The 245,157-nt window shown below is 38.9% G+C and overlaps 6 protein-coding genes and 4 non-coding genes across 15 annotated transcripts; 4 read left to right on the forward strand and 6 right to left on the reverse strand.

Moving 5' to 3' along the window:
* Window positions 1-852: 852 nt before the first annotated feature.
* Window positions 853-32,134, reverse strand: TTC33 (tetratricopeptide repeat domain 33). Of its 4 annotated transcripts, none has more exons than XM_010957281.3 (5): window positions 32,004-32,134; window positions 27,722-27,943; window positions 10,407-10,488; window positions 8,834-8,965; window positions 853-5,738 (listed from the first exon to the last, which is right to left on the reverse strand). In XM_010957281.3, exons 2-5 carry the CDS (start codon window positions 27,940-27,942, stop codon window positions 5,385-5,387), a joined length of 789 nt encoding a protein of 262 aa, XP_010955583.1. In that variant the 5' UTR covers window position 27,943; window positions 32,004-32,134; the 3' UTR covers window positions 853-5,384. The 4 variants fall into 4 exon arrangements, with proteins under 4 accessions (XP_010955583.1, XP_010955590.1, XP_010955575.1 ...); XM_010957288.3 differs by lacking the exon at window positions 32,004-32,134 and adding an exon at window positions 31,918-31,980; XM_010957273.3 differs by lacking the exon at window positions 32,004-32,134 and adding an exon at window positions 31,775-31,915.
* Window positions 32,135-35,575: 3,441 nt separating this feature from the next.
* On the reverse strand, window positions 35,576-62,403 carry PRKAA1 (protein kinase AMP-activated catalytic subunit alpha 1). 3 transcript variants are annotated; one of them, XM_074357485.1, is made up of 9 exons: window positions 62,275-62,403; window positions 52,547-52,688; window positions 50,770-50,863; window positions 47,347-47,491; window positions 45,903-45,990; window positions 43,752-43,976; window positions 41,439-41,925; window positions 41,200-41,326; window positions 35,576-38,497 (listed from the first exon to the last, which is right to left on the reverse strand). In XM_074357485.1, exons 1-9 carry the CDS (start codon window positions 62,399-62,401, stop codon window positions 38,253-38,255), a joined length of 1,680 nt encoding a protein of 559 aa, XP_074213586.1. In that variant the 5' UTR covers window positions 62,402-62,403; the 3' UTR covers window positions 35,576-38,252. The 3 variants fall into 3 exon arrangements, with proteins under 3 accessions (XP_074213586.1, XP_074213595.1, XP_074213605.1); XM_074357494.1 differs by lacking the exons at window positions 50,770-50,863; window positions 62,275-62,403 and having other exon boundaries at window positions 52,547-52,685; XM_074357504.1 differs by lacking the exons at window positions 47,347-47,491; window positions 50,770-50,863; window positions 52,547-52,688; window positions 62,275-62,403 and adding an exon at window positions 46,970-47,247.
* TRNAA-UGC (transfer RNA alanine (anticodon UGC)) lies at window positions 39,679-39,751 on the forward strand. Its single transcript has one exon. It is a non-coding gene; the product is annotated as a tRNA-Ala (tRNA).
* A 15,665-nt stretch (window positions 62,404-78,068) lies between the features above and the next one.
* Window positions 78,069-78,140, forward strand: TRNAM-CAU (transfer RNA methionine (anticodon CAU)). The gene has a single exon. It is a non-coding gene; the product is annotated as a tRNA-Thr (tRNA).
* A 1,794-nt stretch (window positions 78,141-79,934) lies between these two features.
* RPL37 (ribosomal protein L37) lies at window positions 79,935-82,489 on the reverse strand. The gene is made up of 4 exons (XM_010957314.3): window positions 82,341-82,489; window positions 81,614-81,749; window positions 81,303-81,387; window positions 79,935-80,052 (listed from the first exon to the last, which is right to left on the reverse strand). The coding sequence occupies exons 1-4, from the start codon at window positions 82,341-82,343 to the stop codon at window positions 79,983-79,985; spliced, it is 294 nt and encodes a 97-aa protein (XP_010955616.1). The 5' UTR covers window positions 82,344-82,489; the 3' UTR covers window positions 79,935-79,982.
* Window positions 80,133-80,211, reverse strand: LOC123617521 (small nucleolar RNA SNORD72). Its single transcript, XR_006725660.1, has one exon. It is a non-coding gene; the product is annotated as a small nucleolar RNA SNORD72 (small nucleolar RNA).
* A 145-nt stretch (window positions 82,490-82,634) lies between the features above and the next one.
* CARD6 (caspase recruitment domain family member 6) lies at window positions 82,635-91,889 on the forward strand. The gene is given in 4 exon segments (XM_074357531.1): window positions 82,635-86,258; window positions 86,593-86,715; window positions 86,718-87,131; window positions 89,041-91,889. Coding segments are annotated over 4 exon segments (1,416 nt in total). The 5' UTR covers window positions 82,635-86,194; the 3' UTR covers window positions 89,856-91,889.
* Window positions 91,890-110,203: 18,314 nt separating this feature from the next.
* Window positions 110,204-157,876, forward strand: C7 (complement C7). Its single transcript, XM_010957326.3, has 18 exons — window positions 110,204-110,401; window positions 112,297-112,352; window positions 114,222-114,297; window positions 117,120-117,261; window positions 119,400-119,547; window positions 120,595-120,733; window positions 127,154-127,324; window positions 128,580-128,823; window positions 130,982-131,092; window positions 134,232-134,398; window positions 137,104-137,332; window positions 139,363-139,534; window positions 141,781-141,868; window positions 144,084-144,216; window positions 148,545-148,736; window positions 152,341-152,431; window positions 154,709-154,893; window positions 156,611-157,876. The coding sequence occupies exons 1-18, from the start codon at window positions 110,396-110,398 to the stop codon at window positions 156,790-156,792; spliced, it is 2,532 nt and encodes an 843-aa protein (XP_010955628.1). The 5' UTR covers window positions 110,204-110,395; the 3' UTR covers window positions 156,793-157,876.
* Window positions 138,983-139,065, reverse strand: TRNAS-AGA (transfer RNA serine (anticodon AGA)). Its single transcript has one exon. It is a non-coding gene; the product is annotated as a tRNA-Ser (tRNA).
* A 7,341-nt stretch (window positions 157,877-165,217) lies between the features above and the next one.
* On the reverse strand, window positions 165,218-226,099 carry MROH2B (maestro heat like repeat family member 2B). Its single transcript, XM_074354842.1, has 42 exons — window positions 226,072-226,099; window positions 224,892-224,953; window positions 223,229-223,339; window positions 218,863-219,022; window positions 218,060-218,158; window positions 215,089-215,243; window positions 212,835-212,975; window positions 212,369-212,461; window positions 212,207-212,276; window positions 210,989-211,102; window positions 208,867-208,940; window positions 207,134-207,256; window positions 205,827-205,940; window positions 204,010-204,163; window positions 203,822-203,862; window positions 203,059-203,200; window positions 202,460-202,503; window positions 200,487-200,594; window positions 196,536-196,652; window positions 193,931-194,038; window positions 193,258-193,410; window positions 192,338-192,364; window positions 191,485-191,604; window positions 191,186-191,265; window positions 186,355-186,490; window positions 186,164-186,259; window positions 185,822-185,911; window positions 185,356-185,476; window positions 182,537-182,634; window positions 180,001-180,153; window positions 177,750-177,907; window positions 177,181-177,307; window positions 176,484-176,671; window positions 175,133-175,273; window positions 174,611-174,725; window positions 173,685-173,831; window positions 173,000-173,182; window positions 169,215-169,370; window positions 168,749-168,883; window positions 168,249-168,351; window positions 167,231-167,296; window positions 165,218-166,781 (listed from the first exon to the last, which is right to left on the reverse strand). The coding sequence occupies exons 1-42, from the start codon at window positions 226,097-226,099 to the stop codon at window positions 166,675-166,677; spliced, it is 4,758 nt and encodes a 1,585-aa protein (XP_074210943.1). The 3' UTR covers window positions 165,218-166,674.
* Window positions 226,100-245,157: the final 19,058 nt, after the last annotated feature.

Genomic DNA, 245,157 nt, shown 5'->3' on the forward strand with positions numbered 1-245,157 from the left:
GTAATCAAGACAGTGTGGTATTGGCGTAAGAATATATACAATATAGATCAGTGTAACAGAATGAAGAATTCAGACAGAACTTCAAATAACGTGGTGAAGGTATTTTGACAGGAAAGGGTAGATTTTTAATGAATAGTACTTGACCAACTGAAAATCAAAAAAATGAACCTAGCCCTTTACCTCATACATTTCATAAAAATTAATTTAAATCACAGACCTAATTATAAAAGATAAAACTGTAAAACTTCTCGCAGAAAACATAGAAAATCTTTCCAAACTTGGAGTAAGCATAGATTTCTCAACACACAAAAAAGGACGACCATTAAATATAAATATATGTAAAGTGGACTCCATCAAAATTAAAAACTTCTGCTCTGCAAAATTTATCATTAAAAAAACAACAAAAAAAAAGCAAGCCACACATGGAAATAAAATATTCACAAACATATCTTATAAAGGATTTTTATCCAGAATATGGACAAAAATTCTTACAACTCAACAAGATAACCCAAATAAAAAATGGTCAATATATCTGAAAAGGCACTTCCCCAAAAGATATAAAAATGTCAGATAAACATATGAAGCAATCAATGCTCAACATCACCAAGGAAATGCATATTAAAACCACCATGAGATACCACTACCCACCCACTAAAGTTACTAAAATGAAAACCAATGGCAATACCAAGCATTGACAAGGATATGGCACAACACATTGATGGCTGGAACGCAAAACGGCATAAATACTTTGAAAGATTCCGTTTCCTCTAAAGCTACACATATACTGACCGTAAAACTCAGCAGTTCCACTCTCAAGTATTTAAACATATATCCACACGCAGACTTGTGACATATGTATGTAGCCGCTTTATTCATAATACGTCGAAACTTAGATGTCCATCAACAACCTATATGTCCATCAATTGATGTGAACAGTTACAAATTGTGGTATATCCATACAACAGAATAATACCCAGCAATAAGATACATACAATGCACAGATGAATCTCAACATGGATGGATTTCAAGTGTTATGCTGAGTGAAAAAGGTCAGAGTATATATTGCATGGGGTCTTTATTTGAAATTCTAGAAAAGTCAAATCTAATTCATAGTCACAGAATGAAAATTGTAGTTGAATAGTTGTTGCAGTGGAGGAGAACTGACTACAGATGAACATTAGAGAACTTTTTGGGATGGAAATATTCTACATCTTGATGATAATGGTGATGGCATGGGTGTTCACACTTGTCAAAACTCTTCTCTGTAAACTTACAATGAGTTCCTCTTATTATATGTAAATTACTCTCAAGAAAGTTGACAGGGTGGGCAGAGGAAACCATGATTGTTTTACATTCTTTCCTTCAAATTAAATCTAGAGTCAAAATCATGGTCTATCATGCCAAGTCAGTAGCCCTTTTAAATATCCTGAACAAACGTTTGCATTTTGCCTTGTAACTAATATCACCCATTTTCAATAGAATTGCCGTGACTTAAAAAAAATCTAAAATTAGAGAAAAGTTCCCAGTTTGGGTTTTGTCTCAAGCTTACTTTGAAATATAATCTGCACTAATCTTTCCTAGGGTTTGAGGGAGTCAAAATAACACCCCTTGTCCCCTCCTGACTTCTGAGCCACTTGAGAGACAAAAAGAGTCATGCAGAGATTTAATATGTCAGATTTACTGCTGAAGAAGTCTAGGTTAGAGGATGTAATTTAGGTTTGTGCCAACAATGGCCACCTAATATCAAACCTAGAATCAGACATGTTCACTACGGCATGGGCAGTCCTGCACAACCACAGGTCTCCTCTCACAGGGACATAGAGCCTTCACTGCAAAGCATACAACATTTCTGGCAAGAGATCACAACATAGGCTCTCTATAGGCATCCAAAAAAAAAAAAAAGGCAGACCAGGGCTTGTATGTCCAATTCTTTATCCTAAACTCCCTTGACTGGGGAGGTGGGAGAGAGGGGAAAAGGGAGAGACTGGAATTCCTTAGTTAATGGATGTCCAAAGCAACAGTGTAGGAAAAAGGCCATTCCCACCTTCTATCTTCCCAACAATGTAGATCAGCATTTCTCAACCTTTCTTCCACCTTGGCACACACAGCAGCCAAGTTAACACAACAACACGTTAAGGCACAATTCACAGTACACTAGATACAGGGCTAAACCTTCTCTTCCATTCAAGTGGGCATATTTAACCGCATGTGACTAAAATGACATATTTTGTTTTAATTTACTCTGGTAATGAGTAAATCAATTATAAATTTGTGAATTTTATTATTTTAAAAAAACATTATTTTCTCAATCCTAAAATGTCATCAATTACAAAATACACCATCAGTTTCATAATAATCTCTTAGGAAAAAGATACTTAATATACCCATTGATTTAAGATCATTATAGAACTATGGTCCTTGTGTCAACTCATAACTCATTTAGATACAGGTATGTCATGAAATTAAAGTCCAGAGTCAATTTAGAAGGGCTTCTGACTCATGAAGCCTGAAATTAAAGAAATAATCATTTCTTTATTCTAATAAATAAAGAATATTTATTTCTTTATTCATGAAACAAGCTTTTGACATCATTATATAAAACACAATTTTCAAACTGAAAAGGCTATACTGGTCAGTTATAATCGTGGAAACTCTAGCTTTCTGAGACAAACTTTTTTATTTAAAGTCTTCATTATAGTTTCAACACAGAACACCAATTTAAAAGCTGATTTCATACTTTGACTACCATAAAATTGGGTACATAGGCCCCAATTAAAGTAGATCTAGGTTCTGTGATCTATTTCGTGTGTGACTTTGTTAGCACATTTAAGACAAATACTCTATAATCTAAGAACTGATGTCTAGAGAATAATAAATAATTCTCAAATTATCAGGCATGGTCTGGATGTGTGGTTTTCCGACCAATGAGCATCTATGCCATACAATTTTCAAACAAGAAAAATACAAATTATATTCAATATAATTTTAGTCTTTACAGGGTTGTTTCAGGAAGTATATTAAATATCTTTAGTTATATCACTATCATGAACATCAATTATTTTTCTTTCAGATTCAAAAGAATTTATTGCCATAAGCAAGCTTAGTAAGATCTATCAGTATTCACATCCTTATAAAATAACATATGCATTTTCTCTTCATGCACAGAAGAGTGTTAGCTAAGCATCTTTGGGGGCCGAAGAAATGAGCTGCTTTCTTTCTCCATAATTCATTATTTCTTTCTCTACTCCATCTTACATCTAAACCATCTTATGTCTTATCTCTGAGTAAGGAAGGGACTAAGCTGGCCTACCCCATGTCAATACAGAGGAAACAAGAGGTTCATAAACAGAATCTAGTGGCTACATGTACTCCATCCTCGGTCTTGCTTCTTTTGGGTTGACGTATAGATCTTATACCAAGAATAGTCCCTTCTGCCCTATGATACCAGAAGTAGTGAATTTTCACTTTCAGGTAAGGAAAAGATTACAAAGAATTTCTCCTTTCTTAAAATGAAAAGAAAGGAGGTTAAATAACTCAAAATTAACTCAAGTTCTTCTACAGAATTCTACAGAAATAGCATTTACTGAATACCTCACATGCAAGACACCATACAAGGGGCTTACATATTTTATTTTCACGTAAGAAGGAAATTAAATAAAGCAATTTAATTTTTCAAAAGCTAACAACACAAAATAATAGGCAAATCTTTAAATGGAGGAAAAAAACCTATTTATTCACAAATTGCACAATAAACAAACACTCATTATTCAAAACAACAGATGGTAAGTGCTCACCTCTCTAGATACCCAACTATCTACCGTTTGACAATATTCCTTATTCAACAGAATAAAGTATAATTAATATTTGTTTTTTGGATCATTCTAAAACTAATCTCTCTAACAAGAACTAACTTTCTGGTATAACTTTGGAGAAAAATATAATACTTTCCAATGCAAATGCTGACTTCTCCAACTCTTAAAAAAAGAGGTAAGCATTCCACTAAAAGAAATGTTCTCTAAACCATCACAGAAAAATGTACTCCATTATGCACATGCTCCAAGAGGGTAAGGTACAATTCCTTAAAATAAAGAAGCTTACTTCATCTCTAACAAGTATAAAATTAATCTTCAACTAATAATAGCTTCCTGAGTTTCAGAAGTAACAGTATCAGCAGTTCTATATAACTGTACTATAACATATGTAGTATAAAAATAATAATTAACATTAGCAACGACAGTATTGATTTGTGGATGTGACTATAGCCTTTCAATGAAATATCCTCTTCAATATATCCTCTTTTACCCACGGGATTGCACTGTAGATCACATTTCAGTTTCTAGTATGTTGTGCCTAAGGTATTCACTCTTTGGCACTTTAATAACACTCCTACATTTTAATTTATAGAAAGATATAATTTAGCTATTTAAAACTGTGATTGTTTCTCAATTCACTGACTAGTTCTAGAAAAGTTATCTAGAAAAGGAATTCTAAACCATCAGCTAGAAAGTTATAAGAAAGAAATTAAGTTATGTTCAAGGTTTTTAACCTTTTAAAAGCAAGGAAAAGAAAATACTGCTTTTGACTGGGACAATATAGCAGTACAATTTGTTATGATTTATCCATAAGAGCCATTCATTTAAAAAAATGCACATCTTAAAAATGACTTGCTTGTGGTAAGGACTACCTACTTTGATATTAAAAAAAAAAACATTCTGACATTTAACAGTACTTCACACATTTAACAAATACTGAAGGTGGCAACTTACCATCGTTATAATAATTTTAAGTCAAAACATAAGCACAAATCAGAATTAAGAGAAACTTCAGAAAATGTTCAGAATGTACATATTTGCATGCATTTCCAGCTGGACTTTCAAAGATTCCACATAAAACCAACTTTGAATCAAAATGAATGTCAAAAAGATTCAAGCTTTGTGACTCTACTCTAATGAAACAAGAAAAATAGAAGAGTGAACAGTAGCAGTGGTATCTTTGCAGCAGGGAAAGATATCACCTACTTCCTTAATCAGAACACAAAGTCAACAAGTCAACATTTTAATAACACTGGCCATGAAGTTATTCACTATTTGAGAATGTACTTTCCAAGTTGTCTTTAAAATGCATTCACTTATATATCTGGATTAAATTAAGTTTATTAATCAAAACCCACTGTACTCAGAATTTTAATCTTAAAAAGCTGAAAACATAACTTATGAAAGCATAGTCCAAACACTGTACAATAATTCTTTCATTTAGTTTTCATATGCCTCATCTGAAAAACATATTTTACAAACAGGAGTTTTACCCTGTTTCTCCAGAATAAATGTCCCTAAGCCTTAAACTGTGTAAGTGACAACACAGATTCAAACGCTGCCTGCTAAGCTTCACCGGGCTTTGATAAAAACAGAGCCATCTGGAGGTGCAGCACCATCTTCCTCCTCAGTTACAGTCTCCACAGTCCCGGATGCCGACACGATAACCATTGTTTTACTTGCGGAAACCGTCTTCTGCTTTTCAGCAATAGCTGCACAAACAGCAACAATCTCATCGCTTTCAAAGTCATAGTCAGGAATTGACTTTGGTGAGAACTGCGTTACCTCTGCGGATGCGTCACTTTTTTTAATCCTCTGTGCTACCTTCTGCTGCTCCTGTAGTGTTCTTGCCCAAGAAAGGTCTTCTTTCCACATTTCAGGGTTCATTGGATAGATGTGAAGGGCTACTTGAAAACTTCGAATTGCCTAGGGGGAAATAAGGTCAGAGTTTTTTGTCTGCTTTGTTTTGAAAAATGAGTGTATTTGTGGGGAGGCTGATAGCTCAGTGGCAGAGCAGGTGCTTAGCTGTACAACGTCCTGGGTTCTATCTATCCCCAGAACCTCCATAATAAATAAATGAATAATATTTTTAACTGAAAAAAACAGAAAATAAGAAAAATGAGTGTATTTAATATAATCCACACAATATCCACAGCTCTGTCTCTTCTTTTCCTTAACATATTAGACTATAAAGATGAAAATTAGAGCTATGCTCTAACCACTGAATGATGATTGTGGTTAAAAAAAAAAAAGTTATAGAATGTGAAAGAAAGTGACTGACAAACTGCTGATGAGGACTAAAAGTCTATTAAAACAGAGGTACTGTTACTACGGTTCAGAACAAGGCAAATGCATTGCTCAGCTTCTGCAGTTCGGCAAACATACGAATGTGCAGATTTCCAGGAAAACTCATGATTAGAAACATACCAGGAACACGTATCTCTGAAGCCAAGAGTTTAGATTATAATAATGATAACGTATCTTGAGTGTCACAGGAGACAAAGAAGAACATTATATAATAATGAAGGATGAATTCACCGGAAAGATACAACAATTATTTAAGTATACATGCACCCAACATCAGAACATTTAAGTGTACAAACACTGACAGAACTGAAGGGAAAACAGACAGCAATAAAGTATTAGTAGACTTCAATACCCCAACTTCGATAATGGATAGAACCAGACATAAGATCAATAAGGAAAGAGAAGACTTGAACAACACTTTAAACCAAAGGGACCTAACAGACATATATAGAATGTTTCAACCAACAGCAGCAGAACACACATTATTCTCAAGAACACACAGAACATTTTCTAGGATAGATCACATCTTAGGTCACATAATAAGCCTTAAATTTAAGAAGATATATCAAGTATCTTTTCTGACTACAATGGAATAAAACTAGAAATCAACAGCAGAAGGAAACTGGAAAAATTTACAAGTATGTACAAATTAAACAGCACACCCTTGAACAACCAGTGAGTCAAAGAAGAAGTCAAAAGAGAAATTAAAATGTATCTTGAGACAAATGAAAATACAATATACTAATACTACAGGATATAGCAAGAGCAGAACTCAGTGGGAAGTACACAGTGATAAATGCCTATGTGAAAAACAGAAAGATCTCAAGTAAAAATACCTAAAACTTTACCCTCAAAGAATTGGAAAATAAAGAACAAACTAAGCCTATAGCCATTTTCCAACATACACATTCACATCCGTATAAAAATCTAAATAATTACTCAGAGATATATCCAACCATTGACTTTTAATTTACTATCTGTTCCATTTATCTTTGTATTTTCTTATGTTTTTGTCCATATGTATATATAGTAAGAATTGTTAGATGTTAGAAATTTTAGCTTGCTTTCAATATATTTCTTTACAGTATCCCTTCATTATGACATTGAGCAAAGTTATTTTTTAACCATTCTAGTGTTTCAAAAGAACAGCTTAAATTTACATAAAAATTATAGATTCAGATTTTTTTCAAGTAGAGCCCTAAAATTATATTAAATGGGGAAAAAAAAAAACACTTTCAATTCCTCCAAGAATTTTACAACATAAGGATCAAGAGGAGGAAAACAAAAAAAACCAGATCAACAACTGGTACTCCTATTTTAAAAGGTTAAAATATTGAATAATTTTACTTCTACTGGCTGATTCGAAGTGTCTCTGTTGTCTCATTTGCAGTATATTTTCTTTCTTTATAGGGTAATCTTTGTTGAACATTATGTCCTAGAGGTTTTTTCCCATTACCACAGGCACTTATAAGCAAAACAAATAATGATTTGTAAGTTTTTAATAAAGGAGAAATGGGAAAAAAGCATTATAGGATAGTTTTTTGTTTGTTTTGCTGTTAACCTATTAGAAAACTAAATTCCTTAAATTTCTTTTTCCCAACTCTGATATGATTTAAATCTTTAGATAAAAAAGAGAAAAGAGGACTACTACATTAAATGGCAAGGGAAGAAAACCACCTTTGGTTAAACTGGTTTCCATCACTGTGAATCTTATTCAGATTTTTAAGTTACTTTATTTCAATCAATTCTGTTCTAATCAAAATCAGTTATTATTTCTAAGAACTTAACAAACACCTTTTTTTGGTAATTAGAAATAATGATATATTTATAAGAGTACCAGAAAAATCTAAGTTATCCACAACTTACTAGAACCATGATTAGTAAAGTTAAATTCAGGCTTTGCAAATAATTTCAACCTTTAGGAAACTTTTTTGGGTTTTTTTGTTTACCTTATTTCTAACTGTAAAAAGCTAATAAATGAATGAAAAATCTTAATTTACTTAATAACAAGAAGGAAATTTGGCACTACTTTATTAGATTTGCAAACATTTTTTAGGAAATTAGCTGTCAGGTATATATAGTTCAGTCAAAACAAACACAAAAACAGGACAATTCTCATAGCCAACTCTGACCTACTTGGCCTTTGCTGCCTATAAGGTATAGTCCAGACAAGTTGAAAAAAGCATTAAGTATCAGTTTTACTAAATGTTACACAATTATTTCATAAGCTTCTACCCTTCCCCACTTCTCCTCTCACTGAGCCCAGCAACTTTTCAGTCTAAATATTTATCACCACACTCTCCCATATTCTACTTTGTTCCTTCCTCAACATAATCTTTCAGTGGTTTTGTCTCCATGGTGACACTGATAGCACTTTATAATGTGGTAAATTTAATGATGCAGGGAACTAACCTAAAAGTGATTTTATATTTAAATACGGTTTACCAAATACCAATGTTTTGTTAATTTTTTTTTTAAATTCCCACGATGCCAAATACCTGAAAAACATTCTGACCCTGATGTCACTGGTGTTTGTAATGAAAAAAATTGTTCGGTAACAACTTTGACCTGTGTTTATTGATTAATACCTTTAAAAGGTTATTTGCTATTTACTTTTTGTGTAGATTTGATAAATGGCTATTTACTTTTTGTTTCAGCTGATCAAAAACATGTCAAAATAAAATGTCATCATTGTAATAATCTGACTTCCCTACCAAGACTATCTCTCCTAATCCAAGTTGAGCACGTCCCAAAGTTTGCCAAGACTCCCATGAATGTGGATTTCTCTGGACAGCCATTTCTGCAGCATGAACTGCTGGGAACATTTCATGAAGAGACATTAGGACCTACAGCCAAAAAAGAAAAAACAAAATCCATCAGTAATAGTCATAAACTTGCAAACTAAAAATTAGAAAAAAAAAAAAAAAAGGATAAATGTATGAAAACAACTCTTTTCATTTTTAAAAATATATTTTTAGTCTGGTAAACATACCATTTCTGTGGTTTTTGACCCCCTCCTCTGCTATTAAGGATTAGAAATTATATTCTTCCTAACTGAAATAACTATGAAAAATATATATCACTTCTTTTTCAATTATTGAACCCTATTGTCTATCTAGTAAAAACCAGGTGGTCATATTCTGGCCACGGTGGCTCAGAGCTATTTGAACTCTCAATTCCTCTTCTATTTATTCTAATCACAATGTGGTTTTTAGGGAACTCTGGCTCCTGCTGTCAACTAGATAAATTTAAAGTTCTTCAACCACCCATCCTGTCCCTAGTGAACATCCTCCTGCTATAAAAATCATTTAAACACTCCACCAGCCTCCTCACAATTGGGTTCTTCAAACCATACAAACCAGAAAAATCAGGGAGTTCCAGAATCTTCCACTTCAATTTATGCAAAAGGTCTGGATTTCATGTATAATCTCTGAGACCATTCACATTTCAAGATTTGTGACACAACCATCGATATCAGGTTCCAAATTAAATAACTCATTTCATACAGTTTGTCACAAATCCTACATTTAATATATACATATTCATGACTGAAAATTAGACATATCCAAATGAAGGTCCTCACAGCACTTCATTTGGTGGATATAATTTATTCAGGTTTTTCCTGCATAAACTGAAAGCTAAAAAAGGATATGCCCTATGTTGGGGATCAGCATCTGAAAGGTATCTGTTACACGGTGTGTAGATCGAAGATGAACTGCAAGTATTCCCTGCCAAAAGTACGTTTAATGCTCTGTTAGAGATTTTAAGTCTCTGGGATGATCTAATGCAAGTGCTTAGAGGTTTCCTTTATGAACTTTCCCACAAAACAATAGAAACGTATTTTTAAAAACAAATGTTGTTTTTAAACTATTAGCAAATTGAGTCTATTCTGACCTTTTGCTAGCTAAGGACTAAGCCATTTCTAGAGAAATTATCATTTAGAATCCAATCCATCCTCATTCTGAAGAGACAGAGTTATTACTATAAACACTACAGTTAATATCCAAGGAAAGCTAACACATATAAAGAGATCACCAGATACTTTTCTAAAGATATCCATCTGCTCAAATCTCATCCAGAGTTTAGGTTGAAATAAAAGTTAACTTCACTGTGAAGGTAAACAAATTTCTTAATTTGATGCTTAAGGAAGAGCCATAAATAATATAGTGACATATTTTTTCCCAAACAAACTGCATTTGAAAGAGAAAATGGGGGGAAACACTTTTGGGTCATCACTGCTCACCCAACACAGTGCAAAATGAAAGTGAAATTCTTCATAATCATTACCTGTGATTTCATCTCATACAGGGTAGCATCATTTGGGGTTAACTGTAGTGCTTCATCCCACTTCTGAATCGCCTCTCGATATCTATGGTTGTTAAGGTTACATTAATATCATATTTTCAGTAATTCTTTGAAAGTACATGACCAAGTTTAAAAATCAGATACTAAGGAATAATTGTTTATAAAGAAATAGCTCTATTCAAGAACTGATAATGATGATGTTACAAAAGCAGAAAAATTTAGGAGATGAAAGGAAAGGACAGGAAAGGAGAAAAAAGCAAAATATAAATAAAAAAGACCTTGGAAATCTTTCTCCAAGATTTTATTTTCTGGGCTAAGAAGTCACCACCAAAATGTTTTTTTTCATCAATGTCTGCATATGTTGTCACTCATTTTAAATGCAATACAAAGGATTTCTCTCAAGAATTTATAATCCAGTTGCAACTGTTGGCTCTACTGCAGCAATCTAGCTGACCCAGATGACAATTTAAGATGCTGCCAGGTCATTTTGTAAAGATTTTTCAGTTTTCAATTCCTATAAGCTCCATGAGCGGGACCATGTCTTGTTCATCACTATTAATATACGGTAAGTTTATAAGAAATGAGCCACATGAATGAAAAATAGTGTGAAGACACTGATTTCCACTATCACCTTTTCACTGATGCTCTCCCAGTCATGACTCTTTTGAGCTAACATCTCCACCTAGATGCCAAATAGACACCTCAAACTCAATATGCCCCAAACTGATCTTAGCATACTCCATGCCACATCTGCAGAAGCACAGCGTAACTTTTTAAAAAAAATAAAATTAAAGAATGACTAAGTCCTACATGTTATCCAAGGAAGTCATCTTCATAGCATCCTTCCCAAGTGGTTAACTCATGTATACTTGAATATTTCTAGGAGAAAGTTCAAATTACCAGAACATTCTTCATTATAATGACATGAAACTTTCTATCCTGTACCTTTCCCTCAGAGCTACTCATTCTTTGTAAAGCTAAACGGAAAATAAATAATCCGCCAATTTTCAAGGTCCTAGCTACATACAGATGATCTAGGGAGGTTTTGGAGGGGAAACACACATATATGCTGGTTCCTGCCTCAGATCAATAAAAACAAATTCTTGGAGTAGGGCCCAGGCATCTGTACTTTTTAAAAGTTCCCCAAGTTATGCTAATAAAAATCAGGGTTGTGAACCACTGATAATATCTCTCATAGGATATTATGCCCCATCATGCACTGCCTTCTCTTAAATCACTCTGTTACCTTTCATTTCCTCTGTACATAATTTCCAACCTATTATGTAAAGATCCAAACCAAACATAACAACCAAAACATGGGCTGATCTGCACTGATTATTATTTAAGGAGGGAGTAGAAAACGAAAGAAAGAAAGGCAGAATTTGGTAGAAAATACAAAGTTAAAGAACACAAAAAAAGTACACTCTGTTTTCACCTTGCTAGAGCATTCCTTTACTGGTAAACAGTTCAAATGGGCAATACCATGTCCAGGATCTTATGCCATCATGGCAAAATGGCAAAAGGGCTTCAGCCATCTTAGAATAAGTTTGCCACATTGCCAACCGCAGGCTAGCAGCAGGGGTGAGGGTGGACAGGAGTGCACTTTATAAAGCCTGCCTGAACTGCCACATGGGTTGTAGCAATGGTTACTGTTATTCTGTAGCAGCAGACTACGGATAACTGTAAACTGAAGATTCATTCCACAATAGCTGGCACTCTCTGTTTCCAGACAAATCACATCTGAATATGCAGATTATCAGAACTACTGTTAATAACTTCTTCCCTAATAGGGACGCTGGCTGAGTCCTGAGGAGATATTTGTCTGAAGACTGTGTTTGAAGCTGGGTGAAAGACTACTCGAATTTTAGGAACTACCAATGATTTGAAGACATTGTGACCATTATTGACCTCATTTTTAAGATGTGCTACAACAACGCTGTATGTTTTTCCCTGCCTCTACCTATCCGCAGTATTCTTATGTTATGAATCAAATCTCTAAGAGTTTTACTAAGTGAAAATTACTTCTCTATCAAAGATTTTGCCAAGCTCAAGCGTTTGTTTAGAGCCAGGATCCACAAGTGGGACGTAATAGTGGAGACAGGCGTCTCACTGGCTGCTGTCCCCTTCCATCTCACCTCCTTCCACCTCACCCAGAGATCCCTTTGGAGTGCCGCACACACCACTCTGCTTCCCATGGACTCTGGCACTCTGCAGTGTCAGGCTATGCCCACTTGCCGGGCCTGCACGACTCTCCATACAAACTCTGCGAAGTAGCTGGTAGACATAGGCTGGCTAAACCACTGTGTACCACTGTCCACTTCTACTTATCCTTCATGGGAATCTGAGGTTCACAGTTATTTTAAAATAATTCTCATGTCAATGTCAGCTTAGATCTGCCTAGTGCACTTCAAAGTAAGCCATTTAAGAATCTTTTCAGGTACCATTAAAATTCTTTATTTGTAATTTCCAATTACTCTATTAAAATACTATCAACTATACAGAATTAATTAACTAGCTGCCTCTGTAGCATCACCACCTATCAGACAATAATACTACTTGGATTAATATACTAACCCCTAAAGGGGCCCATTCTTATAGTCTTTCCTTTCCCAGCCCCTCAGGTAAAACAGCCTCCTTTAACCCAAATGTACTTTAAAAAAAAGAAAGATGGAAGAGAAAAGATACAAGGACTTCACCTGGCAAAACAAAAAAAGAAAGAAAAAAAAGGAAAAAGAAACACACAGAGAAGGAAGGAGAAAGTCTGAATTCTACCAGTGGACTCTTAAACAGGGATTAAAAAAAACAACAACAACAAAACACCACAGCTTACAGACAGGAGGGAAAGAGGAGGAAGACAAGGTCTGCAGATCCCAGTGGACCTCATCCTTCTTTGAGCTACACATGTACATCTATTAAGGCAGCCCAAGACTTCAAATCTATACTGGCAACTAAAATACAATGATGGCTTATATTGCATATTCAATATTTTTTAACACAAAATGTTCTTAAAAGAAATCAGGTCTTCCTTATATTTATTACCTGAGTAAATGACACCTGCTTTGATATAAAAAATTGTTTCCTGGGTATACAAATAGAGAAGAATCAGATAACAGAGGAAAGTGCCCCCCTCCACACACGATTTCACCACCCAAAGATGATAACTACAGTTAATACAACATTTTATTATATATACTTCCAGTTTATCTTAATATAACGTATATAACACACACAAAACATTTTTCTCAGGTCTTGAAATCATCAAATGCTTCTCTCTACAGCATAATGCTTAAAGACTGATTACTACTATTCCAATGCAAACTTCATTCAAATGGATCCTCTATTGTTAGACATTAAAAGTCACCCTTTGGTACAAGTTTCCAGTTATAAGATGAATAAATGCTAGAGATATAATGTACAGCACTATATGGAGACTACAGTTAACAATACCGTATTATTTACTTGAAAGTTGCTAAGAGTGTGAATCGTAAATGTTCTCACCACACACAAAAGAAATTTTGTGAGGTGACAGATGTGTTAACTAACCTTATTGTAGTAATCATTTTGAAATATATACATGTATCATATCATCACACTGTACACCTTAAACTTACACAATGTTATATGTCAATTATCTTTCAATAAAGCTAGAAAAAATTTACCCTTTGGCTATAATTGTCTTGGAAGAAAGTGGGCCATGAATAATAATTATTAAAGATAAAAAATTGTATTTTGGAGGACAAATACAATACATATATTATATCTGATGTAAAACTGACTGGAAATGAGATCATCTTGGAAGGAAGGTTGTATAACTCAAGATATCATTCACACTGATTTCTTTTAATTAAGAAAAAAAGCCAATGAGGAAAAACAAATATTATATTTACCTGTCTACACAACCCCCCTTCAGATTCTATTAATATCATCTGCCAGCTTTACAAGGAACATAACTTCAGTTCCAGGTTGACTGTGTTATTAGGACTAGCAATGTCTACATTAATCAAAAATTCAAATGACACTAAAACTCTTTAAATGTAAGATTATATCTAAAATACAAATCATTTTCTGGCCGTTTAATCCTCTGAAGCTAGCCTACATGTTTACCAATTAGAATTACAATTTTAAAATTTTAGTCTGACAGAAAAGGGAGAAGATTCTTATAATGGAACATAAATAAAGCAGTAGATTCTCATGTCTTCTCCCTTCAATCTAGTCTCCAAAATCCATGTGCGTTCACACAGACAGATACACTTAAAAGCTCTACTTCAAATGAACAACTACTTTTAATTTAAACTATGTAAACAATAAGAGGACATGTACATGAACACTAATTATTTTCAAAACCTTTGTAAAAGATAGAACTTTTTCCTTCAACAACCTAGATATAAAACTAAATCTCTAAACAAATGATGAGGGAAAGTTCTTAACAGGGGCAAAACAGCTGATAAATGCACTGTTAGAATTTTAAAAATCATTACTTATGTGAGATAACGGATCTAGCATTGATCATCAATAAAAACCATTAGGGAAAAAAGATGGATGCAGAACTGTATAATGGGAGGATGCTGCATGCTCTTGATCTTAGCATCAAGGTACACCCAGCCATTATAAACATCATGATGTGATGCAATAGAAAGTAAAAAAAAACAGTGAATATTCTGGGAAAAAAAAAACCTGAACTTGAATCGAAGCTGCTAGACCTAACTTCCAGCTTAGAAAATACAAGAGATGGAGGGAAAAAAATTAAATGATTCAGAGGAAAAAAATCAAGCAAATCCAGAGTCTGAGACACTCAATTAAGCAATTTTCCTGGTCAATTCTAAAAGTCAAAATTTTAAAGGTGAGAGAATTGTTCTAATGTTCTAAATACAGGTCCACAAACTTTTTTTCTGTAAAGGGCCAAACAGTAAATATTTTAGGCTTTGGAGGCAGGATGGTCTCTGTTCCAACTACCTGACTCTGCTGCTGTAGTGTAAAAGCAACCACAGAAAACCTGAATGAGTGGTGCTGTGTCCCAACAAAACTTTATTTAGAAAAATAGATGGGCACACCATATTTGGTCCACTAACAGTGGTCTGTAGACCCTGCTCCAAATTAAAAGAGACTAAAAGCCGGGGGGCGGGGTGGGAAGGGACAGACTGGGATTTCAAAATGTAGAATAGATAAACAAGATTATACTGTATAGCACAGGGAAATATATACAAGATCTTGTGGTAGCTCACAGCGAAAAAAAATGTGACAATGAATATACGTATGTTCATGTATAACTGAAAAATTGTGCTCTACACTAAAATTTGACACAACATTGTAAAATGACTATTACTCAATAAAAAAATGTAAAAAATAAATAAAAATTAAAAAAATAAGAGATTGTGCAAAAGTAAAAAAAAAAAAAAAAAAAGAGAGAGAGAGACTAAAAGCACATAACCTGTAACATTATAACAATGTTATGAGTCTTGATCGGTCTTCAGTCAAAAAATCAGCTACAAAAAAACATTTTATGGACAATTGCAAAACTAAATACGTATGAGTCACTAGAATATTATTAGGAAACTAAAAGTTTTTAATGGAAAGTTACATGCATGACCCCTATCTTCATACATGTACACACACGCACAGCCATTAAAATCCAAGTCTGTTTCTTGATAACAATATACTCAAAAACAAAAAAGAAAAAAGTAAACTATATTTTTTTAAACGTACATCTAATATGATCTAGTAATTCCATTTCTATAAATCTTTCTTTTAGACTGAACTGTATGTATGCACATTTAGACCTTTGAAGGATATCCACTATATCACTTGTAAAAATTAAAGATGAAAATATCCTATTTCAAAAGAGGTATAGTTAACATATTTTAATACATCATATAATGAAATACAAATAATCCTTTATATCTAAATTTCTCTAGTTCCTGATTTTAGACAGTAAAAGCCTGGAGAGTAAGAGATCTACTATAGAGCTATTAAAAAAAAAACTGTTCTTTATGTAAGAATACAAAATGATCTCTAAGATATATTAAGTAAAAAAGGCAAGGGAGAGAATGGTATATATATTATATTTAGAATGCTATCATTTATGATGTTTTAAAAGATCTATAGGGTGGGGAGTGTATAGCTCAACGGTAGAGTGTGTGCTTAGTATGCACGAGGTCCTGGGTTCAATCCCCAGTCCCTTCTTTTAAAAATAAATAAATAAATAAACAAACAAACAAACAAACCTAATTACTGCCCCCCTAAAGAAAAAACAAACCAAAACAAAACAAAAAAAGATCTATTAGACCCACATGTTTATAAATATACTCTTTGGCAGGATATTAAGAAACTGGTAACTGTGGCTGCCTGTGGGAAAGTGAACTAAGAGACTAGAGGACAGGAGTAAGGGCAGGACTCTTCACTGCATGTCCTTTGTTATTACTGCATCTGCTTTTTAAAATCATGAGTATGTACCATTGTCTTTTTCATTAAAAGTTTCGAGAATTAAACAAATCATGAATCTGGGAAAGAGCACATAAAGAGAGAGAGAGTAGATAGGAAAGAGAAAAGAGGCCAGGGCTGGAGTTTTCAAAATTCAGAGATCAAGCAAAGAAGGAAAGACCAGCAAAGACAACTGAGAAGCAGAGGGAAAAAGGAAGGAGAAAATTCAGGAGTGTGTGTGATTTCTCAGAAACCAAGAGAGAAGTCTGTCATGGAGAGAGTGATGAGTTACTGAATACCTCAGAGAGATCCAATACCATGTAGGTCCTCGGTGACACTGATCAAAAGCAGTATTCTTGGAATGGCAGGAATGGAAACCAGGCCAAAGAGTGAAGCAGAAGTAAGGAAGTGGGGACAATGAGTGATGACAACTCATTTGGGAAGTTTTTCTGAGAATTCCAAAGAGAGAAACGAGAAGATTACTGGGCAGGAATATTACATCAAAGGTGGCTGACATAAACCTCAAACGAAATGTCCAAACTGAACTCACCATCATCTCCTACTCCAAATTTACTCCACCCTTATATCCCTGACTTAAAGAACAGCACCATCAAGTCACAAGAGAGAATCCTGAAGCCATTCTTCACTGCACTTCTCCCTGCCCCACCCAGGTCACATTAGTCTTCAATTCTCTAATTCCATTCCTTGAACCCACTGTCACTGCTACGACTCAGTGTAGGTCTTCAGTCTTCCAGGACTGTCAAAAATTCAATTAACCAGTCTTCCCGAGACCAGTGTTGCCTGACTCCAATCCATTTTGGTAAGTTCACTTACTGATTAAAATATTTCAGTAGCTCCTGGTTACCTTAAGGACGCTGGAGTTCAGGCCTGTTAAATTCAGCTATGCACCTAACAGTCATGTCTCTGCTCCCAAGTCTCCATTTACCTCTAGACACTTCTTTCACCAGACATTGTATATTATGTTCCTTCCAGCTGTACTGAACTAGTTTCAATACTTCAATGGGAGAGATTTTCTCTGGTCTCCTCCTGGTTTTGCACATGCAGACTGGAACACTGTTCTGTCCCTTCTTCAGCTAATTTTCATTTGTCTTTCATGACTCTTCTGATGCTATCTTTTCCCAAAATCTTCCCAAACGCTCTTTAATTCTTCCATTCCCCCATCTAATTAAATGTCCTCCTTTTATATTATCCCATGAACTCTCTAAAACAGTACTCTTTACTCCACATCAAAACAGCTTCTCTCTTTGTGTCACTCCACAAAAGATGCTCATCTACTATTTTCTTTGTGGCATCAATGCCTAACAAAAGCACTAAATAAATACTCAAGGAGTAAAAATAGATAAAAGAAATTAATACACTAAACTAAATTAGGGTGAGGGGAGCAGAATATAAAACAACAATGGCAACTGATGTTGAACATAATTTTATCTTTGCTGAATCACAGAGATTTTTAGATGTTACGCAGCTTTAAAGTAAATTTTAATTACTTGTCTGATACTTTAAATTCTTGACAAAAGAAAAGTTGCATACATTAAAACACTGCTAAACTCAAAAGCTTTATTCTATATATAGTTGATTCTCATTCCCAGTAGTTATGTTCTGTAAAGTCACCATAAAGTCTGAATGAGCAAATACTGAATCATCGCTCCTGGAAGATATTCGGGGTTACGTTCCAGACCAGCCAGCCTCTGGTCTCGACATTTTTATCAAGTGATTAATATATAACTAACTGATTAATACGGGATTTATGTGTGTTCCTGTTTAAAGACACTTATTATATATTGCTGATTCACTAACACTGAACTCATGGCCTGCAGCACTGTAACTTATGCCTGGACGAAGCTAACCTAACACACATATTTTCTCCGTATGACACACATCACAGCCTTCTTAACAGCACTTCTGCACTACACCTGTGGGCTATTTTAAACAGCAAAATCACAAAAAAAGGCAAAAAAATGTGGAAAACATAACACTACACAGACCACAGGGATGACGCTTGCTTTCAGTATAAGAGCCAAATAAAACAAGAAGGCAGAGGGAGCATCGTCTTGTTTGATTCATCTGGGAACATAAACATCTGGTGACTCAAATTTTTCACAGCTCTGTGCATGCCCACTAATGACTATGAAAGCACCATGAGTACTGATTTGGGGGTTACAAATACATTTTAGTGAGTAAGCGAACCCACAAATACAGAATTCATGAATGAGGACTGACTGTATATAAGAAGAAATGTTATAGCATTTTTGTCTATGTCAAGTCAAAAATAACTAAACACAAATGATCATCACTTTCCACTAATATCATAAGATTTCTATTTGACTCCTATTGTACAATTTTATGTGCTCACGTAGAAATACCAAAACGAATTTAAAAGCTATTCCTATACAGCTACATTTCAGTACATAAGTAGCTAATATTAAGATTCATTTTATTTTCTTATTAAAAACTATGTTGTCAAGAACATTAAAGTTTTAACCTTATTTTCTATTGTGTGTCTAATATTTATAATATTTGTGCCTCAAAATGTTTAATGACAAAAATAACTTTTCTGGTTCAGTTTAGATTTTGCTTTTGGAAATGACTTTCCTTTGTTCAGCATATAATATTTGAATTAAAGTTTAATTTACTTCCTTGGTTTTGTGGAAGCTTCCATAGAGAAATTATAATAAAACTGAAAGTAGTCTTAGACAGCTTTAAGTGAAAATTGTATGATTTCCAACGTGGGTAGACCAGATTCCAATCTTTAGGCAATAGTCAATTTCCTGAATTAAACCAAAAAAGAAAATCTCTAAATTATTTTGAGTTTGCTCTATCTAGAATTTATAGAGTAGCATTCTGAAGAAAGCAAGGAGAAAATACTGTGTGGTTACACACAATGAGCATTCATCATAAGAAACCTAACATCTCGTAAATCAGACAGGCTTAGAAAAAAAGAAAGGAAAAAAAAGCAAAAACAATGAAAGAGAAAAAATATACTTCCCAGTGGCATATTCTCTCAGGACAGTCATATTTAAGGAAAGGGGATCTGGAGCAGGAGGAAGCATTGAGATGATGCTCACAGTAGAGTTTGAGTACGTTTTTATCAGGCAAGAGTGAGGGAAATGATATAAATATGCTTTAAAAATAAGTACTACATTGCTCTGGATTTCAGTCACTATCACTTATTGAAATTATGTGGACACACGGAAAGAGTAGAAACAAATTCTACCCTAAGACAAGAGTAGCAAACACCTTAATTCTTACTCTGTTTGATCTCATCATTCCAGATATAGAAATTATAAGATAAGTCAAGACTAGGGGAATGAACATGTGTGGAAAAAAAACAAGCGATTGGAATTCCAGGTATAGCAGAGGTACCTTACGACCCTGGGATATCTGAGGGGGGAGAACATAGCTCAAGTGGTAGAGTGCATGCTTAGCATGCACGAGGTCCTGGGTTCAATCCCCAGTACCTCCTCCTAAGAATAAATAAATCAATCTGATTACCTTCCCCCATCATGAAAAAGGAAAAAAAAAAAGCAAGACCCTGGGATATCTGAGGTTTCAGGAGTTGTTGTGGTTTCTGAGGAGGGAGCTAAAGGTCAAGGTCAGCATACAGTGAATATTTTAGGCTTTGTGGGTCATACATTCTGTTACAACTACTCAATTCTGCTGTGGCACAAAATCTGCCACAGATGATACACAAATGTGCGTGTTTGTGTCCCAATAAAACTTTATTTATAAAAATAGACTGTGGTTTGCCATCTCCTACTTTACTTGGCCCAACCACTGTTAGAATTTGTCACATTTGTCAAATGCCTTTTTTTTTTTTAAACTTTCAATACTATTTTCTGCCTAACTCAACTGGGGGCAGTTATCACCCTATGTAGGGTATTGATGGCAATTTATAGAGGCCCTTGGGTTGTCACTAAGACTTGGAGGCACTAGTGTCAGGGGATCAGGGATGTTAACATCCTGCAAGGCAAAGGATCATCCTGTAAAACAAAATGTCCTGCCCAAAACGCCAACAGCACTATTACTGAGAATCATGTTGGCTCATCCCACTCACTCCCACAAAGCTGCTTACACACCTAAGCTTAAGTTGTCCCAAAGTACAAAATAAACCAAGAAGTTCAAGATGACACTGACCATCACTAGGTCTGCTTTCTCTTTTCCTGAAGCCAGAATGCAAACACGAATTTGTGCAAACACAGGCATACAGATTGAAGGAAAAATGTCTTTCCAAGTTGCACTGATTTGACTTGAAAACATAACCATTGCTGTCAGCAGAGGAACTGCTAAAGGAAATATGCTTTGTCGCCCACAGCGTACAAAGGTTGAAAGAAACAAGTGAGCTGCTTGCTACTGGTTAAAGAGAAGCAAGAACTGGCAGATACTGATTTCACTCCTTTTTCACTCCAGCTTGCTGAATTCCTTCCCCTCCTTCATGTCTCATTTCTCTCTTTGATTTACTTCTCCTGACCTACAAATAAAAGGTGGCACCACCTACTTCCTCTATTTTGGGGTCATAGGAAACTTGGCACCTACTAAATCAATGGTCTCACATAACCTCTACAACGTATCTCTTAATTCAACCTTGGTTTGGAACAGACTGAACAGACACTGCCCTACTGCAGCTGCTGGATAGGAAGCATTAAAAGATAAAAACTTGGTTTAAAGTCACTGTGGTTAATAAGTGACCAAAGTCTGATTCAGGCTGTTTAAAGACAACCTTAACAGTACGCACCCGAACTAGCACAAAGAAGGAAGCAGAGTGAATAGTTCAGGGATTGCACCAGGGCAGGGTGAGATATTACCCTACACTGAGGTAAAGAACAGCTGGTGATCAAGTCAAATAAGTTAGCACGTTTATTTACCAGATAGAAATATCAACATGTTTAGCTAACATGTTTGCTTCCAATTAGATCTGTAATTTACTACAGCATCAAGTTTAATGAGCTATATAGTTACCAGTTTATTCATTTAATAAACATTTATTGAGCACCAGAGTAGAATACAACTCCAGGCCAGGTGGTATTCTAGGTACTCAGGAAGCAGGATTTAATAAGATATAAAAGGACTCTACTATTCTAGAGCTTACATCCTAGAATGTGCATAGGAAGAAGGCAGAGAAAGACAAATGTAAGTTAAAACATGGTACATGCCACGATGACAAACACATGGAACGATGTGATGGGGGTGACCAGGTGGCTACTCAGAATGCATGGTCAGGAAGGATCTCTCTGGGAAGGCATCTGAGCTGAGAGCTGAGTGACAAAAAGTAGTCAGCCAACAGACAATCTGGAGAAGTCCATTCCAGACAAAGGAAGAGCCCAAGGCAGGATCAAACACCCCACACTCTGAGGCAAGGAAAGAAAACCAACATGGCTCCAGTGGAAGAAGGAAGGGTTGTGAGAGGTCAGAGAGGCAGTCCAAAGCCATGATCACGGAACTAGCAGGCCTTGATCATGAGTACAGATTTACCTGTGTGAATTATGGGGAATTTGTAAAGTTTCCATGGAACACAGAGACATGAATTGATATGTATGTTGAAAAGATCAGTCAGGCCCAGGGGAGGGGAATGGACTCCAGGGGTGTAAGAATGAGCAGGGGAAACCTGTTAGTTAGGAGACTACCAGGGTAATTAATCTAGGTAAGAGATGACAGTAGATTAGACTAGGATGACAGCAATGAAAACAGACGGGAGGATAAAAGTGATTTAGAATATGTTAAAAAGTAAAGTGGCCTCAACTTGGATAGGGTATGAGGAGTAAAAAAAGCAAAGAATCCAGGATACTGTCTTAGCTTGGGTGACCTGGGAAATTAAGCGTGAGGCCTAAGCATACAAGCTGACCCTCTGTGGAGGGTAGGATTCAAGGGAGGCAGGAGTAAGGGGAGAAAAAAAAGAAAAGTGAGGCAGGAAAGAGGGAGAATAAATACAAGGCATATGCTAAGCTGGCAAAAGCTTCAAGAACAAACAGAGATGATTGCTAATCTTGTAGAACTTCTTCAGAGACAGTGTGAAACCTCTTTGTATTGGAAACAGTCCAGTGGGGAAAGGAAGAAAAATTTATCTGCAGCCTCCCTCCCCATAACCTGTCTGCCATCAGTCAAAGTTGGCCCCACAAGGCTTTAACCCACTCACACTTCTGGGTGGGTGACCCTGTCCCTCTAGAGCACCTCTAGGTCCAACCTAGCCAGTGTCAAGGTATGATGGTCTTTCATTATCAGTTAGCACCATTCGTGGGGGCTCTCTGGCCTGTGATGACAGCAGCAGCTGCCAGCACTTCATGGTAATAATAATATTTGTAATAACCTACAATGGAAAATAATCTGAAATATATATGTGTGTATATCTCAATCACTTTGCTACACACCTGACACTAACACAATATTGCAAATCAACTGTACTTCACTTAAAAAAAACAAAACATAGAAAAAAATGTCATGTGCTGTCTCAAGAGCAGGCATTTGGAGGTGAGTGGGGCTGATTGGCTCTGGACTGGCCCATTAAACCAGCAGAGATGACTCCTGGCTTTTGGGCTTAAGCAACTGGGTCAATGGTGGCACCTTTTATTACTGACATGGGCAATACTGGAAAGGGCCAGATGTTGGGGAGAAAAATCAGGAGTTCTGCTCAGTACATGTTAAGTTTGAGATACTAATTGGACACCCAAGTGGGTATAAAGCAAGCATGGGAGACTCAAGAGTCTGTAAATGAGGTGGGAGGACACCACTGCAGCCACTGGCACAGATATGGTACTGAAGGCAAGCGACTTTGTATGTTTAAGAAGGGCAAGAATGCATACGGAAAAGGGAGACAGTATTGTCTAAATACTGTGGCCTACCGATATGTAGAAAGTGAGCAAAAGAAAAGAGCAAGCAAGGAAGATGGACAGGCAGTGGACACTGACACAAAGGGAAACACATGAGAGTGTGGTGCTGCAAACTGGAGCAGTGTACTGAGGAGGAGCGCTCTGCTGTGTTGAGGACGTGACGAGGTGTACAGCAAGTAAGAACCAAGACACGATGACTGGATTCCACAACATGGAGGTCACTGATAACCTTTTCAAGAGTGGTTTCGGTGAATGAGTGGGGACAGAGGCTGACTAGAATGGACTGAAAGGATGATGATTCATCAAGAAATGGAGTTTGTGGTGAAGGGAAAGCAGAGAAATGGTAAGGTGAGTGGAGTCAAGGGAAGGTTTTTAAATGGATCCTATTAGGATATGTTTGTATACCAGTGAGGGGGGCTAAAAGAGACAGGGAGGGGCAGTTCAGGAGTAGGGGATTAAGAGGTACAAATTATTCTGTATAAAGTAAGCTACAAGGATATATTGTAGAACACAGGGAATATAGCCAATATTTTATAAGTGGATATAACCTTCAGAAATTGTGAATCACTATACAGCACACCTGTTAATTTATATAATACTGTACATCAACTATAATGCCATTAAAAAAAATAGAGTAAAAAAAACAGGGAAAGAACAGGTGACATCAAAATGAAAGGGGATTTTAGGAACAATATTCCTGAAAAGGCAAGGAGGGGTGAGGCCTAGGCAGGAGTGGAGGGATGAGCCTTTGGTAAAAGCAGGGGCCTTCATTACCACAGAGTGAGTGCAGACAGCTTTCATGCAGACACACTCAGACTGAAAGACGTGGTGGTGAGAAAAATAAAGGCATTCTACACTGACTGCATCTATCCTCTTCCACGGAATGTGAGGCGAGATCATTGTCATTAAATATATCCAGGCTGGCACTCAACAGAACATGTTTCACATGGCCAGATCACCCTCAAGTTCACTTTGGTAGGTATGCTTTTCCAGACAAGAGACAAAATTCATGTTATTAATTCTAATTATATTCCTGCTTCACACACATACACACTAACTCTCACAGAGAAAAAAAAACATCAGATCATTTAGCTGCACAACCAATTATCACCATCTAGTGGTTGAAACCTTAAAAGCCAGTATATCAAAGTTGGGACCCACACGGTAATTCTTGAAAAAACATATGCCATTTAGCAATAATTCTAGAAAAAGATACCTGATCAAAATACCTTATTAAAAACTTTAATACTATATGAAATACACCAATCACATATAAAATCTTAAAATAAATTACCTAAACTACATTTATCGTGTGCCTACTAGGTGCCAGGTGGCATGCTAAGCTCTTTTCCCTGGACTTGTTCTTTAATCCCCCAACAGTCTGAGGTAAGTATCACCATTTCACATATAAGGAAACTAGAAACTGACACGTAAAAGGTTAAGAATCTGCCCAAAGTTTACACAGATAGAAATTATAAAGCTAGGATCTAACTAGACTTAAAATGACTTCAAAACCCTCACTCATAACCACTAGACTCACTATATTGTCTCTGTAAGGTCTTGGGTAGAAAAGTAAACCAGTCTTTTGTTACAAAAAATCATGAATACTACAAGGCACAACTTCAGAATGTAAAAACCATTCCACCGCAAACCAAATTTTTCTCAGAGTAGTTATAGTTAGTTACTAGTGAAGTAAACCAGACAGCAGGAGACTCTGTGATGCTTAAGAATCGGGCCTCCTTCAGAGAAAGAATGCAATTAACACACTTGGATCATGCTCTATTTAGTGTGTTGAGACAACTCTCTTAAAGTGCTAAATAAAACCAAATGAGAAAATCTTGAGGGTAAAAAAAAAAGAAACTCACAAGGAGGCAAAAGAATGTATCCCATAACTCACAGAGAAAAAAATGTGACAATGAGTGTGTATATGTCCATGAATAACTGAAAAATTGTGCTGAACAGTGGAATTTGACACAACATTGTAAAATGATTATAAATCAATAAAAAATGTTAAAAAAAAAAAAAAAGAATGTATCCCAGGAAGTAGAAGTAGCTCCCTCCTTTTGTCAACCTCCCTCCCTCCTTCTCCAGCAACTCCTCCAGAGGCATCCCTACTTCTCTACAGTCTAAGGATTATTCCTCATTCCAAGTTCAAAGCTGTCCCATATTTTGTTACTTAATCCTTACCATCATAGCTTGTGGGGAAAGGAATGAGACTCAGAAAAGAGCAATAATTCTCAAGTGTCATATTCTCATGCAGGTGAAGAGCAGGAAAATTCTATTCCCAAAGGCTCTTGGTGGTTGGGAGATGAAATAAAAAAGGTACTCAGAATTCTATGTTCTAATCTGGAATCTAAAAATGTATATTCCTATAGATATAATGCAATATATGGTAGTTAATACACAAAAACCTATCTAACTATAATATAGCAAAACATAGCAGGCTTATAAATATTCAGTAACTATTGAGGGCCTGGTAGGTGCTACAAATTGTTTTAAGAGCTGCAGACAGAGTACAAAGTCTATCTAGACAAAGCTCCTACTGTCCTGGAGCTTACAGTTCCATAGAGGAGAGACAAACACAAACAAATAACTAAGTAAGTGTGTAAGGTAATTTCAAACGGGAGACATACTAAAAATCTTAAAGCCACTATGATGGAGAAAGAGGGAGCACAGGGGTGCTACTTTCAACTGGATGGTCTGGGAGGGAGGGGCTCCCTGAGAACAGGACACATGAGCAGAGAGCTGAAGGACAAGACGACAGCATCAGAAAACAGGAAACTAGAGCTTTTCAGACAGAGTCATAAGACAAAGTTGTATTAAGAACTGTGTTCAAAAACATAAGGAAAGCCAACATGGTTAAAAATGCAGCGAAAATGATGGTGGGGTAAAGTGAAGTTGATCTGGAAGACAGGGACTGAGTTGTATCTTTTTTTATTTAACTTCACTATTCTTCCTTATGTTATTTTCTAGTCATCTTACTTTCAATCAAGTTTAATACTCTCTTAGATATTTTAAACTATTATTTCTATTTATTTTTGGCTTAGAGTAGCCAGAAGACTAATTTCTACCAGATTCCTTTAATTCTGTTTAGTTATCTTCTAAAGCTGTGTATACATTACTCCAAAACAAATGCTAAAGAGCTAAAAAACTTAATCATCTCACAGTGTTCTCCATTCAAAATAAAGCAACCAATCCAGCTGATTTCAGTGAAATGAGTCAATGTTTTGACATGTAGGCAAAAAAAAAAAAACAAGAGTGATTTTGTTTATCCACAAAGTTGCTATCTCTCATCTACCACAGGAAATTTCAGAGGGAATCCCATGGCAATAACTGAATAGCTTTTCCCTTCCACACTAGTGTGGTCTAGAGAAAAAGAAAAAAACAACAAAGCCGATGAACCTTTAACAGGCATTTACAGGCATTTCTAAAGATGTTTTATGGACACTCTGAAAGTCATTTCATAGATGTGGAAAATTTATAGCTGGTTTTCTTCTAAGGCAGAATGGCCAATCTTGAAAAGTTCTGCAAGAGAAGAGACTTTATGCCTAGAACACCACAAATGAGAATTCACAGCCTAACATTAGGCCATTAAGCTGTTAATTGTCCTTAGTTGTTATTTATTTTCTACCCTTACTCCCAATTTGAGGAGCTATTACGGTTTAAGCATCATGTTATGCTTTATATTAAAATACATTAATAAAAGATTACTCTCAGAATAAAAAATAATAACATGCCTAGAAACAAAAATGCTGGTTTCTCAACTTTGACTTAATTATGACAAAAATGATTAACAAGGAATCTTACAACCATCCTTACCGACTGAAAAAAAAAAAAGAAGAAAAAAGAACACAGAAAAGGAAAAGAAGTGCTTCCGTTTAGCACTATTTCCTGTAATTCCTCAAACTCTTCGACACCACACGGGAGACACCAGTCAAAGGCACATGGGCCAGACTTTAGATCTCTGGGTGATCTCAGGAATACTCTGCCCTACCAAAAACCAAAACTGTTCTCTATAAGAAAACTCTAAAAACATACCTTTTATTTTCTGCCAAATTGGCTCCCTCGTCCTTCAACTGTTTACTTTTCTCAGCACAGCCTTCAAGGAGAATTTCCTTCCTCCGTTTAACAGCATGAAGCCAGTTCCCTTCATCGTTTTCAACTGCATCCTTCTCATCAGCAGCTTCAGCTTCAAACTGCTGGGACGTGACCTTGGAGACCTTCTCGCCAATCTTCCTTTTCCATCCGAAGGAAGCCATTCTAGAAAATTACAAAGAAAGAGTTTTAAATTTCAAATTTGGCCCTTTATAGAAGTATTCCAACAAATAGGTAAAGAAGGGATACTAAAATTATACTGTCACCATTTTTGTTTAATTGATTGAAAGATTAAGACTGTTCCCATTTTTAGCCCCTAATTCAATAGTGGATCTAAATAATCATCGAAGGCTGCTAACAACATAAAAAAAGACAGGTGTACATTATGTATCTTCTGGTGGAGGTGACACAGCACCTGTGAAGTACTACTGCCAAAAGTTAATGTTACATCAGAACAAGCCTCTACCAATTTATAACAAATGTGGGCTATTGTAAAATGATTATAAATCAATAAAATGTTAAAAAAAAAAAAAAAGAAATGTGGGCTACAGATGAGCATGCTAAATGTCAGAGATGCAGACAGCAAAAAAACAGAAACGAAAGAAAAATAAAACTGGTTTCTTTAAGACATAAACTGCCAGGTTTCTTCAAGCAAAAAAGGCAAATTGGGAGGTAACCCCTAGATTAAAAGAGACTTAAGAGACATACTAACCAGATATAATGTCTGGATGTTTTTCAGTAAGTCCATGGAGGAAGAAACCATTATAAAATAATAGGGGAAATCAGAACAGTGATTTGATATTTGATAATATTAAAAAACTCCTGCTGTTTTAAGTATGATAATAGTATTATGATTATGTTTACAAAAAGAACACTGTTCTTTTAGGAATACATACTAAAATTGCTTACAAGAAATTGCATGATATCTAGGAATTGTTTCAAAGTAATCAGCAGGAGGAAGGGTGCTATGGAACAGTGATACAGATAAAAAGATTGCCATGAGTTGATAAGTGATGAAGATAGGTGATGAGTATATAGGATTCCTCTCTTCTTTCACATACATTTGAAATTTTCCATAATAAAAAAGTTTTTCAAAGAGTCAAACTCAGTAAATGTACTTAATTCACAGAACTACAAGGTTAATCAAAAAGAACAAAAGTTAAACTGCTTTGTAACTCTGCAATGATATACAAATAAAAGGGCTAAAAGAGAGGGCATAATTGATGGAACAAAGTTAAAGGAAACCCTGAAGAATTTAACAAATATGTATTTAGAGAAGGGATTTACGGAGGCATCAGAGAACTCTTACTAGTTACAGTTACATGGATGGGGTTATAGATACTGAAAAACCCCTGGAATGGTATATAAATTTTTACATGCTTTTGTGTACTCTGCACAAGTCTCTAAGCTTTCATTCTATTCTTAAAGGAGTCTATAACCCCAAGAAGACTATGTTCAATTGACTGATCAATGAGATGGATAAGGAAAAGCAATGAACCAGAGGTCTTCATAAAACTATCAAAGAATGGGCATTGCGGGAGTAAGGGAGGGAGAAATGAAACAGCGAATAAGTCCTAGCAGACATCAAGATCTTCATCACTGATGCACATGGTGAAGTAAGTATAACTAATCACTAGGATGAAGGAGACAAAGAAAGTGAGGGTGGCTGTGAGGTCACTAACATAGAAAGGCCCAAGATAATAACAGATTTTGGAGGGGTAAGAAGACTGTGGATCATGAATCTAAGTTCTTAATGAATATGACAAAATGCCAATAAATCATAGCAATCAAGAAATGCATAGACTGATATGAATGAATCACATGCTTTCCACAGGAGCAGGGATTTTTAGAAAAACCTGTAGGAGCAATAAATTATAAACTATACTAGGGAATCAGGACAAGGCCAAACTCTCTCCCCAGACCCATTACAATATGGAAGAATGAGTTTGTTATATTTGAAAATGACTACAAGTAACTTAGGGAAAGAACTAAGAAATGGCTGAAAATGGAAGTGTGGTTACTAGGGAACAAAAGTCCAGAGGCACAGAAGGGGGACCACAAGAGAGCATGGATCGTTAGGAAAGTCTCACAAGCTATCAGAATATGTCAAGATAAGAAACAAGTCTTATATTTATGACTGTCCCTAAAGGTGACAAGAATGAGGATGTTTAAGTTTTCTGGCTTCAAGTTTCCAAATGGAACTTTGTTTCTAAAGCACCAACGTGAGAGACCAGCTAGCGTGGAAACCCTAGCAATACAGATGGAAATCTGGTGTGTTTACTAAAGGCAAATTACATTAGAAATCATTGATCATGTCTGTAGATTACTGGGAGCAGGGGTTAGGGTGGGGAGTAAAGGAAAAAGGAACAGACAGATCCACACATTTTAAAAAAATTAATAGGTCAACAAGAGGCCCCCTATTCCTCCCCCATCCTCCAACCCAAACCATTGTTACAAATGCTGAGGATAGGCCAGGTTAAGGCCCCAGATGGTTCTCAAACACGTATGAAAAATCCACATTCAGCACGGCCTCAGGTGTTTCTGCCTTTCTCCTCCACAAATCCTTTAAGACCTTCTAGAAATCATAGGCTGTGGAAGTCAGGCCAAAATGAGGTTACAGGGGTGTAAGATGCCTGATGATCACTAACAATTGACAGGTTTAGCCTTGAAGAGAGGGACAAGAAGACATTCCTCTCAGACAAGAGTTAATACTGTGTGAAAAGTATAGGGAAGCTTGGGGATAGAGGGAAAAGGAAACCAAGGATTTTATAACCCCAAGCTTCACATTTTTCAGAGAAATAGGAGGCTAGTCATCTGCTTCAAGTATAGTGAAAAGAAATGGATCTGAGTGCTTGAGAAGAGAAAAAAATCTGAAACAGTGGCTGTTGGTAACAGGAGAAGCAACAAGGGCTGAGTAAAGACAGCAAACAGTCTCAAAGGCCCACCGAGGTTAAAAAGCAGAAGTCTGCTGTTACCAAAACCACTAGTACAGTTTTATATTTTCTTCAAAACTGTCCAGGGACCACAAGACTATAGTCAATACAATACAGGATAAGTGCTACTGCAGAGTAAACAAAGGATGCTATGACGTCAAAGAGAGACACTTGAGGCTTCGTGGTGGCCGTTAAATTTTTGTGAATAAAAGTTAGCCCGGCTTAAATGGAGAGTGGATCCCAAGACATCAGCAAAAACACTTTCCGCCTCGGAAAATCTAACAGTCGGAGTTGATTCGGGTATCTTAAATAAACAGTACGAATTCACTGTTCCTCTAAAGCTATCTGAACTTGAAATTAAAAGTCCTTATAAAGAAAGCTTTCCCGAATCTACAGTTACAAGTACAAGGCGCAACATTTTCTTTGCACTGGGATAAGAAATCATATGGGTGAGTCATAATCATACGGGTTTCATATTAAATTCATGAAAAAACACAAATTCCTTTTACACAGAATTATAATGAATGCTACGAAAATTGTAAACAATGACGCTGCATTCCAAACTCTTTTTCTAGTGCAATGACCCATATAGTTGGCGCTCAATGACCGTCGATGTTTTGACATTTTACCCTGCCACAAGCTGGAGAATGCTTCCCTTCACTGCGTGGGAGGAGGCAACACTCAAAGCGAGAAACCTGGTGAACACAATCAGGTAATCAAAACAACACCCTGCCGGGTATACGGCCGTATTCGGAGGTGAGGAATTCAAGAAACGATTTACCCGAAAATGTTACCGCAAGAGAGAAGCCAGTATCGGCGACTTCCCTTCGTTTTCCACAACAATAAAAACGTGCGAAGTTCAAAAGGCTGCCTGGACGTCACCCGAGAGTCCACGGCCCCGCCCTCCGCCGCAGGCTCCCGGCCCGCGGCGGAGAGCGGGCTCGCTTCCGCTCCTCCCACCGCTCAGGGCAGGTCCAGGCCGCGCCACCTGCCTCGGAAGCCGCCCCGGACGCCGGTGAAGGGAGGGCCCGACCCCAAGACTTGCTGGTCCCTAGCGACCAACCTTATCGTCCCGGCTCTGCCACACCCGCGCTGGGGCCCTACTCCCACTTCGGAAGCTCCTTTCTCCCGTCACCACAGGACCCACGAGCCTCGTTTTCCACCGCTTCTTCCGGCGTCCGCCACCAACCCGGGAGCCCCTGTTACCTGATGACCACTCCCCGGGTCCCGTGTTTACATTCCGCTTGGCCTTTGCCCACCGGAAACGGAAATGATCATGCCCGACCTCCTACCTGCTTGCCTTTGGGGCCTGGTCTCCCAAGAAAGGGGGTTGGTCGACCCCAGGCGTCCGAACCGTCCAGAGAAGCGAGCAGGGGCAGGGAAGAGGCGACTCTCTGCGCTTTTCTCATCGGCAATTCCCGCGCTAGGACTACAAATCCCAGAAGTCACTGCGGCCGCCCCCACCCCATTACCCTCCGGGGCTGGTAGTCGGGGACGCCCGGGCGGGAGCGCCCTCTAGCGGCGGACGGGAGCGTGACGCGCCGGCGCACGCATCGCGGGAGCGCTGGAAACTGCGGCTGTGCGGGCCGAGTGCGCGCCCAGAGCACAGCCCTGGCGGTACCGCGTGACCCATCCCGTCTGCAGGTAAAGCCTACGAGTCACGGGAAAATGATTTGGCGGGTAATTCAGAGCACTGACGCGTGGTCTTCACTAAAGGAGTTTACAGCTTAGTGGTGAGGTCGGCCAGATGCAGAGGACAGAGGCATTACTCGATTGAAAACGGGTTCAGGGACGTCTGTGGCTCAACTGTCGGGGGAAAACCCCCCAAAAGTTGGACCCATCTTCTCTAAAGAATTATGGCCTGAAAGTAGTTGCCTTGAAAATAAACAAGTGGGGACATGTAACACAGGGAAGTATTTTAGGAAGATTGAAAAATTAAGATTGTTGATTTCTCAATGTTCCTGTCTTGTGCAGAGGAAGAACATTTTTGTAGACCAGGTTTTCTCAATCTCAACGCTGTAACTTTTCTAACTGGATAAACCTCTGTTGGGAGAAGGGGAGGGAGGCTGTCATGTGCGCTGCCGGGTGCTCAGCGGCATATGTGGGCTCCACCCACTAGACGCCATTAGCATCCTCCACCACCACCATCGGTGACAACCAAAAATGCCTCTAGATGTTGCCGGATGTCCCTGGAAGGAAGATGGGTCTCCCATCCTTGCCCCATTGAGAACCACTGATGTGGAGCAGTGATTCTCCAAACGTGATCCTCAGACCTCTGAGGGTCGTCAAGATCCTCTGAGTCCAAACTATTTTCATACTAACATGAAGACATCATTTGCCTTTTTCACGGTGTTGACACTGACACTGAGAGTGGGAAAACTGGTGGCTAAAACCATTAGCGCTCAGCACGAATCAAAGCAATGATACCAAGCTGTACTAGTGGTCATTGTATCCTTCACCAGCACATGCTGAGTGAGGGGGAAAATGCAGTCACTCAGGAATGTCCTTGATGAAGCAGTAAAAACTCTTATTAAAATGACCCTTGAGTACACAATTCTTTTTAATATTCTGTATGAAAAAATGGGAGGTAATCATAAAGTACTTACGGTGTGTGTTGGAGTATGATGTCTCAAGTTAAAAGGACTTGTGAGATTAAATTATAAACTGAAGTAGGTAACTTTTTTTTGTGGAATACAACATGCGCTTCGAAGGACTGACACACCTGCTGGTTATTCAGGCTTGGGCCTGACAGGCATTTTCTTAAAAGTGAACAAAGGGTTCAAGAAAAACAACCAACAGTGTTGCCAATGATAAAATTCAAGAATTAAGCAAAAATTATGATTTTGGAAAACTTGTATTTGCCATAATTTTCTTGCCTGCTTCCCAGTACTTCTAGACTTTTCTGATGAGATCGGTGGTGGTATCAGATGTGATTTTTATTTATGTTGTTGGATTAAATGTTTCAACATTTGTAAGAGCGGCAGAAGTGAACCAGTATGTTCAAGACGATCAATACACAATTGTGGTAGCCAGCCTCCAAGGTGGCTGCCTATGACTCCGCTCCTGGGATTCCCACTCTTGGTGGTTCCTTCCCACCTTACACCCAGATTGTTCTGCGTTGCCTACAGAATAGGGCAGAAGTGATAATATGTCACTTCTGATATTAATATAAAAGACACTACTAAGGGGGTAGCAATGTTTCTTCATCTGGGTGGAGGTTTACCTGGCCACGTTCATTGCAAACCTGAAACAGTGAAAACTCATCAAGCCAAATATTTATGATTTGTGCACTTTTCTGTGTACATCATACCTCTATAAAAGTCTTTAAAATACAGGTTATCTCCCTAACAAGGCTCTCAGGATTTACGCCTTATGGTCACATATGCTGTGCTTGGCTTATAGTAGCCATATAAGGGGATATACCTTGTGGAGCAAATGATTAAATGGTGCTTGAAGCTGTACCCCTTTCTAGGGGTCTTCCCTAAATCTCTCAAAGAACTTAACCTTGATCCACTCCACCCTGGTAAAGGCTACCTCCAATACTAAGTCTTTACACCTCACCGCCACTTCCTTACTCACTTTGGTCTATGATCATGATGCATCTATTGATTTATTTAATAATTTCCCATACTGTCTGCTTATAGACAGCATGATCATCATCCATGTTGCTAGAAATCCTCTAAATTTGTTATAATGTTTATTGTCATTCATAATAAATAGAACAGTCTATTTGTTTACAGAACAACTAGAACAGTTCAATAAATGATTTTTCAATTCTCTTGAATTTCTTGTAAGTTTCGTTCAGTCAAGGTAAATGATTTTACCCAGAGTAAATAAGTTCCCTAAAAGAACCACCTATGTGCTGTTCATAACACTCTTATTTTTGTTTTTCTTTTTGGTGGGGGGGGGGGACTAGGTTTCTTTATGAATTTTTAAATTAATTTCTTATTTTTTAGTGGAGGTACTGGTGACTGAACTCAGGACATTGTGCGTGCTAAGCATGCACTCTACTGCTGAGCTGCATCTTCACCCATAACACTCTTTGGTACTGTTTCCTTTTGTTACAATTATAAAGCTACTTTAAAGATTCAGAATGGCTGACAATTTAACACAAACCCTGCCAACAGTGCCCCCTGGGATGTAAGATTTCTTAGCAGCCAAAGATAACTTGCTTTAACTTTTGTTGAATACAACTTAATATTTTATTCAGGTGGTTAAATTTTAGAGGAAACAAAAACTCACTAATTTAGATGAGACAAAAGTCACAATATTCAAGAGCTAAAATTTGGTCAAGCACTATATTTTACATTTAGGCACATTGTTTAAAAGGTGCACAGATAGTCGGCCTTTTTTTTTTTTTTTCAATTTAGTTTTCCCAGAAGTTAAAACAGTTAAGCACATTATAAACCTATGAAAAATGGTGTTTTTCTTTATTATCCATTTTCCAAATCAAAGTATTTGAAATTGTATTGTTTAATATACTCTGGTCAAAACATACATGAACATGTCTAAGAAATATTGTACCACAAAGACTGATTTCTACTCTACTACCAACTTACGGTTACGTTGTATGTGGACTTTCACTCATCTGGTCAAGAGAACTCACAATGAAAATACGATTTCTATTGTAGATGGGAGCGATGGAAGGAGTCAAGAGGGAAAGATTTAAACACATTTTTTCCCCTTTCATCTTAAAGGTGCATGGAGTTCTACATCCACCCACAGTCCACCAATCATTAACTTACTGTGAATGGTATTTCTGCAAGGTCAAAAAGGGTGGAGGGGTTGGGTGAGAGGGCTGGACTTTATATAAAATCACTTAAAACTCTGAAAAACTACAAAACCATCCCAAGAGAAAATATAATCAAAGTAAAAGCAATGGAGTTTATTTCAGTGAAATTATTTTAAATTAGCTATGATATATTAAGCTCCCATATTCCCCAACCTGGTAGAAAAGTTCCTCTCAGCGAGAAGTCATTTATCTAAATGGCAAAACTTTTACATATCAGTAAAATCTGTTATATTTAAAACTATGTATACAGTACATTTCTGGCAGAAACCTTATACATCTTTCAGTTGTCAAGACAAAGTAAAAATATGGTTGCATAAAATCACAAAAAAATATAAATTGCTGAAAACATAATAAAAAAAGATTAAAAATCATTTGCAATGACTCCCTTACATTTTCAATTAGTAAGAATTTGCTAACAATAAATTTGTGAAAATTCTGATGCAACCTTGACATACTCATCCAAAAGTTGTCATTTCAAATATCCCACCTTAAAAAAGAATTTACTGCAATAGACTGTGCATTTATACTATTTGTACAAGTGCAATATTTAAATATCTTCAAAATAAAACTCAGTAACTAAAAGGAATCACAATAACTTAAAAAAGAAGCAAAGTTTACAAAATTAACAATTTTTAGAAGATCCTATTTAACTGGTTCCTCTTTTTGTTTCTCACGTCCCATAGCAGGTTATGAAGACATTATAACAATGTCTTAGTTCTATATACAAATCTGTAGCTTTAAAAATACAGTCTTCTGTTCTTAACATTAGGAACATAATGCTGCATTTAGAGAGCCTACACGAAGTCAACATCCCCAAAACAGAGAGCCAATACAAGTTATAAATACAATTGGAACTTATATTTAAATAGAACTCCTATAATTGTATTCAGCTTTCAGATTCTAAGTTGAATAGAACAAACCCTGGACAAAGGAAGCAAGATTTTTCTTTTGAATTCAGTGCATGTTTCTAAGGGTGCTGGAGCCAAATCTTCAACGACAGTAACTATGCAAGCTGTCATGACATTTGAGTACATTATTTATCGTCTGTTTACATAGGTGCTCACTGTATTTGCCAAAAACAATCCTATAATACAAAGAGTCTTAAAATAGAAAACAAAGATGGTTCTGTTGCAATGGAAAAGTAATTAATACCAAAAAAAATTTCTTGAAGTGAAAATAGTATAAGGCAATTATGAGTGATACAGTATTTTATTTTTTATCAGCATTCCCATGATACAAATTTTATCTGAGGTGACTCTAAATCTTCTCTTACACCTACTATGCAATGCATTATACTAAGAGCAAGAAAAACAAAACACAAATCAGAGCTCTTAGGAAGATTAAGCGTCTTTAGGAAGTTCCCATAATGCTGCCTTTTAAAAAGTAATTAAAATCCAAAATAAATGTCACCATTTAGAAGAACTGATTTGTTCCATATTTTATCAAAATAATAATAATGTAATATCTGACTAAGGAGACATAACTAAATGTAATGTGTAAACTTTAACTGGATCCTGGTTTTAAATAAATTTGGAGGACAATGGGGGGAAATCTAAATATGCATGATTAGATAGCATTAGGGAAATATTAATTTTGTAATGGTATTATGATTTTTTTAGGAGAACATCATTATTTTTTAGAAGATGTTTAAAGTGTTGAGAGGTGATGAGTGTATCTGCAATGTTCAAATGGTTCAGGGGAAAAAAGCATATAAACACACACATATATATATGTGAAACTGTACCTACATACAGATACAGACAGAGATAAAGCAAATATGGCAAAATGTTAATGAGTGTTGAATCTAAGTGGTAGATACAGATGTGATCACCTTACAGCCTTTTAATTGTTCTTTTAAAAATGTCCATAATAAATTTGGAGATAAAGCCGTATCAGAGCATTTAAACAGTTTGTAAAAGATGTTTTATGCACTGAATCAATTTAAAAGATACATGATTGAATGACTAGAAATTTTTGCATACATTCAACACTGACTGACATGATGAGCAGAGGAATTTGTGATATTGGCAAAAACAAGATTATTTACAGTATATCCAACTCAGCTCTTGTGACAAAGAGTAATTTATGTATAGAATATAGTGGGACAAATTGTAAAATTAAACTTAGTGCCTAGAGTATCTGAATATGTAAGTTCTGTGTTTTTGGACTTACCAAACTAAAGAAAAAAATTTAACCATGTCCAATATCTTTAATGTGACTTGCCATATACTACAGAATATTAAGGAGGGGATATGGAAAAATTATTCAGACTGTCCCTACTGTTGAAGATGTTTGCTATTCAAGAAGGAGCCCAGAAAACAAAATCACCTATAAAGGTCTCTGGGGATTCTAGGCAAATATTTACTGAATAAATGTATGAAGCAAATATATAACACATCAATATGTAATAACACATGAAGGCCTTTGTGGTAAATTAATATTCAACAAAGCCCTGTATACACTAAATATAAAACAGCCAAAAATCAAGTGAGCCTGAGAGCCCTATAATTCATTGTGTATATTATATTATGCTATATACCTACTGAACAATGAACAACAAAATTATCTTAATTCACTTTTGCACATTATGCTTTTAACTATTAATCATGTTCCAATCCCTGTGCAAACTGCATTCCAAAAGGCCAATCTTCGGTTATAATTATGTATAACTTGATTATAAATGGAAGCATTTGGCTATGACTTATTATGCATGCTTATTGCTATCAAAGAAATAAGAAAAGTTTTAGGTTTACTGTGCAAGAATTTTAATTAGATTCGCACACATCTCAAAAAATTCTATTGTGTGACTTCCAGGTCTTGGAGTTAAGTCAACAGGAGAAGAGTCAAGTGAGGTGACAGATGAGGTAAGAGAAGCTTCTGAGGATTTTCCTTGAGCCTCAGCATCTGAGTCATTCCTTTGGCAAGCTCGATAGTTGCTAACTGAGCCCGATCTCTGTGGCGTAGCAGTCCCTGATTTGGCTTCAGTAATTTCATCTGGGTAAAAAATATTTCAACTTATTACAATCCATGAGACCCTCCCCAAAATTTTAAAGGTATTTAATTTGCTTCTTTAAGTGAGATCACTGCCAGCTATCAAGAGCATGTTTATTTCAAATACCCTACAAAATAGAGACAATGAGTCTGGATTAAGCCACTTGCCTTTTTTACACACAGCAATGTATTCCCCTGATGTAATTTTACATATGTAAGACTGGGTGCATATGTAGCTACTCATCAGTCTTGCAATCAAGATTAAGAGCCCAATAAACTAATAATAAGGCTTGATAAATATTCCCCAACAATCATAGTCAATCTTTCTATATTAAAATCATAAGTGAACTTAAAATTTGGAAGGAATCTTAGAAATCATCTCATCCAAATTTTCATTTTATTGATAAGAAAACATAAACCCCCAAAAGTTAAGTGACTTGCCATAGGTAATGAACAGACTGGTAAATCCAGAACCCAAGTCTCCTAACTCTCATCTCAGTGCTTTTCATTCTGCCACCTTCTCTTCATATTTGATTTAGGGTCTTATAAAAAAAAATTCCAGTGAACAAAAATCAAAGAAAAACTAAATTTGGCAAAACAATACAAAAACGGAAAATGGTCATTCAGTCGGTAAATTCAGGTACTAATAACCTAAGGTTACAAATTTAGTCCAAATATAGTGAAAAAGCTAAAACCTGTCCCATATCTCAGACTGCATGAGGATGTGTTAGTAGAAAAATATCATCTGGACATAAAGATAAGCAGACAAATGAGTTTGTCCACCACATCAGAGCTCAAACCTGTGTCTTTCTGATACTATGTAGGTATGATCTTTTGAGTTTATAAAGAACACAAAAAATTCATAGGTAAATTCATCTTAATAATTCCATACAATCTTAGATGAACGAAAGTGGCAACATATATTAGTTTAATTGATTTGGCCAATGATGAATTGTCATAAACTTATACTTAATTAAAGGCTCTATTTGTGAGACAGCATTTATAGATATATACATACACACACACACACACACACACACACACACACACACACAGCTGTACCCTTTTATAATGCTGGGGTAGAGAAAAAGAATACATATTTACTTGAACTATGAGTCAAGTGTTCCATCAGTCTTTTTAATAGACAAGTTAAATTAGGTTTAAGAGTGTATATGTGGGGGGGGGGAGGGTATAGCTCAGTGGTAGAGCACATGCTTTGCATGCACGAGGTCCTGGGTTCAATCCCCAGTACCTCCATTTAAATAACTAACTAACTAAATAAATAAATACCTAATTACCTCCCCCAAAAAAAATTTTTTTTAAAAATGTATATGTGTGGGAAATCTGAATTAACGTAAATTTTAAACCATGGTATGATCTTGCACCATTTGCTAGAAGTCTGCTAGTCTATTCATATATACCTTGGCGTATAAGATATATTTCCCATTTAACATAAAAGTAACAACAACAACAAAAAAAACTTCTGCTTTCTGCAATTAATTAATTACCTCAACTTAACCAATCTGAATAGTTGAGAAGGAGATATTCTGGCAAACTACACATAATGGTAATCAGAGATGTATACTCTAAGTATAGATTTTCATTTTCAAACTACTAAAACAGTAAAACAATATAATGTTTCTTTAATAAAACTCAAGAAGATAGTTTAAAGCCTTATAGTGTAGAAGGATTAATATTTTGACAACCAATTAAAATATCTAACTTTAAAATTTTTAAATATTTCAGTGATCTGATCATCAGGTTGTCTATGACTATTTATGACTGCAGGGAAATAGAAATGTATAGCAGTTTAGGTTTAAGGTTAACAATGTCATTTTAGCTAACTATGATGGTCATCTGGGACATAAAATGCTCTAGTCCCAGGAGTCTTTACACAGTGCATTCCACATAAAAATGATCTATTACTTAAGAACACTTTATTGAAAGGTAAATGAAATTGGAATCATGTAACTCTCACAAAATTAGTATCAGAAGGAAGGAAAAGGCTGCTTCAGAGGGGAAAAATAACCAGAAGAACCATAAGTTCCTAACTGTACAAAACATTTCTCTCCCAGCCCTTGCAAGAAACCTTACTCAGCAAATAATTCTTTGTCCTATAAATCAAATCTATTTATAGTGCTTTGTATTCAACTCTAAAAGCTAATAACTATTCTTTAATTCTTGATGAGGGACGGTAATTAGGTTATTTATTTATTCATTCTTAAAGGAGGTACTAGGGATTGAACCCAGGACCTCATGCATACTGAGCATGTGCTCTACCACTTGAGCTATACCCTCCCCCTTGTTCTCTAATTCTTAAATGAATTTTACTAGATATCAGATTTTTTAAGTTTAGTAATAAAAACTAACAGAAAAGTCAACATTTATTTCTAAATAAAACATTTCATCTTACCAAAATGAACTATACTGAACAACAAAAATGTAGCAGAAACTATCACTTTAGGATCAGACTGATCAGGCTTTAAGGATTTTAAAACAAGATAATCTCCAAAGGACAAAACACTATTAACAATATTCACAGATGTTGATAACACAAAGGCACAAAACCTCACATTTTATGTTCTTTTGCTATTGAATTACTAGAACTATTCTAGAAGCTTCAAAAGAAACAAAGATTTACTAAAACGCCAAATTGGGTAACAAGGTCTAATGTGTCATCTATATTGTTTGTGTGATCTACATACCGTCAATACTACGGAAATCCAGTAAGTATGTTCTACTATCCACTTGGTATAACTGTAGGCTCATTTTGGAGTATGTACTTGTCACGGGATTCTTCCTTCGAACACGCAAATAATACGGGTTTACAACCTAGCATATGGTATGAACAAAAACAAAGTCAAAAGCAATCCTTTTTAAAAACATTTTATAGACTACAGGTTTGTCATGTATGCTAATAATCAGAATGCCCTTTCTTTCTTACCTTCCATTCATAATCCAGCTGTTTAATTGCTCTACAAACTTCTGCCATGATATCATTCGGTCGACTTTGACTTCTAATTCCCAAATGCCATTTTGCTTTCCTTACACCTTGGTGTTTGGATTTCTGTGGATTTAATTCATCAAGTGTATGGCGTGCCCTTGGTGTTTCAGCAACCAGGAATGGTACTCTTTCAGGGTGGGGCCGAGTCAAATGGTGATCATCCAGAAAAGAATCAGGCGGGCTTGTTGCCAAGTAAAAATCTTTGGCCTCATTCATTATTCTTCTGTTATCTATTATGAGGTGGTAAGCGACTGCCAAAGGGTCCTGGTGATTTCTGTTATAAAGGCAGCTGAGAACCTCCTCTTCTGAGCATTCAAATTTTTCACACACTTCTTTTAAGGCTTCATCATCAATCATGGTTGAACTATATGATGGATCCTCAGGAAAGAGATATTTTGGAAGGTCCTGTTTAAACCATTCATGTTCCCTGAGAGAAAATGGCAGAGGTCAGAAGGATTTTGAGTGGAGGTGAGACTGAAAGTAACAGTTTGGGGAATTTAGGGTATGAATTCATTTATATTTAGACTTATACTGTATTACCATTTTTTTAAACTGAGATTTTCCTCTTCTGGGTCACATTTCATTGTATATACTGTCTAGAAATGCTACAGCCTTCTTCTGATTGTATGAGGGAGAAAACCCTGCTGTAGCAACCGGAAAAGGAAGTGTCTACACTTTTATTCAAAGCTTTGGAACAAATGGCAATGAGAAACAAATGGCAAAGGCCATCTTACTTCCAGCTAGGAAAGAGAACATAAGTCTGTGGTTTCATTATAATACTCTTTGGATATAATGTTAAGTGAAAAAATAATGCAACAACAAAAATGGCTATTACTGAGTGCTTACTATGTGGCAGATTTTAAGCTAAACCCATCAAAAACATTATCTCACCTCATTTTCAAACAACTCTATGAAAATAATATCCCCTTATGTTAAATGAAGGAACTGAGGATTTCTTAACTTCATATATAAAAGTTTAATAGTAAAAGCTTACAGAAAAAGTCATACATAAAAGGATATTTTTGACCTGAACTACATTAAAAAATAAGCTGAAGCTAAAAACATCAAGTAAGGAAAACACCCAAAAGAACAATAATATTCTTCTGGGTGATGGAATTGTAATTCTCTTTTCTAATGTTTTGGTGTTTTCTAAGTCTTTTTCAATTGCCACATATTTCATTTAAATTGGAAAAAAATACGTAAAACACAAGAAAAAGCATCTCTCACTGAGATATTTTAAAATACAAATTTTAGAGAATGATTCATCCCTCTCCTCTAGTGGTAAAATCATGCCCTGCCATTCATGGTCTCTTTCTTAGCGAGTCTACAGCATGGAGTAAATGAGAAGGAATCAAGCTTTAAGTTCTACTTATGATCTTTCCTTCTTCCTCATTACCCTAATGCTTTCTTCTTTACTACTCCCAGACATACATCTGATTTCTTTGTCTCTTCTCCCTCCATCTCAGAGAAATATGCTTTCTAGCCATTAGAAAACCAAGACAAATTTCCATAAGGAAAAAAGAAGCGGAAATGATGGCAGAAGAAACAAAGTTTGCAGTGATTTTTAAAAATCTTCATCAGAAATGGCTCCCCCAAATTTGAGAAGGGATTTTGTCATCATCACTTTTGCCTTATTTAAACTATTAGGTTGAATCATATGAAACTGGCAACACTGAATTTTTTTTAACCTACAAAACAGCAATTTCATATGAAATTCAATGTGTATTACTGCCCCCCAAAAAGTGTCATTGATTGCATTAAAATTTTCTCATTCTTTAAAATAAAAAGGAAAAAATACAGTAATTCATGAGATCAGAACTCAAATAACAATACACAAATTTACTCCTCAAAGTATTAATCCCCATGAGAATATGTAAAAGTCAAACATGAAGCATACTATTTAAAATCTTAAAGAATCACTACCAAATCTAGTACCCCACCAGGGTCCTTTTTATTTTTCATTAGCTTTTTTTTTAATTTAAAAAGTTATGAAATGTTCATTGTTAGAATTTCAGAACCAATAAAGAAGCCTAAGTAAAACGTTAAAGCCCTCCCACCTACCAATCTTACTCCCCTGAGGCGGCCAGCTTGGTGTGTATTTTTAAATATCATAATAAAATAAACAAATGAGTCTATATACTATCCTTAACATAAAAACAGGATTACATTGTACATACTGTCCTGCAACTTTTTCTTTCACTTAATTTATATCACTCATACTATCAGATCTGATCACCAAGTTGCTTTATGTACCTGATATCTTTGATTGTGGCTCTCTTCATGGGATCCACCTGCAGCATATGTTTCAAAAGGCTAATCACAGAAGGATTTAAATACTGAGGGGTATAAAAGATCCCATCACATATCTTCTTAAAAAGAGTTGGCACATGATCATCATCAAATGGAAGGGTTCCACACAATAAAGCATAGAGAATAACGCCACTACTCCATATATCTACCTCTGGGCCAGCATACAGTCTGTAACAGGAAACAGCAACAGCATTACACAATTGTTAGCAACTCAAGAGTCAACCAATGGTTTCTATAAGTCACCACTGCATACTATACATAAAGATTCTGTACTAATTCTATCATTATCTTTAAAAGCAAAAATTAAGAATTTTTTTAAGGTACAGATTATAGCTAAAATCTTCTTCTCACTATCTTATAAGGGTCATCATGATATCCAACCAATAGGGCCAAACTTTGAACAAACATATCATTACTGAATTTAAAACCACTGTTTTTTTCCTTACAGAGAGATTAAATGATCTTTCATCAACAGAGAATGTTCCTTACTGATGACTCTAAAGCCACTCCCCCCAGTAACCCAAGACCTCATACCAAAGTCAAAAGGATTAGAGGCGGTAGAAGGAAGTCCAGCTAACTGATTCACAGAAGATTTTAAACTCTTATTTGCAATACACTGTAGACTACTGACTTAACTAACTGCAGACTAGTTAGATAACTAAGTCAAAGCCTGGCTTCAGGGAAAGGATTTCTTTCAATTGGTCAAATGAACTGTTGAACTGATCAATAAATACTGTTTTGAAAGTAAAGTTTCCATATTTTAGACCTCACAGAAAGACTTTATCCAAACTGGGAAAATTAGACTCCAGTAATGGTCCATGGCATATATGCATAATTACATTTCTTTTTATTTATTTAATTAACATTGCCCCCAGCATCCAGGTCCTGAATTGTTTTCTTACCAAAATAATTTAGACAACTCATATGAAATAATTTAAACATTATGTTAATATAAAAAAAAAGATGAACCTTGATAAATCTAAAATTAGATATTTCTGCCTTACTCATAGCCATGTCTTAACACAAATATAATTTCTCTGAGCAGTCTAGGCAAGCAAGCTTATGAAAACAGTAAAAAAAAATACTACTATATTTCTGCATTATGAATTAATCAGGATGTAAAGCATTCAAACAAAGAAACATGGTTTGAATGAAAAGTTATTAAAAGTTAATTATAAAAAACTAGTAAACAAACTTTAGCCTCTCTGTTTTCAATTTCAGTGGTATGGTGAAGAACAATTACTCTTGAAAAAAATTAAATTTTCCTGTCATCTAAACTATTAAAAAAGCTGCCCTGTCCAAAGATCCTCATGTTCTCAATGCTGGTGGTTAGTAAATAGAGAGATTAAAATTATTATAATATTTCAGTCTCTAGAAGATTCAGAGAATGAAAATTCAAAATAAATGATATCTGAAGATTTTATCAGTACTTCAGTCCAGTTCCCCAAGACCCCCTATCATAAAAGCTAAAGCTACTACAAAATTCCATCTATTGGAAAAATTAAAGGGGGGAGGGTATAGCTCAAGTGGTAGAGCATATGCTTAGCATGCTCAAGGTCCTGGGTTCAATCCCCAGTACCCCTTCCAAAATTAAATAAACAATAAAACCTAATTACCTCCCCCCTGACAAAAATAATAATATAATAATAATTTTAAAATAATACAATAATAAATTTTTAAAAACTAAAAAAAATTAAAGCTACACATTACATTTTAATTTTTCATCTAAGTAAATAGTAAACCATTTCTAACCACTAGATAATTCTGTATTATTCAAGTTTTTAATGTCTTGCTTATCTTTAAGACTCAGTAATTTTAAACCTTCAGTTTCTTTCACTGGGGAAAAAAATGAAAGTACTCTCATCTAACAAATATAATGTTGACTTGCAAACCAACATTCTCCCCTATAAATGGAGTCCTTAATCCTTATTCACTTATGTTTTATTCTTAAAACAGAATACTTTCTGGATAAGAAAAGAATAAGCCTTAAATTTCTTTCCTTTCATTAGAATTGAATATGATACTATAGACTAACAAAATGTAGGAGAAAAAGACAATTACAAATATACTGGTGAGGGAAAGGTCAAATACTACCTTCCTGAAATTACTTCCGGTGCCGCATAGTTGGGTGAGCCACAACTTGTTCTTAAAAATTCACCATCTGACATCATGTTTGAAAGACCTGAAAATGCACAAAATCCACTACTCAAGATTTCCCAAGGACAAAAATACAAACAAAACTCCATTAAAAAATAAAACTGAGTTTGTGTTAACATGATAAACCATCATTTTGTTCTTTGCTTCAACAGAGTCCTATAGTCTTCACTGTTCAAAAATCTTTTATTTCTGGAAAACAGTTGTAATCTGTTTCAACTTTTAAATTTAGTGCATTGTTGGAGTGTAATGAATACGTACATATATATATATATATATATATATATATTTTTTTTTTTTTTGAGGGAAGAAGTAATTAGGATTACTTATTTGATGGAGGTACTGAGGATTGAACCCAGGATCTTGTGCATGCTAAGTATGTGCTTTACCACTGGGCTATACCCTCCCCCACAGTGAGTACATATTAAGCTACTTGTTATTTTGCTTACTAGAATAAACTTGGCTTGTTAAGTTTTATTAACATAGAATACTAGGGAAAAAAATGGAGGACAGAGGAGTAGCAGAATTAAAATGGAAAGTTTCTATTAACCCTTGTTCTGATTCTTTAAAAAAAAAAAACAATAATTTTGAATATCAAAGTTCCTTCATAATTTTACTCCAAAAAGAACCTCTGCCTCCTCAAAACTGCAATGTATAAAAATAATGACAATTAAAGAATAAGGAAGTCAAATAATTTAGTCAGTTAACAACAACAAAAAAACCCAGTAGCTCAGAGTTATTTGGCATTATTTAGTGAAACTCTATAGGTTAAAAAACATATATACATATACAAAACTAAGGAAAATATAATTCGAAAATATCTCCTCTGATTTTAACTGAAACTAAGCAAAGAGAGTTTTAGAGATTCACTTTTCTCTTAGGTTTAATAATGTCAATAGCAATTTATATAGGAAATAAATTCATTAAATTTTCCTCGAGCTGAAGTTATGCTTTTCTATCATTTAAAATATTTTATTTTTTAAAATAATTTTGTTCATATAATTTACCTTCTGGCTTTCAAAGTATGAATAACTCCATCCCAGTCTCTCTCAGTCTCTCTCCTCTTGCTCCATACTCGATCAAAAGAACACACTGGAAATAGGTTGCTAACTTCTCCTTCATAAATAATAGTCTCTTTTCAAATGATGTCTCTAATGCTGCCAATTTAAATTGTTTACCTAATGTCATAAAATTCAATTTTAAAGACATAAAGCTAAGAAAAGAGTATTCTTTATTTTTATTCCTTCTTGTATGTTCAGACAAATGGTGAAGATATACCACTTTAGGATACTCAGTCTATTATATAAAAGTAAAAGTTATCTGAAGAATGCTACTGATGTTTATTAAACATAAAGAATATATGAAACTATGAAAATCTCCTTACCAAAATCAGCTATCTTTGCATTCATGTGTGCATCAAGCAGGACATTTTCAGGTTTCAAATCTCTGTGCACCACCATGTGCCTGTGACAGTAATCCACACCAGAAAGGATTTGTTGGAACAGACGTCGACTTTCTTTTTCATCCAGCTAAGAAAAGTAGAGAGGCATCTGAAAAGTGTGTCTTTCAAAAGAAATGATTCTACCTATAATTCTCCAACCTATATAACTGTGAAAATGCATGAAACCTTCCAAACGAACCTCACTCACGAGATACTTTTGAACTGGGGAGAAGATATAGGCAATGCAAAATGGAAATGCTAGGAGGACCTTACAGCTCAAACCAGTAACTCAGCTTCCTAATATCATCACTCTCTTGACTATACTCTAACAGCTTGCTTTCATCTAACTCTCATGTGCTATTTCAAATAATTTCAATTTCTACTTAAAACTAGACATGTTTTCTCCTATAAACTGGAAATGTTTAATCCTTGATTCCTTAAACAAATATTTATTGAACACCTTTGATGTGCCATGCACTGTTTTAGACACTCATGATCTAGCAATGAATAAAACAAAGGCCCTAATCTAAAGAAAATATATAATAAACAAATAAATATAAGTAGTGCTAGTGTTTTGAAGAAAAATAAAGCAGGATAAGGGTACAGAGAGTTATGCTGAAGCGGGGAATACGGTTTTGGACTATATGAGGAAGCAACATTTAAGCATTGTTAATGAATTAGCAAGCAACCATGTTATCATATATCCTGAAATAAAAGACGTTTTAATTTAATGAAAGAAAAGCCTTAATTCGTTCACTTTATAAAATATAACAGCATTTATCTTTGCTTACTGAAAAGATTTTATCTTATGCTGTAATTGTATTTTTAAAATATTCTTTAAAAGTTTCTCTTTCCATTTATCCATACTTTATTTTATATTTTTTCCATAAGTAAAAACCATTATTTGGATATACCTGCTCCCAAGAAGTCATATTTAATAAAGGAGCTATTACTCCTCTAGGCAAAGGACTCTAAACTTGCAGTTCTCTAACAGAGGTCACAAATTAGGGTTCTAAAATCAGACTCTCCAACCTTAAATGGCATGGATAATCTGGAAGATAAACCAGTCATTTCTTTTGAAAGCAAAACTAAAACTATCAAAATACCAAGAGATACCCTCCCTCTAGAAAAAATAATACATTAGCAATCTAACACCTTTATTTCTAGAAGAAATGTAGGTTCATTTTTTAATACAACTTTATATTAAACATAGTAAATGAAAAAAAGAATGTGTTCTAAATGTGAAAGTGAAAAACATTTGATTATACAAAATACAAGAGGTAAAGTAACTAGACAGGCTACAAAAAATGAAAATTATATTAATAATAAGTACAGTACAAAGGATCAAAAAGGGGAAGTCTACAAAGAAAGATTAGAAAAGTCAAAGCATATTTTCCTTTAAACATGGCAGATGGAATCTTTTGTCCCCACTCCTTCAAGTATCACTAAAATGACAGCATGTAAAGACAAAAGAGCAAGAGAAGAGAGAACAGAAATCAAGGAGTCACTAAGCTGGAGAGTAGATGAACATTGATGAGACTTGGCAAACCACAGAAAGCTGAAACCTAAGCCTGTAGGGGTGGAAACCAGCAGTAAAACTCGTCCACACAGACTCCTGGAAGGGCTTAGATATGGGAAGTGCTGGGAACTTCTGAAGGTAGAAGTGAGAAGTGGGCTGAAAACAGGACAAGTGGTTGAAAAGGAAGTTTTAAGCTCACCCTTATTGGGGAGTAAGACCCATGATTTACTCTTTAGTAAGGCTGAACCAGCTCTGTTCTCAAGGACACCAAAGTAGGAACGAGGCACCAGAAGGAAAATGTGGGGATTAAGTGAAAGTCAACATACTAACCAGTGAGGTTTGTGGGCCTTTCCCCCATTTAGTTCCCAGAGTGCTGGCACCTAAGCTAATACCCTCAAGGAAACTGCAGGTTTCTTCTGGAGCAACTATCTGATCCAAGGAAAAATACCTGTAATTACTGATATTTGGTGTTCCCTAATAAAACGGACAGGTCCCTGCCTATGCGACCTATGGGAAGGCCCACCAATCCGTAAGTTCCATCCATGTGAGCCTGGCATTTAGTATCTCTCAAATGAGTGGACAACCCAGAATCACCAGACAGCTGAGCAAGAGCCATGCACAAAAGACAGAGACCAATAAAATGAACAGAAAAAACAGGGAGCAGGGAGCACGGAAGGTACAGAAGCAATGAAGGAAACAGAAGAAAACGTTTTTTAAAAAACGAACTGTCATCCTCAGATAAGTTTGTTATCTCCATGGAACAAAATAATAAGCTATTTTAAAGACAATTTCAGAAAGCAAGAAAAAAGACCTTTGAATAGAAAATGAAAGCTGCAATTTTAATATGCAACAGGCAAAACTGAAGAAAACTCCCATCATGTAAAGTAAAATGATCAAGACATGAAAAACAGAAGGAAAAAGATACGAAAGCAAGATACCAATTCAACCTGTGCCTGCTCTCATTTTTTTAGACAGAACACTGGGGCAGGGAAGAGGGTGGGGAGGATGTGGGGAGTGAAAACACAAGGAATACCTGACACTGAGATGAACCACACGAAGAAATGGTAAAATCAAAAGTAACTTGGTTAATGATTTTGATTTTGATGAAAGGAAACAGATATGCTATACAGGACAAATGAATGTATGATATAAAGAACTATAGATTGGGAGGGAAAAAAACTGGCTTCTCAGTGCTCAACACAGCTCTTCCAGAAAGAGGTGTGCATACCATGTACTCTGGGTGTTCAGAAAAGGACGGGCGAGGGGCAGTGTTCAGTTTTTGTATCTGTAACTTAAGATACTATTCAAAATGTCTTCTGAAGTTCCTTCCAACTCTAAATTCTTTAAGTCTAATTCCTACCTCCTTCATGGTGCCTGTTCTTACCATTCCAGGTACATCAGATTTCTGAAACCGAAAAATGAATGCAATTTAAATGTGGCTAGGGTTGACTAGCAAGGCCTAGATCTTTAAGTATTTAAGAATATATTTCTTAAGGATTAAATATATACTTTCAGATATATATTAAAAGTATCTGTATGCTCCAGAAGTTAAGTCTGAAGATCATGAGTTCTGGGGTCTCAGTCCAATTCTGTCACTAGTAAATCATGTGACCTTGAGCAAATATATCAACTATGAGTCTCAGTTTCCTTATCTGTGTAAGTAGGCTAAGGAGATAATCTTTAGGATCCTTCCTTGCTCTAAGTAGTCTGTATTTCTAGGCAAATATATGACTAAGGGAACTGGTTGTTAAATAGACCTCTTAACAAAACTGCCTTCTGATATTCTGATACTAGAAAGTGATAAGGGGAATTACAAATATACACAGGATTAAATCAGAACTGCTTACCCTTCCATTTTTACAGATATAATCAAATAGCTCTCCTCCTGAGACATATTCCATCACCATGAAAATATCAGATGGTGTACTGATGACCTGGTACCTGGTAAGAGAAAACATTATCTACCAGTATTAAAACATGTATATTCATTCATTCAATAAATATTTACCAAGCGCCTAAAATATACCAGGCACTGTGCTAGGAGCTGGGAAAATTACAGGGAACGAAACAGATTCTTTGCTCTCATAGAGTTCATGTTCCAGGAGCCAGGAAACAGACACTAAATAAAAAAGCAGTATCTCAGGTGGTGGAACATGCTATGAAGAGAAACAAAGCAAACTATTGGGAATCTTTAATACAGGGTGTTCAAGGAAGGCCTCTCTGATTAAGTAGCACTTAAGCAGAGCCTGATGGAAATAAGGGAGCAAACTATGCCATTTTCTAGGAAAAAGGTCAACCAGGCAGAGGGAACAGCAAGTGCAAAGGCCCCCCAGGTGGAAGCCTGCCTGGCCTGTCTGAGCAATGGTAAGAAGGCTAAAGCAGAGTGAGCAGGGAGAGAGAAACAGGACATGGAGTCAAAAAGGTAACGAGATCAGAGGACATAGAACCTGACAAAGCCATGATGAGGTTTTGGCTTTTACTCTATGGGAGAAAGAAAGCTATTGAAGGTTTTACGCAAAGTAGTCATGCGATCTGGCCGATTAAAAGGGTGACTTTGATTTACAGCAGCAGTGTGAAGAACTGACCGTGGGCAATGCGGTGGGAGCAGGGGGCTAATGCAGCAGTCCATGAGAGAGATGAAGGGGGCTCACGCTGGGCTGATGACAATGAAGGAACTGAGAAACACTCAGATCCTAGATACATTTTTAAAGGAAGAGATGGAATGGAGGGTAGGGAGTGAGAGAAATAGGAAAGTTAAGGACAGTTCGCCGTGAGGAACTGGATGTTAACTGAGAAGGTGAAGACTGGAAGACGAGGCGTGGGAGGTTAATAAAGAGTTCAGTTCTGGCCATGTCAAGTTTCACACGCCTCGTACACATCCAAATGGAGATGTGAAATAGACAGTGGGCATATGAGTCTGGAGTTCCATGAAGAGGTTTCAAAAGCAGGAGATGTATATTTAAGGGTCATCAGCATAAAGATGGTATTTAAAACCATGGCACCTCAACAAATGAGAAGAGGTGAGAGTTGAAACAAAGGTGAGAGTTTGAATCAGCCAGTTCAGTACAGAAACCTAACTGGTTTAAATTTATGCCTGCATAATAAAGCTGAGCAGTAAATAAGTTATCTGTAGACCCTACAATTGGCAACTGTGAAACAACAGTACTATTATGGCCTTTTGAAAGGTTGGATTTCTGAAATTCTATTATTTGTGATTTGTTTTATCAGATATAAGCAGTGTAGAAGGGATCCCTTTCTATTGCGTTGTCTCTAGTGAGGCTAACTGACATCATGTGGAAACTGGGAGGTCAAGAGTTGTTACCACCAAATCATTGTTGGTTCTACAGCAACAGGGGCACTGAAAGTTACCTATTGGAAGGGCATCAATCCAGAAGGTAAGAGAGAATGCGAAAGAATGACAGCTGATAAGCACAAGGGCAAAACATGAATACAGGCTTAAGCGACCATGAATGGGGTTAGAGAAATACAAGAACAGGAAGAAATTTTAAAACCCTCAGGAGCTGACTAAGAAATGTCACTCATCTGTCTCACTTGTTAGATTAAGCACGTGAACAAAAATGATGAATAAATGATATGACTATATTAAATATAATTGGATCTTACAGTTTAATTATATGAGGATGCCTGAAAAGCTTGAGGTTCTGAATCTCTCTGCGGATTTTTCCTACTACATCAAGGCTTCGAATCTTCTGTCGATTGAGTATCTTCACAGCAACTTTATGCCCAGTCAATTCATGTTTGCCAACTGAAGGAGAAATAATTTTAATAAATTAGTGCCAGGTTTGATTAATAACACTTAGAACTATTCTAAGAGTAGTAGTCTTAGCGTTCTCTGAAAACACTTGAGAAATTCTAAGTTCCTTTCAGTTCTTCCTGATTTACCCCTGAATGTCTGGATGTTTAAGAGTGACTAAATGGGAGAATACATAAGAAACTAGTTAAGAGTGGTTTCCTCCAGAAAGGAAAGCTGGAAGGCTAAGGAAGAGAGAAAGAAAGAGACTTCCTTTTTGGCTCTCTACCTTTTTGTACTTTTAAATGATCTTAATTTACTCTTCATTTTTTAATCTATCACATTTACAAATTGAACTTTTTTCTTTTGGTGGGCAATTCTATGGATTTTAACATATGCAGAAGTTGGTGTAACCACCATTATAATCAGATACAGAATAATTCCATCACATCATTCCAAAAAACTCCCTCATGCTAGACACACTTCTATCCATATTCCCTTGAATCTTTTATATTTTGGTTCATGAGAATGACTATTTTATAGTGATAAAATACAGCGGTTATGAAATAAGAGAGAGCAAGGCAAATTTTAGAACAGAACTGAAACCACTTAGAAAGCAGTAAGTTGCAGCAGAAATGTGACAGAGAATTTTATGGAACACATACCAAAAAATTTGGAAGAAATTAGCAGAATAGGAGGGAAGGTGATAGACAAGGCGCAGAGAATCAAGTAAAATTCAACTCATGAATAGTAAGGAGTAGAGTATCATTCCACCTATAAATAATAGAAGCCCTCCCACCAAAAAATTAAAAAGGCAGAACAGACAGAATGAAATCAATTACCAATCATGGTATAGCTTGACTTTCCTCTAATACTTGAGCATTTCATCAAATTATAAATTAGTTAGAAGTACAGAGGCATAACTTTTCCAGTTTTGAAAAGGTGGAAGAAATCACAAAAGTGTAATTATATAAATATTCAAATAAAAATCAAGACAGTGATGGGGGAAGGAAGGTATTGTGACAGCAACTGTAAAGAGATCATTCAAATTCTCACACATACACACACATACACATTACAACTTAAGTAAACAGGCAGGGTACATGATCAGTTTGGTTTTTAATGGAAAATTAGGATACTAATTCCTTTTCCATGGCTGGGTATACCAACAGAACATCTTAGGGCAATAAAAAGGCAATTCATGTCCTGCAATAGTACTAAGGGTAATATTTCATTTTTTAAAAAATGTGTAGTTCCCCTACTCATAATTTAACTTAGAATTAAGTAGATGAACGATGTGCATAAAAATGTTTATTATAGTGTCTAATGTAAGAAAAATACTGCAGTTAACCTAAATGACCAATTTCAGAGAACAGTTTAATACATTGTCATTCCAACATAAGAGTCTGAGAGGAAGACTATGGGAAATGTTCTCATAAACATGAAAATAGCAAACAAAAATTGTATATGCATTCTACATTTTCCAGCTACACAAAAATATTTACATAAAAATGATAATGTGCTAAAATAGTTATTCTACATTGATCTGTTTTCGAATTTTACTTACTTATTTATATCTTTTCAATTAAAAAAATTTCCAAATGGAAGAAAAAAATAATAGATATTAGCAGATTCACCTCTTCCTGGATTAGGGCTGAGCACCCAATTCCACCTCCACATGAGAAGGAAATCTGTGTACAAAGCAGAGACTTCGCAGTCACACAGACCTGGGCTTTGTTCCCGCATAAAGGTACTTACTAAATGTTTGACGTGGGCAAGTTAAATTACTTCATCCTTCTATTTAAAATAAGAATACAAAATATTCCGTAAGGGTGACACGAAGTAGGGTTTGTAAAGCAATTTCCATTGTGCCCGGCACGGGAAGTGCTGGATAAATAAATGGTGGCTATTACTATTTAGGGTTATTTATTTTCCATTGCTCCCAAATCTGTCCCCTATTCCTATCTAATCAGTCCTGTGTTTTCTAGTTTAATCCTGTATAGCCAGTTTTATCTCAGCTCTTTGATTTGTGCCCTTTATCCACTTAGAGTCAGTAGCATGCCCTTGTCCAGGCACATCAGTACTAAATAAATAAATAAATAACAGCTGTAATTTCTATACATCTAGCTTCCATCCCCATAAACTTCAATCCCACTAACCTGCTCCATCCTCCCCCACCCTGCCAACACCAGATATTTCTAGCTTCCAAAGTTCAACCCATTTCCTGACTTTGGTTAATTTTCAACATAATATTGCTAGACATACATACACATAGCGCCAAGTCCTATACAGTGTTTTCACCTACTACCCAAAAACTGTAAAAACACTTACTCGGTCATAGAAGAGCAGAGGTAAAAACAGGTTCATCTGATTTAAGTTTAAATCAGATTTTTTAAATGATTACTATTTTAAAATTATAAATCTGGTTGATTTATAATATGTAACACAATTAAGTTATACAACTCACTAGTTAATCATAACATAACACTCTGTACCCAAACACCAACCCTGGAAGACCGGTATTATTAGCAACAAGTAACTGAGGCACAGGAAGATGAAATACTGGCCCAAAGTTACGCAGCTAGTGACGGACAAAGCCAAGATATAAACCCAGGTCTGTCTCAAAAACTTGTGCCTTTTCCAAAAATGGTAAGTGAAATGTGATACTTTTAAAGAGATAATCATCAAAAGACTATTACATGGTATAATAATACAAATATAAATATTCTTTTAGTAAAACATAAACAGAAGTTGAACATATCAGAGGAACCCTTAATTTACAGTCTTACGGTGTTGAAAAGAATAGACTGAATCCTCCATTTAGAATAAGAGTTATTATAAAAATTCATTCATTAATATAAGAAATAGTTATTGAGTACCTGGAGCACCTACTATGTGCCAGGCACTGCTACTGTCACTTTATCTTGCATGAGAAAATAAATCCGGTCGACCAAAAACCTGCCTCCTATCAATTTCAATGTTTTAAGACAAGATACCAAGAAGACATTTTATTCATTCTATCAAACCAATTGAAAAGTTACTCAAAAAGTACAACAGATCCTTGAACAACATGGGTTTAAACCATGCGGGTCCACTTACAGGATTTTTTTCAGTAAATAAATATTCAGCCTCCTTATCTCTGGATGCAGAACCTGAGAATATGGGGGGCCAACTAACTATATTATGTCACTTAATATAAAGGACATGAGCAACTGTGGATTTTGGTATCCTCAGGGGCTCCTGGAACTAATCCCCCACAGATACTGAGGGACGACTGCATCATAAGGGAGAAATGAAGTGCATAAAACTAAAAGCATATAAAATATAATGACAAATATAGTGGGTTGAATATTGCCCCCCCCCATTCATGTCCACTAGAACCTCAGAATGTGATCTTATTTGGAAACAGGGTCTTTGCAGATTTAATGAGTTAAGGATCTCAAGATGAAATCATCCTAGATTTAGGGTGGGCTCTGTATCTAATGACTGGTGTCCTTATAAGAAGAGAACACAGGCGCACGCACACAAACACAAACACATACACACACACACACACACACACAGGCAGCCACGTGATGATAGGCAGAGACTGGAGTTTTGCTATGACAAGCCAAGGAACACCAGGAGACACCAGAAGTTGGAAGAGGTAAGAAACAGATTCTCCCCTAAAGCCTTCAGAGGGAACGAGACCCTAGCAACCCCTTGATTTCGGACTTCTCTTCCAGAATTCCAAAACAATTTCTGTTGTTTTAAGCCACCCACTTCATGCAGCCCTAGGAAACTGATTGGGTTTTTTTCTAAAATATGGTACTCACCATTAAAGTTAACAAGTTAACAAAAGTAATTATTTTTTGAAAACAGATTTTCTAAACTGCACTACGCATGTCCAAGAATTCTTAAACAGAACACATGATGACAGGGAACCAAGCAAACGTTCACCTTGTATGAGCACCAGATACTCCCCTGTGCCCTCACACAGTGACACCCATGGGAGTTACTCAGCTGGATAGGACATCTTGCTCCCAGGCTATTACGTTGCAGCTCCTAGGGTTTTCTGCTTTTTGAAGTTGTGTCTCATCCTTCACAGCCTATCAGGAGTCAACTCTTAAAGCCTCCTCTCCAATGATCTAATTTCAGGATTTTAATTTTCTATGGGCTAGAAAAATCATAAAACTAAAATTATTAGAATAGGGCATGCTTTGCATGTATGAGGCCCCAAGTTCTATACCTGCAACTCCACTATAGTTAAACTGCTGAGTAGGCATTCCAACTGACTTCTCACCACTGTTTAATCCTTGGAAGGGATTATAATTTAACAACAACAAAAACATAAATAGTAGAATTATTAGGAAAGATTTTCTAAAGTAGGCTCTACAAAACAATAGACTGGAGACTCTCCGCGGAAGAGTCTCCTCATAATGAAGGAGTCTGAGAAAGGATGTATGTTCCCCTCTTGGAAACTCATTATACATATTAACACAGTAATAGCTCTGAAAAGCCTTACAGTAAAGAAACCTGTTAAATGTTTAACCTGGTATTTCCCAGTCTTAACTGGATACAGGTCTTTCCCTCCATGATTTTAAAATAACGTCCCAACATTGATGACTCTAAATATTTTCTCAAAGTAGACAGTATCTCCTATTATTTTTCTCCCTTTTTCTTCCCAACAGTCTTGCTAAATAAGGCCATAATATGATAACATGTTATGTTTTCCCTACTTATAGGAACAGAGATACTTGCCTTGAATCCAACTGCCGACATACTTCAATATTAGAATTTCAGTAGCATAATACTTTTGAAAATAGTTATCTTCTTATAGCTTAGGAAACACACATTATCACATCCAAGCCTCACAATAAACCTATGATGCAGGTAATATGATGCTCTGAGAGATGATATAACTTGTTGAAGGTGGGACTGGTCTTCTAATTAGAAGAATTCCCAGTCTTTGACCTATCCACTCTACCCCACTGACAATGTGCAGTGGGAGGGGGGAAAAAAGCCTTATTTAGCACAATATCAAAAACCTAACTTTTCTCAAAACTAGGCTAAAGATTCTCCACTGACTAAACTCAGTTGCAGACAAATTAGCTGGTGCTCCATGGTCAATCAATGCAGTAAATGGACTTGGTCAGGAATAATGCATTACTAAGATATCACTCCCCTTTCCAAAGCCTAAAACTGGACTCTTCAGACGGTCACTGTTTTACGGTAATGTTAAGATGTTACTTTTGATTGAAAGGGAAGATGGTTATTTCTGCCATGGAAGACATGAGTCACTCACAGCAAAGGTTACCAGAATTCACGTCTCCCTCACAACAACAGCAACAGATGAGTCAACTAAATATTAGCTAACAACCTGTTACTGCTTTCTAAAGGGAACTCTGTCTGACTGAAGCACACAGTAACAGATGCTCTTCTAATCAGAGGTGAAACAAGATCATACTCTGAAAGGAAGAATTTTAAATACTGACAGATGCCACAAAGATAAAAATACCTACTAAAGATATTCTAATCACCTCACCATTCATTCCTGCTCTAAAATTAAAAACATAAAAACCTCACAGCTAAAAGTATCACAGAAGTAACAATCCTGTAGAAGGATGAATTTTAAAAGCTATTGAAGGAAATTTGAGAAAGGCCCCTTTTCGGAACAAAACATTTCAAGCATCCCAAAAGGCAAACTAAATACGCATGTTCCACCCAACAGCAACTTAAGCAATAAAACGTTTCAGATGCACTGAAGCCCTGTATGACTCCTTCCAGATTCCTTTATCCTCTCTCCCCCTAGGGATTCCCACCATCTTGAAGGTGGTGTTTGTCTTTCCCACATGTATAAATCCATAAATGACATAGTAACAATGTTTTTCATGTTTTCTTTTACAAATTTAATTTTACATATTCTTTTGAATACATAACACCTGACTACACAATTCAAAAATACAAAAGGATATACAGCGACTGTCCCCCTGCTGCCTAGGTCCCCTCCCTTGAACAACTAATGCAACACAGTTTCATGTGTATCTTTAAAGAGACATCGGACACATACATACCAAGTAGTCACATTTAGATATTTTAATTTGCCCCTGAATTTTTATACACAAATGGTAGATATACTATACACTTTGTTCTACTATCCCCTTTTTCCTCTTAAAAATATACCTAGGAAATTGTTCCCTATATTATATAATCTCTTGCTTTTTTTTCCTTCTAAATGTTTGCAAGGTATACCACTGTATGGATAACCATAATTAACTGCTGTCCTACTAGAAAGATTACTTCCAATCTTTTGTATTTGTAAACAGTATGGCAATAAATAACTCATTATTTCATACACCTACTGGATAAATTCCTAGTTGAATTTCTGGGTTAACTTTAATAAACACTGTCACATTCTGTAGAGGTGGTACCAATTTATACTCCCACCAGCAATGTATGAGTGTTTTTGCATGGTTTTAAATTTTATATAAATAACATGACGGTGCATACTCTTCCACTTCTTCTGGTTTTTGTGGCCTAACCTTACAAACTTGAAATTCACCCATGCTGATATATATATATATATATATCTAATTCATATACAGATTTTTTTTTTTACTTAAAGAAGCTTTAAAATAACTCTGTGACCCTTCAGCCAAAGAGAACAGCCACCTATTTACCTGAAGTTGCAGTTTTATATATAAATACTCACCAACTCAATAAATAGATTATACGTATAAACAACTCGTTTGCCAAAGACTACCCACCCCACTAAAGAGGCATCTTCTCTTGGAAAACTAACAAAAACTGCCATTTTAATTTACTGCAATAGTAACATGACTCTGTTCATTCATGCTTTTATAACTGTTCTGTCTGAGAGGAAAGGGGCGTAGACCCCACAAGGGGAGTAGAGACTAACACCTTGAAAACCAGGAGGGGAAAAAAGCTGTCTTGGAAATAATAAGATAATTCAAGCACAATCCCGAACTAACCCTAATTGTCTGTTTAAAGTTTCCACTCAAAATGTTACCATTAAATTACCAGAGGATTTTTTAAAGCCTGTAACAAGAAACAAAATAATCCCTACGAATTTACAGGCCTCTCTGCACCCCTCCCCCAATAAGTTTCCTCTAAGATGGAATATCGTATTGGGAATGTTTCTGCTTATCAGTAGCACATCTTCTACTAGATGCCTTTTCTATGTTTAATTTACCAATGTGTATGACTGATTTTAAAACCTCTATTCCAAAGTATCTCCATTGAAATATATGGCTAATCATATAATTTATAATAATTCTTGTCAAATTCCTGGCTGTGAGTTACCAACAACCACTATAGTAGCTATTTTTGCCTGCTCACTGAGCATCTGTGTCCCTCTTTTTCTCTTCTAATACTCATTTCTGTGTAGGTATCTACCCTGTCCCCCATACTATCCAAGCACTTCAGAAGATGCTCTCCCCCAACACACACACATCCAAGAGTGAGCCATATTCCTCCAAGGGTAATGCCATCTCCCTGCTTACAGGAACACAAACCTAAGTCAGTTAGCACACAGCATCCCTGGCCAGAGGGGCTGAATGAGTCAGTGAGACTGAGGAGTGCTGTGCTGGGGCTTCCTTGCTCTTGACAGAGAACCACATATGTTCTTGGCTAGGGTGAGTTGGATTTTCTTTTATTTGGGGCAAGAAGCAACCCAACTGTTTAACAACTTAGAAGATGCACTGGTTGAGGATTTTGACCATCATCAACTAATGTATTTATGAACAAATATAACCATGACTATGAAACCCATAACCCTTTGACTAATACTGGCCTTCCTATATTTGGAGAGACTGTTGACTTTAACAGTGTGTGGTACTTCAAGAGAGGCACATGTGGAGGAGTGAAGGTTAAGGAACAGCAGTCACTGGAGGGATTCATGTCAGAGCCACATCACAGATCAAATCCGGAAAATGAAAAATGTCCTCTTTCCTATCTGCCATGCCAAAAGCCACCTGGCAGATAAGAAAGCGAGATCTGACTCTGCTCAGATCTATATTAGGAGAATAATGAGCATCCTAATCCAAGCAGAGCTCTGGGAGGGGTGAGGACATCAAGACTGTCATCACTGTTTTGGGGGCATTAATGAGTACCTCTTACAAATACTTGTAAACTGAAAGCAGTTTGTAATTGCTAACAAATAGAGACACATCGCCAAAAATAAATAACTTCAAGGCACAGAAACATCTTACTGGTCTAATACAGACCCACCCTAATGGCTGTTATTACCCTATTCTGGTATTTGTTTCTTACTTTCTTACGTTGTTGGCCTTGCTGATTTTCCTAAGAAGGTTTAGGCAGTTCCTTCTCTGCGGCCTATACAGCAACTTTCTAGTTCTATGACTCAGAAAGGGCAAGAGAAGGAAGGGCTCTCCTCTTCCATCCCTAGATGAAATCAGAAAATGTTTATTTAGCTCTGGAAGAGCAAGGCTCAGTTAATCCACTGTACAGACTTTCACAAACTTTTTTTCTTTCAAGTCAAATATTTAACCAAGAGATTTTATAAGCAAGTCACAGGCTACTATTTATCCAAAGCCAATGCACAGAATATTTTTATCAGTTCCATACTTCCTTCCTCTACATCCCCAATAATAAAGTCAAATATTTTGAAGAAAAAATATTTATGCCTCACAAATTTGCATTAAACTTTTTGTGCCAGAATTGGTGGCTTGGAGAGCAAGTCTGTTATTTCCAGACTACTAACTTGAAACACAAGGGTAAGCGATTCCACATTTTTCTTAAAAAAAAAAAAAAATCAAATTATGTGCACTAGGCTGTTTATTAAAATATAAACTAAATATCATGTGAAAATAAATGCAAACGAACTGCATCAATGAATTAATAAACACTGTCTGGAGGCAAAATCTGCACTACCAACCAGGTTTGGCACTGAGACTGCCAAACTGTTAATTCAGAAACACTGAAGGCACGGAGTCTGCATTCAGACCGTAAAGCATGGATCGCAAATATATATAGGATCAGTTTATATTCATTAACTCCTCCGAAAAAATTAATGATACTTTCTGACGAGATGGCCTTTTTTTTTTTTTTTTTAATTTTGTAAACTATTCCCAAAGCAACCTTACTTCGGCGGAACACATTTCACGCTTGAGAATCAGCCAGGGCAGGTAAGTCCTAAAGAGGACGGAAATGTGGACAATGCCGAGGACCGCCAGGGAAGCGACGGGCTGGCCCTGAGCCAAGGAGCACAGCCGGGGCGAACGGGAGGCCGCCTGCCCTGGGTTCCCGGCGGAGACCCCGCGCCCGCACCCAGCACCCGGAGCGCGGCGCGCAGCCCCAGACTGCCGGGCCTGGGAAAGTTCGCACCTCCGCATCCCCGCCCCTCGCACGGACGAGCCCCTCCGGCCGCGGCGCCGTCCCCATGGCGACCAGTCCCCACCCCACCCCCACCCCGCCTCGGGAGCCGCGCCGCAGCCCCGCGGCGGCCTCGGGCTCCGCTCCCGCCGGAGCCAGGACGGGAGCTGCCGCGGAACGCCGGGGTCGGGGGAGGATGAAGAGGTGCGAAAGGCGGAAGTCGCCCAGAGTCCGGGCGGGGGCCGAGCCTTGCCCCGGAGTTCCTCACCCTTCACTTTCCCGAAGGTCCCGACCCCCAGCGTGTCCCCCAGGATGTAGTGGCCGATCTTCACCCGCCCGTCGTGTTTCTGCTTCTCGGCTGTCGCCATCTTTCTCCAGGAACTGAGTCTGCGCATGGCGCCGCGGGAGGGGGCGGAGGGGGCGGGCAGGGCAGCGCCGGGGGCGGGCGGGCGGGCGGGGAGGGGGTGGGGACGCGGGAGGGGAGCCGCGCCGCCCAGCCGCCGCCCTGCGCCGCCCGCCGGGTCCCCGCAGTCGGCAGTCGGGCGAGAATGCTCCCCCTGGCGGGCGGGCCGGCGGGGGTCGCTAGGAGGGGTACCGGTACCCCACTCCACTGGGGCGGCCGCCCACCTGCGCGCGGGAAGGGGCTTCCTGGATGGCGAAGGAGGGCGGCAGTCCCTGGGCCCCTTTCCTCTCTGGCGGAGTCTCTGCCCGCATTGGTCTCCCTTTAATATTACTCCTGGGTCAGGGGGACCGCTCTCCTTGTGATTCCAAGGAGGGAGATGGGCTGTGGGGAAGCCTGCGCGGGTAGAGCAGATATGTGGCTTGTTACTAGTGCAGCGTGAATTCAAACATGTCAGGGGACACCGCCCTATCACTGTTTTCTAACCTTTTCATTTTTCTTGTTGGGATGGAATCTGGAAGCCACTGGGAGTTGTCGCTTGCATCTTTGATGAAGTTACCTCTTCCTCCACCCCTACCCCCACCCCACCCCCCGCTGCTCTTTTTCACTTTGAGCCAGTAAGTTGTTATTGGGCACCTCGGCAGCTCAAGTAGCAGTGTTGTCGGTCTTGCTGAATGCTCTCCTGAAATATCCTCCCCAAAACAAGCTCTATTGGAAGAAGCAGGTTGGGGACATGGGTGAATGTATTGTGTTCGGAAAGTAGGATGTTACTCAGACATTTGGATGTATAGGATTAATATTTTTAGATTATCAGTAAAGTGTAGGCTTTGAACTAAAAATAAGGCTTACATTTGCACCGACAAGAGCAGTCGACAAGTATGAATTGTACTTGAAGTAAGAGTCTATACAAAAGGGATCGTGGCATATCACAGGGGATATAGAGAAAGTATGCTTATTTGTAATAGAATGTTTAAATGAGTGTGTTGCAGTGCCATAGCATTCGGAGTGGTGTTATTGAGCAGAGTTGGACTCCGTGAAAATAACATAAAAAAGTAAAAGACAAAATATTATCTTTTTCCTTCCCGATGAAAGTTACTCAACTCTACTGATTTTGATGCACTTTAAATTTATGAAATGAAAGTAACATTCATTAAGCACAGCTTTGTTCCAAGCAAGGTACTGCAGGGGAGGCAAAAACCTTTGAGTTTCAAGGTTGGGTTTTTTTGTTTGTTTGTTTGGTTTTTTTGTTTGTTTGTTTGTTTTGCTTAGAACCTCCAGAATGGGCACAGCCCTGCCACTCATTTTAGACTTCTGACCTGTAGAACTGGGAGAGAATTAATTCGTGTTGCTTTAAGCCTCTAAGTTTGGATGAGTCGTTAAAGCAGCAGCAGGAAGTGAAAGCCATTTACCTGGTTCACTGACTCAGGACTAACCACCTTCTGGGTTAATTAACCAGAGCACATTTGTTTCCTTCAACAGAAAATTTGCCCTCGCTCACCAGACTGAAAGTTTGCTACCCTGGTTCCAACAAATGCCACAAAGCACTGTAACATCAACCTTGGTCAGGTCAACTTGTCTGCTATAGTATTTTGCTTTCATTAACAAAGTGTTTCTTTGTCTTGTGATGATGCTAATTGGAGGGCGGGATTATGACTTCTATTCTGATTTTCTAAACGTATCTTTAATAAGCATGTATTAATTTTGTGATTAAATGACATAATCATTAACAATTTTAAAGGAAAAAAAAAACCTTTGAGTTTAGAATTACAGAAATAATCAGGGAACAGTTACAGTCAGCCTTGGATAGATAATCAGTTTCTGCTGGATTATGGCTTGCACATACTTTGAAGAGCCAAAAAGTTAAGAAATCTTTAATTACTGAGATACTTGGGGGCAGGCAGTGGTTGCTGTTGTAATTTTTGCTCTCTCATTTTCCACCTTTACCTGTTTGTTTTGTGAGTTTCTGCAGCTCAGGCTTTTTGGATCTCTGCAAAATAGCAGAAATAACTCTCTGGATTCTCTTAGGGAAAAAAAAAAAAACTTTAATCATCCCCTCCCACCCGAAATAGCATCTTAAATAACTTTACATTTGCATCACATCTGGAATTTAGCCTAGCAAATTTCTGTTATTTCTTTTAACCTAAAAGGAGAAAATCACAAGGTATCTCAACTCTGTACTCTGCCAGTTAAGCCACAGAGCATCCTACAAGGATGCAATCTGACACTGAATTTTGCAAGCCTATTGCCAATCTCTTCATGAAACTATCAGTTCATTTTTAGCAGAAACATCAATTTGTTTCTGCATCAGTTTGTTTTTGGTGTTATTTTCTATTATAATTCTATGTAATAAATATTCATTAAATGCCACTATTCGCTCAAAAGCATTGTTAGGTAAATAAAACCAATAATCATAGATCAAGGAATTGAATAGGAACTTAGAGATCATCTTATTCAGTCTCCCAGAGTCTCTGTTTAAGCAGCTTTTATTGCTGGATTTTTTTATTATGTTGAGTTTAAAAAGTGAATTCAGTTAACAGTATCTAAGAAAGTAAGTAACAGATCTCCTTTATTCCTTTGCTTTTTCTCTTCAACCTTTTAAAAAGGTTTTGTCATGTTTTCTTCCACCCAGACACTGTGGGTAGATACAAGAGGAAAAGTCATAGTCCCTACCCTGGAGGATCTCATAGTCTAGGATGGCAGTTCTCTGAATCCCCCCAGTCCCACACACAATAGATAATATTCACATACTCAACTTTCTTCCAAGGTGGAAGTGAAGATAAGGTAAACTGTGACTTACACCCAGTTTCCGGACCCATCAGTTGTACCCCTATCTCAACAAAGTATATTGGAATATTAGTAGGCAGGAGTAACTTTATAGAAGTAACCCTGAATCCACTCTAGTTTAAGAAAGGGGAAAGATCAATTGTTTTCAAACTTCACTACTTTAACTTTTATTAGTGCAAATAAATTACAAGTACATCTTAGCACTGATAAAGACAAGCCAGGATGACCAAACACTGTGGTGGAGAACCTCTGACCTCGTGGGGAAACTCATTATTAGTTGTCAGCTGCTTTCTCTTCAGTCCTACAGAAATTCTGAGGGAGCCATGTGTTCTCTTAGTCTTACCATCTTAAGGCCATCAGAGTGTTAGTAAAACCCTACTCTGTCAGGGAAATATTACATTTCCTTGATGTCTATCTATACATATGGTGGCCAAAACTAAAAAATTTTACCATGCTGCTATTAATGCAGCCTGGTATTTCCTTAGTTGCAGTTACATTGTAATTAATATTCAATATTTATTAAACAGTAACTAGGTTTTAGGCAGACGGCTAGACTCTGAAGACTCAAAAAACAAAGGAACATAGTATTGCCTTTAACATGGCAAAGCAATCTGGTAGGTGCAATAATAAAAATACATATACATATGGTCCTAGAAGGGCTTCATGAGAGGAGACCATAACCTTTATCTGTGGAGGTCCACAGCATCTTGAACTTGAATATATTTAGGGGATTACTAAGAGGGGGTGCTTTGTACTCAAAGAAAAGGGTGGCATGGGGAATGAAGGAACTTGGATCTGTCCATGATCAGCAGCACGGAGAATAGTCATTCACCAAAAAAATGTAACTTCAAACTCTTTGTTGCCCTATGCTTATCAGTTAAGGGAAATAATTTCCTTGGATAGTTGCCCGAAGGATGGGCTGATTATCTAAATGTGCCCTTGAATCCTCTGAGACAATCAGCTAGAGAGATCATTGGACTGTCGCATTTCTGGTCGCTGTTAGCCTTGTTCTTACTCAGTTTGGTAATATAAGGGGCTGATCAACACGTGGATGCCTTGAATAAGCTAATAATTTGGCCCTCCAATCCGACTAGTAATTTGGTCTCCTTCAAAACCATATTCTTGAAAAATGTATTCAATGTTTATTTAAGTGGAAAGGCAGAAAAAACAGCTGGAACAGTGTCTCAGGGAACTAAAACCTTCAAGTTACCAGACCCTAACTTCTTAGGCAGCAGTTCACAGGCCATCTGAGCATCCTTTTTGTGGGGGAGGTCTTATCACACCCCAAGCATTTTACCAAAGTAGTTCTTTTTGGCCACATCATTCCTAGAAGAACTCAGGTGAATACAAATTTGAGCAATGTTTTGGCGCCCCAGAGATGTGCAGTATCCTTTATAGACTGGCTCCTGGGCAGCAGCCTGGCTCAGCTCCCTCTGTTCTGCTGCTGCTGCCCCTGTGCTCAGTGCAGGAGCATGCTGAGGGCGGCTCTGAGAAACGGACACGCAAAGCTGCTTTACTTTCGCAGACCCAAATTTACAGCCTACCTCTAACAAAGAACGTAGTTGCTAAAGGCATGCATGTTAGTATTCTAACCTCACTCCTGGATTTATCGGATTTTCCTTCCTGCAGCTCCTTATTTCCTTTATTTATTTATTTATTTATTTATTTATTTATTTATTTATTTATTTATTTTTGCTGGATATTTTTACTCTCTAGGCTTCTCAGATGCTTTTTGTAAGTAGACTTTATTTTTTAGAACAGTTTTAGATTTACAGAATATAAAGATAGTACAGAGTCCTCATATACTCATGCCCAGTTTCCCGTTATCAACACCTTACATTTTATGGTACATTTGTTACAATCAATGAAAAAAATAAAAATTAAAAAATAAACCAGTGTTGATGTGTTATTATTAACTAAAGTCCAGTTTATTCCAATCTCTTTAATTTTTACCTGATGTCCTTTTTCTCTTCAAGGATCCCATTCAGGATCCACATTTCATTTAATTGTCACGTCTCCTTAGGCTCCTCATGGCTGAGACAGTTTCTCAGATTTTGGTTGTTTGCTTGTTTGTTATGACTGGGACAGTATTGAGGTGTATCAGTCAGATACTTTGTGGAATGCCCCTTTATTGGAATTGGGTGTTTTTCTCATGGCTAGACTGTATGATGGGCTTTGGGGAGGAAGAACACAGACAATGGTCCATTTTAATTGCACCCTATCGAGGGTTCATACCAGCCAGATGATTTCATGATTTATCACTGTTGATGTTGGCTTTGATTACACGGCTAAGGTTGTGTTTGTTGCTTTTCTCTGTTGTAATGTTACTCTTTTTTCCTCCTTTCCATGCTGGACTCTTCTGAGGGAAATCACTAAGTGCAGCCCACACTTAATGATTGGGGAGTTTTGCTCTCTCTCCTTTATTGTGTTTCAAATTTTTCAGTCGGTTTTCAACCCCTTTTTTTTTCAAATAGAGGTACTGGGGATTGAACTCAGTACATCATGCATGCTAAGTATGTGCTCTACCATTATCCACCCCCCCACCCGCCCCTGCTCTCCTTTAGAGTGAGATATCTACATAAATTATTTGGAAATCTTCACAAGGAGACTTCTCTCTTTTCTCCCATTTGTTTATTTAGTTGATCTTTGTTGACAGCACTATGGAGTCATGAATATTTCCTTTATATACTGGGTTGTAATCCAGTACTCCTTCACTTTATTGCTTAAGTTGCTCCAGCTTTGATAGTTTGGGTGCTCCTTCTGTTGGCTCTATATCCCCTTGACTTGCTTCCATCAATGTAGTTTTTATTGTTTGTTTGTCGCTTCCTTATTTTCTGACACTGCAAGATGCTCTATGCTCAGCTTGTATATTTCCTGTCCTGTCCTAGGATCAGCTATTTCTTGAAGATGTCCTTGTTATTTTATAGGAGAGTGGTATTAGAGACTAAAATTTGGTTTTTGGTGGGTAATTGCTTCTAGACCCTCTCAGCTGACAGAGCAAGGAAATATGTGTGTATTCTAATAAATATACCCATAGCTCTGTTTCTGTGTTTGGAACCATCCCATCTGTATTAAGCTAAACATGATTTCAGACTGATCCACACAACCAACTCTCATCCATTGCCACATAGATTGTTCTAGCCTTTTCCCTTTGTTTATCTGTAAATTCCTTCTCCAACAGTGAGAAACAGCTTCCATTATCTAACATCCACTTACCTAATTGCTCAATTTGAGTATACATTTATGGAAGTATCAGAATTGTTAACTTTACCCCTGTGGATACTGGTTTATCAACTTGAGTCCAGTGCAGTTCCTTTTGTCGTTAGTTTTACAGACTCCAGTCCTTCCCAGGTGGTGATCTGGAACTCCACCATTTCCTTAGGTAAGCACCCATTTCCTCCACTCTCTTCAGTGAGGTCGTTTTATGTATGTATAATACAGACAGATAATGTCACAATCTGCACTCCCTCCTCAGATCCCCCACCCTCTGTTTTAATTGCCTCCTTTTCACCCTGTTGGTGAGGGAGGAATTCCCTCCCTAGGGTTATGGGAATAGCCAAACAGACAACACCTGACACAGGACAGATGCTGTCAACAACAGTGTATTGGTCACATATACTTACAGCCCAGGGCAGGAGGGCACCACATACTGCTCAGGACCACACGGAAGTTGCACTCAGGAGAAGGAGAAACAACCAGAGGCTGTGGGCGGCAGGCTCTGTAATACCAAGAGGGTAAAGTGCCCCTGATTCCTGTGAAGAATATGATTAGTTGTCTGAATAATCCCATAAACTGTCAAAGATCTGAGCCCACTACTCAGGGATTAGCCCTGACTGTGCCTAGTCCCTTCGGTAAAGAGGCTTCGAGGTTTAGCTAGAGAAACTTACCTGTGGGAAAAGAAGGGGGAGGAACTTAGAGTTGGGCTATTGTAGGCTCTCCCAATTTTACCAGGTTAAATAAACATGACTGTCAAGGCAACACATAATACTGAGCCTTAATATTAAGCCTTATACTACAACCTTCCAAATGATTTTTTAGAACTTTGCATATGTTAAGGTTCACTCTGTGTTGTTAATTTTTGTGGGCTTTGAAAATGTCATGTATCCACTGTTATGGTATCATACAGAATAGTTTCACCACCCTAAAAAATCTCGTGTTGCTTCACCTATTCAACCATTCTCTTCTTTTTCCTGTCTCTATAATTTTGTTTATCAGAAGGTCATATAATTGGAATCATACAGCATATATTTTCAAACTGGCTTCTTTTCCTTAGCAATATCCACTAAGGTTCATCTGTTTCTTCTGTCATCCTTAAATGTTTTTGAAACAAGGAAAATATAAAATATTTTTCAAATTTAAAGAAGTGTCTCCATTCTAAAATATTTTCTTAAATATTTGAAATCTTTTATACTTTCTAAAAGAATCTTACTATGGTACAGATTTATTCAAAGTTATGTTGAATGTACTGAGGGTATACTTTGAAGAACTAAGCTATTATATAGCTTTGGTGGATTCCTCAATAAGTAATAAATTATATAAGAAATGAAACAGTTAAAGACGATTTTTTGGTGCAGAATATTCTTTACATATGTAGTCATTACATGAGGCCACTAACTTAATTCTCATATTCTTTATATCTATTATATAATTAAATTCAAGTACATTAAAGTTCAACTACATTATGAAATGTATAGATCTTTTAATTTCAGAAATTAAGTTGGTTATATGTGGGAATTTTGGGATTTTTTGTATGCTAGGAATTTGTTCTAAGTTTAGTATATTTTTACTGAAATGCTTCTAAAATCCTTGACTAGAATTTTAACATGGAGAATCTTCTGGGTGCCTTATTGGATTAAATACATTATTGTTGATCTTTACTAAAAGGCTTTTTTTTTGTCTGGAATTAATATTTTGTTGTGTTTTTTACTTTCTTAGATTTCCAAGTACTCATTGATTTGACTCAAAACTTGCATCAAGTGTCTGAAATCTCTCGAGGCATGGGAACAAGTGATGCGTATCATCAGTTTGAGTTTCTTGAACTCTGCTAGAGCTTTCTTACCTGCTTCAGTTGTTTGCCTTCTATACCTGTCTCAGAGTTCTCATCCGAGCATCCTCTTCACCCCAATCCTGGAGAGGCCCTTTACCTTTCTCCTATTATGGGTTTAATGTTTCCTGTATACCATGGTTTCCCTCGTTCTGTTTGTTTAATGTTTTGTCCATCCTCCCTAGTTTTGATGGAACATATCCCACCAGTGTTTTTATGAGAAAGCCTCAGGGAAGTAAATTTTTCTGAGAGATTATGTTTGAAAATGTCTTTATTATTCCCTCACACTTAATAGTTTGGCTGTACAGTGTTTTAAGTGGTAAAGAATTTCCTTGAGAGTTTTGAAGTCATTTCTCCATTATCTTCTAACTTCCCTTCTTCTTTTAGATGAGTTTATTGAAGTGTAATTTACATACGATAAAATTCACTTTTTTTATATATAGATTTCAACAAGATTTGAAAAAATGTATACATTTTTGTAAAATGTAAAAATGTATACAATTGTGTAAACACCACCACAATCAAGATACAGAATACTTGCACTACTCCCCAATATTCCCTGTGCCCTTTTCATTTCTGTCACTATAATTTTGTTTTTCTCAGAATGTCATATAAAGAAAAATCATACAATATGTAGCCTTTTGCATCCAGCTTCTTTCACTTAGCCTAACACTTCTGAGACTCATCCATGTTGTTGCATGTGTCAGTAGCTCACTGCTTCCTATTGCTGAATAGTATTTCATTGTGTGGATAATCCAAAATTTATTTATCCATTCTCTTATTATGATGTTTGTGTTGTTTGTAATTCTTGGAACAGGAATAGCTTGTTATAAACATTCACATATAAGTGTCTGCATTTTCATTTCTTTTGAATAAATACTCAAGAGTGGAATTGCTGGGGCTGTATAGTACGTGTATGTTTAGCTTTATAAGAAGCAGCCAAATTGTTTTCTAAAATGGCTATGCCATTTTGCACTTCCACCAGCAGTGAATGAGCGGTTTTTCCTTATTAGTGCTTGGTATTGTCAGTTTTATTTAACGTTAGCTATTGTAGTAGATGTGTAGTGCTGTGTCATTGTGGTTTTCATTTGCGCTTCCTGATACTGATGTTTAGCATCTTTTCACGTGTTTATTTGTCATGCATATTCATTCTTTGGTAAACTATCTGTTCAAATCTTTTGCCCACTTTAAAAATTGGGCATTTTTTTGAATTATTAAGTTCTTCTGAATACAAATCATTTATCATGTTTTGCATGTATTTTCTCCAAGCCTGAATGTTGTGTTTTTATTTTCTTAATTCTGACCTTTTTTAAAGTGTTTGTTTGTTTGTTTTATGAGGGGAAGTGATTAAGTTTATTTATCTATTTATATTTGAAGGAGGTACTGGGGACTGAACCCAGGACCTCCCAGGACTTCGTGCATACTAAACATGTGCGCTACCATTTGAGCTATATACCCTTCCCCCTTAATTCTGACTTGTGAAGAATAGAAATATTTAGTTTTGATGAAGTTCAACTTACTATTTTTTTCTTTTATAGATTGTGCTTATATGCCATATCTAAGAAGTCTTTGCCTAACCCAAGGTCACAAAGATTTTCTTCTGTTTTTCTCAGTCTTATAGCTTTAGGTTTTACATTTAGACCTTTGATCCATCTTGACGTCATAATCCAAGACAAATTTTGAAATTCCTTTATTTTCATTAAAATTTTTTTTTTGTATATGCATTCATTGTTCTAGGACTATTTGTTAAAGACTATTCTTTCTCCATTGAGTTAACTTGGTGCCTTTGTTAAAAATCAAATTACATATATTTATGGACCTATTTCTGGACTCTATTATGTTCCACTCATTTATATCTACTCTTGTACCAGTACTATACTTCTTGACTACTGTAGCTTTATAGTAAGGCTCTTTTTATGGTTTCTGTTTTGTTTTAAACAGCTATATTGCTATTCGTTGTAAGGATGTACTGTAATTTATTTAACTAAACCTCTACTTAGGGGATTTAGTTGTTTCTATTTTTTTATATTACAAATAATGCAACAAGTGGCTGTAGGCATATAACTTTGTGCCTTTGTGACAGTACTTGTGTAGGGTACATGTTTAGAATTGGGAGTGCTAGATCGTGCTTCCCCTAGTGATTGGGTCTAGTTTCAGGTCCAGATCCATTTAGGTAAGCCTTATAATGTAATTAATTGGGCTGTGCTTGGCTGTGTTCTAAGGTACTGTGTCTGATCATAAACAGTGCCTTGGGGCCATGTGTTAAAGCAAAGATTTCCTACTTTCCTCTTTGGTCAGTTCCTGTAAGCTAGAGAGAGGTGTTTCCTCAAGAACACAAAAGTTAAGAGTGCTGTCAGAGTTAAAGAGAGTGTTTGTCAGGCCATGAGGAGCATTCTGCCTGTTTTGACAGTTATACTTTTGATCAATTGGCAAGCCTATTTTCAAACAACTCTTAATTATCTGGGAGTGGATTAATCAGTTTGTTGATTAGCTACGGAGGCAGATGAAGTGCATTGTGTGGTGGAGAAGTTGAGTAGGTGGGAAAAGTAAGACCTTGAGGTTGAACCTGAGCTCAGGTGGTAAGCATCTCAGGCCATGCCTTCTCTGCTCTCTCTGCTTCTCAACCTAATCTTCACCAAGTAGCTTCTAAACCTCAATTATAGATAATCCCAAATGGTTAACCCACCCCTACCTGGATAATGAGTTGATTGTAATTTTGTTTTAAACATGACTTGGGCTTATCCATAACCACTCTACCTTCTTCCTACCCTTCTCGGTTCACTGATGTATTCCCAATGCCTAGATCAGTGCCTGGCACGTACACAGTGTACGATTTACATTTGTAGATAGAATGTTGTTAAAAATAAGTTTATTGAATATACATTCATCCTGATGACTTGGTTAACATGAGCTTCACTGAGATAAGCCACCCTCCTTATTCTGATCAAATCAAATTTCGGAGCATATCATGGTATAGAGTCTATGGCATATAGCATAGACTGCCGACCTTGGGGAATTCACCAAGATACATGTTGTCTGTAGGGCTTTGTCTTCCTGCTATTGTCAAAGTGATACCCATTACCCAGGAATATTACCTACTTAGTAATAATAATGATCACCAACATTTATCAGACTCTTACTCTGTGCCAGGCAGCATAAACACTTTATATCTCCATCTCCTGTTATTCTCATAGCAACACTTCAAAACAAACAATGCTATGAGGTAGGTACAGAGATCTACTATTTTACAGGTTAAAAATCTGGGCTTAATTAACTGACCTAAAAGCTAGTAACTTTGTGTGTTTTGATTTTATCTATATATTTACATGGTGAATGCAGTATTATTTTAGATGAAGACAACTTTACCAAATGATCACTCAACCCCAGAACACTAAACTTGTTATTGTCTAGGTGTGTGCTACCCAGTAGGGTAACCGCCAGCCACCCACAGCTAGTCTGAACTGAGATGTACTGAGAGCATAGAATGCACACTGTATTTTTAAGACTTAGTATAAAAAATAAAGAATGCAAAATATCTCAATTCTTACACTAATTACATAAATGATACTGTGTTAGGCATAATTGTCTAAATAAAACATACTATTAAAATTAGCTTCACTTTACATTTTTAGATGTGGCTTTAGAAAACTTACAACTACATCTGTGGTTTGCATTTCTGGCTCATGTTGTATTTCTACTAGACAGTGCTTTTCTAGCTCATTTTAGATATTTATATTGGCCAGCTCAGCACAGATTTTACTCAGGTTGAATCTGACAAAGAGCTCTAGAGCTGTAACAAAATGATTCTTGGTGGTTCAGAAAGAGGCCTACAGTTTCTCCTGGGCCAAGTTCCTACAGTACGGGGGGCTTTCTGTCAGGCCCCTGCAGTGTTGGTGGCTTCTCCAGTGCCAGGTTCCTGCCTTGTGCACTGGCCAAAGGCCTCTAATGACCAGAAGCTTCTCTCAGATACCCTTCTGGCAGCTTCACAGCAGAACACTGTTGAGCAAGGCACCTCCCCATGAATGGCTTCCCCAGTGTCATCCCTCTGGTGGCTTTCTTGCAAGTCCCAGGAGCAAGACACTTCCACATCCAGTGCGCTGTGCTGCACCTTCTCTGACATCTGGATCTCAACTCCCAGTGTGGGGAGGCCTCTTCCTTTGGTGCTCTATCTCAGCTCTAGGGGTAGGGGCCTCTCCTTATTTCTGCTTTTCCTGTATTCTAGAGAATTACTATTCTAGAGAATTACTATGTGATTTGTCTCCTCATTGAACCCTCACTACCAAAAATTTTTATTGGATGTTTATATTTGTATACTCTATTATGTTACTTCTAGTATTTATATAATGATTACGTTTTAGTCCAATAAGTGAAATTTTCCTATTTGCCAGTATTAAATGCCTGTCTATGCTTGCATCTATAGATTTTAGCATTGGCCTAAACTCAAGTAGTTGAAAAATGCCAGAAGGCATAATGTGGTAACTGTCTTTAAATCTGCCTATAGTTCATCTATTCAGATTCTAAGAGTTGTCTATTTGATGAATATGGAATTTATTAAAAATTTAAAAGTGTTAAAAAAAATTTAAAACTATTGACAATTTTACTCCTTAATATATTCCCAAAGGATGGGGGGCAAGTGGGAGGAAATCAGGAAAGGGCAGATCTGCTCTGATCAAGATGACTGGAAAACGGCTTGCTATTATTACCTTTTAAGACGTTAATCCAATGCTAAAATTACATATGTAAGTGGTATCCTAGATCTCTGTACTTTATGATGTATAATTAGTACTGTGGTTCCACATCAAGGCCTTAGATCAGTAAGGATTATATTTAATGAAGACAGATTGGCTACAAAAGGAATTTTACATTGTACAATGTCTTTATTAAAGCAGTGCATTCTAACAGTACTCACTGTTGTCAGAATATCACCAGAGAAAGAAAATATATACAAATTTAACAAATAAACTCTCTGTGCCTCAGTTTGCTCCTCTCCAGAATAAAGGAGTTTTATTACACCATCTCAAATCTCTTGAAACTCTAAAAGCACTGTGCCACGCTGTACTGCCTCACAGGGCATGTTCCCAGAGGTTTCTCTCTCCGGAGCCAGCCCTAATTGGACAGCACTTCTGAGGCTTCCTGCTTCCTGTCTCTCCTGCCTGGGGAGCTGCTTCTCCTCTGAGGGCAGCTCCCTTGCAGCACACAGACCATAAACAGTTTCTGCTCTGTGCCTTCTCCACTCTGAGGTGGCTGAACCATATACTGCCAAGCCTTCCTTCCCCCCATTCACCCAAGATAGTCGTGTTTCTGAAACAGTACTATTTGCCAGTTGGTGTCAATACCATTTGCTTCCTCCTTAGCCACCTCTACCACCTGCCCTAACTTAAGAAAGCTGGATCTTTCTTCAATACCCTGTTTCACCAGTTGTCTTTTTTTTTTTTTAAGACTGTTCGCCTAAAGGACTTTTTTCTCCACATAGTAACTCTAGAGTTCAAATCATTTTAAACATTTTTCAGAGCAACGTAAACACTTTACATGCACTAGACTTTTATTTGCAGAGCCATATAAATTAACATGCTCTCAGAATAGGGCTCTTTTTGCTTGGGGAACTACCAAATGAGACACACACATGGGAAATGTATCCAAGAACCTGGTTACAGCTTTTAGAATCCTCAGCCAGATCAAGGATATACAGGGGTCCAAGGGACAGACTGGTAAATTTTGTTTTTAGGAGTTTTTAGCATTCAACCCAACCTTCTTGGAAAAGGAGGTTACTACCTTCTAGCTCTAAATCTGGTAAAGGGAACTTCAATGGAACCACTCGGAGAGCTCTGAAATTTGTTTCCTGCAACTGTTTTGGTGGGGCCTGGGAGAGAGCTGCTGCCACAAAATCTCCCTGCACTTAAGAATTTGTTCAGGCCAGGGATGTGGGCATGTCTCCTGGGGACCAGACGTGGGCCACTCAGGAGACAGACAGCATGGGATAATTTTGGATCCTGTCTATAGGACACTCAGAGGTAGAGAAAACTTAAGAGGTTCGATCCTAGGGGCTAGCAATGATCACAAAAGATGATTTTGAATTAAGATCGGAACTATAGAAGTCATACAAATGCCCAAGAGAAAAAGTTTAATCATCTTGTGGGTCCAGATGCTGTCTATCCACCTAGCCAAGAAGAACCACCCCATCCCTTCACCTCGCCTTCCTTCTGCTATCTACTCTAACCCCAGTAAGGAGGGAAAGTACAGCTCACAGGCCCCAGAGAATACAGGGAGAAGGCTGAGATCAGAGAGATCAAGTCCCCTTCTCCACTCTTGGCTCCAGCCCAGAGGAGGCCCAAGTGGGAAGACGTGACTTAAGGTTAAGTCAACTTTGAATTGACTATTACACAGGATCAGACATTTTACTTACTGAAATAAAACTTTTTACAAATAATCATGACTGAAGACATTTTTTATTATCTTTGAGTGATCTAAAAATACAAGGGTCACACCAAGTCTTCATCCTGGGGGCACTGAAGTATATTTCCACTATATAAAGGACACAAAAATGAAGCTTTTTTTTTTTTTTTGTCTCAATCCACATACCACGCCTGTTCTATAAACCACTCACATACTACAGGAGAATCATTTTTCACTGGTATTTTCTCTGACAAAACATCCCTCATCCTTACTATGCAAGGAAGTGTTTGCTTCAAATTCCATTCTTGGTTTCTGAGGTTGAATGCCCTGTGCTTCTTATGATTGAATCTTATCAAACTATCTTTTGTTTTGAGAAAACCAAAAAACATAATCTGTATGTACTAATGTGTGAAGAGAAAGCTTTCTTTGAAACAAGTAAAACAATTCTATAATGCATTACTTTTTCTCAGATGAATATACAGTATTAGAAAGTTTCAGCTAATTGTAGCAAGGTTAAATTTTGCAACCAACTTAGAATTCAGAAGTTTGAGAACAATCTCCCTACCTGAATGTCTGTTCTTACCTTTGCAGGGCTGGCTCATTATCATAGAACTTTCTTAAGCACCTTCCTTAAGGTTTCTCCAGCCCACTATTACCACATTTTTGTCTTCACAGCAGTTATTACCACCTGAATTGCTTACCTGTTCTCGGTCTGTCACCCAACACAATACACGCGTAAGCACACACACAATTGAAATCTTTGTCTGAGAAGGATCCTTGTCTATTTTGTTTCCTATTTCTATCTCCTGGGCCTAGAACTGCTTCTGGCAGAGAGAGGTCAGTCACAAGGGATTTGGTTCATGAGCTAGGAACTGTATCAATAGAAATGAAAAGGAACCATAGAATATCTAGGTAACCTTCCAAGTGTCTTTTGCATAAACTGAATTCTCCATTCCTCACTGCCTAATCTCCGCTGAGCCTCTAGCAAGCTGGCTGTATTCTTGAGGCTCTACCGAAATAAGGTTTATGGAAAGTAGACATTAACCTAAATTTTGCCAAATTAAAAAAAAAATTAATTTTCTCCTCGGTTGTAGCCACATATTACCACATGTTCCCTCAAAAATATCTCCTTTCCTGGTTTGTGTGACTCAACTCTATCCTAGTTCCTGGGCTATTTCTGCAACCACTAGAGCTGTCAACTTCAACTGTGTGTTTTTGCTCCCACTGTATCTCTAACATTGCTGAGCACATAGTAGCATTGTCACATTTATTTACAAACAAACCACTCTCCTGTTTAGAGGGAAACAGAGGCTTGGAAGCAACTCCCTTTGACTCAAGTTTTATATATTCTCAGTAGAACCAGAACCTACAGCCAGCCCCACTGTTACCTTAGTCCATGACCTCGTAATTTTTGGACTACTTAAGAACCTGTTGGGGGGTAGGGAGTATAGCTCAGTGGTAGAGTACATGCTTCGTGTGCACGAGATTCTGGGTTCAATTCCCAGTGCCTCTGTGAAGGGGGAAAAAAACCTGTTGCCTGGTTTTCCAGCTTCAAGACTTATATCCACACCATTAATTTTACTAATGAGACCACTGTGTGCTTAAAACCTTCCATTTATCACTGCTTAAGGTTGAAGTACAAACTCATGATCTATCACTGCTTACCTTTCCTGATTCTTCTCTTGCCAACTCCTTCCCATTCTCTTGACCTGACAGACAATATCTGATTGAAAAGCCAAGTAAACACACAAGTTATGAAGACAACCATCTGGTCCTGAGTACCCTCTGCCCAAGGAACACAAATTCCTTAGCTGTGGCATTAGCCCAAGGCATCCTTTGTCAGACTGATCCACTGCCCAAACCAACTCGGGCTCTCAAGACATGTTGTATGCCAGAGATGGAATCTCTGCAAACTAGTCTTCAATGAGCAACTGAATCTACCTGTTTGCGCTCTACACTGAATGTGTTAGCCCAGCTCCATCTTTCCCACTGCCTCTCCCTGGGCTTTAAAATTAACTGTGATTGAAGCAGATTCAATTGGTCTGTGACTCCTCTGCTGCATGGGATTCCACTGTACCAGAGTAATTTCCCACTGAAACCTAATCTGTTAAGGGCCATAGGCAGTGTACTGGCAAGCAAGATAAGCTCACCTTATACTCAAAAAACACAGGCCTGTCTTACTGCATCACTGCCCATCTCATGCAACCCCTTTATGCTAATTGCTTTTTCTAACACATGATTCAGAAATTGCAAGGTCTTCAGGTCAGTGCCCACTTGCCCCAAAGTCTATCACTTACTCCATCCTGGGCATTACCTATCTTCCTATCTTAATGGGCATCTGCATCACTTAGTTATCAACCACTAGCAACACTAGAAGATTTCAGAAGGATCTTAAGATCAAGTCAAACTGTTTCAGTAGCCTCAATCCAAAATATATTAAAATTGCTATTTTTTGTACATCAAAGCAATTTCATAAACTCAAACCTCTTGTACTAACTTTAGGTTGTGGCCACTATAAAAAAGCACCTTCATTTACTCAGCTGTTTACTGTGCTCACAAGCCCATAAAGTTATTGTTAGCCCTACAGTTTAATCACACTAACAAACATAACTGTATCCAGAAACTTACGTAACTATGCATCCCTCAAGTACAGAGCACTGAGTCATTATACTGAGTCTCATATGTTGAAGTCCAATGTAGATTTAGATCAGCAAGGGCTTTTATACAAGTAAATGTAAGCTGAGACCTGAAGGACAAGTTAGGAGTTAAGAATAGCTATTAACTATATTTGGGGAATGCACTCAAAGGCTGGTGAGGCAGTGCAGATCATGAAACCCCCTCAAGGTCAAATTAAGCACATTATCCTTAACACAATGGGAAGCTACAAGTTAGGAAAGCACAGCTTGGCCACATTGCTGTATTATGCTAGTTTTCCCACAAGTATTTTGGATACTGGGGTCACCCTTCCAAAACAGAATTAACTCAACAGCTCTCTTTCATGTTCTCACTGGTGCTCTAAACCCCTATTCATGCAGGACTCACAGAAACCTCCCAGACTACAGGTGAATGTTATGAAATTCAAAACCAAGTTATGCTATGTTAATTCATTATATTCTTCACATCATCTCCAGCGTTGTCTGCTTGAAGAAATCCCAGAATTCTGCTTGTTCCTTGTCCTCCTAAGCAGTGCAACAACCCAGTTCAAAAGTAGTGTTCTAAAAGAGCTACTTAAGAAGTCGTCCCATTCCCAAACGTATAGTAAATCATTGATACCACAAGCCTATTAAAAATACCTTAGCACACCAGATATTTTTCAAAACCAGAACATTTATTGCGCAACTAATCATTGAAATCTTCAAGATGAACTGGATGCTGCAACAGCTGCCCTCTTGGGTTTAGGTGTCGTTCCCTCACGGAATCCATGCCTGCACCACGTTAAAAACAAGAATGGTTACTTCAGCAATGTCTACATACATGGTTTAATTTTTGTTAAAACATTTTTACAAGCTTATCTCAGTAAATGTTGAAATCAATACTGAATTCATATGTTCAGACATTTATTTTTACAACATCACTGATAAGCTGCAGTATTTTAAATAAAATACTTCCTTCTCCTTCAAGATAATCCATTTAGGGGATATCGTTAAGTACAACTGACAAAAAGGCAACTTATTTGGGGGTACTAATCACTGGGCCACTTATTTCTCCACTGCTTTTTAAGATTCCTAAGGTATTTGTGAAAATGGCTTCTTAAACCATGAACCAGAGATCCTACTTTCCTTTAGCCAGTCAATGCAAAATGTTTAATGGTAGGTATTTTCTCAACTGCTTAACTATACAGCTTAACTCATTTAATATTCACACCTACTCAAAGGAAACTGCACAGGGACAGACAGGTTAAAGATGGTTTCAGCTCATGTTCTTAATTCTCCCACTGAACTAGCAGACCACTGACCCCTAAGCCCATACTACCATATGATGGTCTTAAATGCAAAGACGGAAAGTGCAAAGAAAGGTCACCTCAGCACATGAACACAAGCACACTTAAGGGTGTTTACAAAGCTCCAAACTGTCTTGTGATCTTTTAAAACCTGAAAATCTGGAATTGAGTGGTAGCGGTTAGAAATTCTGCTAAATATCCTATACTGCACGAGACACGCCTGCCACCCAACAAAAAAATCACCTCAGTACAGATCTTACATGGGTTAAGCCCTCAAGAGTTACTACCACTAAAATGCAGTCCCTCTGTAAGTCTAGGTCAGAGCTGAAATTAAAACTCTAAGGCTTGTCTTTAAGCAACCAGACAGTAAAACTTATTTCTATACTAACGCAATAGCAACTATGACACTATTCTAACCAGATTTACCCAAAGCCACAAAAGTGAAGACCTCATTTATGCACAATTATCTTGCCAAACATTGGTAAGACACTGAAATGCAGGGACGCTAATAAATGTCATCACATTCTCGAGAGTCTAGCTCAAACTACACTCCAGACATTTGTAGCTCATATTTTTGTTTACTGAAAGATTAGTAAAATCTAAACCAACTCATCCGAAGCTTATGTTGGCAGAAGAAAACAGTACCCTGCAACATTTCATCCCCATCCACCAGGGTAGTTGACAGGGTTGTTACCCAACCTCACAGAACCAACTAATATTGAAACAAAACTGTACCTGAATCTGCGGTATACAATTTTTAGGTGCCTCATTCGACCGGTCCCGGTGGTATTTCGTCTTTTAGCTTTAGCACTCCAGTTATCTAAAGAACAAACTCAGGTTAAGGTTCTAAACGGTTTTTCCTACACATCTTCTCAAGATACTTAAGAATGTCTTCTTTGGGATTTAAACCCACTTCAGCAGCATTCAGAAGCAAAATTTTGCAAGAGACCAAAAAATGTGCAAAGCCATGCCCCGCCTAGGTACAAAACAAACGAGATTGTTCTCATCCTCACAATACATCAACAGTCTAATAAACATTATCTTACACTTTCTCTTTCGCTTGGCAGGGTAGCCACATTTGCCACAGGTCGACTTCTGAAGATGGTAGGCCTTAGAGCCACATCGGCGGCACAACGTGTGGGTCTTATTCCGACGCTTTCCAAACGATGACGTTCCCTTCGTCTACAAATTAAAGGGTAAACGATTCTAAAACCTAGTAGTTTCTAGACAAATTCTTATGTTTTCAGCTTTAAAAACTACTGGTAAGATTCAATGACAATCACAAGGCCTTTTCTTAAATGTTGAAGCTCGCCACAAGAGTTGCTGTCTTCTAATCTGCTACATTATTTAAAAAAAAAAAAAAAAAGCCTTAGGTGAAAGACGAGACAATGTGGTTTTCCTACCCTCTCCTACTTCAAAACCTAAGAGCTCCTGCCAAGGACCACCGCCAACTGATACCCTTGCTTTCACAGCCAAACACTCTCAAACCGTATTTCTTCCGTCAGTTCTCATTCGAGGGCATGACTGTGCGGGACCCTCCAAAGGTCAGACAAAAGCAAAGGGCCTAGAAGAGCTGGAGCTCCACGAGTCCTAACTGTGCACCCCCAGATAATTAGGAGCCATTCTTTTGGCTCTTGAGGTCAATCACACATCCCTTTCCTGTCCTCCGGCTCCCCTTATTGAAAACTCCGCGGGGCCCCCACGGATAGCAAAGAGCGGGGCGCAGGGGGCGAAGATGGAAGCTGATTCCAAGAGCTCCTGCACACAACTCACCATCGCGATTCTGCAGCCGAGGGCAAAGAGGCCGGAAGAGAAGGTACTTCCGCTATATCGCGCTCAAAAGCTTCCGCCCAGGAAAGTACTTCCGGCGGAGCGCGGTGCACCGTTCTCAAGCGTCCGTCGCCGCAGTGTGGGTGGGGCAAGAGGAGGAGCCGGAGGCAGGCGGGGCCAATAGAGGGTTCAGCAGGGCGGAGCTAACAGCTTCCTGGGACCAAGGTGGGCGTATCCCCGCCGGACTCGCACTGCAGCCTCCTTTAGGCCGGAACTCGACTCCCTCTCCTGCAGTTGTTTCCCTCCGGCTTTCGTGCTTTCTCAGTCAGAGCTGGGCTACATCCGGTCCCGGAGCGGATGGAGAGCCTGGAGAGAGGGGCTACTCTGCTTTGGGGTTCCCGCGCGGTTTCATCGCTGCCGCCGTCTGTGTCGGGGTCGGGATGGGACTGGAGTCCTAATCCGAGAGAAACCAATTTGCTTCTCCAGGTTCCTCCTCACTCCGGCCGGAAGCTTTTGGCTCACGTTGATGCTCACTAGGAGGATGGAGGCACGACCGGCCTTTAAGGAGCTGGGCTCAGAATATTGAGAGAAAGGCAAATAATGTTTTTTTCTAACTATAGTAATTTAGAGGCAAATCGCTTGATCCCAAATCTCATTATGCCAAGGAATCACACGTGGAATTTGTTAAATACAGTTTCCTGAACTCCAGCGTGAGGAAATTGGTTCAGCTGCTTTGGGTAGGGCGTGGAAATCTGTACTTTTTAAAAAACACGTAATAGTCTTAGTGTTGGCGGTTCCTAGACCTTGATAAACGCTAATCCAATTGTAACCTTCTTACCTGGGAAAGCCCCTACCCTTGCAAAATGATTTAAAAAAAAATCCCATCATTTAAGAGTTAATAGGGAAAAACTATCCTAAGTGTGCGTGCTTTTAAAGGAAACAGAATTCATAACCTGTCACTTGTGAAATATTAGCAAAGGTGGTTGACTAACCACTAAGGGAACAAGATCGAGTCTGGGAATTAGAGGTTTAATTTTGACAGGTTAACAGTTGATTGGTGCTTAATCAGTACTAGACTCTTCCAGGAGCTGAGAATAGAAGCATGACAATGTCCTCATAGTCCCCCTCCTCATGGAAGTGGTAGATGGAGAGTAGGGGATTGAGGGGGAGTGCAGCCTGGGAGAAAGAAGGCCAATATGAGTGCTTGGACCAAACTGCGATTCAGGGGAGACTTTCTGGATTAGGCGTTGTGTTAGTTCCCCATTACCATTCTAACAATTAACCACAAACTCGGTGGCTCAAAATAAATTTAATCAACTAGTATAAAGTTTCAGTTATGCACGATGAGTTTATTCTAGAGATCTGTGGTACGATATTGTGCCTACAGTTGACAATACTGTGTTGTACACTTAAAATCTGTTAAGAGGTGGGTCTCATGTTAAATGTTCTTAACACAGAACACATTTATTATCTTATAGTTTTAGTCAAGCATGATGTAGGTCTCCCTGGACTAAGGAAGTGTGGACAGGGCTGCATTCCTTTCTTCAAGGCTCTGCAGAGAATATGTTTTCTTGCCTTTTTCAGTTTGTAGAGGCTGCTGATATTCCTTGGCCTCTAGCCCTTTTCCATTTTCAAAGGCAGTAAGAGTTTTTCACATCACATTGCTCTGACTCTCTTCTGTCCCCCTCTTCTACTTTTAAGGTCTTGTTGAATTAATTCAACGAGAAAGCCATTAGATGGAGGTGGCTCTAATGCTTTAGTGGCCTAGTAAGCAAACCAACGTTTAGGCGTGTAAATGCCTCCAGGTTATGAAGCGCTAAGGACAATGATCACAGCCAACTAGTCTTTAAGCCAATCAAATAATTTCTTTTCTTTGCTTTATTTATGAAGTGTGGCATAGAGGTGGAATGCTACTAACCACTTCTGGTTTGCTACTGCCCTTTTTGAATCAATTTTTGCTCAAATAAACTTAACATTTGTAATATGTCTGAGTTTATCTTTTAACAGCCCCTTGGCCTCACCCAGACAATTTTCTTATCTCAAGGTCAGCTGATTAGCAACCTTAATTGTCCTTTGCCTTGTAACCTAACAGATTCACAGGTATGGGGATTAGGACATAGTCATCTTTAGGGAGGATCATTATTCTGCCTAGCACAGTATTGTGAGAAGTGAGATCAGTGTAGACATGTGGAACCCAAGTTTGTGTGCCTGGTGCACAGTGAGGCCACATAAACCGAAACATTGGCATTTGGAGCAGAGAAAGGTTTATTGTAAGGGCCAACCTAGGAGAATGGGGCGGTTCATGCTCAAAAGACAGGAACTCTCTGATATTTAAAGGCAAAATTTGAGGTGAGGGCTGTAGGGTGTGTCTTTCTTCTGATTGGTTGGTGGTGAGGTAACAGTGGTGTTCCAGGGATTACGTGCTCAGCCTAAAGCTTCCTTAGGCTTAGCCTAAAGCTTCCTTAGTTCCTTTAGAAGAACTCAAAAGTACATATCAGATTGTAATGTGTCTCTATTGAGGAGGAACCAAGGAACCAGGACCCTGCATTATTGCCACACTTAACTGCTTTTTCTTTGTTTCTGCCTTCCTCCACTTCCCTAATTAGTGACTTTGTCCTTTGGAGCTCAGGGAAGGTCTAGGAGGCTGAAGCGTTTCCTACAAACAAGAAAAGGGGGACGTGGAAATACTTGTACCCAGGAGGGCCCCACAGTGTCCTGCTGGGTTTCAGAAAGGGTAGGACAGGTAGCAACCATCAAGGAGCCAAACTGTGTGGCAGGCACTGTGTGAGAGTCTCTTTTGCCCCAGACATTCCCCAAATTTGTAAACATCAGAGTGAAATATTTTGCCTCCTCTCCCTTTTTGGTGTGCTTAAAATCACACCATTCTGGCCCTGGTCAAGTAGGCCCGTGGCTCTGCAGAGGCCTATGAAACCAGTTTAGAACCTCCAAGTTTCTATTCAAATGCCAAGTTTAGCTCAGCAGTAGATTGACTTCTGAAACAGATGATCAATGCTGTTTCCTAGGTATTGGCCCTATGGCATTTCGCCTTTTGGCAGAGAGTGATGAAGACTACGTAAATCCTGCATCTCTGATACAGTTCAAGTCTCAATCACTGGGACTTGCAGTAGACCTGCCTTTTTTTCCCCTATGATAGATGAAACAAAATTACTGCTGAATTTTCTCTTAAAAACATCATCTAACTTAAATTCCTAGATGCAAATAAAATTTTTACTCCTGTTGTATTGGATTTGATTTGAGGGATCTATTTTCAAATCTGCATCTCCTGGTCACCCTCCCCCATCTCACTTTCATTTGCATTCTAAGCCTGTGCAGTGCAGATTTCCTGTTACCAAGGAGCTGAATTTAAACTTCCTTCCCTAAATTTAATCTTGCTGTGAAATACCCAGTTCAGATAAAGACTTCTTCCCATCAGCTGTGAGATCTCCTTGAGCAGGTTATGGGAAAGGAGAGTATTTAGAGGGGAGCAGCGGAGGGGAGACGGGGTTTGAGAAGCTGGTTATTAGAATACCTTACCAACCAAGCTGAATACAAAAAAAATTGGCAAGCTTACTAACATTGCAAATCAAAATGTTAGTATTAGATAGGATGCATCTTTTGAAACCCGTATCTTTGTGACGTATTAAAACTCTTAACCTGAAGTTAATTTTTAATGTCATATTAGGATTTTCTTATTCTTTTTCAAACTTAGGGACACCAGAATTTAATGAATCATCACCCTTGGTTCCTAATACATGCTCAGCATTGGTCCTTGCATGGCCTTCTGTCATTTACATGTTTAACTGTTCACTTTTTATAATACAATAAGCACCTATAAACTTATCCCCAGATGATATCCTATGTCTTACTCCACGATCTTCCTGTCCTCCAATCCCATCCCATCCCCAGCATCCCCCAACCAAGGTAACCATCCTTCTGAATTTCATTTCCTAACTTTTCATTTTATGTAATATATTGATTCCATGTATATTCCTAAAATGTGTATTATGTGTCTATTGACATTATTTTGAACTTTTGAACAAGGCAGGGGTGTAATCTGATTTTTTTTGCTGGGAGAAAGCTCTTACAGCTGAAAGCTCTTGTTGCCATTTCTGTGGGAGGTAGTAGGTATTCCTATCATCCAGTGAAATAAAGAAGAGAGGTGATGCTTTCAGGCCATGGAAACTCAAGTTATTATAACATTTGTTAATTTAAAAAAAGAAAAGAAAACTCCCCAAAACTTTCTTGTTCTTTTCAGAATTTTTAAAACATGAGAATATAGAACCACCTCAATCTATGGGAGTAAACAAGGAAGATTTTTTTTTTTTTCCTGGAGAGAAACAGCCTGAAACTCCTGAGATCACCAAGTCCTTCAAAGAGAAAAAACTCTTGAGTCTTTCACGGACAAGAAAGTTAGTTATCAGGAAACTGCTTGGTCCTCAAAGGAAGACAAGAAGGAATGCAATACACCAAAGTTCACATCGCCACAATCAGTTGAGAATGTTGAATATGAATTTCCAAAAACTATTGAGTATTTACAGTATGGACAGAGATACTAGCAGCCAGATGATTCTTTATACTTAGGAAAAGAGGACTATCTGGAATCTGTTGGATACTCTGAAGATGCAGAAACCACCGTGGAAGAGGAGGATTCTGATGACCCAGAGTGCATTATCTATGATGGCAAAGAGGACTCTGTGTATTCAGAAACCACGGAGTTCTCTGATGAAGAACAGAATGATGAGGATTCAGAAGCTGGCGTGTCATTGGAGGAGGAAGAGGAGAAAAGACTGGAAGGTATGGGAGTGATGTGTGTGTAGTTACTCAGGCGACTTACCTCTAGGTTGCCATGACATAAAGGAGAGAGGGGCTGAGGATGGGCACCAGATGTCAGCAGAAAAAGAGCTACTGAGAAATTACTTGTCCCTCTCTAACTGGGGATTTTCTCAGGAGTAGGTGGTGACAGAAGAGCCTGAACCTAAAAGTGGTGGTCAGATAAGCAAAAGTAAATATTGATTATCAGCTTATCTGTTTTTGCAGTCACTTCCATCATACATATAAGAAGTTGCTAAGCACTAATTTTAGCTGTTACCTCTGTTCCTCAGATTAAGCCTTTTTAGACATTTTTGCACCGTTGTGACCAATAGAAAATAGGGATTTGGGGCCTGACTGTGGAAGTGGAAACAGGGGAGGAGTTTGTGCTGAATGGGTAAGATCCCAAAATATTGCTGCTTGGTTGGATCCAGTCCCAATATTACCATCTTGATGAAGAAAATTAAACTGATATGTTGAGTGTGAATATTTCTTAATGAAAATTCAAAATATGAGCAATGTTTAATTTTTGAGACATATTGTCATGGGAAATAAACATCAAGTTCTGAGTAGAGAGGGGGAAGGTAACTACTGACTCACACTGAGTCCAAATTCTGGGGATTCATAATCTAGTTATGGATCAGAAAAGAGTAATTTCCTGCTCAGCACACCTGGAAGTAGTTACTAGGGTTGCTGTAACAAAGTCGTACCACAAACTTGGTAGCTTAAACAGTAAGCAATAGAAATAAATGTATTGTCTTACAGTTTGGAGACCAGAAGTCTGAAATCAAGGTGTCTGAAGGGTTGGTTCCTTTTGAAGGCTGTGAAGAAGAATCTGTTCCTAGCTTCTGGTAGTTTGCTGGAAATCTTTGGCCTTCTTTGGCTTGTAGAACCATCCCCCGAGTCTGCCTTCATCTTCACGTGATTGTCTTCCATGGTGCTTATCTCTCTGTTAAAATTTCCCCTTTTTATAAGGATAGCTGTATATACCAGTTTCAGACCATCCAAGGATTTCTTAGAGTTACTTTTGTCAATTCTTGAAATCCATACTGTCTCTTACGTCTGTTGTATCTTCTAGGCTATTTTTATAGGAGATCCAAGAAGCTTGTGCTAACTTGCTATCCATCAGGAACAGAAAATGCTCTCTGATTTCCTTTCTCTACTAAGAACTATCTCTGTATTCCCAAGAAGTGGCTAGAAGATAAATTATAAAGTGGGAAATCAAGAGAAATTAGGTACAACATGTAAATTTTGAGAAAACCTTAATGAAAATAAAATCTTCCATTTCTCCAAATGTTAGCAAGAAATAGCATTTAAGAAAGAAATCAGTATCAACCTAGAGAATTCCTCATACTTATGTATAATGAAGCATCAACAAGGCTTTTCATTGCTGCATACAAACATTAGCCCAAAACTTGGAAAACCTAAATGATCATCAGTAGACAATGTTTAAATAAATAATGGTTCTTCCAAACCAGGAAATACAATAGATTAGCTAAAATGAATTAAGTAGGTCTCTGTATATACTGACTTGGAAGAATTTGCAAGGAATACAATTGAGTGAAAAGAAGTTAAAGGGTCATTTGGAATAATATCATTTAGAAACTAAAATGGCATCCATTAAACCAAACTGTATTTCTATATATGCAAGCATACTTATTACTTGCATAGAGAAAGGATGGGAAGGAAACATACCATACCATATTGACATATCTCTTAGAAGGAAATTGATGTATCTCTTAGAGTTGGCAGAGTGGTGAAAGGGAACTTTCACTTGTATCATTTCACCTTTTTTTCCCCAATGAAAATGTCAATTACTTATTTAATTTTAAAAGCCAATGAAGGAAGCTTGGATGCTGAACATAACATTCACTGACTATCTTCTTTCCTACAGAAAGAAAAAAAGTGTTTAAAGATGTCCTGTCCTGTTTGAACCTGGTTAGGAGCAGAAAGCTTCTGCCAGATTTCATTAAGCAATTCTCCTTAGACTGAGGATGTGGGTGGATGCCTGAAACTCCAGGTGACTTAGCCTGGAATTTCCTGATGAAAGTTCAAGCACTGGATGTGACAGCCTGAGATTCAATCCTCAGGCAGAAGGTTCTGGGTGAGAATGGCAAAGGGGAATTGCTGACTGGATCAGAGGATTTGGAAATTAGAGAAACGGAAACCATTAATCCCCTTGATGTCCTCTGTGCCTCTCTGCTGTGTTCAGACAGCTCTTTGCAGTGCGAGATCATGTCAAACATGTATCAGTGCTAGTTTGCTCTTCCCCTGCTACTGCCAGATGCAGAAAACAACAAAACCATTTTGATGCTGGGTGCCATGAAGGACATTGTGAAGGAGCAGTCAACAAGGGATACAGAAAAGTTTCTGGCTCTCATGAAGATGCCTGTCATCTCTTTTGTGCGTCTAGGATACTGTAGCTTCTCCAAGTCCAAAATCCTCAACACACTGCTCAGCCCTGCCCACTTGAAATCACACAAAATCTTTCTCCATCAGGATTTGCCTGTTCTGGTGCTTCCCCGGCAGATCTCTGATGGCCTGGTTGAGATAACCTGGTGTTTTCCTGATAGCGACAGTCTGAGGGAAAACCCCAGTTTCTTCCAGAAGCCTGTTGCTGCGGCCAACCTTCGTGGAGATCTAGAAAGCTTTTGGACACAGTTTGGTTTCTTGATGGAAGTTTCCTCAGCTGTGTTTTTTTTTCACTGACTGCCTAGGTAAGAAGGAATGGGACTTGCTAATGTTTTTAGGAGAAGCTGCGATTGAAAGATGATATTTTGTCTTCAGTCCACAAGTCGGGAGAGTGAAGAGGCTCAGATTTTCCACAGGATCCTGAAGTTGAAGCCGTCACAGCTACTGTTTTGGGAGGAGGAGGAAGCTGGGGAGAGAGGGAAGAACATGGAGGGCCTTCAAGCTGCCCTCCAGGAAGTGATGTCCTGTTTATTCAGATATGTGTATGTGGAGGATATGGCCTTCCTGGCCAGGGAGTTGGGAATACAGGTAGACCAAGACTTTGAGAACATTCGGGATTCAAGTTTCCCCTGGTGAAAACTTGGCTGGAACAGCTGAAGATGAGGGACAACAAAGACACAGTCAGCCAAAAACTCATCTGAAAGCCCCAATGAGATGTCTGTAAGAGAGCCTGGGGCTATATGTGAGATCAGCCAGAATATTCAGAATTTCCATCTTACCTCAGTATTCATGCCTTATCTGAAAAACTCCCACCCTTTACCAACCAGAATTAGAGGTTACTTTAACCATGCTTCTTTGAAAGCCCCCTGGATTATGGGCTCCCACTTTTGATCAGAGCAGAGACCTAAGTGGTTCCATCCTTTGCCCTTTCAGAATACAGGGGCCCACAGTCCAAGGAAAAGTTTGGGGATTCAATACTTCCAACCGCAGAGATTTTATTCTGGTGAAAGATTTATGAAATTTTCGAGAACTGCACAGGGACATCATGTGGATAGGACTTTTGGGAGACACCAAGACCCATTTCTCAACGTGTACAGGCCTGGCCCAAGAGACCACAGACAATGGGAGCCCTTGAAAGGTCTGGGGCATTGGTCTCCCAGGTAGGTCACCTCCATTCTCTGGGTTTGCAGCCAGCAGGAGCAGTTGGAAAGTCACAGCCTAGGCAAGCCTGTGCATGGGGAACACAGCCAACTGAGGCAACTGGAAAGTTTATGAGAACAACATCCCATATTAAAAATCCTCACCCTCAAGCCTTTCGACCATGAGGAGCCAAACAAAAACCCATAACTGCCTCTCAGCAAGGAGCCAAGCTGAAGACACAAGGTGGACCTTCAAGTCCATCTTTCCAAATGGGATTCCATCCCATGTCCAAAAGCACATTTTTGCCCAGCTCTCAGTTCAAATCCAATCAACCCAGGTTATCCCAGGTCAAGCACTCCCAGCAAAACCACTCCCAGTCTGTGTTCTCTCAACCCAAACCCACTCAGACAAGACCCCCTCAGCCCCAGCCAACCCAAACTGAATGTTCTCCATCCACTCAGTCCAAGCCATCCAAGTCCCAGTCCTCCCCAGGTGAGACTTCTCAGCCCAGACCCACTCAATGCAAGTCATCTAAGACCAGTCCTTCACCGGCTCAGGCTTATTACCCAAGAGCAGGGCCCAAGAGGGTAGGGAAGCATTAAAGTGCTTACTCTAGAGACCTATGAAGTGTATCCGTTGCCCAGTCCTTGCCTGTCATATATATAGTCACTTGAAGAAGAGTGGCAGCGATGGTAAGAGAGTACTATCATTAGCTTGACACAGAAAACAAGATCTGCACAGCCTGATTGGATATCACGAAAGTATCTGTAAGAATTGTGTCCCTACAAAAGAGGAAAACTATGAAAAGAATAAAGAATACAATCAAGCAGTAAATAAATGAATTGAATCCGACCTTGAATATTAGGTAATATATAACCTGAACCCTGGGAATGGGGGCTGTAAGACAGTATCACTTGGAAAGAGTGGGGATGAAGCCTCTAATTGCAAAGTGAACATAAAGTAGGGTGCACATAACGTCAGTGTTGCAGGAAAACTTGCCCTAGATGTTGGCTGCTCTAGAGGTGTCTTGGTTAAAAATTTTTTAGTTCTATATCAGCTGCTAAGCAGATAAACTTGTTTGTGATAATAGCACCAAATCACACTCATTTGACCTTTATGTATAGAAATAATGAACTAACAAACAATAAAATTAATTATTTTGCAGTAACTTGAGAAATGATCTGTGTGTGTTTCATATTTTAAATATTTGTAGTAGTTAAGATAATTTGGCTAATAAGAGGATCTGCTATATTAGCCTCATGACTCCAACTTAAAATATATAATTGATTTTTTTAATTTTAGAGTTGTGATTTTTTTTCAATTGAAAAGATTATGATAGGTTTACAAAGTTTGTAAAAAAGCATTGAAATATTTAAGAAGACTTGAGTCACACAATTAAAAATTTTAATTTATTAGATTTATTATTGTTCTAACCATTTGGTTAAGTTCTGCTAGTGAGAAGCATTAAGTAGAAGGAATATTAAATTTAAAATATTTAAGTGGAGGGGGAGGGTATAGCTCAGTGGTAGAGCACATGCCACATATAGCTGCAAATGAGGATGGGAAATTTCACCAGCTGAGGGCCTGTGCCTCCAGGAAGAAGAGGAAAGGTAGCACTTTACCACCACATCATGAAATACCAAGAATATCAGAGACCCAGAAGAGGAAGTCACCAGATGGCACCCCCAAACCAACATCAAACGTTTATCCCTGTCACCTTAATCATAATTTTTGGCTACTTACAGGATATAAATTATTTTAGTGATGGGGAGGTGTGGTAATTGCCTGAGTTGAAGAGAAGATTTTGAATTGTTTTGCAGTAAAGACAGGATTTTAGATTATTCACTCTTTTAAATAAGATGAGGCTGCTATTGTGATCTGGGTATTGCCTGTTCTAACCCTAAATTATACACGAGGGACATAAAGTTTTTTTATTATTCTATAATGGAAATATAAAATAACTGTCTCTTTAATCCAAGGTGTTAACATTCTTCATACCCTTTTGTCAAATTTCCTTAAATTTTAAAGCAGTGTTTCTATAATTTGAATGTGTGTAAAAAGTCACCTGAGGTGGCTGTTAAAACTCTTGGGGCTCCCCACAGAGATTCTGACTCAGTATGTCTGGGGTAGGTCTGAGGGAGAGCCTCTTTTTTTTTTTTTTTTTTTTGAGATGCGTAGGTAATTAGGTTTATTTATTTATTTATTTATTTTGATGGAGAGACTGGGAATTGAACCTAGGACCTCATGCATGCTAAGCATGCACTCTACCACTGAGCTGTACCCTCCCCGCAGGAATAGCCTTTTAACAGGAACTCTCATTGAAGCAAAAGTCTCTGGGGCCATATTCCAAAAAATTCAGATATAGCCTGGGCTGCAAACCTGTTTTCTGGTGCTCAGAGAAAGATATTTTCATCTGGGCCAGGAATCCAGGTTGGGATAATTTCTGTTCATTATCATTCTTATTAAACTCATTATTCCTCCCCTGCTGGAAAATTGGGCATTTAAAAGCTCCTGTAATTTGATAATGAGGTAGAAACTTCTAGCCATTTAAGATTGGGGCTGTTCTACCTATAGGCTTCTATATCTAACACTTATCATTTTGCCTGAAAATTTTGTATCTGATTAAAAGACATCCTTTTATTTTTCAAAATGTGCTCCTTTCTCTCTTTCACAGCTTAAGACTTGACTTTTTTCCCTTAGACCTCAATCCTTCCTTCCTATTGTCCAATATCACTGGTATATATGATATTATTCTTTCACTAATGGGAGACAACTTTATTAATGCTAAATGCACTATAATTTTTGGCTTGGGTCTTGATTTGATATCCCTACAACTCTAAGCCTCGCAGATAAGATCAGTTTCTCTGGGATGCAGAGGCAGAGAGAAAGGAGAATAGGTGAGGATACTGAGATGTTGTGCATGTCCTCCAGAAGGGACCCTGCTCTCTACCCCCAATCCTGGGTAAACCCCTACAGCTACCGCTAGTTCCCAGGGTGAGCAATAAATACACAAAGAGAGATTCGAATACTGCATGCCTTTAATATCTGTCCCACTTCTCATGAACTGGATTGGGTGAAGGGATGAGGTAGAGGAGGAAATGCTATTAATAAAAATGTGTATCAGGTAATACTTCAAGTATCATTCCATCACAACAGTAGCCTGGGTACTGGGGACAGAGTGACAAGAGCAGCTTGAGGAAGGGCAGAATTTAAGGGACAGGCAGAGGATCAGTGAGATATATGGAGGAGGACTGGATGGGGAAGAGCCAAGAGGGGTGCCTGGAAGCCCTGGATGGGGTGTTTCAAGAAGACAGAGACTGTCTTGGGCATTTTATCAAATTAAGGCCAATTTCCATACTTTTAGACTAGAGCTACTTTTGATGCTTTTAAGATAAAGAATGAGATGAAAGTTTCAGAAACTAGCAGATAGAACTGCCAAAGGATTACTCTGTTGCCTCTTTATTCTTCCTAAACCATATTAAAATTATTCAAATACTAACCATATAGATTCAGATTTGGGTGGCAATTGGAGTATGCTGCCTGGGCATCCTGCTGTGAGAAGCCCTTTGCTGCACTGCCTCAGGGATCCACTGCAGTGTTCCAGAAACCGCACTCTGGTCAGGCTGCTGTGAGCCAGTGACTCAGCATGGTGGGGGTACTGGAGCTGGGCCAGTCCTTCCCACGTGCAGGGACCCCACCAGGCAGTCTTTGCTCTGGGTCCCCTTGTTGGCCTGGCTGTGACTTTCTCTGAGCCGCACTTGTAGTCTGATGCTCTTCTCCCCAGTCCCCCATCCCTTTTCTCTTTCCCTCTGCAGGTGTCAGACCTGCAGGCAGTGTGAGGCTTTTCCCACCCACTCCTGCCCCCTCCTCCCTTTCTGCACCACAGGCTTTTCATGCACTTGAATTCCATCTTAGCATCTGCTTCCTGGAGGACCTGAACTGGCACAAGTTATTTGCAAAAAGTATTTCTTCTTTCAATGTCTGAGCAGTTGTGGACACACCTTCTTCTTCCCCTCCCACTTTGTGAGAAAGCAGACCCTGGGGCTCTTCTCTGTAACTCCTAGAGTCTGGTTCAAAAAGGAAGAAATGCTTTAATCTTTTTAATTATCTGCTTTAGGATGAACATTAATTTTGGATATGGAGAGGTTTTTTTAACAGGAGCCTTGCATGCATGCATGTTTCATCTGCATAAGCACTATTCCTTGCTTAATGACAATACAAGACCACTCATAATTTGCTATTCTCATTTGTAGCCCACAAGAAAGAAGAAAAAAATCATTAATCATGTGATGTATGCCGGGATATTACTTTAGGTTCGTGGGAATCTCTTGGAATTTTGGCAAATTGTGTCAAATATATCAGAAAGATCATTAAGGTAAGAACTGAGACATGCTCCCTTGCGTTGTTTGATTGTCAGTATAGCTTTAGGGAGAAAAGGGCACAGAAGCCAGGCTGGGGAGGGTGAAGATGTGAATGGAAAGTGAGGAAGCAGACACTTAAAGAAGTTTGATTGAAAAGAAAGTGCTGTGCCTACTGGGTCAAGAAAATTGTTTCTTCCTCTCTTCTTTTCCCAAACCCCCTACTCCCTTCCTTTCCCTCCTCATTCTTCTTCTAATTCATCTCTTTTTTTAAAATAGAAGGTAACATTATCTTTGGAAAAAATTTCAAACACTGTAGAAATATATGGTGTAGAAAGTCCCTCATAATTCCACCATCTGGATAGCAGGAGTTCTCAATATTAGCTGTGTGTTAGAATTAGAAGGCGAGCTTTAAAAAATCCTGATGCTGAGCCCACAGCCTGTGTCAAAGAGACCGAGATCTCTGGGAGTGGGACCCAGATATCAGCATTCTTTAAAGCTCTCGGTGATTCTGACATGCAGTCAAGGCTGAGAACCACTGCTCAGCGTGTGGTCTGTGGACCAGTGGCATCAGCATCAGCGCTCAGCAGAATATGAGCTCCGCAGCCCCTCCACCTACTGAATCACAGTCTGCATTCTAACAACATCCCTCGATGTTTCATATGCACAATCAAAATTGAGCAGCACTTTCTAGAGAAAAATCTCTAAAACAAATAAGGAAGACTTTTTTTTTTTTTTTTTTTTTTTTTTTTTAATGGAATGAATTTGTGCTTAGAGACTGAGAGGAAGAATCTGTAAAGGGGAAAGAACAGAAAGCATAAGACAGAATGTCATACTTGGCAGGGCAACATTCCAGAAGGGGTGGGAGGAATAGAATTGACAGCCTGTTGGGAAAAAGAACTTTGAAGAGGGAAGAGAATTTGTCTTCTTCTGACATTGAAAGGAAGAGGGAATGGATGGTAGGCCTACAAGTGGCTTGCATGGTTGAGGGGAAGCAAGAAGTTGATAGTGTGGCTTCCTCTGTTTTCTGCTTTCCTCAGGGGAGTAAGGGAGGAGGCCAACTTCAAAACAAATGAACAAAGACGAATAATGGCTTTTGACATGTACTATGTGTCCCAAAGGGCTTTACATACAGAAACCACATACAGTCCTTCCAATAGCCCTACGACCATTCTGTTATACAGACGGAGACGTCAGTGCTCGGCTGGCTTCTCCTTTGCTGTCTCTACACATCTATCCTGGGGTTCCCTCTCTATTTCTTCACTCCTTTGGTGGCATCACTCAGTCCCCTGACAGTAAATGTTCTCTACATGACTCTGCCCACACACCCTCCCCCCATCTACTTTTCTAGTCCTGACCTGTGTTGTGAACTCCATTCAATTGTCTGATCAACATTTCCATAACATGCCTGATAGAAATCTCAAACTTATCATGGACAAAAGAGAACTCTTCCCAAACTTGTAGCCTTTCTTCCATATTCTCTTCCCCTCCCCAGTTGTAATAACGCCCAAACCCAGGACTTCTGGCAGTGCGTCTTTCCCTCCATCTCCCCCAATCCCAAATCATTCCTTCCTCTTCCAAATCACCAAGAAGTCTTGTCAATTGGATCTCCATAGTATTTTGAGTCCACCCACTTCTCTAAGATCTCCACTATTACCAGTCCAATCTAAGCCGCCATCACCTCCTGTGTGGACCGCTGCAATAGCCTTCTACCTGTCTTCTCTGCTTCCACTTCTGCCCCCTGCATCCCTGTTTCTGCATTTCAGCCAGAGTGAGGTGTATGTATACACATGGCGATTTTAAAACATATACACAGAGTAGTATCACAAACCCCCTTAATTTCATCCCAGCAACTCCCAAAATTATCAGTTGTCAGTCTTGTTTTAACTATCTCCAGACCTCAACGTTTTTCTTTTTTTCTTTTTCAAAATCATTTAAAAGCAAATTTAAGATGCCATATTATTTCAGCCATGAATATTTCAGGAGATATTGCTAACAGAGGAGGACTTTAAAAATTAAAATCAGAATGCTCATTATATTCTCAGTACCCCTGTGTGCTGTACATATTCATATATTTTATCTCATTTAGTCTTCATAGTGGTCTTGCAGAGAGGGCAGTGCTAGATGATTTCACCTACAAGAAAACATAGGTTTAGAGTGTACTTGCCCAAAGGGCTCAACTTTGAAGCGGGAGTCAAATTCCTTGCCTGGTGCGCGTTCCACGCGTCAGGACTTCTCTTTCCTGTAAGTGTGAGATCTCCTCTACTCATTCCTTAATGTCTTGCATCTCGTGATCTTGCATCATTTTAAGAAAAGAGAAAATAAAAGTGGGACTAATCTGTACTTTCAGATTTTCCCACTTAAATTTTTTTCTTTAAAATTTAGGAAAAACATCATTATACTGCCATCTTCTGGATCTTTTGAAGGCTAACAGATCAATGCCAATATAGGTATTTAAAACCAGGTCTGTTCAACTGTTTCTAATCTGAGGCTGACATATTAAACTTTGCATAATTAAAATTATTTCCTTAGTTAATTGGAAAAGTTCTTTAACAACTTAATACATGTCGAATATTAAGGCTATAAGGTAGATGTATTCAGAGGTCAACTTTTTTAAAAAATTGAAGTATAGTTGATTTAAAGAGGTCAGTTATTTTTGTTTGTAGGGGATGGAAGCAAACACACATAGTTAAAATTTATAAGTAATTCAACCTCCACCTTTGGCCATTAATTTCAACCTCCTCCAATGTTAAGAAGAGCATTTCTATTGCTGATGAGAGCATAAATTGTCACAGTCCTGTGGGAAGGTAATTTGATTGTATATTTAAAAAATATAAATAAACTGTAACTTTGACCCAGTAAATTTACTTTATGAATTTGTCATACATGTATATTCCTGTTAATGTATGCAAAGATGTAAATATCTTTGTATAAGATGCATAATCTTACATTGTTTATAAAGGACTAGAAAAACCCAGAATGCTTAAATAAATGATGCTACTACACCTGTGCAGTGTGGTTCTATGTAGGTGTCTAAGAACAATGATGTAGTTCTAATATGCTGGTAATAATAACTAATAATAGCCGATATTATAAGAGGTTTGTTTGAAATATTTTGACCTAGAACTGGAAGATTCTATGCAAAAAAAGTGCTCCTTCATATTTTTTTTACTAGCAGATATATTTATATAGCAAAAATTACATTTGCTAGTGCAACATTGTAAATCAACTATACGTCAATTTAAAAAAAAAGAAGGAAAAAAGCTACCTTTGGATTTCTGCCACTAGAAGAGTGGCTTTAAAAACTAGAACATGAAACAAAGTAAAATCTTAGATTCATAATCTATAGTACAATAAGAGAAATGATTTGAGTTCATGTTATATTGTGTGGTTTCTACTCAAGAAAAACTTAAAGTAATGGAAAGAAAAACTTAATGCTCTATGAAATCTATACCATGAGGCTAAATTTACAGTGCAATGTCTTTTTACTTACCTTTGTAATTTAATAATAAAATATTGAAGAGTCGCAGTAATCACAGGTACTTATCAAGTCTTTTCTATGTGCTAAGTGCTGTCCTAAACACTTAGCAGATGAAAAGTCAGTTGATCTTCTCCATAAGAAGACAGTATAAAGGCAGTATTTCTATTTAATGAAATTGAGAGTGAGGAAAGTTAAGTGAGTTAAGTTCAGCACATGGTCAAATCGGGAATTGAGTCCAAATATTCTGAATTCGGATGCAGTGCTCTTTTTATTACACCGAAGTGTGTCAAAAGGGAAAACCATATTGGTGCAAATGTCTGTATTAGAATCCTTGGTAGTATATACGAAGTGCCAAGTACATGCCTGGCATGTTGTAAGTACTCAATATTGACTATAACTCTTGTTATTTTTATTATGTTGAAGGGGTAATAAAGGTAGGTCTCTGAGTGACACGGGTAAGCATCCTTCCCACTGAATCCTCCCACTGAAAATTCTCAATTGCATTGTAATATCTTCCCACTAGTATAAAACATATGCCCCACAAGGGCCGGAGTTCTCTCTGTCCTGTTCATTGCTCTATCGAGAGGCCTATATGAGAACTCATATTAAGTGCTCAGCAAACATTTGACAAACTAGATTGAGAAACCAGAAGTTTTTCTTGTTCCTTTTTTCTCCTTTTTGACTGTGACATGTTAGCCTACTGTTATTCTGCTCTTCCAGATAATTTGTATGCTTTAGTGGTTAGGAAACTTCATGGGATCTTGTTAAACATGTAGGTACTTGAAAAACAATAGCTTGTCAAAAAGCCCCATTGTGTATTTTTATACCCTCATGCATGGACCTCACCTCAGATTTGGTTTGGACATCAGGACTGGTGATGCTATACACACATCAGGGGGTAGCTAATATGCTGCTTAGTTTCTTTCTTGTATCTTTTCCTTACCCTTCTTTTCTCTTTCTGTCCACAGAGTCAGTACCCTTTTCAAGTAGGATTTTTAAGTTGCCCAGCCTGGAGGAGGATGGTGTGAAGCAAAGAATAAATTGTTAAAGCTATAATTTCAGGCCTCATGAGCGATAAATATTGGAATTTATTTAGGGTATCTGGAAAACATGCCTGAAAATTGACATGAGGGAATTTTTTTTGGTTGAAAGAAAACTGAAAAAAGAGAGGGCAGATGACAGAGACCAGGGCACATGGAAAAGTATTTGCAATGACCTAGTGTTGCCACTAATTCATGAGAAATGCTGCTTTAATGTATTGAATCTATCCTAGAAAATCGGGCTCAATAACTCCTTTCATTACCTAGGAGCTTAAATCATCAGTGGCATCTTTTTCCAGACATTTTTGAAAGCTGCTTTCATATGGAATATAAAATGCTTTAGAAATTCAATTTTATTTATAGGCAGCATCATATATTTTATATTCTTGCTGAAGAAATTTAGGGTGAATGGAAGGTCAATTTTATATATATATATATATTTTTTTGTAAACCAAAAGGGCACATCACTCATCAGAGTGCTTGGTTGTTGTGAAAGTGAAAAAAAAAAGTTCCTTGAGCATGAAGGTGTGGGGAATCTATTGGATTAGAAAGGATGACAAGCTTTCTTCTTGAAATAGGCCTAATCAATATACTTTATTGGGGTCATTCATCAATAATGAATCAAACACTAGGTAAAGCTTTCCCTGAGAGAGTTAGAAACTGTCTGGCTGGAGATGAACCCTGGGATCTGGGGTTGTCTATGAACATCACTCATTCTGCAAAATGCTCTAAGCATGGGCCCAGATGCAGAGCATATTTGGTCTTGGAAATTTACTTGTTTGGGGAAACACTTAAATACGTCTGCTGGAACAAGGGTCACATAATCACCCCGTCATGCAATGCTTAATTGTAAAGGGAGTGGGGATGTGATCTCACTGAGTGCAGAGTGTTTCTTAGCAGAGTGTTTAAGGATGAAGAAGGCTGGTTCCTCAGGCTCTAAATGTGAGTGGACAAGGTAGAGTCTGGGCAACAACTGGAGGAGTTGGCCTCAGTCAGGAGCATGCAGAGTTCACTCGTGGTAACAAAGGGTAAGGCAGAGTGCTTGGGCACAGATGTCAGTAGGTGCGTGGATGCACAGTGGGAGTGTGTGGAAGTCCTTTTATAATGGACTCCAAATACTTACTTTTTAAAAGAGTATTAATGATTTAAAAAATTTTGTTTTTTATTGAAATGTAGTTGATTTACCATGTTAGTTTCAGGTGTATAGCAAAATGATTCAGTTATACACACGTGTATATATATATATATTTTTTTCAGATTCTTTTTTATTATATGTTATTACAAGAACTTGAATATAGTTCCCTGTGCTATACAGTAGGTGCTTGTTGTTTATCTATTTTATATGTAGTAGTTAGTATCTGTTAATCCCAAACTCCTAATTTGTCCCTTCCCTGAGCTTTCCCCTTTGGTAATCATAGTTGGTTTTCTATGTAATGGACTCCATTTTTTCAATGAAACAGAAAGTCATTGATTAAGAATGATTGTGAAATAGTAAATATTGGAAGTAGGAGAGGAAAAGTAAGTATGAAGTAGTTATCCACAAGTCTTTCAATGTAAGAATTCTTGAATTTTTTCAGCCTAAGTTACACTCACCAACTTTCCCCACTGCACCCCCTACCTATCCCTAGCATCCCCATTATCAATACTAAGTAGAAACCAGTAAGATTCATAACAGGATTAACAAGAGAGGAATGTCACAGGGGATAGACATGCAAGACAAACACTGGTTAAGCCCATTACCAATTCTACTAAGCACTACGGGGCTAAGGGGGGGGGAGGGCTCTGTTCCTGCCATTTAAAGTCTTGTTATCACTCAACTTTATGTCCATCCTGTGCCCCATAAGACACCAGGGCTGAGGGTTGGGGCAGAGGCTCCTTTCCTGTCTAGAATGCCTACTTGAGAGCATTCTGAACCAATTTGCTTTGATAGGCATCTCAAGGATTCTGGAGCTCAAAAAGTATGAGTCCAAAGTGGCTTCTAGTAGAGAAATGTGAGGTAGAATTTCTAGCTGCCGAGTTAGGAGCATAAAGAAGCAATACACTACGACCAGAGAGAAAGCAGAGTACACTGGTTCAGTGTAGGTGTGGGGAAGCTCTCGCTCTAGGTTCAGTTTTCTCAGTGAAGTAGAGAAAGAGGTTATTACTGGAGAGTGAGTTTGTGGAAAGAAGTTTAGAAAAAGAGTGTAAAATAGAGTGAACTATCAAATGGACTAGGAAAAGTAGTGTGATTACTATTTACAGGCCCACTTGAGGTTCACGGTGGTGAATTTAAAGTAAGACCCAATCACAGGGTACAGGAAAAGAATAGGTGAACTGAATTTAATGAGGGTTGTGATTTTGATGTGTGTGTGTGCGTGTGTGTATATATATATATATATATATATATATATATATATATATATGCAATTAGGGCCAAGTGATGGGGTGAAATGGGGAGAATTGGCGAGGGTAGTTTTGACTGTAGGGCTCCAAGAATTCTTATGCTGGAAGACTTGAGGATATTACCATATAACCCAGTAATCCTACTCTTAGGTATATTCTCAAAAGACTTGGAGACATATGTCCACATAAAAGCATGTATATGAATGTTTATAGCAGCATTATTTATAACAGCCAAAAAGTGAAACAGCTCAAATGTCCACCAGCTGATGAATGGATAAATAAAATGTGGTATAGAATATTAGAATATTATTCAGACATAGAATAGGAATAAAGTACTGATACAACATGGGTGAACCTTGAAGATATTATGCTAAGAAGTCAGACACAAAAAGCCACATATCGTATAATTCTATTTATATAAAATGTCTAGAAGAGGCAAATACACAGAGACAGAAAGTAGATTAGTGGTTTCCAGGAGTTAGAAGGTTGTGTGTTAATGGTTACAGGATTTCTCCTGTGGATAATGAAACTATTCTGGAATTAGATAAGGGTGATGGCTTCACATTCATGTGAATATTTTTTTAAACCACTGAATTATACATTTTCATTATACATACATACAAATTATACAATTTCAATTATACATACCAAATGGTATGTGAATTATATCCCAACAAACAAACACACCAGACAGGAGACGGGGAGTAACAGATATGGAGGGCTTGGCTGTACACTGGCAGCAGGACTGAATGAAGGGGGGTATAATTGAGGAGTATGTTCTCAGGACTTGTTGACTAATTGGGTGTGGGAGGCAGTGAGAAGAAGGAAAAAGTCAAGAATGATTCAGAGGTGCCTTATCACCTTATATTGCATTGATTTCTGTATTTGCCCATCGCATTAGAATGTATGTTTCTCAGCCTACCCTGGCTAAAAACATAGGGTCTATTCTAAGCAGGGGAGAAGTAAGTGGCAGTTTTTAGACACACTTTAGGTAAAATACCAACAGTATGTCCGTTTTCATGGGTCTGTTTCATACAATTCAAGACTGTTGCTCAACTTCCCTTGTGAGCTAAGCGGTTATTTCCTGTGTTTGGACAGTGTTAAAAGTCTGCTTCCCGTTTTGAGGTTTCCCCACTTGAGTCTTGATGAGAGAACCCACTAACCTCTACTGACACTCATTAAGTGCTAAATGTTCTTCAGAGTTCTTGCTGACTGTTTCACAAATGAGATGCCCTCATTTCACCCTGCACTGGGTTACATATTTTGAAGGATTTTTTTTTTGATACTAGGAGCATTTAGTAACATAATTGGTTTCACTTTTTGCCTAATTGAAGTTATAATAATGCAACTGTCAACTGGAACCATCTCATCGATGTGAGTTATACAATCACTACCATGATGTTATTTGATACTATTTCAACCTAAAGAAAATGATCTCGGTACTTTGATAAGCCTGTATATTTTCATTTTAGACTGTGTAAACTTAGACCAGTAAAACAGCACTAGAACCCACAATGGCTATCCTCACAGACCTATCAGAATCTAGTGTCACATAGTTGGTAGTCTCCCTGGTCATTATTAACCAGGTTCCTTCTGACTGAGTGTCGGTAAGTTGATTTGATTGTCCTCAGGAAGTTTGGCATCCAAACTGTGTATCATTGGAGGAATATCTCTGGATAAGCTATTTTGCAAAAATTTCCTTTGGCTCACATTTGCTTATGCGTATGTTTTAAAAACTCACTTATTAGTCATAGATGGGGAGCGTGTGGAAGCCTATACGTGTTCAACATGCTGCAATTCGTAGTTTATATATCCTGAATTTCATCCACCCTATGAAGAAGGTTTCATTATCCTTTAAGTAAGAAAATTGAGGCTTAAGAGGATAACCCAGATAGCAAATGGTAAAACTTACTTTTGAGACAAGATTTGTCTGATGCTTTTTCTGGCAAGCCACATTTTCTCCCTCAAAGCAGGCCCATACCAGTAAGAAGCTGAAGAAAGAACAAGAAGAGAGTGAAAGTAATTTCTTTATGAGTATGGGTAACTTATTAAATGTATTTGTGTATTTAAATACACATGATCAGTACACTTCACTCATATGTGCACCTTGGAAACATGGTCATGTAAATATCAAGGAAATACATCGGCAGTGCACTAAAGCAGAAAGCTATGCATCACTAGATCTACTCTGCATCCAGACCATCCTTTTGGCTCTGGTGCCCATGAAGCATTTCTGTAAGATTCCTGTTTCTATGATGGCTACATGTGTCCCTACAATATATCCTGGTTCCTTCAAACAAATGAATGAACAAACAAGCAGACAGTTAAAGGACAGAGAATTTTTAGGATGCTTATTTTATGGCACTATGAATAAGAAAGTTATAATACCTAACAAAATAAAATTAAATAATTCTAAATTTCTTTTTTTGAATAGGTAATACGTTCATTAAAACTATAAACTAGTATAAGGCACGGAGTCTTAGTCCTGTCTCTGTTTTTTAAATTGAGTATAGTTAACTTACAAGGCTGTGTTAATATCTGGTGTACAGTACAGTGATTCATATACACACATATATATTCCTTTGCATATTCTTTTTCATTATAGGCCATTACAAGGTATTGAATATAGTTGCCTGTGCTGTACAGTAGGACCTTGTTGTTTATCTAGTCCCGTCTCTTTTTCAATCTAACCTATTTCCATCTTTTCAGCTAGTCTCCTTCTCATATGCATCCCACATCAGATAATATATTTTTTTTTAGTTTCTTGTGTATCCTTCCAGTTTCTTCATGCAAATACAAACAAGTATGAAAGTACATTCTTATTCTCCTTCCTCCTTTTAACCCCAAAGTTAACTCATTATTCTGTATCTTTCTTTTTCTCCTTAACAGTGTATCTTGTAGATCTTTCCATACCAATGCATAGAGAACTTTTGTTTTTTTTTATAGCTGCATAATATTTTATTTAACGTGTATACTATAGTTTACTTAACCAATTCACAACTGGTGAATATTTGGGTTGTTCCTAACCTTTTGCATGCTAGCTCACATGTAGTGGACTAAACTTACTATGTTCCAGGTGTATGGAACTTACTATGTTGCTTTACTTGGATTCATTTCATATAACAACCCTTTGTGTTAAATAATACTATTTCCACTTTTCAGATAAGGAAGCAAGAGAATCAAAGAGGCTAAGCAACTTGTTCAAGATTTGAACCCAGGCTGTCTGCCTTTAGAGTACATATTAGTACTAGTGAAATACAAATTAGTACCCTTTATTGCTTTCAGGAAAATTCCTACTTTTAAGGAGAAGTTTCTAGTAATGTGTTTATTTCCCATTGATTTCTAAAATTTTATCACAAACATTTGACAAATTTGTACAATTCAGGATTTTACTCCTTTCTACCACTCATTCTTTATTTTTTCTTGACCTGTAGAACATGTAATGATGAATCTGACATCAAAATATAAAGACAGTTTAAGGAGGTAAAGTTTAAAATTATGGGGAAGATTGACATTTTCTGAAAGTGACTGATTTTAATTTTAGGGCTATAATATGCTAAAATCTTGGTCTGAGGGAAAAAAAAATCCACTTTTTTTTTTTTTTAACTTGGGCAGCACAAGTTTAAAGTGAAGATCAAATAAATGACCTTGCCTTTTGATATTCATCCTTTCTCTGCAAGATTTTACACAATGCAGTTATAGAACCACAGAAATCTTTGCATTTCTTTCTCAGAGCTGTTCGACTTAATTCAAATGTAAACCAAATGAAATGTATCTTGGACTTGCAGGCTCCTGCCATGTATTGCAGATAACTGAAAAACTCAGATGACAGAAACCCAGACAAATCTAGGCCCTCTCATAAGTTTTGCAAGCCCCTGTCACTATTGAAAACCATCACGACAAAACGTCTTCTCACTTCCTTATTGTCCTCTGGTCCTTGCCATCTGTAGCCATCAGAACCTCCAGGGCAAAGGCATGTCCAGTGCTGTAAAGGGCAAGGACATCTTGTCTAAACAGGAAGTGTGAAGCCCTGTACATGTTTCTTCATCTATTTAAAACTTTAACAACATTCTTATGAAGGACTGGATGCCAACAGAGAATACTCATCTAGTGACCTCATTTTAAGTTAATGCACAAATCACAGTATTTAATGCAGTATTACCAGCAGAGATGGACAGCAGTTTCTTAGGTGTAATGATAAAGCATTTAACAAAAATTATTTTGCTGGAATCTTCCTTTAGATAAGGCATTGCCTAGCAGCCATTTTTCATGCTCAAACTATTCACAGTGACGCTTTAATGGTAAAAGAGATACCACCTGGAGTGCTTATTAGCTTAACAAGCCCTTGACTGTTAGCCTAAGATGATTCAGTACTTCTCATTCCCTCTGGAGTAGCTCAACTTCAGAGCCTAATATTATTCTTCAACTCAAGGGACTGGAGCTGGCTTACCACTAGGGGGTGCTGTTGCCTCTTTACTCCAACCTTTGGCAGTTTCAATTCTGACCTCAGACTCAGCGATGGAAAGAAAAGGAGACTTTATCCATCCCCGGTGGGTTCATTCCTCCTATACCCTCAGAGTAAAATGGAATTTGTTGGAACAATTCAGAATAAAACAAAGCGGCTAGTAAATGAAATAGGCTTGTTAAAATGTTTTTCAGTGTCTCCCCGAGGTGGACCAGAACAGCTTCTTGACATCATCAGTGCCTAATAGTTTCATTACCGTCTGGGGATAGTAACCGTTTTTAAACTACTACCTCGGGAAGTGAGGACTAATGGGGAACAGGGGGCGTGTCTAGCAGGAAGAGAGAGGGCTGGGTCCTTGCAGACTCTTCCGCGGTCTGGCAGAAGTCTACTACTCCCACCTCTACTGATTCAGAACTGGTTCAGACGCCATTGGCCTGTCATATGTACCAGTTTGAGGGGTTGTTAGAAATACAGATTCTATGGTCATATGAATTCGGTAAATTCTAGTCTGAAAAAGTTTTTAAAAGTTTTACTTGGTGTAGAACTTTCAGAACATTGAATTCGCACTGCACTGTGTACTATATTTGTGAATCTAAGGCTGGGCATTTGCTAGAGGTAGACACTCTGACAGGGGTTCTCATTGGAGGGTGGTGATTTTGCCTCTGGGGCACGTCTGGCAGCGTCTGGAGACATTTTTGATTGTCATGCAAGTAGAGGCCAGGGATGCTGTTGAACATCTTCCAACTCACAGGACAGCTCCCCATCCCCCGCCACCCCAACAAAGAATAATTAAGTTCAAAAGGTCAGCAATTGAGAGGTTGAGGAACTCTGCTCTATAATATACACAGCTTGTTACACTCATTGAACCCACAAATTAATTATTTTTCCTTGAAGTGTCTTGTAGCAAGAGTGGAAAATGTGTGGGAACTCTGCCTTCAGTTTATCCACAATGTTTTCATTATGTTTTAATTGCCGAGTGGTGTGGTCTTCCCTTAATACTCCTTCTCTTTGACCTCCATATGGCACTTGTCTTTGTTGGCTGGCCTTTCCTTGAAATTCCCCTCAGTTGGCTTGACACTGAATTGTTTTGGTTTTCTTTCTCCATCTGTGACCTCTCTGTCTCCTTTTTTGTCTTCTCTCCCTCTTCCTGCTCCAGAATAGGGGCACTTCTTGTGGTTTTATACTTCATTGTGATTAGTTTCCCATGGCTTTAGATATGTACCCTCATGCCAAGATGTTTCTTCCCAAAGAGAGCTACATTTCCAGCTGTGTATTGGATAGTTTCTGCAAAATAAAAATGTCCCTTTTCTAAAACTATCTCTTTATCTTAAACTTCCTACTTCTCTCCTTTATTAATTTGTTCTTAAATTCTTCCAATTTTCTCAATCAGATGTGAAGCCATGTTTAATCATGAAGACTTGGGAAGTCTCTGGTCCTTTCTCTTTCTTCTCAGATGAGACCGTGATTGCCCCTTGTCTGACTATGGAAATAAATTCCAAATCACACACTTCCTGCTTCCCCTTCTTGTACTTTCCATGTAGCCTGCATGCTACCACTGTTCCAACCATCCTAAAGTATCACTTTGATTCTTTCCTAAAAACTTCCAGTGAGTGAGTTCCCATTGCCCTTTGAATAAAATCCACACCACGTACATTGCCAGGGAAATTTTCCGCAGTGTGGCTCCCACCTGTACTTGAAACCTTTGTCCAAATGGCTCCTCCATTGAAATTTCAGAAAGAAAAAATACTGTTCATATGAGAGCAAAGCTGTGGAGAGGGGCTTGTGCAAAGCACTTGGGGAAAGGAAGTTTTTATAAATGTTCTAGATTTAATTTCTGGCATATAGTCTCTGGTAGATGAACAATTTAAGGTCTAAACTACTGCAGATAACACCTGTATGCACGTGACATCCTTTGGGCTAAGGATACTCTATAAATGGGCTAATATGATCCTTAGAACATGTAAAGAATGAAAATAAAAAGACTATTGCTCAAGGTTTCTATCTGTCAAAGCCCCTAGCCTATATTTTACGTCTTCAGTAAGTATTTGTTGAATTTAGAATGAACAAATTAATAAATGCATGCATGAATGAATGGAAAAGTACTGTAGTGGGGGCTGTTGGTGTCCTGCCTATAGCCTGCACACACCTTCCAATACTGAAAATACCTGCAATTCTCTACTTGAAATCTTTTTTCTGTGGTTTTTTTTTTTTTTTTTTTTTTTTTTTCCCTCCCTGGCCACAAGTGTGTGCTCAACCTACCCTCAGTTCAGGCTGGAAGTGTCAGAGAGTTGGTGAGTACAGAAGCCACCCTCAACCAACGATAAACAGGGTGTTGGTAAATATATCCCCAGTTTCCTTACCTCTTAGCTAGAGTGACTCTGAGGTGTGCTACTCAGTGTCTCCCAGATTTCCTCACTGGGGCTGCACTCTAATTTCCTCAGTATCTGGCATGCTAAAGTACCTTTTATTGGCTTCCTTTCCTTTCCAGACTCACTTTGCCATCCCTCAGCAAGATCACATCTCAAAACAAAACAAAACCCTCCCAAACACAACAAGAACCCCAAACCTGAAAAACAAAAAAACTGCTTGCAATTGAATTCTTGTTTCAGAATCTGCTTCTGGTGAACCCCAAAATAAGACAGCCACTGACTGTGGAATTGTACATTAAGAAGAGTCCATGACATCCAGAATTCATGCAGTTGGACTTGAATTAAAAAATTACCTTTTAGGCATCAGACATCATCTTCTCTGTGGCAAAATTTTTCCCACAGAAATCACTATGGTTTGAACAAAAGATGTGGATGCTTTGTCTCTGGAAGACCACCATTAAATTAAGAAGATAGGGTGGGGGTTTTTCTCTATTATTCAAAAAAATTTTTGGATATAGAAAGAAAAAAAATTATTAAAATTGAAGAATAGTCACTAATGGAATGTTTAGTTATAAGATTAGTTATAAGATTACTCTCAACTCAAATTTCTTTTCCCAATTCACACTTCTGTTACTCCTACCTGTAGTGCCCTAGCAGCAAGAATCCTAATATTAAGGTGAACCATGCATATGAAACTGTAGCTCAACTTTAATAGATAATCTGAAATCTTGCAAAAATGCAGCCTTTCACGAAATCTCTAAAGTGATGTTGGAGAACTGCTAGAATCAATGCAAAGCCATGGAAAATGAGAGTCTGACAGAATAAGACAAGGCAATCGAAGAAGAGAAAATGGACGTGGGTGATGACTGTGACAAGAACTTTCCAACAGAGTGATCTGAACATCACAGCATCAAGGGAAGTTCTTGGGGAAATCAGTGATGCCTTGAAATATGTTTGCAAAACATGATGCTCTTTTTGATCATTCTGCAAAAGTCAAGCATGAAGGACTCTATAGTATATTGTGTTAGGAGACGTATGTATATTTGGGGGATTCCACTCCAGAATGCTCCATTTACATTTTGAGGGACAGAACTGCATTTATAATTTTTCTTCCACAAAGTGTTTAATCTCAAAATCTGTTGTACAGCACCCTTTTAGATAATCATAAAAACATCTGCTTAGTGTAACAGACTGAAACAGGAAAAGGCTTATCCCTTGCCTTACACAGAATCTCCTTTGGTGGAAAATCACTTAAACATTGAACTGAGAACACTGGCTGCCTTTCTTTATTTACAGATGTTTTCTCAGAACTACACTTCCAAACAGTCCCAGTTGGCTGTAGCTAAGACCTCTGTAAATTGATAGGATGCATCTGGCTTCAGGACACAGACTGAGGACGGGCAGGCTCTCTGTCCCGGAGGATAGGGTTGGGGTAGGAGTAGGTCTCGGAACCACTTGCTCTATATATGAGTGCCAAGTTAATCCCTAGCAGAGAGAGGCAGACAGGCAGCCGACTGCTGGGCTCTTCCTCCTGTTGAAAATTCACTGGGCACTGAAGGAGGACATTTTCCTCCTCTCTTCCCCCCGAATGTTTTCCTAAACATGAAGGTAAGATCGTCATTTTGTTACTTCTGTGAACAAAGCTATCTTAAAAGGGAATAGGGCTTAACTGAAATAGCTCAAAAAAAAAAAAAAAAAAAAAAAAGAAGACATGGGAAGATAGGAAAGAGAAAGATTTGAGGGTGACTTTTTAAAAATCTTAATTAAATATATTTATTTAGCAGTTCAGCCAAAGTGAGTTTCCTTTTTTTTTTTTTTTTTTTCATCTTGCAGTTAATTTATTAGTTTAGAGGTCTGGGAATCAGAGACTGAAGACAATGTTTGTGAAAATCCCAAGAAAGCTGCTAAGAAATACTCCAAACTGTTGTTATTTCTGTGGTATTTCTTAGGGAAGAATTCCAGTGTATTCATGTTTGTTTGTTGATTTGGAATCATGCAGTGATCCCCCATGATCTGACTTATCTAAGAGGTTTATAGAAAAGTGTATTTGGAGAGTTGGAATTTTAGAATCTGGAATCTGGATGAGAAGATCAGGATTGTGAGAGTGGAAGATACAGATAGATGGAATTAAACTAACGTTTTACCGAAAACACATATTGGCCAAATGTTAAAAAAAAATACAGGACTGAAGAGAGGGGGTTGTCAACCTAAGGCGTGATTCACATGGGGCTGGGGTGAGGTCAGGCACCGTGATGTCTCAGGGGAGGGTCCTCTCTGCCTCCTCGCCACACCCAGAGCTGATCTGATGGTATCCACTGTCTTCTACCAGTTATACTGTGGTGGTGGTTGTGCCTTTAAAACAAAAGCCCTAACACTGTGAGGGTCAAAGAACTGGCATTCAAACATCCTACACACCCTGATTTACCATCACCAGTTTCCAGCTACATGGGTCAAGCAAGATCCTTTTTAGCTCTTGCTCCCCTCACTCCTGCTGAAGTTGAAGATAGAGAGGCTTCTTGTGGAGATGGGGAAGGAAACCAGGAGAACGAGGAAGAAGAATTTTGAAGTGGACTCCTTCCTGCAGGAACTGGGCATGGGAGAGAAATTTAAAACTAGATGATAAATTTAAATCAGACGATTAGATGGTTCCAGAATTTTTATTTTCTGAAAATGTGACTACTTATTAATGCCTGGGAATGACTAATAAAGCTATGAGATAGGCCTGCCCAGGGGCAGGAAAAATGAGTTGACGTAGCACAAGTAAAGACGTACTGCTGAAAAAAAAACCCTGTGTAGTTTAGGATTAAACAAACAAACAAACAAACACTTTAAAAGGTGTTGGTTTACACTATGTGCTTCACACGTTTGTCGAAAAGTCAGAAAAATATTCATAGCCTTTCCCACCATTGTTTACTCATTTCTGGGATACCCACAGCTGTTGGTACCTCTCTGTCCTTTTGATTATGCTGATCAGATTATAGGCTGAAAGATTTGTAGACGTATGAAAGACAGAGGTAGGCAGCTAGGATTTTACAACTGAAAGGGAGATATCTAAGAAGAAGATAGGTAATCTAGGAAGGTGAGTAGAAGGGTCTGCAAAAATGTTGGAAACATTCCATAGTTACACTGAGAGAAGAGAGGCATGGGGAGGTCAGAGGAGAAATAATATTGGCCTACTAAAATGTGGGGTGATATGATTTAAGGACTTTTGTTCTGGGTTATGAATTGAATGCATTTGATAGTTTGTCCATGACTTCGCTTCTCCCCTACTCGTCTTTCCAGAAATGAACAGTGGGAAGTCAGCTCGAGAGAATTGTATTAAACTTTTATTTAAAATGGAAATGTAAAAGACAAGCAGAATCATAGAGGCTTCTCTGTGATTCTTCTACTCTTAATAGTCTCAGTTCACAAATCTTGGCTTGCACAAAATGTATTCACTTTTAACTCACTGAAGCAATGCAAATGAAGATACTGATTTATTGGTTTTTTTTTTTCCCTCCTAGGCAATAAGTTTATTCTTCTTGGTGGGATTTATAGGAGAGTTCCAAGTTTTTTCAAGGTGAGAATTTTTTGGATTGGGTGTGGAAATCATTAAAAATTATTTCTGTTAATTTTAGGAAATTCTTAAAATGGTCTGATTTTTACATTACAGCCTGAGCATGTTTATCCCTTCAAAACTTTTTTCTTTCCATGTTTTTAGAAAAGTCAATGATAGCGAAAGGAAGTTTTATTTTACTTTTTAGTTTTTTTTTTTGATAGAGGTACTGGGCATTGAACCCAGGGCCTCATGCATGCTAAGCATGCACTCTAATTCTTGGACTAGACTACCCTTCACCCGCTCTGGCTTTTTTACTTTATTTTATTCCTGTAAGGAAGAAACCTGAAGACTAAAAACACCTCAAGGTTTTCTGCTTGTCCCAGTACCACAGTTTTACCTGCAGTTCAGAGATCACAGCTGATTTATATATCCTAGAATTTGGTCTTTAAATGTAATTCTTGCAAAACAGTCTTAGGATTTTGAAAGTTGAGAGTTTTTTTTTAAGGAAATAGCTTTATCGGCTCTTGGGACCTGGAAGAAACCAGCATCATTTACCCACAGCCTTGTTGTGCTTTCACTGTCAGTTTAATGAGACAGGACCAGGTCGGTTCACCTTATCAAATTGTCAGGACATGAATCAGGAGCTGTGCTAGTGACGGGGGACACAGAGGAGCAAGACGGTACTGAGAATCATGGGAATGATTCAGATCTTGAAACAGCTGATTCAATACAAGTATGATCAAGGCTCTGAGAGGGGACTGCACAGGCTGCTGGGGGTGCCCAGAGAAGGTGAGGCCAAGCTAGCTTCCCATCCTAAGCCTCCACCTGTCCCTGGGACACAAAATAGACAAATAACATTAAATTCAGATTGTTTAAGGGTCAAAGACACTAAAGCATTTGGATTATTGATGCCATATCAAGACTACAAATTAGCAAGATTGGTCCCATCAAAGCACCTGAGGCACAAATGGGACTCCTTATCTGCAGGGCTAACTGACAATGCTGAACGTAATCAGCATTCAGTTTGCCTTGAGATGCCTCCCAGGTTAGGAATGTACTTGAAATCCAGAAATTGGGAGTCCTGTTTCCTTTACCCCTTGTAAAATGTGGTTTTAGGTAAGGCTTCCTTAAACTCTTAGGACTAAGCAATGTGCCCTCTTCGACACAGCCAGAATTAAGCACGGTGTGAGTCAACTCGCCATTTTCCACATGTATTTTATTTGAGTGAACTTGTTTGAGCTCAACTTGCCCCTACTTACGTATGTGCTTGAGAAGTGGCCTACATCAACAGGGGGATCAGGTACAAGTAAATTTCTGTCCATTTAACCTTTGCCAGATTTGACTTGCCTCCTTCTCATGCAGTCTTCTTAAAGCTTCTTGTCTCTCAGTTAAATTTCTGTGTAACTCTTCAATTCATCATCCAGAATCCCTTCAAAAGCCAGAATGCCCTCCTCCTCTATGTTTTCACTTACCCTCCAAACTCTGAACACTCTCTTATCTGTACTTCCATAATATATCATACTATACACATTTCTGTTAGGAAATATATCCAATTAGGTATATTGTATAATGGCTAGTGATTGTACACTGTGTTATGATTATTTGTTCACACATCTGTGTCTTCATCCTCCCTTCCATCAGTGGTCAACGACCTGTCTCTTTTGTGTCTACAACTCTGCTGTCTAAATAGTGTGTGGTACATTCTAGATATTTAACAAATCTCCGAAAAAGTGAGCCCTTCCCACATATATTTTTATATATTTTGGGGATATTTTGAGTGCCTCTTAGGAAAAAAAAGATGAAGCAATTTTTTGACTCTTTTTGACTATTCTTTGTCTTCTTTCTTACCTTTCTATCGGTTTTATGATGGGTAATTTGACACTCTGACAGCGCCTCCTCTCCAGTCAATTGCCAGTGGAATTCCTATGCCCCTTGGTCAGAATGCAATGGTTGTATCAAGACTCAGGTAGGACTGTATGAAAACTTTGTATTTATTATCCATGTGCAGAAATAGCTTAGGTATGGACAACATGGCATTAACTTTTGAATGTTATTTTTTATGTTTCTTGAAAATGTAATTAGTAATTTTGAAGGGAAAAAGTATAACACTTAATAATTAATATTATAATAAAATAATTTATGCATTCTCATTTTTCTTGCAGGATTTTTCTAAATCTTACATTTGAACCTAGAAATATGCATAGGAGAAAAGTTAAAAGCAACTCACTCTTTAACTATTAGAGAAATAAGAATAACACGAAGTGAAGTTAGTAGATAATTCAAAATCTGTTTCATAGTTACTGGATTCAACTTTTCGTTTGAAACAAACACTAACAAGTAGTGAAATAGTTGCTCTGTTTTACCCAGCAGATAGTGAATGACCATGGAAAGTCAAACCTTTTTCAATGCTTTAAAGTTTAATGCAAAAGTATTATAAATAAAATACCAGACTTGACTTGGAGATTATAGAGTGCTTCTAAAAATGTCTTTTTTTCCTCATTATAAATTATTCATTGGAGATAACATAGAAGAGTATAAATAAAGAAAACACTACTTAATGATTCCACCATTTAGAAGAAACCAATGTATCAGCACTTTAATATATATTCTTTCAGTTTATTTTCTCTCTGTGTGCTTATGATTTTTAAAAATAGGATTATTTGATTATAGTTTTGTATTCTACTATTTTAACCTAACATTATACTATCAGCATGAATTTTAACAACTGTATTATTTTCCATTATATGAATATACCAATCTTATTTATTCTCTTTCCTATTGTTTGAGATTTGGGTTATTTACATTTTTTGTTATTATGAATAAAACTGTAATGAACATTTTGTACATAGATATCTATCTTTTTTTTCTGATAATTATCTTAGGATAAATTCCAAAAATATAATGTTTGTTTCAAAGGTTCTAAATGTTTGATTGATTAAATTTTTTTTATTGAGATACAGTTGACATATAACATTATATTGGTTTCAGGTGTACAACATGACTTGATATTTGTAAAGTATTTTAAAGGTGGTTCAGTTTAGATAAAACTGTATATTTAAAATCATTTTAATTTTTAAAATAACAGAACCATATTACAGGAGATAACTTCTATTTTGAAGCATCATCATTATCATCATTTCATTGAATATCTATTTAGTACCTACCTGAGGGGTATCTACAGAACAAGTTACACAAGTGTAGAATTTGGCTTCTGGCAAATATAATCAGTGACAACTCTGATTACAGGCAAACAGGTACATGAAAAACAAGACAAAGGTCAAACAAACATCAAACTCAGAAAACATTTTTATAATTTAAAAACAAGTTAAATAAGAACACTAAATAGAAGTAGATAGAAGATATTTTTCACATGAGTAATTTTTTTTGAGTGAGGGTCATCATGCCTAGATTATAAAAACAAAATTTTCATCCAGAAAGAGACAAGTGAAAATGAAAAGGGGGTCATAAGATCAGAACTTGACAGGCGAGAGTGAGACTATTGAGAGTAGACAGTCATCAAGGTCATCCTGGAACCTATGGAGAGGGAAAATGTTACTAATGCAGCACCACAGTCTGTGCTTTGGAACTTCAGAAAAGCACACATTACTGAGCCATATGCAAGAGGTGTCTTCATTAATTAAATGCAGAAACCAAAACTTACTAAGAAACTGTACTGAGTTCCATCCCCACTCATATCCCTCCATGACCCTTCTGCTTAGATGCAGTGAAAAGTGCCAGCGCCAGGTCCAGGCCGATGTAAACCTCCTCTGGGTTTAGATTACATATCTGTGACCCTTGTCCCAGTTAGGCTGAACGAATACATTCAACATTGATTTGTATATTTAGTCTTCCCTGTTGGTCTTTGCTCAAGTTTTACAATCTCTGGAATCTCAGGTTTTGTCCAGCTTTATTAACGGGTAAGATGTGAGTATAGGAAGAGGCTTAAAACATGCACCTTTGCTTGAGTTTGAGGAGGAAAAGGATTTTGTAGATCTTTCTTTTGCTTTAAACATTAGATACATGTCTTTATATTGTGTAAAATAATTTTAGGATGAATTAATTTTTTCATTTGGCTTAGAGATTTCCTCAGTTTTTTTCATACACACGCCTCTCCATTGCCCAAGGATATGCCTTTGACATACTTCCCATTTCAGAGGTCAATGATTTTGATTGTCGAGTAAAGTTTCATTGTAGTTATAGCTTCATCTGTGGACTACTTAGGCTTCTGTTTTGTAAATTAGGCTTCCATGTTAGTACATATCTCTCTCTAAATTCTTTTCCTTTTTGCCTTGCCTTCTCTTCCTGAAGAAAGCTTAAGGTTCAGCTCAAATCAATTACCACCACTTTTTTAAAGATTTCCTTAATGCCACATCATCTCAGCTCCCCTTCCCGATACCCTGACTCTCCCTCCAAAAAAAAAATTCACTTCACCTTTTCTAATTAGCTCTTGGTACCTTGCTTTGGCAAAAACAGTAATCATTCTGTACTGTGATCTATTTGCTTATAGATCTATCCAGCATATTCTCTTAAAGATTCACTATTTTTTTTTCACTCAACCCTGAGAGTAAATATATAGTTGGCAATGCTCTATAAATAATAATCTAAGTGTCACCAGACTCAAAGACAAGGGGGTCTCTATGTTCACTGATTTGGGAGGTTTTACTTCTGTAGGATACCAGAACCGTTTCATGAACATTATTTCTCCAATTGTGTTACTTTCTCTCAGATTTTATTTCTCAGGTAAAGGAAACTGGAGATATTGAAAAGTACTATCTGTTTTGTGTTTAGACTCGCAGACGGTCAATTGCTGTTTATGGGCAGTATGGCGGCCAACCTTGTGTAGGAAGTGCTTTTGAAACACAATCATGTGAACCTACAAGAGGATGTCCAATAGAAGAAGGATGTGGAGAGCGTTTCAGGTGTTCTTCAGGTATTTGTTTTCCATAGGCTTGGCATGCACAGTGTAAATTCAAATACTATTTGTTTAACTTGCACAGTATATATTTGTTGAATTATACTGAATTCACCTATAAATTAATTTCTCCCCAAATCAGTAGGATTTAAAAATTTTTTTTGTTTTGCTTTTTTTTTTGCAGAGGTAATTAGATTTGTTTATCTATCTATCTATCTATCTATCTATCTATCTATCTATCTATCTATCTATCTATCCATCTATCTATTCTAATGGAGGTACTGGAGATTGAACCCAGGACCTTATGCATGCTAAGCATGTGCTCTACTACTGAGCTATACCCTTCCGCCAATAGGATTTTTATTGGCATTTAATTGCACACTCAACTATTATTCTTTCAAATGCATCAGTGGCATCTGGTAATAAAAGTGGGGGATAAACTTTGCCTCTTTGAAAAGAAATATGGCTATTGACAGACCCAAATGGTTCTTGACATTGCATTTTTGGTGAAAATGGAGAGTGAGCCTGGAATGTACACTGAGATTGGGCAAAAAGAATATTACTGCCCAAATTATTTTTATGTTTACAAGAAAAGCAATTTTAATTAGCTAATCAATGAGCAATATAGATCATCCCTATGCGTGGTGACTGAAACGTAATTTTTGGATTGAGAGTTATTTGACCTATGGTCTATGTTGCATTTGTGCAGATAAATTAATTCAACAACAGTTAAATTAATTTAATAACAGTTCTTATTATGTTCCAGGTATAGTGATGAGAGTTGTGAATGTAGAATGACACACATAGGCTCTTTGTTCAAAACTCTCAAAGTTTTATGGGCAGAACAGTACATAAATAATTCTTGTGTTAAATGTGCTTCTCAACAATACCTGTCAAATTCCTATTTTACTTTCAGAACCGAAATCAGATGATGCCTCCTCCGGGAGGACTTCTCTAAGCCCCCAACTGATAGAGCTATTTAACAAGTCACTTTCCGTGTTCTCTATGTGCATTGTATTTGTAATCTGAATTTGTTTCCCTGGATTTCTCTTGGTAGATTGCGAACTCCTTAAAGATGTCAATTATATTTCTTTTATTTTTGCATCTAGTGTCTGGTACATAGTAGACTCTCAACAAATAGTTGCTGCATTGGGTCAAGTCCCAGCATAATGGGATGCTATCAGGGTAACTCTGTGCAGTCCATACTAGAATGACATAGAGGAGGGACATACATCGCAGCCTGAGGGGCAAGGATGGTTTCAGAAAGGAGATAATGTATAATTTGATTCTTGAGGGGCAAATAGGTAATAGGTAGAGAAAACCTTTCTAGGCTGAGAGAACTGTAGGTGCAAGGTCGGTGGAGATGACAAAAAGCCTGGCCTTTGATTTATGTAAGTTATCCAGCATGACCAGGCATAGGAGGCTGGTAAGGGAATGGCTGGAGACGATGCTGGGGAGGTAGGCAGGGGCTAGGTCATCCGGTACCTAGTGCTTCCTCTAGTGCTTCTTCTAGTGCTGCTGGTACCCTGGGCTTGTAAGTATCACAGTTATGTTGCTGAATTGTAATTACCTATCTTCTTAGTCTGTCCTATTAGATTGTAAAGTGTATGCAAAGCCTGAGGAGCACATTTTTAATTTATATTCACATCCCAACACCCAAAAGAGTGTCCTGCACAGACTAGGTGCTAAAGAAATGTTGAATTTTAACCTTTTGATCTAGTTCCCACGCTCTCAACGTGCACGTGTCTAAATTACCAAGAAAGGCATCTTGGTCAGTGATTACAGAAAACAAATGGAAAGTTGAAGGGCAGGAGGGGGTCAATCTGTCTTCCCAGTGGTTGGCATTATATGATTTTGGAGAATGCAGACAAAGAATTCAGAATTCAGACGCTTGATGATTATGGGTGAGAGCCTGGAAGTTGAATTTAGGTTGTCTTTTCAATTTTGTGTCCAGCCAAAGTCAGAATCAATTCTGCATGTTGCAAAATGAGGACCAAAATAATCAACAGATCTTTCCCTGGACACTGAGGTTGTATCTCAAATTCACAGTAGAATATCAGTGCAGTGTTGGGGGTCGGGGCAAAACCTTTTGATCCCAGGTAGCATTTCCTTTCTTTACCCTTTTATTTTTGTGTGGTGGCTTTTCTTGGGTTCAGGTCAGTGCATTAGCAAATCTTTGGTCTGCAATGGGGATTCTGACTGTGAAGAAGACAGTGCTGATGAGGACAGATGCGAGGACTCAGAAAACAGACCTTCCTGTGACCTCTATCAACCTCCTCCCAACACAGAACTTACTGGAAATGGGTAAGGTGCTGGGCAGCTTCCTGTACACATCGATGGGCTGTAGTTTTTCATTTCGTTTTGTTTTATTTTGTGGTCTGATAAGTCTAAGGACAAATCACCTAATAGCCAAAGCTTTGGCTCAGAGCTCTTTGCCACATCCTGAAACAATTATTTTATTTATATCTATGGGCCTGTAAATATATGTGGTAAAATGTGGAGGGGCCAATTGTCCCTGGACTGTCTTGATTTTAGCACTGAAACTCCTGCATTCAGGGAAACCAATCAGAGCTGGGAAAATCTGGATAGTCAGTCACTCTATGGGAGATGGAGATGGAGATGGAGATGGAGATGGAGAAGTGGGTTAATGATGTGAGACTACTCAAGAAAATGAGGAGACCAGAGAATGAGAGCAGGAGAAGAGAGAACGTGGTGTGTTGGATACTTAGGCTGAAAAGTAATGGCCTAAATGAGCTGGGACCTTCCATTTCTGAGTGAAGTCGGGACAATCCTGTGTTTGCCTTTTCAAAAAGAATTCTGAAAAACTTTTAAGGGTCAGACCCAAGGTAAAAATTTTCAAGATTTTAAAATAACCTATTTTAGAGTGATAGTTGGATGTGATCTTTCTATACTATTATACAATTCATTAACAGAAAAGTGGTGAAATTACTCTAAAGAGTATGCTAAGAGGCCAATTAGTTGAAATTCATGGTAGAGAGCCCTCTCTCCTTGAGTAATCTTAATTGTATTGGTTTTATGTATAGATTCAATTCAAAACCAGCTGTTGCCATAGATACAAAAAGGCTGCGTGTTTCCCAAATATGTTCTCAGGCTGAAAGGATGTTGGGTTTTCCCAGCTACTAGTTTTAGCTGTTATACCAAGCAGGGGGGTCGGGCAACATATGATGTGCTTTAGGAGGCTGTTTTTATTCAAGATCTCACAGAGAGTGGTGCTTAACCTTAATATATTTCAAGAATATCTAGAGTTCTCTAATGATGCCTGTTTTAGCAAGGCTATTTCTGGTTTTTAACAGCCTTTTCTTCTTTCTTTCTTTTTTTTTTTTTAAACAGTTATAATGCACTCACGGGCCAGTTTAGGAGCAGAGTCCTCAACACTAAAAGTTTTGGTGGTCAGTGCAGAAAGGTATTTAGTGGGGATGGGAGACATTTCTACAGACTGAGTGGAAATATCCTCTCCTATTCATTCCAGGTACTTAATTATAATCATTTAATTTATTTCTAATCTATGAATTGTTATTAGAGATCATTATTTATATGATACTGATTTTTTAGTATTTGTTGAGAATTTACTTATGGCCTCATACGTGGTCAATTCTTAGAAATATGTTATATGGGTCATGGGTTTTAAAAGAATACATATTCTTTTCTAAAAATATTTATTTATTAAAATTTTTATTTTTATACAATTTTTAAAGGTTACTTCCCATTTATAGGTATTACAGAATATTGGCTGTATGCCCCATGTTATATAATATATCCTTGAGCCTATCTGACACCCAGTAGTATCGCTCCACTCCTCTGTATTGCTCCCCCATCACACAACTCTCCCCACTGGTAACCACTAGTTTGTTCTCTATATCTGTGAGTCTACTTCTTTTATTGTTATATTCACTAGTTTGTTAAGTACACATATTCTTTAACTCTGAGGTTCAGGGCAATGATGCTTTTAATTTGTGTCATTCAAGCTGAAATGTCCTTTTGTCTCACTTTCAACTCCATGCTCCATGTGGGACCAGAACCTGATGGTGTCTGTCCCTGTATGGGACTTGAAACCCAGGGCCCTGGTCATGACTAGTGATAAGCTCCAAATCACTGCCCTAGTGTCACTTCACTTAAAAATGGTTTTATTTTTAAATTATGAAATAGTTCATAGGTACAAAAGAGTGTGAATAACCTATAGTTGCAGTTTGGAGGAATCTAATGAAACAAACAGGAATCATGTATGCCTATCACCTACCTTAAGAAACAGAATATTACCGGTGACTTAAAGGCTCCCAGCTACCCCGCTCTGATCGCATCCTCTCCACCTGTGCTGCCTGTGCAACCACTGTCTTATATTTTGTATTAGTCATTTCCTTGTTTTTCTGTGTATGTTTATCCCATACCTCTCTGTCCCTAAGAAAAATCTGTGATTTAGTTTTACCTGTTCTTTGCCACTTACATAAATAAATCATATACTTAAATCATATACTTAAATAAATAAATCAGTGACTTGTTCCTTCACTCAAGATTAGCACTTTGAAATTTATTCACGCCAATGTAGATGGCATTTTTTGTGATGTTCCCAATTTTTTCTTATGAAAATGCCTCGAACTTTCTTGTGCATGAGTTCCATGCTAATCAGCTAGAGTTTCTCTAAGGCACACACCTGGAACTCGAATTGCTGCTTTGTAGGTTATGTGTAGGGTACACTTTACTAGGTGAAGTTTCCACGAGGGATAGATCATCAATCTATACCCCACCAGCAGTGTGGAAGAGTGGCCTGTGGTCCACATCTTCGCCAGCATCTGTATTGCCAGACTTTTATATCTTGTTTATGGTCTCAAGGTCTCCTCTGCAGGCTTTGGCTTCTCGCAGGCTGTTTCTGTGATAGATACCTAAACTCATCCTGTTCCTTGATTTCAGCACAGGATCTACTCACACAAAACATTACTGGCTTTAGGAGACATTCCTGAAGATTTGGAGGGAATACGGAGGAGAGATTGTTGCAGTAGTGCTAACACATTTGATGAAAAGAGTTGACATCCTCCAGCTTAAAATCTGTCCTTCTGCAACCTCAACAAAATGAAGTTTCTGGTCTCATCCTGTGTTAACCTCTTTCCTCCTCTTCTCTTCCAAGATCTCGTCTCTCATTCCTTTCCTCCCTTTTTTCCAGAACGTAAAAATTTCCAATTCAGCCCTTCTGACTTACTACCTTTGAATTTGTAAACCAAAACTATTAGGTTGTTCAGATTGAAGGACCTCTTGCTTACCAAAATTAATGATTTCCAGAAAGCAGTTCTGATTATAAAGAGCAAATTCACCATCCTTCAACTTACAATAGAGTAAGTTACATTTAAGAGCCATTGAATCATGAAAATGGAAAGTGAAACTGATCTGAAAAATAATCATATCTACCAAGTTTTGAATATCTACTGTGGCATCTGCATTATTTTAATTGTTTTTGTTTTTAATTAATTAATTAATTAATTAATTAATTAATTAATGGAGGTCCTGGGGATTGAACCCAAGACCTTGTGCATGCTAGTCACTCTATCACTGAGCTATATCCTCCCCTCCTGTACTATTTAAGGCAATTTATTTAGTTTTAATCTCATGACATCTGTAGAAGGTAATATTTTAATTATTAAATGTTTAATTATTAAAATATTTAATACTTTACTATTTTATATACATAGAAATCAAGGCTCAGAGGACTTCAGCTGACTTGCTCCAAGTCATCAGAAATAATAAGCAGGAGAGCTTGGGTTCAGTCTGTCAGACTTCATAGCCCTTCACTTTCCTACCATATTTTACTCTGCCAATGTATTGTACTAAATTTTTTTTCAACTCTAAATTCTACATTGTGAAAATATGTTTTATAATTTAACCTTTGGCCAGAAAGGAGAATGTGAAATAGGCGTATGTTGAGAATTTTTTCTCCTTTTATTCCTAGGAGGGTGTGTTGCTAGTTATAAGGAGGAGATTTGCATGTATATATATATATATATATTTTCAAGGGTCAAATTTAGAAAGTTCCAGAGCAGAAGGAATAATAAGGGAGAGGATTTTTGACATAGTTGGAAGGTAAACATGCTGCAAGTCTGCAGCTTTTGAAGAAGAGAAATAATTTAGTAACAGCGTAATCCTGACATTCGTTTTCCTCAGCATGGCTTGGTTTTTGGATTGACATCTGAAATGCCTTTACTGTCACTGAATTTGAAGGTGTTTGTCAGAGGTAGAGGGAAATTATAGGCTGTTATTTAGTGAAGAATAGAGCTGTTTTGAGGATCCAGCCGGAGGGAAGTGAGGTGGAAGCAAGAGGCAGCGTCAATCACTGAAGTGCTGAACCCACATGCCAGTATGGAGGCGTTAAATGTCCTCCTCAGTTCAGGTAGACTGACGGCCACTAGGCATTCAGCTATCTACAGGTGGTATGTGACTTATGGCTTGTTGGAACATAACTATTAGTAAATAAACATAAAGAAGACTCAGTCAGCCTGTCTTATAATTTCTGTTTTGGTTATCAGCAGGGTAGTTTATCCAGGACAAACCCGGTTTCTTATTGAATAAGACACTGACTTTGACGCCATGCACATTCTGTTTTCTCATATTTTTCATACCACAAGGAAGCCTTTGAAACATAAGCACATTCCCGCTCCAGGGTCGCTTTGGGAAGGTGCCACTCCACTTAGTTCAGCCTGGGAGACTGCTGAAAGACTAACGTGTTTATTCTCAGCATGTAATGAATTACAGATGGGAGTGAGCAAAGATTAGGGTGGAGAAAAGAACTTCCTGGATCCTCTTGTATTTGGTCCTGAATGTACTTCATTGTATTTTTTGAAGAGAGAGCCTCTATGCATATCCAATGAAAAACAAAAATGTATTCCCAAGGCAGTATTAACTAATGCTTAGTTACCTGATCCTGTGCTTTCTCTGATGGTGTGAATCTAGATATCTGAGGTTTCTGAATCTACTTTGTTAACCAAACAAATTTTGAATGATGATGAAAATAGCTCACATATATTAAGAGCCCTTTATATACTAAGCACTATTTCAAGTGCTTTAAATGGATCTTCTTTTTTTCTTTATAATAACCTAAGTAGATAGGTAGGTGGCATCATCTTCTGTTTTACAGATGAGGAAAATGAGACAAAGAATGCTGAATAATTTACCATCATAATTTACAATCCTAGAGGTAGCAGACGACAACCGTGTGAGCTGAACCCTACAAGTGTAGTACAGTTTTCTTTGGAGGGGTTAGAGTGTTGACAGGAATAAGCCAACAGAGAAAGAAAAATTGAAGCTGAAAGAGAGGGAACAATTAATCAATTGGATAAGTCCTTTGAAGAAGTGAGAGGGAATACAATCCAGAGAAGAGACAGAGAAAGTAGCCTTAGACAGGCGGAGGAACACCTGCGGAGGAAAGGAAGAGAAGAAATCTTCGTAAGTTTGTAGATTTGTTAGCTGGAAGTGTAAGAAGTCGCTGTCTAATAGTGGGAGTGTTTGTAAGGAAAGAGGTTAAGATTATCTTCTAAAAGTGAAGGAAGTGGTTGTAAGATTGGGGGATGGAGGTGGGCACAGAACTTTTGAAATGGATACTGTAGGGAATGGGAGACAGAGAGAATTGGCTAGAGAGAGGACTGCTGGAAAGTACTGAGGGTTCCACTGAGGCTAGAAATTATGAATGGAATTACAGTAACATCAGTCTACAGTTGTGTGATTTTTCTGTAAGAACGCTAAGCTGCTTGGCTGCAAGCATTGAACAAGGGTTGGGTTTTTGCCTGGCAGACATGGTGGCAGACCATACCTCAGCAAGGAAGTTAGGTTTGTTGGCAAGAGAATGGTTGAAATCATGAACCATGAAGCCCAACTGCAACAGGAAGGAAGTAAAATAATGAAGATGCTGATAAGGAAAGAGAAGAGAAAATAAGTTGAAGAGCTTCTCTGTATGAAGTTGAAAAATAGATATGGCAGTAACAGAATGAGAGTCAAAAGAATAAGAGATATCAGAGTGTAAGATGAATGAATTTTTGTGATTTCAGAGGTAGATTCAGTCTGGAGCAATTCAATATCTCAGCTGAAAGAAAGAGGGTATTAAGGAAAATTTGAGATCACACCACCTTGAGCAATGATTCCTGTGGCCATGTGTAGAGTACATGGGAGTGAGGAGCTCCTAAGAGGCTTATTTGCAGAAATCATGAATCAAGTATTTGAAATGTGCATCTGAAGATGAGGTAAAATAGGCTAATTTTTTTTTTTTTTTTTGCATTGAAAAGAAGATAGGTAACTTCCTTTTCTCAGGAGAGAGAAAAAACTAAATTCTGTGTTTCTCCAAAACCAAATTAAGACTGAGACACTATCTAGTGATTCTAGAAATCTCTAACAGATTTTTAATAATGTCTTCTTTGCAGTCAATAATGTTGAACTTTTGCATTTGATTTTGAAATAAACTGATTTAATAATATAATGAAAATAATGTTTGAATAAGAGGTATGACCAAACCCATTTTTCTTATCTTCTGTTGCTTTTTTCATCATGCATGCCTAATTTTTTAACATGGTAGTGATTAAAGTGATGTAATATTTTCTGGCATTTTGTTGAATTTCTTTCTAGTCTTTTTTTTGACTGGACATATACTTGCATATTTGTAGTTAACAGGATTTATAGACACCACATTTCTGCTTTAACATGAATAGTTTGTCCTCATAGGCATCATTTGTGATGGCTGCGTAATATTCTGTCATTTTCTTTTTAGCTTTGTTTTTAAAATGATCATATTCATCATTTAAATTTTCCCCATGTTTATTTAGGCTTTTTGAACTCAAACAGATGCATATGGCTATTTAATAAAAACACAAATACGTATGAGAATTACTGGTTTGAATTTACATTGAACAAAGAGTGTCAAATTGCATGTTTTATTTTATTCTCATGGTGATTGACATTTTAGCAAATTAGTTGCCTATCATTCAAAAAAAATAGAGATTTTTATGTAAAGATTCAGATTTATCTCTTGTCTTGAAAAATCAGATAACCTGTTAATGCCAAAGTCTACAGTTAGGTATAGCAACTGTCTGATGGATTTTAGACAGGGTGTGCACTCACTTCCTTATTACCCCACCTTCCACTGGAGGCTTCCAACATTTATACTACTTGCCAGCCCTCCGTGGGCATTTCATCTGAACACTTGATCTAGGACAAAATAAGGGATAAAGAAATGGTAGTCTTCTTCATGGATGCTGGAGCTGTCACTTCTCAGCCACATATGACCATCCTGTTGTGTTTTTAAAAATTCTTTTGGGATGGCTTTTTCTTCTACCATCTAGCACAGGAAAAAACTATTCCAATCTTAGCATTTGTTCAAGCCAAACAGGATTAGAAATTTAAATCTACTACTGTATCACATAGAGCATTTCAAAACAAAGCCCCATAGGTCTAACTGCTTCATATCCCCAATTTGCATCTCTCTTCCCCTCTGTTAGATGAAAAATCAAGAACTTACTGCTTTGCAGGTCTCTGTTAGTCTAGCTTTGTTAATTTGCTCACCTCTGGCTAAATGTTGACATTAAAGGGAAGTGGAAGATGTTTGTATGTGAACATGTTTTGTGAATCACATGGGATTGCTGTTATTAATACCGTGTCTCCTGCTTAAGGAAGAGTAATTTTAATAATGAACTAGTTATTATAATAGTGAATTAAGTAGTTATTATAATGAGCTCTATTCCTTATGCTTATCCAGGCCTAGTCTTAAGGAGAGTCACAGTTGTTTTATGTCAATGAAGAGCTTTGTCTTTTGGAGAAGCTTGTATGAAGAATGTATTCACGTTTAAGGAGCCATGACAAGAGATCCTTGGTTATATCTAAGGCCTTAATTAGCTCATAGCAAAATTTTTCATTTTCTTTTTAGGTGAAAATAAATAATGATTTTAATTATGAATTTTACAACAGTACTTGGTCTTACGTAAAACATACATCGATAGAACATACATCGTCTAGTAAAGGACGTTTTCTTTTTACTTCTTCATCATCTTTTTCTTCCAGTCACAATTCAGATACCAATGAAATCCATAAGACAAAGGTTAGTATGAAATATTAGTTGGCTTTTCCATATTTTACTGGTTTACGTATTTTTTAACAAAAGAGTCAGCTTTCATTTTTTAATTAGGTCACAATATCTTCTTCAAAGAAACAATCTAATACATTTCTTTAAAAGGTATGGTTTTGTCTTGTGAATTTGCTTTGATAATATATCTGTTTACAATTATATTTTTCTTATTAAAGTATTTGGTCTTATTTTTAAAATCTTAAAAAAAGCTTATTATTTTCAAATCTTGTTAAAAGTAGCCTAAATTCCTAATTCATGATTACTGATTTGACTGTTTTAAGTGTCATATACAATTTAAAAAATCCAATTAAGATCTGCTTCTGAAACATTAATGCAAGAGTCTTTTTTTAGAAGGTTCATGAAACTGAAAGATGTTAAAACACTTTATTACTTTAGAGATATCAAGATTTTCATATGAGCGGGTTAAAGGACTTAATTTTAGATACTCTGTTGTTTTGAGAGACTACAGCTTTCATCATGGGCAACCTGAATGGTTGAGGTGGATTGTACTAATTGATGCACACTTACCACTGAAGAACTTTTCAGCTTAATCATCATTCACAATATGAATATTTCATCTCATTCTTAAAATGGGTAACTTGATTAATAAATCATACTAGGAATATAGATTTTGTTTGTTTCTTAACTAAGAAGGCTACTATGGAAATATGAACTGTAAAAACATTTGTCTTATCCATATTGTATTGTTCACATAAGTGAGGATTTGGTATAAGGCAGCTCTGTCTTGGACATCATGCAAAGACACTTAGGAAGGGCTTAAAAGACCCCATTATAAAGTGGCTTACCCTGTAAATACCCCAGTATGGGAGATAAATTATATGATCACTCTACCTATAAGTCATTGTCAAGATGTACACTCTAGGGACATTATATCCTTATTTGTGAGATTATTTAGCAGTTAATGAAGTTGATTCTCTTTTTAGTTGAGGAGGGCATAACAACTGGGTCTTGGGATTTTAAAGGTCATATTTAAAGAAGTTACCATGTCATCACTCAGATGTTATTCCTGTCTGGGATTCCAAAAATTCCTTAGATTGCTGCAAGTAGATGGACACAGGAGAGACCTTATCATGCATTAAAAAATAAAAATTCATGTAGTCTGTGTTGATAGAGGTGTCTGTTGATGGAGACATTGGAGAGGGAACTATTTCCATTGCTTTTTCATCTTCAACCTAAAACTCCTTTTACTCTTTCTTCTTTCCTGTAGAGTTATCAGTTGTTGGTTGTTCAGAACACGGTTGAAGTGGCTCAGTTTATCAATAGCAATCCGGAATTTTTACAACTTGCTGAGCCATTCTGGAAGGAACTCTCCTACCTTCCCTCTCTGTATGACTACAGTGCCTACCGAAGATTAATCGACAAGTATGGGACACATTATCTGCAGTCTGGGTCCTTAGGAGGAGAATACAAAATTATATTTCATGTGGACTCAGAAAAATCCAAAGAACTAGGTAGAGTATTAAAAAAATGTTATATACAAGTGTTGCAGGGGTTTTAATGGGGGAAATAATATGTAGTTAACTTAAACTTTAGAGCTTTAAAATATGAAAAATAGAGATTAAATTGCAAAAGAATCCAAAATTGCAAGAATCCATTATACTCTACTCCAAATCTTCCAGGCTTCAAGAAAAAGTGTGCCTATTTTTTGGATAGTACCCTGAAATGAGAATTAAGCCATTGTCATTATTGCTTTCTCCAGAGAGTGTTGATTAAATTTTTAGAATACTTTTTAATCTTCCCCGTTTCTCAGATTAAGTAATATTCCTTGAGGAAAACTAACGAGGAGTTTACTGATATTGCAGAAATCAGAACGTTTTAACAAAGTATTTTTTAAATTTACTCCTGTTCTTTACCACTCACATTCTTTAAAAAAAAATCTGCTCTGGTTATTACAAGTTTGCTTACTGCCTAAGACTTGTGACAATAGCTTACATGTATTGGAGGCCTTTCTCTTGACAGGGAAGTAAACTCTGTTAGCAGTGATCCTCCCTACCACCCGGGGAGATGGCCACTAGGACTCCTGTTCCACAGGCTGAGAAAGGGAGACTCAGGGCTATGATAAGACTCACCCAAGGGCACACAGATTGTAAGGAAGTCTCACTGGCTCAATGTCAGCTTACCTTTCTCCTTATGCTGTGCTGCTGCCGGAATTGTCTGATTTTTGTTAGAATCAGGGCACACTACTGAGTTCATGCTTTGCTGACTTCACAGTGAGAGGGTGTTCCTCACCACCTGCCCCTAGATGGAGGGGAGAGATCTCTTAGTATCCATTCCTCCTCTCCAGAGGCCTTTTGGCTTTGACTTATTAATATTCCAAGTCACACCTGCTCCTTCCTGGCTTTGTCCTGAAGTGGATGTCCACACTTATTTCTGCATTTGGGGTCTTACTCTTCAGTCAAGTCTTCTTCCACCTTGGAGGAGAGTAAGACTTCTTAGGAGATTCAGAGGAGGTCCTGTAGCCTTCCCTTCCATTGTGGGCGAACTACAATATTTGTTTGTGTTTCCATTAGCTACCTTTTCCCCATTGGGCTTAGTTTTTACTAATTAAGATTTAATTAGAATGTGAACTTTTCTAATCTCACATGTTGGAAATGAATGCAGAAGCACAAGTTTTTGTAGTGATGACAGAGGCAATATTTCTTTAGAAATTAATCCAGGAAGTGGCTTTATCTAAACTCAGTTTCACAACCATTTTTTCCCCCTTAACACTTAAAAGAAATGGAGAGGATTTTTTTTTAAAGCTTTCTGAGTCAGTAAAATTTGGTAAAAAAAATTTTGAGTACAAATTTTACTCTTGAGCAGTTTCTGTTCTTCCTAAAAGTTTTAATTAAAATTAATCAAAGCTCCTGGGACATATGTCCCCAGTTGTTCTTTATGAAATATTGACACTGTTACAATATTGTCAGTAAAATTATACAAGAAAATATATATTTCTACTCTTATTATTTTCTAACCTCTTTTAAAAAAATGTAGTGGCAAAAATCCATTTGATAATGAGTAGAAATTGTAACAGTCTAAGTCATAGTCACAGTCATTTTGAGTCATAGGAAGAAAACGTAGAAACCAGAGATGTTACAGATGAAGAGACTGGGGCACTAGAACTAGGGTTTTAGGAATTAATTACTGGAGAGTCAGAACCCAGATTTTGGGGTTTCCAGGAGGTGGGCTGGAGGTCATTGCATGTCTACTTTTATTTATTTGCTTTATGACTGAGAAGCTGTCTGTGGTTGGGTTAAAGACAACACTCTTTGAGGTGTTCAATTTCTGCTCCCTCCACTTTTCATGTATAAATCATCCCTGTACCCCAACTCCTCTGGCTAATAAAAGCCAGTATTGGCTGGACCATTTGAAAGTAAGTTTCAGATACAGGATGCTTTATCTTTAAGTATATACTTGGATTTTATTTTGCTTAATAAAAAGTAAAATGTGGCTTTTTCTGACCCTTGACCCTTCTAGAGCACTTGAAAATGTACATACCATGTAACTTTTGATTATATGGCCACAGTGGTAGAAAACAACCTCTTATCCCACTCTCATACCTGGCCAGCATCTCAGAGGAGATTGTCAACAAATGCGGAAATTAAGCACCCTTAACATTTTCCTCCCCAGGTCTCAGTTCAGAGGATAAGAAGAAATGTGCTTCCTCACACTTCAAATTTTTGTTTAAATTATCAAAGCACAAATGCAAGGAGATGGAAGAGGCCTTAAAACTGGCTTCAGGTAAATGAGAAGGGGGCAATGGGCATTACAAGCTTACCTCCAACCCTCTTTCTGTGGTTAATTCCTGGTCTCCAAGGGCCTTTGAAATTTTAGCAGGTGTTCTATTTTGTGTTTTTCAAACTTTCGGTTATTTTTACCTCTGGTCTCTCTCCCATATGTCATGGCAGTGAGACATCATGCAGAGTGGAAAGTTCACTGGGGATGTCCCGTATACTGTAAATACGTCCTCAGTGTACACCACCCTTGTCTCCCATGAGGATGGTTGGCAAACATAGAAGAATGACACCAAGAGGAGAAGCTTCAGTTTCACTCTGACATGGATGCTCAGTGCAGCTGAAGTTCTTGGTGTAGGGCAGTGGTAGTGGTGATGGTGGTGGAGTGGGGGAGATGCTGTATTAGTCTGAGTGATTGAAGAAGGAACTGGAAAGGTAAACAGATGTAGATTGTTTCTAGATACACTGTCAAGGAGTTTGAGTTTCATCCTGATGGCAAGGGATGCCATGAAAGGATTTAGTACAGGGAGTGGTTAAATCAAAGGTGACAAAGATAAAGTTGTAGTGAAAGAAGAGGGATTGAGAAGAAATAATCTGATAGGATAAGAACCAGAAAAAAGTCAGTAACATGGAAGGGGAAGGAGAAGTCAACAGAGGGTAATGCTAGAGAGAAGTGATTAAGTAGGAGAAGAACTGAAGACTCTTCATTGGATTTGGTGATTAAGACTTAGTTTGCTTTAATATGAAGAGATTCTTAGTGTGGTAGCAATGGAAATGAGACTGCGGTGCATTGTGTGAGGCCACGGAGCAGTATTAGAGCTTAAATTCTCCTGGGGCGATGGGAGAAATTGCGGGGAAGGTGAAGACTGACTCAGATGTTAGAGTTTTCATCAAAGAAATGGGGATTCTTGGCATATTAGTAGATGACTGCAAGGAAGAGAGAGACAGGGTAGTAAAACCCAGTTTATTTATTCATTCACTTTATTCATCAACTATGGAGCTGATAGTATGTGCCAGAAATTGTTCTAGGCACTGGAGATACAGCAGTGACTATGCCAGAGAAAGTGCCTGTCTTCTTGGAGCTGGCATGACAAAGGGGGTGGACAAGTTTTTGAACAAGATGGAAATAGAAGGACCTGGAAATAGAAATGAAAGTGAGTGCTTTGGGAAGATATTGACATCAATTTTAGATGGGTTGGCCATTGGAAGCCACTCATTGGTTTTATTTTGTGTTTAACAAACAGATAATGCTTTCTATGTGCCCAGCGCAATTTAAAGCGATTTACAAAATTAACCAATGTACTCCTCCTACCTAAGAGTTGGGTATTATTATTCATATTCTCATTTTACCAACAGGGACACTGAGGCACAGAAAGATTGCCCAAGACGGCAGTTGGTAAGCGCCAGGCATGAGATTCCAATGTCTGGCTTCATAATCTAGGCCCTTCCCTGTCGCCCCAGGAGATTGTCTAGGGGAAGAAGGGGCCCACTGGAGCAGCGAGCTCACCGAGGTGTAGAGACAGAGGCTACAGGCTTAAAAATAAATGTAAAAACTGATTTCTTATATATTACTTATATCTGTGGTTTGTGAACAAGTATGTCAGTTAAGGTGGTGATTCTCAGACTTTGGGATGCATGAGGACTACCTGAGGCAGCCATTCAAATGCTGATTCCAAGGCTTCTCTCTCAGCTATTTCCTCCTAGGTCTTGGTAGGGGCTCGGGAATCTGCAGTCTCTCTGGGTAATTCTGATTCCTGTCATTCAGGGGCTGAACATGGATATTCACTAAGTTAAAAGTGTGTCAGTCTGCATACTGAAAACATAGCTAGCAAGGAAGATGAGGAAGCACTCAGGCAATTTATTAAAAATAGGAGGCTTTAGTAGTTTCTGATGATAAAATCATAATATTTGAATTTGCAAAATTTTGTGAAATTGCAAAATGTGGTTAAAAGAAAGGGAATGAAAATCACCCCAAATCTGATCAGCAAGCTAGGAATTTCTAATCATGACCAGTATGAAAATCAACTACAAACAGAGATGAAATATTTCTGAAATTATAAGGCACATTAATGTAAAAAAGGATTTGATTAGTATTTGAGCTTTTAGAACACTTTTTATGTGTTAATGTATGCCTATTAATTAATCATGTTTTGCTTAAGGTTAGTATTCCAGGTACAGTGAACTCCCCCTCCCTGACTATTCCCTTTTTTTTTTTCAGTTTGTTTAATATTTTTTGGTAGTTCTCCCACCCCCAACATTTTCTTGTGAAAAATTTGAAACATACAGAAAAGTTGAAAGAATACAGGAATAAACACCCATATATCTACCTCCTATATGTAACAATTATTATTTTGACATTTTGGCATATATCTACATGTAATATTTATAATGTTGACTATTTAGCCTTATATAAAATATATTTAAAATATTTATAATATTTGCTGAACCATTAGGAAATTAATTTCAGGCATCATGATGTTTCATCCCTAAATAAATGCATGTATCTACTAAGAAGCAAGACAGTATAACATAACATAATCTTATTACGTTAAGAACATTAAGAATATGAATAATAATTTTTCAATAATTATTTACTGTCAGGTAGTTATTGTGTCTTTCTTTCCTCTTTTAATAGATAATTTTTTTTAGAGTAGTTTTAGGTTCACAGTATAACTGAGCAAAAGGTACAGAGGGTTCCTGTATACCTGCCATCCCTGTGCATACAGCCTCCTCTGCTATTAGCCTCCAGTGCCACAGTGGTCCATCTGCTACAACTGATGAACTTACATTGACGCATAATAATCACTCAAAGTCCATAGTTTACATGAAGGTTCACTCTTGGTGTTGTACATTCTATGGGTTTGGACAAATGCTTAGTGACATGATCCATTACAGTATTATATGGAACAATTTCACTGCCCTAAAAAAATCCTCTAAAAATTCACTAAAAAATCCCCCAAATTTCTCCCATCCTCCTTCCTGGTAACCACAGGTTATTTTTACTGTCTCCATAGTTTCGCCTTTTCCAGGATGTTGTACAGTTTGATGGGTTGTGTTGAAATACTTGCCTGACTCTCACTTTCATTTTCTCATTTTCATTTCATTTGTGCATCCTGACTTAATTCGTCTGATTTCTCCTCGAGTAGAAACCCAAGGCAATGTGTTGCGAGGGAATCCATTTGTCCTTGGGGGACGGTCTGGCCTCGTGTCTGGCCTTAGTTACCTGGAGCTGGACAATCCTGCTGGAAATAAACAGCGCTATTCTTCCTGGGCAGGCTCAGTGACTGATCTTCCCCAAGTCATAAAACAAAAGGTATGTGATGGATGCTCTGTTGAAAGCACCAGAAAGCAATCATGTTTATTTGCACCGGGAAAACAAGATTAAATCAAGGTGGTTAAACAGAGAAGGCTGTAATTAGCATTTTCTGTATCCCAGTTATGTTTTGTATAGTAAAATGAATGCATACGTAATAGGAAACAGAAGGTTTGTTATCTTGTATGTCCATATTTCCATTGTAAAGGTTAAATGTCTTGCAAATCCCAAGAGAAATTGAAGATAAAATTTGCATTTCAAGCTTTTAACTTAAATTTAATCATGTGTTCCTTGGTCCCAGATTCAGAGGAGTTACAGATTCTTGCAAGAGGAAGGTATTTAGGTTTGCCCAGTGTTATATTTATCAGATCACCTTTCTTCCTGTGGCCACAGCTGGTAGGCTCCTGGAGTCATGCAAATTAAGAGAACCAATTTGGCTGGCAGAATTTTAGAATGTTTTATTGGTACAATTAGTTCTTTTATAGCACAACGTATGTGTTCCTAAAAACCAGAGAGCTAGGAAAAATTGCACAATGAATACCACAGAGCTTATGGGAAAAATGCAGTTAGGAACACAACAGTCAAAAACTTGTTCTGTGACACTCATTAAAAAAAAAAGAGGCACCTGACTGTACTTCAATTAAAAAAAAGAATTGGGGGGATCGTATCACAATAAAGGTGTTAGAAAAGGCACCAATAAAAACAGTAGCAGTTTTATATATGTTAAGTTGTTCAGAAATGCATATACTACAATAAATGTGGCACATTACCTAGAAAAAGAACTGAAGCTTGTGAATTATTGTAAAGTAGTAGGAGAGGTATCAGAAATGACAGGCGGTTGTAAAACCATTCGTACATGGGTGTAATTTACAATACAGGCAGCGAGCTAGGTGGATTTTTGAGGTGTGTGCGTATGTGCGTGCGTTTTGTGTATCCCTCTGCAGCTTGGTTCAGTTGTATGTAAATGGAACAAATTCACAGTTTCAAAACAAATGATAGAGCAGAAGTGATTCTTTGACTTATTGTCTGCCATGGAATTGTGAATGAAAAATACTGCAAACCATATCTGTAAACAAAGAACACTGAATCCATCAAGTCATCAGCGGCTACTGCCACCCCCCAGGGAAGACAAGCCTGCAGCCAGGCCTCTGCAGCCACTCACCACGGTGCACCCTGAGGGGACTTAGAATAAGAAAGGGCAGGATACTGGCCCTAGATAGCTAAGTGCTTGTCAAAGGAATGAATTCAATGAGCCCAAATGTTTGCTTCCTCCTATACAAAGAAAAGCACTAAATTCTTTAACTTGAGATGCCTTGTTTTCTTCAGTTAACAAGTAATCTTTTAATGTTCCAACTACCTGGTCTTTGTTGTAAAGCTCCTATGTATCCTGGCTCCTCCCCTATCTCTTTGGAGCAGTCCCTCAGAGCGATCTGAGAGGCTGTCATCTCAGGCTCGAAGGGGTTCGAGTCCTCAGAAATGTTTGCCAAATAAAACATAATTCTCAACTTTTAGGCTGTGCATTTATTTCAGTCGACAGAAGTCAGGCAATGTCCCAGATGACACTTGCTTTTTGAGATTAAGAAACTTGGACACACTTATAAATACAAAAATCACGATAGCTCCTCAAGGACCGTCCTAACAATATACTAAACGCATTTGCCTCCCAGTAAGGGTGAATGTGGGAGGGGGTTTTTCCTGGGAAGTCTTATCTTAGCGTGTCATCCATTAATATTCAAAGTGACCTATTTTTCATTGTATCTCATACAAATCTTTAAAAATCCTAAACTGTTGAGAAACGTGTTCTTTTCCATTCTCAACTATGCACTTTCCAGCAGAGGACTGTAACTATCATAGCAGTGCTGGCTTACTAGCTGGACAAGAAAGGGACGGAGAAAGAAGAGACATTTTGCAGGTGGATGACCTCACAAGGCCCTTCAGTTCAGAAGAGCTTGGGCAGAGACAGAGGGCAATGGTGTGCTCCAGCCAGCTCCTACGGACTGTCTCTCCAGCCAATGGTGCACATCTCTTCCCAACTCCATGCTCGGTGTTAGCATGGTGCTAGCCTGAAACTGAGTCCGAAACTGGCTAGGGTGAGAGTAGTTACACCCAGGAATTGGAAAAGGCTACAAATCAGAGCCTTTTGGTTCCTGGGAAAGCAAATTGTTAGAGCTTAGCCAGCACATCTCTGGGCTTGAAGTTAATCTTCATCAGACCTGTCCAACACGGAGCAATAACGCCTACCTGTTTTCAGTTTCTTCAGGGAGAAAGAGTCGTAGTGTCCACTGGAGAGACATGTTAAGTATCTCAGAGTCAAGATATTTAATCTTAAGTTCAATTGCTCTTGCTTCTTCACTGTAATTTAAGTGCATTTCGTTTTCTTTTGTCCTCTGCAGGGGTGGAAATGTATTCTTCTGCAAATAATCTTTCAATAATGAAAATGAATGTCCTGTTGGTTTTTTAAAATTTTAATGATCCACACAAGATACCAAAAAAAAAAAAAAAAAAAAAAGCCTTCCCTGTGTGGTCTTAATTTACCCTAGATTTATCTAGTAAAGAAAGTGAATTGCTTTCTCTTTTTTATTTGAACAAGAAATAATTGAAATTAATGTAAGAGTGGCTTTCTTTAAATGAGGATTGAGTCAAAATGCTGAACGTATTCTCGCCTAAAACCCTGATTACTGACCGTGATGTCTTTATCTGTGTAGCTGACACCTTTATACGAGCTGGTAAAGGAAGTACCCTGTGCCTCTGTGAAAAGGCTATACCTGAAACGGGCCATGGAGGAGTATCTGGATGAATTTGACCCCTGCCATTGCCGGCCTTGTCAAAATGGTGGCATAGCCACTGTGGAGGGGACCCAGTGTCAGTGCCACTGCAAACCATACACATTTGGTGTGGCGTGTGAGCGCGGAGCCCTCGTAGGGAATCACGCAGGTCAGTGTACTGCATTTCCTCTGGTTATGCTGGACACATTGAAAAGGGCACCTGAGATTGTGCTTCTTTGTGTATGAAGAGGTGGAATCTCATCAGGGTTTGAATTTAGTATCGCCTTCCCTACACCACCTCTGGATCATAGCTACTGGGGTCAGGGCTATTTGCTGTCCATTTTCCCATCTGAACTAACAGACCCACCATGCCTTCTACTCTTCACTCTCCCTTAGAATCGATTTATGCCTAAAGGACCTCCATCCTTCCCTAGTCATCTTTTTAAGGTTTTGTCATAACTTAGGTTTACGGAGCTTGTGTTAGCAGTCACTAAGCTTTCTGGTGGCAAGCTCTTGGAAGCACCTCTATTTCTATTTTGTATTATGTCCCATCAACCAACCATTCACAAGTATTTGTTGAACGACGGCTGTGTGCTCAAACAGTGCACTTGGTGCTTTAAGTACTTATCATGTGAAGTTGACTTTATGAGTAGGCAAAGTAGGGGATGATTTGTGTATATTTATTTTTATATTTATTTATATGTCTCTCTCCTCTAGAAAGCTCATTTATTAAGGTCAAGACTGATTCCTTTATTTCCAGAGCCTTGCATAGGGCTTGATTCATAGAAGTCAATAAATGTTTGATAAATGATAAGTACATGATTAAACTATGGTTGCCTATAGACAAGCAGAAAGGCATCCCTGCCTCCAAATATCTCCCCAAGTGGCCTGTCCTGGTAAATTGAAATGCCATCACTCTGCTTAATTCCTTTGTGGTTTGGATTTACAGCTCTTTGATAAAAGCGAAGCTCCCCCTGCTGGTAAGGAATGGAGTAGCACTCATAATACATCAAATGCTGTTATTAAGTACTATTAATATTCATAGGGGACTACTTTATTAACTCAGTTTCTAATTGCAGAAGAAAGGCTAAGGAAGATCATGGGAAAACATTACACACATTATTTTTATTTTGCTGTGTGTGGTACTGAGGAATGGGCGTGGAGGGAATGGGGGGAAGAGGGATGTAGGTCACACAGTAGAAAGAGCTAAGGAGCCGTAAACACAGCCGTCTATTATCAGGAAATAATGCTCTGAGGAAATGGTTTCTGAGATCAGTTTCTAACTAGGAATGCAAAGCTCTTAGAATATGCTGCAAGTTCTCTCTTGCCTCCTCCAAGGAATATGATGGGTAAAATATTAAAAGAAACAACTGTGTTCATCATGAATCAGCCCTGAGGAGGAAGTTGGCCAGGGTGGTTTGAAGAGGTGTCTGTAGATTGGAGAAGGATGCTGACAGGAGGTAGAAGCATGTCTCCTGCTTACACATTTCCTCACTTTGTGCAGCAACAGCCCTGGGGTTGACAGCCCGGAGTACCCAATAGATTATGTTCTTCTCATGCCCAATGACTGCTTTACCAATAGGAACTTATTTGTCTTATCGAGAGGCAGTGGGTAATGAGAAGAGCCTGGACTCAGCCGTAAGACTGAGTCATGGTCTGGATGTGGCCGTCCAGCACTGGGCATTTAACCACTTTGTCTTAGATTCCATGCCTTTCTAAAGAGAATGTTAACAGATCTCTTGCCCACCTCCATTCATTTTTTTTTGGTGGGGAGGAGGAGGTAATTAGGTTTGTTTGTTTGTTTGTTTGTTTGTTTTAGTGGAGGTGCTGGGGATTGAACCCAGGATCTTGTGCATTCTAAGCACACATGCACTCACTCTACCACTGAGCTACACCCTCTCCCCAATTCTTGTGAGAAGTAAATGAACGAAAAAATGCATGTGAAAGTGCTTTGATTGTAAAATAATAAACAAATTTAAGATATTACTGCAAGAAGTTCATTAATCCAGCCTTGCTATTGACGATCCTAGTCAGTGTGCGGAGACATTCTGGCCATTGTAGAAGACCTCAGTGAACAGAGGGATGGTAATAAACCCCAGATGGTCCCCTCCACCAGCAACCACATGGGCAGGAAGCTTAGCACTAAGCTCTGAAATCTTCCTCTCCTTACTTTCTGAACAACCTCTCCCTTATTCACAGGAGGGGTTGACGGAGGTTGGAGTTGCTGGTCCTCTTGGGGACCCTGTGTTCAGGGGAAGAAAACAAGGCGCCGAGAATGCAATAACCCACCTCCCAGTAGGGGAGGGAAATCCTGTATTGGAGAAACGTCAGAAAGCAGGCAATGCGAAGATGAGGAGCTGGAGCATTTTCGGTAATTGAGACGAGACCTCCTGGCAGCTACATCAAACACAGTGCCCTCTGCAGTAAGCTTGGAGTACACACCTGCTGCCATTGAAAGATTTAAACCTTGATCATGGTTTTATTAGTGAGTACTTTGCCCTTAGCACTGGGTTCAGTTACAGGGGACGGACATGCCGCAGCCAATTTGCACTTGTGTGCTTCCAGTTTTCCTGATGCGGGTGTTAACAAAAGGCTGGGGAACTGGGGGGCCTTCTGGCTTAGTGGATGAGAGCAGCAGCTTTGGCATCAAGCAGATCTGCCACTTACTTACTTCGTGATCTTGGGCAAGTTACTTGCCACACCTCAAAAATACGGATAAAAATGGTAGACACAATGATGGTAGGCTATTGTCTGAGGTTAAGAGTATAAGATGGTTAGTACAGTGCCTGGCACGTAGCAGGCGTTCAGTTGTGGTTGTGTGACTTCAGACACACCATTCCCTCTTATTTATTTATTTTGGACTAAGCGTAAAGTACAAATTTGAGAGGCTAACATCTTCACTGCTTAGCCCAGCTGGCTGACACCACCTTCCCATTCATCAGGATCTTGTAAAAGCTATCTTCAAAAATGCTTAATTGCTGAACCATACCCCTGAGTAAGAGTTCTTAATCCACACCCCACTGTCTTACATTGTCCTTGTAACCCTCTCTGATTTAGGGGTTGTCACAAACTCTGGGAAGATAATTTGAAGGTCATGTGAGTTGAAGAGAGATGTAAGATGGTTGGGTGTCTGGTCTAGGGAGGTGGGATGCCTTATTCCTAGGTCTTTGGTGCCTCATAATCCAACAATAAACAGTATCTCTCTCCCTCTCTCTTTTTTACAATTCATGTAGTGTGATTTTATTGATAGGCTGTTTTGTTTTTAATAATTCTTTTCTTTTAATGTGTTTATTATTTTCTTTCCAATTAATAGGGTTCTTTTTAAATTCTTATTTTTTATTGAAATGTAGTTGATTTATAATGTTAGTTTCAGGTGTATAGCAAAGTGATTCAGTTATACATATACAGACATACATATATGTATATATATAAATACATGTATTTTCCAATTTTTTTCAATTACAGCTCATTATAAGAAATTGAATAAACTGTTTCTTAACTGAGGAAGCTGGCAAACATGAGATTACGGTGGGTGGAGAATGCTGCCTTCAGGGATGAATCTGTTGGAAGATGAGGGTCCCTGAGGAGACCTCTGCCCATGTGGGCATATTTCCTTTTCCTTTAGACATAAAGCTGGAAGGAGAAGGACAGGAGCATCCTAAGGAAAGCATTGAACCAATTCTCATTCTTCTTGGTGTTCCAAAGAGAGGAAACATCCACTTCTCCCTTAGTACAAAAAGGACAATTATGCTTAATACTTCACATTTCTGAGTTTCCTCAGTGTGTCAAGAATAGGAGGAACCCAGCTCAGAAGAAGGCAACAGTCACAGGCTATTTGTAATTCTCTCCCTCAGATTTCGAGTTTCTGGAGTAGAGATACTACCGGTGGTACACTGACCTCAGAGGGACTATTGAAAACCACTGTTTAACGAAGGAAGTCATCACTGTGACTATTGTGAGCGCCCCCAGGGACTGCCGCGTGAGAGGCAGAAAGAGCGTGATTTTAGGAGCCTAACTGACTAGATGCGAATCCAGCCCTGATAGTTTTTACTCTGTAACGTTGGGCTAGTTATTCAAACTTTCCGAGCCTTTCTCCATGTACCTCACAGTGTACTGTGAGTGTGAACTGAGCACATTAGTAGACCAACTGCCACGGTGCCTAGCACACAGTGAGCGCTCGGTCAAAAGTAGTTATCATCTTGTTACCTCTCTTGCAGGATCACGATCTCAACCTTATTTTCAGTACAGAATGAATTCTGTGTTAAAGGTATTTAAGAACCAAACAAAGGAGATAAAGTAGGTGTGAAATAGGTGATGTCTAGATATCGCATAAAGCACGTGTGTTGTCCAGTGTCTTCTTTTTCTTTTTGTTTTCTTTCTGTTTTCCATACTACTGATCTATTAGTTAGTTTTTGGAAGCTTGCGTTTATGTTTGTGTTTTCTATCCCAGGGTATGATCAGATATTTGGTTCTGAGAATGACAAAAATAGCACATTAATGTACTTACATGAATGGAGTCCTTTCAGAGGCAAATGAAAAGTTCACTGTGGTATAAAATGTTTATTAAAGTGTGCAAATCCATCACGTTAATTATCTTTCGTTTCTTTTTCCTTTCAGATTGCTTGAACCACATTGTTTTCCTTTGTCCTTGGTTCCAACAGAATTCTGTCCATCACCTCCTGCCTTGAAAGATGGATTTGTTCAAGTTGGTTATAAAAGACTTTTTTTTTCCCTTTACATACACTCTTTGCTCCAAGATCTAGCTCTCTACTGATGTCATAATCTATTTCCTTGTTCCGTGATGAAATGGTGCTAAAAACATTTTATGTGTGCGTCTTAGTTTTAGTGGTAAGGGTTTTAGTCTGTGACTTTTCCTCTTTGGCTTGAGGTGATTAGAATTCTGCAGAACGCAGTACATCTCCTGTGGTAAGGGAAATCAATATCATCACCCAATGAATTAGAAATGTTATCATGCCAGAGCGCTGCTAAACTATTCCCATCCTGAACACTAAAATAAGAATCTATAAGCAAGTTCTTCATAGAGAATGTTCCCTATTCTTTCCACTGAAAGAAACCTTTTTAAATTTTTCATAAATATGGGAGTTGGGTGAAGCATTAGGTTTATTCCAGGAGCCAGTAAGACTCTCAGTCCGTGTCTGGTGAGATGTGGGTCATTGTACTTTGAGCAATTTTCTTGTTCATGAAGGAACACAAGTCATCTGCCACTTGTAATTCTGGGGAATTTTCTTGTCTTTGGGGTCGTATTAATTTGTACTCTTCCCACTCCCTGTTATGATGAGGCTTTGGTTCCAAACCCCAGTAAGTCTCCTCATGGCTCACACAGGAGCTATTTTTCGTCATTCTCTTGTTGCCACCAGCCTTGCTTTCTGCAGGAAGGATTTTGCCTTTCAGATTCCAGGCCCTTGAACATATACTCAGTAAGCATTTGCTAAAGTTTCCCCAAATGTAGGTACAGTTGGGAGCTGGAAGATGTAGGGGTGTGTGTGTGTGTGTGTGTGTGTGTGTGTAAGGAGAGAGAGAGAGAATGAACTTAGCATCGGTAAAACTCACACTGTCCCACTACAGTCACCACAATCCAGGAACTTCCTCAAAGAAACACTCTTGTAGAATGAGGCCAAGCAAACTCATACTGCAGCAGATCATGGAGCTGCTGTCTTAAACTCCAGTGCAGGTGATGTCCTGTAAGGAGCTGGGGATTCCAAACACTGTCTCGTGGACTGGCTACATAGAGGCATCTGGGGAACTTAATAGATTGTGGCTTGCCCCTTGTTCTCCTTTTTTTTCCCCCCTCATTCTGTGGGTTTGGGGTAGAGCCTTTTTTTTTTTTCAGTTGTTACTGGTAGTTCTGACAAAGCCGGCCAGGTTTAGACACTGCTGAGTTAGACTTTCCCATATAGAAGTCCCTATGCAAGCAGAGGAAAGCCTAGGGGCTAGAACCAAAGCAGATCAAGTATCTTTCCCCGTTTTCTTCAAACCTCAACACCACCCTGGACCTCCTGTTTCCTACCAACTCCCATGGCAGAGCCAGACTGGGCCAGGGGGAGCTAGACTGGACTGTGAGAAGAAGAAGGCACCACAGAATTTTGTCCTAATGCCTAGAGCAGAGCTGGTCCAGCTCCGCGCCCTCTCCTGGGCCAGCTTTCTTCACCAAGCCCTGAAGTCGCAGGGACCTAGAAGGATAAGGAAAGGAACCAAAAGAGACCACACATGAGCATGAGTACTCCCCCAAGGCTCAGCCTTCAAATTCTTCCTTGCTTCACTGTGAGTCTTACCTCCTGGCATTACAGGCTAAAGACAAGTCCTTGAATCTGACCCAGCCATGGAGGCACGTCCCTTACAGGATGGGGCTGGGGAGAGTGAGGGGCGAACAACAACACTGTGCTTCCTCTAAAAGTCATCAGTGAGGAACTTAAACTTCCATGAACACAATTATAGATATCGAATATTTCTGCCTGTTCATAGCAGCATTTATTGGGCAATATTGTCAATGAACAGCCCATAACATCTTACTATGAATACTATGAAGAGTTGACTGACAAGGATATTTTCAAAATATAACAGTCTTGCCTGAAAATATAAGTGAAAAAAGTTACTTGGACAGTACCCACTAAAATAATTTTAGTAAAATATTTAGGTCAGTGCTTGGTGTTTGGGGAGCAATCAAAAAATTCTAGTACAATGGCATTAATAACTTTATTTCAGTTAATGGTGGTACCAGTGTTGTTGGCTAGGATTCTACAGGGAAAAAGAATTTTACAATTTTCAAAATGGGTTACTTGAATGTAGGTTGCCTGATGATGAAATAAGTCATAATTTATGGGCCAAGTATATCTAAAGAAACATTTTGTTAATGCAAAATGGACATATTCTTCCTCTCTCCATCTTCTATTTCTGTTTAGGATGAAGGTGCCATGTTTCCTGTTGGGAAAGACATAGTGTATACTTGCAATGAAGGATACTCTCTTGTTGGAGACCCTGTTGCCAGATGTGGAGAAAATTTACAGTGGCTGGTTGGGGAAATGCATTGTCAGAGTGAGTGGCCTTGGATATAGGATCTAACTTAAGATGAAAGATGAAAAGATAACGTGGAAGAGAATGAATCAGGATAGATAACCACTCTCCGTATGTCTCGATTTCCTTTTCCTGAAAGGCTCATACGATCCTGTCCAAGTTTCAGGAATACTTTGTAAAAAACCCTCAGATTTCTCTAGTTGATGGTGCTTCTGTTAGGTAAGGCACATTTTATGGCAATTTTAAAGTTTCTGCTGCAACTTAGAATAGGTCAGGGAGCTGAGTTCTGGCTAAGACCATCAAGACAGTCTTTAGAGTTCAATTACTGGGGATTTACCACAATCTCCTTCCTTAAATGCTTTGGATCCTTTTCTGTTCAGATGTAGGCATCTGAGTAAGTGCTTCTGCATGTTGTTCCACCCTAACTCAATTCTCTGGCTTCCATCCCAGGTGTTATGATGTAAGATTGTTCAGCAGATGGATAGACAGAGCTACAGGGATGTATTTTTCCTGTGCCAGTTGGTCTGTGCTCTGTGAGGAAAGCCGTACTGCACGTGTAGATTTTTTCTCTGAGATACGTACCTGTTAGTGAAATTTCTGAATCATTAGGCTTGATAGATACCACCAGTCTTCCAAGTGGTTGTACCAATTTACATCCCTACCAGGATCTGAGAATTTGAGGTTGCTCTGTATTCTCACCTATACTTGATATCATCTATCTTTAAAATTTTTAGATATACTGGTGAGTGTGTAGTGATATCTTATTTTCTAATCTGTATTTTTAAATTTGTATTTCCTCTGATGACTAATGTTAACCCTGTATTTATTGGCCATTTGGATTTTTTTGTGTGTATGTAAAGTGGCTGTCCAATTTTGGAGGCATTTTTTTCTGTTGGTTTGTCTGTCTTTTTTCTTATTGATTTGTAAGGCCTTTTCTTGTTCTGTCTCTGTCTGTCTCTCTGTCTCTCGGCCTCTCTGCCCTGGAGTCCTTGAGAAGAAATTGCTGAAATAGAATATAAATATTCCCTAGCTGGGAGTAATAAAGCCAAAAGTTGGTTCTTTGAAAAGATTGCTTTCAAAGATACTTCTGCTTGAAGAACTTCTTTTCCTTTCTTGTGAATCTAGTGGTGAAAAATTGTTCCAGTTTTTGTTCATCTAAAAATATTCTTACTTTATCTTTACTTTTGAAGGATATTTTTTACAGGATAAGAAATTCTAGGTTAGCAGTTGGTTTCTTTAAACCCTTTAAAGATTTTATCGCACTGCCTTCTTACTTCATTGTTTTCTGGTGAGAAGTCAGCTCTCAGGTTTACTGTTTCTCCTTTGGAAGCCATATCTTTTCTGGGTGGCTGCTTTTGTCAATTTGTTGTTTGTCTTTGTTTTTCAGAAGCAGCTCTACTCTGGTGTGCCTAGAGGTGATTTTTTTGGTCTTTATCGTAGTTGATAGTCAAAGCACTCTTGACCCTGTGCTTTAACGTCTTTTGTCAAATTTAGAAAATTCTTGACCTTTGTCCTCAAATATTGCTGTCTCATTCTTGCTCACTTCTCCTCATGAGACACAAATGATACATTTTTAGAACAGATATACATGTACATACGTATGTATACATATATATCTTTGTTTTTCTCTCTCTGTTTCATTCTAAATATTTTCTGTTGATCTACTTCCCATTTATTAATTCTCTGAACAATTGAGCTTACTCTGCTTTCCGGAACTCCACTGAGTTCTTAATTTCACTTTCCAGTTCTAGCTATCCCATTTGCCTACTTTTCTATACCTTCTAGCTCTCTGTTGCAATTCTCCATCTTGTCATTTATTTTTTTTCCCAACATATTAATCATAGTTATTTCATGGTCCATGACTGTTAATCCCATTGTCTGGATCTGCTATAGGTCTGTTTCTGTCATATTTTTTAATGTTAAATGAGTTTTGGTTGAATTACAGACTTCACATGTAAAAAAGTTAAAGAAATAATTTGAGACTTTAGATGATGGTAAAGATGTTGGTTTGCTTCTGGCAAGTGATGTGGCTGACCTAAGTCCAGTTTCCCTTTGCCCTCGGCTGTCACCGTTAAGGATTCTAAAGGAAAGTATGGGATTTCTACCGAGGCCTCCCCTTTGTAGAGGACTGGACTCTAATTTTGATCTCCCAGCCCTGTGAGACTGCTAAAAACTGTATCCAGCTATTCAGCCTCTGAGCTGCAGCTTTCTCCTTAGTTTAGCTGTCTTTCAGCACAATAAAAAATTTTTTTGTTTTTCAAATTTATAAATACCTCAAGGACAAAGGCATTACCAAATATTGTAATCACTATTTTAGACTTCCCTTTTCTCTGGAATCTTGGACCTCAAAACTTCCACTGCTTTGGTTTTTCTCTGATGCTGTCAGGAATATTTTTCCTTATAATTTTGTATAGCCTTTCTATTTGTCTTGGTGGGAACGAGATTGTGGAAGCAAGAAATGTGTCATGGCCAGAGATAAACAAATTTGATGATAGATTTTTTTTTTCCCATTTTAAAAATTTTTATTTGTTTTTTTATTTTTATTTATTTATTTTTGGTGTGGAGGGGGTAATTCGGTTTATTTATTTATTTATTTTAATGGAGGCACTGGGGATTGAACCCAGAACCCTATGCATGCTAAACACACACTCTACCCCTGTGCTATACCCTTCCCACCACTGAATTTTTTCTTTTTTTAAAAATAGACTTAATTTTTTTAGAGCAGTTTCAGGTTTACAGCAGAATTGAGCAGAAAATACAGAGTTCCCACATAGCCCTCCCCACCCACACGTATATACCCCCCTGCCCTCAACAACCCTCATCAGTGTGGCATATTTGGTACAATCTATGTGAGGCAGGAAGCCCCATAAAAGGACCGGCAGGACCCCTAGGCAGGGCTGCTGCTGTCTTCACAGCACCGTCTGGTTCCCTGGCCGGGAAGCTCTCTCTCACTTTTTGCCTCTAAAGTGGCTAACTTACACCTAGAATTCCATTGGGTCTCTGAGCTCACTTCTGATTGGTTGTTTCCTTCACTCCTGATTGGTTATTACTCTCACTTCTGATTGGCTATTACTCTCACTTCTGATTGGTCCACTTCCCTAACTTCTTCTTTTTTTTTTTTTTTAAACATTTTTTATTGATTTATAATCATTTTACAATTTTGTGTCAAATTCCAGTGTTCAGCACAATTTTTCAGTTATTCATGGACATATACACACTCATTGTCACATTTTTTTCTCTGTGAGTTATCATAACATTTTGTGTATATTTCCCTGTGCTATACAGTGTAGTCTATTCTACAATTTTGAAATCCCAGTCTATCCCTTCCCACCCTCCACCCCCCTGGTAACCACAAGTCTGTATTCTCTGTCTGTGAGTCTATTTCTGTCCTTTATTTACGCTTTGTTTTTGTTTGTTTGTTTGTTTTTGTTTTTGTTTTTTAGATTCCACATATGAGCGATCTCATATGGTATTTTTCTTTCTCTTTCTGGCTTACTTCACTTAGAATGACATTCTCCAGAAGCATCCATGTTGCTGCAAATGGCATTATGTTGTCGGTTTTTATGGCTGAGTAGATAGATTATTAGCTCTTTCAAGGCAGAATATGTGATGAGCATCTTGTGTACAACTTTATTGGCACAATATTGGCACTCAATAAATGCTGATTTTGAATGAATAAATGGATTTTCTGATGAAAATGGTGCAGAAATAGAATAGTACTTTATAGAATATTGTCCAAAGTCCATTAGAGAGATTGGCAAGATTTTTTTAAGCTTGAATTCTGACTTGATTTCATGACTATGCATATTTCTCACTTTTCTCCTTGTTTTTTCAAGTAGAAGATTTAAGCTAAGGAATGGAACGGGATAAGAAAAAATAGAAATGGGAAACCAAAGAAGATTTAACATTTTTATGATTGCAAGGTTAAAGGTGGTTCTTTAAAATTTCAGGTAGTAAAATGTCTAGTTGAAAGTATGCTAATGACATGCAAATGAACACAGCTCTTGGGAAAATTCTGGTGGGACTTCACCAGATGAGAGAGAGAAGTAGCAGCTATGCAAAGTCTGGTTTTAACAGTAGGCTGGACTTAGGGCTTATTCAATTTGAATTGTCACATTGCCTTGAGGGCAGAGGTGAGAGGATGGGGACTGTATTGGTCTTCAGTTGTTCATGTCATTATCTGCCAGGCACGCTGGGACTTGTCTTCAGGGTGAACTCACCTCTTCCTCCTTGTCTGCTAATTTGAAGAAGCAGAACAAGTGTATCAGCACCATTCAAGACTGTCAATTTTTTTAAAAGATGGTTTAGGAAAGCAATGACCCTTGCATTCTGCTCTCCGTTCTCTTTAGAAATTGCCTGTGTTCTGCCTGCACTGATGGATGGCATGCAGAGTCATCCCCACAAAGCTTTCTACACAGTCGGCGAGAAGGTGGCCATTTCCTGTTCAGGTGGCATGTCCGTAGAAGGTCCTTCAACGTTTCTTTGTGGATCCAGCCTTAAGTGGAGCCCTGAGATGAAGAATGTCCAGTGTGTGCAAAAAGGTGAGTGGCTCCTGGTTCTGTCCAAGGATAAATGAACTCGGTGAACTCGGGCTAGTGAGAGTCCCTGTGGTGGTTCTTCAAGGCATTGGACCACCATAACTGTGGGTCATTCCCTCCCTCCCTGCCTCCCTACAAGAAGGAGGTCAGTTCATAGACCGGGTAACAGACTTTTTTCATGTGGCACAGACAGACTCACAGAATTCCAGGAAAGGCAAGACTAGCCCTGGTGATTCTGTAATTTTAACATATATCCTTCATATCAAAGATTAGCTTTAAATCTATTAGGATGCCAAGAAAATAAAGAATTTCAAAAAGCTGATTTCTGGTTTCCTCATGACTTTTTAAATGTACTTTTATAAAGTCCAGAGTTGAGGTCAAAATTTATATAAAATTCTACATGTTTCATTTTGGGGCTCTCAGAGTTTATCAGTATTATTGAAGTTGAAAATTTAAAAGCCTTTACATTTAACACTGCAAAGCAGGAGTTATTGAAGGAAAAGTATTGTAGTTTGTGAAGTTGTTCTTAATAATAGAAATCAAAATATCCAGTATTTTGAATACATGGAAAATTAAAATGTTCTTTTAAGAAGCTAAGGCAGGAAGAGACTTCGAAAGTCAAACTATTTCTTTTTAGAGATACTTAAGAGGGGGTGGATTTGTTTTCAAAATAACCTCAAACTTCTTTGCTTACATTTTTTAATAAATGGAAAATATCAGGTTCATAGCAATTAAAAATGAAAAAAGAAAATCACACTCGCATTTTATTTTACTTATTTCTTGAGTATATGATTTTTAATTCAATGCTGAAATTGTTTTCTGTGCTGAAGATGAAGACAAGATTCCATGAGTAATAGTAGTAGGTGGATTAGATGTTCACAACTGAAAAGAGAGCAGGGTGTATGGGGCTCTCTGTGACTGATGGTGGACCTGGGCTGTGATGTTAAACAAGTCACAGATGACAGAATGGGAGGGCAGTGTGTCCACCGGAACGCCCGCCATGCTGGTTCCCGCGTGCACTTTAGCTGTCAAAGACCCACATCAGAGACAACTGCTTTGTTGTCCACGTGCACTGCAGCATAACCGTGAGTTCATTGAGGATAAAGTAATGGACCTGTACCAATAATGCCGACATTAAAGAGAACAATGTGCAGTTGATGACGGTGCTCTTTTCTTCCAAATGAGATTAATACTTGTTTTCCTAAAATGTCTTCTTCAATCACTTTGTAGCACAATTTGGTATGAATTTTCTCAGCAGCAAATTTTATTATGGTTTTAATTAAGGATGTTTTTGAGACCTGTGTGCTTTTCAGAAGACGTGGATAACAGTAATAACTCCCCTTAAACTAAGCCCATCACAAACAAAAAATCCGAATCTTGTCAGCCTCCAGAGTTTTAAAATATCTGTTGTATAAGTGTTTAGTCTTTTTTTTTTTTATTGTGGTAAAATACACAATTTTTAACCATTTTAAAATGTGCAGGTCAGTGGCATTAAGGACATTCCCATTATTGTTCAACCATCAATACCATCCATCTTCAGAACTTCTCCGTCTTCCCAAACTGAAACTCTGTACCCACTAAACACTAGTCCCTCGTTTGTCCCCATCCCTGTCAGTATTTAGTCTTGATGTGAGGGTATTTGATTTTAAAATAGTAAAGGTGCATACGGTAGGTGGACCCTAAGAGTTATACTATGAAGATAACAAAGCTGTGTTCTTTTTAAATGCCAAAGTCTTTGGTTTAGGTAACTCTACAAGTGATCTTTCACTGAGAAATTATAATAACTTTTAGAAAATATTTACAATCTGAAATTCCATCCTTATGAATGATTAGCAAATAAACGAATACAAATGAAGAGTTAACTTATATGGCTTAATCATTGAACTTACATTTAGATCAAGCTTTCTCGACCCCAACATTACTGAAATGCCTGTAATTCTTTGTTGTGGGAACCTGTCCTGTGCGTTGTAAGATGTTTGGCAGAATCTGGTCTCTTCTCACTAGATGCCAGTAGCATTCTACAGGAGTGACAACCAAAAATGTCTGTAGACATTGCCAAATGTCCCCTGCGGAGCAAAATTGCCCCTGGTTGAGAAGCACTGATCTAGATAATACCATTAAAATATTTTATTTTGGAATCATTTTAGATTTTAGAAAAACTGCAAGTATAGTTTCCATATACCCTTTACCCATCTTCCTGTAATATTAGCATTTCACACCCCTTGACAGTTTTGTTGGTCAAAACCCAGCTGCTAATATTAATTATTACAATACTATTGCCTAAACTACAGGCCCTATTCATTTATCACCAGTTCTTCCACCAGTGTCCTTTTATGGTCTAGGATCCAATTCAGGACACTACACTGCATTTAGGATAATACCCTTTCAAAGAAAAACGTTCAAAGAATAAGTACCTGCTACAGACGTTGCTAGACATAGCAGGCATACTTCACCTTGCTACCATATTTTCAAGTTTATGCCTTCCTTGTTCATGAGATTTTCCTGTCATGTCTAAAGTTCTTAAGTTTTCCAAAGTAAGGAATTCCATGGCTTGTGCACCCATTAAACATGTCCTTCAGATAAATGACTCTTACAGATATAGGAAACAGGTAATTAGCTTTATAATGCACAAATACAGGCCGCTGAATTCCATCTAATGAAGCTGGTGGGAAGGTGGAAACAGCAGGGTGTTGTAGATGGTTTGTGTTGGAATCAGGCGTAGCCCAGGCCATGGCAAATTATGCTCTTGTAAGTTGGACCTGTTAAAATTAGAATGATGGTTGGCTTTCTATCAGTTTGTAGAAAACATAAAGTGGTGGAGAGGATTTTATTAATGTAAGTATCTCTAGACATTTACTCACTGTGGAGGGAAGACCACTTGATCATTTACATGTTAAGAGGTTATTATAGCTGTCCTTGAGATCTGAGAGTTCTCCACATATAGGTCAAGTTATGTTGCTGCTTTGTCCTGTTATAGGCACAGCGGGCAAAATTCAGTCCACACAGCAAATGGTTTTTAAACCCCACCTTCTTTTTTCAAACTTAATTTAATTTTTTTTTTATTGAAGTACAGTCAATTACAATGTGTCAATTTCTGGTGAACAGCACAATGTCCCAGTCATGCATATACATACATGTATTTGTTTTCATATTTTTTTTTTTTCCATTAGAGTAAACCCCACTGTCTTGATGAAAGGGAGCCTACTCCATTGGCCTTCAATTCAGACACAGCTGGAGTTAAACCTTGGCTTGGCCAATTTAACTAGCATGAATTTCCTAACTTTTCTGACTCTTAATTTCCTAATCTCTTAAGTGGGCATTGCTCAGAAGGATTAAATATCACCATGTATAAAAAGTGCAGGGCCAAGAGTAAATGCTGAAGAAATGGTGGCTATCATGACCAATGAAATTATTTGTAGGGTGCTTCTAGAAACACTCTATCTCTTATAAAATGCTTTGCAGCTAAAGCTTTTTTTTTTTTTTTTTTAAGAAACTTGTTGCACTTCAGAGTATTCCAGAGCCTGTTTCAACAATTAAAATAATACCTTGTTTGCTACGAAGAAACTCTTCTCCTAACAACCGCATCTCTGTTATCTTTTTCTTTTAGACGCCCCTTTGGTACAGAAAGTGCCTGAATGTCAGCGCTGGGAGAAACTGCAGAATTCAAGATGTGTTTGTAAAATGCCCTATGAATGTGGGTAAGCTCTCTCTAGGCTCACCTCTGTCTGTTTTATTTTATTCAAAGTAAATGGGATGATTTCTTAAGACAGTAGTCTCTGTTAGATGGAAGGTGTTACCTACCTAGGGTTAAGGGTCCTTGCATTTTAATCTGGTCCATGTGCTGCCTGTCATTTGCCTGGGTTACCAGGACTGATGGATTGGTGGTGTAAAGCAGTGTTCTAAGCTGGCTGGTGAGAGAGGCTGAAGGAGTGTTTGAGCACTGCTCGTTCTCTGTGTAAAATGGGGCAGAATGACAAAACTGTCACCTGAGAATTTAGAGCTTGAGGAGATTAGTGCTGAAATTCCCTTGACATGTAAACTCTTAAAGCAATAATAAAGCAGCTGCTTTTCTGATTCTTGAAGTAGATTTGTGTTATAAGAACATCACCCAACTTGAAGCCCCTCCATTGTAGAAGGATATCTGAAGCAGTTACTAGATGTCAGATGCAGATGGCACAACTAAATGGGGACAAGAAGAGGTTTACTGGTGGGACTGTTTACAGAAATGTGGGGAGAGAAGAGGGCAGGGCAGTCCTCCTGGACTGGTAGGAGCTAGAGTACACAGTATATCCATGTCCAAGCCTGAAGCGGGGAGAGAGGAGCCTTGACAACAACTGGAGACAGAGAGGGCTAGCTGAGGAGGAGTTGAGAAGGGGCTGAGTCCCTCATTTTAGGGGCCTCAGTGACCCCTCAGGGGAATACCCCCCACACTCTCTTCCCTCCCTCCAATCTCCTGCACCCCCTGCTCCCCACCCTGCTCCCTGACCATTGATCAAACACACCTGAAACTAGAGGACAAGGAAGTCTGTTGATGTGGTCCACACATGTCAGCCTCTCAAGCAAGATGGAAAAGAGTGGAGGGTGAATCGGGAAAAGCAAATGGGAGATATCCTATGCCACAGACTTACTGGCCATCTTTAAGGTTAAGAATAGAAACACACATTTATGAGCCAATTACTTGGCTTTCAGTTAGTATGATCATTAAAACATATATCCAACTCCTTAAACACCTACATTGGTTAATGATGATTGCAGTGGTGTCTTGTAAGAAATCACTTCTTGTATGAAGGACAATATAACTGAATAGTATAGATGGAAATGGCCAGCCCAGAATATTCTGACTGTGCTGTTTTATTAATCGTTTTTTACTTTGATTCACTTTCATCCTCTTTCCAACTTCTCTGATTCATTTAGTTTATCTGCACCCTGTTGTTTATAGACATGGTATGAGTTTTCTTAACAAATACTGATAACAAGGTAGGTGACCTTGTAAGGTCTCTGCCCTTTAACCTGAGTCATTCTATTTAAAGTTTAAATAAACAGATAGAAAAGAGGTACAAGGATTTGTTTCTATTATGTAAATGTCCAAGTAAATTTAGCTCTTGGTCAGAGAAGAAAACATTAGAGCTAGACATATACATAAGTAAATATAGATTCTGTCTGCTATTCAAAAATACCTTGGGGGTGGGAATAGCTCAGTGATAGAGTGTATGCCTAGCATGTATGAGGTCCTGGGTTCAATCCCCAATATTAAAAAAAAAAGTGCAATTTCTTAAAAAAAAGCCTTGTTGTCTAAGGTTTCACTATAGTAATGGCTTCCTTACCCATCAGCATTCAGAAATGTGGTTGTTTTAGTTAGTGACATTTCAAATAGTTGGCACTATTTTAGCACCAATGCTTAAGAAAAAAGCAACACATTTTATGGAAATATTTCTAAACTATTTTGCAAACATAGATACTCTAAAAATGGCATTGAAAAAAAGAGTTCATCTTCCCTTGAGGATTCAGTCATCAACTGTGGATAGTGTTGTGGACATGCACTCTCAGGGCTGCTGGGCTGGAAGGAGCTACTTTCTCCCGCAGTCAGTGGTGCCACTTGACTAAGAAGTCTCTGAGTGTTTGATCTTTGCTGATTTTCTGTCTCCTTTGTTCTCAGTCCATCAGCTGTTGCTAGCATACGTTGCCTTCTCTTCTAATTTGCTGTATCTGATCTGTTCTAGATGAAACTAGATCGACAGTAGATATCTAAGCTTGTAAAAATTGTGAGCAAATAAAGAGCAAAATATGTTCATTTTGAAGATTGGAGAGGGTCAGGCTGAAGTAGTGAAGGGGACTTGCCTTTCCGTTTCATTGTTTTGCTCTGGGTGATAACATTGGAGGCGCTGAGCTCAAAGCCTCCCCTTTTACTTCTCATTCTCAGCTCTGAAGAATGAACATCTTGTTAAAAAAAAAGTAATTTAAAACATTTGTTTCAGATCCTCCTTGGATGTATGTGCTCGAGACGAGAGAAGCAAAAGGATACTACCTCTGACCGTTTGCAAGATGCACGTTCTCCAGTGTCAGGGGAGAAATTACACCGTTACTGGTAGAGAGAGCTGTACTCTGCCTGCCTCAGTGGAGAAAGCTTGCGGAGTGTGTCCACTGTGGGGAAAATGTGATGGTAAGGGGCATTTCATATTTGTAACCATAACAATGCTAAAGTCATAGTGAAGTTTTCAGAAATGCAGCTTTCTAGTTTGGCAGCAGATCAAAGCAGATCCCTGAGGATGTCAAAGACTGAGGCTGGTCTGAGAGTGAACTGTCCTTTCCCACTGCCTTCCCTGGGGAGAGGAATGGATCAAGAACCTTCCCTGAGGGTCTGAATGTCCTCCCAAACATTATGTTCCACCTTCATGATTTTTGTTCTGTCCTGGTATTATCCATATTGTACTCATCTAAAAAAACAGACTCACACAAAAATAACAAAAATAACAATTTTTTTAAAAAAGGAAGTTTTTATCACATCCTTAACAGGAAATATCACTTGTCATAAATATTGGGTGACCGTAAAAATGCATACAATGAAATGAAACAAGTTTTGGTGATACTAGTCAGATGCTGCTCAAAGTTTGGGGGATGATGCTTCTTTGTGATAAGGGTTGTTTGGCAAGTGTTGGGGGATGTTGAAAGCACTCCAATGCCAAGCTGACACTTTCTCCCAGAAGTACTCAGAAGGATGTGAAGAGAAGAGAAAAAGAGGTACCACTTTCTCAATATTTGCTGGTGCTGTGTCCACGTAGCACTCACAGTCATCTTGATAACCATCACCGGCTGGTCCACCTCTCAGGGTTTGGGCTTTACTATCAAGGGGGAAGAGCGGAGTTCCTGGAGCCAAGTCCCTGCCCTCAGTTTCCCCGTCTGCAAATTTGGGAGCTGGACTGTGTGATCTGCAAGGTCTCTGCCAGCTCCTCAGGCCCTCCCCCTCCCGGCTGGTCCCCGCCAGGCACCTCTTCCCTCACTCGAGAGACGATGACACATGCCACTCCAGCCACGTCTGGGCCACTTCTGGTTTGGCAGTCACCACACTTGGCTGGCTGACCTTGTTACCTTTCTTCTACGGACACCTGGCTGGTATTCCAGCCTCACACCTTCTGTGCACACACCGCTTTCCTCTCCAGCTTGTTTCTGGTTGGTCTTTACCAGATCTGAGGCTTTTTGAGATTCCTGCCCTTTCTCTCAAAGCAAGTTTTATTCCAATAATTTAATAGAAAACTTACAGGTACTAATTACTATATATAAAATAGATTAACTACAAAGTCCTACTGTATAGCACAGGGAACTATATTCAATATCTTGCAATAATTCATAATGAAAAAGTGTGAAAGGAACATATACATAGCTGAATCACTATGCTGTACACCAGAAACTAACACAACATTGTAAATGACTATACTTCAATTAAAAAAAATCCATAATTCACCCCTCCCCACCCTCCAAAAAAGCAAGTTGAATTATTTTCTTGTCTCCCTGTTTGAGCCTTTTGCCCAGCTCCTTGCTGAGGTGTCCGCATTTGGTCTGGGCGCTGAAGGACCACACCAGGTTTGGGCAGCAGGTAGAGAGCTCATGAGGGGAAGAGAACTGCCCCTCTGGGTCCGGTAGGAAGCCTGGCTCCAGCCTCAAAAGCTGCTTATTCTGAGTGGAGCGAAATGCCTCCCTTTCCTGGTCCTGCTGCTTTTCCCGGAGGGCGGGGTGGGGGTGGGGGGATGTAATCAATTGTGTCACGCGAGGCAGAGGCGTCCAAAGCTCTCCAACCACCGCATCGTGACTTTGGATGGAACGCGCCTTGCCTCTCCCACCTCTGCGATGTGCCTTCAAGCCTCTCTTGCTTCTTATTGCAGCCCAGAGCAGCAAATGTGTCTGCAGAGCCGCCTCGGAGTGCGAGGAAGAAGGGTTTAGTGTCTGCGTGGATGTGAACGGCAGGGAGCGGACGATGACAGAGTGTGAGGCCGGGGTCCTGAGATGCCGAGGGCAGAGCATCTCCGTCACCAGCATAAGGCCCTGCGCCACCGAAGCGCCGTAGCTCCCGGTGCCCGTGGCCGTGCTCGGAGTCCCCCAGCCGCTGTGGCCGAGTGGAAACCTCCGCACAACCGGCCCGCAGACAGCTTCTCAGCGCGCAGGCACGTTCTTCGTCCTTGCCCTGAGGTCCATTTCTCCCAACTCCCAGCCGCCTGTATAATCACGCAAACCTTTGTTTTCCCAAATCTGAATCCAGGTCTTCTTTTTCTTCTTTTTTTTAAATGTCAGTCAGGATGAAGGATATTGATGAACCTTTGCAGGAACTAACTGGGTGTTCTTGGAAAAATTGCTAATTTTTCTCGCCCTTGACTTTTTAATCTGAAAATTACAGGATTAGACTGGAGAAATCTGAATGCTCTGTGATTCTTTTTAAGTATGATTGACTCTGCCCTTGGTCAAGAGTACACTCTCTACGTTGATTCGGAAAACAGAAAGATTAGAGAGGCTGGCTTCCCTCAGTTAAAACCAAATACGAAGGGGACCTTGAATGGAAAAAGTCAGATATGATTATTGCATCCCAAGAGGTAATCTCAGACTTCACCCTATTGACTCAAGCACCACGCCTAGGGATCGCGGATGTGTGAGGAGATTGAACCATGGTCGTGTCAGAGTGAGATTCATCACGTAACGGTTACAGGGGCACCTTCTACCTTCCTGTCTGACAACAAATACAATTCAGGCTTCTGTCTGGGGCTTTTCTTTAGTGTGTGCCAAACACGAGACCTGCAGTTTGCCCCCCTCCTCCCCTCTGCTTTTGTAGGAAGCATCATTCGTGCCTCAGCTATTGAGGGATTGCGTATTTGGGAGAATGATGTTCTCTAAAGGGGACACACAACTATTTTTCAGGGGGCTCTACAGGTAGATCCTGAAGCATTAGCCTTCTGTTTCTTCCCTATTCATCTTTCATCAAAACAAAATAGCAGCTGTGGGAGGTGAAATGAGTGGGCTTCAATGGAATTTAAAAATGTGCTTTTATATATAAATAATATCTGTACTTTTCTGATACTGATAAATATGTTTCAACAAAACTTTAGTTTAAATACTGATTAAAAAACTCATTAAAGATATTGTCCTTTGAAACGGAAAAATCTGTGTTATGTTTAATTTTAAGGAATCTTTCCATGAAGAATAGCTAATGTGCTTTTAAAAAAATATTTTTAAATTCTTTACACTACTTTATTCAGGTATGATTGACATGTAAAGAGCTGTACGTGAGTGCGGATAAGTATACATCCGTGAAACCATCACTGCTATCAGGGCCATAAACATATCCAATTATCTCCCAAAGTTTCTTCCCACCCTCATCGTTGTTTTTATAATGGTAAGAAAACTTAACATAAGAACTTCCCTCTTCAGAGTATTGTTAGCTGTGGGCACTGAGCTGTGTAGTAGATCTCTCGAATTCACTTATCTTGTGTAACTGAAACTTGTTATCCTTTGACCATCACCTCCCCATTCTCCCTGGCCCCCAGCCCCTGGAAATCACCATTCGACTCTCAGCTTCCATGAATTTGACTATTTTAGATACTTCAAATAAGTAAGAATACAGTTTTTATCTTTTTGTGTCTGGATTATTTCACTTAGAATAATGTTTTTCCGGTCTCTTCATGTTGGGATAAATGGCAGAATTTCTTTTCTTAAGGCTGCATAGCATTTCATTGTATGTATACACATTTTCTTTATCCAGTCATCTGATGATGGACACTAAAGTTATTTCCTTACCTTGGCTACTGTAAATAGTGCTGCTATGAACCTGAGAGTGCGGGTATGTCTCTGAGATCCTGATTCCAATTACATTGGATAAATACCCAGAAGTGGGATTGTTTGATTATACTTTCTATTTTTAGTTTTTTGAGGAACCTGCATACTGTTTTCCATAATGGCAGTACCTATAAGTTCCTGTCTGAAGTTTTAAGTCTGATCTAGGTCCAGCTTTATATATCAAATTGTCCTTTGAGGAAAGATCCAGATATAATATGTGGAAGTTACATATTAAATTGATTGAAGAAGGCAAGTTTAAATTGATTGAAGACAACAGCATCCAGACAATCCAGAGGTCAACTGCATTTGTTAAAGGTTATTATGGGGTTGCTTTCTACCCTGGGTAGGGGGATAGGTTTGAAAAGTCCAGGCTTGGAGGCAGACCTTGAGACAAAGAGTTGAACAAATAATTTATTTGGGAGGAGACAGATCAGTATCCTTCCCCGAATTTCTCCTTTCATCTTAAGCTACATGAAGTTAAATGTGTACTACTTATGTCCTGCCACCCTCCTTTCCTAACTAATACCGAGGAAATGGTCAGCATTATCAATGCTGTAAGAGAATGAGGTCTGAACGAAAAAAATTAATTAGCAGATTTGACAACTAAGAGGTTTGAGAAGTAAGTTCACAGAATTAGTGAAGGAGAAGGAAGGGCTGGGTGAGTAGTTGGTGGAGAAGGAAAGGACCAGTGAATGAGGTTGCAGAGAGATTCTGTCTTGAAATACTAAATTTCATGCCTTTTTTTTTTTTCTTTTCTAAACATCCTTATACTTGGCCTCTCCTCTAGTTAGACAGAGACACTCACAATTGTCTATGAGAGAAGTGGGATCGTGGCAGCAGGACTGCAAGAGGAAAGTTACTTTCAACATTGTCTTTGAAAATGTTTTGAAACTTCCAAAATAAGTTCTAGAATATCTAAAGAGAAGGCTTTGAGGAAAGCTGGGAGGATTATTTATGTTATGAAAACAGACTGCAAGGAGAACAGAGGGAGTGTGAGCATCTCCCCATCTGCCCCGCTCTTTGCCTCAAACCAGGTAAGGGCCACCTGGCTGGGCTGGGCTCTAGCCTTGGAGGAGAAAACAGAAAGTGCTGAAGTCAAAGTCATCAGGACCTAGTGGCGGACACAGGGAAAGGAAGGAATCAGCTGGTGCATTAACCAGCATCAGGGAGCTATGTGGGAGACAAGCCACATCCTACAGACCATCACTCACAGTTTAAGTGGACACTGTAAGTCATCCAGGGAAGAGAAGCTGCTTTGGAAGTTCTAATTGTGGCGGAATATGCCTTCTTGTGACTCCACACATTTCCTGATAATTGACCAACAGAAGTGCTGCTTATCAATGCCCTGAGATTTACTGAGCCCCATCCTAACTGCTCTGTATGTAACCTCCCTCCCACCATCAACAGTCCAGGATGCTTGGAATCCCCTTGAAACAGAGGGAGGGTTCTTGGTATTCAGATGGGGGAAGGTGGGGTTGCGGACTAGCTGACAAATTTCTCCTGGAGCCCTGAGTTGCCTGCCCAGCAACGAGCCAGGTAACTGGCTAATTTGATTGAGGGCTCCCCCTTTCAGCTAGGCAGCTCGTGGCTAATCCCAGCTTCACGTGGGACTTGTGAGCCCATCCTGTTGTTAAGTAGCCACCAGAGCTGTAGGTGCTGAGAAGCTGGTTCACCCAATGTTATGGAAACAACAGACCAGCCAAGAAACAAGCACCACTCGGAGGGTTGGAATACTCAGATTTATTACGCCGGTGGGCTCAGAGGGTCTTCTGCTCTGGAGCTCTAAGCACCTTCAAGACGTGTGTGTGAGGTTTTATAGGGTTAATTATAAGCGTGGGATTTTTAGCCAAAAGGGCGCAAACAGCTCAGCAATATCACAAAAGGGAAGCAGGGAATCAGTAAACTAGAACTTTTCTAATAAGAACAGATCAGTTACCAACACTAATTAAACTTATATTTATGAGTTAGGCCCAGCAAAACTCAGATCAGTAATCGACACCTGTTACACTTAGATTTACGAGTAGGCCCAGCCTGGCTTTTCCTTCACACCAACACTTCCTAAAATAGCTTCTTATGTGTCTGCATGTAAAATGTTAATCACTTTTCCTTTTGGCTAAGATAAGTATATTAATCAATATTTTTTGAACCCCACAGTTTATCATTTGCTCTATATTTTCTTCCTATACCTACCCAACTTACACCCCCATACACACCCATACTGACCCACCATAGGCATCCGGATTATTAGTAAGATGAACATAACAGCTAGTGAGGGCGGCCACCATAAACTTGAAGGTAAGATAAATTAAGGTGCAACATACTCTTGGGTGTTCAGGTGTATTTACGACTCTTTCTCTGAGGTAGGAGAGGGGGAGGAGAGACAGAAGAAAAATGAAAAGGAGAAGGAAGAGAGGGAAAGAGAGAGAGAGGGATAGAGAGAGAGGGACAGAGAGAGGGGGGGGGGAGAGATTGGAGCATTCTCAGGATAGAAGCAGCAGAATCGAGCAGCCACATTAATCCTACTACCTAACAGTCCACTGAGCTTTTTCTCCCTTGATAGACTAGTTAAAGGCTATTAATACTTCAGCTAGAAATGGAATGAACTGTTCTCTTTCAGAACACTGAAAGCAGAAAGAGAAAGCAGAAAACACTGAGCCAGAAAGCAGCTGCAGTAGGAGGCAATTTCCGTTAATATCTGAGAAACCAGAGGTGTCTGCATGCCTTTCAATTACCTCGGTCTTTCAGGCAGTTCACTCGTTTGGGGATGGGAAGGCTGATGGCGTGATAGGAGTCCCTGCTGTGACAACCAAAGCGCCTACAATTTGTCTTTTTATTTATTCCTGTCAGGCCAAGCTCCAAATTTATACTCAAAACATCAATCACATAAAAATTTTGCTTTTCAGCCAAGGGTTAAGAAGACCAGATGGCAAGACTGTCATTGTTTCAGAAGGGGTGGGCTGAAGGGAGAAGGTAGGCAGAAGAAAGAAAAATAAAATGTTCTTTTTGATTCACAGGCTGAGGACAATTTCCTGTAAAAGGAAAAACATGAAGAACTGTGCTGTTATCATTGTTGTTTCCAGGCAGCCCTGTGAGAGGGGACTGGTGCTGAGTTCTGTGGGAGGGCCCTCAGGCCTATAACCGATCACTGATGCTCAAAACAGAGAAGCACTGACTGAAAGAATAAAGCCAACTTGCCGCTGAATGAGGGTCCATTACGGAGTGATCTGCCAACCAAGTTGGCTGGGAACACAGACACGCCAAAGGAATTTTCTGTAGCAGTGAAATGGAATTGTCTCATCAGAGGAAAGTCCTACCAGACATCCTAAGGAGAACGTGATTAGCGTGAAAGTCTTAGGGCTGGTGTGTTATCAGATCACATGCAACTCAAGTACGCACCATGACGCAGTGAATGAAGGGTTCCAGCTGAACCCTAAGTCAGGAAGCTCTTCTCTGCACAGATACCGAGTGCTGGGGGGGGGGACAAAACAAAACAAAACAGAACAAAACCCATGGCTTTAGTAAGCAGGGAAATCAAGAAAAAATTTCCTGGAAATACATTGCAATGTGATTTAATCACCATACCAATAAATATTTAATTCATGCTGTTAACAACAACAACAAAAAAAGATAGAGCCTCTTTTTGACCACTGTGCAGCTGAGGTGTTAGAATGCTGGTCAAGCTAATCCTCGGGATTTACTTCTGAGACTATTTGGAGGAAGTGGTAGGTAAGGCAGAAGGAAGGATTTCTTATCTTGTGTTTTTCGGTGGCTCCCAAATCAAAAAAGAAGCTATGAGTCACATGTATTTAGAAAATGTGTTCTCCAAATTTATCTTGCTTTCAGGATAACCACATAATTCAATAAATAAAATCCAGGACAGTGTGTCCAGAAGGAATACAAATAAGTAAGATTGTTTTGTTGGATAAATAAAGTTTGACAAAGTAGAGATAAGAAGCAAACGCCATTTTTCAGGTCATGACTTGGCGATTTTTATACATACAGACCCAGACCCAGACCCAGGCACAGGCGGAGACGTGCAAGTTTTTGTGATGAATCCCACCGTCCTTCCCTCGTGTGGCTCTGGACTCTAACAGTGTTTTCTATTGGCCCAGTTTTGGGGATACCTGCAATAAATCTGAAAGAAAGAGAAATTCCAAGAAACGATAATTCCCAGACTGCAGCTATAGAAAATTGCTCATCAGAGAGTTGCTCTCTGTCAAGGACATAGATCAAGGCCCCTGATGAGCTCTGGGGTCGTTGCTACCACGTCTCACTGACGTGCGTTCTCCAGGTCTCTGCTTAGGTTAATCTGAAGGATGGTGGTGGGGTTGGGACTACATCAGGTAATAATAAAACACTGTGAGATAATCTTTGCTGTAATCTTGGAGTCTCTGGAGGGCCCCAGAAGATGCGCCTGGTCTTCTACTTTATCTTTTAAAACTATGGAGGTGCAGGACAATTCCAATTAAGCAATCCCCATGGCTTCGTTCTCTGGGAGCCTATTTCTTTCTTCCCATCTGGGATATTTTGTTCTCCTCCTTTCTGGTAAAACTGCCTTCTTAGCAGGGTCAGCCAAGCTAAACGTCCCTGATTTACCAGCAGAACACTGGGCTCTCCCTGTTGGGTTAGAGGGCAGAGTACTGAATTGCAAAATAATGTGATTCAGAGTGCTTCCAAGCAGTGCTAGCCCATTAGGCAGTCTGTGAACATCACAGAATCTCTAAAGTAAACACAAGTTGAAAAATGATTCCATGTGCAAATAAGAGAGAGGCAAGCAACGGGACAAAGGCTGAAAAACAAATCTGTAATTTCTTCAAGAGTACTCGACCATCCTTTTCTTCTATGACTTGAGTTCCCTGAGACGCTCAAGAAGTCTTTCTGCCCTGAGTAACATGCCTGTGTTCTAACCATACGGATGAACCGTGAAGGGGCCACTGGAGGACTGACAGGCACCAAGAGGGGCTGGTGGCAGCTCTCTGAGAGTGAACAGTAGTGGTTGGGAGGGGTTCATAGAAATAAATGTTGGGGAGAGCAAGTAGATCTAAATTTCTCCCGTCACACAGCCTCACGTGGCTTACTCTGAGTGATAGCAGAGCAAGTAAGAAGGCTTTGATGAGGAATCGCAGTGAGTAAGAAGCAGTCAGGGCAGGAATTACCTGCTACTGAGCTGGGATCTTCAGACTAGAGAGGCCACCTTATCATCAGCCCCCCGAGAATGGCCACCACATTCCCAGGGCAAGGGACACGGCCACATGGGTCGGGAGTGGGATCAGCAGCTGGCTTTAGGTGCCAATCACTGAGTTTATGTTAAACTGTGCAATTCTTATAGTAAATCTGTTAATATTGTTCACATTTATATTATATAGTTAACATTTACTCAGTAATGATTCTGTGTGAAGTTTCTAAGTGCTTTGCCTGTATGTTTTAATCCATTTAATCCTCACAGTAGCACCTTGAGGTAGATAATTAGTAGCTCAATTTACAGGTGTGAAAATTGAAGTACAGAGAGGTTAAATGTTTTTCCCAAGTCACACAGCTAGAAACGGGTGAAGCTGGAATGTGATAAAATGAGTCTTGGATATCCTTGTTGGGGTGAATCCTTCTAAGATTAGGGTTTAGATAAAGATTCAGTTGTGATCGGTGTTTCACGTGACCATTCTACCTAATTTCCACCAATCAATAGTAAGGAAGCCTCTTTTCTCGTTGCCGAGATGGGTGGAAAGAGATGGTGGGGAAGGACATATGCAGAAAGTCTTGTGTCAGTGAACTTAGACTCTTGGTGAGAATGTCCTGTTGTTCTGGGTGACTCAGCCCAAATTCTGTGATGACTCTTTGCCCCATGTTCTGAAGTCATTTTGTGCAATACTGTAGCTACTAGCTACATATGGCTACTTAAATTTAATTAAACTTAAAATAAAAAACTTAATTCCTCAGATGGACCAGCCACATTTCAAGTGCTCAGTTGCCACATGTGGCTGGTCTAATATGAGGAATTAAGTTTTTAATACCATATTGGTCAGTGCAGATATAAAATATTTCCACCATTGCTAAGTTCTATTGGAAATGTCATTTGACTTAAAATAACCTTCCAAGAAGTCAACTAAACCCTTATCTCTTGCCTTCCTTTTCTTGCTCTGTTTCATGGGTGTTATGCTTAAGAATAGCTTCTGCTCCATTAAGAATTTAATGAAAGCCATTACCCAGAAAATGTACCTATGCAATTATACACAGAAATTTGCATTTGACTTCAGTGGGATCATGGACTCTGTATGTAATAGTTACCCACCCACCGGGGCATAGCAAATTGCCTTAGGACTTAGTGGCTTAAAACAACATGTATTTATTATCTCATACAGTTTGGTGGCTCAGGAATTCAGGAGTGGTTTAGATTAGTGATTCTGGCTCAGGACTCTCATTAGATTGCACTAGAGTTGCCAGATATAGCAAACAAAAATGCCAGATGCTGAGTTAAATTTGAATTTTAGAAAAACAACAAATAATAATTTAGTATAAATGTGTCCCATGCAATAATCAAGACATATTTTTACTAAAGAAATATTCATTGTTTACCTGAAATTCAAATTCAACTGGGCATTCCATATTTTATCTCCTAATCCAGTCAGTGTGTTAACTGGGGCTCATGGATTCATTTTGAGGTGGCTCATTAACGAAACGAGCCTAGCAAGTTAGCTTCGGTTGTTTGCCGGAGGCATCAGTTCTTGGCCACACAAACCTCTATTTGGGCTGCTTGAGTTTCCTTATATTAGCAGCTGGCTTCCTCCAGAGTGGGTGATTCAAGAGAGTGCAATACCATTTATGACCTTGCCTTGGAAATCACACTCTCTCATCTCTGAACTATTGTATTTTAGTTTTGTTTTGGAGGGGGAGGTAATTAGATTTATTTACTAATTTTAACAGGGTTACTGGGGACTGAATCCAGGACCTCATGCATGCTGAGAACGCGCTCTACCACTGAGCTACACCCTCCCCCTTGAGCCATTTTGTTGATTGCACAGGTCATTTCTGTGGAGCATGGGAGGAGAGCACAACACCAGCAGGCAAGAATCACTGGGAGCCGTCTTGGAGGCTGGCTCCATCCTCTGGAATTTGTACGCAGATGTCATAGAATATAAGCTCCATAAGTGTAGAATTTTTCTATTTTGTTCCTCATATTTGTAGCCCAGTGGCTATAATAGTGCCTTATAAATTGATGGCACTCAATGAGTATTTGTTACATGAATGAAAAAATGGACTCTGGCCTAAAATCTCTGAACAAAAAGATTCCTTTGGTTCCTAAAAGGTTTTGTAGAAACAAAAGATGCTTTCCCAAAGGGCTTGAGGACGAAGGGATTAGGACATAGGTAAAAGGAATTTGTAAAGAGATACATCAATTTAATAACGTTGTAAATGTGTGCCAGGTTCTGCATTAGAAACTTCTTTTTATGTACATAATTTCCTGTAGGTGACCTTTCAGGTGTTCATTGTGGAAAAGAGTAAAGAATTATGATTCAGATGCTGTGGAGAAGGTTAACACATGCACACCCACACACACAATTCAAAAGGAGGAATGCTTTAGGACAAAAATGGAAAGGAAACTATGAGATTTAGTAGAATGACAGAAAGGGTTTTTTTTGTAGAAAAACACCCCGTGTGGTCTTGAAACATAAATTACAACTTAAGAAAGAACAGACAGGTTAAAGTTTGTTATAAGACTATTTTTTTTAGAAAGGGAAGACTGAAGGTCGTAATTCAAAGCTGGCAAAGATGTGAGACGAAAAGGCTATGTGTGGAAACAAGCAGTGGTCCTTTTCTTAATGGCAGCAGAACTGTTTCACGTTCTGTCCTGTTTTGATAGCCACTGGGAGGCAAGCTTCCCAAGCCCGGAGGCTAGCCTATGCAAAGCCGTGAAGGCTGTCCACACTCAGATCACAGGTTTCCCCTCAGGTGCATTGGTGCGATTGGTTTTCACTAATGGGAGACCCTGGAGGGTAAGGAATGCACTACCCCCTCAACATCTCCACCCCAGGTGCCATCTCTTTCCTAGAGGTGCTGCAGTTTCGTCAGTTACGAGGATGGAGACAGGAGTCAGTTACAGAAAAAGCCTAGCAGTTTATTTCCCGATGGTTTACGGACGGATGCTTGTCTCTTTATACCTTCTCAAGAGGGTCTGCAAGGCAGCTTCCGCTGCCCTCTGGACGCTGATACAGGGGTCTTGCCGAAGTGCCTGGAGCCCTGAAATGGAAAGATTAGAAACATCCAGTGAATGAGGAAGCCAAGGCCCAAGTTCTGCAGCACAGTGAGGCCCCCACTGAGGGCCTATGCTGTGTGGGGCTCAGGCCCTTGGGCTAACGTTTTACCCTAACATGTAGGGTCTAAAGCCACAAGTTGAGAATCTATTTTAACATTAAAATAAGGGAAGAGAAGATCCTGACCTTGTGGTCACTAGGCTTACAGACAATTGGAAAATCAAGGTCTGGTGGGAAAGACACCCACAGCGAAGTGGAGCCAGGTTGCATTACACTCTGGAGAAATTCCAGTATCTAGGGAGTATCAGAGGCGATTGCTAATGGGGACACTATGATTTTTAACTTCAGGGCTGACATGGAACTTGGATCATCATTGATTTCTCTTTCTCTAAGAACTTGACAGTGCTCTGGGCAGAAGCCAGGGTTGGTACTCACGCGTGGTCAGCTGTTCTCTGTCCAATAACTCCACATATTGGTTGGTCAAATTAAGAACGATAGCATCTAAAAGCAGCAGGAGGAAGTTACTGGTTTCATTATAGAGGAACAGGCCATGAAAAGCAGGTCAGGTCAGACTCTGCACTTGGTTGTAAGTTAATGTTCTGGCTGGTGACTGAACAAGCTACAGACTCCCTCTGCATCTCCAGGAGGATGTGAGGGTGACATCTGCTGGGTCTTGAGTGCCACGGCTGGAAGCTGTCAGCCACTCACCATGGATTTGGGAAAACTCACACTATGTCCTCTAGGGGGCACCAGTTGTCAGGGTTTCAAACATGTGTAAGCTATGGGCCCTGTCTTCAAAAAGTTTGCAGTGCAGTTAGGGAGGGTCACACACACGATCCATAAGGAATCTCAGGCTTTAACCCAATCTTAAAGGTGGCCAACTGAGTGGGCCTGTTTACGGTGCGCTGGATTAGTTGGAACAGACTTAGAATTTCCTAATAGAGGCATCCTCTGAGATTCACTGACTTTCCTCCTTTATTTTACAGATCAGACCAAGAGGCAACACAGAGATATGAACTGTCCAGAATCACACAGCAGAGCCAAGGTCTGCTGGCTCCTGCACCCACACACTTTCTACTAGGATCACATTGCTACTAAAGCTCTCAGCTTGAACTGAGCTTAAAGGTTGACTCCAGTTTAATCTTAAGGGATAATGCAAAGGAAGACATTGAGGCGAAAGCAGCAGGCTTGGAGCAAAGACTTGGGGTAAAGAAAGAGCAGTGACTTGGAACCAGGAGAAACACAGCAGGCTATGTTTTCATCTGCAAAAGAGAACAGGTTCTTTGGAGGCAAAATGTTGCAAGACATGAAATGGATTCCTTTCTGGCTTTTTTTGTTTTGTTTTTTGGTGTCTTTTGGGTCATGCCAATCATGCCAGCATTCATGCTGGGGTAGCTTCCAGACAAAGCACAAGGTGCAGACCTAGGAGTGTGGAAGGCAGACATGCCCTCACCTGTGAGTTTGACGGCCGCGCTCCTGATCATCTCCCAGCTGCTGCTGAAGAAGGTGAATGAGTGTGTGTGGAGGATCCACAGGATTTCTTGGTTTTTCTTTGCCTAGAAGAGAGATGTGTGTTACAAAGAGGGCAACTGGAAAGTGACCTGTTGTGAAATTCAGCATCCTAGAGGTCCTAAGGAGAGACTTCTAAAGGCCAGCAAGCACCCATACAGCCATTAATTACTCTGTTCGAAGATGTCTTACGGCTGTTTCATTCTCAATTTAATCAGCATGGCACTGGGGCTTTGGGACAAATCAACAGATGTGTTTCAGGAACTGAGAACGGATCACAGTTGGGACTTGGGTAAAGAACAGAGGGTAATGTGGCAGGCCACCAAGAATCCTTCTAGGACGGTTCTGGCTCTGGCCAGGATTCCTTGCTATGCTGTTTGCCTTCTGGGATTTGTCTGGACTCTTGTCTGGCATTTTTGGAAGCAGCTTCTACTGCACACTCACCAGTTTCACACAGAATTGCCTATAGAAATCCCTGGCCCTTGGTAGATCTTGACCGTCAAGGAGATGATCTAATACCCCATAGAGTTCCTGGAGACCCAGAAATGGAATGCAGATGATCAGGACGTCTCGGCACGCCTGGAAAACAGTTTTCTGCGTCACGGTCCATAATGCTGGATCCCCTTCCAGAAGGGGAGAAATACTGACTGGTGTGTTGGGAAAGGAACAGTAAAAGTCAGTGACATGCGGGGCTTCACACTCAGTGCTGCCACCTTCCCAGTTTCAAGGATGGAAACGCAAACTCCAGAGGGGATGGCAAAAAAGCCCCCAGGATTGGTGAAGTGGTTTCAGGTTCATTTGAGAGGGGAGCCTTCAAATCTGGCTTCTGGTCCAGGAAGACTAGGCTTCCCAGCACCTCTTGGCCATGGGTTTGTGGGGAGGTACAGGCTTCTGTGCAAGGGCCACTTACAGTCCCGATCTTGGGATTGGGATCCCAGAGGTGGAGAAGGAATGAAATCATGCTCTTTTTTACTTCTTCAGCAAAGAAGATCTTCCACTTTCTTCCTGTTAGGCGTGCCAGATTCTCAAATAAGAGGATGGCGGTCAGCCTCACATCATCCTGCTCCTGTGGTGACAGAGGCATGTTGTGGGTGAGTCCCCCACGCAGGCCACCCGCTGCTGGTGGCCCCCACCCCGTCCCGCCCTGCCCCACTTCAGTAAAGGGAGGCTGGAACCCAGCACTGATGCACACCTGTCATAACCCTGTGGATTCTAAGAATGCTCACCCAGCAGCTTTTACCCACACGAGTTTAAATGACCACGGGTCTGGGGTGTAAGTGATACCGTGGAGCTAGAGGTTTGGTTTCTGCTTTTCAGTAGCTGATGGGGAACCGTGACCACAGGAATGAGAAACAGGGAGTGCTGGCAGCTAGGGATGGTTCTGTTTATTCTGTATTTTACACAAATTAGCCTGATAGCATCATTAGCCTGAAATTAGGAGGCCTCTGATCTAAATTGCCCAAGGCCTAGGACTCCCTCAGAGACCCCAAGTACTTTCCAAAGGGATTATAGGAAGCTCAAAAATCTGGGCCTTGGGTGTCAGAGAGGGAGGATAAACAAACAAGAGCTTAGCTGTACTCTTGCATATGTGACATTATGGAGCCCCCCGCCTGCTGTCCAGGAGGGTGGGTGATGCTTTTTAGCAGCAAAGGAAAAGGTGGTAGAGAAAGATGGCCTTCTAGGATCTCAGACACCTTGTTGTTGTGGTCCAGAGTTCTAACAGACTCTGATGAATTTTCTGGAGGTTTTCTTTTTTCATCCTTTTTTCTTATTTTTTTTTGTGGGGGAGGTGACCTAGAAAAGTAGTTTAACATACCCATATGAATGCAGAGGGATGGAGGGAAAAGTCATTCTGAATAGCAGAATATTATTTCGATTAGCAATGAACAAGGGCAAACAAAAAAAGCACTCCCATGAATTGAGAGGAAGGAGTTAATTTTTTTTTAATGGTAGAAATTTTTCATTCTAGAATTCTGTTCTCATTCAAATTACTACAAGAGGAAATAAAGATATTTTCAGATCAGCAGATCTGAAAGGTCTGCATCTGAAGGATGCAGAACTACAGAACAGAGGAGTTAATTTTGATGGCAAAACAAAATGTATAAGAAGTGGGCGCGTCAACAAAATGCTGTGAAAAAGGAACTTAATAAAGGTCTTCCATAACAAATAAAGATGACTTGTTGAGAAAAGTCCAGAAAAGTTAACTGAATACATGAGCTGGGACCTCACAGAATGGAAATTGAAGTAGAAATGTGCCTTAAATGCACCAGGAGTAAGGTCAGGGTATATTTTTAAAAGGTCTCTTTTTAGAAAAAGAAAGAAAACCAATAGCAAAGTATCCAAAAGGTAGAGAGGTATCCACTTCTTAAAGAATTTTTTGAATTTTCTAAAATCAATGATCTAATGCTAGGTCAAAAGAGAATCAGCCAATTGGGATGATGAAAAAGCAGAGAAGAGAAGGGGCAAAGTGTTCTGGGTGCCAGGAGGGATCTGAGGGTTGAATGTCCTTGTCACGGAGATTGAGGTGCTGGCTCAGGGTGACAGTGTGGGGAACAGCAGTGCACAGACCTGGAGCCTGGGACAGCAGCCACATTTGCTGTTCTACTGTTTCATCAAAGTGTGGCTGTATTTTGAGATTTTTCAAGAAAGTGCTTAAATATTGAAGAAAAGAAAGGAAAAACTTGGAGGTTGCAGAGTTGTATGCTTAATCTATAGAAAAATACAGGGGCAAAATATCATCGTTAGATGCAGAAAGAGAGCATAATGAAGACTCAAGTTTTGTCAAACTTGACTTTTATGTGAATTTGATGAAATTGATACCTACTAGGAATGAGAAAGTTCTAATCTAACAACCAGAGAGACTTTAGATTTTTCTCCTCTACAATAAGACAGAAATATTCTCTTGATCACAAAACTCATGGATGGACTTGTGATCATTGGAGGCTCAGATCCAAGAGAGTTACTATCATTGGATCCACAACAGCCCAGGGAAACCTAGCAGGTGAGGCTCTGTATGGGCGACTTCAGCCCTTTGTTGGTAAAGATTGTCATCTGTTATCTGTGTAATGAAAACAAAAAGAACATCCTTGTTATTTTACAGAAGATTGAGATCCCAGTAAGTACACTTGAGGACAAGATGAAAATTAAAAGTAATACTGGTACATTGGAGAAAGTAGTTGGAAACCAGCAGAAAGCGGCTCTCAAAGGCTAGGTTTAGGCTGGACACAAACAAGGGAAATGGAAAATCACAAAAATGGAGGACTATTGACTGCGGGCATGCGTGGCAGACTGAAATCTGGGGGTCTGTGTGGTTAATCAATTGCTAAGGAGTCATGAAGAAAGGGCACGATTAAGAAAATTTTGGAGAGAATAAATAGAAAAAGATTGGACTTGAGAGGTAATTTTTCTTTTGATTCTATTCAATACTTCTCAGGCTTCATTTAGAGATACAACACAGTCACTGGCTTGTAAAATATTTAAGGAGCTGAAAAATTAGGTTTATGGTGAATAATGACAGAAATAAACACTTTTCAGTCTGGAGACTATCAGGTGAATGGGTAATTTAATAAAGCCTTAATGTTTAAGAAGGATGCACTAGAGGAGGCAACCAGCGGCTTCTGTCTCCTCTGACAGACAACACAACATGAGCAGACAGGTTTAGATCACAAAAGATAGATCTAAGTTAGACGTGAAATAGATTTTTACATTGATGACAATGAATAAACCGAAAAGAACTAAGAAAATCTAGTTTCCCAGAAGACATAAAGGAGAATGACCTTCCTTTGTCTAAGATCATGGACTGATGTTTTTTGAAATGAGGGCTACACACCACATCAGGGGTTGACAAACTTTTTCTGTAAAAGGCCAAACAGTGACTAATTCAGACTTTGCAGGCCAGTTTCTGTAACAATGAATGAGCTCTGTGGATGAAGTGTGCAAGCAGCCACAGATAATAAGTAACCAGTGAGCATGGCTGTGTTCCAATAAAACCTAATTTACAAAAAGATGCTCTGGGTCAAATGTGGCCCATGAACCACAGGTCAGTTGACCAACTCCTGGATGAAATGAACTGCACAGGCATTTTGAATCTTTGAGATCTTGGATGTGGGAAAGAAAGTGCTGGAAGCAACAACGTCTAGTCCTGTATTGAGTACTGTCATAATCTGTGTTTCCCCCAGCAGCAAACTTTGAGATGAGGATTTAGGAGTAAGAAATTTATTTGGAGCAGGTAAGGTATAGCTCAGCGGTAGAGTTCGCACTTAGCATGCATGAGGGCCTGGGTTCAATCCCCAGTACCTCTGTTAGAAAAAAAAAAAAGAAATTTATTTGAGAGGTGAGCCCAGGAAGAGTGACAGGGAAGAGAAGAAACATACGAAAGGGGATTTGTCATATGTGGCCCCCTGATGGGCAAGGAGCACTCCATCCTTCAAACGCTTGTTTCTTATTGTTTGAGGGTCCCTTCCCAACAGGTCTGGCCCACCTTGCTCAGCCCAATCGTGATTCCCTGGCCGGGAGAGTACCCTCGGGCAGAGACCCAGGAAGCCAACAGCCTCCCAGGAAATGAACAGGTGACCTCAGGGGCAGGCCCAGGCATGCAGCTGGACACCGACACAGTCTGCTACCAGCACTATCTGAGCCTCTTTCTGTTCACTCCTTCCTTCTGGGGAGAGAAGACTCCTGACCAGACTCACTTACGTCTTCAAAGAAGGTTCTTGTCTGCAGCACTATTTCTTTGAAGTAGAAGCTGATATCTCGGTCTGTGAGCAGCTCCAGGATCATTTTTAGTGCCTTCAAGCTTTCACAGACAACCTCGGTGCGGGCCAGGTGGTAGAGGCCTCTGATGACAGATTCTAGTATTATCTGCTTATGCTTCTTCACCTATTTCGAAATACGGTCTTTTAATCTCAAAAATTGTTCTATGTGTGCCTGGAACAGGGTAGGAGACCTCAGACGAGGGGACTGAAATTCTGTTGGGGTCACATGTACTTCAATCTAAGAGCCACCACCTCAGCAATTTATTTGGATTTTCACTTCATTTCCATGCAACCACGAGGTGAGGAGTGAGTCAATAATTATTTGAAAACTCTACTTAAGCGGGGAGGATATAGCTCAGTGGTAGAATGCATACTTGGCATGCACGAGGGCCTGGGTTCAATTGTTTTTTTCTTTTTAGCTTTTGCCTATGTTTTTTTTTCTTTTTTCTGGGTTCAATTTTTAGTACCTCCATTTAAATAAATAGATACCTAATTACCTCCCCACCAAAAAAAAAAAAACCAAAAAAAAACAAAAACAAAAAAAAAAACAAAAAACCCCAAAAAACCCACCAAAAAACCCTCTACTTAGATGGACCATTTTTTTGTCCCCACTAAACTCCTTTTACCTTGTGAGGGGCTCCCGAAGCCGTATTACCGAGCCCTCGGATGGCCATTTGCCTCAGGATGGCGTTGGAGTCCCAGGCACTCTGATCCATGAGGATCAGCACTTCCCGCAGATTCCCGTGCTTCCAGAGGATTGGCTCCTTCATGAGCTGAAAACGACATGCTCCTCCCCTTTAGATCAGGGCACGGCCTCCCTTCTGGTGAGTGTCAAAGGCATCCTAACTCAGGTTAAGGAGTAGGGCTCAGCTGCTTGGGGAGCAGAGGAGGGAGCCCTTGGGTGAGTTAGCACATCTCGCAGGAGCTAAGCTCTAGCTGTGAGCGCCTCACGGATCAAGGCTACGTGGTGATGAGAAACCAAAGTACCTCGTTGAGAAGATATTTCTAAATAAGTTCATTTGTGTCATTATTTTAGATTCCACAAATAAGTGAAATCACATGATATTTGTATATGTATAACTGAATCACTGTGCTGTACACCAGAAACTAACATGACATTGTAAATCAACTCTACTTCAGTAATAATATAAAAAAAGAGAAGATATTTCCCATCTAAGAGGAAAAATGCAGCAGGGAAAACGAGGTACTGACAACGTCCCTTCTCTGGATCGTCTGAGTCATCCCGTTATCTCAGAGTTTGAAAGGATCACAGTAATACATTTGTTGGTTACTTTTTGTTTTGTTCCTTCCGGGTTTATTCTCTACCCTTCTGTGTCCTGGGAGATGATTTCTGCAGAGCAGAGGGCAGGGAGAGGATGTGGCTTCCTCTCTCTCTCCCTGATCAAGTGCTGTGTCTCTGCCTGTAGCTGGGTCTCTACTCCCAAAGCTCCCGTGGAGGGTCCCTCTTCCATGGCTCCAGCTCCCACTGAAGTCCCGAGAGAAATCCCTCTGGGGAACCCAATGACCCTGCTGGGATGGCTGCCCTCCTTGCCTCAGAGAAGAAAGCTGTGCCAGTTATCCGGTAGTTCTCGGAGGAGGAGGTGAGGGACGGCAGGAGCTGGTCCATGATGTCCAGTATGATGCCGTGTTGCCACACCGTCATGCTCCTGGAAAAACCAAGCCTCCCATTGTAGCAGAGACCATTTTCTTTCAAAATGATGGAAGACACTTCAGTCTATTTCTCTATCAGGAAAATAAATGATCTAAAAAGGAATGTTAAAAAGGAAAGAGCACCAAGGCTTAAGCTTTATAATAGCCTATCCAAGGTCCCGACTGAAGTGCCGTTTGCCTAAAGCTATTGGTTGTATCACTGTGTTTTGAGGGCTTGGTGAGTTTACGGCTGATTCCACCAGCTCTTCCCAAACCACTTTGCTCTTTCTTCCCTATTTTTTTCCCTGGACTGTAGGTCCTTGGTGAGTTGACTGCTCTCAGTGAAGTTGCCTGCATTGCATTTTTACTTAATTTTTAGGTTTTTTTTCCCTTTGCATCTAGTTCTAGAATATCTGCACGTTACCTGGCCAGTGCACATACTCCCAGGTGGTGGGTACCGGGGCTGCTGAGCAGGGTCCATACGTTGTCCCCCTCGTCAGATTCTTTGGCCAGGCCTTCTCTCATGGCCTGGGCTTGCACACACTTCAGAGTTGTCGCTGAGAGCCTGGAGGAGACAGTTGACATCACAAAAGTAAGTCAACCCCACGCAGGGAACTGTGAATCCCCATGTTCACTCTTCCTATTCCCCATGATGCTCCCTCAATCCTGGGTAAATGAATGTTGGCAAGGAAAACACAGGCAGCTGGCTCTCACTCTTTAGTTCTGGGGTCAAGGGGGCATTGGGATGATTTGAGTTGGTAAATGATGCCACAAAATCTTGTCAATCTTTCCTGAGAAAATAAAGCCCTAAGGATGGACAGTGCAAAATATCATGTTTCACTGATTTTAAAACAGTAGCTGGGAAATCAGGATGCATCTCGCAATGGATAGCGCGTTACCATCGTTGGCCAGACAGTCGTGGTGATGTGGTCGTGCTGCCTGTGTATACAACGCATGGACACACGTGGAGTTAGGTGTGCCTCTTTATGCTGCGGTCATTTTAGTGAAGCCATGTGTGTTAGCGTAACTATGTGTGCTGAGCCTGACTACTGCATACATTGTCTAGAAAAAGGTTGATGACACCTTGGAATAAAAAGTTATGCAAGAGCAAGGAAACAGCTGTGTAACACAGGATAAAAATCTATGCCTAATAATCCTAAAGGAGCTCTTTGGATCAATATAAAATACAAATTAAAAAATATAAGAGAACATCATAGAGAATATGAAAGGAATATATGTGTATGTGTGACTGAAACATTATGCTGTACATCAGAAATTGACACAATGTTGTAAACTGACTATATTTCAATAAAAAAATGTAAGAGAGCATTGATTCATGGCTAAATGGGGACTCTTTTTTTTCTCTTTCTCAGTGGTATCCAAAATAATTCTGCTTCCTTCAACTGGTGAAGTCTTCGATCTGATGAAATAGGGTATTTATTTTTATTTTTCTTCTTTCCCTGGTGGCCTTGAATATCACAGAATTCTAGCTCTCCCTGAAAGTTCTCAGTGAAGGGAAACAAAGGAAATGGGCTGGGTCCTCGAGGGAAGAGGACATAGCTGCTTATTCATTACGTGACTGTTCTGGGCAGCCGCGCTGGGGCCTGGGTACTGGCTCAGGGAAGAACTACAAGCCTTCAGGATGGAGGGGCCTTGTTTCTAGAGGCAGTCAGGGCCCTACCAGAAGGCGCAGGCCTGGACTTCCACAGTCCCTTTTCTGGAGTCTGGGGTCAGCACTGCTCTGGAAGGCCCTCCCTCCCCGCCAGGCCATTTACCTGCTGGGGTCTGAGATCTGCTGTCGCTCTCCCTGTGGCATCACCCGGCGCCTGCGGTTCAAGGTCGTCGTGGGCATCTTCTGGCCCAGCGTGCAGCTGACCAGCTTCAGGAGAAGGGTGAATAGCTCCGGGTATAAGCCTGTGACAGGGCTGCCGGTCGACACCACCTCATGGATCGCACAGGCCACCTGAGGGGAGAAAAGCCTTGTCATGACTAATCTTCACGCTTTGTTTTCTCCCCAGATGACTGCTTTCCAGATAGACCACACTTAGGGTTCAAAATACATTGAAAAGGGAGGGCTTATTCGCCTGGAAACGTCTCAATTCATACTGTGTTTCTCTCTCAGGACTGCCATGTGGGGTGACTCCGGACTCTAGGGGGGCACCAGTCATGTAAAATGGAATGTTTTCCAGTATTGGGGTATTTCAACAAAAAAGGGATGTTTTGGGTAACTTGAAGACTGAGGTGGAAATAGAGATACACAGATTTTCTTTGGGCTGATGAAAAATTTGCTTCTAAACATGATCAGTGACGGACAAAAATCACTGCACTATTTGTCCAATATAAACTGGAGTCAGTTTAAAACCAGGATATGAGGGGGGGAGACATGTGAATAACACTACATCACCAGGTGCCAGGCGGGAGCGATCGCGGAGTGGGGCGCCATTCCAGGCGCTGATGGGATGTACAACTCACGGAAATTGCATCTATTCCAGCTAAATCATCTTCTAGTCCGTTCCCCAGTTTGTCTATTAAGGCCCGTAGGAGTTTGCCACTGGAGGCTGGGTTCTCAGCCAGAGCCTTCCACAGTGTCTTTGTGTCCCTGGAGAGGCAAGGCAGGGAGCCGATAAGGCACAACTCCTTGGCACGTGAGCTTTTCCAGCTGATCTGCTCTAAAACCACATTATGGCTCATCACAATTTCAAGGTCAGATGGACATGCCAACTTGCCCAGGGATAATAAGGATATTTTATTCAACAGTCTAGCTTACTGGCCTTGGGTTTGTTAATGTCCATCATGACATAAACCTCTCATATAGATGTATTATAGATGTAAATATATATAAAATCATTATTCAATGAAGACGTGTATTTGAAAAACACTTGGAAAACCATTACTTGTGGTTCAAACACCATTTCTGAAATTATTCAGATGCAATGTTTTCGACTTTTGTCTGCTGTCTTTCTCTCAAACCACAAATTCTTGCCCAATGCCTTACAGAGTGGACTTCCCTGGGAGAAGGGACCAGCTCAGTTAGAATCTACCTGTCAAAGGGCAGAGGCTTCTGCAAAAGGTTGGCAACAACTGCATCCATGTGAAAGCTGGCTATCTGGGAGATGGCTTCTAGCATGAAATGAAAACTTTCCTCCTTTTGTCTGAGGACCGGCATGTGATGATAAATTATGCCCAAGATTTCCAACAGCTAAAAAGAAAAAGCCAAATCAAACATTTTCCCTCTATATGGATGGCTTGGGTCATGGACGGTCAGCATATTACAAGTGGTGGTGGATGAATTACAAATAATGAAAGTAATTGATTCCATACATGGCTTATCTCTTCCTCAGGGCTGTTACTGACAAATTGGGCATTTATGCTTAAATCAATTTAGCAAACATTTAGTGAAAGGCTGCATCATACCAGATGCTGTGTTAGGCATTGTGGGGAATTTACCAAGGATCAATAAGATGAAGCCCTTTCTCAAAAGGAATGAGTGGTCTAGTACAGGACCTCAGCTTTATGCCCAGAGCCCTGGGCACAAGGCAGTGTATGGCAAATGGTAAACAAGAGGTGCACAGGATTGATGGGGAATCCAGGAGTAACTGAGGTCACTCTGGAGGGGCATCTGGTCTGGATCTCAAAGGATATATAGCAATCTCAGAAAGCAAGGTGGAGATCTGCTTGGGGAAAGATATTCTCCCCAGAAAGAAGAGCACAGGTAAAGATTAAAATAAAAAAACCATGAAAGTAAAGCACAGAGGGTTTAGAGAGCAGTGAAACTAGTCTGTCTGATTCCACAACGGTGGATGCACGTCAGTATACATTTGTCAACACTGAGAGTGGACCCGAATGTACACTATGGACTTTGAGTGATCATATGATGTGTCACTGTAGTGTCACTGATGGTAGCAAATGTACCACTGTGGTGTGGGGTTGATTGTGTGGAGACAGGGTATTTGGAACTCTGTACCTTCTCCTCAATTTTGCTGTGAACCTGGTGGCTGTGAAAAATAAAGTCCATATGAAAAATAGCATGAGAGCATGTTAGAAGCCAATTTGAAAAGGTTTATGGAATAGAAGAATGGTCCAGTTTGGAGCACAAGGAGAATGAGGGTGATAAAAGAAGATAACTTGATGGAAAAGCAGCAGCCAGAATCTAAGGGACATTGAGGGCTCTTTCTGAATTGGGGTGTTAACCTGTGTGCAGTGGGGGATGAACTTATACAACTGGATTTTTGACAAGGGGAAGGGCATGTCTCTACGTCTCTGTGCTAAAGTAACTTTGCTCCTAGTAAATATTTGTCTTGCTGACTTTGGACAGACATTTTTAGGTTAAACGTAACATCTCAAAATTATGATTTCTTTATTGTAAATATCCTGTAAACACGATTACCACAGAGTCCCATTTCAATAATTCTTGGAGAGGATTTAGGTCCCTATTGTAAACTTTTGCCTAGTGTGTGAACAACTCCCCTTTTATGCTAAACACACAAATACACGAACGTTTCAAATTTATTAACCTTTGATTCTTCCATGCCTGGCCCAGTGCCTGGCACATAGTATGTACTCAATAAATGCTTTTGGAAAAAAAACCTGATTGAATAGTAATTAGCACAGAGGTCATTTCCTAAAGCCATGCATTTGAGAATTCTTTAATTTAGGGTAGTTGACTCTGGTGCTTGGGGGACCATAACTTCTTTCTCCTGTTCCCCTTGGGAAGCCTTTACTGAGTTAAAACTTCTCTTCCTCCTCATTCATCTCTGAATTGCTGGTATTGTTTCTGACTTCAAGAGAGAGGATAGAGCATCTCTATTTAGAGCTTTTAATCAGGCTTCCTGAATTTAAATCCTGTTCTCTCTGCTTAACTCTCCAGCTGGGAGGAAGGATTGAGGACTTTTCTTTCAATCAAGTCCCCAGTGACAGCCTCCTTTATCAGAAAGGACCTAAGGTGTGTCCAAGAGCAGCCTGAAGAGTGGCAGAGGAATTGGAGACCCTCCTGGCCCTCAGGGACAATCTCAAAGGCATGCACTCACAAAGCCCCTCTCATCCTTGCAGACCTCGCAACCCAGTTTTCCATAATCCAAATGCCTTTGGTTCAGAGATTCTTCCTCTGTCCAGAGAGTGGCGGTTTGGAAAGTTCCTATCATCCCAGCCCAGGGAGGCAACCGAGTCAGGTGGAGAGAGGCCCTCAGCATGAGCCTGCAGCCCATCAGAGGACCGACTGAGAGGTGGTGGCCTATTTGGTATTTCAGGGGTGTTAGAAATTATGCTCAGTTGTCAAACTGGCTGTCAGTTCACCTGATCTTCCAAAGTAGCTCCTTGCTCCTTCAGGGCGGCGATCATCCATACACCGCAGGCCTTCGTGCAGGTGGGGTTGAGGCTCTCCAGACCATCCAGGGTTTCCTCCAGGAACATCAGGATTTCCTCACTTGGGATGAGTTTACTGACTATCTGAGAAGGTACCCAAAAAGGCTCAGGTCATCAACCGACCTCACTTCCTGCCTGGACGCCTACAACACGCTACTCTTTGTTTTAGGGTATTAGAAACCACCAGCCTTTCCAAACAGCTGGCGTATGTATGGGGCTAGAGAAACTAGAGAAAATAGTAAAATGGGACATAGACATGATCTTTTAACTCTAAGCAAACTTTCTCTGAAGTTATCTTTTTATCATTTCATATGTATTGAATTCCAGACCTGCTGAGGCAATTTCCTCTCAGAACTTGAGGTTATGGTATACCTCACAAAGGAAAAAATCATGCAAATTTTTATATGGCAATTTATACGCTGAAAGTACTTTCACATACATTTCATATATCATAGAAATCAGTCTTGTGTCTGCCAAAGAATAGCTAAGCTTGAGAATACAGGAAATCCATCACCATGTACCAAGTGCAATGCTAAATACCAGGTGTCTCACATATCTGTACAGGGTGTGAATTATTATGAACCCTGTTTTGTGCGTTTTCATGGTTCAATATTAAAAGTAGTCAATAAAAGGTCAAGAAAAAAACACCTTTGCAAGTTCAGTCTCCAAACAAGAACTCTACAGAATGTTTGGTTATATATATAGCTGTGTGTGTATGAATGAAAAGGCAGGCAGGGGAGGGGGAAAGTTAGCAGTTTGAATAAATTCCAGGAGCATTAGCGAGGGCTTTAACCAGCAAGACAGTGATGATTATGAGTTTGTGCATACAAAAACATTCCTAGTCACAACCGAATTCCGCCTGTATTAAATGGCCCAATGATATTTGATAGAACCATCTTTGAGAGAAAATGAGTTCCTTTTCTTAAAAATCTGAAAAGGTTTCTATGTACCTTCTGGATTAAAAAAAAAAAAAGTAGTTGCACATCCCAGCCAGTTTCTGAGTAACCATAGCTCCAAGATCAAGGACCAGACTAGGGCATCTGCTCTATGTAACACCAAACAGGTCCAAGCTCAATGGTCACATGTATTTTTCTCATATTGGGATGGATATTGGTTTAGGAAGAAAGGGAGGAAGAGAACTCATGTTTGGGGCACCTACCATGCATCAGACACTTTCTAAGCATTTGACATGTGTTCCCGCCCAGTCTCCCCATGGGCCTCTGTCCTGCAGTCTCATCACTTTCTCCTCTCTGCTGCTGCCTTCTTGATCCAAGCCACCTAATCTCACGCATGGGTTCTTGTAGTTTCCTTCAAACTGATCTCACTAGTTTCACTCTTGCCAGCCTACAGTCTAGTCTCAACATGGCGGCCAGATGACCCTTCAAAAATTTAAGTACAATCATGTTCCTCCTTGGAGAACCACCACAAGCCAATGAGGAACTTCTGCAAAGTAGGAAAAGTGCCCTGTTCTCAAGATAGTCACTCCTCTCTGTTGTTGTCATAGTGACTGATTTTGTTGGACCCTATGCTTCCCTCTGTGGATAACTGCCATAGCACACATGCAAATCTACAATGTCTACATTAGGAATGATGCTGCCTCACATGAGGGTGCCCTTGTACACTTCACAACTGCCACCATTGTATGGAGTGGTCCTAACTCTTCTGCTCAAAAGCTCTGCTGGGTTTTGATCTCAATTGGAGAAAAAACCAAGGTCCTTAACAAGGCTTGGAAGGCTCCTCAATCAGCCTTGGTCTATCTCTTGGATTGCAGGACCCACTTCTTTCTCTGCCTCAGGGCCTTTGCACATGCTGTTCCCCCTCTGCCTGGAATGTTCTTTTCCAGATGTCTCCATGGTCTTCCCAGGGGATTCCCCCCCAACTCTTTATTCCCTTCCTTTACTTTATTTTTCTCAATTATCACTAGCTGACATCATATTTTTCTGGCTGCTCTATCTACTAGGACACAAGCTCAGTGAAGGCAGGTGTTTTACCTTTTTCTGTCCTTAGAGCCTAGAACAAAGTCTGGCAGATGGTAGGTGCACAGTGCATATTAGGTGAAAGAATAAATGACTGAATAAATGAATGAGTTGATTGATCAATCCTCACAACAGCTCTGAGATGGAGCTTATGAATTTTTTTTTTTTAAGATGAGGAGACTGATCACACAGTGGACACACTTCAAGCAGTGCACTCAGAGTGCATCTGATCCGACTCCAAAGCCCTGCCCCTTCTACTCCGCCTCATTGCCTCCCTCCCCTGGAGAGGGTCGCTTGGTTCATGAGGTTTCCTAGGGTATGAAATGATCAGTGCGTGGACCCAGAATTAATAAATGAGTGGACAAACGTCTCATTCTGCTAGAATGGCTAGACAATTGCCTGCCTTGGTAGTGGGCGTATCCAGCTTACCCATTTGGAAACCAACCCGGAATCATCCTTACATCCCTTGGCCTGTCCTCCATATCTATTACCTTTGCTATTTTAGAGGAAATCTTGATCTGGACCTCCACATCATCACATTGCAGCCCTTCCTGCAAATCCTGTAGTCTGTCCACTTCCAGGCGAATGCCTAAAATCAACAAAGGGCGACACAGGAGTTCAAAGAGCTGATAAGGGTGGAAGAGGCTGACTATGTTTTGATGTGACACTAATTCAGCTGTTGGATGCCTTTCACAAATGCACTAAAGCCTGTCTGATGAGAGGGTGAGCACAGAGCAAACACTCATGGAGTAGTTGCTGCATGCTAGCAGCTGGCTAAGTACTCTGCACACAGTGATCTCATTTATTACTCCTAGAGCTCATCTGAGGTTATTTGCAGTTGAGAAAGTTGAAGGGGAGAGATGTAAAGCCATCTGGTAGAGTCGTGCAGTGAGTAAAAGTAGGAGCGTTGGAACTTGAACCCTGGTCTGACACTGATGCCCCGGCTCTTACTACTATGCTATGCTACTGTCTTTCTTCGAGTTCCACTCTGCAGTGGGCCACCTGCAGATGGTAAAGTGACTATTGTAACAGGAACATCAGCGACTGTGTAAATGGTTGCTCATATCAGTTCATAAACACAGACTTAAATGGTAATGATTTTCCCTTTGTTGTTTGAATGAAGTATAGTAGTTGTGGAAACTCACACCTGAACCAGTCTTTGGGAGGCAGACTAGCCCAGTGCAAGACACGCAGACTCCAGGCTCAGACAGATGACCTGGGCTCAAAGTCCAGCCCCACTGCTCTCAACTGTCCAAGCAACTGGTAAATTTCTTAACCTCAGATCCTTCATCTCTAAACTGACTGCATAATATTCATGTGCATTAAATGGGTATTTAATTTAGTATCCTACTAGTTACTTCTATCTAGTAGGTATTGAATAATCATATTCTTTCTCTCTCTCTACCACGTTTATTTGATGAACCAAATTAAAGAGTTAAGGTGAACAAAGAAGTGTGGGATTTCTTGTTAACAAAGAATATTTGAGGACCTGAACTTGGTGTGTTTCAGAAAAATAAAAAGGGCTAACGGGAGAATCGGTAGAACACTAATAGAATTCCAATTCCTTTCTTCCTGGGAGGTCCCTCTCTGGGGCATATCTTGTCTTATTAGATAGTCTTTTAGTTCTCACTTGCTTAATTCATTTTTTTCTCCTGGCTTTGGTAAAAACATATACCCTTAATGAGTTATCATCCCAAATCCCAAGAAACTGTCATACTTATTCTTGCTCTGCTGAATAGTTTTTTCTTTTTGACTGACTAAACTCTCTGCCCCAACTTTTTGGCTTTAGTACATTTTGCTTATGTGAATCTTAGAATTGTAGTATCTGTGTTCCCAGCATCAGAACAGTGCTTGACACGTGGAAAGGCACTCAATAAGTATTTTCCAGGTACCTAAAAGGGTGAGGAGGGGAAATGAGGTATGAGCAGGCAGTAAACCTGGACCGAGCACCCCTGGCTGCACCCGGTCTGCTCACAACTGTGCACACGATGCAGGGCCAACCTCTCCCGAAGCTCCTGCTGATTTGACCTGGATTTAATCAGAAGGCCCAGAACTCTGGTTTCAGTCTGAGACTGAGGTTTTAAAATTTCTTACATTTACTATGACTATGAGTCTATTTCTGGTTTGTAAATAAGTTCATTTGTATGAATATTTTCAGATTTCCACATGTAAGCAATATTATATGATATTTGTTTTTCTCTGTTTAACTTACTTCACTTACTCGGTAATCTATAGGTCCATCCATGTTGCTGCAAATGGCATTATTTCACTCTTTTTTATGGCTGAGTGATATTCCATTGTACACACACACACACACACACACACACACATACACTACATCTTCTTTATCCATTCATCTAGGTTGATGAACATTTAGGTTGCTTCCATGTCTTGGCTATTGTAAATAGTGCTCATGTGAATATTGGGGTGCATGTATCTCTTCAAATTACAGTTTTAGACTCTAATAGACTCTAATAGAATAGACTGACAGACATAGAAAATAAACTATGATTACCAAAGGGGAAAGGAGGCGGGAAGGGATAAATTAAGAGTTTGGGATTAACATATATACACTTCTATATATAAAACAGATAAACAACAGGGACCTACTGTATAGCTCAGGGAACTATATTCAGTATCTTGTAATAACTTATAATGGAAAAGGATCTGAAAAAGAATCTGTATATCTATATATCTTGTAATAACTTATAATGGAAAAGGATCTGAAAAAGAATCTATATCTATATCTATATATCTCAATTGCTTTGTTGTACATCTGAAACTAACATAACATTGCAAATCAACTATACTTCAATAAAAAAAAGTCCCTTACATTTTTCTGACACTGACAGTTATTCACATGTCCTCGGAGAGCAGAGGTCCTGCTATGAAAGCTGGAAAAACCTCCACAAAGTTATCTTTGTTAGAGAACTTTGAAAATCACTTAGCACCATAATAATAGTGCAATTTCCTCCAGAAGAAAAATGTGTGTGAGAGAAAGCTTTGCTAATATGTTCAATTGCTATGCGATTTAAATCGGACAGTCTCAAAACATTTTATCTACTTTAGTAGATTTTTATGATGCTTTGGTGTTATTATCTTTATTATGTAAAAAACTCCAAAAAGCAGAGCCACTGATGAAAAAAGGACCCAAGAGACAGCTGTGACATAATTAAGGTATTAGAACTCAGAGAGAGAGGGAGGGAGGGAGAGAGAAGAGGAAGGGAGAGTAAATGTACCAGGAGAAAAGCTGAGAACAAAAGCAAACAGACATCTTCTCTCATTTGTGGGTTACTCATCCTCCCCTCACCTTTTATGCAGAACAGACCAATAGCCGAACTAGCAGCTGCCTGGCGGATGGTGGGCAGGGTGTCACATGAGTGAGGAGCCAGGAGGCCGAGGAGTGAGCCGATTTTAAAGTTCTCTGGTGCCTGCAGGACGAAGGGGGCCCCAAAGGTGATGGGGTGAGGGTGATGTCCCAGGAGATTCCCAACACTGGCTATTAAGTCCCTTGTTTCCTCCGGGCGGGCCCTTAGACTCTCAAAGCTACCCTTTAAGGGCCGTAGACGAGTCAGCCAGCAAAGACAACCAAATAGCTTCTTCCGAGCGTGCTTGCAAGTAAGTGCTCGTGGTTAGGACAGACCCCTCAGTTGGTTCTTGGGAGAGACTCCAGCTGGGACCCCAGACTCATCACGCAGAGTTTTGGATTCCAGAGGCCTCACAGGGCCCTGTTGTTAGCAAGAAACGACATCCATCCCTTCTAGGGGCTTTCTTACCTCAGTGTCATTTGTCAGCACTTTTGCGGTGATCTGGAAAGCTCTTTCTCTCTCCCACTCTTTCTGGGAAACAAGCCACATTCGGAGAAGCTGTTAGTCAAAGAGTAAAAGTCCTCCCCTTAGTGTCCTTCGGATTCATTTGTCCAGTTCTCTCGCTCTGCCTCTTCCGGCACAAGGAGCTCGCCTCCCCAAGAACAACTTTCAGGCGGCCTGGCCCCACGTGGTGGGCTAAGCGGGTCGGGCTGGGCGAGCCCCTGTGACCAGGACGAGGCAGCGTCTGAAGGGTGCGTGGGAGCGCGGACGAGGGAACATGGGGTCGGTTTGCGCGGTGGCCCTACTCACGTTGAACATTTCTTGACAGTCCTCTGCGCTCGTGTTATCCCACACCGTGGTCCTCAGCAGCTTCCCCAGAGCATCCATGGAGCGGTCGTAGAGAAACTGAAATCAGAGGTGAGGATGAGTGCCGGGCTGAGGGCAGGAGTTCATCCACGCTACTGGGTTCTGCCCTCCACTCGGACCCCGCCCCCGCGTACGTGAATGTGCTCCTTGTCCTTGTCCGTCTCGCCCTCGTTTTTGAGTTTTTCCAGAGGTGGAAGGGGCAGCAGCCTCCGGATATTCTCCTCGAGAATATTAAGATGGTCATTCAGTGAGAGCTGAGGTTTCAGTTTACTGAAAGGAGAACCACATGGAGTGGATATTAAATCGATCAGGAAAACATAACCCAGAGGAGTTTCCAAGAATCGTCAATCTGAAGGGGCTGAAGGGTTCAGATACAGTCCCAGAAGTGTTGGGATGCTGAGGGAGGTGGTGACAGGAGTAGAGAGAGATTGGGGACGTAGAACCAGACTGTAGTGATGGGCATAGTCAAAGTGCTTCAGTTCTAATTTAGTGTGAGCTGGCTTTGCATTACTTAACCCTTTATTATATGATCTAAAGGCAATCTACTTGTTTTCTTCAGTGTGTGTGTGTGTGTGTGTGTGTGTGTGTGTGTGTGTATGTGTGTGAATGAGAGAGAGAGACAGAATGAGGTTCTAAGTTTGGAACAATGAGTTTTCTCAATGTCATATGTCCTCTCATGTTCCATGTAGTGTCACACGTCTTATAGGATCTTCACGTCCTACAGGATCTTATGAATGCACAAGTGAACAAACGATACTGGAATCTTCCTTCCTTCCTCCCTCTTTCCCTTCCTTCCTTCCTTCTTTCCTCTTCCTTTCTGTCTCTTTCTCTGACATTTATTATAAACATCTTGAGGATATAAACAAATCTGGACATAACTTGGAAAAATACAAATGTTCAATAAACAGGAGAAACTCCATTTGTTATTAAATGAATATAAATGAAAACAATACAATACCACATGTCAGCAACCAAATTAGCAAAGAAATTAAAAATGATGATACCGTCAGGGAAGGGTGAAATTGGTCCTATCACAGGGGAATAAAATCAGCACCGGCTGGGACAGCTCTACTGAAAGTGTTAAGTGTGTTGAAAAATGCTGAACAGTCTTCTCATCTTTATTGTCTGGCTGGCTTTAAAAAAAATCAACCTATTGAGCTATAATTTACGCACAATAAAGTACATCCATTTAAAGTGTGCAATTAAATGAGTGTCACACTCATGAAACCACCGCTATAATCAATACAGAACATTCCTATCACACTGCCCCACCCCACCCCACCCCACCCCCAAGTCTATCCTTATGCGTCTTTACAGCTCATCTCTTTCTCCATTCTGGCCCCACGAAACCACTGATTTACTTTCTGTCATTAGAGATGAGTTTGTGAGTTCTACAGGTGTCCCGTCCAAGTGAGGGTGGCCATTAGTAACACGTGGCTATTGAACACTTGAGTTGTGGCTGGTTTGAGTTTAAAAATGCTATAATTATAAAACACTGAATTTTGAAGATTTAGTATGAAAATCATGTAAATTACCTTACTATTTCTTTATACTGAATGCATATTGAAATGATAATATATTGAATATATTAGATTAAGAATCATTACTAAAGTTAATTTAACTTGTTTCTTTTAACACTTTTAAAAGTGGCTACTAGAAAATTAAATGACACGTGTGACTTGTATTATATTTATTTCTACTTGACAGCACTACTCTGGAGCCTGGTTAACTCTTAATTTATCTTCAAGATTTATTTGAGCTTTCTTCAAACCTCCTTCATCTTTGTAAACATGGCAACCTGTGCCTTCTCTTATCTTGCTTATTATCAAATTTTAGAGAAATTATGTGGGTGTATTTTGCATGTATTTTCCTCAGTAGGATAAAACTCCTTCAGGGCAAGGCCATATTTTGTTCAACATTGTCCTTTAGAATGTAGCTCAGTGTCTACTAGATGGATGCAACTCAATAATATGTATTGAACCAAATTGTCAGCTTTTATAATTAGAAGTTCAGAGAACACATTTTGCACAAAGGTGTTCACCAAAGTCTTATGGTTTTCAAAAACAAGAAAGAATTAACTGTAGCAATATGAGGCATATCTATACATCAAGACTTTAGGCAGCCATTAAAAATGATGTTTGCTATTTCAACATAATAAAGGCTATATGTGGAAAGCTTATAGCTAACACCATGCTCAGTGGTGAAAGACTGAAGACTTCCCCTTTAAGATCAGGAAAGAACAAGACAATGATCTCTCTTCTATTTAATATAGTACTGGAAGTCCCAGCCAGAGGAATTAAGACAAGAAAAACTGAATAAAAGGTATCCAGATTGGAAAGGTAAAGTAAAATTATCTGTTTCCCAGTAACATGATTTATACATAGGAAAACCTTAAAAATCTTCAAAAATCTATTAGAACTAATAAATTTGTTGAGTTGCAGAACACAAAATCAACACACAAAAATCAGTTGCATTTCTGTACATTTACAGTGAACAATCAAAAAAGGAAGTTAACAATTCCACTTAAAATAGCACCAAAATGAATAAAACACTTAGAAATAATCTTAACTAAGGAGGTTAAAAACTTGTATAGTGAAAATCACAAAACATTACTGAAAGAAATTAAAGAAGACACAAATGGAAAGACAATCCATGCTCATGGATTTGAGTACTTAATATTGTTAAGATGTCCATACAAAGCAGTCTCCAGATTTAATGCAATCCCTATCAGAAATCCAATGGCACTTTTTGCAGAAATAGAAAAATCCATCTTAAAATTCACATGAAATCTCAAGGGACACCAAGTAGCCAAAACAACCTTGAAATAGAACAAAGTTGGAGATCTCACACTTCCTAGTTTCAAAACTTATTACAAAACTCCAGTAATCAAAATGGTGTAGTACTGGCATGAACAAACACACAGACCAATGGAATATGACAAAAAGCCCAGAAATAAACTCTAGTATGAATGGTCAAATGATTTTCAACAAGGGCTCCATAACCATTCAGTGGGGGATGATAATGGACTTGGTGATGATTTCTTGATATTACACTAAAAGCAGAGACAACAAAAGTACAAATACATCAAAATGAAAAACTTTTGTGCATCAAGGAACACAATTGATAGAGTAAAAAGACAACCTATAGAATGGGAAAAAAATCTGCAAATCATATACCTGATAAGGGGCTAATATTCTTATGTAGAATAGAAAGAACATAAAATATATAAATAACTCCTATAACTCAACAACAACAAAAAAGAAAGAACCAAAAAAAAAAAAAATGGGCAAAAGATTGAATAGACATTTTTTCCAAAGAAGATACACAAATAGGCAATAAGCTTATGAAAAGATTCTCAAGGTCAGTAATCGTTAGGGAAAGGCAACTCAAAACTGCAGTGAAGAGGGAGGGTATGGCTCAGTGGCAGAGTGCATGCTTAGCATGCACGAGGTCCTGGGTTCAATTCTTAGTACCTCCATTAAAATAAGTAAATAAATAAAGCTAATTATCTCCTAACTGCACCCCTCAAAAAAAAAATGATACTACCACCTCACACCCATTAGAGTGGCTACTATAAAAACAAACAAACAGAAAATAACAAAGTGTTGGCAAGATTATAAAAAAGATTAGAACCCTCATGCACTGTTGGTGGGAATGTAAAATGGTGCCACTGCTATGGAAAACTCTACAGTGGTTCCTCATATGATCGCCATATGATCCAACAGTCCTACTTATGGGATATACCCAAAATAATTAAGAGCAGGGTCTGGAAGAAATCTTTGAGCAACTATGTTCATAGCAGCACTTTTCACAATAATCAAAATGTGAAAACAGCCCATCAGATAAATGTCCAACAGATGAATGGATTGACAAACTATGGTATTCACATAAAATGAAATATTGTTCAGTCTTAAAAGGGAATGGAATTCTGATACATGCCACAATATGGCTGGACCTTGAGGGCATTATTCTAAGTGAAATAAGCCAGGCATCAAAAGACAAACACTGTATGATGCCACTCAGATGAGTGCTACCTAAAGTATGAAACTCACAGAGACTGGAAATAGAATGGTAGTTGCCAAGGCTGGTGGAAGGAGGGGATGAGGAGTTGTTTAACGGGCAGAGAGCGTCAGTTTTGCAAAATGAGAAGAGTTCTGGAGATTGGTTGCACAGCAATGTGAATGCCCTTGACACTACTGAACTATACACTTAAAAATGGCTAAGATGATAAACATACCATGTATATCTTACCACCATTAAAAATTTAAAAAACTTAATGAGAAGAAAATGACATTTGTGAAGAATTGGTAATCACACGGGAACATGTAAGGTGAGGTGAGAAAAAACAGGATTAAAAAAAACATACACAGAGTAGAATCTCAACTCTGTAATCAACATGGAAGACTAGAAACAAAGACTCGAAGGAGACACACCAGAAGTTGACAACAGGGGGAAGTTAGGGGTGATTTTAATTTTTATTATTTTTAAAAACTTTCCATAGTTTCTGAGTTTTAACAGTGAACTTCTACTTCTTTTACTGCAGGGCGAAAATATTATTTTTAAAATGTGCTTAAATTTATTTCCTTCCTCAGGCTTACTGCTTGCTGCTAACCAAACTAGGATGTGATTAAGGCTTTCATACGTTTTTAATGGGAAGATTAAAGTTTGCCTGTGGGTGAAGATAAATTTTGTTTTGCACAGAATTTTCAGTCCTCATATATCAATAAATCTGACTCCTCTAAGCAGCCTGGTTAGTCCCTGTCAGACATCAAATGGTCAGGCTCTCAGGCAATTCTGAAACTCTGGAAAGAGAAAAAGCCCCCATTTGAAATAATCTATCGATGAGCTGTGTTCATTTTTGGGAGGGTGCACTAGAGTCTGCATCGATCAATAAGTCAGTTGATCAGAAGAAGCATACAGGAGAGGAAATATTTTTAAAAATGAAAACAACAAAAAATTCTCTACCTGAGGTATCTGATGGCGATTAAAGCTTTCCACCGCACAGGGCTTGCTAAGGAGTCCAGGGGCTCATCCCTGATGAAGTCCTGCAACACAGACAAGGAGGCAAAATGTCTCAGGAAGGACCAGGGGAAGGTTCTAGATGTAGTTGAGACCTCATTGGGCCATTGGGTGTCTTCAGACAGAAATATGGCAAGATCTGTTTCCTGAGACTGGCAAGTTTTACACACTAAAAAAAAAAGACAGCCCTGCACTTTTGGTAATGAGCTTCTCAGGGTCTTGCCGTGTCCTCGCTGCACACTCACCAGCATGTAACCCAGCAGCACCTCCTTGTAGGAAAACTTGAATTTCTCATCCTCAGCATCTTGGACAGCAATGCCAATCTCAGTGATACTTCTTATAAAACTCATTTGCAGATCCATATCCTAGAGTAAAACAATTCATAATGCAAGCCAAGGTCTTAGACACCACACCCAGTTCTACAAATGTTCAACTTGGGGTTGAAACATGCCCAGACAGGGGTGAGAGTCCGCAACCTTTGTCATCTTCACCTGAATTTAGGATCCAAGTTGCAGGGATTTGATCCAATTGAGAAACTAAGGTCAATCTCCAGCCCCACCCCCCACCGTAGATTGAGGTTTCTCTGGAATAGTGGCTTTTGAACATTTTTGACCAGAAATCACAGTAGTAAACAATTTACCATTCTACCCAGTACTTACATGCAATGTATTTATGTATATAATGTACAATTGAAATGAGAGTTTTATGATGCTTATTTTTGCTATATGCAACATACTCTTCTATTTCTTTTATTTTATTTCTTTACAAAAAATTTGCTGGTTGTGATCTGTTAGATATATTGAATTGATTTTATGATCTACAGCTGGTTCACAACCCACAGTCCTAAGAACACTGTTCTAGTTCACAGCCTAACTTGCAGACCACCTGGAACCAAATACAGCTCCTTGTTCTGTCTTAGATTAGGGTCAGGAATCCTGGCTTCAGAATTGGATTAACTAGTTATCTATTGGGATCCTTTCCTGTGGAATCAAATCAAGAGAATGTTTATGCTTACTGCACTTCCAGGGATCATGATTTATATTCAAATATATTTATATTCAAATACGTGTATTCCACTACATCAAATATGTCACGTACCTTGTTCATCACAGACATGCCCAGAACCTGAAAAATCAAAGGCAAAAGCAGGTACTAGAGCAGCAGTTAGAAATCTCCCTCATCCCAGTGAAAAGATCCCCCCATCAGCTTGAAGGACAGCAGTGAAGCAGGATGCTATCTTTCCAAGTGGCAGGGGCTGTTACCTCCCTCCCCCATTTTCCAAGTGAGACCCTGTACATTGGCAGATTCTTTGCCCCAGGTGAATCGTGACTAAGCTCCAGAAGCAGCGCAAAGACGTCAAGCCCTTTGGGTTTCAGGCTTCTCATTTTAAAGAGGCTCTATCAGACTTTGGTAAGAAAAAGGGCATAAATGTAGTCTCCTGGCAGAAAGGGCAGTGAAAAGTTACAAAATGAAAGTTAATAGGGCAGCTGACTTTGGAACTGAGCTACAGTCGATTCTGCTACAACTCTTGTGTTAAAAATGCAAATTGGTTCCAATGAAATTGATACGTGGTGAGAGTACTTTCAGCATATTCTGAATCTTGAGTTTGCTTATGTGCAGTTTTGTCGTGAGAGTAAAAAGGTGCACCCGTTGAACGGAGCCTCGTAGGAACACGCACACACATACCTCAAGCATCTGTCGACTGCCTCAGTTCACTGTGTGGGCTCAGCTGCTCCCATCCAAATCCGGCATTACAGCCGTCCGTCAGATTTCAGACACCCCTTCTCTCTCTCTCTCTCTCTTTCTCTCTCTTTCTTTCTCTCTCTCTTTCTTTCTTAGTGGAGGTACTGGGGATTGAACCCAGGACTATGTGCATGCTAAACATGTGCTCTACCACTGAGCTATACCTACCCCCCTGATCTGTTATCTTTTAAGCATGAAGAGTTCTAAGAGCTAAGACCCTCCAAGGTTTGGGAACTCCTGCTGGGAAACTGAGGTGGCCCTGTGTTGGCTGTTACCTGAGAGCACTGGCCATAAAGAAACAGGACTTGGGACACAATGTCTTCATCAAGCCTGGTGAGGAGTTGACTCTTGGGAGCATGGAGGGCCACGGCTCCGTAGATTACCATGACGTCAGTCTTGGTCAGGCTCTTTTTGCCAGAAAAAAGACCCTGAAGAGGAGGAAAGAGAGACATGAAAAATGTGATTGAAGGAGCTTCTTTTTCTTTCATGTTTTTTCCTAATCCTGTGGACTATGATGGGGGTTAAGAAATGAGACTGGGATTATTAAAATTAGTCAAAAACGGATATTCTTGCTGATATAAATGTAAACACCCAGGACGGGGTGGTGGGGCTATCAGGCTATCACAGAGGTAACTGTGAGAAGGCTTGTGTTTAGTTTTTACTTATTTAATCCCTCTCCTTCCAGGAACACACAATAGAAACTGTCCACGAGGCCTGAGCAGCTGGCGGAGGGACAAACCTAGGCACACACGGGGCTCCTTTGGACCCTCCAGGTCAGCATTAGTGACAGAAAGTGGAGTAGACTTGCTATACAGCCGGTCATCTCCAGGGCTTGGGCTTGGACGGTTCTGATCTGGAGTAAAGACCTGGGGACAGGAGCCAGTATACTATGGAGAAAGGAGACTCACCGAAGGAATTAGGGTCATTTAAGGAGGAGATTATTCTTACCTTACATCGATTCATGAAAAACTTTTCCCGATCTTGGAATGTTTTAAGAACTTTCAAAACAATATCAAAGTGGTTCTCGGCACAGCATCCTAAAATAGACGTTATCCCCTAAAATCAGAAGAGATAGGAGATTTTGAGTTTATTTATTTATTTAACAAATATTTATTGAGCACCTATTATGTGTCAGGAACTATTCTAGGGGCTGGGAATTCATTAGTGGCCAGAACACACCAAACTCCTTGTCCTTGTGAGTGTACAACCAGGGGAAGTCACAGAGAATTGACATGAAGTTAACTCATAAATTTGGTAAACATATAAATATGTGATATGTCAGATGGCAATAAGTGCTACGGAGACAGAAAAAGCGAAAAGAGATAGTAGTTGCTGCAGGTGGGGGGAATTAGTGATGTAAACAGGGTGGCCAGAGATGGCCTCAATAAAAGGGTGACGTGGAGAAGAGCTATGCAAGGAAGGGAGCCATTGGATGATCTGGGAAGGAGAGCTCCAAACAGAGAGAAAGTAAGTCCAAAGGCCCTGAGGTCCACTGGGGAGGTAGAGTGGACACACAAGGGAAAGTGCAAGGTGAGGTCAGAGAGGAAGCAGGGCATTGGTCTGAGTAGGGCCTTTTAGGTCACAGTCAAGAGCTGGGATTTTTAATCTTAGATTAGTGGGAAGCCAATGGAGAGTTTTTTGAGCTGAAGTTGATTGATGCTTTTTCAAGGCTTGCACTATTCTGCTGAAACTTCATTCCATCTTCAGTGGTTAAAATTTCGACAGCTGGTAGCTCCTGTTTCACACTCGATGGTCATAGCCACCCTGGCCCACATTTTTTCTGCCTCTCTTGCCCCAGGCTGACTTTACCAACGTGCCTTCTTGGCAGTTTGTTCATGAATCCTGTCATATTCATCTGGTTCAATTACCCTGCTAGAACCAGCAGGACAATCCAGGGACTAGACCATTGTCATCAAGGCCTCAGCCAGCACTGTTCTTTGTCCTAAGAGACAGGCCACACACCCTCCACAACTAGAAGACACTTGGAAGAATTCTTTAAAGGCTTATGACCTGACATCTCTGTGTCCCTTGGTCATGGCTCAAGATACAAACATCTCTATCTTTTAACCTCTGGGTCCTCTCATCCTACAGGGTTCCCAGTCCATCCCCCTGACTTCTTAAGTCCTTCCCCAACTTTCCCACTCTGTGAACCTATGTCCCACCATCCTTCTGTCATTTAAGTCTGGCAAAGCCCTGGACAAATCTGACTCTGCCCTTAACTATCACCTATCCCTGCACCTCATCTGCTGGAGGCTGCTGGAAAAAAAAGTGACATCACTGAGAACATCGGTGACAACAGAGGAGGACTTTAATCCCCAGCTGGGCCCTCAGATCCGCACAAGTGTCCCACTACTTTCCCTTAGTCTGTTTTCTCTTTCCAGTTCCTCACAGTTGCTATTTCAAATCTTCTCTCCCAAAACTGTTCCCCAAGCACTCTCCATGAATACGAACTTTGAGAAGTGTTCCATTTTCCCTTATTCTAGTTTGAGGAACCTGACGGATATAGGTAATATGTTGCAGAGCCAAGATTTGAATCCAGCTAATCTGACACCAGAATCAGAGCTCTGGTGTTACCAGAGGGGAAGAGGCATCCGTATGAGATGGAAGATCAACAGCTCAGTGAGACTAAGAAAGTTATATGTTAACCTTAACATGGTAACACGTGACTCTGACCCATCCATAGGTCATTGACAAATCGACTTGCGTGTGTGGGACATACCCAAGAACCCCTGGGACCTTGAGTGGGCACCATATTTATACCTACATTTAAAATAAGCTTATGTTGTTTCCCAGCCTCTAGCAGAACTAAGAAGGCAAGTAGGATGGGGAAAATGGTGCTAGGAGTTATGTCTATGAGGAATAAGTAATAACAGAATATCTGAGAAGAAAAAAAGAACTAATAGCAATATAAAAGCAGTTTCAAAAGTTCAGTTATTTAAGTCTACTGGTTTTCAGTCATTTATGATGGAGAAAGAACTATAAACGTGTCAGAATTTCTGAGGACGGTATATAACAAAACACACTATGTTAATTACTTTCACTAGCTGGTCTTTATTAGCCTGGGAGTTTTGTTTTTTTTTAATAGACATCCTTTTCTTTCTCCACATTCACATATGCTCGCCAGCTTAGATTAAGGTAGGGAACAGGCAAAAGCACTTTGCAAACGCTTTCCAGGTTATAGTTATATTTTCTCTAGGTTGAAGAACCAATGGTATATAAGGTTAATTTCAGCTTACAAGTGCAGCGATTTTGATGCTGATGATTATACTCTTCAGTTATAAAGCCAAGGCCAAAACAGACTTAAAATACTCTTGTTTAGTAAGAGTGATTGAAATCCATTTAAAAAATATTTTCACAAGCTTGATTAAATAATGAAGCACTGATATTTAAATAGGGAAGCCTCATTTTTTTTCTGAAAAATTCTTTTGGACTATTTTGAGTGTATGGATGGAAAATTTTGCATAAGTAAGACTAACATAAAAACTGTCAGAGGTTTTCTGAAAGAGATTCATTGTCACTGTCATGAGAGGAACTCAAGGGAAAGGGGTCCGACCTGTCGTTGATCCCCCAGTTGGTTGGGCGCAATCAGAAATTCCTTAACCTGTGAGCTTACAAAGTCTGTATCTTGGCAGGATGCTAAGGTGGTCCCCAAGGCTTTCCAAAGGAATTTCTGGAAAACAAAGGACAAGCAACAGAATGTTAAAGATTGGAAAGCAAGACTCTGATGAAAAGTGGAATTAAAACAATCATTTGAAGAAAAGAAATCGAGGTGACTTATGACTGCTTAAGAACCATGCACTTTCAAGTATTATCTCTTCTTCCAAGTGTCCCCCTTCCCACCCCAGGCTCTGTCCTCTACCTGTGTTCTTCTGCCCCCCTCTATGCTGTGTGCCCTGTCATCACAGAACATTTCATTCCCTACTGTAATTTTTATTTTCTTGTTTGTTTCTGTGCTCTGAACTTCAGTTCTTGGTAGCAGAGGGTCTTATTGCTTACTTCCATCACTGGTAGCTAGTAAGTGCTTGTACATGCTTATTGACTGAACATGCTCAATGAAAACTGGGTCATTATGAAGATGATGTCATCAGTTATTCTCAAAGTCCACAGTATATTAACTTAATTTATAGTTTTGGAGATTTTACTCAAAATAATTTTGAAAATAACATTCTCTACTATTATCTTATGGTCTGCTATTATCTCTGTCCCAGGATTAGAGTGAGTTGTTCAGAAGTGCTGCTGGGACGGTGTTAGGAGTGAAGAAGGAAAGTCATATAAAAACTCTTGCATGCATATTTTTACACTGTGTCTTTAGTAAGGAACTCTGAGTAAGTCGGGAAGGGAAAGCTCATAATGGAGGCAGACTGGTGTGTGAGCAGGTGGGGAATCACTCTGTGGCTTCCACCTCCCTTATAGGTGGTGAGGATGTGGGATTCATCATGTTAGCCCTACCCTGGTTACTTCTGCAGTGTCAGGATGGAGAAAAGACCAGTAGGACAGACATGGCTTCCTGTTACCATTCATTAGAAGCCATGTGAGATGTAGAGCTTTGAGTAGGGGAGTGGGGCAACCCAGCAGGGGCTTGTGTTTGAACACTACAGCATATGCTGGGATGGAAACAGGTATATGTGCATGTGTGCATGGACAGCTACATAGCACCAGATTGGCATCTCTTTATTTAGAATGTCCATCTTGTTACACACATATGAAAAACTGGCCAGTTGGAGGTCTACTCCAAGGACTCTGCAAAGCTCAAAGGACTGTAGCTATTGAGTGGTCATTCTTGATCAGAAGGCATCTATGGCACAGGAGGAAAGGAAACTCTAGTAGTAACAGATGAAGTCAAATGAGCACATCCAGGAGAAACTGTACCCATTATCTGACTTGGGATGAGAGGGGGATATAAGGTGATAAAACATGTGGAACAACCACCAAGGTAAGAGTGGCCTCGATCAGAGTAAGAATCTGACAAGGTAGCACCCAATCCACTCTTGGTCATTCAGGAAAAAGGAACCCATGATAATGGAATCATAATGAGGAAAACTGTGTACACCACTGGAGTAAATATTAATGAGGAACAAAGCTGCTAGAGTCTATTTAACTCCAACTTGGGAGAATTTCAGAGAGTCTGGAAAAGTCTTGTGCTGCAGAAAAAATTGATTCCATGAAGGGAAAGGTATGACTTATGGGTGAAGGGTTAGCCTCAGTGCCTCCCGGTACTGCTGACCTGTTGTTTCTCTGCTGAATTTGGTCAGATTCAGCGTATGGTGCATTCTACTTGAGGTCTTGGCTGAATCCCAGAATTTCTGTGAATCCCATAAATCACAAACCTAGAACTGGGAAAGAAATGTTGTCAATCTGTCTCCATCCCTGGCCTCTGGGCTGGTCTTGTGACTTGCTTTGGTCACTAGAATGTGGCAGAAGTGACAGTATGCTTGTTCGAAGTCTAGACCTCAAGACACCTTTCATACTCCATCCCTACCACCATGAGAACAAGCCTGAGCTAGCCTGGGAGATGAGAGACTGCAAGGAGCAGAAACAAGCTGTTCTAGTTAAGATCATCCCAGACCAGTCAATCCCCAGTAGCCCCCAGTGAGACTAGTTGAGATCAAAAGGCTGCCCATTTGAGCCCCGCCCAAACTGTCAACCTGCAAAATTGTAAGTTAATTAGGTGCCTGTTATTTTAAACCACTAGTTGGTTTGTTATGCTCCTAAAGCTCCTTGGTACTCTCACTTTTCTGGTGTTAAGTGTAAGGGTTGAGAGCCATTTAGGCAGCTAATGGCATGAATTGCTCTGCCTACTCATACCACCATTATCCTGGACTAATCCTGTGGGTCTGGAAGCTGTTGGATAAATGATATTACACGAGAGGCGCAAGGCTGGTTTGTGTATAAGAAGATGAGGCATTGCTCACCAAATCTGCCTGATGGATGTGTCTGTAGGTGGATGGACCAATTTGGAGAATCGGTACTTTGTACCTAATTAGAGAGTCAATCAGTGAGGGGAAATTTAGAAAATTACATAGAAGAGTTGCAGGTTGATAATAAAGAATTTGTAGGAAGAGACACTCAATACTGGGAACACTTAATGACTTAGGAAATGTTTTTCCAGGAAAAATTTTTTAAAAATAACCTAACCACAATGATAACCACGATCTACTTCTTATTGAACACACACCACATGACAGGCACATTCTAGGGACTGTATATACTTTATCTCATTGAACCTTCATAACACTACAATTCTCAGAAATGGATAGCATTCCCATTTTATTGGTGAGTATATTGAGGTCCCAGAGAGGTTAAAAAATTTACCTAAAACTACAAAGTAATGTAGTAAGTAGCAGAAACAGGAATCAGTAACACCATGTGGAATGGATGGTTACAATGTGGAAGGTTTTGTAGAGGTCATATGGAGACAGAGGAATGAAAGAACTGATCTTTGAGCATTGTTTCTCAAGTTTAAAAAAAATTGTAATAAAAAGAGTTATCATATGATCCAGTAATCCCAATCCTGGGCATATATCTGGAGAAAATTCTAATTTGAAAAGACACATGCACCTTGATGTTCATAACAGCACTATTTACAATAGCCAAGACATGGAAACAACCTAAATGTCCATCGGCAGATGAATGGATAAAGATCTGGCGCACACACACACACACACACATATGCACACAATGGAATACTACTCAACCATAAAGAAGAATGAAATAATACTATTTGAAGCAACATGGATGGACCTAGAGGTTATCATATTAAGTGAAGTAAATCAGACAGAGAGAGACAAATACCATATGATATCACTTACATGTGGAATCTAAAAAAATAATGATAACACAAGTGAACTTATTTACAAACCAGAAGTAGACTCACAGACATAGAAAACAAACTACAGTTACCAAAGGGGAAAGGGAATAGGGAGGGATACAATAGACGTTTGGGATTAACATGTACATACTACTGTATCTAAAATAGACAAACAACAAGAATCTACTGTGTAGCACAGGGAACTATATTCAATATCTTATAATAACCTATAACAAAAAAGAATCTGTAAAAGAATATAGATGTATAACTGAATCACTTTGCATGAAACTAAGAGGTTGTAAATCAACTATACTTCAACTAAAAAAAGAATTGTAGTATTATTTCTCATAGCCAGCTTCACAAGAGTGACCCAGTGGAAACTAAGACATAAGCTGGCATTAAACCAGTGCTATGGTAGGGGGGTGCTACTTGCTGTCCAGTATCCAATGTTTTCTTCCTTCTCTATGACAGAACCCTCAAATTTGAGTCAGGCACATATTTGTTTTGAAGGCACTACGCAGTTTTCCTCGCAAATAGGTGCAGCCCTGTAACTTTTGGTCATACGTAAGGTGAAGAGATGGTAGCATTTCCTCAACCATTTTCCCCTCCTTTTGGTTGCAGTGCAGACAAGTTGGAACTTGAACAGCCATTTCAGTTCAGAAGTAGAAGCTAAGTTCTCTGAGCTGAAAAACCAACCTTCTCAACGGAGGTGTTGCTGTAACTGTCCATTTGCTGTTTGAAATCCCGAATCAGTTGGATGGTCCAGGCTACGTCACTGATCTTCCATAAAGATTCTTTGAGCAACTGTTGTAGGAAGTGAAAGTCAGATATGACTGTAACTGCTTAATGTGCTTTCTTGGTACTTTTTTATTACAATATCTTCTAAAAGTACAAAGTCAACATTAAATGGGATTATTCCTTTTCCCATAAAAAACTGATTACTTTGGAACTTTCCCTTTTAGTTTATTTTAGAAGCTGTACTCTGTTATGTTCCAAATTCCTATTAAGAATAAGATACATGAGAAGTGGCAGTAACTTTGTGTAAGTGCCTGACTTTTTCCTCTTAAATAAAAATTGCTGAAAGGCTTCAAATAGGAATGAATCCAATCTGAAACTTAAATTGAAGTTAATGTTTTTCAAGGTTCGAGTCAATTTGGAAAAAACTCCATTTGTCAAAGTTAGTTTATTTTTATTACATGTTAAGAAAAAGGACATTTGTGGAATAGTGAATTAAATGCCTTGAAAATCCAATTATATGTACAAGCACATGTTGTCAACTTCAGGAGTCACAAAATATTCCTGATTTCACCAATTATTTTGAGCCAAGGCCACAATCAGTTGTCTGCACCCGTGTCCTTCATTGAACAATACCTAAAAAGTTGTTTTTGTCTTTTTGGAGGACAAAATCCACTGCAATTTCTAAGGTCTATGATTTCTCTTGTGTTTTTCTAAGCTTAAAAACGACATAGTGTCAAAGCCAATGAAAAGATTTGTATGTATTTTCTTAATAGGAACTCATTCAGTGAATTCTTTAAGGAGGAATTAAGCAGCCTCGGCGGTTTAAGGGAAGAAAACAAATGCAGACCATTTTGGAAAAAGAAGCCTCGAAGTATACTCAAGATTGGAAGAAGGAAATGAATTGATCTTAAGATTTCCCTGTAGAAAAAGAACTTTCCTTCCTAGTAAGAACAGTTATTTTAAAAGGGTGGCAGGGGAAAATAAGGTTGATATTTTGAGAGAAGGAAAGTGAGATAAAACAAGCACAAATATAGGAGGAGAGGTAAGTCTTAGAATTAGGGACCAGGAAACGTAGAGCAGTTGCTTTCAAATCTCATTTTGGGTAAGAATCACTTGTGGGAGTCGTTAAGACACGTGAGCTCTCAGGTGCCCCTCTTTGAGATTCTGCTTTTGGAAGGGGTGGTGTTGGGAGATGGAGGTGCTGTGGAGAGGTCACTGAAAACTGACATTTTTAAGAAGCCATAGTTAATTCCTGTATCGGTAGCTTATGAACCAAAACTCTGCTGGATTAAAATCTCCCTGCTTCTGGGCTCCCGTGAGTCCTTGAAATCAAAACTCTCTCAGTAAAGCCAATGTCCATCCAACTCTTGTGTGCAGTTTACCATTTGGGGGATTTGGCATTGTCTGTGGCACTGTTTAGTTGTAAAGGTCCAAAAAGTTATGAATGAGAGAAAAATACTTTTCTGGAGAAGGGTTACAATGTGGCCTTTTGGTGTTTAGATATCAGGAAATAGATGGTGAGATGCAGAATGAGGAGGAAATGGAATTATATTTAGGAGTAAAGAACCAGAAATGATGTTAATCTCTGTTTCTTTATATAAATGGTAAAATAATGCAATTACAAGGAGAGGGAAAAAACCCCTAAAAATTAGAGAAGATTTAAGAAAGACATGGAGAAAAATTCTATAAAGTGAAATCCTCAAAGCTGTCTGAAACTCTGAATCAAATCGAAGGCTAAAGATTGTTGCTCAAATTTCAGTGATTCAAAGAGCATAATTCTAATGTGATCATATCTAACAGTCTAGTGTTTTTCTCAAGAAAAGAAAATGCTGTTTCCTGCCCTTGGGAGTCTAACTCCTTTTAGTTAAGACAGGTAACTTTCGGTGGTTTCATCACCCTTCATCAGCAGTTAGTCTAGGAGCCACTCTTACCTGAAGCAGCATGGTCTCCCATAGCACAATACTAGTGTTCTTTCCTAGAAACAGAAATTGATGCAATAACTGCAAAAAAAATATCAAGACAATTTCCCCTTGCCAGGTCCCCAGTGGATGCTAGATTTCCATTTCAAGCTTTCTTTCTATGCAGGATGGTTATTTCAGATTAAATTTACTATGCTGGCAATTTTAAATTGCTAGTTAGCTCGACACAGGCTCTTCAGATTCATGATAAAATCTGGGCTTTTTGCCAATTGCAATACTAACTATTGAATGACCATATTTCAATATTCTAGCATGAATGAACAATAAGTTTTTAGAACAATACCAAAAAAGAGCTTCCCTACATATAAGAAAAAGACCAGAGCAAAAGTAAAAGTTCCTGCTGAGTATATAACCCACCAGGTCCTCTTGTAGTGTTAAATATCTCATAGAGAAATAAAACATAAGGAGTCCAGGAGAAAATGCATCTGTTAGCTTGCATATCAAGTTCATTGTTTCTACTGCCTAAAATGAACAACAGTGGCTTAAGACTTTGAAGTGTTTCTTTGTGTTCTTGCCACCTTGGATAAAGGCCTGATCCCACTCCCTTATACCTTCCAGAGGCTGCAGGAGCTCAGGTATGCGTGTTTTCCACAGCTCTACCAAATTTGGGTGAATTATCTCAGGCAGTATCTTCAAAAGTCCAATTGCACCAGCACCACATAATTTCCCTAAACTGGCGAGCATAGATATTACCTGGAGGATAGAAGAGAAAATGCTAATCAACTCAGAGCTATTTATAAGGCTTACCTAGCTTTTCCTTTTTGATCATTGTTCTGGATTCCCTTGAATCTTTCATTAGATGATCTTTTAACAAATCATCACAGTCTATTATTACTTATTCTGGAGCAAAGCTAATAAATACTTAGACAATCCATCTGCCCAATTTTCTTCTGAGGATAAAGGTGAAAAAATACAGGGAAATCATCAACTAGAAACAAATGAAAGGTACCAACACTTAGATGTATCTGTTAGTGAAATGAGGGCATGTGGACACGGTGCTTGAGTGAATGACACGTATGTGGCCAAAAGGAGAGAGAGAAACGTAAACAAACAGATGTGGAATTTATTTGAATGGTTCGTATGAATCAGATTCAGTCTATGCTTATTTAAAATTATAAATAAAGCTTAACAAACATTTCAGTTGCGACAAAATAAATCTTCATGAGTGTCACTAGTATCGCAGAACATTTTTATGCCATTTTAGTGGTTCTTTGGGTTTGGAATATCTATGTAATTTTAGTAGCGTTTATTTGGAACTGAATGATCTATATTGGTTTCAGTCTATCTCACGTTGGTTTTTCATAACTCACTCACCAGAAGTCTGGCCAGCAGCTGTTGTGGTGAAGGAAGTTTCACTAGAAAGAGAGAGCAATTTTCATTATTGCTTGTGGGGGCTAAGAAAATTTAGATTGGGGTCAGGTAAACGAGCAAAGCCATGTGGCCTTTCTGGAAACGAGTCTCTCAGGAGAGAAAGGTTTTGCTTTGTTTTTGAAAGTACAAACCAGCTCCTGTAGAGATGACAAGGGCTGTTGACTCCTTGTCTTTCTTCTTCCTCTCCTCTGCCATGAACAGAATTCTGATGATATTGAACAGGTATTTCAGAGTTCCCGTATATTCTGCAGGTACCACAAAAGTCAGGATTCTTGGCCATAGCACCTGTAGAAAACATAAGGCAAGATGCAAGGATTACTTATGCTTTTCCTTTATTCCTCCTTGGTCTGCCGTGTGTTTCCCTCAAATTTGGAAAAATTTCTCTCACTTATTATTTTGCTTTTCAGGCCAAATCAAAATGAGATCATGAAATACAGTCTCTGCACAGCGCACGAGCTTTCAGGTGCTAGATTTCGTGAGTGGTGGTCAGTGTTTCTCCATGGGGTTGTTGCTGGAATTTGGGGCAGGACAACTCTTCATTGTGGGTCACTGCAGGAAGTGCCAGCTCCACTCACCATGTGCCGGTAAGCCCCTTGTTGATGTGACAACCAAAAATACCCCATGTATTTCTCCAGACTCCAAGACTAGAGTGAGATTGTCCAAAGTGAGGATGGGATGGACAGTGAATGGGCAGCTGTCACTGTCCAGGCTTCAGGTGCGGATCTTCTTGCTCCGGAAACCTGCAGCACCTAGTTTCTTTAGTCAGTATTTTTTTTTAATTTATTTATTTTTATTAAAGTATAGTCAGTTACAATGTGTTAATTTCTGGTGTACAGCACAATGTCCCAGTCATGCATATACATACATGTATTTGTTTTCATATTCTTAGTAAGTTTTACTTCCTAATGGAAACCTAGATGTCAGCTTGGACTCTCCCCTTTGTCTTGTCATCTGTATTTAATTACCAAGCCTAGTCCTGTTTTCATTGTAAGATTTCTCAAGCCCTTCCATATTTTCCCTCTTGCTATTATGACCCAGTTCCGGCTCCTATGAACCTCATCTGATCTCAGTCTCTTTATGCTTTGTCTACTCATGTCCATCCATTGATTTCCGACAGTCATCACTTTAAAAGTTCAGCCCTTGCTGAAAATTTTCAATGGCTCATCAAGGACAAGGTAGAATTTGGCATTTCAGACCCTTTAGAGCCTGGCCCTTTGTCATAGACTATTTTTTTTGTTATTTCCTACTAGATCAGAATTTCCCAAACTTTAGTATGCACCAGAGATGTTGGAATTCATTTGCATGCAGATTCATGGGCCCCATGCCCAGATATGCAGACTCATTTAGGGTTGGTATGTGGCTTGGAAATCTGCATTTTAAATAAATACCCCAGATGATCCAAGAACCACATCTTAAAATACCATCTTAGATAAGGCCTCAGAGCCACTTAAATTGGTCTGTTGATTGTCTCTGGGCTGTGCCATGTATTTTTGGCCATTCAATCCTTTCCCAAGTTGTTCTGCTTAAGGAAAATGGAGACTCCAAGGTTTCTCCCCTTGAGGTCCAGGTCATATCAGGCCTCCAGGGAGACCTGAGAATGTGTGCTTTTAACACCTTCCCAGAGGAATGGGGAAAGGTTAGTATTCATTGTATTCAAATCATCAACCATTACTTGACAATATGTCTAAGTATGTTAGGGAAGAAGAGAAATAATATATTAAGATGCTTATAAACGGCCATTTGCGATCCAGCTATAAAAGACTATTTAATATCTGTTTTTGAGGAACTACTATGTGCTGGCACTGAGCATGCCGATATATTTCCTTTAGTCGGAGCTTTGAAAAGCTGCTGACACGTGGAGCACAAACTCGTATCTTCACTCCCAAGTGCACAGGGCTTCAGAAGGGTCATCAGAGTAACTGGTAAGTGGAGACAGAAGACCCCTTACCTGAGGCATGCCAATGACCAGTGGGTCCAGGGTTTTTAAGATCTCCAAGCTTGTTTCTTGGACAGATTTCTCTCCCTTTTCATTCTCCTGGGAGTTAGGTTTTACTGGTTTCTCCTTTAAGAAAGATGAAATAGGTGACTTGTTAATAATCCCTCCTGTTGGTCCCCCGACCTTACTTGGATGTGGTCTCAGGCTTTGGGGTGGGCTCATAGAACCCAGTGATCTTGGTCTCAGTATCTGATCCGTGTTTTCAAGTGCTCCTTGAGATCGTCATACTAAGTGAAGTAAGCCAGACAGAGAAAGACAAACATCATATATTATTTATATGTGGAATTTAAAAATGACACAAACTTTTAAAGAAACAGAAACAGATTCACAGACATAGAAAACAAACTTATGGTTATGGGACGGTGGGGTGGTGGGAGGGAAAAATTGGGAGTTTGGGATTTGCAGATACTAACTATTATATATAAAATAAATAAACAACAAGGACCTACTGTATAGTACAGGGAATTATATTTAATATCTTGTAATAGCCTATAATGGAAAAGAATATGAAAAAGAATATATATATATGTATATATGTATAACTGAACCCCCTTCCTGATCACTGGAAATTAACACAACTTTGTAAACTGACTATACTTCAATAAAAAAATTAGAAAGTAAAAAGAAGCAATGCAAGAGAAAAAAAATAAAGTGCTCCTTGGAGGAATGGGTTAGAAAAAAGACCCCTGGCTAAAGCAGAAAAGCAAACATGAGGAGCCTTAAACTTCAGATACTCCCTTTTTCCCTCTGGCCTTTCCCCATTTTCTCTGGGGCAAAACTTTCCAAAGACACTGCTTCCTAGTGGAGTGGACTATAGCTCTGGTTGCAATGAACTTGCTAAGATCACTGGTCTCTTACACACATGTTTTTCAGGCTATTCATTGAAAGGAACCAGTGCAACAGGTATGGATGTCTCTTGTTTTCTAGAAACAATTACCTTTCTCTGCCCACCTCCAAACCATCCCCAAACCTTTTGAGGCCAGGTTGCTTCCTCCTTAGGGAAAACTGTGATTTAACCTCCCTTGCATTTATTATAAGTTAAAAATGGTATCAGTGAACGGGAACTGGAAACACTAGAAGCTGAAAAATCTATAAATAAAAATAAGACCGAAATACAACTTCTAAACCAGTTACCGAATTGAACCACAGTTTTTTTTTTTTGTTTGTTTTCTTTCTTTCTTTTCTTTTCTTTTTTTAAATCCAGCTGAGTCAACTGCATTTATTTCAGGGCAGAACTCAAACCGGCTCCCTCTTCATACCAGATTCTTGGTGGACATGGCAAACTGGGAGAAGACGTAATCAATCAGTGGCCATCCTTCCTGGGCTTCAATGTAGCATTTTTCACACATGGTTTGGATGAGGAGGAGGGTGGAATTCCTCACCTAGAGTACGGAAAATGCATTCACAACATTTTGCTCTGTTCGGCAGAATAAAAATCTAGATTCTCCTATTGTTTAACCTTCATGGATCATTCAGGGAGAATCTTTCCAAAAAAGAGTATAAATTGAATGATGTGACTAATGATAGATGGAGCAGGAAGTAATCTATAGGCTATGATTTAGGGGTCACTGGAAAAGCTCTCTTTAACCCAAATCTTTCTCCTTATTCCCAAGACATAGCCTCTACTACTACATCCTGTGAAACATTAGCAACTTTGGACTAAAACATTGCCTCGCTTTAAAAATCCTTAATGGAAGGGGGCACATTTAAATAAAGTTTCACAATTCCTTATTCACAAATTCAAACTCCGAACAAGTCTGAAAACTTGGGATTTTGTTTCTTAAATGTGTTCCCATCTCATTGGTGGCAAACCCCAATCTGAATGGCTGCAAAGCTATTTGTAGTCTTTACGTATTCTATGAAGTGTGGGTATGCATACATTTTCTTGAAGAAATATCGATAGGTTTGACAGCGGGCCACAGTCACAGTAATGGTTTTCTAACATCTGAAAAATTGTGAATTCTGAAATACGCCTGGCCCTAGGGATTCGAATAAAGGTTTATGAACCTGTGTTACAAGTTTTTGATAATTTGGCTTCAATTAGTTTATTGGATTGCTTCCCTGGAGGATAGAAAGCTCAGATCTAATTGCTTAGTGAATGGGTCTTTTAATGGAGAGTGGGAAGAAAATAATATTTTTAAACAGGAAGGCAGGGCTACATGGTGGCAATTAGCAGTTAGCATACAGGCACTCAGTGATCGCCCTAAGAGAGGAGACAGAGGTACGTCTCTCTGTTTTTGCCTGAGGAGCTGGCCTTCCCTAACGTTCCCGTGCTATTTTATTCTACTTTAAAATCTACTAGTAATTCTTCGATTGGCTTGGCCAGTTACTGGGTCAGGCCTTTATATTAAATCACTCCATTGTTGTTTATTGCATAGCTTTGGTTATTTTAACCGCAGTTAGTTGGTGACTAAAGCCTCTAGGGGAATTTTCTCCTCTTCCTTTGCTTCTGTGTAGGGCTTTGATCCAAACAAAATATAGTTTTCATACAAATAATACAACAATTGCTAATTTAAAAAATTGTTTCTGTACGAATTCTGTCTTTTCTAACATGGAATACTTTAATCAAATAATCAGGAAATATTGAGCCATCTACTGTGTGCAAAACTTGCTCTAGGTGCTCCCTGAGTGGAAAACAGGGTGTCTATGCTCAGAACAAAGTTCAAGGGTTATTCTCTTCTAGAGGAAGATATGTTATCTTTATAATGAACAATTAATTTCTTAACTATTTGAAGTCTATGGCATGGTGATGTTCAGGGCAAAAATCTTTGTTTTTTCCCCTTACAGAGAAACCCTTGAATTAAATGTGCTTTAGAACTTCACTTTGATATAGCTTATCTTTTGGGGAAAGATACAGTTCTTTTAAAAGGAGAATTGATCAGTGAGCTCTTTATAAAGCATTCTCATAAGCAGATCCTTAAATAATCAAAACCATTTCATTTACTCCTAAAACTGTCATTATCCAAATAAAAGCCCCCATTGATCCTCTTACTTTAATACTGAGGTCACCCATGACGACTTTGACTGTTCTTTCAATTGAAGTGATATGATCCCTCAGCTTGGGCTCTGAAAGAGGGAGAGATTGAGAGGTCTGCTTCAGTAGCAGTACAATACATTTGGATTGATGAAAACCCATTAGAGTTATAGTATGTAACTGCAAAGTCTCTGATCCTTAACCTTTTATGTTATTCAGTTCCCTCCTACCCTCCCCTTTTCCAGCTCTTTAAAGATGTTGATTGCTGTTTTTTGGGTTCTCTGTTACATTTTGTTTCACCTTGTTTAAAATGTTAGATTCTTAAGTGGCTTCAATACATCAAGCCTAATGGATCGGCTTTAAGTTTTATAGACCACTTCATGTTTTTTCTGCCAATTCTCCAATAAATCTCAGGGCAAGCTGAGGTTTTAAAAACTAGTATAATGTAAAAATGAATTATCATACTATATTAAATCCAAGATATCAATTTTATGAGGCATCATTATTTTATATTGCACCCAAAGTGAAAAACTATAGTGGCTGATGATAATTAAAGATGCTATCAATTATAAGATGCATCCCAATAATAGGGAAGTATGTACTTTATGAGCAAAAATAAACAAATGGGATCTAATTAAACTTTAAAGCTTTTGCATAGCTAAGGATACCATCAACAAAACGAAAAGACAGCCTACAAAATGGGAGAAAATATTTGCAAATGATAATACTGACAAGGGACCAATTTCCAGAATATACAAATAGCTCATACACCTTAATATCAAAGAAGCAACCTAATCTAAAAATGGGCAGAAGACCTAAACAAGCAATTCTCCAATAAGAACATACAAATGGCCAATAGGCACATGGAAAAATGTTCAGCATCACTAACTGTCAGAGAAATGCAGATCAAAACTACGAAGATATATCACTTCACACCAGCCAGAATGGCCATCACTGAAAAGTCTACAAATGATAGATGCTGGAGAGGATGTGGAGAAAAGGGAACTCTCCTACACTGTTGGTGGGAGTGTAGATTGGTGAAGCCACTATGGAGGACAGTATGGACGTTCCTTAAAAACTGAAAATAAACTTACCATGTGATCCAACAATCCCATTCCTGGGCATATAACCAGAGAAAAATAAAATGAAAAAGACATATGCACCCTAATGTTCACAGCAGCAATATTTATGATAGCTGAGACATGGAAACAACCCAAATGTCCATCAACAGATGACTGGATAAAGAAGATGTGGTACATATATACAACAGAACAGTACTCAGCCATAAAAAAGAATAAAATAATGCCATTTGCAGCAATATGGATGGACCTGAAGATTGTCATTCTAAGTGAAGTGGGCCGGAAAGAGAAAAAAATGCCATATGACATCATTTATATGAGGAATCTAAAAAATAATAAAAATAATAATAAAGACACAAATGAACTAATTATTATTTATAACTAAGATGATTGATTTCTTGAATATGTGTAAGCACACTTGACTGTCCTTTATGATTGGATTACCGAATTCTGTTGATTCTTATTTTGTAGTTGGCTTTATTCCTTTGATAACTATGTAAGATTAAAAAGCTAAAGCTCTAACCTGTTCTTAGAAACAATTATCAGTCCATACATGTAAACTAAAAAAATGTGCAGTGCACTGTATATATGTATTTACATGCAATATAATGTGTATGTGCAATCAAACTATAATAATTCTACCTAATAAAACTGAAAAAGAAAAAACAAGAAAGTATGTGCTTTTTGGAATTAGATATGAAAATCTTAAGTTGTACTTTTTTCTAAGTTTACTAATTTTTGGAACATTGTGCATTCTTTCTACGCACCCCCTGTTTATTGGCCCACTTAACCAGCTTACTAGTGCTCTTAAATTCTGAATTCAATTCTCAAATATTCTACTCATCTAATGGGTGCATCCATAAATATCATGAAAGAAGCGAGGTAATTGGAAATGCCTGTTTAAAAGTAGTAGATTGTAGACAACTAAGAAAACAGAGCTTCATTTGAATATAATGTTCTATAAACATTCCAAAGACACAGGATAAACTTAGAGAATGCATAGGCTTCAGTTTGCTTCTTTGTACAAAACAGACCACTCCGGCTTCCTCACGATTGCTCACCCTCAGCACTGATAGCCGATCTTAACAAAGACAAGATTCCCGTACGAATGGCTTCATTATTACTTCTCATCTGTTCATCAAAAAATTCCATCAGGTCTGCTGGGCTGGAATGGGCTGCAAGTTTAAGAAATACTGGCATCATAAGAACTCATTTTGACCTTAGGTAAGATATTTGTGAATGGGAAGAGGATAATTCTATGAGGATTGTCAAAGTCACCCTTCAGCTGGTAATTGAATTAGTTTTGTATCCTGACCCTGGGGACTTGGTGCTTCTTCTACAACCTGTATCAGGTATTCTAACCATGTAGTGGGTGGGACTCTGATGTGAAAGCAGGAAGGAAAGGGAGAGAATGAAGAAGGAAAAGAGAGTCAAGGAATAGATACTAAGAGATGACAAGGAAGAAGAAAGGGTGACTTTGGGTTTGACAGAGTTTCAAATAATCTCAAATACCAAGAAAAAAAGCATTTCCTAGCCTTAGGGTTACCAACTCATACTGGTTTGCCTGGAAATAAACCTATGCATATATGGTCAATTAATTTTCACCAAAGGAGCCACGAATATACAATAGGGGAAAGAATAGTCTTTTCAATAAATGGTGCTGGAAAAACTGGGCAGCCACATGAAAAAAAATGAAATTGGATTTACACCAAATACACAAATTAAAACAAAATGGATTTAAGACTTAAACATAAGACCTGAAACTGTCAAACTCCTCAAAGAAAACATAGGGCGTAAGCTCTGTGACATTGGTCTTGGCAAAGATTGTTTGAATTTGATGCCAAAAGCAGAGGCAACAAAAGCAAAAATAAACACGTGGGACTAAATCAAACCAAAAGGCTTCCGCTCAGAAAAGGAAACCATCAACAAAATATGAAAAGGTAACATATGGAATGGGAAAAAAATATTTGCTGACCATATATCCAGTAAGGAGTTAATGTCCAAAATATGCCTGAGACCTTTCTGGTTTTAGAACTGAAAGTTCTATTTCCCTGGAAGTCCTTTAGTCCCAGACAGACCAGGATGACTGGTCACCTTACCTATAGCGCTCCTCTTAGGAACAGGTGGAATGGGGAAAGGCGCAGACTACTGTGAGTTGAAGAAACATTTTGTGTGTATGTGTGAAAGTGACAAAGTGACAGTTTGCACACACTGCATCCTTGTCGTCAGCATCACTTGGAGATATTTTAATTAAAAACCCTCTGGATGCTGGGTCCTACCTAGAATGAGGAAACAGCTTGAAGCTTCAATTTCATTTTCTGTTACTGGCGGCTCTGGAATTCTGCACACCTGGATGACAAATAAAAAATCAGGTGGTTCATGTTAGAAACAGAAAACTGGTGAAAATGAAACAATCAGATTTGACCGCATGGTCTTCTTACCTGGTGGAGTAAATTGATAAAGATAGTTTTTTTCAAGGCTTTCGGAAGACCAACGTCATAAAGGACTGCCGCCGTCAGTATTTGTCTTAGACTCTGGGAAAGAAGCTCTCAAAGGTTAGTTGGAGGCTGCCCACAAAGCAGCAGGACAGGATGTGGAAGGCAGACAGTTACATTTTGTGAGGAGAACACACCCATACATAGCCTTCCTGTGGTTACCAGAATTTCGTAGTGATTCCGGCCTCTCTACCTTGTTCAGTGCCCCAGCAGCTTAAGAAGAAATTCTTTTCTGGAGTCTCCACCCTCCAGCTATACCCAGCTCTTCTCTACTTCATATTTCGCAAGACGTATATAAGTTCAGCTGCCCAAACAGGCCTTTAAGTTCCTCAGGCCCTCTTACAACTTAATATCCTCCAGGACAATTGCTGGTCAACTATTGGCATCAGTTTCTTTAGGGTGCGATGCTCACCTGAGTGACGTGGAAATCAATCTCTTTGTCTTTATACTGGTTCAGGAGCCAGGGGACCTGGCCCAGGGCGTATTCACAGAGGTCTTCCCGGTGGAGGAGCAAGCTCACAGCGGGTCCGTGAGCCTCAATGATGGCCAAAGCCTGCAGAGGCAGCAAACAGATACCGTTTCTAATACTTCATCATGCTTTCTGTACATTTCTCAGAATACCAGGAGCTTTAGATACTTCCCCCCAAAAAACTTTCTCCACTGCTTTCAACCAAGAAAGTTTTCTTTAAAAAATGTTTATGTTCAGATCATTGTATGAGGTAGAGTTATATTTATATTTATATCTACATCTATTATCTATATTGATACTCATTTCAATATTTGCCCAGCTCTTCTGTCACTTTCTTTTTCTATGTTAATAAATTGAAAATTAAAAAAAACTTTGATTCCATATCATTTCGACCCCACTATTATCTTCATTTGATTCTATTTCTCTTTCTTTTCTCTCAGAGCAAAGCTTTTTGAAGGAGTGTTCTGCCATTGCAGTCTCCACTCCCCGCCACCCATTTATTTCTCAATCCACTATAACTGGCTTCTGTTGACATGAAAAATGAACAAGTATAAAATATAAATGCAATATGTAGTGATGATAAAAATTTAGAAATTACAAAGATTAAGATGAAGCAGAAAACATGGTTCCCACAGCAGTCACAGGTAATCACTGTGTGGTATAATTTCAACATGTTATTTCCTTATTTGACTTTTCTTTTCCATCTTTCCTTCTATGTATTTTAATTTCTTAAAGATTGACACCACTCTTGATAGTCCTATATTCTGCTTTTTTTCTACCTAATATTATACGATTTCTTTTTCTATTAGCTACATTTTGTTGTATGGCAAACTACCTCAAAACTTAGTGGCTAGTAATAATAACCATTTATGTCATTCGAGACTGTGTGTCACTTGGGAGGTTCTTCTACCACATTTCCCAGCAGTGGACAAGTTTAAAGATTTTTCTTGCTTGAGCACTACAGAAATGGACTCTGCAGATCTGCCTTTGTTTCTTGAAAATCACTCTTTTCTCATTTTTAAGATCTCATTTTTCTTGCTTAAGCCCTTCTAAGGTTTCTTACTTCTTAAAAAAAAAAAGGCCTGTGTAGTCAAGGCTTTTATTGTGTGGCCAAGATCACCTTTTTTGGTTTCTTTTATTTCTGCTTCTTTATATCCCCTTTCCCCTGTCTGATTGCCCTTCTCCCACAGGACTCACTCAAGTGTGGACGTTACCCTACCTCCAACCTATGCTTCTGTGGGTTTTATCCCCTCTTTAGGGACTGCACCTCCCCTGTAATGGATGACTTCATGGGTTGCAAGCTAAGTTCCAATGTCAAGGCTTTTCCTGTGCTTCCCTCCCTGAGCTCCCTTATTATTTTGTGTACTTTCTGTCTTCCTGTGGGAAGCCAGGAAAGTCGTCAGCAAATTTGCATTGGATTTTGCTTTTGCAGAAAAGACTTCTACAAGATATTTTAAACGTTCCATGTTGGCTCATGAGTTAACTATCCCAGCATGTTAAAAAATAAAAGCTTTAATAGCTCAAAGCACAGAAAAGAAACTGAATCAGAGAAGGTAGCTAAGTGTTAAATCTTTTATAATATAGCAATAAAGAGATCTAAATAGGATATAATTTAGCCTACTTTAAAAAATTGTAGCTATTAAGCAAGACAAGGATGGGATTACATATGTGAATGCACTGTGTAACCTAGTCTTTATAAGGCATTACACTATTTTGAAGCAGTCAAGCTTTCTTTATATGTCATTTAAATTAAATGTGATTTTCCTAGACACAGGAAATTTTGGTAGATTGATGTTTTCCTAGTCAGTGACTCAGCTCAAACATGGGTTATGATATATAAGACATGAAATAGCTGACATTCTATATAATTTTGATCACTTTAGTTATTCATTGTTCTCTCTACACATTGGTATGTCAGTTCCATGAGAGTGGGGACTTGGGTCTGTTTAATCTCTGCTGTCTCCCCAGCATGAAATGATGTCTGGCATGTCATGGGGACTTAATAAATATATCAGTTGAAATAATGAGTAAATAGTGATTTGAAACAGGAAAAACAAAAGATTTAATAAACCTGATAAAAATACAACCCATAGCTTTCCAAAAGAACTAAGATTAATTATCATGTCAAAAAGAGAAGAGGAGGTCCAATTAACATGCAAGGATGGCTAGCTTGAGGCATGCTAAGGCCCCCACTCACTTGCATAGGCGAGGTCGTGGGGACCCACTTATCCATGATATACCGGAACAGCATGAAGATCTTGTCAGAGAGTCGATTGGCATCCAGCCTGGGATAGGGAAAATCCCTCCAGTGGTTGACATATTTATAAATGGCTTTGCTGAACTTCTGAAGGGCTGCATTAAAGAAACAACCACAGAGTGAGAAAAATATAAACATGGGAAGGACCATAAGACAATATGAGAAGGGTGGATTGATGATTATCAAATGTGTAATAGTTTCTATAAAATCTTATGACTGTATCACGTAAATATATAAAAAGTATTCAGCCACTTTAGCGAAATGCAAATGAAAACCATGATGAGATACTACAACCTCCCATCTGGAATTGCTAACATTTCAGACAGTTAGTACCAAGTGTTGACAAGACTAAGGTGCTGCTGGAATTTTACATTCTGTTGGTTAGAGGATGAATTGATACAAACGCTATAGAAAACTGTTCGGCACGATCAACCAAAGTTGAATATGCATTACCTATGATCCAGAAATTCCACTCCAAGGCATACAGCCATTAGGCATGCATACAGATGGGCACTAAAAAACTTGTGCGAGAAGGTTCATATTCATTTTTTTTGTAATAACCTCAAACAAACAAATAAAAGATCCAAATTTTTGTCAACAGGTAGAATGGAAAAATAAATTGTAGTATAGATATATAATAGTATACAGAAATGAAAATGGACTACAGGTACACAAAACAACATGTACAAATCTCACAAATAGGCAAAACTAATTGGTGGTGTTAGAATTCAGGACTGGTTTCCCTTCAAGAGGATGGAGAGGGTGAGGACTGGGAGAAAAGATAAGGGGGGGGGGGCTTTTAGAGTGTTAGTAATATCTAGCTTCTTGACCTGAGTGGTGGTCAAATGGATAAATTTAGTTTGTGACAACTTATCAATCTGTATACTTCTGATTTGTATGTTTTTCTCCATGTCTGTTTTACTTTAATACAATTAAAAAATCCTGGGCCTGCAAAAATATCATTTTGGCTACTTATCCATGTATATTTACATCAAATGCATTAAAATAATAATATTTTTTCCTTCAGCTCCTCATGCTACCCCTTTCATTAGATAGTAAAAAAAATAATTGCAGTTTGCTCTCTGAAGGATACTGCATGTGCAAACATCATAGAAAATATCCCAAGTATCTCAGCCTTGGAGCTGGTAATTTATCAGTTCATTCCCATTCCCTCCAAACTCTGATAATCTCATGTTGTATTTTATCAAATCCATTGTGTGTGTGTGTGTATCTTGCACTGGCCTATAAACTAATGAGAAAGGATGGTGTCTTGTCTGTTGATGGTAGCCGAAGCAACAAACACAATCTCTGTTTATTTGCCAATTTGATTGAATGCATAGATGGCTGGCTGGCTATTAAATTTTATATCTTTTTGGGGGTGGTGGGTATAGCTCAGTGGTAGAGCATATGCTTAGTATATACATAAGGTCCTGGGTTCAATCCCCAGTACCTCCATTAAAGAAATAAATTTTACACCTTTTCTTTAGTGGCAATCAGATCAAAGTTGTTTTAGGGCCAAAGGGCACTTAGGTAACTTTATAACACAAAGACAGAGAATTCCCTTACTCATTGCCATGATGATTTCTGGTTTTATTTTCTTTTATCTTCTTGGTTATTAGTATTGGAGGCAGAAATACTATTAGAGGCATCAAAGTTTATTTGCGGGAACACAATGTTAGCTGATAGTGAAAGTAAGTAGGGAAAAGTAAAAAGTATTGAAAAATGGGTTAATCTAGTGTAGTTGTTGGAGTCTTTGAGTCAAACTCATAGTTCAAATCTTGGCTTTGCCACATACTGGCTGTGTGATTGCAGGTAAGCTGTTTAACTTTTCTAAGCCTCAATTTTCTCATCTGTAAGATGAATGGAAAATGTTATCTACCTAATATTGTGTTAGGTAGGTCACTGTGAAGTTTAGATGAAATAATGATCTTAAAATACCTAAGGCAGTTCCTAGACACACAGTAAATTCTCAATACACATATTAAAATTTCAGATATACATATTTACCTTCATTGAGGACATAACAGGAGGGAATGGGCAAAATAGAACAGAAAAGAAGAGGTTGGTAGGTAAAGAAGACACTTTGGACAGCCTGGGCTTTAAAATATCATAAAATAGTAGTGCTGGGGATGTCAAAGGTGGAAGGGATCTTAGCAATCACTTCATTTGTTGTTTTTAGAGGTGAGATTGAGGTTGAGAGAAGGGCAAGGTCCCATGATGGCTCAGTGGCTGATCAGAGACCAGAGTCTAGGTCTCGAGACTCATTCAAGAAGCCTTTCATTGTGCTGTAAATGCTTTTTCAAGGAATTCCAAGGCTTGTTCTTCTCTGTAGACTGTTGATTACTGTAGATGCATCTCAGTTTGGGGGTAGAAGGAATTTGTGACCGTAATTTCCTTACCAATTTTCCTTGACTTTAGGATTGCTTGTATTTTGATTAGATGGTTTGCTTATCATTTTCATGACATTGCATTATAAGAAGATGCCAAAATTTAGCCTATGACTAAGAGCTGGTGAGCTCTCATGTTCATTGTAGAGAAAGTGTGATCTAATTGAAGAAGGCTAATAGAAATGGACACAGTGTAGGGGAGTGGAAAGAATATAGATGGGGTGGTCATATAGACCTGAATGCCACCTTTCCATCTCATTGGCTGTCACCACCTTGAGAAAATCGCTTAACTTTCATGACCCTCAGTTTCTCATCTGTAAAATGGGTTAATAATACTTACCTTTCAGAAATGCTGTGAGGATTGACAGCGATCACTCCCTGCAGAGGGCCTTCCATGTGGTAGGCACTCAATACCTGGTGGCTACTATTACTACAAAGGACAAGACTGGAGTAAAAGGAAAACTCAGACATTTGCTCCATTCATAGTCTGGTCTTAACAAAGAGGAAACCACAGGGATACCCACCGATACAGAACGCTCCCTTCATCCTTTCCTCCTCGACCAGCCTGAGCATGGTTTGCATGGTGAGCAGGGTCATCATCATGAAAGGAATGCTCTGAGACACTGCAGTGAGGGGCACAAGAGGAGAAGGACGTTACCTCCCCACGCTGGGGAGCTCTGTGACTCCCCCTCACGTCAACAACAAGCCTGTCAAGGCTGCATGAGGGAGGCAGGTGAGGTGCAGCAGCAGTCGTGCTCCTCCATCCCCTCCCCCCTCCCCCACCATGATGCCAGGCTGTCGCTAGAGAGTCAAGGGGTGGTTGGTTTAAAATAAGATACTCAGTATAACAGCCACCTGTACCTGTTGTTTAGTAGCAATTACTGACTTGAATAAGATTATATTAATGTTCACCCCCCCACCAGAACTTGCCTGTATCCCCAGGACCTAGCACAGGTGATGGGGTCTCAATAAATATCCATTAAATAAAGTGGTCTAGAAAAAAACATCCTAAGAACCCCTTACTTCCTGCAAGAATTCAGTGGTTTGCAGAATACGGCTTGTGAAAACATGTTTCTGGAAACACAAAGCCAGATGATAGGGAAGATGAGGGTGGGGGAGAGTCCAGCCAAACTCAGAGCAGTGTGGACCCACGACTGGCCAGCAGGCTCATCCATGCTCACGAACAACCCCCTAAATCCCTGTCAGTATTCTCTAGTCCAGAAGCAGTTCGACCCCTCTCCCTTCTGCTTCGGCTCCCATCTGGGTTTAGACGGTTAGTCAGGGTGACTGTTTCCCAGGGAAGATGTGGACAGCAGTCCCTCCGTACCATAGCTGGTTGCCAGTTCAGCCAGGGCCAGCACAACAAACTCATTTGGTAGCTCCAGGATCCTGAAGTTACTTTGTACTTCATACATCACAGAGTTGAAGTCATGTGCAGCAAGAGACACCAGCACCTCACCAGCTAGCATTCTGATTTCTCGGAGGAGCTGACGAAGAAATGGAAAATAACAGTAACAACCACAGGAAGAGCAGAGCGAGTCAGCAGAGGGGAAATAGTTTACATAGTATTTATACCTTTTCCATGGAGCGAGAACAGGCTGTTACAGACCCAGTGGGGAAGGCTCTAACATAGGTGGGAGCAGCCAGCAAAGCAGAAGTAATTCAAAAGTCACCTCAACCCAGTTTTTAATAGAGTTCTTGTAAACTTGACGCAATACACGTTTCTTGGTACGATATCAGGTACTGTGAGTGTTAAGACTGATGTTTTCTGTTTAAGTGATATGAATTACTGAAGGGAATGGAGAAAGAAAAACAGTGAGGAGTCTAGAGCTTTGGGTTTTAGCATTGTCTTGATCTAATTATCCTTGATGTTAGAGCTATTTGGAGGAACTTCTGCTTTTGGTAACGGTGGATGAGGCAATTTGATCAACTTTCCTGCTAAAAAGAAAAAAAGTGCTGGGCAAGATATTAAAAAACATACTCATAAAAACGTCAAAGAGATCACAATATAAAGTGGAGTTACTGAATTGAGATCTGGGCAAGGTTGGAAATCCAGAGAGATAAGCCCTGCTTTTGAGGCTGCTTTGCAGCATTTGGAACAATAGTAAGAATTCATTGCCAACCAGTGATGAGAACCTGGTCATCCTACTTCTCATCTTTGGGGCTAAGACCCCAAAGGGCTACATTGAGATGAAAGGTGAAATTGGCTCTCTTTTACAAAGGGTTAATGAAGCCAGGAAAAGCTTTCAAATCTCAGAGAAATGTATCTCTAACTATGAAATAGCATTACAGGTGAGTAGGGGAGATCTTTGGGGATTTTCCTAAGAGCCCTCAAATTCCTTGCAGGATATTTGGTCCTATCCAAAATGTCCATAAGACATTTGGGCCACACCAAAAAGAAGCTGCCTAGAAAAATCTTAGGCTCTGAAATTAATCACAGATTTTTTTGTGTGTGCCCTTGGCAGGTAAACAAGTAAAAATCCTTTCTGGAAGGAAATAACTATCTCAAGACTCAAATTATTTCAACAAATAATTTTTCAGATACAATGCCTAGTATACATGGATAATTAGGCATATGAACAAATTAGAATTCACGTGAGAGTCTAGAAATCTGGGTTCTAGTTATTTGTCCTGTTGATAGATAGCTGTTACATTTTTAAAAAAAGATTTTTTAGCATTTTATATATATATGTATTTTATTGAAGTATAGTCAGTTTACAATGTGTCAACTTCTGGTGTACAGCGTGTTTCAGTCATACATATACATACATGTATTTGTTTTCATATTCTTTTTCATTATAGGTTACTACAAGATATTGAATATAGTTCCCTGTGCTGTACAGAAGAAACTTGTTGTTTATCTATTTTATATATAGTAGTTAGTATCCACAAATCTCCCAATTTATCCTTTCCTACCTCCTTTCCCCCGGTAACCATATATTTGTTTTCTATGTCTGTGAGTCAGTTTCTGTTTTGTAAATAAGTTTATTTGTGTCTTTTTAAAAAAAAATTCCACCTATGAGTGATATCATATGGTATTTTTTTTTCTCTGTCTTACTTCATTTAGAATGACGATCTCCAGGTCCACCCATGTTGCTGCAAATGGCATTATTTTATTTTTTTTCTATGGCTGAGTAGTATTCCATTGTATAAGTATATCACAATTTCTTTATCCAGTCAATGGAGGTTTAGATTGTTTCCAAGTCTTGGTTATTGTAAATAGTGCTGCTATGAACATCGGGGTGCACACGTCTTTTCAAACAGGATTCTGTTCGGACATATGCCCAGGAGTCAGATTACTGGATCATATGGTGAGTCTAGTTTTGGTTTTTTAAGGAATCTCCATATTGTTTTCCACAATGGCTGCACCAAACTACATGCCCACCAACAGTGTAGGAGGGTTCCCTTTTCTCCACACCCTCTCCAGCATTTATTGTTTGTGGACTTTTTAATGATGGCCATTCTGACTGGTGTGAGGTGATAGACTCATTGTAGTTTTGATTTGCATTTCTTCAATAATTAGTGATATTGAGCATTTTTTTCATGTGCCTATTGGTCATTTGTATGTTTTCATTGAAGAATTGCTTGCTTAGAGATCTTCTACCCATTTTTGATTGGGTTGTTTGTTTTTTTGTTATTAAGTTGTATGAGCTGCTTGTATATTCTGAAGATTAAGCCCTTGTCAATTGCATCATCTGCAAATATTTTCTCCCATTCCATAGACTGTCTTTTTGTTTTGCTTACAGCTTCCTTTGCTGTGCAAAAGCTTATAAGTTTCATATGTTTATTTTTGTTTTTATTTCTATTGCCTGGGTAGACTGCCCTAGGAGAACACTGCTAAGATTTATGTCCAAGAATGTTTTGCTTATGTTTCCTTCTAGGAGGTTTACAGTGTCTTGTCTTATGTTTAAATCTTTAAGCCATTTTGAGTTTATTTTTGTGTAGGGTGTGAGGGAGTGTTCTAACTTCATTGATTTACATGCTGCTGTCCAGCTTTCCCAACACTGCTTGCTGAAGAGACTGTCTTTTCTCCATTGTATATTCTTGCCGTTTTTGTTGAAGATTAATCAGCCATTAAGTCTGTGGGTTTATTTCTGGGCTCACTATTCTGTTGCATTGATCCATATGTCTGTTTTTGTGCTAATATTACACTGTTTTGATTACTGTAGCTCTGTAGTATTGTCTGAAGTCTGGGAGGGTTATGCCTCCAGCTTTGTTCTTTTTCTTAAGAGTTGCTTTGGCAATTCTGGGTCTTTTGTGATTCTATATAGATTTTAGGATTATTTGTTCTAGTTCTGTGAAAAATGTTCTGGGTAATTTGATAAGGATTGCATTAAATCCATAGATTGCTTTGGGTACTATGGCCATTTTAACAGTATTAATTCTTCCAATCCAAGAGCATGGGATATCTTTTTATTTCTTTAAATCATCTTTAATTTCCTTAATCAATGTTTTGTAGTTCTCTGCTGAGTCTTTTACCTCCTTTGTCAGGTTTATTCCTAAGTATTTTATTTTTTGATGTAATTTTAAAAGAGATTTTTCTTTTTACTTTCATTTGCTGATATTTCATTGTTAGTGTAAAGAAATGCAACAGAGAGATCAAACTGTGGTTACCAAGGTGGGAAGGAGGGTGAGAGGGATAGATTAAGAGGTTGGGATTAGCAGATACAAACTGTAATGGAAAATAATCTGAAAAAAAAACCCCCAAAACGTACATATATGTATAATTAACTTGCCTTGCTGTATACATGAAACTAACATTGTAAATCAACTACACTTCAATTAAAAATTTTTTAAAAATTAAAAAAAATGCAGCTGATTTCTGTATGTTAAATCTTGTATCCTGCTACCTTGCCAAATTATTTTATCAGCTCTAGTAGTTTTTGTGTGGAGCCTTTTGGGTTTTCTATATATATTATTATGTCATCTGCATATAGTGACAATTTTACCTCTTCTCTTCCAGTTTGGATTCCTTTTATTTCTTTTTCTTGCCTGACTGCTATGTCTAGGACTTCCAATACTGTTGAATAGAAGTGGTAAGAGTGGGCATCCTTGTCTTGCTCCAGATTTTAGTGGGAAGGCTTTCAATTTTTCACTGTTGAGTATTATTTTGGCTGTGGATATGTCATAAGTAGCTTTATTATGTTGAAATATGCTCCTTCTATACCCACTTTGGTAAGAGTTTTTATCATAAATGGGTGTTGACTTTTATCAAATGCTTTTTCTGCATCTATTGAGATGATCATGTAATTTTTGTTCTTTCTTTTGTTGATGTGGTGTTTATTGATTTCTGTATGTTGAACCATTCTTGTGTCCCTGGGATGAATCCAGCTTGATCACAGTATGTGATCTTTTTTATGTGTTGTTGTATTTTGTTTGGACAGCTGTGTTACTTTGAAAACAACCTCTCTTAAGTGTCAACTTCCTCCTCTAAAGGTGGATTGGATATTACCTCTAAAGTCTTTTTTAGCTCTACCTCAGTTTCATCATCTGTGAAGGGGTATATAATAGGTGCTGTAACAGTATCCAAATTACCATGAAGAACAAGTAAAAGTGATCTGTGGTCCTGGAAGTGATGTAGAAAAAGATTATGGTTCATAAAAGTTTATGGAGCCATCTATATGGGTGCAGTGGGTCACTTAAAGACGTGTTCCTGGCCCTGACGCTGATTCATCATCAAAGATCAAACTTACGCTGTCATCTCGCATGTCCTTAGAAGCATAGTAAATCAGCCTTTGGACAATTGCATCATCCAAGATGTCAGTATTCTGAATGATGGAAGTGAGATGACTATAAATGTCTTCCTGCAAACATACAAAGTTATATACAGAAATTTGAGTTACAAAACTAAAGGAATCAGATAAAGTCCAAATGAATAACACCATTAAACTAATCAATGTATCTCTGCTACACAGTGTATTTTATATATCCTAACTGGGGCTTCCTGAACATAACATACATCTTTAGGAGTCAAGGCTTATATGTAGAGCAAAGTCCCTTCTAAATACTATTTTAACTTGACTACATTTCTATGGCAAAATCTAACTGAAGGCAGGGGCGGACTACCTGACTTAGCAAATTCTCTCGAAACTCATTGCTGTAGGGGACTCAGGGCAATGGAAATGCCCAACAACCTAACTGTTGCTCTGACTACCAGGAAACGAATGTGGCATTAAGGAACACAGTGCAATCCCCCAAAGGCTGATAAGTTATGAAACTTGTTCCTACAGGGGATTTATTCATTGCTGCACTCATGCCTTTGTGGAGAAGAAGTTGTGGATCCTTTTCCATAGAGCTGCAGCCTCCAGGAACTGTGTGGCTTGAGCAGATGCTGTGTATGACAGCTCTTCTAAATCTCTTAGGTGGCTACATGGCCTTTGGAAGATGAGAGACTGATGTTCTGAAATTTCCAAGAGCCTCAGGCATGTTACCTGGAGGTACTATGCCTATGATTGGGTGTGAAATAACTCACTTTGCCTAAGGGAGTCTAGTATGCACTTGGGTTGAGAACCACTGGATTAAGAGACAAAGGTTTAGGTGCTGTCCTTTACAGGGAGGCTACATTGAATCATGATTAGGAGCATTATCTTGGAGTCAGACAGACTTGTATTTGGATACATTCCTGCCGTCCTTAGGCAAGTCATGTAACTTCTCTGGGCCTCACTTTTCTTAGTGTTCAAATGGAAATGGCGACTGCTACCTCATAAAGTTGGGAGGAGTGAATATAATATGACGCACTACTGTTTCGAAAGCTTCTAGCTCTCTGCTCCCTGGATAAGTGTTCAGTGAAGAGTGGCTATTGCTATTTTACAGAAGGTTATGAAGCCAGAAAAGCCTTCAAATCTCAGAGAACTAAATCTCTAATTGTGAAATAGCATCTCAGATAAGTAGGGGAGATCTTTGGGGATTTTCATAGGAACTCTCAAATTCTTTGCAGGACATTTGGTCCTGTTCAAAACATCCACAAGATATTTGGTCCACACCAAAAAGTCCGTGATACATTTTGGATGGGACCAAAGGTCTGCTAACCCTCAAATTACACCGGAGGAGGCTCTAATCTAATCAGGTTGTACGTGACATCCCCCTCTTCCACATCTATCTGTATATGGTTAGGGAAAGGGGCATTCTTTTGTTAGCTTTTAGAATTGTATACTCTGAATCCTCAAATGCCAAATACCATTACTTAAACATGACAATGACTTCAATTATAACTGCCTTTTTTGAAAAATTGAATGCCACTTAAGAAGCCAGAGAGAAAAGAGGAAGTTGAGGCAAAGAGGGATGTAGGTGAAAAATGTTGCAGTAACTGGACTAGAAAAAGTGAATGGGGAAGAGATTGTTCTCTATTTTCCTTACCTTGCTAATATCATCTTCCTTATTCAGCATGCCGAGAGTGAGGTTAATATCTCCAAAAATCTCTAAAATGTACAGAAAAAGAAGCATTAAGTATGTGCTGAAATGCCTTCCTATTAATTGCTATGCAACAGACACAGAAAGCTTATTTCTCATTTTCTCTCTCTCCTTGTCTCTTTCTCCTTCTTTCCCCTCTCCCCCTTTCCCACTCTTCCTTTCTAGACTATCAGTGTTTTGATAGCAGGAACTGTGTCTGATTCTTATTTTGTGTACCTGAGATACTTGAAAATAGCAGATGCTAAGTTTTTTTTTTTTTTTCAAAACCTGAGTTAAATGTGGAGTAGGAGAGAAAAGATGCTAGATTCCTATTTATCTCTCCAGTCATATAGGCATCACCCTATATCCACTTTAGCAAAGCTCAGCTCTCAGATTCCATGGCTGACTCCCTTACACATGACTTGAGTGGGAGAGGGCAACAGTGTAACATAGTTAATTTCCACTCCTTCCTCAATGCTCCACCTTATTTCTCCACATCCTCTTTCTCTCTGTCTTCCTTCCTGGCTCTCTGCCAGGTCTCTCTTCTGGTTCCATGCTCATGGAAACGTGCTCTTTTCTGATAATGACCTAACTATTTTTGACTTGCACTTTCCAGGAATTATTTGAATAAAACTCTTTGGAAAACTGAGAAGACATATTTGAGTCAAAGATATTGAGCAATTTCATGCTATGTGGAAAGTTGGCAGGAGGGATACTTCTGGATGAGGTGAGTTTCCACAAGGCTCCAAATCAAACAACATAACTGTTGGATATAGCCTTTTTTTTTTTTTTTGGCAAAGCAGAGTATTTCCAAAGGACTCTTTCAGTATTTAAGATTAAACAAGAAACTATCTTTCTTTGTGTTGTAGTCACTTTCTCCTCAAGTGGACCAAACATTTTTAAAGAAGGTAAAGCACAATCATCTCTCAAGCTCCTAGTCTGTCATTGGTCCTTTACAACCCATGTGATTTTATTATTTTGGAATAAAGGGAGAATAGAGACAAACGATCTTACTTTAGGATAGCTTTTCATAAAACCTTTAAGGTGTGCAGACCCTCCCTTAACGATGCATGCCATGCCTCACCTCACATACACATATGGTCACAGACACAAAACGCCTGACTCCTCAGGATCTGATGATGCTTACCTGCAGATTCATCCACGTCCTCAGCCATGGCTTGGCTGTTTCAAGGTCTCTAAGAGATAGCACCTAAGTATCAGGAATAGTAAGGCTAACAAATCGAAGAAGCAGGTCAGCAAGTTTCTCATATAAGGTTCACATAAGGGTCTCTAAATCAAAGTCCCTCCTCCACTTGACTGGCACAGTGATCTGGAAGTTTCCAGCGTTGGGCGGCTGCAGAGGAAGATGATGCTGTGTTCTACCACTCTGACATTTTCTTGCTTCTGAGCTCCTGCTGACCAACAAAATGGCTTCATCTCACTGAATGTTGTCCCTTTGTTGGAGACTGGAGTATCTGAGAAGGAAGAAATTAGAGACTGAAACTGAAACCATTTTCATAGATCAAAGGAGTTCTTCTCCCTAAACCTGGGTCCATTGATCTCAAATTTGGGAATGGTTTCCCGTGGTCACTTGACTGGCCTGGTGTTGGTAAAGCCTTTATGGTGACCTTGTTGGTTGTTCTACTTGGTGAAAGTAAGTCACACAAACTGGGCATGCTCAGTGGACCGGAATGCCCACAGGGGCAGTTGAGTGGAATGTCCAACTGACAGCAGCAAAGGAAAATCTTCTCAACCTCCCTCCCCAACCACCCCTTCAGCCTCACCATCACTGACTTGATCTGGATGCTGCCCTCACTCTGGACTCAGGCTTTTTTTCTCTGACTCCATTCTCTCTTGTTTTCAAATCATTCTTTATTCAGACCTCTTGACTATAATGCTTTCAACTTTACTAGTACATAAATCTGGTCTCAATGCCCCGCTAATCCTAAATCTCTATACACCACAATTTCCAGTTGTACGTCCAGACTGTATGTTAATGTGGCAGATGTCAGAGAGTGGGAAGAGGGTACCAACAGTCTATAGGTCTGGGTGTGAAAGGGGCTGATGAGAAGGGCTCATGACAATGCTCTGCTGCTGCTGCTGCTTCAGTTATCTTCCCTTCATTACTGAATAGTTCAGATTCAAAAGTTGAATGCTTCCAGCTAAATCTTTGGATTCATCATTCTTTTCATAGACAGGTATTTTGCACTGAATCTATTCACAATGGCCCTCAGTAGGTTGGTGCTTGAAAACACTTTCAGCTTCCCAAGCCAGCACCGCTACTTCTTAGAGTGTGGTCCACAAGTATCTTGTAACAGGAATCTCCTGGTGTCCTTATTTAAAATGACCAGTCCCAATGATACCGCAGACCTGGTGAACTACCGAGGGGGCTAGAATCTGTATTTTTAATGAGTACCCCTGGTGATTTTTATGTTCACTGAAGTCTGAGAAGCACTGGCCAAGGTCCTTGTGCAATCCCCCATTAGTGGATAATTGAAAATTTGGCAGTTACTTGAAAGATGCTCATTGTGTTTGGGCAAGAACAGCAGCTGCTCATCTCCAGAACCATGATTCACTCACCTGTTGGAGAAAAGGCAGAGAACTGGTGGGTCAGAGAGGTACCGAGGTGATGAGAGGCAACCCGAAACTCTTAATGTCTTATAGGGAAACAAAAACATTGAAAATGGTTTGCTCTTAGAATCTTAAAGAACAATGCGCAATAGAATCAATAATAAGAAAGCCAGCCATTTAGGTTATTGTAATAATCAGTTTCTTATTCTTTTTGTGAATAGTGGCAAATGAATTTTTTGAATGTCTGTACATAAAGATTTTACTGATTTCGTAGAAGTTAGGAGATGATTGATTTATACTGACTTTGCAATTTATTCATCACGGCAATCAAAATGCATCCTTTTGCTAAAGATTCTCTAAGATACAGCAATTTACCCATGGATCTCTCTTTTCATAAAGTGATACTGTAGATAGATTTTTAAAAAGTCAAACCTCAAAACAGCAAACTTGCTGTCATTTTATTCTGTTTTTCTGGGCTTGCTTTTGTATTTCCCCATTATTTCTTACTCTTCTCTTTATGGTAGGCTAGCGTAATATGGGTTTGATTTCTCCGAAGGCCTAGAAACATGTTAAACCCTAATTCTCAAAGCTAATAGGATGGCATGTGCTAACTAGTGAAGTATTGTTTCTAGATATTTGATTGCAGGGGAGTTGATTTTCAACTTAACTAAAGGATTGGGGTGTCTCTCTGGGTGTACCCAACCCCCTTTCAGTGTAACTTGTCAAATGATACTGTCCAACCCCAGGAGTACTACGTTCCCAAATGACATTTTATTGGACAAGAATATCAATAAGGCAGTAAAGGCAACATATAAAGCTATGAGAGAATAGATACACAAAAATTATAAAAATTTAAATTTTGTGAAAATAAAATTTAAAATTTTTTGTGGTTTTCATGGTTTGATTATAGAGTACAATTCATTTAAATCTTGACATGAATCCTTTTATTCTTTAAATGAAGTGTTGGATTTTATAAAATATATTAAAAATGAAATTAGGTTCTGATTTTTTTGGTTGTTAGTTTCATGATATAAGCCTAATCCTTTGCTGTTTACAACCTAAAGTATGCAATTTTTAAATCTGTTTCTATTTATTGATTCTTTTTATTCTTTTTATTGATTTTTTTTCCTGCTTCTTGAATGTGTTTTGTTTTTCACTGGATGACAGATTTTATGAACTTTTCCTTGTTGGGTGTTGAGTACTTTTTAACTTAGTTCTGTGACACAGCTAAACTACTTGGAAACATTTTGATCCTTTCCAAGGTTGCTTTTAAGTTTTATATAGTGTGAGGATCAGGCCATCTTAATATAGGGCAAATCTGGCCCCACTACTGAGGTGATGTCTTTCTGAGCATTGTCTCATGAATTATGAAGATTTCTACTCTGGCTGGATTCTCTGAGAATTCAATTCACTTCTAACACTATCTACCCAAAGATAGCATCAGATTCCACAGGTATAGGGCTCCGTCCCCAAAGACTGCCCCCTCCTCCCCGCCCCCACTTCCCCTCCACTTTAGATGCCAGTCACAAGCCCAGGTTATTACCTGAGCTTCTGGCCAACAGACTATAGATCAGAATTGCCCACAACCCTCCTCTAGAATTCCACTAATTTGATACAGTGGCTCACAGAACTCAGTGAAACATTTTACCTACTAGATTGCTAGTTTATTATAAAAGCTATATAACTCAGAAACAGCCAGATGGAAGAGGGCATAGGGCAAGATATAGGGAAAGGGCCTGGAACTTCCACGCTGTCTCCAGATGAGCCCTCTCCCACTGATCAGCATCCTGGAACTTCTCTGAACTCTGTCCTTTTGGGTCTTTATAGGGGCTTCATTACATGGGTGTGATTGGTAAACTGTTGACCAATGGTGATTGAACTCAACCTCCAGCCTCTCTTCCCTCTGCAGAGACACCATGGGGTGGGACTGAAAGTTCCAATCCTCTAAGCACACAGTTGACTCCATGGGCAACCTGCCCCCATCCTTTGGTGCTTTCTAAAATTACCTCCCGAACACGACAAAAACTTCTTTATCACTCTCAACACAGGAAATTTCGAGGGTTTGGAGAGCTTTGAGCCAGGAACCATGGGTGAAACCCAAATACATCTGACTACAGATACACTGAATATATTTTGGTCATCTGAATATTGGACACATACATATATTAATAAATAACAATATTGCATATGGTTTTAAGGTTAACATGAAACAAAATCTACTACTGCCTACTGTGACTTAACAACATGTGAGCTATAACAGAATAATTATTTCCTTATTTACAAAACATTGGTGCAATAACAAAAAATAATAAGGAAAAAAGAAAATAAGCTTAAAGACAGCAATACTGTACATTTTCAGTCATAAACAATTGCCTTATAAAGACAAACCTGCACAACATAAGAAAGAATACTTTTAAAAGTGCACACCCCTGTGTGTGTTTTTGTGTCTGTGTCTGTGTGTATATATACCTTATTTGCACTAAAAATTGGCAGTGTATCTGATTCACAAGTTATAGAATTTAGACAGATTTATAGTTCTGAAGTTGGCACTTAAATATTTCCCTTGCCTGTCAAGATGTGTCATTTTTAAGATTTATTAAATGAGTACCATATGCACATCTAAATTTAGACAGTTTTATTTAAGCGACTGAATTAGCAGTTCTCACAAGGGCCATTTTGCCTCAATTTGTGCTGACTGCCCTGTGGTTAGATGTAATTTTCTCCACTGAAAGAGGATCCTCAGGCTTGTCTGAGTATTTTTTCTACTGACTGGGAAATCTCTCTCTTTTCTTTGGTAAGTCGTGGAGTACCATGTATGGTGAGAGAGCCTTAAATTAAAATGGCAGGGATGTTAGCTGGTCGAACAGGCTCACCTACATCCTACTGTGCTCTTCCTCCCCACTCTTCCAGTTCTTGGCAGGTGGCAACTTGATCTCTGCTGGAAAACTTCCGGGACTTGACTGCTTCTACACGGCCAGACTACACTGTTTTGACACAAGTCAAATCATTCGAAAGCCCAGTTTATGAGCCAATTTCTTTGGTTTTGGAATGCCTGTGCTCAGCTGCAGATCTGTCCTTTGTAGTAGGAAAATTCTGTTCTTGCTTCCATATGATGGTACTTCAAATATTTGGAAAGATTTTCAGAACCATTCCACACCTTGCAGATTTTCTATGTGCTAGGACAAAATCTCCAAATGAGCTCTTACAATAGTTCCTCCAATCAGTGGTTTCTATGTGTCTTACCACCTTTCTCATTTTCCTCTGAATACTTTCTAGTGTTTAAAAGCCCCTCTATATTTTCTGTAACTGATCACAAAATTCAATCTGATGTGAACATTGAACTTCTCTTACTTCAGCTTAAGATTTAAGTTTTTTTGGGTAGTTGTTGTTGTAGTTGTTAGCAGCCTCTATCACATTGGGTTTTTATGTTCGAATTAACTCATAGATCTTTTTCCTTGAACTGCCAGCATACCAGATCTTCCCCAACTTATATTTGAACAAAGGAGGTTTTAAAGTCAATCTAAAAATGTATTACTTTACTAAATAAAGTCTTATTTGTTTTGATTTATCATTATAGTTTATTTTGATTATTTTGTCTCCTAACTTACTGAATACACCTTCTAGTTTTTTAAAAAAAATTTAGATTAAATCTATCGACCTTAAATGAACGCAGGTAATTTCACTTGTTTATTCATTTCTCTGTTACTACTACCTAGAATAGTCCTAGACATATAGTAGGTGCTCAGTAAATATTTGTGGAATAGATAAATTGCAAATAAACATTTAAAAATATTTTAGAGCTTATAAATTGAGTGGCCTCAGCCACAGAAATACTTAGGAATTGATAACACTGGCCAGTCAGTAGGGAGAGAATATTAGGGAACCAGAGACATGTTTATTGAGATGAAGGAAAGATGTTTTTAGAGGAACTAAGAAAGGAAGCTTGCACTCGCACAAAAAGGTGAGCAGAGTTCTAGAGCCTGGGATTTCAGGTGGCAGACAAGTATAGAACAAATCATAGCTGTGAATGATATGAGGAGAGAGAGATCTTTGTCAATAGGTTGGAGAAGCGAGTGTGTGAGGACCAGGGACTGTCCCAGAGAGGAGCACAGCAGGAGCTTGGTGGCCACTAAATCCCAACCCAATTGGTGAAATTCAGCTACTAGAAGGAACAGAACAGAAAAATAATTAATGGACAAACATTTAAAATCATATTGGTTTATAGATGGACTGTGTGATGAAGAGAGTGAGGCTAGCACTACAATTCGAGGACTGCTACCCAAGGGCCCAAGATTTACTTCTGGCTCTTGAAATCTGGGTCTAATTGGCTTTGAAGAAGACCTTGAGGGATAGGCATGTCAGTGCTATGGAACAGATGCTTGTGTTCCCTCAAAATTCATATGTTGAAATTCTAACCCCCTACATGATGGTATAGAAGGTGGGGCCTTTGGGAGGTGACTAGGTCATGAGGATGGCATCCTCGTGAGTGGGATTAGTGCCCTTACAGAAGAGACCCCAGAGAGCCCTCTAGCCTTCTTTGTTACAAGAAGCTGGTGTATATGCTGCTGTCAAGACTGGCTTGGGATATGGAGATTCACATTCTAGCGATGGGGCAGATGGGGCAAGGAAAATCAAGCAGGAATTGAAGTTCGTAGCTGGGCCCTAGATTATTCTGTCCTTATTGACATGGGTGAGCCAGTTATTTGAGGATTAATTCTCAATACTTCTACAGATTTTCCTTTTTATCTGTATATTGCGTGTATCCATTATAGAGTTCTTTCTCTTGACCATATGGTTGTGAGAGTATTTGTTACTTGCTCAGTTGAAATAAAACCATGTTCTTTATGGCACGTGTAGTGTTTTTGGTTTTTCTATAGAGAGAGATTGCACATTTATTTATGACTGTTCACACCCATTAAAGTGACTGTCCATGAGCCAAGTTCTCACTTTCACTTTTTCTTCTCCCCTTTAAGTCAGTTCTCCCTTCTGCACCCCTAATCAAAATTTCATACAGTAAAATTTCTTAGAGAGTACAAGGGGAAGAAAGTAGACTTATTGATCACATACTAAATTCTAGATATGGTATCTTAGTGCATTTAGTTATTTTAATATCTAATCCTCCAACAAAACTATAAGGTTTCTTATTCTTATTTTACAAGCAAGGAAAACAAGACTGACCAAGGAGGTGATGAAAGGGAATTGGAAAGAAAGATAATTGATTTTCACAGCCAAACTTGGTCCTTATCATCTAGAATTGAGTCAAGTGGTTAAGTAGAAGTTTCTCTATAGTATTTGCCTTCATATTTCCCTTTTGGGATTGATTCCAATTTCTTTTCTCCTTGTGTTCTACCCATGTGCATAAGTAGTTCAGGCAAGCTTGAATTTAGTCCAAATTTGCTCATGTCATATCTCACTCTCTAATATACATCATCCATTTGGAACAATCTGATAAACTTCTCTCTGCATCTGCCCTTGAGGTTCACTTGTTACCAATACTGGGTAGATCTGTGTATTTCCAGGGAGGCTTCTGGAGACCCTTGAAAATGGCAAGTGTGCAAATTTCAGGTATCAGGATAAAATGGATTATTTTGAGATTTGAGGATGGAATGAAGTTATGAAGGCAGCAAGATTTTCAGTCTTTAAAATGTCTCACGCTCAATGTGTTCAGGGGATACCCTGATTCTCTCACCTTCGGCTCATATAATATATATTGTCGTCTTTCAAGTGCTTTCATGTACTTCATCTCATCAAAGCCCCACAGGGTAAAGAAAGGTAGCTAATTTTAACTATATTTAATTGTTGAGGAAACGAAAGCTTCCACTGACACGGCAACTTGCTCACATCTCCTGACTTCAAGGACATCCCCCTTTCTGAATTTCCTTGCTGAAGCCAGTGGGTGCTCGATGTTTTATTGGAAAATGCAATTATTGAGTGTTTAAAAATTTTGTTATTTTGCTGAACACTGAGGAGTAGAAGAGGATCAGGGCACTTCTAGGGGTTTAAAGGCAGAGCTGAGAGGTGAGTGAACGTCCTCCTGGGAGCTTCTGAGTGCCACAGAAGAGGCAGAAGTGCAGAAAGGGGGCAACTAGAGGCAGGGGACAGAGTGGGATTTTGCAAGAGCAATAGTCAGAAGATATTAACAACAAAATAAGAAAGAAAAATAGTGTGCTTAGTGGAAACCCTAAAAAACAGGAACCACAGTACTCTAAAATATCCTGGATAATGTGTAATCTAGAAGTGTTAATTTATTTTGGACCTCACTCTCCTGTCAGGAAAAACCTGCTTCTTTTGATTTATACCCAGCATCTTGGCAAGGCAATGGTAATTTTCCAGCATTCTCCTCCTGAATTGCTGCTGAACACTGACTGTTGGGATGCTTTTAATGAAGTCTAATATCATTTTGGCAGCTCAACAAGACTTCCATGACAGAAGAAGCAGGGAGTATGGCTTGGGACAAACACATAGCTGAGCTGCTTTCTATTATTCATACAGACTACTCAGCTTTTTTGGTAGAAATCTAGATTGGAGTAAAAATTAATTGCTCTATCAATAAAGCATGCCTACAATACATAACTGTGATGTTTGGATGCTAATCATCTACATTTCTGAGTGGCATATTCTTTGGAAATTCCTTAGGTTTCCCCTCAAAACAAAAGGTGCACAAAGAGAGAGCTAGAATTGGTGCTTGAGTGTGAAAGGAGAAGCTTTTTGTGTTCTCTTAGGGTTTATCTTCATATTCCCTTTGCCTACACACTGCCCGGTGCTCTGTATCAACTTTAATTCTACTTATGTCCATTTGTAATCATGCTTCTATTTACATGATCATGTGATTGATGTCTGTCTTCTCTCCATGAAGACAAGGACCATGTGTGCTTTGTGATCCATTTGTATCATCTGTGCCCAACACGGTAACTTGCCATGGTTGTCCTTCAATAAACAGATAACCACTAACCACTTAATGAATAAATATAGCTCATCTGCCTGAGTATCATTTGTGAAATTCACCCCTTTTCATTTAAAAATGAAGTGTACCCAATATCAATCTTGTAGTGAGCAAGCAAAAGGCTAGATCAAATCCTCTGGCCATTTCAGGCAGTCTAAAATTATAGTACTGTTTTAAATGTATTTCTTTAAATATCTCTTTTCAATGTTTAGTGGAAGTAAGGAGAAAAAATGGCCCTTTTTGATAAAGAAGTGTACCTAGAGACAGATTTACTTATAAATTTACATGCACTGACCAAAACAAAATTGATGTCTAAAAACTTGTCAAAATGTTTTCACTTTATGTGCATGTTGCAGAGAACATTCTCTCTTAAGTATATATTCTCTCCTTCTATAGTATTTGAGGCTTTAGCTGGGTAGCAATATATCTAGAAAGATTACATTTCCCAGCCTTCTTTGCCACCAAGGAATCATGTGACAATGCTCTGTCCAATGGGATGTGAGCAGAGTTGTCATATACAACTTCTGGGTCATGCCTTTAGAAGGTAAGGACACTGACCTCTATTTTCTTTCTCCTCCCTGGGCCTGAAATGCATAAAAATCTGGACTTCCAAATCTTAAAATTTGGTAGATTTGTCACCTCTGAGCCTTTATTTTCCTAATGGCAAAAATTAGGTGTACCTGAGTGTAGCTTCTTACCTTCAGAAGGGATTTGCTTTTTGATTTAACCAGGAACTCCATCACCCACAACTGCCATTTGTCAGCCCTCCTTACTCATCATTACCCTTCTGGTGCTTGGAGGCAATTAGGTTCATGACCTGTTGTATCAAAAGGTACAAAATATCTCAAAACCCAACTGGAAAGTGTCAAAAAGCTACAAGGGGAGAACTCTGGGACAGAGATTATTTTTGGCTAGTGGCAAGTCATTAGGATAGAAAGAGAGAGCAGTTTATGGAACTCTTTATTAAAGAGCAAAAATTGGAGCTGAGTCTCAAAGCATGGGTAAATGTTCACTATACAGCAAAAAAGTCTTATTCTAATGTGTGGTTTGCAGACACTAAAGAATATGCAAAATAGAAACAAGCCCTGGGTGTTACAATAAGGGCAACAATAAGCAAAAAGAAAAGATGTGACTAATCTGTTTATCTTCACATAATCATTTCTCTCTTACATAAAGAATTAAGTAAGTTCTTTGGGGGAAGAGAGACTATATGAAACTAAGGCTAAAAGATAAAAACTAGTCAAACTTTCCCTATCAGTTATTTTAAAGTGTGATTTTTTTTTATGGGTTGAAATTTTTATATACCCCCTTCTTTCAGAGTCACAGCTTGCCAGTGTCTCTTAGAAACACATCACCTTTGTCCCTGGAATGTTGATTACATTCTAGGAAGTGAAACAGCTGGTGATCTTAGGACTTACTATTTCACAGTTGCTTAACTGTGTAGTGTGGCTAATGTTTTAATATTTCAAGAACTCTTAGAGAACATTTCTAGGATTAATTGTTTGACTGAAGGGTTTTCCTTCATTGTGCATAGAAGCTGTATTCAATCTTTTATAGGCTTTGCAACCTGCAGTATTAACAAAAACATACAACCCAGTTCCTGTGCCATATTGAGACAGGGTTTTGGGGATAGATTAGTCAGCTATTGCCACAAAACTGCTGTGTAGCAAATTACTCCAAAGCTCAGTGGTTTAAAAGCACTAAGATTTATTTTCAAAAGTCTATAGGTTGGCTGATGGTGGCTGAGTTAGGCAGGGTGTGACAGGGTGGTTCTGCAGGTCTTGGCTCTATTCACTCATGTGTCTGCAATTTGCAGAGTTCAGCTGATCCAGCCTGGGGGATTTGTTTCATGTTTTTCTCATCCTCCCTCCAGACCAGTGAGTCTATCTCATTGCATTGGCAGAGGGACAAGGGGGCAAACCCAATCATGCAAATGCTTTAAAGCACCCACTTGTATTATGTATATTAATATTCCATAGGCCAAAGCAAGTCACATGGCTGAGACCAGACTTGAGATACAGGGTTTACTCTCTGCCGCTGGTGAGAAGGCCCTAGAAAGCTACCAGGCAGAGGGCATATATGCAGGAAGTAGTAAAACAAAAACTGGGAAGTACACGGCAAAGTGTGGTTGTACAGGAACGGTGAACATTTGGGAGCATTAAGGCAATTTACTAAGAGCTAGATCACACTGTCATTCAACATGTGCACTACAGTACTTGAGGCTGGAAAATTCAATGGTTCTGGAATTTAAACAGAATAGGATTCACGTCTTGGCTCTGCTCTTTATTTGCTCAGATTTGTCAACTCTAAAATGGGGATAGTAACAATACTTACTTCTTATATTGCAGAAGGTGCTTGGAACCTGGTAGGCACTTAATGAGTGCTAGCCCTTCCCTCTTCAAATATGTTTTCTTTCAAAGTGACAGCATACCGTGAGAGTGTTAGGTTCTAATGATTAAATTTCAGGCGACCACAGTAAATATCTCTTTGTCTTGCTTTATGGGGCTGCGGTTTATTTATCAGACTCATTTTGTAATCTCTGTCTTTAAAGAAACCCTCACTTGATATTGTTTGGTGGTGTGAATCAAATACCTGAAAAGACTCTTTTAATCCTACAAGAGAGATGCAGATAGATGAACATATTCCACCATCATCATATCTCCTTAGGAACAAGTCCTTCAATTATTTTTTCAAAGCCTGCTCATTGAAACTCTCTCGGCATGAATATTTTTGTCAGAACACAAGTCTAAACTGGGTTAGGATAGATTTGTGATTTCTAATGAAAGTCATATAGCTCTAAAAATAAACATGAATTACAGACACACAACAATGCTCTCTGGGCCTGCAGCAGACTGAAGTCTAAAATAACAGAGAGATGCTGTATTCTGGGAATGCATGAGGTGGTATGTTTGAAATCAAATAGACATTACAGAACTGGATGGAAACAAACTTGTTGTCATGGCCGGATTGTCAAGGGCTGAATCAAGTTTTCCTCAAACAAACAAAAATATATCAGTTTCTAGAAGGAGTATTTCTAGTGCTAAGAATATAGGCTTTGGCTAGAAAAGGATGTTGGTTTGTGTAGTTGAGGCAGAATGGAAGGATGAGTCCAAATGAAAGTTCCACTCAAAGTGAAAAAAATAACTCTGGGAATGTGTCCCTCTCTTTGAGAATCATTAGGTCTGTTGTCATATTTTCCTTTCCTAGAGTTCTGTAATTTTTATCCGCTACAAGCGGAGCAGGAGTAATACAATCACTTTTATTAAATTAGAGATGAGAATTATCCATGACATTTTGTCTAAACTCATCATCAATTGGAGTTTATTTACGCGTATGGAAGAGAAGCATCCGACTTTAAGGATGGTATGGCCATTATCTGGTTAAAGTCAGAACTGGCTCTTTTGTTTTGTTTAATTGAAGTTGATTTACAGTGTTGTGTTAGTTTCCAGAGTATGGCATAGTGATTCACTTATACATATACATATATATATATATTTCTTTTCATATTCTTTTTCATTATAGGCTATCATTGTAGGTATTGAATATATTTCTCTGTGCTATACAGTAGGACCTTGTTGCTTCAGAATTAGTTCTCAGTGGATTTTCTGTAATATCAAATAAGCACAAGGATGAGAGTAAAACTTCAGCAACATTCATTTAAAAAGCGTTAGTATTAACCCATGTATATATACAATATTATATCAAGTCAAAAGCTGTGAAATGAGGAGAGTGCATGTGTATTCACAAGGCTTGTGTTAGTCTCAGCTATATAGATTATTAATTGATTGGTTTTGGAAACATTATCAATGGTAATATCTGTCTAACCACTTCGACAGAATTGTTTTGAGTATCAAATGAAACAATACCTAATGGAAAAGTTCTTTTTAAATGTTAAAGTGTTGTAACCTATGTCATGAAAACCCCCATTTGAGAGTCTTACATTTTCAGTATCCTTTGGTCTTTGAGTTCCTTTGTTTCATGGGTTTCTTTTCAAGTCAACCCATTGCCATATTTAAAAAGTGTTACCAAGGTTACACAGCATGTACCAGGGGCTTCAGCAGTGTTCATCCTTGTGTGACCTAGTCGTAGTCTCCCAAAGAAGCAATGAAACAAAGATGCTTATCACAGTAATATTTACAAAATAAAAATATTTTAAAAACTCCTAATTCTTAAAAAGTAAGGAAGTAATTGAACAAATTATAGCATACCCATCACATGGACATTATACAAATTTTAAAAATTAATGACATGGCATAGTAGAAGTATTTAACTGATATGGCACAAGTGCTAATTTATTCGATTGGTTGCTGGACATTGTGCTGGAGTGCATTCTGAAACCCTCTGTCAGTGTCAGACATACTCCTCTAGTTTCTGAAATGTGAGGGAGTCTAAGTAGGTCCCAGGGATGGAGCCATGCCAAATTCAAGAAGGGGCATATGGAAGCCTTGGGGTAGCAACCATTTCCAAGCCTATGGAAATAATTCAATAGTTCAGTGACTGAAATGGTTGTACTGTGTGTTCCAGCTTAGTATCAGCCCATATGAGAACTCAAAAGGATAAAGTGTAAAACTGTACATATAGTATTATCTCATTAAATTGTATTTATATCTAGGAAAAATACTAAAGATATCATAATTATATTTTTCTGTTATTTTGGCCCATATTTTCTAAATTTTCTACAATAAGATTTCTTTTTTTTTAGCACTCTGGCTATTGCCAGTTTTTTGTTATTACAATGTAGAAATGATATGAACTTTTTCATGTCTTTAGGTAATATGCGCTGGAGCGTCTCCTGGTTACAACTGTGGGAGTGGAGTTGCTAGATAATAGGGTGCATGGCTGCTCAACTATCCGATAGAAAGCCAAAGTATTTCCCCAGGTGTCCTAATTACACCCCATCAGCAGCATATAGACGACCCCAGTGATAGCTATTCCCTCACACTCTGTATTGACAGATTAGTTTTCCCTAATAAGATGAGGTACATTTTTTTTCACTGTGATCTTGATTTGCATTTTCTCACACTTTTACGAAATGCCCCTTTCAGCCGTAACCTTATACAGGCAGATGTGGAAAAGGAGGATGTCAAATTTACAACCACATGGATTGGAGCCTCCTCCTGTGTAACTTGAGGGCTCCTATGAAAATCCCCAAAGATGTCCCCTACTCATCTCTAATGCTATTTCATAATTAGAGATTTTTTCCCTCTGGGATTTAGAAGGCTTTTCTGGTTTCATTAATCTTTTGTAGAATAACAATAGCTACTCTTCATTGAACACTTACCTAGGGGGTAGACAGCTAGATGTGTCCCAAACAATAGTACTTGGTATTATATTCAACCTCACAACTTTATGAAGTCAGTATCACTATTTATATCTGACAAACCAAGAAAAGTGAGGTCCAGAGAAGTTACATAACTTGCCTAAGAATAGCATCCAAATAAAAGCCTGTCTGAATCCAAGATAAAGCTCCTAATGCGTGATTCAATGGCACCTCCCTGTGAAGGGCAGCACTCACGACTTTAACTCTTAATCTAGTGGTTCTCAACCCCGACTGTATATTAGAATCCCTTATGCAAAGCAAGTTATTCCACACCTTAACCACAGGCATATTACCTCAATGTAAAATGCCTGAGGCTCTTGGAGATTTCAGAACACCGGTCTCTCATCTTCCAAAGATCACTTTGGATCATGTCATCTTATTCATGCAGCCACTGAAGAGATTTAGAAGAGCTCTCATACACAGCATCTGCCCATCCCACAGGGTTCCCAGAGGACGAAGCTCTATGGAAAAGGAATATCTGATGGGCGGTGTTTAAGTTACATTTAAGTTTTGGATCTCCACCCCACATTATATCAGATTTCCCTTTCTCCCCCTTTCCTCCACCTCCTCTCCTCCTCTTCCCTCTCCTCTCTTCCATGGCTTTCTCCTTCTCTCTCACGTTGCCCAATCTTATTACATTCAAACCTTCCTTCCTACCTTTTATAAAAAAAATCGAAACTGCTTTCATCTTGAAACTCCATAGGAATGTAAAAAATCTGAAGCTCTCTAATATCTTTTTGTTGTTTATCTTTTCATCATCTAACATTTCAAACATACACACAAAAAAGAGAACATGTAATAAGGACCACACATATACTGTCATGATTTTGTCAACCAGCTTCAGTACTTACCAACATTTGGGTATTCTAATTTCATCTAGCACCTTCTAAGCACATATTTTATTTTATTTACTTTTCTATTGAGTGTTTTTTTTTTAATCCTGAACTCCCAATTTATCCCTCTCCTCTACTGAGTGTTTAAAGAAAATCACAGCTCTCATACCATTTCAGTTGTAAGTACTGGAGTTTGTATCCGATGTCTTTTTAAAGGCTTTAAAGTGTTGTCCCTGAGGGGTTTTGATCTAGTGGTTGGAATGTAAGACAGCATAAAGCAAGAATTCAGTGATTTAGGAACACTTTCTCAAACACGGAATTAACACCCTGGCAAGACCCTAGTAAATGGGGCGAGTTAACTGCTGGGGTGGTTCTTAGGAGCCTGGAGAAAGTAGTGGCCCACCCTGGGTGAAAATGAAACGATTGAGCTACTGGGGCAGATTGTAGAGGAAGCAAGAAGGCTGAGGGAGGTAAGCATGCTGGAGTAGGTATGTTATGTGAGGCTGGGAGACCCACCATAAGATTTCATTACATGGGATGACCCAGAGGACACTCCATTCATTAAGACCATCAGTTAAGACTGAGAGAGGCAGCCAATGAGGGTGCTACTTACATCAACCATGAGAATAAGGCAAGAATAGAGGAGCAAGAAGGTGGGGACTGTTGCTCAATAAAATATCATGATCCCTTACTCAGCCAGTTTCTCCTCCCATTTTCAGATCTGGGACTCAGTGAATCAAGGGGAGGTCAGGTCAAAAGGAAGGACCTTAAAAAGGCATGGCAAATGCACACTTAAAAGTACCTCTAGTACTTCCCCCCAAAACTTACAGCCATTTACTCAGGTCACTCTACACTGTGGAAATAAAAATGCCAAATGTTTTGAGGACTGTAGGACACAGGGTCTGAGGTGACACAGAGATTCAAAGCCTCCCTGTTAGAGTGGAGACACGATGGAGCTAAGTAATAAATGGAGTCCTGGCCAGAGCCTGCCTTACAATGGATCCATTCCTTGTCACAGAGTATGTAATTGGAATTGATATACTTTGCAGTTAGAGTAATCCTCACATTGAGTTTTTGGCCTGTGGGTTGGCAGCTACTGTGATGGGGAAGGACAAATGTTTTAAGACTCTGAAATTGTGTTAAATCCTGGAGAAGATATTAAACATAAAATCTTGGGAGGAGAGTGGGTATTAGTGTCAGACTTAAAGATCTAAAAGATGCATGGCTGGTGGTTCCTGACTATCCCTCTAATTAGCCAATTTGGCACCTGTAGAAATCTGACGGATGCTGGTGAGTGTGGACTACTCCGCTCTCATCCATGTAGGAGCCCTGATTTCTGCGGCCATACCAGACCTCATATCACTGGTAGACCAGAGTGATAAAGTCTCAGGCACATCCTATGTGGTTTTTTATTGGGCAAATGTGTTCGTTTCCATTCTTAATGGAATAGAAACAGTTTGCATCCACATAAACGATTTACTTAAAGTTTTGCCTCAGGGCTATGTTAATTCTCCCATCTTCTGTCATATTGTACTTCAAAGGGATGTGGACCACCTGAACGGTCTGGCTATCCCACAGAGCACCACACTGATCCAGTACACTGATGGATATCATGCTGACTGGCCAGATGAGCAAGAGGTAACTGACATGCCGGAAGCCATGGTACTTCAGAGGATGAGAGATAAATATGATAGAGATTCAGGGACCTGACACTTCAGTAAAGTTTTTAGAGGATATAGTCAGGGGTAAAAGACAAACTACTGCACCATGGCTGGTGGTCCTTTTCAGGTTCTGCAGGTGCATATTCTGTACTTAGGAATTGTTCTCCAGCTTAAAATATACATGGAAGGCTGACGGCTTTGACACAAACACCCTTGCCCCTTGGGCCATTTGATCCAGCTAACACTAAGGTATTGAAGTATCAGGTGAAAAAAGGATTCATTTTATGGAGTTTATGACAAGCACCAATGGAAGGATTAATGCAGACCTCTGGTGTTCTGGAGAAAGAAAAGCCATCTGTGGTGGAGAATGAAACATTGCTTGAGAATCAGCCCCTGGAGTGTTACTGTGTCCTGGTAGAACACTTGACCTTGGCACCCAGTGACCATGTATCTCTCATTTCCTATTATGATTTGAAACCTAGCAGTAGTCCATCGTAGGATGGAAATTGGACACCCAGAATTGAGACAGTAGGGGTCGAAATGATACATCCAGGATTGAGTAGCTAGGGCTGCTTTCACAGTGAAAGCAGGGAAGAATACATGCAGAATGCAAATGATCCACCTGGGTCCATTTTGTCCCCCCTTTACTCTATTATACCTGTGAACTGACAAAAGCAGCAACCCTGTCCAGAGAAGTGTGATTACCTGAGTCTCAGACGTTTCCAGAATGAGGCTGTGGGTAGTATTGCCAAGTAAGTACTCAAACTTGCAGATGATTGCTGAGGGTTGGGGAACTGAAACCAATAGCGGAGCAGAGAGACGATGAGCACTAGTTGTGCCCCAAGATCAACTGTAGTGACAGGGGCTGTCGCTTGTCCTCTTCCGTGTTTACCTCAGGAAGAAAGGCCCACAAGAAGGTGCTCTTTGAACAAGTATGGAATATGGATCCGCATGGAATAGAAGGGGGACTGCAGCATCTGAGAGCTACATTGCTCAGATATGTTTTTATGAGAGAAGCTGCCACAAGGAATGTAAATATTATGATATCACTTATATGTAGAATTTAGAAAATGATACAAATGAACTTATTTCAAAACAGAAACAAGCATAAATCTTGAGAAAACTCTAATTTAAAAAGATACATGCACCCCAGTGTTCATAGTACCACTATTTACAATGGCGAAAATATAGAAGCAATGTTTAATTACAAAACTGGCAAGACACATTTAAGCTGAATGACTTCCCGGTTGAAACATACATGAATTAAACATTTTCTTTAAGTATTAAGCAATTTTATAAAGCAAGGGCAAACTAGGTTTTTCTGTCACAATTTTTTCCCATTGCTTTCTTGTTGACTTACCCATTATGTTAGTTCATCACTGGCAGCTTCTTTTTTGTAATCATCCTTTTCTTCCTCTTTCTATTGTCTGTTCCTAGGTGACGAGATTGAGGGCTCCCAGCATCAGATCTCAAGGGAACAGAAAGTGCATCGGGCAAGATAATCCAGTTAACTTATGTGGATTTTAGTTGTAAAAGTTTGGATTAATCATAAGCCCTGGATCACAATGCATTGGTTTATGCACGGCCTTCTTTTAGTTCTTTGTTTGTTTATGGAATAAACATTAGACTTCTATTTTAAATATAAATATTCATGCAATTAGGAATGCACTGCCATTTCCAATAAGTGGCTAAACAAGAGTAGAGTCCCTGAACAGAACTCTATCTTTTGCTTATGTTCAAAGGCAAAATAAGGTGTCACCAAACATTTGCATCTAATTAGCAGGAGTTGGTAAACTGCATATAAATATGTTTTAATTGGCAGGAGAGTAATTAAAAATATTTGAGAGATTAAATTTGAATGGCTTTTGATGGTGTATATATACTGCGGGTTCATCAAAAGAAACCCCTGCCCCACATTCTCTATTAGCATAAAACCTGATCTATACTCACCTCATGTTTCCTGGCTCTGAATGCACTCGAATTTGCCATCCACGTTTAAAGTGTCAAAATTAATATTTGACTACTCCTGGAAACTGGACTTCTAAACACAAAATGTTTCTGTGCAGGGTCTGTGTCATACAGACAGGCACAATACTACTGAAAAGAATTCCTAAAGGGGAGTTCGCGTGGTGGAGAGCACTGCAACAAGAATCAGGAGACTCGGGTTCTAGCCCTTGTTTTGCTACTAACTGGTTGGTAATCTCAAGAAAGCCTCGCAGCTTCTATGGGACTTCCCTCAGCTCCCTCACCTACTCTGCTGTCATTCTACCCCATCTTGTTCAAGTCAGAAACCTGAGAGTTACCTTTGGCATTTTTATTTCTCTCATCAGTTACTTTCAAACCATTGGCAAGTTCTGTAGATTATGCCTCCAAAATAGATCTTGGATCTAGCTACATCTCTCCGTATCTTCTACAGCAATCTCAGTCCAAGCTACCATCGTCTCTTATCTAGGTAAGAGCTATAGATTCTTAGATGAGTTCCTTGATTCTTCCTTTTAAAATGCAAATTGGATTATTCTACTTTCTTACTTAAAACCATGACTTGGGATAAAATTAAAACTTTTTATCATGGCCTCAAAGGCCCTGCATGATCAGCCCCTGCCTATATCTTCAGTTTTATATTTCATTCTCTTGTATGGCCCAGCCACATTAGCCTTATTTCCCAATTTTAAAAGTATATTATTGAGCATAATAATTGTACTTCTTTAAATGTCCTATGTCTTAACTTCAATATCTGGGTCACATGAGGGTCTGTATTTATTGTCTATTATTTTTTCCTCTTGGTTATTGGTTATAAAACCATTATATGGTCCTGTCTAGTAATTTTTAGTTAAATATCAGACAGCATATATATGTATACACACACACATATATTTAAAAATGTAGAAACTCCAGTTGATGTTAT

This window comes from Camelus bactrianus, chromosome 3 (genome assembly GCF_048773025.1).
Source record: "Camelus bactrianus isolate YW-2024 breed Bactrian camel chromosome 3, ASM4877302v1, whole genome shotgun sequence".
NCBI classification, from domain to species: Eukaryota; Metazoa; Chordata; class Mammalia; order Artiodactyla; family Camelidae; genus Camelus; species Camelus bactrianus.

Bases quoted from the DNA above. Each gene is read 5' to 3' on its own strand.
- TTC33 (XM_010957281.3), bottom strand. From the start codon at position 27,942: ATGGCTTCCTTCGGATGGAAAAGGAAGATTGGCGAGAAGGTCTCCAAG. The intron at 8,966-10,406 runs GTAATGATTATG...TTTTGGCTGTAG, and splicing joins TGTATGAGATGAAATCACAG to GTCCTAATGTCTCTTCATGA. The intron at 5,739-8,833 runs GTAGGGAAGTCA...ATTTCCCCCTAG, and splicing joins GATTAGGAGAGATAGTCTTG to GCAATTCGAAGTTTTCAAGT.
- PRKAA1 (XM_074357485.1), bottom strand. From the start codon at position 62,401: ATGCGCAGACTCAGTTCCTGGAGAAAGATGGCGACAGCCGAGAAGCAG. The intron at 50,864-52,546 runs GTAAGATCCAAT...TTCTCTTACCAG, and splicing joins CATCCTCATATAATTAAACT to GTACCAGGTCATCAGTACAC. The intron at 47,492-50,769 runs GTAAGCAGTTCT...TACTTTTCTTAG, and splicing joins ATATCTGTAAAAATGGAAGG to CTGGATGAAAAAGAAAGTCG.
- RPL37 (XM_010957314.3), bottom strand. The intron at 81,388-81,613 runs GTAAGATAATGT...TTTGTTCTTTAG, and splicing joins TGCCAAGCGAAAGAGAAAGT to ATAACTGGAGTGCTAAAGCT. The intron at 80,053-81,302 runs GTACAGTTTTGT...AACGTGGTGCAG, and splicing joins ATTGTATACCGCAGATTCAG to GCATGGATTCCGTGAGGGAA.
- C7 (XM_010957326.3), top strand. The intron at 127,325-128,579 runs GTTAGTATGAAA...TCTTTCCTGTAG, and splicing joins ATGAAATCCATAAGACAAAG to AGTTATCAGTTGTTGGTTGT. The intron at 141,869-144,083 runs GTTGGTTATAAA...ATTTCTGTTTAG, and splicing joins TGAAAGATGGATTTGTTCAA to GATGAAGGTGCCATGTTTCC.
- MROH2B (XM_074354842.1), bottom strand. From the start codon at position 226,099: ATGGCTGAGGACGTGGATGAATCTGCAG. The intron at 204,164-205,826 runs GTAAGGGGTCTT...TGTTTTCTACAG, and splicing joins TGGTCATTGGCATGCCTCAG to GTGCTATGGCCAAGAATCCT. The intron at 196,653-200,486 runs GTTGGTTTTTCA...TTTGTTTTCCAG, and splicing joins GCAACACCTCCGTTGAGAAG to AAATTCCTTTGGAAAGCCTT.